The following is a 257,003-nucleotide window of genomic DNA, read 5'->3' on the forward strand; positions in this document are numbered from 1 at the left end:
CCTTATTATTATGTCTGCCATGCAAATCTTTGCAAGTATGTCCAGATATCAGTAATTGATTCACTCACTGAAGACGCAAATTAGATATTGAATGTATACTCAAAAAAAAACAGTTTTACAAACTGAAAGTCTCTCAGGTTGTGTAAACTAGGAAAACGTTGTGTTTCTATTTTTTTGCTTGATTTCTCCCTTCGGACGACTTCTAGCTACTTCGTGACATTCCATTAAGCCAAGCAGATATGTATCTTGCTCGCGTTTAGAATCTCGTTGATAAAAATGAGTCAAAATGGAGCCCGCGCGGAGACTTATCACGAACTACGTCGAGCGGAGAAGTGACTTCATAGACGGAAAAAAGAAGCCTGGGAGAACCAATAGGTCAGGGAACTGGAAAAGTTATACCAACAAGTCAGCAGGATGAAACTTTACACACCTCGATGCTCATCTTGCAGAGACAAAGAGGGAAATCTGATTTCCGACAGAATGGGCATATTGGAGCGATGGGTTGAGTACTTTGGCGAACTACTGAACAAGCAGTACATCGGCGAGTTGGAGGTCCCGTCAACTGAAGACGACCGACAAATACTGCCACCACCAAGTATCGAAGAAACAGTGCATGCAATTCATCGGCTTAAAAATCATAAGTCGTCAGGTGCTGATAGACTTACAGTAGAATTGGTTAAATATGGAGGCGACCAATTACACCAAGTTATTCATCAACTTGTACTGAAGGTGTGGGGCAGCGAATCAATGCCTGACGATTGGTAAAGAGACATTATCTTTCCCACACATAAAAAGGGAGATATTACACAGTGCAGTAATTATAGAGGTATCAAGTTGTTGAGTACCATCTAGAGGATATTCTCCGCTATCTTGCTAGGCCGGATGGCCCCATACGCCCAGAACATCATTGGCCAATACCAAAGAGGTTTCACTCCAGGCAAATCAACAACAAATCAGATTTTCTCTGCGGCAAGCGATGGAAAAACTGCTGGAATATGGACAACAGTTGCAACATCTATTCATCGACTTTAAAGCCGCCTATGATAGCATAGGCCGCCTATGATAGTACACGGCCATGAGAGAATTCGGTATCCCGACGAAATTGATGAGACTGAGTAGGCTGACCCTGACCAATGTGCGAGGCCAAATAAAAGCAGCAGGATCACTTTCAAGACCATTCGACATCAACAACGGTTTACGACAAGGGGATGCCCTATTATACGTCCTCTTTAACCTGGCCCTGGAGAAAGTGATCCGTGATGCTGAGGTAAATGCAAGAGGTACGACTCTTTTTAAGTCCACCCAGCTACTGGCCTATGCTGACGATATCGACATCATGGGAAGAACGACCCGAGGCGTACAAACTGCCTTCATCTAGATCGAGCAGGCGGCGCGAGATCTTGGGGTGCACATCAATGAAGGCACGGCAAAATATATGGTGGTAACGTCAGCATCGAAAACTAACCAACCAACAACATCAAACCGCACAGGTCAAACGGGAAGAATAAACAGAGGAGACTACAACTTTGAGACCGTTGATAATTTCTCCTATCTAGGGTTGAAAATCATAACCGATAACAGCTACGATGATGAAGTCCGCGCACGGTTGTTGACTGCCAACAGAGACAATTTCAGCTTACAAAAAGCGTTCCGCTCGAAACGTCTCACCATAGGGTCAAAGCTCTTACTGTGCAAGACAATGATCTTGCCAGTCCTCGTGTATTCCTCGGAGGCTTGAGTTCTTAACAAGAAAAATTGCGAACTCTTGGCCGCGTTTGAGAAAAGAATCCTCCGAAGAATTTTTGTAAAAGACAAAAGACAGTCTAGCAAATTTAAAAAAAAATACAATTTGATATTACAATAATACTAATAGTGTAAACTTTCTTCAAGATATCTTTTTTTATCTTACAAAATAAAGCACTTGAAACAAATCCTAATTTGAATTCGTCACGCCCATATTTGAGATCAGCCGCTAACATTATGCACTTAACCGAAAATCTGCAGCATTTACTATATAATACCTGTCAAAGGTTACGTAGCTAGAAATTATTAAACGCGATTTAAACAAAATCTGTGCGTAATTGTCTTTATCCGTATCGTAGACAGAGCGGCATGTTACATATATGCACCAAGCACCCTTACATTATGTCTTTCGTCAACACAAAGGGCTGCTATTATGTATCAACCGATACTGCTTCCTTTTTCCGTTGGTGTGGAAGCTTTAATCTACAATTTCTAAACGATACAATTAAAATTCATAGCAATTTCGCTAAACGTCATCTAATGAAACAACATTTCTGCAGAAGAGAAGCCATAGCTGGTACCGTCGTGGATACATATGGAATATCAAACAAGCACATGATTTTTTTGTGTTACCTTATACCTTTGTGCCGCAGGCTAGAGTGGTGCAATTGTAAGGCTTCCTTTTCCTATTTTCTATTGAAATTGGCAAATTACGTTAATTTCTCTAAACATTTTTCTTCGTGCAAATAAGAGAATTTTTTCACTACCTCAGTTGAAATTTTCCTTTAGACCGCGGTTGGCTGTTGTCGGTTGTCGATTCCGAAATATTATTCAAAATAAGTTCGATTTTTCTTGAATTTAGTCGCTAACAGTTGAAGTTAATAATATTAGCCATGATTATAAAAACCGGAGAAATTATTATAACAATTGTTGCCTTATTTGTTCGGATTAATTTCGCGTATATATATTCGACTGGAAACCACGATTCGGATATTTGTGGTCATTGGAATGGTAGACGACATTTCCTTGAACTTGGAGATCGTGGGGAGTTACACGCGAAAAACTTAACAAGCTCCTATGCACGAGTAGTTATCCTTTATGAAATCAGTTAGAAAAAGATCTATTGCGAGAATACAATTTGTAGAATTTACAGTAAAAATATGATCCAATTTGGTGAAGTTTGTGAAAGGAAAATTAAATATTTAATATTGTTATTTTGACTCCCATTTATATGGCAATCAATAGGTCCCAATTGCAAACTTCTTAAGTCTTCTTTGAAGTGAAGCATCAATGATCCCCCTATATTTTCACTAGTAATGTAAATAAGTTTATCACTGCCTGTAGATATAGATCTATAGTATGGTTTGGTTGATGGTTGAAGTGATTGCTTTGCAATAAACTTATGCAGGTCCAGTTCCGCCGTTTCAAATGTGACACTCCCCTATTCCTGGCATTCAGAACCAATTGGTAGCATTAAGGTAAGCTTCTGAGATCTTATTTCTAGAGGCGTCCCTAAGATCCAAGCCTAGCTCTAGCCTGGCTGTTATCAAGCCCATTTTAGCAGCATGGTCACCTATGGATCTGACCCTATATTCTTACACCGAGAATTCAATAAATTTCATGATTTGGTAAGTGGTGTCCCCGGAAGATCATGGTTCGAATCTCACTTTGGGTGGAGGGATTTGTATCGTGACTGGATATCGGATATCAGTGGTCTCAGTTGTGACTGAGTAGCTAATTCAAATCAGGATAATGCTTGAACACATTGCTTCTTGCAATGTACCGTAGGTCTGTAGTGTACTGTTATGGTTTTGCATGAGCGCCCTTACACAGTTTAATATCCACATCTAATCGGTTTGTCGTGCCAATGATTATTATTTAGTAAGCAGTATGATGGCTACCATATAATGGCTGCACTAAGAGAGTAAGAGATAGTTCTACTCCTGACATGGATGCAGGGAGTCCTGAGTCCGCATTCATTTGTGGTGCACGGATCCCTCATTTTTGGCTAAACACACAAGTTTTTTAAAAAAGTTGATCGACGATTTCGTCCAGAGCAGAGGCAACTCATCAGACACTGCCTCACCTGTGCCCTGGGAGCAGCGTGACCAAAAGCGGCGACAGGTGGTAATCGCTAATTATATCGCAGTCAAATCCGTCGGGTGTTCACACCCAAACTAGGTCGATGTGAATTTTTTGTACAGATTTTTTTGTTTCTGTGGTGATGCTTCTGCGACCGGGAACCCAGATAACGCGCCACTGCCAAGCTGATAAATAATAATAATAACCTTTGGTGCAACAATCCATATTGGATCAGGGCTTTGAAGTGTGTTAGAGCACTTCATTCAAGATCGTAACGGTACACTAGGAGGCAATGTGGTCAGCGTTGTGCTCGCCCGAGATTATTACCCTGATTTGACTCAGGTACTCATTCCCAGCTGAGTCGACTGGTATCCGACGTCAAATCACGATACAAATCCCACCGCCATCAGTGAGATTTGAACCGTGACCTTCCGTAGGACAACCTTGCGCTCTAACCACTCAGCTATCCGGACATGGGAAGTTAACTCAGATGAATATAAGGCTCTTTGGCGGGTTAAGTGTCGATAAAAATTTCTTTTTTCCATTGAGAGGTCTCATGTTTCAGTAATGGACAAGAATTTCACTTTGTCAAAAGCTCTCCCTGAAAAATGCTGCTGTTAGTCGACTCACAAATCCGGACGACCCTAGTGGATTTTCAGTCCATCGGTGAAAAGCACAGTGTCAACCCCTTCTACCAATTCGTCATTCCCCGAAATCCTCCTAGTTGAAATATTCATGGAAAACTTAGTAACGCTAATTCTTTTGTGATATAGTCAATTGAAGCTGCATCTAGTTTTCTGGGCGCTAATTCCAGGATATTCATCATCATCAACCGCGCAACAATCGGTACCCGGTTTATGCCTGCCTTAATAAGGAACTCCAGACATCCCAGTTTTGTGCCGAGGTCCATCAATTTGATATCCCTAAAACCTGTCTGGCGTCCTGACCTACGCCATCGCTCCATCTCAGGCAGGGTCTGCCTCGTCTTCTTTTTCCACCATGGATATTGTGCTTATAGACTTTCCTGGCTGGATCATCTTCATCCACGGATTAAGTGACCCGCCCACCATAACCTATTGACCCGGATTTTACCCACAACCTGGCGATCATGGTATCGCTCATAGGTTTCGTCGTTATGTAGGCTGCGGAACCGTCCATCCTCATGTAGGGAGCCAAAAATTCTTCGGAGGATTCTTCTCTCGAACGCGGCCAAGAGTTTCTATCTTTATTCTTCCCGTTTGACCAGTGCGGTTTGACGTTGTTGGTGGGTTGGTTTTTGGTGCTGACGTTGCCACCATTTATTTTTTTTGCCTTCATTGATGTGCAGCCCAAGATCTCGCGCCGCCTGCTCGATCTGCATGAAGGTAGACTGTACATCTCGGGTGGTTCTTTCCATGATGTCAATATCGTCAGCGTAGGCTAGTAGTTGGGTGCACTTGAAGAGAATGGTGCCTCTCGCATTTACACCTTCCTTGCGAATTCCTTTTTCCAGGGCCAGGTTAAAGAGGACACATGATACGGCATCCTCTTGTCTTAGACCGTTGTTGATGTTGAATGGTCTTGAGAGTGATCCTGCTGCTTTTATCTGGTTTCGCACATTGTTCACGGGCAGCCTAGTCAGTCTTATCAATTTCGTTGGGATACCGAATTCTCTCATGGCGTGTACAGTTTTACCCTGGCTATATATTATAGGCGGCTTTAAAGCCGATGAATAAATGGTGCAACAGATGTCAATATTCCAACAGTTTTTCCATCGCTCGTCGCAGAGAAAATTTGATCTGTTGCTGATTTGCCTGGAGTGAAGCCTCTTTGGTATGGGCCAATGATGTTCTGGGCATATGGGGCTATCCGGCCTAGCAAGATAGTGGAGAATATCTTATAGATGGTACTCAGCAACGTGATACCTCTATAATTGCTGCACTGTGTGATATCTCCCTTCTTATGTATGAGACAGATAATGCCTCGTTGCCAATCGTCAGTGATTCGCTGCCCCACACCTTCAGCACAAGTTGATGAATAACTTGGTGTAATTGGTCGCCTCCATATTTAACCAATTCGACTGTAAGTCTATCGGCACCTGACGACTTATGATTTTTAAGCCGATGAATTGCACGGACTGTTTCTTCTATACTTGTCATCTTCAGTTGGCGGGACCTTCAACTCGCTGATGTTCTGGTTGTTCAGTAGTTCACCAAAGTACTCAACCCATCGCTCCAATATGCCCATTCTGTCGGAAATTAGATTTCCCTCTTTGTCTCGACAGGCTGAACATCGAGGTGTATAAGGCTTCATCCTGCTGACTTGTTGATAAAACTTGCGCGCCTGGTGGGGTTGCTCCCTGTAGTCTTCTAGTTGACAGATCTGGTGGTTCTCCTAGGCTTCCTTTTTCCGTCTGTGAAGTCACTTCTCCGCTCGACGGAGTTCGTGATAAGTCTCTGCGCGTGCCCGCGTTCTTTGAGAATGCAACATTACTCGGTATGCAGCATTCTTTCGTTCCGTAGCTAGCTTACATTCATCGTCAAACCAGCCGTTCCAAGGATTATACATATAGAGAGAAACTCAAATATCTAATTGTTCAGGAATTTCGCAATAGATTTAGACATATATTGACCATATTAAGAGAAGTTACTCGATTGGACGTTTCTTGGAAAAATATATTATATACCTTTAGAAGCTTGAAAATTTCCAGAAGTACTGCATATATGTGTATACGTACAGATGGCAAACGGCTCTAAAATAATCAATCGTCATCACCGACTCTATTTTAGGATTTTGCAATTAATGATTGGCTCTTTTACTGGTATTAAAACGATCAATTTAGGATAATCTTTTATGTCATTTAAAGCGTTAATTTGGTGTTTAACCGAGAGATCGTCAAGGATAGGCAAAATCAAAAAGTCACCTCATGATGCTCTTCTGATACTGCTAACGACTCTCACATATCACCGACGGGGTGGATATTCTGAGCGCCAGATGTTGATGGGGGCCTATGGTGTGTACGGATAAGCTTCTCCAATTCATTCGCAAATCTGTTCCATTGAGTGTGGGTACTGCTTATTAGATATACTGTGATTCTGGGCGTAAACGAAGTGAGATGACGGGACTCTGGAGAGTAGTCCTCTCCACACCAATGGAGATTTTTGATATAAGGGAGAACAGTTCGTTTGGATAAGTGATGGGGAGGTGTGGTCTTGCGGCAGTGACAACAACAAAGGAAGGTTTGCATATTTCTTAAACTTTCACCGCCTAGTCATTGACTGCACATTGTTCGAGCTCAAGACCGGCCATGACGTTAGTTGAGTTTCGACTGATCGGCACCAAACATCTAATTAAGCGATGCGTAACAAAAAATTTACTGAAGGTGAAAAGAACTATCTGAAGGTTGATGGAACTGTATGAAAGTTGATGGAACTGTTCTTAGCCATAGGCTTGGTTCAGGTGGACCCGAGATGTTTTTAAATCTCCATCTATCATATCAGATCATCGCTGTTTCGATCGGTCTTTAAGTTGTTTCACATTGACTTCGATGTTGAGGCCAGTCTTAGCTAATGAGTTCTCATTCGTGTGATTTACATGACATGTCTCAACGACGCTTCTACCCCAAGGGGAGTCAGTGATTCAACGCAACATCTTCGTCATCTTGGCTACTTAGTCAGCAATTGGAATCATAAAGGGTAAGAGAGCCGACCACGTTGTGATAGGTTTTGTATGCCAATTGTGGAGTGCCATTTCATCCAGGATACGCTGATACATGAAGCAATTTCATGATGCAGTTCACCATTGGCTGAGACACCTCTTGCAATCATAGTAGAGCAATTTATCCCAGCGCAAAATTATTCTGGCCCTAGCTGCTGTTGAAATGCACACCAGATTAGTTTGTGGGGCACACGGTTAAACGCCTTCTTTAGATCTATGAAGGCAATATGAGGATGGCGATGCTTTTCATGGTGTTTCTCTATGTGGAATTCGATATTGCGGATATTATACCAGTAGTTCCACAGTTCTTGATAAACTAGCATTGGGTTATGGTTGTTTGAACGATGTCACGAATGCGGTTTTCAGGAATGCTTTAAAAATTTGTATGGTGTGGGAAGGAAGGATGCAATGATACCCCAGAGAAAACAAATGACTCGTTATCCTCAAATAACAATAAGGTCATTCTAGGGAACTAAAGTCCAAAGTTGACAAGAGGAGACCCATAGAAGAACTACAAAGGGGCATATCCTTCCTAAAACTAAGATTAATCCATGAAGTGACATGGTTTTCATGAGATGGTCAGGCAACAACAATTTTTTCATGAGGATGCAGTGCTACTGTCGCATTACTAGACAAAGGACAGTGAAATCGAGCAGGGCTCAATAGTTCGAAATTGGGAAGCTAAACAGAGACACAGTGGCGGACAAATACGTATACTATATATGAGAACTTATGACATTCTTTACCTAGAATTTTCTGATTGACTGAGAGGCCACAGGTGAGAAATTATGGAAGCATACCTACATTGGGACCAGAACGATAGCTGCAGTAGTAGTAAGATATATCACAAGACAAAGAAATGACTGCTTCAATGGAGAATGTTTATATGGTGCGGAAAAGAAGAAGAATGAAGCGAGTAAATAATACATCTAAATATTAACTCGAGCGAAAGGAAAAAAAATTACAATGGACTAGTGCACGCCTCGGGTTGTTTCAATGGTGTGTTCCTGTCCAGGACAGCAATCAACGACCGATGTTGAAATGCGATACTCTTGCAGGACACGACTTTGTTTTCAGTAACAGTAAGATAATAGCCAGGATATGGTCGACCTGCGTTTACTCTTATAGGAAGAAGAAGAAGGGAGATACGACAACCGTTGATTAATGGTTTTGGCAAGACCACCATTTGCCTTTTCGCTGACATGACCATTGAGGTTACTCGCAATAATGATATATCCATCACCAAGAATACAGGTCTCTCTTTTGAGCAGTTTCTTGAAGGCGTCCTTCTTGGCATCGGTTCAACCTATTTCTGCCTCGTAACCGGCAACCAAATGAAACGATCATGTAATCGCTCAACTTCTTTAAGAAGCCTCCTTACATTCTGACGCCGTTCTTGCTCAAGAGACTTTGATGCATTTTATTATAAAGCACCCCTAGGATTGGCGTACGTTGTGCCGTTGTAATCAAATCCTGACAGCTAGGGGGTTTCTCTCCCCATCAGCGCGAAGTATCCTTTGTTTCTTAGACATCATAAACAACCTTTATGGGGAGCAGCTAATAATATAAATTCATAGGGGGATTCCCTTACTTGAGATAAAGAAGAGGGTAAAGAATTTTTGCTGGCAATATATGTTTTAATGAATATATTTGCATATTGGCCCTATTTTAAACATCGATGAGAATGGAAATGATATTTTTATAACAAAAATATAACCATACGGCTATGTTTCCGCAAAAAGCAACCTGTAAAGGCTTCAATTTCTATGTTTATTGACGCCACGGAAATATGTACTAGAAACATTCGGTGTGACTTTTGCCACTTAAAAATAGGATACTGTTGAATAAGCAAATAGAATCGTTTTGTGTAGGAATCAGTTCACTAATTGCATTATCTATTTTTCAAAACAAACAAGAAATTAAGCTTTTCTGATACCCTTGCGTCTTGCCGTAGGCAAATCGAGTAACTTCTCAAATGAAGGCCATATATATATACAATATTGCATAATGCTATTTGCAGCCGGTCGATAATGTGCCAATTGAAAATTCCAGAACTACATGTACACTAACGCTAAGAATCAAACAATGCTCTGGTATCAATGTAATTTGGAGCTGATTACCTGCTCGGACTGTGTAATCCGGATCACATTCACTCACACAAATTTCAGCAAAATATGTGAAAATCCAAATAGAAATATTGGTAATCCAACATCGAGATGTCCTTGTGATCATATACAGTTTTCTGAGCCGCCCTATGAACCCGATGTATCCGGACATTATTTTTGTGGTGACGGGAAAGTTTTCCGAAGTCAGACTAGGTCATTGATGATGAAGTTCTTCTATAAAACACCGGCAGAGCATATATTTACGTTGCAGTATTTTTCCGAAAGTAAGTATTTTATCCTTTTTGCTTTATTTTTATTATAGAATAGATATTGTGCCTTTGGATGAGCTTTGGCTCGGTACTTTGGGTTCACTCAACACGTATTTCAGTTTATCTTTAAACTGTTGTTGTTTTTAATGTAGTCCTTGCAATATTTGTCCCTTGTATTCGAAGTTTGAGTGAGGGCTTAGGGTCTACCAAAATTTCCTATTGCATCTAATTTACTGTATTTTGTGTCTCAAAGTACCGAAGAATTTCATTAGGACTTTTCAGAACCAGCCTTTATGTAGGGAAGTGCCAATTTCTGGAATCTATTGTTTGGAAGAGGAAAGAAAACATTTTATGCATGAGGACAATTTTTAAGGTTTTGTTGCATTTTTTCGACTTTCGGCATGCGGGTCTCCTTTCCTGTAACTTCGTTTCTAGTTCAAAAGTGATTGCTTAGTGATCGCTGAACGTGAAGTCCTCGTTAACTTGCTAGGACATATTACGTGCCAGCGCAGGGGTAACAAAAGTCAGATTCACAAGTGAATCGGACCTCCCTTTTCGACTGGTGTTTACATCACCTCTATTACCCGGAACTATAACTGGGCCAATGCTTCTAATAAGGACCGCTTCCTTGCGTTAGTCTCTCTGATACCCCACTCGGTTCTCCATGTATTAAAGTCACCGGCTATAGCCTTTGCATTTCGTTCTCTTGCGTCGGGAACAAGATTGTCTAGCAGGCCTTGAAATTCAGACAATGTGAAGCTCGGTTCGACCCGACAGCTAAATAGCCCTGACTTGGCGGCCCCACGCCCATATCGCCGCTCCACCAGTCGAATATGTTACTCATACAGCACCGTCAAGGTTTTTATAGGGTATGATGGGCATCTCTATCGCGGATTTTTCCTGTTCGACCGTGCAATGATTGAGGTTTGTTTGTTTTAACCTCATGTCTTCATTGCAGTTAATGCCTAAATCCCGAGCATTTGCCATTTACGGCAATATGCCAGTTACCCTGCCCCTTCTTTTCTTCGCACAATATGCATTTAGGGTTCCTATTGTACTCTTTGGCAATATGCCCTTTTTCACCACATCTTCGACATCAGATCGGATCGATCGATGCCGCCAATGCATGTCTTCGCGAAGTGGCCAAACATCACACATTCGAAGCATCTCTTTAGAGAGATCTGTTACCTTAGACGGCAAACAACCCATCCAATTCCAACTTTCTCCACGGACAATAATTTCTGCATTGTTTGCACTGGCAGTTTTTCTTAGACTCACAATGGTTTCTCCTCCGAATTGCTTCAACTTAAATGGTTGTTTCAAGGCAGTTCAGATTTTTTTTTTGAATGTCACTTCATTGAGATCCTTGCATTGTATATAGATCTCATGTTTTGGGGAACGTATCGCGACATTCTCCCCAAGCGAGTTTATAAAAACCGTCAGTATTTGTTCAGCTTAAACATGAGATCTCTTTTCGGGTCCTCTGGATTTTGCTGACATTTCCGTTTAGATCTCTTAGGTCGGGGTCAGCTTTGATTTTTCTTAGTATCTCCACATACGATAGATTTCCTTTGCTGGAGATTACAATTGCCTCTGGGTGAAGTCATTTGGTTTCCTGTTTTTCTTTTTATTTACGATCTTAGTCCGTCCACGGTTTTATTTTCCTTAGATTTCGCTCTGCTAGCCAACTTTCCCAATTTGGGCGAGGTTTTCCTCCATCTGAATTTTTAGTTCCGCTTGTTTGACTGGTCAGAATGTCTTTTTTTCCTTTTTGGCGCCTGTTGATTCCTCAAAAGAAAGTGTCGTAATTGAAAGTCACTTGCCCGGTGATGACCTTGCGCTTTGGTAACGCTTGGGTCTCCTATGACACTGTTGGGAAAACAGTTTTCGGCTTTTCCTTATGTCTTCCTTCTTTCCGCGACCTATTATAAAGCACCCTTATTGCCTTCACCGTGTTTTTAATGGTTTGGTGCACGTTGTGCTTGTCCTTGATGAATTCGATAACGGCAGCTCCTTTCTATTCCGCTTTAAACATAATTTTCTAGAAGGAGAAAGGAAACTCATTTATTGGACTAATTGAGCAGTAATAGGATCCTTTGAATGAGAAGAAAAAATGAGAGATATTTTCTTCTTCCTGGACTCACTCAATCCATAACAAAAAAGTCTTAAAATCTATCTAATATACGCTGTCTGCCTAATATAGGCTAAGTGCAGAGTTTCTCGATTTAATATGAAGGTCGGAGCACTCGTTGAGGAAGGAGGAGAAATGGGTTTGCACTGAGAGATACCCAAAAAGTTTAAGTTATTTTATACGTTCAGTTGTTGCTTCCGGATACTACTGCTGTCTCCCAAGTCTCTCATAAAAGTAAAGACCTCTTTATTCCTGAAGCAATAACCTCTAATCTTCTTAAGTGCATGTGACCTACTATCTGGGCTATTGTTCGATTCCAAAACTACCCGAGTGAAAGTTAGTCATTTTGCTATTCCACCAATCGTGCTCTTGCTGGGGAATATGAATCATATTAGCATTGAATCGCTATAGTTCTGTAGAAAGTTCTCTCTGTGCGGGTACCTGATTTAACCATGACAATGGTCCATTGTATCGCATGGTGGATGCTGTGAAAATAATTCTCGTTCAAGTGCTAAGACATACAAGTAGTATGCCCTTGCGCAGTATTAATAAAAGTCAGTTAAAAACCTTTTAGTTACTGGTTCATATCATTTTCGCTGGTTAGGGCCCTGTCCAACCGCGCTCCCCTGGCTTTTCGTTGATCATCATAATTCACGAGCCTAGAAGAGCAGACTGACGATATATTTTTTTGAACCTTGTCAACATAAGACTTGGAGGAGGGTAGCAGCTATGCACATAGACGCCACCTACTATAATTAACATAAGGCACTTCATAGAATCCCGTATAGTTGGGTTGCCAAAAATGCATGTTTCGACTTTACTAGTCTGATCTGCAATGATCCGTACATCATTGCAACGATTCCTATGGAGTCCAGTTGGGAAGTGAGCTGGAAATGCAAATTCTGAGCGATTCTTCACAGGTTGACCTCAAAAAATTAATATTTTGCCATTTAGAACCGATTGTAGTTCTGAGTATTTGGCGCTAACAGCAATTGTCTAAACGCGAAAACTTTTGCATCGCATCCAAGCCCACCGGGAATAGGGATCTCTCTGTATGTATTATCTAAATATCTATCGATTTTATTGAAAGTTTGAATTCTAAAGCTCTAAGAAAAGTCAAGCCAAGTCCATCCCTCTTTACTCTCGTCAAGTTTGGGTAGGATTGATGAACTATTTTGACGCCTTGACAACAGGTATTGGCAAGATCCTCCAGCACTTCAGTCAGGGGTTTTTTACTGTACTGTGGATGCCGCCGTACATTCCTAGGTTTCCCTTACAAGAAAGTTTCTTTGCAATGAGGTTTTTATCGCATTTCTAGGGTTATTATTTTTTTCAGCAACAAACGAAACCCAAATCTCTCGTATTTGATGCTTAGATGGGTTCCGAAGATCTCCCTTCAGTCTCATTTAAGTGCCTACCTACCTTATGACTTTTTCCAAGATAACTATTACTTATTTCAATGAATATTATTTCATTTGCTGAAAAAGGTTTGAAGCTTTTAAGATCCAAATTTGTCTTTTGTGGATACAAATGGGGGAACCTCAATATTTTCATCTTTATTACAGATTTAATTTATACGAATCTTTTTAATTTTTATAGGAAACGTAAAAATAATTAGTGGGTCACCGCGGCAATCAATTGTTAGCAACGCAACACAACTGAGGCCAAATATTATCTCAACACCGTATTTCCCGCTTCCATATCCTCGAGATTACGGAATCGAGCATATATTCTCATGCGATTCGGAAAACTGTCGAGTTCGCCTGGACTTTACAGATTTTCAGATCGGTTTAACATCAACTATGGAGGTACACCCATGTAGTTTTTGGATGAGATTTTGGTAATTGCTATTGTAATTTTGTATTTAGCGCTTAGTAGTGACTCTACGTGAAAATACATTGAAGAAAGAATCTTTTTTTAGCTTATTTTGATTATAACCTTATATGTAGTCGCTAAGTTGTCGCCTAAGTGTCATTGTTTTTAGTTGAAGGCTGTTTCTGTACAGCATTCAGTTTCACCGAGAATGCATTAGAAATTTGCAGAGTTGCATAAGGCCGCATTTACGATATGTAGCGTGAGAAAGAAAATGAGGTAAAAGTTGAGCATATGGCAATGCTTGTACTATATTACAACGTGCATTACATGGTATACAGCCTTGCAAGAATCTGTTATTTCCGGTATTTTAAGTTAGTACCACCTTAAATGGCATCATGACCAACGGTGCAACAACCGGTATCCGGTCTAGGCCTGCCTTAATAAGGAACTCCAGAAACGCCAGTTTTGCGCCGAGGTCCGCCAATTCGATATCCCCAAAGGCTGTTTAGCTTCCTGACCTCAAGTAGTCGCCAAGTAGCTGTTGAGTAGATTTAAAAAACTAGATGGATACCCGCTGGAAGAAGCATCAGGAATAGCAAGGACCTCATCAGAAAACTAAAGGATGTGGAATTTACGACACCGGATGACCAAATAGTGTCATTCGACGTTGAGGCACTTCTTTACCTGGAGGAATGGCTACTAAGTAAAAATCCCACATCTTTGGCGTGGAAAAGAGAAACAGGGGTGCTCATGAAACTTGCGAGGATATGCATGACGGAGAGCTACTTGACATTCAGAAGGAAGTTCTACAAAGGAAGGGGTGTCAATGGGGAACACCCTATCGCCCTTTTTGTGTGACATATTCATGGACAAGATTGAAAATTATCTAAATTCCAAAGGCCTACTCCCAAAGATCTGGTCAAGGTATATAGATAACATTTTCACCAATATCCATGGAGACAAATTGGAGGAGATACTGCAAGTCCTGAATATAGTAGATCGGAAGCTAAGAGTCACAATGGAGACAGAGGACAACGGAGAACTCCAGTTTCATGATTTAAGGATGATTAGAGAGAAAAGAGGGATCTCTTTTGATATCTTTAGAAAGCCTACACACACGCAGCGGATGATTCCGAATAATTCTAACCACCCCCATTCACATAAAGTGACCCTTCTCCATGCAATGATCCACTAATTGTTCACCGTGCCCCTCAGTGCTGAAAGATTTAGGAAAGAATCATCGATACCTTATAAGAAAAGGAATATATCATCGATAACGTCGATTATTGCGAGACTCATGTGGAAAAAGGTGAAACGGTAAGAAATAAGGGAAATGGCACCCTCGTTAATAACTTGGAAGGGAAAAGAATAATAGGGGTCACACACTCTACGGCTTCGTCGAAATTTATAAGAACGATGAAAGGGTTAAACATCGGCATGGTGCAATCGAGTAGGATTCACCAGCTCAAAAGCAGCCTAGGACCCCCAAGAACCGCAAATTAAAACACAAATCCTACAGGATAGATAAAGTGACATGTCCTACATAGGACAAACGAAGAGACTGGTTTCGGTACGCTGGGGAGAGCACCAGAGAGAAGCAAAAAGGGCCAAGAGAAAGAATAAGAAGGATACAACCCTGAAATCCATGATAGCACGGCATATAATTGAGGAGAGACATAGCATCACATGGGGGAATGTAGATGTCATTGCGGAATGCGGAAACAGTAGAGAGTTAGATGGGCAAGAGAGCCTTGCGATCCTAAGGGAATTAGAAAGGAACAAACGACACGGGCAATGTGCAATCGAAGCCCCTGAGAGAGGTGGCAAGTGAGACACCAGGAAACATTATGTTAAATTTAATATTGGATGACCAAAATAGAACACAATATCTTAGTTGATCAGGTAATGAGGAAGGACACATGTGCCGGAAATACGTACTTGCTAATAAATAGCATATCCCATTTTAGGACGAAGTCAACTGTTTTTTTTTTTTATTTACTTAGATTCTAAATATTCTGTTACCTTTAGTGTTATCATTTATCATTTTTTATCCTCAGTTTAAAATTTAATCGATGCACTTCATGTCGGTAGCTATACAACGCATAATCCTAGAACCTGAATATGTATCTAATACATCAATATATTATATAATACAATACCGACAATTATAGATTTTCGACTCAAATGGACAAATGTTGGACACGTATACCGGTGAACATTTTCGCCCGCCAATTGTCGTTAGTAGCGGGAAATCCCTATTAATGCAATTCCGTGGTAATGGCGTGACGGGAGTTGGATATCGTGCTGAAATCTCCTTTATATCTGAAAAACAGCTGAACGAAAAAGATTTGATACCTTATACAGGTAAGCCTATTTGCATTTTTTCCAATTTTGACCACGTCTCCTTGAATTTTTTGGACAAAAGTTTAGATACACAATGTCATGGATAATCCCATTCGTCAATTCTATTGTTATTGCTTATGCAGTTGCATTACGCAATAAGTTGATTAGAAACAAATGATTCGTTACATGCGCGTGTACAGTTAATCGATATCTGAGTGTTGATGAATGGATTCCATACACTGATTTTTTATGTAATATCCTTATTTCATTCCTTGACTAATCGCATCATCGCAATATCCACCTATAATCAATAGAATTTTATTGACTTTATTCTGCTCAACAGATTGCGGTGGAATGGTAGGAAGTTTTGGTGGAGCTATAACGATGATGAATATGCTTGAAAATGCATCCAGTGTTCGGTACTATGATTGCATTTGGATCATCAAACCAGGCAACAGTTACATGTTGATGAAAACACATATATCCTTACGTGTTGATGCGTTTCATGGCATGGCGTCTCGATCTGAGCTTGTAATCAAAGAAGGTACCACATCGATCGGGCAACAACTTGAAACCGTAAGATGGCCAGGACATCGACTGAGTAAAAGAAATCATATCCTGCCCATAGTGGCGGGTTTCTACGTTAGATTAAAAGGCGTCTTCGGTCTACCTTCTCGTCTGGCTATTGTTTACAGCGTTTTCAATTATATCAGTGAGTATCATACTTCGAAAGCTTGAGTGGATGTGGCAAATTTAAATCCTTCGTTTGCAGACTGTTACATAGGATCAGAGTTCCTGTGTGAAAACAATCATTGCATTTCTATTCGACTCCATTGCGATGGTTTCGATCATTGCGGAGATGGTAGCGACGAACCAGAAAAATGCGAAGAAGATTGGGCGCATTCTCCCAACGACCGACGATGGTATTCGCATAAGCCGAATTACTATTTTCCAAAAATCGAACAGTATCCAGATTTGAAAGCAGCCACTGGAATATTTATAATAAGCACACTTGGGATACTACTAGTCATATCTGGATGGATGGTCATCCTTTACAGAATTGGTATAAGAACCCGAAATCCACGTGATTTACAAAATCATCTACAAACTATTAGTGAATTGCTGGGTAAGTTCTTAATTCAGTTATATTGGTTAATTTTAGAAAGACAGTCAATAATTTGATTGAAACTAACAATTGAATGTCCCAGGACCAAGGTAAACCTAAGGCCATTCTTCTGAAGCTGAAATAGTTATATATTGTTTTCCATGGTACTGTATCATTTCGATAGGCAGAATATCCATAAATGTTGCATGGCTTTATGGAGGCAATCGCACCACTACGTCTGGCCTCAGCAATATTCTCCAAAACTTACTTTGAAAATCAGATATCTGAAAGGAGGAGGATTTAAAGTAAACTTTTTTCTCTGGATGAAAGTAAAAATCTTAGAAATGTAAAAATAGTGAGAGGTTCTGCGGAATGTGGGTTTCATACCCGCTGAAACCATTCCCTTCTTCTGCCCATATCCATATGGGGACACCATGTAATAATTCACACGTGATTTGTATGTGCTCTACTTTAGTTCCTTTTTTATCACGGTTATTGTCGCTTTTGCCTCTATCTAGTTTTTCTTCTACCTTGGCAACTCCCCAATGAGATTGAATAGATAGAGATATCTATGTTGAAACTGGATTAAGGGTTACTAGTGCCTGTTGGCGGGAGTGCGTATCAATCCAGCCAAAACCACCACTAGGAAACGTAGGCTTAATCATCTGCGTGCCATAAGGTTACATGACATGGAGGTGAAACAAGAAACAGAGGTGAAATATTTGGGAAGTACGCTAGACCAAAAATTACTCTAGAAGACGCATGTCGGAAAACTACAAGGGTTCTGATGGCCTGCAGATCCATAGCAGGAAAAAAATGGGGTTGCAGCCCGAAGATACCACTTTGGATATACACTGCTAAGGCTATAGGTCCCATAGGTGGCGGTAATTTGGGCAGAAAGAACTACACTCAGCACACAAGCCAGGGAGTTACACAAACTCCAAAGATAGGCTTGCGTGTGTATCAGTGGGGCAATGAGGGCATATCCAACGGCATCTCTGGAGGTCCTTCTGGGACTAACCGCTTTCCATCTGCACATATAGATGCAGGCAGGGAGGACAAACTTCAGGATGGCCGGGAGTATCAGTGAGACGGGGAGCTGCTTAAATCCAAGGAAGATTGATATTCTTTCTAGGGGGTATCCCGAATTATTGATAGCAAGGGGTGACATGACAAAGAGGTTTCACTTCGATAAGAAGTTTGAAACACGTTGGAGTAATAAGGCAAACTGGGAGAGCGACGCTGTGACATACGACTTAAACCAGCAACTGATTACGGATCTCTCACAACAGAGGGAGCGGGTACCGGGGTCATTGGTCTAAGGGAAATGTACTTGGAGCGAATGTGAAAGCGCACTAGCATATTCCAGGCGGAAATATACGCCATAGACAGATGTGCCTCCTTTAATCTCCAAAGGAACGGCAGGGAGCAGAGCATTGCTATTGTGGCGGGTCTACCAGGAATGGAGCAGTCCAGGGTGCTTATTGGGGCATTCGAATCGAAGCGTACAAAGGACTGTTTAGACCTCACCAAGAAGAACCTCCGAATCATAGTGGGAATTCTTACCGGTTACTGCCGGCGAAACTATTACCTAGGGAAGGTAGGGGTATCTAAGGACACTGCCTGCAGGTTCTGTGCGGAGTGTATTCAAACCTCTATACAGGTTCTGCAACAATGTCCGACACTTGTACAAAGCAGGTCGAGGCATCTGGCAGAACACTTATACCAAAAGCAAAGTTAAAAGATTTAAAAGTAGGCTTGCTTGAGATACTAATAGGTACACTATAACTAGTAAAAGGGACACAACAGTTTTTTAAGGACGCGATGTGACTACCCCTTAACAGAATAATAATGAATAATCTATGTTGAAAACGTCACTCAGTCTCTTTCTCTCCTTAACAACCTCGAATAACGGAACATAATATTTGGGACAGACTCGCGCAGTCTAGAGGGATGCATATAACCAGCTTTTCCATAAGGAACTGCTTCAAGTGGTATTTAGATTCTTGCTCGGCCCATTTCTCAATACACTGGATCAGAGTATGGGTCTAGCGGCGCGTCTTGTATTTAATTTTTATTTTTATGTTGCTTTTATCTTTCCTAATTTTTGGACACTTCTGAAGAATTCATTCTCTTCCCTCATATGTACAAGCGCTTCATTTAAATTGACCCATTCTTGGTCAACAGCGTTACCTGCTGCTCCCGTTTAAATAGAGTCGCATATAGTAGGATGTATTTCACCATTGCTACGATAACTAGCCTTCGACTACACTTTGGCCCGCCCCCGATATTAGGCATCATCCATGTTAGAGTTAAGCTAACTTTTGCTGTTTTCTTTTACATAATTTCTTCCTCTGAAGCTTAACTTGGCACCATTCAGTATCTCCAGATACTTGATGTCCAATTCGTGAACAACCTCATGTTCACCAACCCGTCTATTAAAGTATTGGTTTCTTCGCGATTTGGTGAAGATGATGATGTAGGTCTATGATTTGCACAACAATAAATATGGTGATAATGAAACTAAAGGATACTCTTATTGGAAATTAAATAGGAAAAACATAACACAATAAAGGACTGTCTGGATTCCTTATACTTTACAACCGAGTGAACAGTAATCTTATATAGGAGACCCCATAGCATCATATAGTTCGACATCTTCCGAGAGCTTTTTAACTACAACCACCGCCTGGTCGTTTGCAAAACCAATTCCATATGCAATACCAAGTAGGGATGGGTAGATGATATATGTAATATTACAAAAATGACATTACCTTAAGTGTAATATCATATTGCCATCTACGAGCGCGATCAAAACATTACCAAACTTTACAACATCACCTAGTAACACCGCATTACCGCATTACCTTGTATTACCGCATCACCTGTCATCGTCGCATTACCTTGCGTTACCGCGTCATCTATCATCATCGCATTACTGTATCACCTATCATCGCATTACTTCATCACCTATCATCATCGCATTACCATATCACCTATCATCATCGCATTATCTTGCATTACCGCATTACCTATCATCATCACATTACAAAGATGAGGATGATATTACTTCTCTGTAATGCAATGTTTTGCAATGTAATGTCAAATCACCGACGCCGAGCATTGCTTGTGAATCTATTTTTGTCATGGTTGCTTGTTTTCTTAGCTGCTTAGGGCTGACTTTGGTGTTAGGGATAATATAGGCGCGATCAAACTACCTTCCAAACATTACTTTCACTACAGCGTATGACACTCGTTCACAAAATTTGTTTTCCTTGAAGAACAGAGAATTACTATTTCAGATCGCCAAGAAGAAATCCCCGTTGATGATCCGCCAGATTATGAAGCACCACCAGACTATGAGGATGTAATAAAAGTGGGTATGGATGATCAAATGAGGCATTCGAGACGTTTAAATCGGCCGAATGGTAAAAAGCATCACCACCGCCATCGACGTCAGAACCACCTTCACCCTCAAAGGTAAGCATCATGTCAATATTTCTAAAATTTAATAATATATATAGCTTTAATTATATTTACTAGAAATCTGTCAAATGGAAATGCAAGTATCGCAGACCAGAATATGCCCTCTTGTTCCACAATGTCAATGAACAGTGACACTGGCCAATCTGACCAAAGTGATGATAATTTGTCTAACACGGTTTTGATGTCAACAGCATATTGTGGTAATGTATAACTAAAGATCTATGCATAAGTATATAAAAGTAGTATCAACTTCATTTATGGTTTTAATGTCATTTTATGATACTGGACCTTCTATAGTCAAATACTCAAAAGGTTTTCCATTGTTGAGTCTGGAGTGTCTATTGTGGGCTAAAATTTTAGAGGAAAGGTTGAAACTGTGCACCCACATGCATGTAGCGAATGACATTGTTCTATGCTAAGACAAAGGGGGAGGAAGTTCCACAACTGCAGGGATGATGGTGGTGTACAAATTTTTTCGCCAAATAGAGCCATATGGGCTATCAAATGAAAGGTCTCGATTAGTATTCTTCAAAGCAAATTTTAGTTTTCAAATGTCCTAACAGGCGAAAATACCGAAAATTTTAAATGCTTTTTTCTCGAACCCATCACAACTGAAATCCAAGAAGTCTTGTTCGGTTGATTTGAAATATGATGTTTTTTTTCTTGATAAATAATTTTAGGACGATTTTGCCGAAAATTTTGAACTTCTTTTAAAAGTGCGCCATTTTTGCAAAAATTTAAATAACGAAAAAAATTTGATCGCCCAACTTTTAAAAAAGGAAGCTTCGCCGAAGAAAAGTCGAGTAGCTGAGTCGTAGTCACGTACTTTACGATGCCGGCATTAGTTTCGCCATTAGTTCCAAAGAGGACCAGGGCGTAGGTTCGAAAGTTACCTTATCATATTCACTGAAAGTATATTTTTTGACTGGGACCCCCCCCCCTCCTTAAGTTCTAGAATTACTAACTTACAGTAATGAAGCATATTCAATAGAGCGTAATAATACCAAGTTTGGTGGAAATCGTGCTATTATCAACAGAGTTATAATAGGTCGAATTTGCTACTTTTGTTGAAATTTATTCTAAGCCTTTAGTATTATACTAAAGTTAATGGTCTGACAGACTAAATGCATAAACATTACAAGCTGTTTGAATATGTCATTAAACTCATTTACAACAATAAAATGACTGAAATGGGGTAGATTAATACCTATTTTTTAAAAATAAAAATGATTTTAAAAACTAAAGAATGCGAAATATTTTAATGTATATCAAGTTTTTGGGGCAAACACCCGGAAAATTTCATAAAAATTCACCTTTTTGTTTTTTTGGACGAACATTTTTGATTATTGACCATTCTATGGCGAATTACATAGTCCATACAACCCTGTCTTTAATGTTTTAGATGTTCCAGTGACCTAGAATCATTCATACCGTCAATTTTCCATGTTTTATTAAAAATCCTGTAAAAGACAAAAAAAAACCTTGGAAAAATCTAAAACTTATTTTTTTAAATATTTCAAGATTACCGTAGTGTATGTGCAAAGTTTTATTAAGATATATTTTTTTAAGGTTTTGTGTAAAACAAAACCTTATTAAAATCGATTCAATGTCTGTCTGTCTGTCTGTCTGTCACACGCACTTTTCTCCAAAACTGCTAAACAGATCCGAACGAAATTTGGTGGACAGATGGGAACTATGAAATCCCACGCATACAGCGAGTGGCATAAATTTAGGTGGAGTTTAAAGGGGGGCTCCCCATACATGCAAAGGGGGGATTCAAAAATTTTTTTCACCGGATATAGTTGTGTAGGGTATCAAATGAAAGGTCTCGATTTGTACTTTCCGAAACTGATATTAGTTTTGGCATAAATTGCAAAGTGCGTGAGTAATGAGTCAAAATGTACGGACTTGAAGTGAGACAGGACTCATTTTCGGAAACTACCCTAAAAATCCGGAAAAAATTGGAGTGGTGCGCCTATATGAAATCTAGGCCTCAAAATATGTCCCATTCCGATATCTGCTCAAATAAACTTACTAATAATATATTATTACTTTATAGAAATTTACTGAAAAACCCCCCTTAAATTCATCCTAGGACTTCCAGCATAGAGGACAATATTTTATATATACATGCAAAATTTCGTAGAAATCTGGTAATTAACGCCAAAGTTATAGCAGTTCAAACTTAGCAATTTCACGCGAGTTTACTGCTTCCAAAGCCATGCAAATCAGATGCTGACGTCATAATTACCCGGAATAATTGACATTCGCGTGGAATATTAAAGTCGCATTTATGAAGAATCTATTTATCTGCAGCCCTTTTTAAGATTTTGTGTAAAACACTTATGCGAAATCTAATCTTCGAGAGATGTCCCATTACGGTATCTGCTCAAATAAATTTACTAATAGTATATTATCAACTTTTAGAAGTTGACTAAAAAGCTCCCCTTAAGTCCATCCTAGGTGTACCAAATTTTGCACCGACATAGAGGACAGTCTCGTGTATACACATGCCAAGTTCCATGAATCCAATTATTAGCGTCCAAGTTATAGAAGTTCAAACTTATTAATTTCGTGCTAATTAACAGCATCCTAAGCCATACAAATAAGATGCTGACGTCATAATTAACGAGAATAATTGAAATTCGAGTGAAATATTAAAATTCCATTCAAGAAGAATCTAGTTTCCCCTAGCCCTTTTTAAGGTTTTGTGTAAACACAAAACCTTATTAAAATCGGTTCACTGTCTGTCTGTCTGTCTGTCTGTCCGTCTGTCTGTCTGTCTGTCTGTCTGTCTGTCTGTCCGTCACACGCATTTTTCTCGAAGACGGTTATAGCGATTGAGACCAAATTTGGTAGAAAGTTGGGAACTGTGAACGCTCACGCATACAGTGAATTACATCATTTTACGTCGAATTTAAGGGGGGGTCCCCATACATACAAAAGGGGGGTGTAAAATTTTTTTTCATCAAATATAGTCATGTGGGGTATCAAATTAAAGGTCCCGATTAGTACTTTTCAAAGTCGATCTTAGTTTTTACATTCGTTGGAGGGGTGGGGCGCGCGGGGGGTTGAAAATGATCACTTCTTTAAGACGGCCATTTTCAGAAACTACCAAAGCGAAAAATCTGAAAAAAATCAGGAGCCTGCCACTATATGGTGCCTGGGCTCCGAAATACCTTCCATGCCCATGTCTGTTTAAATAAAGTTAATAATAGTATATTACTACAAGTTTTTTTAATTGGTTAGAAACCCCCCTTAAGTTTATCCTAGTACCATGAAATTTTGCAGTGATATAGGCTATAGTATAGAGCATGATCTTACTAAGTGCGGTGGAAATCGCACTATTACTAACAAAGTTATAATACCTCAAATTTGTTGCTTCTTTGAAAATTGAAGACTATGAATGTCAATATCACCCGAAAGTGGATACTCTCACATAATATATGGATATATTACGTGCTACGTACTAAGAAATACACAAAACCTTTCGTACCTGAAGCGTCCAGCTTCCGGTTTCCCGACTTGTTTATATTTGATGTTGGTTAAATTGTTGGCACTTGCTAATAATATTAAACTCAGAGTGTGAAGCGTATGAGGTTGACCATTATCAATACAGGGCTTTCCATCAAATGATTTATTTAAATCGCTTTCTAGAAAATAGAGGGCAGTGGAATTTCTAGCTATATTATACGGAGCTGTCGTGCACTCGTCGCTACTCCCATCTTTTTCTTTTTCTTTAACCTTCAGTTCACAAGCGGGGTCGACTCGTCGTGATCGGTTTCGTCATTTTATTTTATCAAATGCCTGATCAGGATGTAATCTCGAGACCTTTAAATCCCCATCCAGCATATCAAGCCTTTATTGTTTTGGCCGGCTTTTTGGTTGCTTACCATTGTTTTCGATGTGCTGACCAATACTGGTTGTTGAATTCTCGTTAGTGTGAATTACGTGACCACACCATCGAAAACGTCTCCCTTGCAGTTTTCCCACGATCGATGCAAACCCATATCGATCGCGGACATTCTCATTTCAGACGTAATCAAAACGTGTCACGCCACCGGTGCAATGCAACAGCTTCGTCCCCATTACCGCAAGACGCCGTTCATTGTCCTTTATAGTCAACACTCAAACTATAGAGAGCGACAGACGGACGACATTCGTCGATCACAAAAAACACCAGTTGCGGAATGTCACTTCATCCAGGTGGCGTTAATGCTTGAAATATTTCATTACGCAGTTCTTCATTGGCTGGTAGCATTGACTCGAGATATTTAAATCGCTCAGTTCTTTCAATGGCAGTAATCTGCCCCTCCAAATATTTAAATCGCTGAGTTCTGGCAATGGTGGTAACCTGCCCAGAACTGAACGATTTAAATATCTCGGGTCAATGCTATAAGCCAATGGAGAACTACGTTATGCTCCTCACATAGGGAAACACAAAACCTTTATACCTGAAGCGTCAAGCTTCCGGTTTCCCGACTTGTTTTTCTTTTAAAATAATCATTTGAAAAAATTGAACCCGTTACATCCCTTTAATTTGAAATGCTTTTCACCTATTCAACTGAAAAATCTGAAAATAAATCATAATAATGGTCCTTTATAGCATCTAGGCCGCATAATAACCCGTGTTCAAAATTGGGTTACTGTTTGTCATACGTATTTCCCAGAAATGGTTTTACCTTTTGGCACAACATTTGGGGTAAAGGTTCAAACTTTGAACCCACACGCATGCAGTAATTGACGTTGTTCTATACTGTGTTTAAGAGGGTCCCCTACAAAAAAGGATGTACGATTTTTTAACCAATATAGTGGGGAGGAGCGGGTATCAAATAAAAAGTCTCGATTAGTACTTCACGTCAGGCTTTATTTTTATGCTAGCTGCAAAGTAGGGAGTGAGCGGGTCAAAAAGGGGACACTTAAATTAAGGAACCATTCTCAGAAATTGCCCAACCACAAAAATCAGGAAAATAATCATGGTGGCCTAAAAATAATACCTACTAGATATCTACTAAAATAGAATTCATAATCGTGTATTACTATTTTTTTTAAATTGACCCCTTTTTAAGCTCATTCTCTCTCATACAACTTTACAACAATACTATCATTAACAAAGTTATGGTAGATCAAAGTTGCCTTTCTCCCGTAAATTTACTAGACCTCAAGGCGCCATATGTATCTAGAATGTCAGTATCAAACAACAACAAGTAGTTTGGCATACGTACATATATATACACTACGAATTCAGTACAAATAGAACGATTGAGCTCCCAAATATTCTAAAATATTCACAAAACTGAACTGAACTGAAGCACTGAGCTTCCGCTTTCCAATTTATGTTGACTTGGTCTCCTTATTAAAACAATGAACAATTTGTTGGAAATAAGATAAACAGATATTTTTTAAGCTTTTTGCATCTATATTTGCTTTCATTTTACAATTGCGATTCCATTACAAAAAACATTTTCTTATTGAAAAAATTACACGATATTTTAATGTTGAAATTAAGACGCACGGTTACAGAGATTGCAGAAACAACTCCGGCAGCATCGAAACGGTATGCTTGGAAAGACCAGGGTTGTCAGACCAGCACGTTGCTCGATTATGGAGCGTCCACAAATGGGGCAGATTCGTCGAATCTCAATCACCAGGAGAACTCGTGAGTGCAATGGATTTCAGAAAATAAAAGAGCCACTGACCATTTGTATATCTGTTGGAAATTTACAGGTCCTATAGTCTCGGGACGCCTACGCAATATGAGGAACGTTCTGCAGAATTCCGGGACGAGTCACTTAATGTTTCCCTAACTTTAAATATACCAACCAACCATACAATGACAGAAAATAGTAAGTATTGAAATCATATGTTCAGATAAAGTGAAGATCTTAAGATCTTAACAATAGGTCTTTCAGATCCTTTACGTCCCAAGAGTGTTGCCACAGATAATAATAATTGCTTCAAAAAAACTTGGCTTATGTTCTCTAGTGGGGGCGGAGGAGGAGCTACCACCACAGATGCCTCCCATACCGACACCACATCAGCATCCGGATTTTTAACGCCCGAGGCATTTAAAAAACAAGAAATGAATTACGGATCATATTTGCAAAGCGACAGGTGATTTCAGAATTCTATATGATTATGTTTCTCAAAACGATAAGCTATTCTTAGAGCAAATGATAGTTAGTTAGTTTCTTTTAGTGGGGGGAGCTGCAGCTCCAAGCACTTAGCCCTTTTTTAGACCCGTTGTTGCATCCCCGGAGATTATCTATTCGTTGGCCCCAGGTTCTTTCACACAGATTTTCGTCTAGCGGCAGAAATTCAAATTTCTCCATTCGGCTGCGTTAATCCTTGTAATTTTCCCCTTTAGTTGACTTCCACGCGCTAATAGTATCTAGGCGTCCTTAGCTGCTTTCCTTTTCACCTTCAAATGGATTGGGGATAAATTAAAAAGAGCTTCGAGTACCGCGGTCGGCGTACTATTCATTGCTTCTGTTTCCTGCTGTTAGCAAAGTTCAGACTTGGCACCAGATGATCCTTTATGAACCAATCTACTAATCTTTCCAGTTCTTTTAGCAGAAAGAAAGTTAGATTTAAGCGTTTGAAGTTTTTGTGTCTGTTTAGGTGAGTTTGTACAGGGCATGTACTAGGCAAGCATGGTATATATTCTGAGTGTGTAGGCCGAGGGCATCCATTCCCTCTATTACTAGAGCTGGAATAATGCCATCCGGACCCGCAGACTTGTATCTATGGAACGAGTTAAATGCCCACTTTACTCATTCCGGTGAAACTATTATACTTTGCATGTCAGAGTCTAATCTTCTGGTTGAGGGCTGTATGTATCTGTCGACTTCGAGATGAGGTTTTGGATACTGCGTGGAAAGTGCACTTCAAGCAATTGGTTTGCCGCTTCTTCATCGCAAAGTGTCTCTATAATGATCGTTTGGCCGACCTTATGCTCTTCGTTAGGCTTTTTGAGCCTCTTTATACCGAATTTAGCCAACAGCTGAATCAAACTTTAGAGGTCGGTTGAGGAGCAATCGTGCCGTTCTCCTCTGTTTCACCAAATCCGAGTTTCACTATGGTGTTTTACACTTCTTTGGCATCATGAAGCATCAAAAGCTTCTCTCATCCTATTTGTGATCATCTGAGGGGTTTTCCCAATTCCAACAATAAATTTTATGCGTAACTCGGGGACTCAGTTCTGTTTTGTACGTTGTCCAATCTGTCTTACGTGGATTCCGAAATGGAGTGGCGGGAGTGGATCCATGCCCATTACGAAATCAATGTACCTGTGATCCGAGAGCGTGATATCGTCTGATAGTCTCCACGCTCCAACCAGAGCCGCAATCCCAGGGGCTGCCACAGTGATGTCGATAACCTCTTGCCTGACCACGCTAAAGAAACTGGGTTCATTACCTAAATTGAAGATTTGCAATTCGGTTCTTACCAAACACTCCAGTAGTCTCGATTCTCTCGCGTTGATGTTGGAACTTCCCCAGCATATATCACATCCTGCTGTTATTAAACATGCCTTTACTTTTGGCATATTGGTTAGCTCTGATGAATGTTCCACTGGGAACTTCGTCTACGTTATAAGGGAAATAAGCAGAGAACCATCGAATTTGATCGGTCATACGTCATTCGTCGTTGAATGAGAAGCGTACTGTCTGAGCCACTCGCTCGTGCTTTCGTTGGCAAAGTTTGTCTGTAACATTTTACGGTATACACTTACCGACTTAAAACGTAATATAATTCCTTGCGAGGATGCAGTCCTTACAGCTAGGAGGAGTTTCCTCCTAAGCTGCTGGCACTGCTTTGTATCGTAACCGGATGAATTGCTGTCGTCATACAAGACTCAAGGCTTCGATAGCCTTGACTGCAAATGAGGACTTGGCCGTTGCTGGCCGAGCCTTCTTTGCAGTCCTTTGAATCGAAAAGTTGGGATCGTCAGAAGACCGCTGATGCTTTCGTTTGCCCTTAGCCGCAACGCCACAGACGATTCTTTTCCTTCAACATTGGCACAACCTGGAGGTATTTTGCCCGAAGGCAGTTTGCCCGGAGGCATTAATTTGCTCGAAGGCTGTTTTCTCGGAGGCGGCTTGTTGCCCGAAGGCAGATGCTTATCCGAGGATAAAATTTTAGCATCAGAAGGTGGTGCCGATTGGTGCCCGCGGGCAGGAATGCTGACAGAAGGGACTGTTTCGGTTCGTCCATTAAGGACTGTGTCCCAATAGGGTTGATTTCCGCTTTCTCCATCGAAGAGTTCAGGGTTACCCCTTCGCTCAGGGTTGGATGGTCATGATCGAAGTGCTGTTGTTTTTTTTGGTATTTCAGGTTTTTAATTTCTTCATAGTTGGGTGCCATCGCATTTGATCTACCATGGAAAATAAGTTAATCTCCTCAGAGCCCTTTTTTGCTGAAAAAAATTGGAGTCGCCTGGTACCGACAGTTCACGGTACACGGTCACATCTTAACCCTGGCGACCATTCAGTCCTCGGCACGGTAGTCACACCTTGGCTTGGGGCTTTGATTACCGCTTAGCTTCAGATGCTACCTTTGGTTTTCCGGAGGATCTTCCTTACTAAGCTCCTTCACCACGATAAGGAAGGTAATCGCCGAAGGACTCTGAATTCGTTTTTATCTTCTAGACGCTTGATTCACCACTCAATTTATATGACGTTGTGCCAAAATTCAGACAGGGCAGAGTTTATTTAGATAGATATTAGTCAGGAATCGTAACGCGGCCGTTGTGTAGTCTAGTGCTTCTTATTTTTGCAAACTATTCTCCATTTGGAAACTATTGCCCCGTGATAATAAAAGAAAACGTCTAACATTCAAATGTTAGCCTAAATTACAATTTTTTAATATTCCATAAATTATCTAAATCCCCTTCCTCCTCAAATCCATTTCGAGATGGTAGGAGAATTGATGAAATTGGAAAGTTTGGTGAGAAACCTTACTATTATTAACAAACCTATAATAGGTCAAAGTTAAGTTATTTCAGTATTTAATACATCTGGAAAATAAAAAAAAACACTAAAAAGCCCCTTTTGAAAATGAATATTTTATTCAATCATCTTTTTAAATTTTTTCAGGAACTCTTTTCTCAGTACCACTAGCACCTTCGGTTCAGATTTACCTATCGATTGTACACCGGATGGTGAATTTACTCAACGTTCTTTGGTATCCGAAAATGCATCACCGTCTACAGATCATCCACCTAATAAACGACAAGGACCCCTACTGAACGCTAGTTTTTCCGATCATGGAATTACATATAAATCAAAAGGCTGTGATAACGGGAGTAATGTAGATGTTTCATGCTTTGGGAATGTAAACATTTTCGGGACTACGAAGCTGAGAAGAAATCACGTTCGTAGTAAATCATTTAACCAGAACGATAGGCGAATAGAGCAAAGGAATACTCGACTGAAAAGATGCTCATCGGCTGACCGATTGCTTTTAACAACCTTGTCCAAATAATTTTAACAGTCGTTTTGAATATCAGCCGAATTTAAAGGACTTTATTTTCGGTAGACCAGTAGCGTTGTTCACGCATATTTCCCAAAAAAAAACAATTTATACGTAATTTAATATATTAAATAGTATATTCACTTTATCGATTTAAAAGTATCAAATGTGAGTCGCAAAAGTTAAACCATTTGTTCTGTTCAATGGTAATTGATGGCAAGGTCTACTCTGAACCTACCTCTAACCTAACCGCGGAATTTTAATGTATGTCTAAAAGACCAACAAATTTATTCTTAGTAAATAATATTTTTTGTGACAACTGTAAGACGACTAAATTAAGGAAAATTTGAACGTTTAGTAAATGTATGGTATAGGCAATATGTGGCATTGAAGAGATATATACATAGATATGTACATTTACCTACTTTTGACTTTTTATTTTTGGAGTTAAGTTAATTAGTATAAGATAAGTGTAGACTGGAAAATACAGCTACTTAAAACGTTGCATTGCAGGTAAGTTAGGTTTAGGAATTTCTTTCTATATTTTTAAGGGTTCGACGTCGAGCTCAAATGCAAATAAATAGGAGAGTAAATAAAGAGATGATATTAACGACAATCATATTTGTTGGGGAAGTTTAATTATCAATACGCTGGGATGCAAACTACTAGAATATCTAATAATGCCCGTCCAGCACTCTCCAAGCCTTAACAAGACTGATTGCTTCGCTTGAGTACAACTCAGCATCCTCGAGATGCTTTGCGACCATAGCCAGTGCCACCATCGTGGCCTCCTCCGGAACCGGAGGGTTAAGTACATCATTATACATGATGTTTCACAGTAGTGGGCCCAGTACAGAGTCCTGTGGGACACCCGCGGAGACAACGTACTCCTTGGGTCCATCATCGGTATTATACTAGAGTTTTCGCTCTTGCAAGTAGCCATCGATAATAGCGGCCAGGTAGGTGGGAAGACCAATCGTCGGCAGAGACTTTCGTATAAGGTTCCAATTGGCCGAGTTGAATCACATTCCACACAATATTTGCTGGTACAACCCCTTCCGTGAATTGCATTTCCGGCCAAACCAGTAACCATTTTGATGGCATCAATGGTTGATCTGGTTTTACGGAACCCATACTGCCTATCTGAAAGGCCCCCTTGGCTCTCGACGACTGTGAGTAATCTATTATAAATAACCCGCTCCAACATTTTGTCCATAGTATCTAGCAGACATATGTGTCTATAGGAGGACGGATCCCCTGGAGGTTTGCCAGCCTTAGGCAGCAGTACCAGCTTCTGCCGCTTCCATGGTGCAAGAAAGATGCCCTCCGACATGCACGTTTCGAACAGCTTCGCGAACATATCCGGTCTACAATTGACGGCAAGTTTGAGGGCTTTATTTGGTATGCCGTCCAGACCCGGGGCTTTGCTGTAGCCTATTTGACTGCAGATCTCCAGCAGCTCGTCCCTGGTGACTGGTGGAATCGGCGTCACATTCAGGGGATGGTTTCAGTATCCCCTCTTGCTGGGGAAATAACCCCTATTATTTTCAACAAGAGCATAGGGCACGTAATCTGCGGAGATCATCGGCATCTGAATCGCTCTGCTACGATTTTATAGGCGTTACCCCACGGATTTATGTCCGCTTCCAAACAGAGCTCCTTACAATATTCCCTCTTACTCCACTGGATGGCGAGGTTGAGATTCTTGCGAGCTTCCCTATAAGCATGCTCCTTTTGCCGTTGATCGATCCGACCTCTATTGCCCTCTGAACCGTTCGTCTGGCTCTGTGATAAATCGATCGAAGGTTGGCAAGTTCACCATTCCACCAATAATTGGGTCTTCTAGTAGGGAATGAGCATCTCTTAGGCATCGACGCGTCACATGCTTTAGAGATGCTTTGTGAAACATGGAGAGCTCCAACCGTGGAGGTGCTTGCTTTGCTAGGCAGGTCTAGCCACATTCCCATGAATGTTCGCTCATCCATCGCTTTTGCAGACCATCCTGGTGTTCTTTTGGTTTTCGGTATTAGGGATGCGGGTCTCCTGCCTTGTCGTTCCGTCCTTAGTTCAAAGGTGATTGCCTGGTGATCGCTGTACGTGAAGTCCTCGCTAGCTTGCCAAGACATGTCACGTGCTAGCGCAGGGCTGACAAAAGTCAAATCCACAATTGAACCAGTTCCCCCTTTCTGATAAGCGTTTACATCGCCTTCGTTGGCCAGCACGACATCCAACTGGGCGAATCCATCTAATAAGCACCGCCCCCTTGCATTAGTCTCTTTGCTGCCCCACTCGATAGCCCATGCATTAAAGTCACCGGCTATCATCTTTGGACCTCGTCCCCTTGCGTCGTGAACAAGATCGTCTAACAGGTCTTCAAACTCAGGCAATGTGAGGCTTGGTGGGGCGTAGCAGCTGTATACGAATATACCGCGGGTGGATTTTGTTTTTTTTTACTATTGAGCCAAGGTGCGTGATAAAATCTCTGTGTCCTGACAGGGAAGTAATATTTGAGGACCAAGAAACTCGGCCATCATCTCGCCAAACTGCTAGCATTCGGGTTAGCTCTAACACTTGCCGTTCGGTTCCACATATTATCTCGCGCAGTCGGTGTTCACGACTGGCAAACCTGTTAGGGGAGTTTGAATGGTTGACTGCCTTGGTGACGGTGTTAGTGTCAAGAAGATGAACAAAGTTTTGGTAAAATTTACGAGTACTACTTACTACTTTTACAATAAATGTCTTTTTGCCGAAAGTCAATTGGTTGTTTAGTTTTTGTAGAAATAATTTCGAAAGTTTGCTCTATTTTCAGGCGTCCCCTGAATATACAAGGAAGCATCGTTCACAAGATATTATTAAGCTGAAACTAAACAGTATTGCTGTTGCACCTGTGGAATTTTCCAATTAAAGAACACCAGGTTTTATTGGTGCATTTAATGGAAATCAGAAATTAGATGCTAGCACACTTCAGCTAGGATTGATAATAGTCACTAGACAACACTCTGAAAGGAAGAAATCTTTGACAACAACAAAGCTGGGGACTTCAGTATATGTTATTACCTCGAATACCTAGGAAAGTGAATAAAAAATTCCAGATTAAATTGTTGCAATAATGACTAGAACTTTATTCGCTCAAATAAAAAGGCTACAAAATAATACAAAAAATTTGAATTTGTCGTTTGTGTGAGATTTGTAGTATATCATATTCCGTTGTCAAAGCAAATGTCGTCGTTGTTTCCTTCCGTATCATTTTACAAACTAATTTGTTTATACTAAATTGTATTATTCAATTAGATAAAAGATAACTTTTACAACCTAAATTTAGTCAACACTTTACGCTGCCGTTGTATTGTTTTCAGCGGTGGTTGCTGTATTGGTGGACGCGGTCTCGGGTTCTTTCTCATTGATGGCCAGCCATGGTAATCTCTTTTGCAATTCAATTCGGTATTTCGGATGGCTTATCGCGTACACGTAAGGATCTATACAGGCCACTAGTTTGCATGTGCAAGCTGGAATCATTGTGACTCCGGGTGTAAGAAGATTTCGATCTCCGAATGCCCCAATTAAGGACATCACGCCATAAGGAGTCCACGAAGCGACGAACAAAAAGCAAATAGTTATAGCAGCTTTTGCTATCCGTATTTCAGCAGATTGTTTATTTTTGTCCTGGTTTGAGCGCAGTGACTCTACATTCATCTTTTTGGCCTGTTCGCGGAGTGCCTTTTCATGACTAAAGACGTGGCTCACGATCTGACTGTAGAAATAGATGATCATAATCATCGGGATAACGTAGCTGCAGGTGAAAATCGATCCTACGAACAGCTTTGTGTCGAAGTTGTCGGTTAAGTAGTCGAAAGTGCATGATGTCAGGTAACCCTCTGAAATGGAGAAATATTTATTAACTGTACGATTATTATGTAATGACAACTTATAAATCAATACGGAAACTATATGGATGCAATAATCTCCCAAATAGAGGGGAGAGAAAGTATCAACTCCATGGTCTTGAAAAATTTCGCTTCTGTTTCGTCCAAAGCAGAGGAACCTTCTCAGATTCTGCCTCCCCCTTGCTTTGGAGCAACGAACCACTACTAGTACGGTGATCCAAAATCGGTCTCCTTTTCAAAATTTACTTAAATGAAAGATGCCTGTTCAATACTAGCCACTAAACAGGTATTCCTCGAGTTAAATGAAGTAATCTTAAACCTCAACCAACGCGAGATGTAGGTGATGTTGTAGTATCATTTTCCCAAAAAGTGTAAAATGTGGTTCAATATTCCGCCAACGAATATGGTAGTGAAAGATAAGGTATTTTGTTTTCAATACATAACCGAACAATTTTACAGTTCTCAACAAAATCATATCAACTATATTACGAACACCAATAAATTAAGAGAGAAAGGCGATTCGATGCTGAAAAGAGCGTCGGGGTGGCTTAGTAGTTAGAGCATTAAGCTGTCTATTTTTGTTTAAGGATTAACGTTGGATGTAACTCGCACCCATGGTGTGTTTTGCGAATTATAAAAAGCAGCGTACAACTCATGCGAACTGTTAAGGTCCCGCTGCTCCCAGGCCAAAGCTGAGCGAGCGTCTGATGAGTTGCCTCTGCCTTATTACGAAACCGTAAGCCGTCTTCGTCTTCTTCTAATGACTAAACTGCCGTAACGGAAGGCCGCGGTTAAATCCCCGATGTTCGATATCTGTTGCCGAAGCCGTGAATAAGTCAAATCAAGTAAAAATTCAGGGCAAGCGGAGTACTGACTGCATTACCTTCTAGTGCAATGTTGTGCTTCTTGAAATAAAGTGTTCTAATACGCTTTAAGGTCTAATTTTTAATTGAATTATTGTATTATCCATCAATGAACTGAGAAGAGTCTGTTGGATGTTCCGACATTGACCAGAAAGAAACCGTCATTGGTTATATATACATTGGTGAATTTATAAGCGCCTACACTCACAGCCAGATGGCGGTCCCTAGGAATGTTGGCGTAACTATCGCTATTAACGTTCTGGATTGACTTTTCATAGGTTAGTTTTGATTTGACAGCTATTTGTATTGAGCGCGTTTGGTAATTAACTGCAAAGTAATATACATTGATGCTTGATGCGGAATAACAATAACCCCCATACTTTTCATACATGGCAGCGAGCGATTAATTTATGCTCCCGAATTTGAAGAGGAACTCACGGGGCAAGAGGTTTTTCTCAAATGAGGAGATCAAACAGGAACCAGAGGCTTATTTTAAGGCGCTCAACAAATCTGAAATTATGAAAGGTTTTGAATAACACTAAAAAATATATTGCTCTTGAAGGGGACCTCGGTGAACAGTAAATACAATTTTTTCAAAAAAAGTGATTTCGCCGACTTTTCACTCTATGTAATAGTTTCGTCAACCTAAAAGGTTACGATAACAAGGAAACGCAATAGTACATAAAAGGGTGTCTCTTGTGACTACCAGGAATGTGGAGTATTTGATGAACAGGAATAATTTGGTTCTGCACACTTTACCGTACGTCCATTTGTAAAACTTCATGTTCAAATTAAATATATGAGCAGACTTTTCTTTTAGAGTACTGGAGGAAATGCTTAATGATTGCCGTACATCAATTGCCCCTCAAATCAACGAAGAAGCTCCAAAAAGCGCAGAGTACAGGCTGGTTTGCACCTCAAGTACTTTTAACATCTTTATACAAATAAGAGAAATAAAAAAATTCTGGGCACAGTATCCGGATGGTTCAAGTGGTTAGAGCGCTTTGCTGCCGTAGCGGAAAGTCGCGATTCAAATCTCACTGGTGGGAGAGGGATTTGTTATCGTGACTGGATGTTGGATACCAGTCGACTCAGCTGAGTCAAATCAAGGTAATAATTTCGGGCGAGCGCAATGCTGACCACATTACCTCCTACAGTGTACTGTAGTATACCGTTAAGGTCTTGAATGAAGTGCTCTAACACACTTCAAAACCCTGATTCAATATAAATTGTTGCGCTATCGATTATTATTATTAAAACCACTCGTTTTATTTTAATATAATTGGATATAAATAAATTGATGGTTACTGGCATTCCCGATGCATTTCCTTTGTTGATTTTCGTAAAGGTTTCTGAATGTAATGCGATGGACTTTGGGTGTCTTATCCGCAAGGACATTCCAGAGGTAGCCCTAGCTATCAATCAAGGCACGTGCGATCGTTGAAGCTCAAAATAGAATCCATGAAGGCTACATTTTATTGATGGTACTATGATATTTGTTCATATGATGAGTTATCTGCTTCGTTTCGGATCTGACATTCAAATTCCAGTAGTACATATGAGTACCAGGCTACGATAAGTTATTGAAGAATACGTAAAAAGCATCTGCTACCCGTGGAAATCAATAATCAATGATAGTCTTCCGATTCCATTACAGACTATTAATTCTTTAAATGAATTTTGCTGATTCAAATCCCACCCTAGGAATAGTCCGTAATTAAATTTACATTCCACATACGTCTTCCGCTATGTTTACGGTTTCCCCGCCCTGAGGAAATAATTCAGCGCAACATTTTTTCGACCCACACAGTCGAGCAACATCAACATTCATCTGAATCACCACACGCAACAAAATATCGACCGCTACATATGAGCGAGCGTGATAAAAACACTCGGTTGCAGGTTGCAGTGCAGTAGGATTGATTCTGTCATTTTAATTCAGCCGTGTGTTTGCAGCTTTGTTGCTGGACAAGAGTGCTTGCTTGCTTTGCTTTTTTGACGTTTGTCGTGTGAATGGTGGATAAATGCACTTCGTCGCATGGGAAAAGACTGGACATAGTCGCAGCTTAGTTTTATAGTAAAATTGATTAATCGGATTGATTGCTAGCGTTTTGTGTGATTAGATTAATTAGTGCGGATTGATTGAAGGGGTAGTAACTAGCGGGTGGACGATTACGGTTGTGCGAAAGTTAAAAATTTATAACTGGGCTGTCGCAATCGAGTTGTTTTGTGGCGAGCGGAGTACAATAGATTCGATACTTTCCTCAGGGTGTGTGTGAGTATGCGTTTTCCAAGCGTTGCAATCTGCTTCGATATCGGAACTAGCCAAGGTAGATAGAAAACGAAGGAGGAGAGCGCTCGCGAGGAAGTTGTGCGAAAGCGATACGAGTCGCCAGCCACGGCCTTCCCGTGTCCTCGCGGTAGCTGCGTCCCTGCGCTCGTCGTGCGTTTATCCAATGACCTTTCCTCATATGGGCGATCACCTCGTATGCCGCATATGTTGTCGAGCTGATTAATTCATATTCATACATTAATTTGTTACGTTCTCCGCATAATGTCGAATAAAATCAATCCGAAACGCCGCGAAGCGCCGAACGCATCGTCCTCTTCGAGTTCATCGCTCTCGTCAGCGGGCGGAGGCGACGGCGGAATCCCAGCTGATTTGGCATCCCTTTTCGAGTGTCCCGTTTGCTTTGATTATGTCCTGCCGCCGATTCTACAGTGCCAGAGCGGCCACCTAGTATGTTCGTCATGCCGCTCGAAGTTGACCTGCTGCCCGACTTGTCGCGGATCGCTGGGCAACATTCGAAATCTGGCCATGGAAAAAGTGGCTTCCAATGTGAAATTCCCATGTAAGCACTCGAGTTATGGCTGTACCGTTTCGTTAATTTACACAGAGAAGACCGAGCACGAGGAGACATGCGAATTCCGCCCGTACCTCTGTCCGTGCCCGGGAGCATCTTGCAAATGGCAAGGACCCCTGGAGCTTGTAATGCCACATCTGATGATGTCTCACAAGAGCATAACAACGTTGCAAGGTGAAGACATTGTGTTCCTCGCTACAGATATAAACTTGCCCGGCGCCGTGGACTGGGTTATGATGCAGTCCTGCTTCGGTCACCACTTCATGCTCGTACTGGAGAAACAGGAGAAATTCGATGGTCACCAGCAGTTTTTCGCAATAGTTCAGTTGATTGGTTCGCGGAAGGAGGCCGAGAACTTTGCGTATCGCCTGGAGCTGAATGGGAACCGGCGACGACTGACATGGGAAGCAATGCCGCGATCTATCCACGAAGGTGTAGCGAGCGCAATCCTTAACTCAGATTGTCTGGTCTTCGACACAGCTATCGCCCAGCTATTTGCCGACAACGGGAACCTGGGAATCAATGTAACAATTTCCGTCGTTTAAGTTTAAAAATGCTTTCATATACAAAGAAAATCACCCAACGGTAACCATACATAATTTAGAGTCGATATTGGACATTCATTCAATCTCATAGACTTAATTAACATTGAGACCATCCCCATTGTCGCCATTTCAGAAGTTTCTTTCACGTTTGTACTCTTCCCCTCCTCGACTGGCATCTAAAGTTCATTTAATTGTAGTAATAATTATTAATTTTTGTTTTGTTTTTCCTTTGTTTTAATCGAATTGAAGACCACTGTATGAGGAACATTTATACGAAGAGTTGTTCTGAAGAAACATAATGAGTTAAGTAAAAAATATTTGAATAGGATAAAGAATTGCAAGCTCCGGATTGACTTCGTTAGGCTGTTGTAACATACGATCCAAAATCTATTGTATTCACCCTTATTGTAACAATGTTTTGTGAACGATTATAAAGTAATAAAAATTATACATCTTAAGTCATAGTGAACAACTGGAGTTTTTTTTGGTGGCATTATTCCAATTCTAGACTTTTTGCAAAGTTCATTCTCGCTGCTCCTGTAAGCTCATTTGCTGCATTTCCCTAGAATGTCTGTGCCTCAAACGAATTTATCCGTTTGACGACTTTGTTGGGTTGTTTGCGATAATTACAGTGTTCGCACGGTTTATACATATGTGTTGATATTCTAATGCGAATTTGGTGCTAAATTCGCGAATGATTTCCACCCCACCGACTCTATTGGACAGTACGTGTCTTCGCAACAAAAAATCATGATTTCTTACTGCTGACTAATTTGATCGAGTATTGTAAACACACTCGCTGACACACTACATAAACCTGGCGTCATAACTAAAGACAGTTGTACCGACTTGGACTAAAAATTCGTACATTCGATAAGCGCAGATAGTTCAAATCCACGATTTCCAGTTTCTTTTTCTAAAAAAGATCCAGGAAAACTTTAATTATTGAGATTTGATCTTTAGCAGTTACCGGTTTTCTGGAGTTTTATTTTCCAGTAAACTTGTGAAACTTGCGAAGATGCGATAAAAATAGCAATTTTACTTTTCAAAATTTCGATCGTTGTATTTAGATTCGCGCAATGGAAACAAAACACCACGATTGGTCCTAATAAACTCCGTCTAATAAGGCTCTTTTATTAACGAACCTTAATGGAACGTCCAACACATTAGCCCCCTGCTGTCGCTCTCAATGCATCTCAAATCTATGGCGATTAATTCGAAATTTTCAGTTGCATATAAGTTCAGTGCTTTTGTTTGGTGCGTTCAACAAGTCGACTTTAATGAGCAGTGGATGGACAAAATCGACCTGCTTATTCTAGTATATTAGTGAAGCTGACATCTTCGAAAAGGAACTACCTAAAGGAACATTTCGCGAGTTGGCAATGAAGGTGGGAGAGTTGTACCTTAAAGTGAATTGGTAGATAGCTACCTACACAATTTTCGAGAATCTGCAGAAGGATCGCAAGTGGAAGCCGAAGAATATATATTGTCTTTAAATAGAAGCCGGCGAGATAGAAAACAGTGAAGAAGTACAAACAACGGAAGCAAAGGAGCAGTTAATTTTGACGAATTTCTTGATGCTACTGAGAAAAAATAGGATGTTATTAAAAGTGCGCGTTTTGAAGGGTAATTTATACTATACGTATACCCGCAGATATTCTTTCCTCAAATGAGTCCTTTTCACAATACTTCACCGTTGACTTTGTAGAAAGGATCGTTATTTTCACAAATTTCATTAAGTTAACACAGAAAAGAAATCTGAGGTTGGAATTAACTAGATCTAGCTGGAAAGTTTTCGCTTCAAGGTGAAAAAGGTGATGAAAAACAACCTGAGGTTAGAACCGCAAACCACGCAAGGATTTAGAGAAGTTAGTTCTCGTGAAAAAGCAATGGTTTAATTGATTATCGCGGATCAGGCAAAAATAGGTTGGATCATATGAAAATTCTGGGATCACTTATAACTGAAGACATTTTGATTATCTCTACTTTCCGGCAGCATGCATGATAAATCGCGAAAATAGTGGGGAAAGTGCCGAGAAAAGGGCCACCTAATCAAGGATAGATCGGAAATGTATGTCAGATATTAGGAACGCGGTTTTGACGAAAAGCGCATTGCACAATACCGACATTTTTGTAGCACTTTTCGGGCTGATACGATTATCAGCGACGCCTACAGGCCTACAACTAGTGATCGGAAATGTGAGTTTTTTGGTTATTCGACTCACTCACTTAGCTGAGCACTGTAAGGGAAATTTCGTATCGAAAAATTAAAAAAAAAAACAGCTTAAAACAATAAAACAAATCTAAATTAAGTTCATAATAAATAATTTCCTTAATATATTGTGATTTCTGTTTCCTGGTATTTGACATTCAGAAATTAGAAAAAAGTCATGGAAAACACATTTATTCTTTGAATAAATATACTATTGTCCGGGTGCGCTGGGGTTATATGCAAGTTAACAAATTCCTATCTCTGCCCCAATAAACACACTACTCAAGTCAACATTTAGCTCTAATTCACGTCATAAATTCAAAGAGGGTATTCCTCAATTTCTAGAGTAATATTTCCCAATTCTACCAACATACAATCACCTGATCCAACTCCAGAGTCAATTCCGAAATTTAAGTTGTTTCATTCGAGTCTTCGTAACTTAACGTCGATGTTGACGACTATTCTGAATCGGCTTGCCTCTTTTGTGCTGAGTCGACTCACATCGACGGATTGAGTAGCACAATTGAGTCAACTCACTCATGACTCGCCCATCTTTACCTACAACTACAACAATCCTACGCTCCTAATGCAAAAGTAGCACCTTCGATTTAGGTGTTAAACATTACAAATCAATGAGAGAGACTTGAAGCCGAATGAAGTGCGTTAACTGTCAAATTCTACTAGAAACATGTGCACAACTGGAAATCGTATTAAACAGCATTGGATGCGTGTTTACCATCTGGAGTAGAATATTAGATTAGGTGTCAATACCTCATTGGCGGGAAGGATGGTCTGGCGGTTGAGTAGGTGTGTGAAATCATCATTAGAATCGAGTTGATGTCTGTCTGTCTGTCTATCATACCCGGTGCTCAGAGGTGGCGGTGAGGAAGACGGGCCGGCAACTCTGTCGGCCAAATCAAAATCAAGTGACCGAGGAGAACCTCCATAGTGGTGGTAACGGGAGACGCTGTACTCACTTTGGCTTGCCGGCCGTGAAGCAGTAGGCGAATGTTCCAAAGGCCTAATCAGGGCGATCAGACCCGAATCTACACGGGGACTCATTTGAAGTGGCAAATTGGTCACGAAATCTCATCAGGGGCTGGTACTTTTCAAAACTGGCCCCATATTTGATCTTGGGTGAAAAGTAGGAGAGTGAAGGCTATGATAACCAAAAAGTGTAACAGGTCTCGTTCTCAGAACCCATCCAAACGAAAAATCTGGAAAAAATCACAGTGGTGTACCTAAACGAAATCTAGGCTTCAAAATACATCCCGTTCTTGTAGTTTGAAAAAAAAAAAATATGAAGGAATACATATTTTGGATTTTTAGCCATATACGAATGGAAAAATGTGCGTAGAAAGTGTCTCACATAAGATGAACACAAAACTTTTATACCCGAAGCGTTAGCTTCCGGTATTCCGACATGTTCTGATATTGGAGCCGCAGCAATAATAGAAGGCGTCCTAGTAAGAAGTAAAAAAATAGAATAGTTGACTGGTCCACCGGAACATATGAGAGAAAAACATTCCTGGTTATGTAGCTACGTCTTACCGCCTACAGAATTGTAATAAACATGATGCGGGAACTGAAATCATCTGAAAGCACGTACCGGAGGCTCTTGTTTCAAATAACTGCAGCTGGAGGATCGACCTTAGTTCACCATTCAATAAGACGTTCCCAAACTGGTTGTTCCCGTTCATCGACATAGCCAATGTTCTATTAGAGCGTTCTGCGGTTGATGCGATCGCAATGGTCGTGGGTCTGCCAATATGGTAATATTAGTGGCCAATTGTAAAACATTAGGCTGGCACACAGGCTGCTTATCGCAGAAGTGGAGAAATCCATTCTGCTATACACAGTTCTTACTCATATTTGAATGCTGAAAGAAACCTCAAAACTGAACCCAAGGTGGTTGAGACCTTTGAAAAGGTTTTGATTTTCGCAGACAAAACAAGCGTTTGAATCACTCAACGGAATCCAAAAGCAGCTCCTACTAGAGTTGGATAGAAGATGCATGTAAAATTACAAAAGTTATGTCATCTTAAAGTGTTATATCACATTACTATCACCGAGCGCGATCAAAATAATATAACATCACCGCTTTATTTAACATCACGATTATCTAACATCACCGTATTTCACAACATCACCTGATTATCTAACATCACCGCATTACCTAAAATATGGATAGCGAATACTAGCGCTTTCATGATCTGATCATGTTTACAAGAGCTACTCCTCGAACAACAGAGGAATTTAGTCCTTTTAAGAAAAAAAATTATCGACACAATTAAAAAACATGTTGATCTAAAATGCCTCAGGATATGACCTCATTATAGGAAGAATGATGAAAAAGCTGTACGCAGCGATCATTTATTTAGTTCACATTTTCAATGCGTTACTACAGATCCAAGGAAAAGACAGCTTGCTGCTTTCTTAAATGTATTTAAGAAGACTGATAATTACTGATTATTACAAAGCTAAGATCATGATTCTAGGATGAACTCAATGTTGGTTTCCACTCAATATCCAAAGAAATATGTTAATGCACTATTATTAACTTTATTTGAGTAGATATCGGTATGGAGGGAGGGGGATTTTTTAACCCATCCCCCTAAACTCAATTTAGAACGATATTATTCAGGCTTTCAAAGAGTAGATCGTTTTTATATTAGGGAAAAATCCGGGTTCCCCCTTCCCCTCCAAAAATATATCGGGTTTGTCTGGCTCACATTTTAAAAGTGTAAAACGGTTGATAAGAAACAATTTTCACGTTCTCGTCATTAAATTTATAATCGATGTGATGTGTAAAGTAAACAACCCTCTTTTTGGCTAGTTGTTAAGACAAATTATGAGTTCTTTCTCCAAAAAAGATGCAGTAAACAGAGACTTCGTACAGAAAAAAGTTTTTTATTTAAAACAAAATATTTCTTTCTCCACTTACCTGGTACAAATCGTCCCCACGTTTCCGTAAGTGGAAGTATTGCCCATGGCAAAGTATATGCCCATATTAGGAGAACAAAGAAAATGGCTTTCTTAAACGAAAGGTGACCGTCCATTGGCCGAGCAATAACATTATATCTATCGTACCCAATAACAGCGTTTGTCATGCCGCCACCTATTCCGGATAAGGATCCAACAAATGCGAAAACTTGACACCAAAACTTTCCCAATGCAAATCCTCGATGGAAGGAGTTGTATATGAAAATCGGTGTTTTACACATCATTATAAAATCACATATTGCCAAGTTCAGGACGAAAATATTCGATGGGGTTCGAAGAGATTTGGCCCTATTTATAAATTAAAAAAATTATTATATTCGAGAATATGAAGAAGTTCTGAAGTAATATTTCACAGGGTGTACACAAGCGTATCACACAAAAATATCTTTTTTCCCGGGATGGAAATAACATTATCGTTGTAATTTGTTTAAAACAAAATTTGAGAACGTATCCCTGCGTGATATACTAGGACACAATGAGCATGGTCGTCATAAGAGATTTCAAACCCAGCAAATATCCAGAGGACGAGACCGTTTCCGATAACTGATGCAAACATGAATCCTATGTATAGAACCGCCAGCAGATAGTGCATGTGAGGCTCCGGTTCCTTTTGTGTTAGCCAATATTCGGGAATATTCGGAAGTTCCTCCGGTGGGACGTTCCAACCCAGAAATTTCACATCCGCTCTCCTATCAACAATAGAACACTTTACTTTTCACTTAAAACTCGAAGATATTTAAACTGGGTACCATGGCCGTGGTTGCAGAAGCGAAAAATTATAAGGCACTTCCATTACCAAGGGTTCGTTTCTAAAAGCGGAAATTGACTAACTACTTCGCCAGATAATGGTGACGGTATAGACTGGCAACTGGTTTTAGAAATTTCTTAATTTATAGGATTATTGAGAAGGTTAAATCAAAAACAAATAATCTGACGGTTTGAACATGTTATGGATGAGGCAAGTGTGTGTACGTATTGAATTAGGAGATTAATTTTCTGTTCATTAAGGCAAAGTCTGCATGAGAAGCATTTTCAGGATTCCGACCAAACAGTAGCACACTTTATTGGGCAAATTGAAACAGTGATTGAAGTATTATATCACAGTTCTAATAACGGACACGCAATTCAAGCGCTGACCGCATACAGATTTAATAAGAATTAATTCCATTTCTATGGGTTCTTTCCGTGGACAAGCTTTAACTTATCAAAACCTAGGTAGATTAAAGTGAAACTAATTCAGTTCCAACTTGTAACCCTCGCTGGTTGTGAAAGCAAAATCTTTTGAACGGAATTTATATAGTCAATGTTAGTAAACATTCAATTAAACCTTCTCTTTTTGTCTATTTATTCCTTTCTCTAGGCGCATAGTGTAAGGATAATACCGATATGTGCTCACCAATGTTATTTACGATAGAAATCTGTATTATTGATATTATCACTTTTAATAAGTGCATTTAATATTTCGACCCCAGTAAACGAAAAATTTTCTAATCCTATATGTGAATTGGTGTCAAGGCTAGTCCAGAAGCCGTGGAAGTGCAATGTTTAAAAGTTGTTCCTATCTACCATATATCTGTCTTTTCCTCTTTACTTACATATTTGTTGTGTTTAGTTTGACATTGATTGTAAGGACGGTGTGCTGCTAGGAAGAGGAGGTTTCTCCCTGTGACCCGGTTCTAATTTCTATTGGGGGGTGTTCATTTTGAATTCTGTTTTAAAATCCCGGAACACTCCCCAGTACTTGCAAATAATATCTATAAACCAAACTAAATAGCATAAGTGATTTTGTGTCGGGTAGCTTAAAGCACCAGGGCTATCGGTACTAGGTACCTTTACTGTACAAGTTTCTTTTAAAAAGAATAAAGTGTTAAAAGTATCACATTAGACTACCGTTTACTGAAGCCGGTACTTATTGCTCACGTTGTACGGGAAATTGGATGAATACCACTTTGCGAGGCTAGCACCATTAAACCACTTCACAGTTATCTTTCCTGATTATACTGAATTAAAAAACACAATATTCATTGGCTCTGGCTAGATACCTTATTGAAAACCTAAAATATTTTCCCCTCTGTTCTGCACTTTCAGTTTCATTATACAAGCCTGATTTCGGGTCTTTCTTGAAATAAATTTATTTTTAATAATAAAAATTACAAAACTTCATCCCCTTCAAAGTAGTCTCCTGAAAGCCTGTTTAAAGAAACGTGGAGAAAAGTGATGATTCCCTGGGTTCAGAATATAAATTTGGATAAAACAATTAGATAATAGGGAGCGGTATAGTTTTCACTCCAAATTTTCCGTACAATTTTCACCCCAGTTATTTATAATACTTTAGTGCACATTTTTTTTCAGAATAATTTTTTTTAACTTTCTTAATTTTGTCCCGGAAATATGTGATCTTTTTTAGAAAATATGTGAATCCTTTTAGAAAAGCTTCGATCAACCTACCTAGATGAATGTTATCCAAATTTCAGATGAACGTCGCTCGATAGTGAAACGTTCTTCTACCTGGAAATTGATAAGGCCAACTGTAGAATGAAACACTAGATTTCGCGTGTCACCTTGCGAATTGTCAATATTTTGTGTAATTTTCTAACTAGCTCAACCTGACGCTGGCTTGAGATCTTTCAGGCGTTGAATATACCGAGCAAAAGTGGATAAAATCGAAGCTCAGCACCAGGCTAGGATATGGGGACACTCCAGTACGACAAAGAGAAGGCCGTGTTCATTGATAAGGTTGGCCCAGATAGGGTAGACAAGACGAATGGAGGAATATGTTTTCATCTCCTCAGTTAAGCTTATTATTATTATTCTTGAGACAACATACGACCATGTTTGTATTAGCAATTAGCTCGTAACAAGAATAATCTTTCTTTTGATTGGTGACAGACTTAAGATCCATTTTCATCTTTTCATGCTCCACTATTTTCACTTTTCATGCTCAGCCAGGTTCGCCGAAATCTATGTCAATTATTATATAAACAGATAGACAGAGTTGCGGAAAGAAAATTCGGACCCAGGATGACAATTATGGGGTCCCTACGAAGTTGCAAAATAAATCTAATTTTCTTAAGGCCCTTCACGCCAAGAAAACTCAGGGTCTGCGGAAAATGATCCTCCGAACAGGTTCGTAGAGAAAAAGACCCAGAATAAAAACTATAAGCTCTTTCTGAAATTCAATAACCAATTTTCTATTCCAACATTCAGCTCGAAAACTCCAGATCCGGTCGAAATTGCAATGGTTCTAGCAGATGCGGAAAAATATCCGAAAACAAAGTGTTTGGCTTGGATAGCATCTCTAAGCAGAAGCAGAAATCAAAATAGCACCAAATATGTTTATCTAGGTATTTACCCCACGTAATAAAAACCGGAACTTCCCACACAGTTGAAGAACCAGTAGAAACCAAACAAACCCTTGACTGAACCTTCGTCCTACAGGCCGATATAAGTTCTAAATAATAATCGCCATCAAAGTTCCAGCAACCGGTGTCCGGTTTAGGTCCTCCTTAATAAGGAACTCGAAACATACCAGTTTTGCGTGGAAGTCGTCCAGTATCCCAAATAGTGTACATCTCTTCTTTTCCTGCCATAACTATTGCCCTTATAGGCTTTCCGAGCTGGATTATCCTTATCCATACGAATAAGGTGACTCCCCCATTGCAATCTATTCAACTGGATTTTATCTACAACCAAACGGTCGCGGTATACCATCGTTATATAAGCTAAACAATTATCCATCCTCCTATAAGGAGCCTAAAATTCTTCGGAGAACTTTCCATTCGAATGCAGCTAAAAGTTCGCAATTTTCTTACTAATAATTTCTTCTTCCTTCAACAACGGTCTAAGACAAGGGGATGTCCTATCATGCGTCCTCTTTAACCTGGCCCTCGAGAAAGTGATCCGTGATGCTGAGGTAAATGCAAGAGGTACGATCCTCTTCAAGTCCACCCAACTACTGGCCTATGCTGACGATATCGACATCATGGGAAGAACCACCCGAGAAATACAAACTGCCTTCATCCAGATCGAGCAGGCGGCGCGAGATCTTGGGCTGCACATCAATGAAAGCAAGACAAAATATATGGTGGCAACGTCAGCACCGAAGACGAATCAACCAACAACATCAAACCGCACTGGTCAAACACGAAGAAGAATAAGGATAGGAGAATACAACTTTGAGACCGTTGACAATTTCTCCTATCTAGGGTCGAAAATCACAACCGATAACAGCTATGGCGATGAAATCCATGCTCGTTTGTTGGCTGCAAACAGAGCCTATTTCAGCTTACAAAAACTGTTTCGCTCGAAACGTCTCATTATAGGATCAAAGATCTTACTGTACAAAACTATGATCTTGCCAGTCCTTATGTATTCCTTGGAAACCTGGGTTCTTAGCAAACAAAATTGCGAACTCTTGGCCACGTTCGAGAGAAGAATCCTTTGAAAAATGTTTAGCCCCCTACATGAGGATGGGCGATTCGTACATAACGACGAAATCTATGAGCGACATCGCGACCGTCTGGTTGTGGATAAAATCCGGCTCAACAGATTGCGGTAGACGGGTCACTTAATCCATATGGATGAGGATGATCCAGCTCGGAAAGTTTAGTAGAAAAAGAAGATAGAGAAGACCCTGCCTGAGATGGAACGATGGCGTAGGCTAGGACTCCACACAGCTTTTAGGAATATCGAGTTGGTGGACGTCGGCGCAAAACCGAGGTGTCTGGGGTTACTTATTAAGGCAGGCCTGGACCAGATACCGGTTGTTGCGCCGTTGATGATGATGAATTACACCGACCATTCCCTCCATGCTTGGTGATGACAGCATTTGTCCGTTGTTTTGGCGAGACTTCTAACTCACTTATATCTCTCCAAAATACCGTCAGGAATTAGATTTCCCTCTTTATATAGCAGCGTATATTGCTCCACCCTGCTAACTTGTTTGTAAAACTTTTGCGATTGGTCTCTGTACTTGTCGAATTCACATACCCGTTGGTTTTGCCAGGCTTCCTTTTTCGTCTGTGAAGGTGCTTTTCCATTCGACCGAGTTCGTGGCAAGTCTCTGCATATGCATTTTCCAGTTTGCAGTATTCTTCGCCGCATACCGGGTAATACCAGCTTACATTCGTCATCGAACCGGAAATTCCAACTTTTTCTGCGACTGGGGCCAAGTATAGTTGCACTCATATCAATGACAAAGTTTTTCAGGTAGCTGTGAAGTTCATTTGTCCATGCTTCATTTTCAGCGCATCTGGTAGCTGCTGTTATTGCGGGATCCACCTCCTGACAGGTTTATGAAGGACTTTGTTATGGATGGCTTCAGTGTTTACTGTCACCTAATTGTTAAACTGGATTCGAGGGGTGTTGTTATTAGAACCCGGAGCACCATGCACAGGGCCCCCTCCTTTTTTATTCCGAGGTTGATCAAGGCTGAGAGATGGGGGCGTTCAATTAACACTTGGCCATTTCAGCCTTATAAAACTTCAAGTATGATTTTAAGATCATACCAAGCAGACTTCAAAGATTCGTTCCACCGTCTCGTAGAAGGTATCGTTCTCGGACTCGACAGTCTCCTCTATAGGGTCGCAAACGTTAATGGGGTTGATTCCTTGCAGCGCTGAGTACATAGCCGTTCACCTATGTTTCCAGATTTGATGACGCGATAATAAATAATACTAACCAATTATTCAAGAGGATAATAGATAATAGATTACCTGCAAACAAGGGTGGTTTCTCTGAGAATCATTTCCGATTTTTTTTTTTAAAACGGGGTTTATAGCCGATCCAGTTAACCTGGTAGCTAACATATTTAAAGGTTATACTATTAAATACTAAAGTTCTTAATCAAATTAGGTGAAGCGAATTACCGGATGCGCATCATTTTCGACTTCTTAATCGATGTGCAGCAGATGAAGAATTGAAATCGTATCGAACAACATGCGTCCTTTTACAATTCGTAATAGTCACGTTAAATCTTCTTGTTGGTGTGGCCACCATTGGTTTCTTGAACGAAATTGGACTCGTAGGAAATCCAAAATTTACGCGAATGAATCAGTTTATGACCTTAAATTCTGGCCTACCACTTGCAGAGCATAAGGCGGTAGTGGTATTTATTACACATTAAAGTTGAAACACAAACACATTCCCAGCTTGTGATCAAGTATGTAAGCGTTACCGAACAATATCCAACGAAGTGGCCTGCGTGACAGCAGTGATGATGTTAATTGAAAATTTCCTGCCCACCGACGATGGTTTGAAGGAATTGAAACTATCACTGAATGGCAGGAGAAGTAACACGAGTCAAAAAACCACTGCTGGATCCACAGATATTTCGAGATAAATCGAGTGTCACCAGAAGGAAATAGGTTTCCATCCAACGCTTTTGAGCCCACACGGAGGTCATCGAGCATACCCTTATCGATTTAGGCAGGGCCAAGCGGCACATTGTCCAAAAAGGCGAACATCGCAGAGCACGCGGGCCATTTATTTCAAGGCCTGAAACTCGTAGCCTAAATGGCCGAATTGGAAGCTAAAATCGGGAAGCAGTTAACATCTCAAAACGAATGTTAAATTTGGAGAGAATATGAGCTGAAGTCGGTAACGACTATCCATAAGAAACTTAGATAAGAAAGTCAGTCAGAAAAAGGAACGCAAAAGAATACGACCGTTATTGCGAACACAAGGTAAATTCATCCCTGCGACATAATACCATGTGGCAGTCACGCGGAGAGGGAGGGAGCGAAAGGAGGTTGTTTTTGTGAGCAAAAGTTGCACATGACTCTCCGGTAGAAGGTAAGGGCAACCAAACTGATTTGAATACAATTTTGTTTCAAAAAAGAGATTGCGTCGATGCCCTATAGTCCACAAAAAGGTAAACTTGAGTTTGCCTATATATGTTATGTAATAATAGTAAAAATCACCTACCTGGTACGAATCTTCCCCAAAACTCCACTAGCGGTAGAACAGCCCACGGTGTAGCATAAAGCCAAATTAGCATCACCATCAAAAAAGCCTTGGTATGACTTAGCTTTCCCTCCAGCGGTCGTGCAATCACATTGTATCGATCACTTGCAATAAATGCATTTGTCATTCCTGCTCCAATTCCTGACATGGCTCCAATAAAAGCGAATACCTGACATCCTCCGGGTCCCAGAGCAAAACCCTTCCGGAATGAGTTGTATATAAAAATTGGCGCTTTTATCATCATCAAGAAGTCACAAATGGCCAAATTAACAACGAAAACATTGGATGGTGTCCGTAGTGATTTCGCACTGCAATCAATTTCAGAATTGGGGCAAACACAGTTAAATGGAAGATTTAATTATCAGCAACAAGTTAAGGGAATTATTGAGATAAAGTATTGTTACCTTAGAAAGACCCATATCACAAGTCCATTACCAATCATGGATGCGAAAAAGAAAAACATGTAGACTATTGCCAACAAATAGTGCATGGAAGCTGGTGGTTCTGGGTATACAAGCCAATGTTCGTGGATATATCTTAGATCGTTTGGCGGGACGTTCCATCCTAACAGTCGAGTTTCAGGCGAAGTCCTGTTGTATAGGTTCCACGTAACTTTTTATACCATTTTTTTTAGAATTCACAAGTTACCGTGCCTCTGGTCTGAAAAATGATGAATTCCAAAGTGGATCCATGAACTCTTCCTAGTCACTAAACTCTAATTTATAGATGTATATAATGTATACAATTAGAACACTACCACTGCTAAGACTAAACAAATAGTAATGGTGTCGTTTAGTCGAACACTCGGAGAGTTCAAATGACCGACAATATCGGAACGAAACCCTTTTTATAGAAGTTTCTGCTTAAAGAGTCGAATTATCCAACATACGTAACATTATTCAAAGTTTTGCTTTCTATTAATTGTTAAATAATTCATTACCAATCTCGGCATGATCTGGTGTTAGTGTGCGTTGAAGAGGGATTATTCGCATGCACTAGTTTTTGTCTTAATGGAATTAAAAGCTTATCCCATTGATTTAAGGGCGAAAATCAAATCTTTCTCTTGAATGAGTTACGTACAATGTGGCTCATCTACGTAAGTTAAAATTATAGTATATTCGCAAATTCATTCAAATCCATAAAATATTCAAGACCATATATCAAAAGAAGGACTTGGACCATGTTTTAATTTGCGACTTTGATTGAGAATAGTTTATTTTCCATAGTAAAAATAAATCAATAGAAAACACATACAACTGTATAACAACTTCAAAAACAATTTAGTTTAAAGAAAATCAGTTCAAATCAGAACACAATGAAAGTTAGCTTTAGTGTGGAAAAGCGAATACATATAGTCTTTGGGAGCTGGGGCCACTAACAGCTCTTGATTTATAACATTACTTAATCTACATTTACGGATCAACAAAATGTAATTGTAAGGATTTAAGAATTAATGAACTACTGACCGTTATGGTAAAGTTCTTTGGATTTCGCGGCCGACGAGTTTAGATTCGATGGACGTGACCATGAATTGAGCTCTCTATTCAATGAAAAAAGGAAGTTAGCGTTGACGTTTTTAGGAAGCCTTGCAAAAATTTATCAAGAACTATGCAGACGAGTATGTATTTGAAATCACAAGTTTCCTTATTTTCAGTTAGTAATCCAGGTAAAAAAGAAAATATAAAGTGGAAATAATTTATGTAATTTTGATGTAAAGAAAGGTGTCCTGAACAACATACCAAAAGCGCTGACAAGTGGGGTGAAGGCAAATGGTGAGGTCTCTAACAGTCCGTTTTCTCGATTTCCGGTTAATAGTTCGAAAACTACCAACTTCCTCTAGTAAAAAAATACCTATATAATAAATTAGTGAGGTGGTTCCCCCTCTTGTGGCTGAAATGGGTAGCCACCGTAACATGTGGAGACGGACTGCTCCTTCAAGCAGAAGAGAAATCATTTCGGCCAATAATGCACTCAAACGGAGTAAAGTCGCTAGGCTTGACGGTTTACCCACGGAGTTATTTATCGTTACAGCTGCAGTTACTGCAGATCTACTACTTCACCTTGAACGGAAATCTTGGGAATCCAAGAGAGTAGAAGAAGGGGATGGTCGTTAAGATTGCAAAGAAGGGCACCCGTTCTAAATAATCCTAGAAAGCAATAAAGAACATCTTGAAAACTTGATTGACAGAGAGCAGGATGGTTTCTGTTCCCGATGCTCCTGCATTGACCAAATCAGCACCATACGGATCATTTTGGAACAGTGTGCGGAGATTAGTTGTTCGCTTTACCTGCTCTTCATCGATTTCGTGAAAGTTTTCGACAGCCTAAACAGGGAGTGTATCTGGCGTGCTCTACGTAGGAATGGCATTCCGGAGAAACTAATAGCTATCATGAGAGCGGCATATGATGGTCGAAAATGTCACGTGCTACACCGAGGTAAAATTTTAAGGATCTTGAAGTTCAAGGTGGAGTCCCCCAGGATTACATCTTGTTACCGATATTCTCTTTTCTTATTATCTGTGACGTTCTTCATCCTGTCTTGTCAGAAGTACATGGAGGAGTTGAATAGACTATGATATCCTTCTTTAAACACCTCGACTACACTGAAGACATCTGTTTGTTCTCTCACGGGGTCATGGACCTTGGCGAAATGGCTCTGAATTTGGTAAGAGAGGCAAGTAGAGTTGGATTGAAGATAAACACCAACAAAATCGGGCCATTGAACTTTCTCCCTAGGAAGGGTTTCAGCCGACGGCGGCACCGAAGAGGATGTTGCCCGAGGCATTAATAGCGCTAGATCTGCTTTCACTGCCCTGTCTAAAATTTGGAAGTGCAGTTATCACAACACCAAGATCAAGTTGAAACTATTTTGTGCTAGTGTTCATTTTGTATTGCTATATGGAAGTAACACATCGGAAGTGACTCCCACTGTTACTCGAAAGCTCCAAGCCTTCATCAATAACTGTCTGCGTCGTATCATCGGAGTACGCTGCCCTGATACTATTTCGAACGAAGAACTTGGTCGATACAAATGCAAGAGCACTTGGTGAAAACAATAGAAACGACAGCTAAAAGTCATAACCGAAAAGTACGTTTTTATTCTATATATGGATGGTTAGTTTGCTGGGAGAGCCGCAGCTCTAAACACTGGAGCTTTTTGTTAAATTGTTAGGGCCCTAAAAATTTTTGCTAGAATCAATATTCAACTAGAAATCTCATTACTATAAAACTTCATGTGGGGTATTACGCGTCAATCACACAATGTACAATGTACTTTATCTTTAAGCACGATTTTCCGAGAATTTTTCACTCCTTCTCCACTGTTCTATGCGACGTTCTGAAGTGGCGCATTCGTCGGTTATCATTGAATATCGCAGCGATTAATAGAGCTTTCAATTCTTTATGTTTATTGAACCAATTCATCGAGGAGTAGCGCCCAGGAAAAGAACATTTTTAATGGCGTTAATATTCTCCAACAGATTATTTGACCCATCTGTCGTCTTATCAGGAGGGCAGGCGATTTTGAACTTGGATGGTTGAAACACCCCAACCTTGCGAGAAGCGGTGTATGTAACATGCAAGCGAAGGTAAGAGACCATTAGATGATGATCCCTTTCGAGGTCGATTTCAGCACCTCTCTTGTCACGCACATCCAGAAAACAACTCCCAGATCAATTGCTAATCACAATGCAGTCAATCTAGTTGCAAGTAAGTTGTTGGTCAGTTGACACGCAACTGATCTTATGGTAGCCTCAGTGCACTAACAATGCGTCACAGCTGTGAAAGCTGCAGATATCCATAAACCTCAAACCATTATCTTCGTTGACCACTGGGAAGTTTTTTTCTGGAAAACCTTCTTCTACTTTATGTCGGAAGTTTCTGTTGGCACATAATACTGTACTATTGAAATCTTCTTCACTCTGGACCGGCATCTCGCAATCAGTATCCTGACTGAGATCGTCTCCTCGCGTGATGAAGCTGCCGACACCGTTGTCAAGGAGCACCAAAAACTAACTCGGGTCCTATTACGAAAAGCCTGTTCTTATTCTATATATGGATAACGTTTCACTAGCAAGAAAGTTTCGAAGCCTGCAGGTTGCTAGTCCACAGTTTAGTTATGTTTAGTATGTTATGCTGGGAGAGCCGCAGCTCTAAACACTGGGGCTTTTTATTAGGTTGTTACGGATCTGAAAACATCTTCCAGAGATAGAGTGTGCGCAGGTTCTCCGTTGAAGAAATCCTTACTGAGGTATCTTCCACTGAGGTCTGAAAAAGCTGGGCAGTTACATATGCAACGAAGGACCATATTGGATACATATAACTGAGACCACCACCACGATTTCGTATATGTCCAAGTTTCTTTGACAAGGATTTTCGCCTGTTAGCAGCAATTCAAACTTCTTTATTCGATTGCATGAACCCTTCAAGTATATTTTTATCCTTCAGAGCGGAGTTGACAGTGGGTTGCTTGATGCCAATGCTTACTCGGCTCCTAGTGTTGTTTAGCCAGACCCTTGATAAGTCAAGTGCCCTTGTACCCACATCAGGAATGTTTCAGCAGCAGCTGGTGGTAATTCTATTCCAGCTGGCTTGATATGATGTTGCCTTTTAGTGCTGAAAATGCTGTCCGATTTTCAAAACAGATTCGAATGATACGACTGACCCTGTCATTCTTGTCGGAAACATTTTTATGATGCCCATAAAGTAGCAGATATAGTTGTCATTTTTCCAAGAGGCCTGCGCGCTAATTCCGAAGTCAGATTTTCCGGGAGCACCTCACAATTTTCGTGACCGTTTGTCGGCCATCCTTCCCTTTTTCGACAGACATCAGAGCCACCAGATATTTGCCAAGGGAATATCAACTTTGCAGATGACCGTATAATTGACTGCTTTTCCATGCACCACTGGTATCAAGCCTAAATATGTAGTTGGCTACTTTCCATTTCACCTTCAAAGCAAGTTGACGGAAGTAGATTTAACACGAATTTGAATGCCAAGGTCGGCATAGGACTCATCGCATTGCTAATACTTAGACAACCGAACCTGTGGCAGCAGCTTCCTGCTGTTACAAAATTCAGCTTCAGCCACCTGACGATGTATGCATACTTCAGTACCAGCCTACAGGGAAAATGAATGGATTCTTAATATCAACCTTAAAGACGCGATTACTTAATAAGGCTCCGCCTGCTTCCTGAAACACCTGGGTGCTATATGGCCATTCATTTCTTAAGTAGGCTGGGTTATTACCATAATACTCGAACTTGTATCAAATCCATTGTTTTCAGTTGACAATATCAGATTAAGCGTGTTCGAATGTTTGGGAGGATGTGACTAGGTTCGCAACATGACCTAGAAGATGAAATTGTTCACTGGTGATAATAACTTTATCTTAGCCGGGACTTAGGCAGCTGAACCACGGTGGTGATGAGTAAATAAATTGTTCTCGCCGTTTCTTAAAGCCAAATTAATATATATTTTTATCCTCTCAGCAATCAACGAACATTTCTTTCACTATTCAGTCGCAGATTGTGATCAAGAAGAAGAATTTCAAATGAATAGACCATCATCCAAAAGAAAATAATAATTGCTTGAAAAATGTCCTTATCTAATCCCAGTAATTATTGAAAATACTAACCCTCCTTACAGCAATCATTTGATGCGATCAGTGCAGAATTCAGAATGATAGCTCCAATTTTAATAGGTAGAAATATTACTGAAGAAATTTAAAACATAAATGAATAATGAATATATAAAAATAGAGACTTAATATAAGAATTGCTATTCTTTCTGAAATCCTACGTAAAACCCAACTACTTACTTCGGAAATCGCACATGCTTTAGCAACTCATAACGTACTTGGGCAAATCTACTGCAAGCGAGTTCCGTTAAGTGTTCTTGGTGGCAGGAATCATCCATGGTGAAAATAATCCCGCTCCGAGGTGAACTAAATAACGTCAAAATATCAGCTGTTCAATAAGTTTTGGTTATCGACGAGTAGATTTCAGTAAATAAACAAAATGCCGGAGGAGTTATTCAAGCAGGGTGCAGAGGCGAAACTCTATTTAGAAGACTATAATGGCCAACAATGCCTAGTCAAGGAAAGATTCCCAAAAAAGTACCGACATCCTACGCTTGACAACCAAATTACTAAAGAGCGAATGCGGGCAGAATCCAAGGCTGTGACAAGGTGCACTGCGGCAGGGGTCCGAGTTCCAAAAGTATTTCAAATGGATCTCAACACCAGGAAAATTCATATGGAATATTTCGAGAAAAGCATCACCGCCAAGGACTTCATCAATCAGCAAATTGTTGTTTTACCAGAAGCAAAGTGCAACGCAGCTCTGGATATACTTTGCTCCAGAATTGGAGAAGGAATTGGAAAGATGCACAAGAATCACATTATCCACGGGGATCTTACCACGTCGAATTTCCTGATTGACCCAAAAAAGGAGGATTTCAGCGACTATGAGCTGGTATTCATTGATTTCGGCTTGTCGCACTATAGCGAGAGTGTAGAGGACAAAGGTGTTGATTTATACGTTTTAGAGCGGGCCCTGCTTAGTACTCACAGTAATATCGATGATCTGTTCCCAAAAATATTGAAGAAGTATGAAGAGGAGTATAGTGAGGAGAGCAAAGAAGTCATTGCACGATTTGAGGAGGTTCGGGCAAGAGGGCGTAAAAGAACAATGATAGGATAAGAACTAATGTTCTTGAGCAGATTAAATATGAAAAGCTAAATAGTTTGTTTTTTTATTTATTTATTATCAAAAAGTGTATTGTCCTGGAAGCGATTGATTTATAATCGGCTTGCTAGTCCTCCACCGGCAACGATTGTTTCTCCAGTTATATAACTGGCGTCGTCAGACACGAGAAAAGCTACTACGCCAGCTAATTCGTCCGGTTTACCGAACCGACCCATTGCAATAGCTCGTAAGGCTTTTCCTCCTTTTTCTCTAATTAACTGTCAATAAATAAAACAGATCGATTATAAAAGGTTTAAGAGGGGGTAATCTATATTTACCGATGATGAAAATCTTGTTTCAATAATTCCCGGTGCAATGCAATTTACGCGAATACCTTCCTTCGACAATTGTTTACTAGCTGCTTTCGTTAGACCAAGTAGTGCTGTTTTGCTTACGGAATACGCCCCTAAATTCTGGAAGATATGTTCCAAGTATCATCAGCATACTTCCGTGAATTGTATTTCAAACTTACTTTGGGTGGATCATATCCAACTATTGATGAAACGATCACAACACTCCCACCAGCCCCTTGCTTTCTCATATAAGGCAGAGCCTCCTTAACAAGGAAGAATGAAGACTTGACATTCACTTCAAAAATCTTGTCCCAGGCGGACTCTTCGCAATCTAGGATAGGCTTTACTGCGGGATTTGTAGCGGCATTCGAAACGAGTATATCAAGCCTGCCAAACCTCTGAATAGTTTCGTCAAATAGTCGTTTCCTTTGGGATGCATTGGCTACATGACATTGGATCCCGAGAACATTGAAAGTGGACTCCCTCAACCTTTCAAGCGCACGATTCACATTGGCTGCGTCTCTACTACAAATAGTCACACAAGCCCCTTCTTCGGCCAGACGTTTCGCTATAGCGAAGCCAATCCTAGGTTATAAATAATGAATTTATTTCTTTCTTAGATGCAAAGTATTTATGTGTTGTTACCCATAACTAGAAGCGGTGACTATAGCTACTTTGCCAGTAAGTCTTTGCATAACGCAAACGTATGAGTAACTGTTATGCAAATATCAAATTGCATTCTGAGATTATATCTTAGTTTCTCGATTCGTGACTGGTTCTGCAGATAGTATGGTGTATATTGTTTATGCATCATTAGAAGTTGTTGGCTGTTGCAGGGTTGAATTAGAAAGGTTGAGTAAAGGTAGGTAAGAGAAGAATTATGAAAATGGGTGAAAGAAAGAAATGCATATTGATTATGAAGATTTGTTATTTTCGATGATGAATGAAAATTAGATATGATTTTCTTTTAAAGCAGTCTTCTTCCGTCAAATAGAATTTTCAGGACTGTTTCAAAAATATTTTTGAAAAATATCCATTGGTTTTCTTATATCCTCGAAAAGTCCTTACCATAGTCATTGTCGAAGTGCCATGGCGACTTTGTGGCACCTGAATGGTAATTTTATCTACGTGAAATCAAAAAAATTATAATTTTTATTAATAAGTGTTCCGTTGGCTATGTCTTCCCGAGTGGGATTTTTGAAATTTGGCAAAAATATACAAAGAAATGAAAAGACCAGGTAATACAGGTAATACAGTTTTATGGAAAAGTTGGTGTAGGCATTATATTTGTGCTTTTATTACAGTTGCGGAATGTAAGACCATTTATAGATCTTTTAAAGATTTAGCACGTTATAGGGGAAGGAAAAAACAGTGCCAAAAATCCGGCAGTGAGCTAATTCAAGATGAAAGTGAATCTCCCGAAACTTCGATTGGCAATGAAGAAGATTATGCAGAATTTTCAGTTTGTTTGGATTTTTTGCAGCCGAATTCGTCCAAAAGAAGGTAATGTAACATTTTAAAATTTGTGTGGACATTTCGTGATCAGATTTTTTACAGGACTTTTTCAACAAGCACAATAGCCACCGAGGAGGATGTTTCGAGCCCTGCATCAGATGGTTCGCAGTACAATTTCGTAAGTTAATAAAACAATGTTTTAGACGGTTCGACTAACTAAACCCGTTTTACTTTCAGAATGCGCAGTGTTCTTCATCATCGCAGACATTAAAACCTGCTACCGACTTGACGAAAGTTATTTCCGATATGATAGCAATCAAAAAATCAAAACTCGACGAGCCGAAATTAAAATATATGTCTATGCATGCCAACCTCGACCGACTATACTGCCAATTGCCCGCCGACGAAGTCGAAAAATTAAATCACGAGTTTTTTAATAAAACTTTTGAAAGGGTTATGGCCCATAAAAACAACGGAAGTTTATAGAATAAACTAGAATATGTGTTACATGATAAATAAATAAATTTGTGTTTGAAAAAATGTAATCTTTTATTGTACGATCAACTTTTTGATGTAATTCTCACAAAAAATTTACAAATTTTTATTCGTTTGATGTGTTATTTTTTTTTGCCAAGGAACTCTAGTAGTTTTCCCGATATCAGTTGGTCGTCCTTGTGTCGGATTTATTGTTGAACTAAATAGCGAGTTCGCTGGTATATTATTCCTCCACTCGCCCTCAATGAGATTACCGCTCGAATCAATATAGTCTGCATAACGTGTGGGACAATAAACCCTTGGATTTAGACTAGTGAGAAAATTATGAAGATAACAGCAAGCGGCAACAATCTTCTGTGCACGATCCGGTGAACAAAACATCGTTCTAGCGAGGCAGTACCATCTGGAGCAAAGAATTCCAAATGCATTTTCAACGCAGCGTCTGGCACGGCTTACCCGATAATTAAAAATTGTTTTATCTGGTTCTAACATTTGATTGCGTTTCGGAACGTATGGTTTTATTAACCGCTTTCCAAGTGGGAATGCATCATCTCCGACGAAAAAGAACGGCAATCGTTTATCATGTATTTTAGCGTCTGGTGGAAATGGAAGTGATTCGTTTACCATTGCTTTTCCCAATTTACTGCTCGAAAAAACACCTGCGTCTCCTTCGCTTCCATAAGCTCCGACATCAATGTACGAAAATTTATATTTGGCATCGGCGACAGCCAAAAGAACAATACTATGGTAACCCTACGAATAAAATTATAAATACAGTTTTTGATAATCTATAATTTATATCACTTTACCTTGTAATTGAAAAACATACTACCAGCTTTGGGAGGACATTTAATGGCAATATGTTTTCCATCAATTGATCCAACACAATTTGGAAAATTCCATTGGTAGTTGAAGTCATTTGCAGCATTAATCATGACGTTGGCATCATATGGTGGAATGTATTCATTTAATGCTGATATGAGGGCAATCGAAACCTCATCAATTATTTTACCAAAATGTTGCTTACTTATCCTATACACAGAAGCGATGTGCCTTTGCAGACTTCCGCAAGCGAAGTACCTTAAAATACAATAGTTGTTTTCGAATTATGTAAATAAGAAGAAACTTCATATATATTACTCTAACACTGCCGCCAACTTTTGATTCGGAGATATTCCATCTGTTGGCCGAGTCATTTTCTTGGGCTTCAAATAAGGTGTCACCATCGATAGGATCCGCTGAAAAGTTTTCACGTCCATGTGAAAATTTTCACAGAATCTTATGGGATCTTTAATTAAATCCTGAAACTATATTAGACAAATTAAAAAATACTAATTGAACGAATTTGCAGAATACAACTCACATCTCTTGCAAACCTGCCACTTTTTTGTCGCTTCTTCAAATAAATGCTTTTATTTTGCCTTTTCTTTTTTTGTTTTTTGATAGATTCGGCAAGCACTGCACTATATAACAAAATAGCATCTTCCAAATCAGAATCAGAGTCTGAATCGATAAACATTTTTTGTATTTTGTGTAACACTGCTATTTTCTTTAAAATTGAAAATCTCCACTGTCACTGTCACAAATCTCCACTGTCAATTTTCCACAGCGAAAAAATTTCGTGCGAAAATATTTTTTCGTGCGAAAAACTTAGTACTACGCTATACCACCGGATTACGTATACGAGGACATCCTAACGGCATTTGGGTTCAGAATTGGACCAAATCTTTCAGAGAGGATGGATTTTTACTATACATACAATCGGCCTGAGCATCAACATCGTCAGATGTATGTTTCAAGCATCACAAGTGAGGTACATTGAATATTCGCTATATCCAAAGTTACACAAAATTATCCAGGACTAAACAATGTTAGTAAACAGGAGATTCTTGGGAATGGTGAATTTCCATCAGAAAGTCACGTAGAGTGCTGCCACGATATAAATTTAATTATGTTTTTTTTTATCGCAACAATTCTAACATAAAACGTAGCCTTTATCAGAGTGAAATTATGCGGTGTTTCCAACGATTAATTAATTGAAATAATAAAACTTGTTGTTTCTTTTTCGTTGGTGTGGGTATATATTTATATTTAAACTTGTTTGCACTGATGAAGGGAACAAGTGGTTCCCGAAATATCGGTATTTGCAAGAATAAATACCCACACCAACGAAAAAGAAACAACAAGTTTTATTATTTCAAGTAGCCTTTATTTTTACACCATCGAAACTCTTGTAATTCAATATAACTTCTTGGAAGACACAGAATTCATTTTCAATCAGGTTTGATTATCACTTTTTAAGTAGTACTCCCCGCATTTGACTTGTTCATCACACATTTTTTTCCTCATTTACAACCGACTGGTCATGCCACCAGCAGCTACGATTGTCTCACCGGTGATGTAACTAGCATCGTTCGAAACTAAGAATGCCACCACTCCAGCCATTTCTTCCGGATTACCCAGGCGATTCATTGGAATAGTAGAAAGGGCAGCCTCGTTTGCATCTTTGCTTTCATGTAACTAAAGAAGGTTTCAAATAATAAATTCGAAAATACTAAATCATTCTCTTATTTACCGCAGCCGAAAATTTAGTTTGGATGATTCCTGGAGCTAGGCAGTTCACTCGTATGCCTTCCCTTGCAAGGTCTTTTGCAGCTGCCTTGGTCAGACCGAACAGAGTTGTCTTGCTCACGGAGTAGGCTCCTAGTAACTGTAAAAATCCATTACAGAAAAATGTAATTTTTCAGCAAAATGACAACTTACTGCAAATGGATCCAGACCGGCTATTGACGAGACAAATACAATACTTCCACCAGCTCCTTGTTTTCGGAGATGTGGAAGTGCTTCCTTTGCCAGCATGAAGGAAGATTTCACGTTCACATCGAAAATTTTATCCCACACAGCTTCTTCGCAGTCTAGAACCGGTCCGACAGCAGGATTTGTGGCTGCATTCGAGACAAGAATGTTTAGTTTCCCATATTTCTTAATAGTCTCCTCAAACAATTTTTTTCGGTCGCCCGCATCTCCAACATGGCACTTCAGTCCGAATACTTCCAGTTTATCCTTTTTCAGTTCTTCCACGGCTTTTTGGACATTCTTCTCCTTCCTGCTGCTAATCACAACCTTCGCCCCTTCTTGTGCGAGGCGCCTCGCAATAGCAAAGCCAATCCTTTAAAATAACACAATAACATTAGTTAAATACAATTTATTTACAAGTTACTGCCTTACCCATCTGTGGAGGCTGTGACTATTGCAACTTTGTCGCTTAACCGTTTCATGGCCGATGCACTAGTTGAACAACAATTGCGTGATACTGCTGAGGAGAAATAACCTTCTGGCACTTTGACCCCGAAACCAACTTTACGAACCAAGTTGAACATTGCTCTTTCCAGCAGAAACTTATGCAGATAAGGAAATTAGAACTTATTCGCGGTCTAGTGCAGTGTGCGGTCGAAGATATTTTCAGAAGATATAAGTAGCTGTCAAATGTCTACCTTTGGACTGTGTGATTGCTTTTAAACATAGCGCGGGAAAAATGATTGTTCAGTGCCATCAACGGACAATCTCTTTACAACTATGTTTTGATTAATTTTAGTTAATCTTATCTAGCCTTACGGCATGCCTGACTAGTATAGTTAAAAGCAGCTGTTTATATTTATCTATTTGATCATATAGAGTGTATGCTCTATCTATCTATCTACGTCTCGGTTTAATGACCAGCACACATAGGGGGTCATTTTTAGGACGAAAATTCTTTCCCTTATATAGTTACTCAACTGGTAAAAACCATTGTTTTTAGAGTAATTGGGTACTGTCATCACAACGCACCTCGTCGACGTGATGGTTTTATTATAGGTGTATACTGGAGACGCGAGTGACATTTGGGTAACCTGCCCCTTTAGCACAGCATTTTCACGATTTCTTTTATCTCAAAGCTTCGGCAAACGCCATTTACAAAAATCCATTTCTAATATCTATTCTCTAGAATTCAAGTTTACAAATAACTTCCAAATGATACTCAAGCCTTTTTCAAATTTTAGCCGATCTAATCCCTAAATCGCTTTAAACCAGATGATTTACTTCCCAAATTTTAATGCTGAGATTATTGAGATCGTCTTTCTGCATCGTATGTCATAAGAAAAGTAACCAAGGGACCATAACAATGTCATACTTGCCAAATTTCCTGGTACCGCATTTTAATAATAATGAAAAGTTTTACGCTCCTGTTTATCGGAGTAACACTCTACTACTAAATTCGACGGTTACCAGATTATGTAAAAGGAAAAAAAAATGTTCTACAAAATTATTTGGATCTTCCTTTCACTTTGTGGTTTGAAAAATAGCTAAAATTGAACTTGCAAAATCGGAAAGTCATTGAACCTCGAGTTTCAAAGCAATAATTAAGTCAAATCACTATGAAACTATGAAGGAGCTTTACCTTTACATTCCAACTCTAGTAAAAAACACTCCACCTAAGGAAAGTATAAGGCCATCAAAAAATTATTGATGTAAGAATCAGAGTATGCTACATTGCCAGGCCAAGAACGTCAACCAGGCAAAGTAATAATGAAATAATAATCGTTGGCCTAATCCATCAGGGCGTTATAGCACTTCATTCAATATAGCAACTTAATGAATACTACAAAACCACCGCAGGAACTATTTTGAGAATGATGGGGTCCTAAGTCCGCATCAACTTAATGCTGTACCGGACCAAATGGGGAGCAACTTACTCCCTCTTTCCTAGTCCTCGGACATCTCGCTTAGGGCTTGCACCCAAACTTCACAGAAATGTCAATCGATGATGAGTTTGGGTGCAAGCCCTAAGCGAGGGGTCCGTGGACCAGGAAAGAGGGAGTAAGTTGCTCCCCATTTGGTCCCGTCCAGCATTAAGTTGATGCGAACTTAGGACCCCATCATTCTCAAAATATTTTCAGCTTTGGCCAGCTCTGGTCAATAAGGCGGATTTGCGCTCAATATAATTCGTAGTCATGTCGTGTTCTACGAATTATATAAACGAGCATTTAACATCTGCGAGCCGCTACAGTCACACTGCTCCCACGGCAGAGGTGAGGCAGCGTCTGACGATTTGCCTCTGCCCTGATAAGAAACCGTAAAGCCGTCATCGCTTGACATTTCACCACAGGAACGCAAATGTTATGGCAGGTCTAGAGGAACTAATGGAACAGCGTGGGATAATGCCCACTTTCTGGATTAGATATGTTGATGATTTACTTGCCATCGTGGACAAAGCGCTGTTGAATGGATTGCTAGAAAAAATCAATAAACTCCATGAAAATATTATATTCAGGATGGAGACTGAACAAATGGGAGAAATACCATTCCTGGACAACAAAATAATTAGAAACGGGGAAGACTTCGAGTTCGATATATTCAGGAAGCCTACAACCTTCCAACGAGTCATTCAGCAGCTCTTTCCATTCATACCAGCATAAATTCGCGGTCTTCCACAGCATGGTACATAGAATGCTAAACATCCCACTAACTAAATCGAGATATATCATATATCATTATAGACGCTATGATAAGGAAGAAATAGGCTATCAATAACAGGAAACATTTGAAGTCGTTGCCAAGCAGATAAGACAACAGTGAGATCGAGTATTACATACACCTCGTTGTGGCCTAGGATTTAAAGTAGGGGCTGTCTCAACAAACACGTAAAGGATCCGAAATCCAAGGAGGAAAAGAGCGGGATCTATAAAATCATATGCCCGTAATGTATCAGTATATATATAGGGCAGACACATAACACAATTCGAAGAACATACCAAAGAAGCGGAACTAGCGACAAAGAGTTCACTACGGCATGTTAAGTTTGCAGTCGCAAAACACATAGTAGACAGCGGCCATAACATTTCATGGGGCAACGTGGATATTATACAAAAAATGCATCAAGTCCACAAACTAGATGCCGTAGAAAGTCTGGAAATATTTAAACAGAGTAACGTCAGGTTGTTGAACACCGATATGGGCAATTGTTCATCTACCTTATTCCAGGTAATTAGGGTAAGTAATTAAGGAGGTATCACAATTTCAGAAAACTTAATTAAATATTAGTTATCACGTTAATTTGTCTAACAGGTTGGGGTATATAAGGCTATAGACTTAAGTGATATAAATTGTTTTAAAACCAGGACTGACGAAGGACAGGTCCAAAACACGTGTCTGCTATCTTTAAATAAATAAAATCTATAGTTAAACTGGAAACTTTTTCTTTTAATAGTTTTACGTGATAAGAGATTTAGAGACCGATTATCTAACACGTCACCAACTCGGAATGGCATTGAGAATCAGGACCTCTTGGCGGAAACCTCCTAAAGCAGTATTCATACTTAACAGTATGTAGCGTATACAGTACGAAGCGTAGCAAACAGAGTACAGGTAAAATTATTCATATTTATTAGCACCTAGCATCTACGGCACGTAACCTAACAGATACAGCAAAGGGAAAACTGTTCGTATAGAGCACAAAAAGGAATAACCCTGGACCGATTTACTTTAATTGTCCATTTATAATATGAAAACTAAACTTTATTATGCAACCTATACTTCCCATTTCGTGACAGTAGTAAGACATTCAACTGAACCGAACGAATTAAACCTATATTATTTCGCCATGCCGCTCTGATTACCTAAAAATTAACTTTGATACCAATAATTTCTTTTTAATAGTCTTTATCCATTGTAAACAATTTGAACATAAAACGTAACCTTCAGTTTTATACCATTCAAACTCTTGTAATTCAATATAACTTCTCGGAAGACAGAATTAATTTTGAGGCAGATTTAATTAGCACCTTTTATATAGTACTCCCTGCCTGCACTTAATTTGACTCCTTATTTACAACCGACTGGTCGCTCCACCGGCAGCAACGATTGTCTCACCGGTAATATAACTAGCATCATTCGAAACTAAGAATGCCACTACTCCAGCCATTTCTTCCGAACTACCCAGACGATTCATTGGAATAGTGGAAAGGGCAGCTTCGTTTGCAGTTTTGCTTTCGTGTAACTAAGGAGGGTTTAAACCAATTATTCCGAAAATACTACATCATTCTCTTATTTACCGTAGAAGAAAATTTAGTTTGGATGATTCCTGGAGCTAAGCAGTTTACACGAATGCCTTCCCTTGCGAGGTCTTGTGCAGCTGCCTTGGTCAAACCGAACAGAGCTGTCTTGCTTACGGAATAGGCTCCTAATAACTGCAAAAATCACTTAGAGAGAAAATCACACTGTACTGTCGAATAACAATTTACTGGAGATGGATTCAGTCCGGCAATCGACGACACAAATACAATACTGCCACCTGCTCCTTGATTCCGGATATAAGGAAGTGCTTCCTTTGCAAGCATGAAAGAAGACTTCACATTCACATCGAAAATTTTATCCCATACACCTTCCTCACAGTCCAGGACCGGTCCAACAGCAGGGTTTGTGGCTGCATTCGAGATAAGAATGTTCAGTTTCCCATATTTCTTTATAGTTTCTTCAAATAATCTTTTCCGGTCGGCAGCATTCCCAACATGGCACTTTAGTCCGAATACTTCCAATTTATCCTTTTTCAATTCTTGCACGGCTTTTTGGACATTCATCTCCTTCCTCCTGCTAATCACGACCTTCGCCCCTTCTTGTGCGAGCCGCTTCGCAATTGCAAAGCCAATGCTTAAAAATAATACAATAGCGTTAGTAAAGTACGATTTATTTACAAATTACTGTCCTACCCATCTGTGGATGCTGTAACTATTGCAACTTTATCGTTTAAACGTTTCATGGCTGGTGCGGTAGATGAACAACAATTGCCTGATAGGCTTGGGAAGAAATAACCTTCTGCCACTTTGATAAGACATTGAGAACTTACTCGCGATCTAAGCAGTGTAATGCATGACCGGAGATAATTTGATAATATACAAGTAGCTGTCAAATGAATACCTTTGGACTTTGCAGTTGCTATTAAATGTTCCGCGGAAAAAGCGATTGTTAGTGTCATCAACTGGTAATCTTTTTTTGGATTATGTTTTCACTAATCTTATCTATTTTTCTTATAACACAGTTGGCCAGCATAGCTGAAAAAATAATATTTATCTTTTGAAACGTGGTTCAACGAAACAAGCCGGAAACCGGAGGCTTAGCACTTCAGGTGTGAAAGATTTTGAGGATTTTTTTGTGCAAGAATATTTGGGTTGCATTTGTACACAGCTCTTAATGTATATACATTAAGTATGTCCGATATTATTGATTATAATTGATTGTTATATTGACTTTTTATGTTTTAGGGCGCAGCAATTTGACTCGAAGGCGACAATTTTGATCTACTATAATTTTGTCAATAATAGCAGAATTTCCACTAAACTTTCCAGTGCGTTGCTACATATTATTGCCTGCATTGTAGTAAAATTTTATGATTCTAGGAATTTACAATAAATTTTGAAGTGTGAACGATATATACGTAAAGAACCGTGTTTTATTTTTTTTTTCAGAAACCCTCCAATTAAAAAAGTGCTACCCAGGTGTACAGTTGTTGGATGGTGTCCATATTTTGCCTATTAATGTAAGTCCTGTCATCGGCTCTTACAGCGTTGCAAACTCGTACTGTGGAACACCTGAGTCTAGCCATTAAAGTCTTACCCAACACCTCCTCGTCGCGACATTTGGACAGTATACTCATGTAGTCCACATAGTTGTTAGCGCAGGTAGATACTAGTATCCGTCTCCTATTTCCCTTTCCGTCTCCATAAAATTTCAAAGAATGCAAGTTGAATCTCCAATGTAGTCTTCTTGCAGTAACTCCATTGGCAAAACTCAAATAGATTAAAGCACTAAAACTGCCAACTCCCGTGGAAGGTCGCTGTATGTTCGAGCAGAGAACGACTAGCCGATATCCTGTTTACATACAGATACTCCTGGCCTAGAAGACATGATAGTATTATAAGTGTCAGAACAAAATAATGATGTGAATATTGAAAAGTAATGTACAATATTGTGGCAAAAGTAGTTCTAGGAAAAGGTGAAGAAACACCAGTTTTGGAAATACAGAGTTTATCGAAGAAAACAGTCAGTTGATTAATAGTGGAGTTAAGCGTTGCTGCTCCATTTGGATTTGGACAAGAGTTGAACTTATTAGTGACTCCGACTATATGATCCCTTTGTACCAAGTGGAGTTAAGCATTGCTGCTCCCTATTCTCAAGTTAAGGATGCCACCAATTGAATTACAAGCTGCTTGAATGCGAAGGTTTATCAGTTGTGCTAACAGAATACGGATATAAGATATTTTCTGGTTTCCACTTACGAGGCTAACCTCATTCACGAAGAACATTAGCCCATAGTAATAAAAATTCACCTCAAGAAAATCATTTAATATTTCTAATGGACTGCGACAGATTTTGAGTGTCATCTTAAGTCATCGAATACAAGATTTTATATGGTTACCAGGCATTCTCGATTAAAGTTTTTTCCTTCACTAGGCGTAATAAGATGGGTTGTTGTTTAGGATATGATTATTACGATCGAGAATTTAATAATATGTAGGTTTTAGGTTATTTTTTTTAACAGTACATACCTCAGGCTTTTATTAAAAGAAAAAAAATTATTCGAGTGAAGAAAAATAATAGTAATTAGTGAAATAAAAAATTGGGCCGAAGTTGACACAGATCTGGGTACTAAAATGTAGAGGCCGCCTATTTAGCTTAATGGAACATATCTCAAACTTCCATTCAAAAAGACCGATGTTTCCGAGTAAACGCAATTCATCATCATCAACGGCGCAACAACCGGTATCCGGTCTAGGCCTGCCTTAATAAGGAACTTCAGACATCCCGGTTTTGCGCCGAGGTCCACCAATTCGATATCCCTAAAAGCTGTCTGGCGTCCTGACCCACGCCATCGCCCCATCTTAGGCAGGATCTGCCTCGTCTTCTTTTTCTACCATAGATATTGCCCTTATAGACTTTGCGGGCTGGATCATCCTCATCCATACGGATAAAGTAACCCGCCCACCGTAACCCATTGAGCCGGATTTTATCCACAACGGGACGGTCATGGTATCGTCCATAGATTTCGTCGTTATGTAGGCTACGGAATCGTCCATCCTCATGTAGGGGGTCAAAAATTCTTCGGAGGATTCTTCTCTCGAACGCGGCCAAGAGTTCGCAATTCTTCTTGCTAAGAACCCAAGTCTCCGATGAATACATGAGGACTGGCAAGATCATAGTCTTGTACAGTAAGAGCTTTGACCCTATGGTGAGACGTTTCGAGCGGAACAGTTTTGTAACCTGAAATAGGCTCTGTTGGCTGACAACAACCGTGGCGCGGATTTCCTCATCGTAGCTGTTATCGATTGTGATTTTCGACTCCAGATAGGAGAAATTATCAACGGTCTCAAAGTTGTATTCTCCTATACTCATTCTTCCTGTTTGACCAGTGCGGTTTGATGTTGTTAGTTGGTTGGTTTTCGATGCTGACGTTGCCACTATATACTTTGTCTTACCTTCATTGATATGCAGCCCAAGATCTCGCACCAATCAACGCCTGCTCGATCTGGATGAAGGCACTTTGTACGTCTCGGGTGGTTCTTCCCATAATGTCGATATCGTGAGCGTAGGTCAGTAGTTGGGTGAACTTAAAGAGGATCGTACCTTTTGCATTTACCTCAGCATCACGGATCACTTTCTTGAGGGCCAGGTTAGAGAGGACGCATGACGCATTCCCTTGTCGTAGACCGTTGTTGATGTCGAATGGTCTTGAGAGTGATCCTGCTGCTTTTATCTGGCCTCGCACATTGTCAGGGTCAACCTAGTCAGTCTTATCAATTTCGTCGGGATACCGACAATTACAGATACCACAATTACAGATATATTTAATAAAGCAGAATAAACAATGGAAAGGTAATTGATCGAAAGTATTACAGGGTTGCGAGCGGATTTAGTTTCGCAGTCATGTAAAATCTTGGTCTATACTTCGGATCCTATAATTGGACATGAGGCTAATTTATACGTTTGATGACTCAAGATATCATTCAAAACCATAAGCGAAAGTAACGTTATATGTATATAAACGGTGCGAACAAATCTAGCCTAAATAAATGGCCCTCGATTATATCTCTAGTAATATTACTCATTCACAAAGTCTCGTTCATATATATTATCCATAAGATCTGCATACAGCCGGTTCTAGGACTATTTGTAAAGAATCATTCCGGAAGAGTGCCAAAAAAAAATGTAAATACATTACATAGATTAAATGAAAGTGTTCAGTTTATTGATCAATTTCGTGAATTACTTCCAATGTGTACTATATCTAAATGATCAGGGTAATGACCTTGGCAATATATATGAAAATCAATAAACTCGAAAGGCAGGTGAATAGTTAGCAAGATTTCTTTCCTCTTTCTACTTCCCAACAATCTGCTTTGAAAAGAAAAGTCCGAGTCGTATGCGCACAGGTACACCCCATACGTTAAATAGCATTATCTAGTGAAAACAGTATATATATTTATCTATTTCTTATTGGTTTGATTTATTGTTGTTTTGCACACTAAACCAGCATCGCTTCTATAGGGTGCGGTAAAAGTTAGACGACTTTGCAATGAATTTGTTTTACAGATAATTTTATGAAACAAAAATATACGAACATATAATGATATAATAACGGCATGAAATTTTAGGTAAAAGAAATCATCTCGGGAATACTTCACTCTATCACTCCGAAAGGAAGTTAATGGCGAAGGTTTTGATTGCCATGACTTTATTTTTCCAGAGCAGCCCAGCTTTCAAAATAAGATCAGACGCAACTCAAATTCCAGTAGCAACCTAAATTTCTCTGCTAATGCGGATGTTTTTGCTTGGAATATGCCAAAGTATTTCTAAACCTCGCCTGAATCCATACCGCTAATATATAAGTAATTTCTTTATTGTCAGTATCCCTAACTTAGCTTTCGTGCAAAAGATGCGATAAGGGATTCAATGGTAAACAAGAGCACAGCAGGCTTAGAGAGCAACCTTGACAGATTCCACATCTTATTGGTATCTCTCCAGATGAGCTGCAAATCTTCATGAATATTCCAAGGAGAAGTACTAAATTTGATTGATTTGAGTCAGGGGCCACTTTTGTGAAGATGTCTCATTTTTGGTGAACAGCCTACTTTACAGCACTGTTCCCATTATATTTCTCTGGGGCCTTTTGGGCATTTTTTATGCTTTAGCTATTCATGTTTTGAGATTTTTGCACAGAAAACTGAAGCAATAATTGGTAAACAGGGTGGTGGAAGCATACTGATCCCTTGAGATAAAGTCCCCCTTTGATAAAAAGTGATGCAACTAAGTTTGGATTATCAATTAATAATAATAATCGTTGGCGCAACAATCCATATTGGATCAGGGCCTTGAAGTGTGTTAGAGCACTTCATTCAAGACCGTAACGATACACTACAGAACACTGTAGGAGGCAATGTAGTCAGCATTGCGTTCGCCCGAGATTATTACCCTGATTTGACTAAGGTACTCATTCACAGCTGAGTCGACTGGTATCCGACGTCAAATCACGATACAAATCCCACTGCCATCAGTGAGATTTGAACCGTGACCTTCCGTACGATAGCTTTGTGCTCTAACCACTCAGCTATCCGGACACCGGATTATCAATTATTTGAATAAAATGATTTGTCAATACCGTGCCAGTGCTTTAAAATTACTTTAGCCAGAACTTGATTCTATTTCAACTTCTATGTCTTGCATGAGATTGACATTAAAGTCAAGAGCCACTTCAATGTCGATCTCGGTTATATCGGACGTAGTCATTTCAGTGAAGGCCTCACATGAACGCATAAATGCCGGGGTCATACTGCTTCTATAATAAATTGTATAATAGTTGCCTGATCCAGATTGAGATTCTTTCCCGCCCGGGTTGGTGACATTCTTATAAAATCCTCTTTAGTTTCGAGGGAAAAGGTGGTCTCTATTCTTTCCTGGAAACGATTAGAATATTGTATGTTGCAAACTTCTGCTTTAGCACCTTAAGGATTCAAGTGGCTGGTATATCATTAGAAAGATGGTAGTTTCCAATGTAGTTCGCAAAATCACCGATCAATGTCAGATCAATCAGATCAATTCGCGATCAGCAGTAGATTCAGGAGTTGTCTCTAGGATGTGCGCAACAAGAAAGACGCTGACATCGGAATCGAAAAGAAACACCATTTGATGGTCGCCTGCATTCGCTTGCGTATTGTGTCCGCCACTTCCCGTAGGGTTGGAGAGCTGCAACCCCCAAAGTTTAACATCGACCACTTGTATGACCCTGCTGTCGCTCGGGAGAGCTATCTTACTGATCGAATGGGAGATATACTGAGTAACCCGCCTGAGAATATCGACGAGCATTGGGTCATCAAAAGTGCTCTTTTCTCGGGTGCTATGCAGGTCGTCGGCCGCGATCCGAAGGCGCATCATAAGATCTGGGTAACTGCGGAATCGTGGAAACGGATCGATGGACGGAAAGGGTTGAAAGATTTACTGACCGTTGCGACTGATGGTGGGAGTGACGCTTGCATGATGGTTCTGTGACGGACGTCAGCGGTTAACTTTCCATCCACGGAGTTTAGATCTTCGCTGTACTTACTTTTCATAGATTTCAAGAAAGCAAACGTACGCACTGTAATCGGAAGACGTAAATGGCGGTGGATAGGTTTCATTTTAAGTAGGGACGACAATTGCATTACTGGTCACGCCATGTAGTGGAATCCACTCTCCCAAGATGCCCGACGAGTGGGCCGCTCCAAGGCATTTGGCACAGAACAGTAAAGGAGGAGTGCGCATTAAAGGTAACTGCGAGCGATGGCGCGTAGGTGTGGTTGACGCACTATACACCAGCATGGGGTGAATGGCAACCACATATAAGTATATATATCACTCGGTGTTGGTTGACAACGCCCTATTTTTCAACATAACTTAGTTTCGGGAAACGGCTTATAACCGCTTCATGAAATCGATGCGTGTACCCTGTAGAATTCAATTCTAAATCTATGCCGCGATAAAACCATCGCGCATCATACCATTTAATATTTCAATCTAACCGTCTAGTTCCATTGACTGCATCCTCTAATTTCTTGATGGTATTTCACCGCCACGTGTCGACTACGTTTTCCCTCCATTTCCTCGGTCTTCTGACTGAGTTTTTTCCATCTATTTTCCCAACAGGATATTCAGGGAGCTTTGCAGGGCGACTTTAGTTCACTATCGATTCCATACAACTCATTTTTGTATCTGATGCGTCTCTCTTCTCGTACGCCAACCGCATCTAATATTCTGGATAGAACCTTTCCTTCAATTGCATTCAGAATTTTTACTGACGGTCTGTGGCAGCGATAGCATTGATGTGAGGATCATTTTGTAGATGTGCAGCTTCGCCTTCCTGTGTATGAATTTTAACTTTAGAAAGGGGAAGAACCGATTAATATGTTTTATTTTCCACCTGGATGCTTGTCTGTGTTCCATTCGCACCCTTTACTTTCTAAATTGATATGTAAAATTTCCAAAATTCGTCAATAGTAATATTCTTCCCAGATCCTTTTCTTGGTGTGCATTTATCCTTCTTTATTATTGAAGGCACTTGGCGCAGAGCAGTAGAGATGGAGTGCAGGGATATCTGGAAATCGTGGGGAGGAGCATATGGTGGTTTGCATATTCTGACCCCACACTAGCCGAATCAATTTCGCTGGTATATCAAATTGTAGGAATATTGTATACAATAAGCTTGTTTGAATATTTGGTAGACGTCAACATTATTATCCCAGCTTTTCCCTGAAACTTTCTTGACCGTAAATTCTTGATTTATTGTAGATTGCGCAGCTCTAAAACCACCTTTTTAAAATCCATCTCATTTCAAAAATGAATTGTGAATACTGAGATCCCTCTGTTATTTTTGTATACGATCTGGTTGTCTTCTTCTGTGGATAGGCTAAATGATGTTTTTCCCCAGTTTCCGGAAGTTTTTCTTCGTTCCATATTTGTTGGATCAGCGCAGGGTTGTACTTTGCCACTCAGCTATTCCCACTTTCCAGGAGTTCTGGTGGTATACCGTCATGTCCAATGCTTTGTTAGATTTCATCTACCCTTTCTATGGACGAAGAATCAAATGTAGTGGAGTGTTTTGTAGTTTTAAATATACGAATATGACTTTGTTAGATGGTTTTCAGTAAATAATGAGTTCACTATCGATTCCATACAACTCATTTTTGTATCTGATGCGTCTCTCTTCTCGTACGCCAACCGCATCTAATATTCTGGATAGAACCTTTCCTTCAATTGCATTCAGAATTTTTACTGACGGTCTGTGGCAGCGATAGCATTGATGTGAGGATCATTTTGTAGATGTGCAGCTTCGCCTTCCTGTGTATGAATTTTAACTTTAGAAAGGGGAAGAACCGATTAATATGTTTTATTTTCCACCTGGATGCTTGTCTGTGTTCCATTCGCACCCTTTACTTTCTAAATTGATATGTAAAATTTCCAAAATTCGTCAATAGTAATATTCTTCCCAGATCCTTTTCTTGGTGTGCATTTATCCTTCTTTATTATTGAAGGCACTTGGCGCAGAGCAGTAGAGATGGAGTGCAGGGATATCTGGAAATCGTGGGGAGGAGCAGAAGTGTATTTCAGATAACGGAGAACAATAACGCGTAGATGTGGTTGACGCGCTATACTCTACCAAGGTGACTCGAAACCATATATTTATCCCAATTCCGACTTCCTTCGCTGACGCTTAGCAAGCCTTCTAGCCTTTCTTTTGCACCGAGTAAAAAACTAGAGACAATGCGTCTCTTTATTATCGGTGGGAAGTCATTATTTATTTATTATCGGTGGGAAGTCGAGTGCTAAATTGAAAAGTATAGGGTCCAATTTTTGTTCTTGTTTTGACCCTGTTTAAGTGACAAATATGCTGGTTTGCATATTCTGACCCCACACTAGCCGAATCAATTTCGCTGGTATATCAAATTGTAGGAATATTGTATACAATAAGCTTGTTTGAAGTCTACAAATATTTGGTAGACGTCAACATTATACTCCCAGCTTTTCCCTGAAACCTTCTTGACCGTAAATATTTGATCTATTGTAGATTGCGCAGCTCTAAAACCACCTTTTTAAAATCCATCTCATCTCAAAAATGAATTGTGAATACTGAGATGCCTCTGTTATTTTTGCATACGAGCTGGTTGCCTTCTTTTTTGGATAGGATAAATGATGTTTTCACCCAGCCTTCCGGAAGTTTTTCTTCGTTTCATATCTGTTGGATCAGCACAGAGTTGTACTTTACCACACAGCTACCCCCACTTTTAAAGAGTTCTGGTGGTATACTATCATGTCCAATGCTTTGTTAGATTTCATCTACCCTTTCTATGGACGGAGAATCAAATGTAGTGGAGTATGTTTTGGAGTTTTAAATATACGAATATGACATCGTTAGATGGTTTTCAGTAAATAATGATCCGAGTCACAGTTACTGCCTCAGAACGTGCAGACCCCAAGTACGCTAGTCGCGCATCGTTTTTGGATCAGCACGTGTTTGTCTGATCATTTGGAGATGCCTAGGACCTTTTGTGAATGCGAAGATGTGGAAAGCATGTCAAACTGGCTCCATATTTCTGCTGAATGCAATATCAAAATAGCGTTATCCATTAATCTTCTTATGCAGCTACCTTTTGTACTCCGATGTATGTATTAAATTCCCCGGGAAAAAATTGATTTTAATCGTAATGCAGCTCCAGGTGGTTATAAAACCCTTCATTGCTCCGTCTTTATTGCTTGAGGGCCCATTAATAAGATTTTGTATAATAGTAGTAATAGGGCCAGGCAGCATTGCAACAGTGCCTATCACTACAATGTCCCATATATAAGCGCGTCGATTGAGGATCAAATACAAAAAAAAAAGTCTGCCAGTCTGTAATTAATTATAAGATTAACTTGCGATATTCATAGCTGACTCTGTGAGCCATGTTTTTATCCGCAACTTATGACACGGGCCGCATGGAATTCTGCGTTTGCAACTTAGGTGGGTATTAACCCGGTACGCCTACTATATATGTATATGGAAGGCACATTTAATTTGGAAGTCATTAATATTTCGAGTGAATACTGCGTCAATAAACGATAACCATTCGCAACTTTCTGTGGCAGTAGATGCAGTGAGTATTTAGAAAGACATTTGTTACATAATTATTTAATGGTAGATGTCAATCTAATTTGGTTAAAGTCTTTATTGCGAACCTGTCGAGAAAACTCCGATGGGTATAGATAAAGGTTGAGTATAAACGCTAGTCCTTCTCTAGGAATGTAGTTTTGTTTTATTCATGACCTTTCTTGCTTGGTCACCACCTTTACTATAGTGAAGTGCAGTGAAGCGTAAACAAAAACAATTGTGGGTGCGCAACATGTTCTCCCATTGAGATCAATGTATGATCCACTACCTATGACGTATTTACACCTCCAACTATTTCCACTGTTTGGTTATTACTAATAATGAATATTGCGTAAGATGATAGTTTAATCAAACAAGCATGAAAACATTTAACCAGACCACATAACAGCCCGTAAATTACAGAATCAACAAATCACCGGCACAACCAATGGTTACCTGTATGGGAACAATATATCGCACCCACTGAGAGCGTGTAGATAGCTGAAATGTAGCTGGTTCCAGCAGTTTTAACTTGGATTAGCTCGGGATTAAGTGCTTGTTCTTGGAGGGTACCAGCAGTTCTTTCCAGTGTTACTTCTAGTTATCCATCTCAATAGTATAGTACATACCTATCTTCCCGGCTGCAGAGTAGATCTTTGCGGGAAAAATTTTAATATTATTTTCTCATAGTCCGTGAAGACCTGCCGGTATAAATGAGTGATAAAAGTGGACAGTTTAAAAAACCCGAGTTTTATGATGGATTAGTTCTATATTTTCATCCGTATAGTTACTACTCACAGAAGGTAAGGGGAGTTATGCAATTACTTCGTATTGAGACAGTAACAAACAGTTTGGATATAATCGCGACAATAATTTGATTGAGTGGTTAATTTTAGGTGATTAATTTACAGTAGGTAAACAACGCCCAATATAAGTCGTGTGACTGCAGTTTATATAATTTACAAACTATTTTTTTTTCTTCCGTGGAATAGTAGTCGCTAATAGATGTGTGAATTCCCAGCCTAATTTGTCGTCTATGTATGGGATTTTTACCTCAGCAATAACAACCAAAAATTGGCTTCTCAAGTTCTATATGATTTACAACAAATATATGTATGTGTAAAGATAATCTTTTAAAAAGAACTAAACACAGATGAAGTAGATCCAATGCGATAGCTACGACCGTGGGACGTACAAAGTCTGAAAGTTTCGGCAAAAAAAAACGAAATTATGATGACGACATCGGCATTGTTGGGGGCAATCATTAAATTTCGTATGTATTTCCAAATTGTTTACTCTGGCCAGTGATTTTAATCTTTTTATGATATGCACCTTTACCTTGATGACAAATCTGGTCCGGGACTTTACTCTGCCGATTCAAGTTTTATCCAAGGGGGTATCAACTGTTGGAGATTTGTTAATTTTTTTGTCGATTTATTCGGGGAATGTACCTGAAACTTTTATAAGGAATGAAGCGAATTTCATATTACATACGCAGCCATAGGTATTTTACTTTTATAACTCCTCGGGTCGGATACATATGCATTTCCAATTCTCGTTGGTTTTTCTCTTGAAAATGTATTGACATTTTTTTCAATCTAATTAACATATTCATATATGCCCGTTTCATCCGATACCTTTTCTCTTGCTTCCCTTTCTGCGACCTTGGAGGTAATGAACTAGCTTTCGCCCGAAAGGACATGTTTCACGGTATATACTACATAAAGGATGACTTTTGATACGCAAGTTTTGCTCAATGCTTCTCTGAGAATATTTTTCAATATTTGTATTGTGAGAACGAATTCGTATCTCCAGTGAGTTCCATAAATGGTCAATAGGATTAACGTCTGGAGATTTTGGGGGTGTATGGAGCTGTTTTGGGGCATTACACAGTAAGCAAAAACCTCGACCAGATGCAAAGTTGAAAGATCTGGAAGTAGGGACCATACTACACTTCCTGACGGTTATAGGCCTGCTTGAGATACTATGATTAATAGGTACACTATAACCAGTAAAAAGGGCACAATAGTTCTTTAAGGACGCGGTGCGACTTTCCCTCAACAGAATAATAATAATAACCAAAACCTCACAACTTGAGCTGTATATTTGTGGTAATTATCATATTGAAAAACTACAATCCTTACTCAAGCCAAGATTTCAGGACTTTTCTCCAAATTATTCCTAAACTGACTAGATAAATTCAAAGTTACCCACGCCATTAGCCGAAATATACCCTCAAATTATCACCGTGTTTCACTGTAGGAAGTAAATTTTCTTTTTGGATTGGTTTCGACCGAATCGGCAAAGCGCCTTTTTGATTAATTGGCAAAATGAATGCAATGTCCAGCCTTTTTGAGTTTTTCCCTGATGGTATTTGCACCAATTTGCTTATTGAACTTTTGCTTAATTTACACTGTGATTTCGCTTGCAGTTAATCGAGATTTTGTTCACCATTGGTAAAATAGTGTGCCAGAATGATTTTTCGAACAGAACTCGCCTGCTGATTTAAAGTGGCTGACAACCCCTCTCCCTCTCTTGTTTTTTCCCCCGCTAACAGGATAAAAGCACTTATTCCTTACTTGATTTATTTCCCTGCGATATCTTCTGAGCCAAAAAACTGCCACAGGAAACGGATTTCATCAACCAAGAGGAGGTGATGTAAAAATGGAAGATGGCTCTATTGGACATGCTACCTAACGAACATAAAAATGTTCAAGGATTGGTTAAAACGCTGACAGGAGTCTGCTGCATTGATGAAGACTACTTTGAAAGTAATAAATAATCTTGTATTTTAAATTTCCGGAAGAAATTCTGAGAACCCTTTAAAAATAGAATTTTTTTTCTTTATTCAATTAATTATTATTTATTTCGGTACATTATATTTTTTTCGCCTTTTTAAGTTATTCTATTTGGCTATTTTCACTTGTTTTATCTTATTTTTATATAATTGAATTTACTCCTCATTGGATTTTTTTATAATCTTCTTCACTCATGAATGGACCATCCCTTGATCTTGGCATTCGGCTTTTGTGTTTTCCCTCTACATGCGCGCAACTAAGCCGCAGGTCTTAGTTCACTTTAATAACATTCACAGTTTCGCCTGAATGCGAGTGCAAAGGCACTAGCTTTTTAACACTCTTGAAATTTTCTTTATGATTTGTAAGGGACTGAAGTGTCTAAGAATCTTACTACAGTGAAGCTTTCGGTGATGATGGACCCGTACGGTCAATTTTTGCTGGCACTTTTTAAATTTTAGGCTAAATTGTCTGAGAATTTCTCCAAATTGTGATGAAATAGTTTGTTCACTTTTACCATTGAAATTTCTTTGAAGGCAAATTTATTTCTCGGGTATCGGATGCCGTGGATATAGCAATGATAAAGCTTATTCATGATTGGCACCCAATGTGGGAGTACAATATTATTCGTGTTAGTGTTCCCACATTACGATCGCTTTTCCGGGGTTCGGAGAAAGTCACCCCTTCCCACTCGTTGGAGTCGTTTTATTTTGCTCACATTTCAGAACTATGTAGCACGGCCTCATACAAACATAGGCTAACTTTTCCAAGAAGCTTCTTTCAAATGTAGGCGAATCCTACTATCAGAACTCTCTCTTTTCTATAAGAGGTTTGCCTTCATTATTGACAAAAGCCATGGTTTTCCAATCAAGCCAACAACTTTGGTTCTTGTGATGGACTGGCTGCAGGTCAAAGGAAGCAAAAGTAGCATCCAAAGACAGTCAAGATGGTCAATTTATTAGAAGCAAATCTCTCACGTAGCATTCAACAGTAAGTAATTTTCTTAGTTATATATCCTGAATTGCCGCATGAATTTGTCCCAACACAATCCGCCACCGTTGAGATAAATGAACCGTAACTTTAGGCATTTTGGTCACAATAGAGCTATTATACAATCCTATAATGCGACCAATTAGAAAATTTCCTGCCTACACAACTCATAGAATCGAAGTAGACAAGATTCAATTTTTAACAAAGTGTTGAAATTAGCAACCAAGACACCACCATGCCCTTGACAGAGTGCAATGATATAGATTTTTGAAGAGCCTGCTTCCTACCTTTTAAAAAAAAATTTTCGAACGGTTTATGCAGTATGTGAGTGGTCAATTTATAATAACTTACTGAGTTGGTCGATGGTCAAAAACCGTCTAAGTTGACCGAGGGGCGTAGCTATCCCAAAAACTTAAAGAAAAAGATGAAATTAGCCGTGAAAATCTTCCCAAAAATACTGAAGCTTCACTGTAGTGTCTCGTGGACACGCGGTGGTCTCTGTCCTATCTATTCTCGGGAATGTGACGGAGGAATCGTTCATAACAGATGCGTATATCCTAAAAGTAACCTCCTCATTCTAGGCAGCATCCTTATCCGTTCATATTTTATGACTTTTGTTCATTTAATTTCCGAAAAATGGCCTGAGCTTAACCCAGAAAAAAAAAATTTGTTTTTAAAAAAACATTAAATTCAAATGTTTATCCTTCTGACGCGGAACAGCTTTAATTTAAAGCGGGTGTTAAAAATTTTGGACAAAGCAGCAAGGACGGATTTAGCGTTCTGAATAAATCGAGCGACATCCAGATCGGTGCCGCTGTCGACAGAATCAACCATACCTAAATATACGAAAAGGAAGAGTGCAATGACTCGTCAGACAAAAAACCTTGGTTTTGCTGGTGTTTATATTGGGTCCGACTTTACCTTCACCGAGTCCAGAGTTATTTAACCAAGATTCATGACTCGATGAGAGGGCAAGCATATATCATAAGCATAGTCGAGGTGTTTGGGGGAAGATATCATAGTCCATTGAACTTCTCCACGTCACCGCTGTGGCAGGGAGTTCTGCTCGGGTAGACTAGGATTTGTAATGAGGTACATAAATCCACTATGAGATTTGTTTATGGTAAGTTAAAATGCATAGCTATATTGACATCTAGTTAAAATTAAAAGCAAGTTTTCTTGATTAGCCTTCATATATTACACCCATGTTATTATTTTGAACGGTTCTTTATTTGGAACCTGTCTTCTTCTAAGACCGGATAACGCATCACTATGCGTCAGGTTCCCCATTAGCCATTTTAAGCGGTGTAAAACCCGGATATTCACGGTAGATGTTGATATGCTCAAACCAACCAAGCCCCGGTTTTTAACAATCAACACATTGCTTACTTATCACAATGTGAAGTTGCTGGTGTTCTTTGTTTCTACAGTAAAAATGTGCATAGATTTTCTACGTTGTGCCATATGCAATATTTCATTTACTTATTTGCCTACATCACCAAAGGTTTGCTTCCGTTATTTATTTTTGGGTATGTCGCATTTTCCACCGCTTTGAGCTTGATTTGTCGATGATCAACCGTAGTTCTTTGTTGTTGGAACGAATTTCCCATGAAAATGTCTTAGTGGTAGTGTTTATAACACTTGGAAGGGAGGCCGAAATTAAAATTTATTAACTATGAACTAGCCGGTATATTATACGTATGTGTCCATGTATGTCGTCTATTTCTAGCCATGAAGCAATCTAAAATTATATTTCTATATTTGTTTTACTTCCAGGTTTTACTAGCCTTGCATGAGAAACAAATTGAATTCACACCGTATGTGATTGATGTTTCAAATGGAGAACAGTTTGCATCATGGTTCTTGAATTTAAACCCTAAAGGAGAAGTACCTGTACTCCAAGATGGCTGTTTCATAATTCCCGACTCAGCACACATAATTGGCTATTTGGAAAATAAATACAGCAAAGGTATGGTAACACAAGTTCAAGTATATTTTGTGTATTGAATGAAGTCGAACTTATTGGGAAATTGATAATTATAATTCTTTTAGGAAAACAAAGAAGGCTGATACCTACTGATACCTCCTCAAAAGAATTCCAAAAGATCCGCTTTTACCAGCGCACATTGAAACGAATACCAATTGGCGCAATAAGCCTTGGTTCGTTCATTCATGAAGACTTGAATTTGAACCCCAAACCACCATTTATTGGACCTATAAGGAAAACTTGTTTAGGTAACATAAGAAATTTTGAATTTTTTGGAACCAGATTGGATTTACATATTTTATATTCCTAGAAACGAATGAAAAAGTTAATAGAATACTGAAAACTTGCGCCAATCAGAATGACGTGAATTCCGGTTCGCTATTCAAAAAGGTAGAGTTCCAGGAGAAACGTCGGGAAATTATTTCCGACCGCGTTGCTTATCAAAAACTATTAGACGCTCTAGAAACTGTGCTCAGATATATTGAAAATGACTTGAAAAACAATTCAAGGGAAAAATGGCTGTGTTCAGACGAGCTTTCGATTGCCGATATTACGTTGGGTTTAATGTTGCATCGTTTATATAGCTTAGGCTTTGAAGATTATTTTTGGACAAATGGAAAAATGCCTTATCTAGAAAACTATTTCCAAAACTTCAAGTCTAGAGAGTCGTTTCAAAAATCCGTGCCGACAACGATGTCTATCTGGAAGGATATTTTACGAAAAGTACCATCAAATTATAAATTTGGAGCAGGAGTTCTTGGAATGGCGCTTTTCGCAGCGACCGCGTTAGCTCATAGAGTTTAAAAATAATGGACGACACCCAAAGTATTGGCTTTGAAAAGAAATGCTGTATCTTTCATGTAGTAATTAATGTAACAATCCATTAGATTTCAGTAAAGTTTCTTTCATATTAGCTTTATTTACAAGAAGCACCATTGTGTATTTTGTAGCCTTCTGGAGATACGAGTCTACAACTCATCTTTAACAGTTTAACTTATTTTCAATTTGTTATGGTAACTTTTGCTAATGTTATGGTTTCGATTCCACAGTAAAATTAACATAGTTTGTAACTCTCATAGGTAATCATTTTCTCTTCACTTTCCAATTATCATGTACTGTTTATGTGAAGAGTCTATCTGCAGAAAGCTACTAGAGCACAAAGTATTAAAATATAGTTTAAAATTTATCAATTTTACAAAATACAAATATTCGCGAAATAAATCCAAAAGATATTGTTAATTCAATTCAGTTGTTGGATCATTTTTTATATCTTCTGTTGGTGTTGTTGGTGTTAGCTCTGCATCGTTTGTTTTCGACTTTCGTTCTTCAACTCGAGCGCATCTTGGGCATTTTTGCATATGGCGTGTCCAACAGATTCGATGGTAAATTGTCAAACATTTCTCACAGGAAACACTACCGTCATCAAACGGGTAGATCACTTCATTATTACTGCAAATTTCGCATATATAGCCTTTCCCGGAGCATATTTCACAGGACCTAATGTGCTTCTCGAATGCATCGTAAACTCTATTGAGAAATTCTATTAGAAGTCCCGATTCTGCTTGAACTAAGTCTGATATACTATAAACATCCGGTGTTTGGATCAAATGACGCCGATTTCCTGAGAAAAGAAAGGAGCTTTCAATGAATTTACCATTAGAATTCTTTTGAGATGATATCAGCGAGTTAAGTGATAATCTAGTTCTAATTCTAGCAATAATTCCACCCTTTAAATGACTTAACCTTTTCATCATTCTCTTCTAACAATTGAATTATACTAAGGGGGATGATAAGAGGTCTGGAATTGGAATTTTTTAATTATCAAAATTTTTATTTATAAACAGCCAGATTATCCTTACGCTGGCAGCTATATATCGGTTGAGTTGCCTTTATAGTAGCGCTGAAAGGCTTTACTCGGTATGACTTTGGGCATGTCGTTTTAAGGCCTTTTTAAGTTTAGGCAAAGGAGGAAAGTCATAAGCGGAACTTTAAATTCTGCTTTATTATGACGTTTTTCGGCATCACTTTGGCACAGACTTGTCGTATGTACAAATTTTCAGTTAAAATTTGATGCATTCTGAAGCTCTTCAGTTTTGATTTTCTACGCATCATTCCTATTGGTGGGTGGAGATCTGACCTTACAAGAGCCCTGACATTTTGAAGATTTCATTGGTTTGCCAGTTGAAGATCACCCAAACCGAAGTCCACCTTCACCGGTCGGCCATTCGAAAATTAGTTTGAATTTTTCCCATAAGTTTCTTTAAAATTTTCAACGATCACATTAGCGAATTATTGCGGTTAAGCACAAAACTTAATGCTCAACACTATCCCATTTTATGTGAGGCAAAATAAAAGTCTCCCGCGCCTAAAAACGGGACAAATTGTACCAACTGGTCCTGCAGTTTGGGGGTTGGGTAGGGCTGACAACCCTACACGGAAAACACCTTCTTACGTAGGCACAACAACAGTGTCAGAATGGATGGATGTTACAACTACGAACCCGGCAACGAAAACGGGATAACGATTTGCGGATTTTCTCATGGAAGTGCGCTGCCTGTACAGATATGGAACTGCCAAGCAGCTAGCCCAGGGCTGATGTAACAGCATTGCAGGAAGTGCGTTTCCTGGAGAAGAATCACTACACCATATATTATAGTGGCCAACCATGTGCTCGGAATAGGTTTCTTAGTCAGCCAAAAAATGAAACCTGCCGTTATCGGCTTCGAAAACATAAGTAAACGGCTATGCACTCTGCGCTTGCGAAGCAAATTTAGAAATATAAGCCTCATTAACGTTCACGCCCCTACAGAGGAGACTGCAGAGTCGGAGAAGCATACCTTCTACGAGGCAGTAGAACGAACCCTCGAAGCCTGTCCCAGATGTGACATCAAAATCATACTTGGGGATTTTAACAGCCAAGTAGCGACAGAGCCCGTAATCAGGCGATACGTTGGCTTCCATAGCTTACATCAAAATACAAATGAAAACGGACTGCGGAATATTCAATGCAGTGTCACACGAAATGGTTGTTGGAAGTACCTGATTTGCGTGGAAAGTAGTCCACAAACAAACGTGGGCCTCTCCAGACGGGACCACTTTCAACCTAAATTGACCAGGTGTTGATCGAACGCCGCCACCTCTCAGCCTTGATGAATGTCAGAATATATAGGGGGCAATATAGACTCGAATCACTATCTCGTTGGCATGGTGCTCCGAGTTCGAATAACAACACCACCCAGAATCCCCTCAGGTGAGAGTTAACACTTTAGCCATCCACAACACAATCCTCCGTAACACCTATAAGAGGGAAATGGATGCCGCAATAACCGCAAGCAACAGAGATCCTGGAGATGAAGCATCAACAAATGATCTTCACAATCACCTGAAGAACGTTATCAGAAATACGGCCACAAACATACTTGGCTCCAGCCGCAAAAAGAGTCCGAACGGCTGGTTTGACGATGAATGTAAGCTAGCGACAGAACAGAAGAATGCTGCATACCGAGTAATGTTGCAGATAAAAGCAGCAGGATCACTTTCAAAACCATTTGACAACAACAACGGTGCACGACAAGGGGATGACCTCTCATGTGTGCTTCCTCTTTAACCTGGCCCTGGAGAAAGTTATCCGTGATGCTGAGGTAAATGTTAGGGGTACGACCCTCTCCCCCCAACTACTGGGCTATGCTGACGATATTGACATCATGGGAAGAACGACCCGAGACGTATAAACTGCCTTCATCTAGATCGAGCAGGCGTTGATTGGCGCGAGATCTTGGGTTGCACATCAATGAAGGCAAGACAAAATATATGGTGGCAACGTCAGCATCGAAAATCAACCAACTAATAACATTAAACCGCACTGGTGAAACGGGAAGAATAAAGATAGGAGGCTACAATTTGGAGACCGTTGATAATTTCTCCTATCTAGGGTCGGAAATCACAACCGATAATAGCTACGACGATGAAATCCGCACACGGTTATTGGTTGCCAACAGAGCCTATTTCAGCTTACAAAAACTGTTCCGCTCGAAACGTTTCACCATAGGGGCAAAGCTCTTACTGTACAAGATTATGATCTTGCCAGTCGCCAGTGCCTCGGAGACTTGAGTTCCTAGTAAGAAAAATTGCGAACTCTTGGCCGCGTTCGAGAGAAGAATCCTCCGAAGAATTTTTGGCCCCCTACATGAGGATGGACGATTCCATAACCTACATAACGATGAAATCTATGAGCCATACCATGACCGTCAGGTTGTGGATAAAATCCGGCTCAATAGGCTACGGTGGCCGGGTTACTTAATCCATATGGATGAGGATGATGCAGCTTTAAAAGGAAGAAACAAAATTTTGAAGAAAAGTTTTGAAGAATCTTCCAAAAAGTGCAAAAAGAATTACAATTTTCGTTCACAAAAGTAGAAAGATCAATCGTGTGAAAGAGGACGAATTAATCGGACCCAGAGTTTTCTCAGAGGGCCTGAATTATATATATGAACAAAATTAAGTTGATTGTATAATTTCGAGGGAGACTCGCATCATTTCTACCCCGGGGCCCGATTGTCTGCCTACGACTCTGAGGAAAACCATTGTATAGAATAAGTATTGGATTATCCTATAAGTTTTTATAAACTCCCACTTTTTTAGGCGTTTAAATGTTTTGCATATAGGAGTTATACGCTGTTTGGAAGTGAATTTTGTGCTGATTATTTTAGAGTATGAACTATTCTGTTAGCTGTTGTTGAATTTTACCTATTATTTTCAGAGTCATATCTAGGAAATATAAAAAAATGTGATACCCTTGACCAGTTCAGAGGTCAAACAAGCAAACAACATCAATATTGTTATCCACAAATAATTTCCATAATAATTGGATATAGTATCAGAAATTGTAAATCCATCAGAGAAGCAGAGACAAGATACTAAATGCTTCGGACAACGTTGCACGGTAGACAAAAAGCGCCTGTGTCACTTGATCAAATAGAATTCGACATGAATAATAGATCAATTGGCTGCTGAACTTCATGCATTATAGTCCAACATTGCTCGTTATATATACATGAAAATTAATTGTGGTACAATTGTCGGGAATGTAAAAAAACACCGCGTTTCTGACTGTACAAAGATACTGCATAGCTATGATAAAAGCGTGGCAGTTTGGATCGGAATCTTGTTTGCGATAAGAAGGAGGCTCTAATCACAATAGGATTGGAGGGGTGTCTTACGCAATAAATAGTATCCATGCTAAGAATCAGGATGATCCAATTTGATCTGGAATGTAACCACTTGACCATAGTTACATCCTAGAAGATCTACCTCGCAAACCGAACTTTAGGAAGAATTTTGCGATGGGCTTTTCAACTAATAAATCCCAAGCGAAGGTACTGATAATACTAGCGACCTGTCGTTGGCTACAACATGATCCAAGCCCCAAACGCAACTTACGTCATTCTGACCGACAGTCAAGGCGCAATTAAGGATCACGGGTCTTAAGAATTTGTGACATTCAAACGTCACACCACAGCGCTCGCATTGGGCTTCCCATCCAGCTGCCCAACCTACTGAAATCTTGACTGTCCAACATCGCCTTGAATCAATTGTCGATTTCAACGCTTACCGTGAGTAATAGTATTTGAAGAGAAGTCTTGATCGCTAACAGGTAGATACATCGGCTTTTGCCCAATGAAAGGCGGTATATTGTATTGCCGTTAAATGCACTATAGCTTTGATGAAGCTACTTATTAAGTGGTATTTAATAGGAAAACAATCATCTTATTCACCACTCGCCAATGGAAAAATAGCTCCGGGCTGTAGCATCCGGCACAACATTTCCGAAAATTAAACAGGAAACCTCTTGGTGACACAACTTACAGGGACAATCTGGTACTGATGGAGCAACCACTTGCCATATCATCATGGTCAAGCTGGTATGGACCCCAGGGATGATACTAAATACCACATACCCACATGAATTCGAGGTATTGGTATGACAACAGCACCACTTCTTTTTACCCAACAACTGCCATTGCAACTTCATTTGTATCAGCTTTTAAGCATATTAGCACTAAATTAATAATCCGTAAGTTGCATTCACCGTTTTTTGAACTTATCAGAAATATTCGCATAACTGCAATAAGAATAGAAATCGAATGTACATAGAAAAGTGATTTACCTATTTGTCCTTCCAGAAGTTTCTTCTCAGTAGCTACTCGACATTCACACAAATATTTTCTCATAAATGTAAGATCTTCGCGGATCTTTTTGATTACGCTCAGCTTCTGTAGAAACACGAACAATTTCGGATTTACTTCTTCTAATTTTATCACTGGTTTATCTAACAAAAGGTTTATTTGTTGCAGCGAAGTACGACTAACTTTATGTGATGAGAAATCCCAATTATGTATCACACGTGCTGGTATAATGCTCACGCTGTTCCAATGACATGTCGGGCAATAATATAGTCCTGAATAATCACATAAGCGCGGCTCAGTCCACATTTTTTCTTGAATTAAAGGAATAATTAGATTATTTAGACAAGTTTTCTTCTTTTGAGAGTTTTCATACATAGAATAGTAAAATGTGAATATAAAATAGCAGAACTAGAAATAAGCTGAAAAAGATAAAAATAAAAATAGAAGTCTTTGGTTTTAAATAGGTTTGTGAAATTATAGTCGACACTCAGTTCTTCTTCATAAAAAAACATGTGCTAAGATTAGTAATGTAAATGGCATAGACAGTAACTAAGCAATAATATGAAATCAAATGGAATTGGGTCTCATTAAAATGAATGCGCGCTATGTGCCTTAGAAAATTAAACATTAATATAAAATGTACCTCGTTGTTTACGGGGTCCAAAGCAAGTAACCATACTTTCATTACCTTAAAAATGAAACCAAACATGCAATAAAAATCATAGAAAATAGCATATTACTTTTTCAATATAAAGTATACATATGTTGTGTTCAAGTATAAAATGAACTGCAACAAACGAATTTATTTGAGAAAATACAAAATCCTGGAATGAAATCTTTCAAGTTAGACTTAAATGTAATCTTCTGAATTTTATGTAAAAAATGAGTCACCATTTTGCATGCCACAAAGTCGAAAACCAAATAAAATCTTTATAAAAACAAAAAAAGCATCAATTTTGACATTGATTCAATCTAAATGTAAGGGCAATTTCCAATAAATTCATCTAAAAAGATGGTGAAGCATCTCGCCAAAAGTAATAATAATTATTAATTTCTATATAGTGAGAACTTTTACGGTCTTGAATGAAGTGCTCTAACACACTTCAAGGCCCTAATCCAATATGGATTGTTGCGCCAAAGATTATTATTATTATATTTATTCTTTGTGGGTTATATTAAATAAGCCTACTTTGAGCAAAACTGTCAAGCGCTGCTCAAAATATGGCCACCACTAGTGGCTGTCCGTTTGTTTATCAGCCTGTCGGTGTCACATAATTGAATGGTAATAGTGGACCTATAAAGTATTTCATGCTGAATTTAAAGAGGAAAACTAAGATGCCCCCATGAACTGCGCCGTTCATATAAGTTCACTTTATATGCTGATGACGTCATACACGTCTTAGAGTGCAATAAATTTACCCGAACTTTGACCTTCTTCACTCCAATACGTCCTACCCAATATCAGAAATAAGATCAGTTTAAAAAAGTACTAAACGAGCTCTTTCATTTGATACCCTATATGATTATATTCTATGAAAAAAAAATTTACCGTCCTACCTTGAAATTTCGTGACAATTGGTTCAACCATTTCCGAGTAAATCGAATGTGACGGAGAGGCAAGCAGACGGACGGACAGAGAGACATTAAATCGATTTCAATAAGATTTTTCACACAAAACCTTAAAAAGGGGTGTAAACAACAAGAAAACGAAGAAACAAGAAGATAGTAGGACAAAATTACCTCTATCTGGTAAGCTTATTGGACCTTGAAAATCAAAGACTACTAGTATTACGTCTTGCATTTAAATAGTCTGACTCTCAGCGTATGTCAATCCCAACAAATTTCGTTCTAAGATATACCAGACACGATACTCCCTAGCATTCAAACTTACCAAAATCCTCTGCAAAAACTCCAAAAAAATTTCACTTCAATAATGTGGATTTCCTGTGCTTTTAGCGAAGGAATTAAATACATTTGTTTAGTCGGACAACTTGCTTCCGAAAGAGAAATAGACGATAACGGAATCTATATTCATCTCAATTTTATATACGAGAGGTGCATATGGTGCAAAAAGAAACATTGTCGTAAATAGTTTATAGAGTCAAATTTGGGGAAGTTTTTTATCCAAAACAAAGTCAAGAAATCGATTCAAAGAAATGATGAGATAACTTAAGCGCCAGTTAAAACCAATTACTCGTATCACTGTCTCGTTGGCATAGTGCTCTGGACTCGAATCACAACACCACCTACAATCCCCTCGAACAATCAAGTGAGAGTAAATACTGAAGCCATTCATAACACAGCCCTCCGTAACACCTATAAGGGAGAATATAGTACATGGTGGCAACGTCAGCGCCAAAAACCAAAGAACGAACAACTTCGAATTGTACTGGTCAAACGAAAACAATAAAGATAGGAGACTACAACTTTAAGACCGTTGATAATTTCTCCTATCTAGGGTCGAAAATCACAACCTATTACAGCTATGACGATGAAATGCGCGCACAGTTGTTGGCTACCAACAGAGCCTATTTCAGCTTACAAAAACTGTTTCACTCAAAACGTCTCACCATAGGGTCGAAGCTCTTAGACTATGATTTTGCCAGTTCTTATGTATTCCTCGACCTGGGTTCTTAGCAACAAAAATCACGAACTCTTGGCCGCGTTCAAGAGAAGAATCCGAAGAATTTTTGGCCGCCTACACGAGGTTGGACAATTCCGTAGCCTACATAACGACGATCTATGAACGATACCACGTCCATCTGGTTGGGGATAAAATCCGGCTCAATAGGTTGCGATGGGCAGGTCACCTAATCCATATGGATGAGGATGATCTAGTCCGGAAAGTGTATAAGGACAATATCTATGGTAGAGGACGAGGCAGACCCTGCCTAAGATGGAGCGATGGCGTAGGTCAGGACGCGAGGCAGCTGTTAAGAATTGGTGTACCTTGGCAAAAATCGAGGTGTCTGGAGTTTCTTACTTAGGCAGGCCTAGACCAGATACCGGTTGTCGCGCCATGGATGATAAAATTCCAAAAAAAAAATTATAATTGGATTTTTTGACACGCCATAAAATATAGATCTATAAAATCGAATCAAAATATATATTGAAATGTTTTAACTGTTCCGACCAAAAAAGTTTGCAAACATATCGGAAGTAATCTAATAAATCAATTTAAATTTTCTACCGGCTGGAAAGCATTTTCTCGGAGCAGATGATTACCCTTGGGTATTTCTGATAAGATGTCAGCCAAAAGCATCACGCAAATTTTCCTCATATGTTTTCTGAAGAAGTTTCCGGTTTTCCGATTGGCATGCTATTCGAAGAATGATAGGAAATTTCCTTTAGATCTCTGACGAGGCTATAATTAGGGCCTAAGGCACAAAAGGCAGCCAAAAAGGTATTGGTCAATATTTTTTGGGATATACATAGAATCCGATTCAGAAAAAACGGCCGCAAATGAAAAAAAGTACTCTACTATCACTATAGTGGAGCAGCTCACACATTTGGAAAAAAAAACAAAACGACCTGAAGTGCAGAACCTTTTCTCATGCATCATATTCTCCAGACATGGCACTGATCGATTACATTTGGTTTTTGAACTTGAAGAAATTCTCGAATGAAAAGGTGAAACGAGTATTATTTTTATACAACGTTTTTGTATGCTTAGGCCGAGGAAGCGCGATGATTGAAGGGGCAGAGCATCAGCCTCTCAATCTCGCTGCTCGGGTGTGTTCGCCTTGTGTTTGTCTCGCTGCTATGAGATTTATATGGATGGTGTACACTTGACTAAGCAGTGAACAGGAACCACTAATTCACTTCCAATTTTTCTGGGATATATCACGAGTTAAACTCTCAAAATAACAACCTTACAACTAAACTATTCCCCATTTTGCATTCGGTTACCATCGTGCCAACTGTAAAGTGTCGAATGTGAGAATCTTAACTTTTTATAGGCTCGAAAATCCCTGTTTTGAACTATATTACGATGTGCTATGGTCTTGCCAAATTTATTAATATGATACTGTGTGATGATGTGTTTTTCGCATTCGATACTGTACAATCGACACAAGTTTCCCAATGACTAGCATTCACCATAAAGTAACCACTTGCAATTAAACATGAGTTCATCCAGAATATCTAATACTTAACAACATATGCATACAATAAGATAATAAACATTCCATGACTAGTAAAAGTTTTGAATAAAACTCGAAAAAATGTCAACTCACTAAAATCGAAATTCGCTTGGCATTCGGCGCATTTATAGTCTTGAGCCGCTAATCCTATTTCAGGGCAGATTTCATCGATGGGATATTTCCTCTCTGTTGTGATTACGTGAGCGCAAATTCGAATGATATTCGGAGCACATTTGTGATGAACGATAAATTCGCAATCGGTGCAAACATAGGAGGCCTGCACAACACTCCAGATGATCCCGGTGCAATGATCACAGTGTTGCTTCGCCGTTGGAAGGTGGGTTGGTTGCACTGTGAAATGATGTCCTAGGATAACTTTCGTTTCAGAGAAGGACTCATTTGGGTCATTGATGATCTCCTCGAGCTCCTTTATCCGATATCGCAGCTCAACAAGGTGTCGAACGAGCCATTTTCGCTCTTCACTGCATTCCTCTGATGTCAAGATTAGAGCCTTACATTTATCCTCGGCTGTTTTAAGCTCAGGTAAACAAGCATCTAAGCCAAGGACTATTTGCCATTGCTCCTTAATTAGAGCTGCTGGAATTGTATGTGATTTCTCGGAACTGTCATCTCCCGAAAGAGACGAAGGTGATGAAACCGTCTGTGGATTTATTTGGTTTTCATAGACAAAACTACTTATGGCACTAGGAATGCTAGCCAGGCTTTCTCGCAGCGAATTCATTGCAGCACTAACGACACTATCATTAAATGTACCGATGAAAGTAGGACAGCGACCTATCCATAGCAAACTAAAACGTAGGGTGGAAAACAAAAATGTGAATGTTGACAAAACAGAGAGATGTCAATGTCAGATGTCTGTGCAGAAGTAAAAGGGGGTGGGGCTTGGAAAGAGAGCAAAGAAATTTGGAGACTTGCAGACCAAAGTCAATTGAAGTTTAAACTGTCACTTGTCAAATCAGGGAGCCTGTGGCACGTGTATGCATTACCGGGCTGGTTGTAAATTCTCCTAACTTTTGTGAAAATGAGTAAAAACCTATTTGACGGGAGTTCCGATTCTGAGACTGAGATCACTGAGTTTAAAACTAATCGCGAGTATGCCAAATCTTATAACAAATTCCGTGAAAAGGAACTACTGAAAAGATGTAAGTAAAATTAAGATGTTTTAACCGCACTGTTATGATCATCGTGGGCCCAAAACAATATTTTCCACTAATGCCTATACTTACGTGTATCTTCTAGTAAAAGACCGGGATAAGGATATTTCCGATTCATCAAGTGACGATGATTCTGAAAGCTCAGATGAGGAGGTTGTTATCAACAAGAAATTCGATGAGGAGTTCTTCAAAACATTGGCATCGTTGAAAAGTAAAAATCCGGAAATTTATGACAAAAACACGAAATTTTTCAAGGACATTGGGAGCGATGATGATGTTGGAAATAAAAAGGAGAAAAAGAAGAAAGCAATGACCATTAAGGACTATGAGAGAAAAGTTATATTGGAAAAAGGGGGGAAATATGAGGATGATGATGGTGAGTAGACATTATGCTGTGCTAGCGTTTTATGAAATTTAGCTCTCTTTGGTGTCACAACCAATGAGTTTGATATTGATATTATGTTGGATGTTGCCAAGACTCTTCCTCGCCTAGTTCTTTTTCATCTTATGGAGTAGGAGCAACTCCGAACAAGTCAAATCCTATTAGGCCTTCCCTGACAGATCAAGATTTTAGAGGTTTAAATGCTACTGGTAAAACCCACTTCGCCCTTTGGAAGACTCCGGATTTCAAACGCCTTCAAGAGCGCGATAATATTTTCGTTTCAAGACAAGGTTTTGCTTCAAGAAACACTTATCCTAGACCGTGGGGAGACCTTCTCCATATAGTGCCCAATAACAATGGGGTCCTTCTTTTTACTGATGGCACAAATGCCTGCACAATTCCAGACAGCTACCTACTTCCTTCACATGAAAGACATACTGAGGACAGCCATTAAACAACCCTTTTCTGGTGATCTGTGCAAAGCTTAATATTATGTTACAATCGACGAGGAAACATCGAAAAATTGCAGTAGGAAAGCCTCGATAAGTAGTACATGCAAAATACAGTATTGACAAAGCGTTTCGGGCTTCTAGCATTTGTAATTACTTTCCTAGGACTGAGGATCTGATGCAGGGTTTCATCAGTCACATGCTGCGCAAGTGGCACATGAAGACAGAGAACTGCATCATTGAACACTGGCACGTGATCTACCGATAAGATGTTATATCGAAAGAACGGTTCCACCACTTCTTGCGAAGATTGGATTACTATCAGCGGACCACTGCAACATAGCTTCATCAATTCTCTGGCGTCATAAACTACTAAAGGCAACAGTCTATGATCTATTCATGAAAGGTATCTAATTTAATTCTAGCTACTCCAACCGCACTTACCATTTCCCAAGCTCAGGCTATTGACAAAGCCCTACCGGACCACTTTCCTACAACTGCAGAAACTTTTGATCCATACCATCGATAAACCTTTCTGACGAAAAACCTTTGACATCGCCCACGGTGTTTGAATACTCATATGCAAGGAAACCACCGCTTAAACCCGTCACCATGAGGCCGGTCAACGTTTGAAGATAGACAGCAGAGTAGCTCTCGATAGGTTTGATAAATCAGGCAATCTCGTCAAATTTCAAAAACTAGAGAATGCAATACTGTTTGAAGCTGAACCTTTCGTACAGCTCAGCAAACTCATCGACAACCAGCTCTAATACCCATTGGTCCTCTGATGTTGCTCTTAATCATCGGTGTACTGTTTATCCACAGACCCTACTAGGCCTCAGGACAGCTAGCTTCACCTGCAGAAATGCTCAAGGGCGCAATCATCCGCATCCCTGGCGAATTCTATTTCCCAGAAACTTTCTAGGCAAGCAAAGCAGTTTTTATAAACACTCGGCGATGATTTTTCAGTGTCATCATGGCCGTGCTGATCGCCTAACACCCCTTTATGAACAGGAACTTACGAAGCAATTCTCATGTTTTCAAATAAGATGGAACCATTCGTAAGGTGCACAAAGTACTTTACATATGCCTTAATGCACTACCCGGCTCATTGTCCTAATTTATCAGAAGAAGTTATATCGTAGGCAGAAATTCTGCAATTCAGCTATGGAAGAGTATCTCAGTAAAATTAAAGGAATAATTTCGAGTAAGTGCGTTACTGATCACAATGCTTATGAACAAAACGCTTCCATCTAGGTTTAAATGGGGCCGTTGTTGGATTTTATCTACCATTAGCATTAAGTGCCAAACAGTTAAGCTCGGGCGAATGCTCGGAAAAATCCATCGGTAATTCTCCTCACAACATCGAGCACGTTTGCACAATTGTGTACTTCTACGTGGTTGGAACCGAACTGTGCAAGAAACCCAGGACATCTAGGAGGTCAGTGGCTCATTTTCAGCTCCTTTTCTGCATATTTCGCTCAATGCGACTATTATGGGGATATCAACATCAATAATATACGCGGAGCGAACCGTCTTGTCAACTAAGGGAACGCCAGGCTTGTTGTGTCAAATGTGGCGATCAGTTAAACCTTTATCAGTCCCAGAACTATCCAGTATCGCCTACGGCTCATAGTGGTGAACCGGGCAGTTTTCCAAAGTTAACCCTTGCTTGTAGGCAAGTTTTAATGAATTACCTACACAGATTACATAGAGCACTATGCCTGTTTCAACCCGCAGCATCACAATGCAGCCAGAAATAAGATGATTTTTAACGCCACTTCACGGATACGTCCTGCTTATACTCCATCCGCTTTTTCATTCTAAATTTTCTACCAGTTGATCAAATTCGGCTCGGACTGGTTCACTTAGATCACGTTCATAAACCGGATTAATTAAAACCTTTTGGACGTTTGTGTGAAGTTTGAGCAAGATAAGTCCATTAGTGTAAGTCAGGCAGCCATTTCCCTATGATGCAAACAGCTCGTCTGACGATTTATTCTACGCAAAGACAAAATTAAGAACGAGTTTGCTCGAAATTTTGTGTTTCCAGTGGAATTACAACTATGGAATCATTCGTCTCTTTGAAGAATGCAAATTTCCGTGGCATGAATTATTCGGTGAAGGACGTAAGGTAGAAAATTTGGTTGATAACTTTGAAGGCTTGCGATGATAACTTTGAAAAAAGAAGGAATTGTGCTCGAAAATTCTCGTATTGGCATTAGGGAGTTAGCGTAGACCCTCAACATCTCTTGCGGACCTACCCGATACATTCTGATTGACCTTTTTGGTATGAAGAGCACTGTCGTTACACTCATATCGAAAGACCTGATTTTTTGCAAAAAAAAGTCAAGAAGACATATCCTGCCAGCGTAGCTGATTACATTCATCAAACGCAATATTACTTGTGGCGAGTACGACGTCTAAAATGCCCAACAATCTAGCGAATTGTGCGCCAAAATCGACGATTCCGGACGAGGTCTTATGGGCCTCAGAATACAAAATTAGATTAATCGTATTTTATTTTGAAGGTGATATTAAAGATTTGTATTAAAATACATGAAAAATGCTCTTTTTTTTTCAGCCCCGGTAAAATTTAATCGGATGGCAAAAGCACCGGTAGGAGCACGCAATTCTGAATGATAGTGTATTTAAATTCCTTTGTCTCATTCAATTTTAGCACACAGCCATCTGTTTAGTAGGTGGAGATCGAGGGACGGCTGCCAGAGACAACTCCATGTCTACCGTCAAAAGACTATTCTTCCAATCCACAACTTAAGTATGGGCACCTTGCAGAACTCCTACGTACCTGTGGAAATCTATCTCGATCATTGCTTTAATGTGGAAGTCACCAATGCTGTATTCGGCAAGCGGCTTGTAATGACTTTTGGGAATGGCTTGGATTCGACTTCCTGTCTAGATCAAATGTCATCCGAATATCACGACTAAACATGTCTACCATTCTCAACCGGCTTCTATATGATTATCATGTACAACTTGATGTCATCTAATATATCAAATGTATAGCACCTTGATCCAACTCAGTAGCCCTTCTGTTCCTCGGACAGAATATTGTTGGTCCTGAGGTGTGCATTAACACTTCAGTTAATAACGGACATTATGAATTTTTAGAAGGTTGGGAACCAAGTAATCGGTTTTGTGTTTGCGGAATCCTGTACCGAGATCAGGGACAAGGTAGATAATCCCCGCAGTAAGGAAGGATGGAAATGCCTTCGGAAGACAAATCATCTCATTTGTGAAATGTGCTAGTCGACCGTGTATACTGATGAGCTTTTGTACCAAATTCTCCAATTTTTCGAGCTGTTTATGGCTCTTTGAATCTCCTCTTCGGTAATATCAGCAAAATGTATGGCCTGCCTAGTGGTATGGCCGGTGTCTTCGGCGGCAAAGCACTCTACTTGCTTGGCATGCTGGACGGATAACTGCTAAAGTTCACCCTAATATTTATTTGCTTTTGTTGTCGAAAATTGCATTGCCTGGACGCTCTGTTGGGATTCGTTGAGTGATCTGGATAAGCTGTGCTGAACACGGCTGGACGTTTCTGCTTAAATGTGTCCAAAATTTCAACTACATAAGCATAGTTTCCGTAAATCTACTGCATTTTATTATTCACACGTCTGTTAGATTGCCAGTGTTGATTAGAGTCAACCTGGAAATGTTCTGCCTTAATGAGTAACGCTGGCGTTCTAGACGAATTTTCAATGAAAGCGAGTCTTCTAATCTTGCAACCTAATAGCCGTAACTGCCCCCAATACACAAATGGCTGTATTGTCGGTAGCTACATATTAGTACACAGTCGAGACACAATATCATCATTGATCTGAGATAGAGTTCTCGGGGTTACTGGAAATGAAGAATGGGAATACCTGGTCTCTGCAACGAATCCATTTCTGAAAGTTCTATACACGAATTCGTCCTGAACTTCAGCGGGAACTTTAGCTGAAAGATGGCTTGGGCGAGTACTGAAGCTGTTTGCCCTCCGTGCGGCGTAATGTTCTTGATGCTGTCGCCTCTGCCCCCATCGATTCTTGGTCACCGATTTCTGCGATGAACTCAAATCGAAACGGCCTCCTAATGACGGCTGGTCTAGAATTCGTTGACAGTCACGTGCCCATATTGCGGGAAACACTGAACCAATTTGTGGTGTAACACGAGACGGCAAGATGCAGCGCCTGTCCCCGTCGTTGTTATTTCGTTATTGTTATTACTTTCTAGAAGTTGATGCCTTGTTTTATTCAAGAATACGCCCAACCCTGATTCTGACAAAATATCTGTGGCTGGCTCAATTTCATCATCATGTCGCTCTACCTGGCCTCTCCCAACTTCTACGTCTAAGTTCGCTAGCACTCCAAAAGGCTGCAACATTACATTCGATGTATCGTGTTAACGAATGGCTGCTTAGTGAATTTCAATAGATGTGCTCCTATTTCTCGTTAAAGGTCAAGGATAATTTGAAGCCTATAAAAAGCCGTCCAAGGCGGTTACTTTGATTAGCTTAGATATAAAAGAAGTTCAATGCTGCATTGCCGAAAATTACATTACAATCATCCGTTGCAGATACTGACAATGACACGAAGGAAAACGCTCGTGCTGATTCTCCATCATATGCTGATGAACAGAAAAAACTTCGCCATGAGATAAAAAAAGCACTGGATTCAGAGGAAGATGAAGAAGAATTTGGCGGAATATTCCGAAGGCGAGAGAAAACAAAAGAAGAGAAGGTAGAAATTCGCTCATATTTGAAAGGGTCCAAGTTTTAACATATCTCCCTCAGGAAAAGGAGGAGGAAGAACACGCTGTATGGCTTGCAGGTAAGAAAGAAGAAATAAGCGAGGACGCCGCGAAAACATTGAATCCTTTGAAGCAATACTGGTCCAATCCCACTTTACCTAAACAGGAACAATTTCTTCGTGACTACATTCTTAGTAACGGGTAAGTGCTTTCCAATTGAAAATACGAAAAAAATTATAAGCGAATATTCACAGATATCAGAATAAAGATCATGACGAAATTCCCACATACGATGAAATCGTTGGAAATTTCTCCGAAGATGAAGCAGAACTGGAAAAGCAAGCAGAATTTGAAGAAAAATATAATTTCCGATTCGAAGAGCCAGACAAGGAGTTCATCAAACGCTATCCGCGAACCATAGAATCCACCGTTCGAAGAACGGATGATAAACGTAAGCAAAAACGTGTTGAAGTAAAAGAACGTAAACTTAAGGAAAAAGAACAAAAATTCAAAGAGCTTGAAATGCTAAAAGAAATTAAACGGAAAGAGATCTTAGAAAAAATTGAAAAGTTAAAAGAAGTAACGGGTAACGAAGAGTTACCCTTCAAAGAGGAAGAATTAGACGAAGATTTTGATCCTGAAGCACACGATCGGCGTATGCAAGAAATTTTCAATGAAGAATACTACGGTGAAGATGAAGGTGAAGACAAACCGGACTGTCCGGACATCGATGAATTGAAAGTGGAAGATTGGGATAATTTTGATCCAAAACACGAAGATGGTGAAAATGATGATGACTACGAGCCACACTGCGAGGATGAGGACTTCAATATGGATTGCGATTATAATCCTGAAACTTCTAAGCAAGCATTACAGGATGAACTGATCGAAAGTACAAAAGGCCGGCGAAAACGAAAACGGAGAAATCAATTTATGGAAATGATCAAGAAAGAGAAACCTGTCTTTAATCCCGAGGATGAAAAATCTTATGCGGAATATATAGACGAATATTATAAAATGGATTGCGAAGACATTATCGGCGATATTCCATGTCGTTTTAAATACGTGGAGACGACTCCCAACGATTTTGGTTTAACTATAGAAGAGGTGAGCATTGTGTTGATGTATTTTGATTTTTCTGCGACAATTTAATTTTGTTTCAGATTTTGTTAGCGAAAAACAAGGAACTCAATCAATGGGTTAGTTTGAAGAAAGCTATTCAGATACGACCAGAACACGTAGAACAGCGTGATCGAAAATTGTATAAAATGAAAGCAAAAAATGAAGCCTTGAAGAAAAAGATATTCCGCAGTATATACGGACCTCCGTGAGTTAACGTTGGCTTATTTATTTCGATATGTCTAATTTTCGCTTTTACAGCTCGGATGAAGAAGAGGAAGAAGAAAATGCAGCAGCTAACAGCAGTGTAGAAAAGAAAACCGCTGAAGGCGCGACATCAGAAGAAAATAATGCGAAAAAGAAGAAAAAGAAAAAGAAGAAGCAAAAAACTGATTCAGTTGAAGATGCGAATAAGGATCAAGTGGAAAAACCAACAAATAACAGCCAGACCGATGGACTGAATGGAATCAACGGTAAACTTGAAACGAATCAAAACGTTGAAGTAAATCAAGTACACGAAACTAGCTCAGAAAATATAAATGGCTCGCAAGCTGATAAGAAGAAAAAGAAAAAGAAGAAGAAAAAAGGACAAAATGAAACAAATGACGCAGAAAAAGGCAAAGTACCTGAACGACAAGAAACCACGAATAGCAAAACAAATAAAAATGCCGGCAACAAAATCCACAATGCTAAGAATCCATTTCAAAATACCAGGAATCCCCAAAAGACCAGGAATCCCTTCCAAGGAAGCAATAAAAAGAATGAAAACAATATTTACAATAAAATGTCGGACGAAAGACTCAAAGCTTATGGAATTAATCCAAGGAAATATCGGAAACAAATGCAATTCGATAGTAGAAATCAAGCAGCAAAACATAATTCTAAGAAAAAGGAGAAATTCAAAAGAAAATTTAGTGATAAAAGTTAGATAATGTGTATGTGTGAGATTATCATTTTGTCAAACAATAATACATTTTTTAAAAAACTGGTACCGCTTCCCATATTTATATACTTGTTAGCTTAAAGGGAGTGTGCCCATTTTGAAAACGAACTCAATCATTGAGCTATAAGCCCGATTAAATTATAATAGAATATCTCCAATCGATTTGACCAATACAATGAAAGCATTCCCATTATTCACATCAGAGTTTTTCGCACATAACAAATTGCGAGAATTTTCACGCTACGATGTCGGAAACCCGATATATCGTAGAAAATCACCGGTCAGACGAACTCTTGCAAAAATCTTCACGCAACGATGGCGGGCACGCGAGCTAGCGTAGAAAATGCGCCGCAAACCATCTGGGCGAAAGCGAGGGAAATTTATAATTCCCATAACCTCAGGTCGTAAAAATTGGCAAAAATGCGAAATCGGCGGATTACGGCAGGCGATACCTCGTTTGAACAGGGAGGCGGCTAATAATCAGTAAATCTAAGAATTTTCACGTTCGGGAATGCGAGATATCGTAGAAAATGCGTGTTGAGAAGAACAGGCCGAAATTGAGGAAAATTTAAAATTCCACGAACCCCGGGTCGTAAAAATTGGTAAAAATGTAAAATCAGCGGATTGCAGTGGGTGATATCTCGCTCGAACGAGGAGGCGGCCCACAATCAGGAAATCCAAGAACTTTCATGCTACGATGTCGGGAAAGCGAGATATCGGCTGCAAAAATTTGGTAGAAAATTTAAAATTGGCGTATTGCGGCGGGTGATACCTCGTTTGAACGGGGAGGTGACTTACAGGCAGGAAATCCAAGAATTTTCACTCTATGCTGTCGGAAATGGGAGACATGACAAAAAATGTGCAACCAGACGACATCGCCAAAATCAAGGAAAATTGGAGATTTCCACGACCCGGGTCGTAAAAATTGTCGAATTGCGGTGAGTGATACCTCGCTCGAACGGGGAGGTAGCCCACAAGCAGGAAATCCAAGAACTTTCGCGCTTCGATGTCGGGAAAACGAAATATTACATAAAATGCACGCTCAGACTTCGCCCAAATCGCCCCGGGGTGGTAAAAATTGGCAAAAATGGAAAATCGGCGGATTGTGGCGGACGATATGATGGCAGGAATCCGAAGGGGGCATGTAAGAAATCGTTTTTTTTTTGTCAGAAAAAAAAAGTTTTCTATGCCATCTCCGCCATCAGCTGTGTCAGCATATAACGGAGCCGTCTGGCGCTACAATGCCCCCGAATAACCGCTGGAGCAAACATCGTCTTTGCGAGCGATGAGATTGACAAATGACAAGCAAGAAACGGAAACGTCTGGAGCTGATGAAACATCACCAGGATCTCCGTAGTGACCTTAAGAAGGCTGTATGGAAAAGCAAGCGGGATAGCTACAATCAGCTGTGCTTCAATCCCACCTGGTAATTCAAAAACGTTAGGGTGCTGCTTACAGGATTGTATTGAGGGTTGAGAGTACGAGATCCAACAGGATATTTTCTCGATCTCTGGGGTTACTGAGGGGGAATTGCAGGGATTCTAGGGACGTATTGGAGATAAGAAGACTCTTGGATCGGACGGGATTCTCAACAAAGCTCCAAAGTTGCCTGCTATGACCATAAGTAAATTTGAATCGTGCAAAAGTTGGTTCTTCTACCAAAGCCAAAAAGATAACGTTGCCTACTTTCTTCAAATCGTCTTATCTTTTTTTAGATACTTTTGTGTCGGAAAATGTGATATACAACACGTTACTTCTTTTCATCGACGACAGTATAGATTTAGGCGACCTCGCTCAATCGTTGTTAATCAGATTCGAAAGGCGATGTTCATTAGTAAGTGCTGCGTGGGGTTAGCGTTAAATGCCGGGGTGAGGCGATTCCCGACTTAGTCAACTGGGGATTAAGGAGTGTCCCTAGTTACTTGGCTCGGTTTATCAAGAGTTATTTCTCGGGAAGAGCTTCTCTGGTACGAGACAGATGACTGGCTGAGAGAGTGCATTGTAAGGTTCCGCATTTGATCTCCTGCTGTGGAGCATGATATATGATGTAGTGCTAAAGGAGGCAAAGTTTTAGTTTTGCAGAGATCGCTGTAGTTACAAAACACCCTGAGAACATGGACCACAAAGTGCGTAAAAAGTTCTGATCATTTTTCCATATATCCTTTTACTATTAAATTACTGCACAGACACATAAATTCATTCAACTTAAAGAATAACAACGTTTTTTATATCAATAACTGTAACACTAAACAAAAGAATTTACGGCAAAGGTTTGAACATCTTGAAGCAAAGCAAAGCAAGCAGCTCGTTGCCGACTGGATCGGTGAAGTGTTGAATGGCCCACGGCTCGAGCAGATCCCGTTGTGCACAGGCAATCTTGTAGCTCGTCGTTTTTTTGACGATGTTTCGGACGATATCTTCGTCATTTTGGGCATCGGACGGTAAGTTTATCTAATTCGGCAATAAATCTTCTGAATGTTTCCGAAGAATGCATTATGGAAAAAAATTAAACGTGGGATCTGGAGTGAAAAAGAGACAGACATTCCTATTATTATTTTTTTGGTTAAAGTTTATATTTCTGGGCCTCGAAAAAAACTCCGGGCCTGGGGGGAAACTTTCCTTTCCTACCTTCCCCTCATCAGGCTTGGAAGTATAGGTTAATGCGAAACTTAGCTCCTGGGGACACTTGATTTTTTTCTGAGAGAACGCAGCAGAGGGTAATTCATCTCTAGCGAGGGTGATGCCTAATACGGGCGAGCCAAAATATAGTTTCCGGTTTATTCTCGCCGAGGGGGTGAGATTAATTCTGTTATACACGGCTTCTGTCCAGATTACAATTGGACAATCTTGTGAACTAAATGCGGGTGAATTTGGCATATCGGCCGTTCATACTGAGGTGTGTAGTTGAAATAGGACAGCATCAGCGAAGGTAGTGTGTCATTACGGGAGTGATCCCCTTTGAGCTTCTTGCGAACGAGGCGTGCTATCTCTACCAGAGAAGGAGGGCGAATCCATTTGAGGCGACTGCAAAATGCCACTGAGAATTGAATTACCATCTGGCACGGGGCACGGTGGGTTAGCCTTCCGATTGCCCCAAGGGTGCTGCTACACTCGAGGACGGCGCACATTATGTTCTATTATTCGAAGTTCACGGAGGAGAGAAGAAGACTGAACAACGCCTTGGGATTCCACAACCACATAGAAGAGATGCTGAGTTCAGGTAAACTCCGCAACAATTAAGATTGAAAGGACAAAGAAGAAAAATAAATAATTCATTGTATTTCAGCAAAGAATTTGGTGGGCCACGTAAATGTGTTCATTCTAATTCTTCCGATTCGTTGATGTTATCGGTGTGATATCCCGCTCCAAGAACCCATAGTGAATTTGAATTATTAAATCATCGAGGCCTCGTAAAATATCGTTTTCTTCGCTGCTTCTTTAGTGATTTCGTCTAAGATATATTTTATTGCCAATTTTGTGTCGATATGCCATGCATGTACTTATGGAACGACTCATTATGGTTTTTCTTTCTTCCAATTCTTTGTGCACTCACAAAACTCTATTAACATTTGCGCTTATTTAACTCCTGGCTGAGTACATGTCCCGTAGCGTACGAACTCTTTGATAATCTTTCAGCGTGTCGCCTCAAATATACAAAATCGCCATTTCCTCGAATCCCCGACTCATGTCTTCATCCTTGAGTGGCCATTGACACCCAACGTTTCAAAAGAACCTTCTACACCTTTCATAGACAGTTCGGGAATAGCTCGAATTATGAGTTTTCTTTTGGAACTTTATCATCATCATAGTTGTTGGCTTCATCGTCTCGTACCATTTTCATCTTCTCAAGTTAGAAAGGATATTAGGCGGGCCGCTAGTTCTTGCTTTCACTCTGAGATTTTTAAACGTTGTCTTCGAACTCTAATCCTAAATTTCCATGCTTTAACTTCAACTACTTGCTTTTCAGTGACTAAAGAGTATTCGTACTTGCTAAAAGGTATCGTTTGCAACACTTTCCTGCATTGACAAACATTGAGCGTAAAGTATCTGCACGCCAGTATCGCTGGAAAGAATATTTCTCCTGTGTTGGCTTCTGTAAGCGTAAAGTATCTGTAAGTATGAATAGACTTCCGTCGCGTCTGTAAATGATTGTGACTCGCTGTATTCCATTTTGTAGGACGCCCATACGAACTACGAACACTTTTGCCTGTTGTGAATCTATTACGTTACGTGCTGATAGGATTGCATGTTGCTTAATACTTCTTATGCAATACTTCCCAATTGTCTTTCACCTTCACTTGGCACTTTGCTAGACTTTTTCTCGTGAATTTTTGTCTTTTTTCAGGACTTGTTCAATGTACAGTTGACTGCCAACAGTCTATTTCAGCTTACAAAAACTGTTTCGCTCGAAACGTCTTACCATAGGGTCAAAGCTTTTACTGTACAAGACTATGATCTCCCCACTACTTATGTACTCCTCGCAGACCTGGATTCTTAGCAAAAAAAATGCGAACTCTTGGCCGCGTTCGAGAGAATAATAATCGTTGGCGCAACAATCCATATTGGATCAGGGCCTTGAAGTGTGTTAGAGCACTTCATTCAAGACCGTAACGGTACACTGTAGGAGGGAATGTGGTCAACATTGCGCTCGCCGGGAGAAGGATCCTTTGCAGAATTTCTGGCCCTCTACAGGAGGATGGACGATTCCGTAGCCTACATAACGACGGAATCTATGAGCGATACCATGACCGTCTGGTTGTGGATAAAATCCGGCTCAAAAGGTTGCGGTGCGCGGGTCACTTAATCTGTATGGATGAAGGTCATCCAGCCTGGAAAGTCTATAAGCTCAATATCTATGGTAAAAAAAGAAGACGAGGGTCTGCCTGATAGAAGCAATCGGAACCATGTTTTCGAAGGAAGAAAGGAGTAAGAGAACTTCCTCTATTCCTATGTCACTGCATCATCTCCTAGTTTAATATCGTCAACCATTGGGTACGAGGATAAAAACCAGCAACTGTTCTGAAAGTAATTAAGACATTGCATATGATAGTTATGGTTAATTTCAAGCAGGACTGCAGTGCAAACAAATAATTCTCCCTTATAATCAACGATATATAAAGAAAATATGTACTTATAACAATATTTCATATGTTTGTATTATATTCTTTCTTTAATTTGAATACAATATAAATTTCTTTATTACAAAGGATAATATATCGCTAACATTCTCTCTCACTGATATCTTAAAAAAATATTGGCAAAACTGGACAGTAGTTAACAATAGTAGACAATTACATACTTTTCAAGTTAAAATCAATCCTTAAACTTCCCGTTTCACTTTACCAATTAACGTTTGTGCTTTAAGCATTTACATCAATATCAAATATAATCCTAGCATCCAAATAAAACCTAGAAATTAAACCATCTCTCAATTATTATCTACTGCAACAATATTATACGTATAAAAGTTTTGTTTTATTGTTACACACTTCAAAAGGAATTAAGTTCTCCAAGAAAAAATTGCTTGTGTGCATTATATTACAAATATTAGGATGAGTTTATGACTTTATTACTGAATATGAAATTCGAATGTAAACTTACGTAAGACACTTTTTAATTGTAGTTGTTATTTTAATATGGGCTAGTTCCTCTTTTTCCTTACACCTAGGTTCACAGATTATATGCTGACTGGAATGGGAGTTATTGAAATTGTTTTACGTTTCGTGATACATTTGTTTTGAATTCTACACATTTTTATGATTCCAATTGATGACGCCTGCGTCTTTCTACCGAAGACATCTCGAATTCAAAAGTGGGCAGAAACAATTTCCGAAGGGTGATTTCGTTTCCAACAATTTACGTTTCTAAACTTTTGTGTGAGTTTCCTCTTTACAACCCATTTTCTCATTGTAACAAAAATTACACATATTTACACATAATAATTTGTAGGTCGATTGTTTTGTAACAAATGGACAAACACAATTTGTTAAGCAGACTCTTTGGTAAATAAAGTTTCTCACAAATAGTATATTAAGAAAAATCTACAAAATAAAAAGTGAAGATTAGGGTGTAATTTAACTTATTTTGTTCTTATAAATAAATTTACACAAGTGCGTGATACGATATTCCGTAGTAAGTAAAAACTGAGTATGACAAAGAAATCAAAAAATAATTACAGAAGCCGGGGTTAATCAATTGGATCTTTTTTATTGATGTCAACTAAGTAGATGTCCTTGTGGTTCTGCAGGACGAAATCTATGAATGCGTTTATTGGCGCAACTTCTTCCAGTGACATTTGATTATCTCGCGCCCACACTAAATTTGGACCGAAGACAATAGCTAAGTTCGATGATGTCATTTTGTTAAGATCCGCACACTCCATTACCTGGAAGCAAATATAAATGAGAGAGGGCCTTGTTAGAAATTAGTATATTTCACAACGCTACAAATACAATTTATCTGTATGGGTTTATTTTATGATTCGTGGACTTTTTACATCAACGAAATCAACAACGGACCAACTGGGTGGATGGCCACTTGTGGTTGCGTCAGCCAGTCTCTGTCCTAGACGACACCGCAAGTCGTCGTTAAGGTAATAAGACGTTGACTGCTTATTAGCTCCAAAATGCAAATGCAAAATGCCGCTAATAGTCATAGATTGCTTGCCCAAGCCTATAGTGACTACGGGGAATGACTTAGTCAATTCAAAAGTAAAAATCTGACGTTTACGACCAATCACACCCCGGTGCGCCAAAAAAGAACTGGAAGTGTTACTTCAAGAAGATCCGTGTCAAACTCTAAAGGAGTTATCGGAAATGTTAAATGTGGATTCAACAACCGTACATAAACTTAGATTCATCGAACAAGCAGGAAATTGGATATTGTACCAGTTGACCGAAAGACAGCAAGGAAGGCGGTTAGCCACTTGTGAAATGCTTTTTGAAAGACACAAAAAGAAGTTAATTTTGTATCGAATAATTACCGGATTCACTATGACAATCCTAAACGAACAAAACCAACGTCAACATCGGCACCAAGACGAGACATTCACGCCAAGGAACTTATGATGTGTATCTAGTGGGACTAGCAAGGTATGCTGTATTACGAGTTACTGCACCCGAATGAAACTGTTACAACTGACCCAATGATCGCTTTAAGTCGACTTTTGTACGGTAAACGACCAGAATCGGCCGAAAGACGACAAACGAACGTACTTTTGCCTCACGACAACGCTGGACCTCATGCAGCGAAAATCGTAAAAGCAACGTTGGAGTTGCTTGGCTGGGAAGTTTTGTCTCACTCGCCTAACTCTCCGGACATTGCACCATCGGACTATTATTTGTTTCGTTCGATCGTTCATCTAAGTTTCGTCGTTATATAGGCTACGGAATCGTCCTTCCTCACGTAGGACTCCAAAATATTCTTCCCTCGAACGCGTCTTAAGAGTTCGCAATATTTGTTGCTAACAATTAAATTCTCCGAGGAGTACAAGAGGACTGACAAGAATTAAATTCTCTTAGGAATTTAGGAGGACTAGGAAGATTATTGCCTTGTACAGTAAAAGCTTTGACCCTATGGTGAGACGTTTCCAGCGGAACAATTTTTGTGAACTGAGGTAGGTTCTGCTGGCTGCCAACAGCCGTACGCAGATTGTACTTCGTCTTGCGTTCACTAATGTGTAGCCCAAGATCTGGAGCCAACTACTCTATCTTTATGTAGGTAGATTGTACAGCTCGTGTTGTTCTTCCCATAATGTCAATATCGTCAGCGTAGGATAGCAATTGGGTGGGCTTGAAGAGGATGGTGCCTCTCACATTTACATCATCACCCCTGATGATACTTTGTCTAGGACGATAAAGACAATGCATAATAGGACATCCCTTTATCTTAGACCGTTGTTGATGTTCAATGTGGATTGCCTAGTCAGTATTATCAATTTAGCCGGGATACCGAATTCTCTGATGGCATTATTTTAGGCGGCCTTGAAGTCGATGAAAAGATAAGTGCAATTGATGGCCATATTCCAACAGTTTTTACATCGCTTGTCGCAGAGAGAAAATCTGGTCTGTTGCTGATTTGCTGGGAGTGAAATTTCCTTGGTATGACCCAATGATGCTATCCAATGGATTGCATGGACTGTTTCTTCTATGATTGTTGGTGGCAAGGTTATTCCGGTCGTCTTTAGTTGGCGAGACTTCCAACTTGCCGATATTTTGATTGTTGAGCAGTTCATTAAAATATGCAACCCATCGCTCCAATATGTCCATACGTTCGCAAATCAGATTTCCATCATTGTCTCGGCAGGATGAGCATCGAGGTGTAAAAGGCTTCATTCTGCTGATCGGTCGTAAAAATTCCGCGCCTGGAACGGTTGCTCCCTATACTTTTCGAGTTGACAGGCTTGTTGGTTCTCCCAGGCTTTTCCGTGTGTGAAGTTCCTTCCCACGCGACGAAGTTCGCGATAGGTCTCTGCACGTGCCCACGTTCTTTGAGATTGCAGTATTGCGCGGTATGTAGCATTCTTCCGTTCCGTTGCTAGCTTACATTCAACGTCGTTCCGACTTTTTTTTTGCGACTGGGACCAAGTATGTTTGTGGCCGTACCACCAATCATTTGTCGACGGATTCTATCATCCGGCGTCAAACAGTTTGATTGAGTGTTGGTGTCGTACATTAAAACTTCAATTATTTAAGTGAAAGATTTGCCTTCTAAAATATTTTCCTTTTTATTGGCTAACAGTATTTGGTAATGTATACAAATATGTAGTTCGGGGACCAATTGTCCCCTTCTTCAGTGTTTTATCTTCTGAAAATTTTCTTTATAATTTGGGTTTTTTTTTATAGCTATTCCTGTAATTATGATATCTTAATTATGCTTCTATCCTTTGCTTATTTCTTCCATGTCCGTGTTTAGCTTTTTTTCCGGCGGATTTTTCGAGATATGGAGGCTCTCGTAGGAGTCGTTCACTTCCTTCAAAATATTGACGTTGTCTACCGACAAGTGGTGTTCTTACTCTATTATATAATATGTCTGGCTACCGCGGACTTTATGTGTGGGTTATTCTTATTTTTAGCGGATTCGGCCTCCTCTATGTGTTCTAACACACTTGACTGATTGTAACTGGGTCCTAAGTAGGTATCGTCTGCTGGTCGAGGTGACCTGGAATCCACGTTTGTGTAGCCGCCAAATTGTAAAGAAATTTTTCAGAAGATAAAACACTCAAGAAGGGGACAATTCGTCCCCGAAATACGTATTTGTATACCTTAACAATAAAAAAGAAGGAAAATATCTTCAAAGGGAAATCGTTCACTTAAAATTTCGACTAACTAACTACCTCCTAATTCAAACCATTAAATTATTTGTCATGATAACAATCCTGATTAGGTTCACCTTTATCTAACCGCCTTGTTGGGTTTGCGATGTACATTCAATGAGAAATCGGCGTAAGTTGTGCAGAATTATTATACGAAACAATATTAACCTTCGTTGGCAATATCTTTATCGATTGCACCATAATAATAATAATAATCGTTGGCGCAACAATCCATATTGGATCAGGGTGAAGTGTGTTATAGCACTTTATTCAAGACCGTAACTGTACACTACAGGATCACAGTACCCTGTAGGAGGCAATGCGGTCAGCATTGCGCTCGTCTGAGATTATTACTCTGATTTGACTCAGGTTCTCATTCATAGCTGAGTCGGCTGGTATCCGATGTCAAATCATGATACAAATCCCACTGCCACCAGTGAGATTTGGACCGCGACCTTCCATACGATAACCTTGTGCTCTAACCACTAAGCTACCCGGACACCGGATTACACCTTAGATGAACCATATTTGCTTGCCTATTTAACGCCTGAACATATTTGAGGATTTCGCCCGAAAGAGGTTCTTCAACGAACCAGTAATTTGTGTTCAGAAGCTCAAATGTGTCCCTGGACGCGGATACAATCAAAAAATTACTTTGCCAGCCGTATGCAGTTCCTTATCATTTTATCAGCAAATTTTTTCGGTTATATTCACCATTAAGGTGAAGAGTACAAACCAGTGTGTGCCCCTTTATTTCCAGTAGGCCTTGCATAAATTAGATCAATCAATAAATCAAGTCATTGGTACCGACGCAAATTAGAAACGAGTATCTTCCAAATATTTAATGAACTTTGCGAAAAAGGAAATATTCCGACTATCAACCACTCACCTTCACTAAGAATTCAACTAAATACTTGAACACTTCGTAGTTCTCTACAGGCAATTTCTCACGCAACATCTGTTTAACATTCCGTGACCGCTCTTCTTTCGACCAATCTGTAATTAAAATAAGTCATTTAGTCGTGAAAAAGCATCAACTATAATTCAGTACTACCTAAGAAATTGATTATTTCATCGTACAAATCATAAGTCAACAATGGCTCACTCAAATCCCTTAAGAATGATTTCAACAATCCAGCTATGACATGCACATCGATATCCTTCAAGTCAATGTCCTCGCCACGATTCACTTTTTGTTTCAACTCATTGATTCTAGCATAATTTCCGGATCTCCGGAAGAGACCCTCGGTATCTATAACGCCACTGATTGATAGTGAATCCACACATTTTCTCACAATTGGTGGAATATAGTTCAAGCAAGGATTATTTTCTATGATAAATTTCAGCGATACACCGAATTGTGTGGTTTTTTGTAAAGTACTCTCATGTGCGCTATCGTTTTGTCCTGGTCGACGTTCTACGTTTTTCGATTCGTCTACATCACGAATCGCTTCAGGCAATTTCGATAAAGGCAATCCTAAGATTTGACGTAATTCACCTATATTCGACAAATAGCTCAATTTCTTCTTAAATTTTTCGCTTATGAAGGGACGAAAACATCGCCAGACTATTCGAATGAAGAGGGTTGGATGCACAACGTATAGATTTTGGAGATTTTTACGAAAACTCCGATCCAATTCCTTATATGAATTCCAAAGAAATGGGATGGACGGTCGATTGCTCTCCTTGAGACCTTGGTGGAAGTACACGATATTATAATCGTTTTGAACGTATGGTTCCATCAGCCGTTTGCTCATTCTGGAGGGATACGTTTATATTAATGCAAGCATATCATATTCAAATATAAGGAATTATATGTGAAAATGAAGTAACTTACTCTACGAATAATTTTAAATTTGCCGGTAAGTAGCACGCATAGATTGCAAATGTATGAATTCCTTGTCTGTCTGTTCCTAAAAATTCTATAAATTGTGTTTTTATTGATGTGAATTCCCCCGACTAAAATAAAAACTCATGATTCCTATTATCATATAGAAACTTCAGAACTCTAACCTCCCGTAATTCTTCGAAGCACTCGTCACCATAAGTGTCCTCAGGTACTACGTTTCCATCTGAATGAAGTAAAAATAACAAAAACTTCTTACCAACCAGTTACTATAGTAAGGAAGATTGAATCATAAAACCTACCTCCAAATTCAAATGCGGCCACTTCAAACTCCTCTTCTGTTTCTAAATATACTAAATACGCAAAAGACATTAACCGAAAGAAATAAAACCACAAAAACGTCAATTTACCCGTCTCCGTTGTTACTTTTGTAACAATTTCTGAGTCATCGAATTCCAATTTGGGCTCGTGATCCACTGGGTCTGATAAACTGGTTAGTTGGTCATCTGACAATTCCACAATGGGATTGATAGCCGGTCCTGTAAGAAATCATAATAAAATCAATGTAAAGTCAAACAATTTATGATGGACATAAATCAGTTTGGGTTTTATAAATAGAAGTGTAAATTAATGGACGAAGAATACATACGAGAAATAGCTGGTTACCACTACTTGTCGTGTAAAATTTATTTACTGAATCACACAACCAACAATTATGTAAATTCACACATTTAGCCCAAACAACGTAAACATATGTACATCTGGAATTGTAGTTGGCATTTCTTGTTTATTCAAATGATTTCAATGATATCGTGAAGGAAAATTATAGATTTGCAAACGGTGTAGTAAGCATCTCATCTAGATTTCGAAATGTTACCCTCGTTTTTTAAGTTACCCCTGATTGATCGAAAAACCAGGTAAATCACTCCTTGAAACCGAAGTATTCATTCAATGTATTCCATGTTTGCCGAAAAAGGGCTGAACGGCATTGAAATGTGTTTTATTTTGATCAACGATTTGTTGTTTCAATTCAGTATGCTTGTCGTAGCTAAGTTGATGTCCGGATTGGGCCCCCAGTGCCAACATGAAACAGTCGCGTTGCAACCAGGGTCAGTACGAACCTTCTTGGTAGCAGCAATCGCCGCATGGAGCAGCCGAACGAAAAGTAAAAGTTTGCAGCAAAGGTCAGAAATTTCAACAAGAGGCATGCATAGAAAATATACCTTGTGCAAATATTAAAACCGGCAAGCAGAAATAAATCACAATTTGATAATGAGCGATAAAGCCCATTTCAAAGTGGACAAACCAAAATTAAGAATATAGACCACCGAAAATTCGAGAGTAGTTTATTAGCGACAATTACAGTCACTTAAGTAAACTTTCAGCTTACAAAAGCTTTTCTGCTCGAGACGTCTCACCATAGGGTCAAAGTTCTTACTGGATAAGACAATGATCTTGCCAGTCCTTATGTATTCCTCCGAATTAAAGACACGATCCACAAAGCGGCCTCTGCAGTCTTCGGGGTCACCAAGCCAGGTAGGCGGTACATCAACCGAGATACTTTGGAATGACGATGCTGAAATGAAGGTCCGTGAAAAAAACGCCTCTACCACAAATTTTTCGACGATAAAACGCTCGCCGATTGGTAAATTTATAAGAATGCCAACCGAGAAGCAAAGAAAGCGATCGGCGTCACTCGAGTGAACCATTACAAAAATCTTTTCGATAAACTGGACATTTATGTTACATTAATGGCAAGAACGGTACATTCCTTACTAACCGTTGAGCCACGACGGGTAGATGGCGAGAATATTTCGAGCAGATTTCAACTGAAGAATTTGCTCATCCTCCACTTCCACAAGTGAGGTGGCGGTGAGGAAGACGGGAAGGGCAACCCTGTCGACCGAACCAAAACCAAGTGGCGGAGGAGAACCTAAATAGTGGTGGCACCGGAAGACGTTATATCACGTTGGGTGCCGACTGTGATGCAGAAGGCGGATGTTCCAAAGGCCTAGTTAGGGCGATCAGAGCCGAGTCTGCACGGGGACTCATCTGAAGTGGCAATAAGTCACAAAAGTTTACCATGGGAAAGCGGACTGTCCGCGCAAGTTGTCTGTGTCCCAGATCGTCGCGGACAGGTGATGTCAAACAGGACGCGGACTAGTTTTATGCAAAAACTGATTGAATGTACACCAGTGCGAATTTTGTTTCCAAGATGATATCCGATGAAGAAGAACTTTTACTTTTTTTCGGTATGCATTTTTCCTTTTCATTGTGAGCTCTGAAATTTTTCACAAAGTGTCCGCAGTCCGCTGGGCAAACGGCTTGCTATTTGGCTAGGATGATGCAATATTTCATAATGCAGAGTTTGCGATGGACAGTCCGATCTGTCCGCACGGACAGTCTGCTTTCTGTTTGGCAAGCCCTATATTGAAGTTTTGGGAAGTTTGGCCACATATGGTTGATAATGTGCCGGTGGCAACATTATATGCTTTATCATCGATAATGGTGAATAATATGATGTGCTTAATTTTTGTTTTTCCATGTGTAGTAGGCACTAACGTGTCAGTCATGTTTTGAACTTGAATTTAATATAGGAGATTTCTGAGTAACATTTTTTGATTTAGAAATAAATCGTATTCGTATTGGTCTATAAAATCTCACAAAGAAAGGTTTGGATTCTGGCATATAATTTTTCCAGAACTTAGGAAGTATGAAATATGTTTGCATCATTATCGATGAGGTTCTCAAACTTTTGTTTACACTGCGATAGTTGGGACCTGCCGCATCCGCATTTTCAACTTAATTCCAAAATTTCTTCGTTCAACTACTTAAGTCAAGTACTTTAATAAACGCGATATTATATGATAGGGCAAGCTGAACCCATACATGCTTCAGTAACATAAGTTGATTCTGCTTTCAGATAATATAACTTCTTTGCTTTTTTAACTAGAGAATAACAGAGGTAGATTTCTTTATTAACATTCTGAATTATCTGCCACTGTCTCCTTGTAGAGTTCCCTTCAACGAAAATAGACAGTGCTGTTTCTGGAGTGGTTTTTCTCACATTCATTGGTTCCCGGATTTACCAGTTTCAGTGGCTCACTTTGGGGGTGCTATAATTTCCTTATTCATCATTGATTCAAGGTCGCGGTTCGAATCTCACTGGTGGCAGTGAAATTTGTATCGTGATTTGACGTCGATTACCAGTCGACTCAGCTGTGAATGTGTACCTGAGTCAAACCAGGGTAATAGTCTCGGGCGAGCGCAATGCTGACCACATTGCCTCCTACAGCGTACTGTAGTGTACCGTTACGGTCTTGAATGAAGTGCTCTAACACACTTCAAGGCCCTGATCCAATATGGATTGTTGTGCCAACGATTATTATTATTATTATCATTGATACGTCCATATTTCCACTAGCTACATATGTCAGCTCTTTGGCTGATACTTCCCTCCGTAGCCCCATAGTTTTCGGCTACTTGATATGTTCTGATAGTTCTTCAAAACTCCTAGTTGGACGTCTGAGCTTTCTGTGACGAAATTGGGAAGTTGAATGGAAGAACTAAGCCCTTCTTTGTTACTATTTAAAAAACGCTACAATCTCTCTTTGATTAAATAAGGTTTTGAAAAACCTTAGAGATCTATTCAATATACTTTTTTTTATCATCGTTTATTAGTGTAAAATTTCTTTGCCCTTTGATAACAAAAAAAAACTATACTTGGTACTGGCTTTCGTTCCTACCGAAACATTCAAAAGTAATTCCAAAAGCCTTCGCGGATTGACATATCGGTTTTTCGGCAAAACAACTGATAATTAACTATGAACCAAGATTATAAAATACTCCTAAAACTGTGTTTAAAATTTCTGTTTCAGCTAGCCTTTCCAGAAGAATCTAGTTTTTTAAAAAATAAAACAAACATTTAGAAGATATGGAGGAATTTCCCGGGAATGGAATGATAAATTGGCTTAGTCATTTAATGAATTTCAATAAGTGAAGAGTTAATTTTTGCTTGAAAATTGAAAAATTACATAGTATAGCCATAAGTTCTGTTAGTCAAACAAATCTTCATTTCTCACGAAGTAATAAATCAAATCAATCGAAAAGTATTCCATTAGAAAAGGGAAACATAGAGCTTTCAGACGAAAAAAAAATTATTCACAATCGCCATCGCTAGCAGCTATACAGGCCCGAAGTCTGCGAGGCCATGCATCGATCGCTTCACGCACGGTATGAAGCGGCATTTCTCGAGCTGCACGCACGATGCAGGCCTTCAAATTCTCCAAATCGGTGTAAGTTCGATCGCAGGCAGTTTCCTCTAACTTAGCCCAAAGACTGTAGTCCAGAGGATTTAAAGCTGGGCTGCCTGAGACCCATTCATCCACGGTTATGAAGTCAGGAACATGCGCTGCTAACTACTGCTGAATTATCTTGTCTTTGTGACCGGGGACCGAGTCCTGCTGGAAGCACCACGGCTTTCCAGCGAATAGAGACTTACTTAATGACTCGACTACATCCTCTAACATGCTTTCGTACACGCAACGAGACCGAAATCTCCTAAAATACGACTCATACTTCGAGTTGAAACGCCCATTTCCGCTAACATTCGTTTCTGCTTGCGGAGAGGATTGCGACGTTCATGCACAGCATGCACGACATTCGGGCGACGCACGGACCGCGAGCGCCCCTTCCGTGGCCTGCCAACCACATCAGCTGTTTCGCGATATCGAGCTAATGTCTTAAAAATGAATCACTCGTTTACTCGTTTTTAAACAAACTATAGATCTTTTTCGGCGTATTCCCACATTGATGCAACGCAAGAATTAGTTACTAAGATGGTTCCTGGATCTTTACTTTGTCGCGAGTATACGGCGCGGTCCGGTTGCATTTTCTTTTATATAAAATCTTAAAACTAAAATTATAATAAATCTATCAACAAAATTCCTGACGTAATTATTAGTTCGAAAAGTGATTCAACACCAAATTACTTCGAACACTGATTTTAATCTATTTTCCCATGAGGCACGCGCTCTCAAATATCAAATTTCATTCGCGTGCATATGAATTACTCATATCCATGTGCATACATTTCAAGCTAGAAATGCAATGCATGTGATTTCTTTACTCGGGGTTTTTTTTTCTGAATAGGTTTTAGACTATGAGAATTTAGTCTATGCGGAGGTCAATTACCTTGGATGGTTTCTTGAATTGTTTTGTCTATTCGGTTATGTAATTTAATAGCTGAGCGATGGCGCGGGTTGCAATGAATGTTTTGGTTCATTGATAGCTTATAGTGCCTGGGAATATTATTATGATACGTTTAACGTATTGTATGTGTACTGTAGTATTGCTATACTACACTGTAACTTTCTGGCTGGTATGCTGAGTCGATTCTGTCTGCCTCATAGGTAACTATTGGCCTACTAAAGTAGACTGTCCAATATAGAATCAGGTTCAAATATACACTTGCTGTTCGTACACCTTAAACTTAAAATTTCAATTTCATAAAAGATGGCCAAATTCGGTGAAAAAAATTTGCACCCCCTTTCACCTGAATGTGTGCGCCCCCATTCAAACTAAGTACAAAATGGCGCCACTTACTGCATGTAAAAAAGCATACAGACCACATGTTCTCAGCAAATTTGGTGACAATTTGTTTAGTCATTTTCTAGTAAGTTTTCGTCGTGGTTCGCAAAGACAATGTGATCAATTACTTTCGATACGTACATCTTCATATCGTCGTCTCCCACCAGCTCTACCTCCTGCAAATGCCCTCCGAGACGTGCTCCCAGTTTTCCCTTCATCTGCCCAATGTATATTTTATTGCACTGTGCGCGGAAAATTATGTATATCCCAGGCACGGACATTTTGTCAGTTGGTTCCTGGATCCATGGTTAGTCCCAGAAGGGTTTTGAGCTGGATATTTCTCCAAACTATGATTATCCAGTTTTCGCTTCAACGAAAAGGTTAAATAAAATTCCAAAGCTATTTTCCTTTTGGTTTGTTAGTCAGGGGTAAGATTGTTGCTGAAAAGTCTTATTACGTTTGTTAGCTAAATTCTTCATGGTCCGATCGGTGTATCCGTTCAGTCTGGCATCTGAAAAGTGTGTTTGGGAGACGTTCTCAGACTCGTAAAAGCCTGTGAGTACTGCAGGCAGAAAGCCATCTCAATAAACGTTTCAGCGGACAATACAAGGACCCAATACAGAAGGCATAAGTATTTGATTCCAGACGGCTTAGTGGTCAAGGCGATAGGCTTTTGTAGTAAAAGACCACGATTAAAATCTCACCAGTGGCAGAGAGATGCGTATCGTAGCTGGCAAAGATGTGCTTGAAAGTTTCTCCGTCTCGTCCACAGTTTCGATACGAATTGTAGATTATGCTGGGTTTGGCGCCAAGGTCCCCTACAGGCCAATGCGTCGTGCAAAGCGCCATAATCCCGTACAGATTTGTAAGTGTCTGACTCAAATGCTCTCGCGATCGAATCATGCTATGAGCAAGCCACATTCTCCTTGACGTTGAGCAGGTGATAAGCCTTTGCCATCTGAAGCCAGCGGCATTTAAGTAGTGCGAATATTATAGATTCCACCCTTGGCAATCGCCAGCGGAGCGCACTAGCCCGTCAGCCCACTCCGCCGGTGAAGAATATTGCGTCATAACTTTGCAACACAGCCGGTTTTTCATTTTTCCTTGGTTGGAAAGCCCGCAGCAAAATATTCCACGTAAAGCTCGGCTTGCATGTGGCGTAGTCCCTTGGGAATAAGTAGAGTTGCGGAGGTGATGCGTTTAGGACGTAGGATTCGCTGTCAAACTAACGTATTCTGAAAGGATTGCACGCTACAGTGTATTTAATGTGGAGGTCCAGGGGAAGGAGGTGCAAGAGTACATTTGAGCATTTGATGGTCACTATTACAGAGCCTTCCCCAATCAATTGAAGAGCCTTGGAGAACTCACCTGAATTCTTGACCGAATCTAGTCTCAGGTGACTTCTCGTAGGCTTTTCAATTGATTCGGGAAATCGATAAAGACGAAGCCTTAGTGTCAAGTGACGTCAAGGCTCTTTTTTCAAGTATCCCGCTCAAATAAGCGACCGCAATGGAGAGATAAGGTAAAACAATACATGAAGCTAGTTAAAGTATGCATGGAAGAAAACTACTTGACTTTCTGGGGTGACTATTATAAATAGCTAAAAGGATCTGCAATGGGAACCCCCTTTCGCCGTTCGCAATATTCATGGCCAACCTGGAAGCAAACTTCGGAGATCGGATACCAAGATTTTTGAGGTGGTATGTGGACGATATCTGCGCTGTCATCAAGAGAGATAACATGGGAAGAACGTTCGACTTCGTCAATAAACTGCACCTCAGTATAGAGTTCACCCTGGAGATGGAAAAGGAAGGTCAATTACCTTTCTCGGATCTGCTGTTGAAGAGTAATCAAAAAAAAGTAGACCTGGAAATCTACAGAAAACCGACGGACACCAGACGGGTTATCCCGAGCACTTCGAATCACGCTTATCAGCACAAAGCCGCCTCTTGTAACTACATGATTCACCGGAGCGGATTCCACTTGATTGGTGATTCTGACTGATTGGTTATTCTGACCATACCAACAGCAGCTTGATTAGCAAAAGAGGACATACGAAATTTCTTGCACTTATTGCAGGAAGGATCGTAAAAATACGTTTTATGGAACACTTAAACGAAGCAGAATTGATGGAAAGAAAGGGTGCTCCCGGCTTTCAGATTGAAGGTGGCGTAGCATATCGTCCTAAATAAAAACGGTGTTTCCAGGGAGAACGTAAGGATGGCGAACTGCATAAGCGATATGAGGAAATTAGACGAAGCCGAAAGTATAGAAATTTACAAAACATCAAAGAATGAACTTCTCATCTGGGATCAAGGCAATTGTTACTCCCGACTCTTCAAATTCATCAGGAGACGCACTCGTGCGCAAAATTATATCTGTCACATCGGCGAGAATAATGATCAGGAGGAGAGAGTAAATGAGTAAGAGGAAATATAAATAGAACAAATTTGTATTTCTTTTCTCATCCAAATCTAAGCACTCAAGGAGGAGATATTTGATTGTATATTTGCCTTTTAATATATAATTTTAGTAAAGGAAACGGTTTTTGGATCCTCCGTTTTGGTTAAACTTATACCGAGTCCAAATCTTGCAGATCACAGGAGCACTTTTCCCAATGCGCCTCCATGATTTCACTCATAACGGAGGGACTTTGGAACCCTGACACTAATATTCCATAGTCGTCGGTATACACCATTACCTTCACCTCGCTCCTGTCCAATATCCGTAGAATTTCAACCGTCACTATCAACGAGAGCACCGGTAAGATGGGGCCATCCTAGGATCTCCCTGTGCTCAGAGCTTTGTCAAGTGGCTACCTCACAGATCAGATTACATTATCCTGGTTTCAGCATCGATACTATTCAATGCGTAAGACACCTCTCTAGTTTTATTCTGATTAGGGTTTCCTTGATGGCTTAATTTTCAAATGCTCCATCTATTTCCAGGAAGGCAGCTAAGGTATATCGTTCGTAGTGTAATGACCGTTCAACCGTGCTAATTACCTTGTCAAGAGCAATTTCTGTGGATTCGCCCTTGGTGGGCATACTGAGATTTGTGAACGTCCAGCGCCCTATACACTGCTTTATGCAGATGATGTTTTCCTTGCATCTAGTAGCAAAAATGATCTCGAACAATTTGTCCAAAAATGGAATGATCGCCTCATGCAACACGGTCTCAGATTGAATCTGAATAAAACTGAATTTTTGATGACCGATCACCATAAAACAGGCACAATCACTGTCAACGGCAGTGATCTACCCAGAACTGAACGATTTGAATACCTCGGGTCAACGCTATCAGCCAATGGAGAACTGCATAATGAAATTGCTTCACGCATTAAAGCAACCTGGATGAAGTCGCGTTCCACAACTGGTGTTCTTTGTGATCGACGTATCAAGGAACGTCTCAAATCTAAAATTTACCGGAATGTCATCCGTACTGTCGCCCTCTATGGTTCTGAGAGTTGGCCGACTATAAAAGACAATGAACGGTGTCTTGCGATAACGGAGACGAAGATGTTGCGTTGGACTAGTGGCGTGACACGTTTTCATCACATCCGAAATGAGGATATCCGCGATCGTTATGGGGTGGCAACGATCGTGGAAAAATTGCGAGAGAAGCGTCTTCGATGTTATGATCACGAGAATTCACTTGCCAAGATTGGTGTGAACATCTAAGTCGATAGTAAACGACCAAAAGGCAAGCCGAAACAACGGTGGCTTGATACGCTGGATGGGGATTTAAAAGCCTCGAGATTGCATCCACATCAGGCATTTGATAGAGCCAAATGGCGAAACCGATCACGACGAGCCGACCCCGCTTGTGAGCGGGACAAAGGCTGAAGAAAAAAGAAAAATAATTCCATAAGATTGGAACTGCACACCTCAACAGGGCTCTAACTCACAGTCCTCCCCACTGGCGAGAAGTACGTACGCAGTAGTAGCTCCAGGGCCTCGTCACAGGATTCGGTCCAAGAGTATTACGACTTTTTGAGAAAGGAACCTGAATCAAATCAGGGTAATAATTACGAACGAACGCAAGGTAGGGTATCGTTAGGGTCTTGACTGAAGTGTTCTAATACGCTTAAAGGTCTTTATTCAAATGCATTATTGCGGCAAAGATGTTTTTGCCTTCTGACCATAAAGGTTGTCCTTCATTGGGGTGCTGCCCCCATTCCAATATGAGATATTGTTTTGATCTCATGATTTCCAAAAGATTTTTAGTACGACACAGTTTGATTGCATCCTTGGCAGGCTTAGTAGAGGTGACAACAGTAACGGGCTGCTATTCAAATACCAAACTTTTGAATAGTTGCATTGCCTACTTCTCCAAATAAAATAGTACGAACCGTAAAAGCGCAGCTTCTGGAAACTTTCTTTTCACCTAACGCTTCGAGTTGAAGGGCTCTAAATGACTGATGACTTGCAGCGCTCCACTCAGTTATTATCTAATGCAATTTAGCTTTCTATTTACTGCATTCAATGCAACCAAAACACATTCACCTCAAACTTCCGCAGCATTTAAGCTTCAACTATGCGAAGGCTGCTCTCTAATTTATTGCCCGTAAAGAATTATTTGAAGTTCATCAAATTTGGACTATGGTCGTAAGTGAGGTGATGACCAACAGCAACAAAACTCGTATCAAAGAGTCGCGCTCTTAGCTAACTTTTATCTTATATTTGGCTTGGCACACGTAACTCGCTCGCCCACATTTTGTGTGCGAGAGGTTCCTCGAGCAGAGCGGGTGATAACGAATGTGTTCATAACAACAAATAGATGGATAGCAGCGCGTAGAAGTTGCAGAACTGGAACAGATGTTTATAGCAAGTATGTGAACAGCTTTATTGAGCAGATAAGGGAGGGTAAGTGGAATATATTTCGCATATGACGCAAATGACTCGAGAGTGAGATGATTGCGATAAACGGCCTTCCGCTGGTACTACGTCCTGCAGCCTTCCCGAAATAACGATTTGCGTCCAATACAAATAAACATACACAAACGATCTGGCGAAATACTTACCGGGAAGCTTGGGAGGCAGCTGCACTCGATTCACTGTTGTTTCCATGTCGCTGTTCGTCGAACTGCGGAATTCCTCTCTGCACAGAACCGAAAATATAACAGGCCCAATAGCTCTAAGCGAATTTCAGTCCGAATTTTTACTTGTACACGAGCAATTTTCCGCAATATATTCTCGTTTGCGCTGCGGCCAAATCATTCAATCACCTGCACACATTTCGATCGAACCTACGGTCGCCAAACGAGAAACGATGCTAAGTAAAACGACGACTCAAGAGCGATTATGAAAACAAAGACAATAACAATGCAGAATCGATGGAAGGCTAGAGGAAAAATCATATTGGTTTTTCGAAAGTTTTCCGAAAATAAAACAAATGCAGACGAGTTTCAGTTGCTCGTTCGTCCCGCAGAAGAATGGCGAACAAAAAATTTACGTCATTTCACCTGGAGGGGGTTGACTGTCACTTGCTCATTGCACTATTCCCAGGAAGCTAATACCTGACTCATGTTTCCGCACTTTATCGTGAAATTGGGATAGGTTTCCGGAAAACTTCTATGAGAAAATCATTTTTAACTATTTGATATGCATCGAGTTACACTTTCCCGTTAAGTACTACAACGGGAAACACGAATTTAAGGTGTCAATTCTGCGCCCGCAAATTACCGTGGCGTTTCTCACTCCTAATTTGACTTTTGATGAATTTGGCATGATACCACACTGGGCACTCTAATTGGAACCCTCCCACGAGACACTTCAAATGTCATTGGCAACTTGAAATCCCTATGGCAGCACCGTAGTGTAGATTCGAATTAACTCTCGTTTTTCGTATCAAATGAATTAAAAATATATTGCAAACGGCGTTTTTTGATTTCTCAGAGGAGATATTCTGCCTCAATTAAATTGGAGACGTCGACATCCCTATAGACAAATAACTTGAAACGATTTGCTCTACTGACAAAAGAATTGAATACCTGCTTTCCCTTTGCTTGCTTTCAGCTACGCCTTTGACAGTTGAAAGCGGCTGACCGAATACATTCGTCCGAGTGCTGTCAAAATAATTGGAAAAGATGGTGGTGTGGAGTGGATTATCTCGTTCTGTGGCGAGCCTAAGCCAAATTAAGCCAGTTTTAAACCCTCAAAGCTTATCCAAGGCTTTTAAGAATGGTAAGCTACATTAATATCCAAAATGTTCACTACCCAGCTCATTACAATCTGCACTGGATGCAGTTGTTATGCAATCGGTACAACATAACCAAATATACCTCCGAACTTGCTTGTTTACAGGTCTCCAGATACGAAAAATGTCTGGTGATGGACACCGCGATATATTCTACGTCACTCCAAGTAGATTTCAATGGAATAAGTTCAAGGATATGCTTCACTTCTATGTCATGCTAGGAGTGATTCCAATTACTGCCATCGTTTTCTATACAAACGTCTTCATCGGGCCGGCACAACTCACTGAAATCCCGGAGGGTTACACACCAAAACATTGGGAATACCACAAGGTAATCACATGAAATTTTCAAGGAGTTTAGCGCAGGTTAAGTAATGTATGCTTCAATCATGTCCTAGCATCCAATTTCTCGCTTCTTGGCCCGCTATCTGTATCCGTCACCACAGCAGGAGTACGAGAAGATGTGCCACTATCTCTATGAGGAAAATGAAAAGGCCCAGATAAGGTAAACACTGTCTAGTGGCATTGTTTATATATTTAAGCGTACTGCGAAAAAAAATATAATTTCAAACTCAACCGTCACCCATTTTCAGGAAACTTGAGACCAAAATTCGTGACATGATGCGAGAGCGACAGGATTACCAAGCCTATTACTACCGCCCGGCTATCGCCAAGTATCACAGAGTTTCCAAGGAGGCAGCTGACTACCTAGAATCCATTCGTGGCGACTAAAGTCCATAAACTACTCCACCAGTAACGGCACAGAGATTGTGGGAAATCGGAACACGGGGCTGCCACGGAATCATTTGTAGAAATATTTAATAAACTTAAGAGATGGAAAATCGTCTTTTATTCGACTTTTGTGTTTACATCGATATCGAAATATTTACATTAAGGTAGTGGAGCTTATAATTAGGGGGCTCATTGCACTGCCGAGCTCGATCCTGTGCATTTAGCCCCACGCCTGGCTTTTGCAGTAGTAGAGAACCAGCTTGCCATTGGTTCCATGGCATTCGTACAGATTTTTCACTATTTGGTCAGGTGATGGGGCGAATGTTTGATTGACGTACAAAAACTGAAATAAAAAGGTTTGAATAACATTTTTGTATGTTCACGGGGGATACTCATGAGAAATGCACTCGTAACTTACCAATTTCTCCTCTGGGTCAAGCTTCAAATATTTATGAACAAATTTCATAATCCAGCTAATAGGCTTCTCCTGATCAACAGCCCATCGTCGCTTTTTCATTATGGGAACATTTCCTGTCGCATTTAGTAAGATATCAACTAGAAACAAGAAAGAGTGTGAATATCCAGACTTTCAGTGCCATTCATTTTGACAAGCAATACCTTTAGTACTTTGGTTTTCTGATCCCTTGTCATTTCCTGTAGATACCGAGTCGTCATTGGACACTTCTGGCTTTTTGTCACTTGTGGATTCCGTCTCAGACATAACTTCAAAATCTTTATTTTTATCTGATCGATGGGAACTCTTGAATGGACTTCCACCATGCGAAACAATCAAAATCGATGTGACAGGTACAGTATGGCTGGTAAACATATGTGATTCTTTTGACCTGCATTATCGGCAAACAACAGTACAACTAAGAAAAGGTGTTCGTATATTCGCCCGTACCAATTAAGTTTCACGTACAATTAAGAAAAATTAATCTTTCATTTTTTTCTGTGATGAATCTAATGATGAATGAAAAATTTTAGCTGAGTAAGCTAATTGTGGCTCCCCCATAGCCGGTCCTAAGCCCGGTTATGAAAGGAGGAGGAATGGATAGCTTCAGTCTGAATAATGGTACCGCAGCGTCTCAGGGGATAGGTGAGGAAAGCGCAGGAATTTTAGTCTTGCAGATTACTCACTGAGGAAGCTATCACCATACCTGACAGTTAGGTATAAAATTCAAATCCATCTATGAGAAGAAAAAGAAATTTAAGGTCCGATACGGATAACCGGCAGGAGTCGTCTGACTTGGTGACTGGGCCGGGCTCCCGTAATGGACAGTATGACGTCGAAACCCCCCGCTAGTCGTGGGGTGGCACAATGACTAGGCGTCACGACCACCAGGAGCGGATGAAGTGGACTGAAGAAATAAACCTCCGCTCCTACTACCAAATAACGGCTGGGGCGGGTACAGCATCTCACCGCCTCTTATTGCACCAGAGATTTGTCGACCGTTTCTCGCGATTCGCGCACGTGACTGTGCAGCGCTTTATAACTCGCAGCGACATAATCCCGGCCCTCATCAAGGAGTGTGCTCGACGAGGTCACTATGGAAACTGGTGACCGAGAGTCGATGGGGGCAAAGGCGGCGGCATCAACAACACCACGCTGCATTGCAGGCAACAGTTTCAGTACTCGCCCCAGCACTCTTCTCCACCGTCGTCCAGCTGAGGTTTCTGCTGAGGTTCAGGAAGAAATCCAAAGAGCTTGTGTAGAATTCTCGGAAATGGATCCTTTACATAGACCAGGTATTTTCCGGCTCTAGGCATCTCCAGCAACTTCGAGAATTCTATTTCAAATCAATGATGAGATTGCCTCTCGACTGTGTGCTGATATGTCGCTACTGCAACTACAATCACTTGTGTATTGTGGGGCAGTTGCGGCTGTCACATTGCACGGTCGAAAGATACGTTTTCGCGTTATTGGTTTGAGTGACCGAAGAGATCCACAACGGAAAATTTGTCTGGAAAGTTGACGAGACTCACTAAGGTAGGACATTGCTAGACTGATTCAGATCAGCACTGGCTATGAAAGCAGACGGGTGAGAATTAAAGTGCAGAGGATTTACCGGTAATATTCCATCCCTAGTGAGACACCCGTAGTTGAAATTCTGGATACACTAAAGCAGAAACTTTCTGTCATATGCAGTCGGTTACGACGGTATGACGAAAATCACTCCAGACGTGTCCAGAATGCGAGGAACCAGTGGAGCTTTTTCAGATCTCTCAACGAATCCCAACAGAGCGTTCAGACACCACAGTTTTCGGTAATAAAAGCGAAAGAATACTGGGGTGAACTTTGGGGGTTATCCGCCCAGCATGCTGAGTGGATCACCGCCGAAGGTACCCGCCATGCCAATATGCCTGACATGAATTTTGCGGATGTTACCGAAGAGGAAGTTCAACGAGCCATAAACAGCTCGAAGAACTGGAGGGGCCCAGGTCTGCATCGGGTGCAGAATTTCTGGTGTAAGAAATTTACCATCGTGCACAGTCGATTGGCACACAGCATAAATCAGGTCATGAGACGGCCGGAGAAATTTCCACCCTTCCTCACTGCGGGGATTACCTATCTTATCCCTAATAAGGACACGGTGCAGGACCCCGCAGACATAAGACCGATTACTTGCTTACCAACCGTCTACAAATTCATAATGCCCATCATTAGTGGAAGAGTCAATGCCCACCTCGAGACCAACAACATTCTGTCTGTTCTATATCGATTATGCCAAGGCTTTCGATAGTGTCCCGCATACCTAGCTAATCGATGTCTTACATCTGTATCGCATTGTTCCGAAACTAATAAAGTTTTTAGTGACAGTCATGGAAGGGTAGCATACCACCTTATTAGTGCGTACATTTGCGGTTGCTAATACCTTAGAGCCCATCCGTATTCGTTGAGTCCTCTTTGGTTTTGTATGTCACTGAACCCCCTTTAATAGCTACTGAATGATGCTGGAGGGCTGGGTTTTCCAATTAAATATGGTCTACGTGCTAAGTGCGAGCTGACACACTTGATGTACTTAGATAACATCATGTGTGTATGCTGGTACTGACGATCATCTTAGAACTCTGTTGCGAATAGTAGAAAAGGTTCCTGTTAATTTTGTTAACCAGTGATTCATACAAACACTAATGATGATGTCAATAGTTTATTTGTTATCTCTGAAGAGTACATGTGGTATTTGTATATAAGATACATCTCGTTAATCAATAGGATGTAGTTATATCATTTAGGTATTCAACACTAAATTGATCAAGATTGCTCGAGGTTTTCAAACAAAAAGATTGACAAGTTTCTATTCTCTTTTAAATAAAAGATTCTTTATTAATTTTGGGATTAAAAAATTTGTGGTCCTTAAAAGATACTGGAATTATCATTAAATACTTAACAACAACAAAAAATTCTTTAAGAAAATTACAGAAGTAGATAACGAAAGTATAAAAGTTTACATCAGATTTTAAGTCCTCAATTACTCCTGTACAGTACAACAGGAATATAACTAGTGGGAAACCGAAAGGCAGGCGTTCAAGGTATGAACGGTTTTGTGCATAAGTAACAATATTTGGCTGCAATGTTTCACTGATATGTGGCTTGTAATGTACGTCATTTCCCCTGAAGGAATACACCCCAACCCAGACAAGGTGCAAGCGATCTCAAGCTTCTCACGTCCGAAAACCGTGAAGGAGTTGAAGAGGTTCTTGGGCATGCTAAACTTTTATGGTCGTTTCCTACGCAAGGCCGCCTAATACCAGTCCGTTTTGAACGCGTACTTGTCTGGCCCCAAAACAAAAGACACACGAGAGATTGTGTGGTCTGAAGAGGCTGTCCGCGCGTTTGATAAATCCCGGCAACAACTGGCTGATGCTACACTCTTGGCATTTCCATGACAAGATGCACCCCTAGCCGTTTTTGTTGATGCCTCTGACATTGCAGTAGGTGCTGCCCTTCACCAAAAGGTGAATCAAGTCTGGCAGCCGTTGAGCTTCTTCTCTACTATAGCACTTACGATTGAGAACTGCTCGCCGCTTTCCCTAGAAGGCAGGCCGTTCACAGTGTTCACGGACCATAAGCCTCTCATATATGCTTTGAAACAGAAGCCCGACAAAGCGTCCCCTCGTCAGCTTCGACATCTGAGCCTTATAAGCCAGTTCACGTCAGACATACAGCACGTGTCCGGCAAGGACAACATAATGGCTGACGCTTTGTCAAGTGTCTTCGAGGTAAACATCCCCACCTCAATGGACTTCTCGGCTATCGCCAAGGCGCAGGAGGATAACGCAGTATTTCAGGGCCTCAAATTCAACCCCAAATACAAATTTCGGGAGTTGCCCATATTCGGCTCAAACCTCTCTCTGCTGCGAATTCTCGGAAATGGGACCCCAGTCATATATTTCGGCAACATTTCGCAAGGAAGTGTTGTAGCGCGATTCACGATTTAGCGCATCCTGGCATCAGGACGACAAATTGGTTAGTCACCGAAAAATACTTCTGGCTCTCCATGAATAAGGACGTCAACTCCTGGGCCAGAGAGTGCATTGCATGCCAGAAGTGTAAGGTCACTAGGCATGTAAGAAAAAAGATAGGCTCTTTTCTCCGCACTACCAAGCGATTCCACACTATACACCTCGACATCGTAGGCCCTTTGCGAGACTCTCACGGTTTCATGTATTACCTCACAATCATCGACAGGTTTACGCGATGACCAGAAGCAATACCACCGAAGGACATTACGGCGCAATCTTGTGCCGAAGCCCTATGTCAAGAGTGAATCCCTCGCTTTGGTGTCTCTGCAGTGATCATCACTGACCAGGGAATGCAATTTGGGTCCACCCGGGATTCAAACGAGGTGCGTATTGACCCTTCCACTAATGATGGGCATTATGAATTTGTAGACGGTTGGTAAGCAAGTAATCGGTCTTATGTCTGCGGGGTCCTGCACCGTGTCCTTATTAGGGATAAGATAGGTAATCCATGCAGTGAGGAAGGGTGGCCTACCACCCGCAATCCAATGGGATGCTAAAGCGTAGTCACTGGACGCAGAAAGCCGCCATTATGGCGCGCGACGATCCGTCCTGGACTCAGGTCTTGCCTCTCGTCCTACTTGGCCTCCGAACAACCCACCCGAGAACCCAATGTTCCCAAGTGATCCGATCTTCGACAAGAGATCGGGTCTCACAGATTCGAGATTGCTGCGCCTGCTAGAAGACAATCTCCACCGCCTTGAAACTACACCTCCCACCCGACACACATCCGTATCTGTCTGCGCTCCCAAGGACCTGGATACATCAGGCAATGTAAACCTTCAAAATGAGCCACGTGGAAATCCAGGACCATCGATTGACAACGACGAGCTGCGTTTGCTAGTCGAATCCGACACACGTCAGTCTGTGAAAAAGCTCGAAAAATGGGTTCTGCATGACCTTGCGGAGCAAAACATGGCGCTTTGACTGGAAATTTGCAGTTCTCCCTTTTTGCACAGAATAGTGGCATGTGATCAAAGGTGGATATTATACGACAATCGTCGCCACTCAGCACAATGGCTAGATGCTGATGAGCCACCGAAGCATATGCCGAGACCGAGCCTCCATCCGAAGAAGGTATTGGTGACTGTTTGGTGATCTACAGCTGGAGTTATCCACTATTGGTTTTTGGCACCTAGAGAAACGATAAATGCACAGAAATACTGTGCCAAACTCGAGGAAATGTACAAAAAATTGAGTATTCAACGGCCGAGATTGGTCAACAGAGATGGTGTGATACTCCTTCACGGCAATACACGACCTCATGTATCCAGAACAACGGTTCAAAAGTTGAACGAATTGCAGTATGAGACTCTGCCTCATCCACAATATTCACCGGACCTTTCGCCAACCGACTACCACCTTTGGATCATTTTTTAGCGGAAAAACAATTTAGGAACGAAGAGGCTGTCAAAATTGCCTTCGATGAATTTATCAACACTTGGACTTCTACGAAACTGGCATAAATGCTCTTGAATCTCGCTGAGAGAAGTGTTTTGAATCGACTGGCACCGATTTTGATTAACTAAATAAATTTTTCTAAGCTTCACAGTCGTTTCAAATTTTAGTACAAAAACGGCCATTTCATGTGCAACAACCTGGTTGGAACCTGGAACCTGGTTGGAACCTGGAACCTGGTTGGTTCAAGTTGGAAAAAAGTAGATTGTAATTGTTTTGGTAGAATAATATCAATTTTCACTACAAGTTGAGTTTCATTCAGTGCTAATGCTCATTTATTCAAAAATACCGAAATACTATAAATAATTTTTCAAAGATGACTTTGGGCCAGTTGAGGAATCACATCCGAAACAAAAATACGTTAGAACGTCGCATGGAAGACTAGTGCTCACGAGGAACCTTCCATTTGCAACCTGAAAATTGGAATAAATAGGTAAATCCCTAAACCACTGCTTCGCGTAGCCCGCAATGCAATTATCGCCCCCCTCCCTTAATGTGTGACCTATGCACTGCTACTTTTGCCTACAAATGCTTGGTGTATACCCTTAGGAGAATTGTTTTATGACTAAAATCTTCTTTGATATCCTATGCTATTGCGAGTTTTAAAAGTGCAATAAATATTAAGTTTTGAATAACCTCAAGCAATCCTGCATGCATGTTGGTATATATTTTCAACAATATGTGAGATAATCTATCATTCTACCTTTTTACGATGGTATATTAATGGTAGTTACAACTTTAATTAATTTTAGTACGTTGGCATTGATGTTGATTTAATGTTAGTTGCGCATTTAATGTGCCATGCTACTTAACTATAACAACTTCTTTAAATAAATATCTTTTCCTTCAAATTAGAATTTTCTCTTTCAGTATAAATAACAGTTTTATGTACAATGTGACTCAGTTGATGTCCTTTTATAGTCAATTTGATTGGGATGGTATAAAAACATGATTAATGTGAACATATTTGTAAATACATAGATTTTTTGGTAATGCAAAAATATAAACAATCTTTTTGTGGATGTTACATGAATTTGTTATGTACAGGTTTTGATATCAGCTTATAAATATAGAATCTTTCCTGTTTAGTAAATACACTATACAATTATAATTGTTTTCAATAGTAATTTTCTCTGCTTTTAAACAATTTACATCCATTTACACCTTCTTCTTAAAAAAATACGGCAGCTGAAATGAGGTATTTGATTTATATTTAGTCGTTTTCTTGGTTTTATTGCAGATTTTATTATCCAATATTGCTTCATATCATGTTGAAGTTTTAAGTGTTGTTTTAAGTGATCTTGAATTTTTATACAAATTTCTGGTGCAGGTGAAATGCATTACGTTTGCTATCATCTCACTCGTAGTTTTTGTTTAAATTTACATACGCAAAATAAATTTTCAAAAGGGTCTCATCTATTCTCGACAGATACTTTTTAATCCAACCGAGTGTTGGGTTTGTTTTTCGCCGGTGTTATAGATAAGATTATTTGGGTAGCTAAGTAATGCCTCTAATTGGGGATCGATGCATATTTCCTTACTTACATATGCTATGATTAATCATGATTTTGGCAAATTGGATGGTACCTTACTAAAATATCGAATCAAAGTTGATCTAACCAAAAGTGTCGGTTCTTCGATGGCTTCCACTTTTCTGAGAAAAGGCATTAGTATTAACATATGATCTATGTTCAAGATGAATACAAAAAAATAATGTATAATATTATTACATTGACCATAACATGGGATAAGGAGGATAAATAGATACTGCATGAAAAACAGGAATTAAAGGGGCAGAGTAAGTTTATAAGATTACTATAAGCTCCTATGGAGGCATAACGGGTTAAACAGATTTTCGCGCCATTGCTATCAGTTTCGGGCAATGTGCTTCAGCTCCACGATTTCCAAAAAGCATACACTCCTCTTCCACCGCTATATGTCACGGTGTTCTAGGGAGACCCACTCGTCTGCGGGGATATTCGGCTCCATTGCATGGCATTATCCACAATGGGCTATACCCCTTTTCTTAATGTCTGACCTCTCTACTTTCTTTTCCGTTTTTTCAACAACACGTCCATAGGTATTAGTCCGTACGCTGACCAAGTCCTTCATTACTTATTATCTTAGGCCACATGCACTGACGAAAAGTTGGAGCTTTTGAGTAACAGAGGTGGTCACTTTCCACGTACTACTCTCATATAGTAGCACAAAAAGAACAGTGACGCGAAGTAGGCTTAGCTTGATGTTAGTACGGAGATAGTTGCATTTCCTAATTCTGCACGAAATAGCGGGGGCGGGTTTAACTTTGTCAGTGCTCAAGAGATATTAATTTTGAAATCGCCGTCGGCAGAAACATCGCTTCCTAGATATACAGATTGATCAACGCGTTCAATATTCTGGCCATTAATACAAAAGGGAAGAATGCGATGACCAGTCATATTAAGGAGTAAGTTCCTTCTCCAAATTAGTGCGGTCCGTCATTGAGAGGGGAAGGTCCTCCATAACTTTCAAATCAATCGGTTAAAATTTTTTCAAATTATGAGTTCGGCCAACCTGAAAAATGTAGTTTCGCATCGAACTACGAGGGACTGTGCAAATGTTCAAAATTGAAGTAACGGACCTAATACGTTTTGAGGGTATTTCTAGATCTAAAGAAGGCATTTAGCCGTGTTCCACATGAACTCATCTGGTATGTTTTGGGCCACAGCTAGTACCAGAAAGGTTAAATTGCTCCTCCACGATCCGATCAGTAAAGTTCGAAGGGTGGTAGGCATTTGAAAACCGCTTCATGACTCTGTTGGTGTTCAGCAAGACACCGCCCTCTCAACACTCCTTTTCGTTCTTGTAATGTAATACGGGGCATCCAACATCCAGCGAACTTTATGCAGATGAGTTTTCTCTAGCTGATCTCGAACAACCTGTTGAAAAATGGAATGATTGCTCGACACGATAGCAGATTGAATCTGTCAGTGACAGTGATCTGCCCAGAACTGAGCGAATATGAAGGACTATTTAAAACTAGTTATCCGGTTAGCACTCATGAAAAGCAGAGCCCTGAAGCAGAGGAATTACCCTTCACACAGCATGGTGCAAATATAGTGGAGCTATCTGAGTTCATCAAGGACAAACACAACGTGCACCAAGCCATAAGAAATATGGTGACAGCTATTAGAGTGTTCTACGACAAATCGCAGCAGGAGGAACGAAATCCCAAGGGCAAGTTGAAATCTATTGTTCCAACGGTGTCACAGGCGACCCAAGTGACACCTAACTGTATTGCAATCAACCTGCCACCGAACAAGAGTGTGCGAGTAAAAGTGTGGATCCTCTGGGAAATCAGCAGGCGCCTAAGAGGAAAAAGGCCATACAAATAGTTCCGAAAAAGGGAGCTAAAAGCACGGAAGAGAGAAAGTAGGTCTCCCAAGTGCGAGATCCGGCAATCGAATCGGCAGAATCCAAGGGGAATGAAAACGGTGGATGTATCAAGGTTGCTAATAAAAAGGCGAAGAAAAAGCAAAAGTGCGAATTCGCCCAGAAGCAATTGTGATCTCCAGCAATGGAAGTTTATCCTACGCGGAGATACTGAAAAAGGTCAAAGCTGACCCCGACCTAAAAGATCTAGGCGGAAATGTCAGCGAGATTCGAAGGACCCAGAAGGGTGGTCTCATTTGAGCTTTGACCTAAAAAAATAAGCTTGGTGAAAACTGATGGCTTCCGAACTCAGGTTAAGAGCTCACTTGGGGAGAATATCACAGTACGGACCCAAAAATATGAGGTCTATATACAGTGCAAGGATCTCGATGAAGTGACATCCAAAGGGGAAATTTGCACTGCCTTGATGGAACAGTTTAAGTTGGAGGAGCTTGCCGAGGTGTCCATTGTGAGTTTGCGGAAAGCTTATGGCAATACTCAAACGGCCACACTGCGATTGCTGGTGGACGCAGCGCAGAAGTTATTGGCGGCCGGGAAGGTTCGAATCGGATGGGTTGTTTACCGTCTGAGAGAGCAGATTTCTGACACAAATGCAAGGGACCGCAGTCTATTAGACGCTTTTGCACAGTTGGATGTAATCCTAGCCAACGAAGGTTATGTAAACACCTTTCATAAAGGGGGGTCTGCTTCAATCGTAGACTAAACTTTTGCCAACCCTGCACTGGCACATGGTATGTCCTAGTGTGTCAGCAAGGACTAAATCCACAGCCATCACCAGGCAATCTTCTTTGAGCTATAGGTGGGGTTACCGGGCAGAAGACCATCATACCAGAAACCGTTAAAGATATCAGGCTGGTTTGCTAAAGCTCTGGATGAGCAGACCTTCATAGAGGTGTGGTTAGACCAATCTAATAAAGCAGGCGCCTCTACAGAAAGAGTGTGCCGCGCCCATGCCTAGGAGGTGCTCATTCCCCAAAAGAAGACCAAACTACTGGTGAAATAATGAATTGGCCAGCATTCGATCAGCCTGTCCAGCGGCTCAGAGGGCGGTAGGCAGAATCGAACCAAGGCAAAAGGAAGCCCGCAAAACCCTCAAGCTCGCCATCGAACCGAGCAAGAATGAATGCTTTAAGCAGCTCTGTTCTTCGGAAGCGGACGTAAATCCATGGAGAGCGCCTATAGAATCATGATGGGGGGATTCAGAGACCGATTATCTCCGCAGATCACGTGGCCTTCACTCTTGTTAAAAGTTATCCAGGGGTTATTCCCCAGCAAGAGGAGGCCATAAACAGCTTCCAGCAACCTTTAAATGTGACGGCAATATCGTCAGTCACCAGTGACGAGCTGCTCGAGATCTGCGCTAGGATAGGAGATAACAAAGCTCTGGCTCTGGATGGCGTGCCGAATAGGGCACTTAAGTTGGCCGTGAAATCCGGAGCAGACGTGTTCGCTGAGTTGTTTGAAGCGTGCATGTCCGAGGGAATATTTCCTGCATGATGGAAGCGACAGAGGTTAGTGCTACTGCCTAAGAATGGCAAATTTCCAAATGAGCCAACCGCCTACAGACCTATTTGTCTTTTGGATACTGTGGGAAAAATGCTAGAGGGAGTAATTTATAATAGATTACTCCCGGTTGTCGAGAGGCCAGCGGATCCTCTCAGATCGACAGTATGGGTTCCGTAAAGCCAGATCAACCATTAATGCCAACAAAATGGTTATTGGCTTGGCCGAAGAACCAATACACGGAAAGGGCATTATTAGCAAATATTGCGTGGTGGTGACCCTGGAAGTGAGAAATGCATTCAATTCGACCAATTGAAACCTAATACGGGAATCTCTGGCAAAGATTGGTGTTCCCGCTTATCTTGCAGCTATTGTCAACAGCTATTTACAAAAATGGAGGCCTTGGTATGACACTGATGACGGTCCCCAGGAGTACGTTGTCTCTGTGGGACACCCACAGAGCTCCGTACTGGGCCCACTGCTGTGGAACATCATGTACAACGATGTACTTAATTTTCCCCTTCCGAAGGAAGCCACAGTGATGGGCTACGCCGACGATATAGCGCTGGTTGTGGTCACAAAGTACCTCGAAGATGCTGAGTTATACACATGCGAAGCGATTAGTGCTGTTAAGGGTTGGCTAAAGAGCTCTGATCTGACACTTGCGAGGGAAAAAACGGAAGCGGTCCTTCTGGAAAAAAAGAAGAAGACAGACAGACAGTAAACTGATTTTAATAAGGTTTTGTTTTACACAGAACCTTAAAAAAGACAATAAATCGATTTTAATAAGGGTTTGCTTTAAAAGCCACAATCATAGCGCACGCCTAGTAGACTACCACTACAATTTAGGATTACGGCTTGGGGAGCTTTGAAAACCTCACATATTATCGAAGGATGCAAATAAATCAATCGTATTACTCGGTCCGCCTTATATATGCCTCCTTTTTACTCCTTTTTGGAGGATACGGAAATTTTTCTTCTACTTCAGTTTCATTATCTTCACATTTAATGCTGCGCAGGTGTGTAGCGAAACAGCATAACGACGAATACAAACATTCATGACATTCAAACATCGTGGTAAAACGAATTGAAAGACACAAGAAGACGAAGCTCCTGGCCTGTAAAGCAGTCGTCAAATCTACATAGTTGCGGCTGGGAAATTTAGATCCTAGCTTAGCTTTTTGATGAATTGTTGAACACATTTGGAAGGAATTTGCTAATTAGATTAGGTACTAGCACTGAGGAAGGAGGCACGTGGTCTCCGAAACGATCGTATGCGGGGAAAAAATAAAAATATTTACAGGATAAAGAAAAAAACCTAGTTCTCTTTGCAACTTATACCCTTCGAGTAGTTGGAAAGGACGAAGTATGGCGAACGGAGCATAATGCAGAAGTGTACTATATATATATATATGACCAACTGGAGGAGCGCAGCTATATTCAACGAATGATAAAAAATTATTCAACGAGAAAATTGATGACTGATTAGGAACTTAAGGAAATGATGGGAGAAACGGTCGAACGTGGTCATTGAGCCGAACTGGGGGCATTGCATTCTGAAAGCTAAAATTCCAAACGGTCAGTAGTGCTATGAGGAAAAAGACAGGTAGGCTCAAAGCTACATAGGTGTAGGAGAACTTTACTGAAAGTGAAGAATTCGAGGGAAGACTTTTGTATTCTGCTTGGAGGAAGAGGTTGATTTGAATGAGTGGAACCATTGGAGAAGAATAACATTTTTTGACACATTTCCCAGCCCAAAAAGCAGAAATAGAAATAAATAAATGAAATAACAATAATAGATGTATTTTCCTTTTGGTTTATATAAATTATCTGTGTATGTGTAAAATGAATACATGACATGGCAAACATAATAATAATCATAATAACATAATAAAACACTATCAAAACATGATTATCAATCGTTTGAATCAATCATCTTCGCTCCTTTCTACATTTTATCATAAATTAGACGAATAAACAAAAAGGAAATAATAATCAATGACGATTCAACAGTTTTTCTCTTGCCTAGGAACAATCGTTTCGCATAAAATCAATTTGTAATAAATATTTAACATTAAAAACTGTAACATCACTGCTTTTACAATTATATGATATTTGAAGATGCCTTAAGACCTAGATAATGGTAAATGTAAAAAAAAATAAAGACAACTGAAATCAAGTGTGATAGTGACAAGGCGACTTGTCGATATTCTTGCTTAACATGTGCATATTCTAAGGTTTCTTTAAAACTAGACTCTCACAAGCACGTTTCTATGAATTAATAAAAAAATGATAAGAGAGAACATATCATAAAACTAAACAAGGTATAATGGCCAGTTTGCTAGCCATTCTTTTTCGCTCATCGACTTGGCCCTAATTAACAGTTAGTTTGAATAAATTGGATCACATCCGGACTGTAGCCATTCGCTGCCTCCTAGTTGGAGCAGTCATCGAAAATCGGCTTCCAGTCACGGTAACAATAGATATGATTAATCATAGCAGGGTGATCTGAGGTATGCATTTGATCCTTTGATTCTAAATTATGCTGGTCTAGGTCATAGTGTTTGTAAGATATTTCCAATTTCTCATTGTCAGATGTCGCTTGCCAAATGCTCGCAACGTAGACTCTGTGCTTTTAATAAAAAAAAATGTGTTATCTTCGAAAATTTCGGAAACGTTGTAGCCTGCAATTCGTTCAACAGTCTGTATTCGGGTAGACTAAAAATTCTATTTACAAACACTTCTCTTTCACTAAAAACACAAGGATTCTGACTTTGTTTCCGCGACCTTAGTAGAATGATCCACTGCACCAAGTGTCGACCGGACTCAGGATTGAGCTGGCGTGATGGTGGGGGATGATCGGACGATGTGGTGTTGCATTTGACGTAACCGGCAAACATTGGAAACAGTAATTGGCACCGTGGTTACTATCCCAGAATTGTTGCCCCTTGCACTGGAAGCGTACTGCAAACTGCAACCTTTGTCCAATACTCATTGAATTGCCAAACAACACAAACGAAAACTTATCCGAGAAACCATCACAGGAATTTTGCACATAGTTAGCTTGCAAATCTGCAAAACTGCGCCAATTATCCAAGGTGTAGCGTATATGAACAGATTTGTGAAAGTCCAAATTTCGAACACGTACGCTGCCCGTTATCGTTAAATTAATCGTATCAGTCACAGCCGCATTTTCTAAACATACTTGCATTTCGCGTACCATGTCAAGAAAGTTGGGTAGACCACCGGGTTGTTGGAAGAGCGGCATCAGAATCTTTTCGAGTCGTGGTCCAAGTTGGATGGGTTGCTCGATAGGATCGATTACATCAAGATCCTCATATGCTGATTTAGGTATCGTGGGAATTTCATCGAGAAACGTTTTAACGTCAGCCAAATCGAGCCCTAGTACGTCGGCGAAGCGCACGATTTTCTTGCGGCCAGGAGTGCCAGGCGGGGTTTTGCCGGTTTTTAATGAAGAGCAGCGTCTCACTCGCTGGGGTCTACAGTCGTCATCATCGTCAGTATCGCAAGTTGATAATTGCTTCTGACCTTCAGATTGTTTTTCCGTTGAATTTTCTCCTTCAAACTGTGCATTTTCCTGAGAATCTGCTGTCAAAGATGCATTATTCGCCTCCACAATATCTATCTTTAAGCCTGTGTCACGCTCCTTGGGGGTGTTTTCTGGCACATTCGATTGTTCCTCTACGATTTGAGTTGTTTCTTCCTCCTTTTTCAGTTCTTGACTTAATTCATTCATGAGACTTGCCTCCGCCTCGGTGTGATCGTTTTGGCCTTCATCGGTAGTATTCGCGTGTTCTTCTGGGTACCCATTTTGAAGCTTAACAGTTTGCTTTGCGCTTTGTTCCTGCAATTCCGCGAGTACGATGTCCTGTAAAGTGCTGTTCGATGAAGAATTAGCGCCGGTGAATGTGAAACTCGATTGTGTGGTGGATGTTGCATTTGTCGATGTGCTATCCTGAGAAGGCGGCAACGATTCCGAGAGACTATCGCTACTATCATTTTGTATGGTGTGAAGTTGATCGTTGTGGAAAAATTCTTCTTTATGATTTTGACCTTCGCTTTCATCATGTCCGTTTATAGCCACACTTATTCCCGAGTCTCTCTTCGATTCGACGCAGTCATAGTAATCTGTCGGGAGTGACCGATCTTCATTTTCTGATGCCTCCGGATCAAAGAATGGCCCGTCTGAAGAGCTATGGCTCGCCTGACTTGCATTTTCCGGAGTTATAGGTGAAGCGCAAATGTAACCTGATTCTGGAGCGGCATCATTTTGAGGTGTTACTGAGGCAGTCTCAATTAGACGAGAGTATTCACACTCGTCAGCAGGACTACCTGGGCTCTCGGGTTCGCAGTCAAAGTCAAAAAAGGAATCAGCTTCGTGGCTCATGTGCCGCAAGGGCTGCAGGCTTGTAACGCCTTGTTGATGGCCATCTTGCGAGAGCCATGTGTTTTCTGTACTATTGATAATGGGTTCTTCATCAGCCGTAGGTGAATCATCGTCGCCTGCCTGTAAAATAAAGGCAATTAGTACGCTGTATACTTGGCGTGTATTAATTTTAAGACAAACATTCATTCACTCATTAGATAATCAGATTAATGATCAATTCCAACTCTGCCTTCTCCAATTGATGAATTAAAAAATCAATCATATAACCTTAAGATTGATTTTTGAATACCTACCATAAATCATTTTTTGTGCAGTAGATTGTTTTGCCCAGATACTAATTTTGATTTGGAGAAGCTTTGTTTTCTAGAAATTTATCATTCGTTTTTTTTTTTGCAATAAGACGAACCAAAAATAACCTTTTAAATAAAAGGCAGCTAAATTAGATGCTGTAGACATCATAAAAGTATTTGATATTGCGTGGGACACAAAGGCATAGTGGGCGAATCAACGATTCATGGAAAAATATTTTAAATTGAAAAAAAAAAACAAAAAAATGGTGGAAAGATGCCGAGAAATTATATACAGTTACCAAAAATCTTAAGATATTTCTAACAATTTGAGGTGCTTGTTTCCATTTTTTTTGTTTTATTTTCTTTAATTAAGGATGGTTATTCTAATAATTAAAATAAACCTTTTTATGTTTTCAATTTCGACTTGCACTTGGATTTAGTATTTTTTAGAACTGAAAGTGAATTATGCTCTGCTCAATAAATAAATAAAATAATAAATGTTTCATTTTAAATAAATCCAAAAATATAATACGTAATTTATTTCCTCTTCAAAGACAACAAGATAGTATTAAACTGATTCATCACTCAACTCTATTCTGGTCTGTGTAAAACAAAACCTTATTAAACTTGGTTTGATGTTTGTCTGCCTGTCACACGCACTTCTCTCGAAAACATTCACATCGATTCAAACGGAATTTGGTGGTCAGATGAGAACTGCGAAACCCCATGCTTAGATGGAGTCACTTGAATTTGTACATGTAAAAGCGAGTGTCAAAATTGTTTCCTTCTATTCTATTCGTGTCGGATATCAAAAGAAAGATCTCAGTTAGTACTTATCTTGATTTCGACGTCCGTTGCGAAATAGGGGAGGAAACGCTCAAAAAGTACAAACTTAACGGGAGATAGGACCCATTTTCCGAAAGTAGCAAACCCACAAATCTGAAAAATTCATGATGAAATATGAATATGAAATCTGGGCCCCAAAGATACATCTCATTCTGATACCTGTTCAAATAGACATGATAGCATATTAGCAAATTTTTAAAACTGAACCGAAAAACCCCTGAAGAGGTTTGATTGCATTTTTGTACAGGTGTACAGGTGTGGAGGAATATTTCCTGAAAATTTCAGCATGATTCGAATATTCCTTAAGTAGTTATAAGCAGTGTCCTATCAGTTGGAGCTTAAGAATACATTTAAAGTCATCTCTGCTTGTCGTAAGGGGCGACTAAAAGGGATAGAAATATGTGGGTTATCAACCTGCGAATTTTGAAGTTTTGTGATGGAGAAACACGGTCTTCGCGATCATAGAGATAATGGTAGGAGGTTGTGAAATTTTGTAGTGTCGTCATTGGTGGTACACTGTTCGAGCGCAGAGCTTACAACAATGTCAACTGGTTTTCAATTGACTGACACCGTACGAGCATTTTGCGGCCAGGAGTCGATTTAAGAGTTGTCTTCTGGAGTACGTAAGAAGAAAGGCGCCGACGTCGGGCTCGAAAGGGAGCTCCATCTGATGGTCGCTTCCGTTCGCTTGTGTGTTGCGTCCGCCACTTCTCGCAGGGTTTAAGAAAGCGTTGAATATTGACCGCTTGTATGATCCAGCTGTCGCTCGACAGTGGAAGACTAAGTAACTCGCCTGAGAATATTGATTGATTGAAGTAAAAATATTGGGGTGCTATCAAAAATGCTCTTTTGTCTGGCATTATGCAGGTTGCTGGCCAGGTCCCGAAGGGGCGTCATCAAATCTGACTGATTTTAAAAGTGTATACCGTATCGTGAAGGTAATTGCATGTGGCCGTCAATTTGTTGATGGTCATGTGAAAGGCGTTAACGGTTGACTCCTCATCCACGATGACGAGCAGCTAAAGAGATAGAAAGAACACTTCACTACATTTGTAGTATTGAACTTTTTGGTTGTTCCCAGTGTTTCAATGAAACGAAAAGATTGTTTTTTGATTAGGGACAACCTTATTGTATTTATTTGCAGATATCGATATTTCTGCTTAAAATCATTATAAGCACTGAGGAAGGAACCAACAGGCTCCCGAAATATTAATATCTTTTTGTTTCTGCTTACAATCATTGCGAGCACTGAGGAAGGGAGTAACTAACTGTCGATATCTGTAAATAATACAATAGGGCTGTCCCTAATCAAAAACAATAAGTTCGTTCCATTGCAACTTCACCACGGTTCGTAATTATACCATATCCGCTGAGGTTCCTCCTCTTGTGGATGAAATGGTTAGTCGCCCTTACATGCGGGCACTCAAAAAGGACGACGGTCTGCCCGTAGAATTATTCAACACTGAATCTGCAGTTGGTCAAAGGGTAGTATAGGTCCCGGGGCGAAACGTGGATTGGTACCCACGATGGAGCATAAAACCTGGGAAATGCCTGCTGAACCAACACCAACAGCTCTACTACCAAACCCTATCTCCACCTCCACGTGGTGACCGCTGGGAGCTCTTTCTTGACGAAAAGCTGCAGACGGAGAAGGATGAAGGCGAGTCTCCCGCGCCTAAAAACGGGACAAATTGTACCAACTGGTCCTCCAGGTTGGGGGTTGGGTAGGGCTGACAACCCTACACGGAAAACAACCTGTAACGAAGCCACAACAGGAGCCTCGGATAGGACGGATGTTAAAACGACGGACCCGGCAACGACAAAGGAATAACGATTTGCGCATTTTCTCATGGAACGTGCGCTCCCTGTACAGAGATGAAGCTGATAAGCAGCTAGCCGATACCCTGTCCCAATATAGGGCTGATGTAACAGCGTTGCAAGAGATGCGATGGACAGGGACCGGTTTCCTGGAGAAGAGCCACTACACCATATATTATAGCGGCCATCCAGTAAACCATGTGCTCGGAGTAGGTTTCTTAGTCAGCCAAAAAATGAAACCTGCTGTTATCGGCTTTGAAAGTATAAGCGAACGGCTATGCACTCTGCGCTTGCGAGGCAAGTTTAGAAATATAAGCCTCATAAACGTTCACGCCCCTACACAGGAGACTGCAGAGTCGGAGAAGGATACCTTCTACGAGGCAGTAGAAAGAACCCTCGAAGCCTGTCCCAGATATGATATCAAAATCATACTTGGGGATTTTAACAGCCAAGTAGGGAAGGAGCCCGTATTCAGGCGATACGTTGGCTCCCATAGCTTACACGAAAAAACAAATGATAACGGACTGCGGACTATTCAATTAGCAGGGTCACACGGAATGGTTGTTGGAAGTACCTGGTTTGCGCGGAAAGCGGTCCACAAACATACGTGGGCCTCTCCAGACGGGACCACTTTCAACCAAATTGACCACGTGTTGATCGAACGCCGCCACCTCTCAGCCTTGATGAATGTCAGAACATATAGGGGGGCCAATATAGACTCGGATCACTATCTCGTTGGCATGGTGCTCCGAGTTCGAATAACAATACCACCTAGAATCCCCTCTGACAATCAGGTGAGAGTGAACACTGAAGCCATCCACAACACAACCCTCCGCGACACCTATAAGAGGGAAATGGATGCCGCAATAACCGCAGTCAATAGAGGACCTGGAGATGAAGCATCAACTAATGATCTTCACAACCACCTGAAGAACGTTATCATGGATACGGCCACAAATATACTTGGCCCCAGCCGCAAAAGGAGTCGGAACGGCTGGTTTGACGATGAATGTAAGCTAGCAACGGAACGGAAAAATGCCGCATACCGAGTAATGTTGCATTCTCAAAGAACGCGGGCACGCGCAGAGACTTATCACGAACTCCGTCGAGCGGAGAAGCGACTTCACAGACGGAAAAAGGAAGCCTGGGAGAACCAACAAGTCTGTGAACTAGAAAAGTACAGGGAGCAACCGCACCAGGCGCGGAAGTTTTACCAACAAGTCAGCAGGATGAAGCCTTATACACCTCGATGCTCATCCTGCCGAGACAAAGAGGGAAATCTGATTTCCGACAGAATGGGCATATTAGAGCGATGGGTTGAGTACTTTGATGAGCTACTGAACAACCAGAACATCGGCGAGTTGGAGGTCCCGCCAACTGAAGACGACGGGCAAATACTGCCACCACCAAGTTTAGGAGAAACAGTCCGTGCAATTCATCGGCTAAAAAATCATAAGTCGCCAGGAGCCGATGGAATTACAGCCGAATTGGTTAAATATGGAGGCGACCAGTTACACCAAGTGGTTCATCAACTTGTGCTCAAGGTATGGGACAGCGAATCAATGCCTGACGATTGGCAGCGAGGCATAATCTGTCTCATACATAAAAAGGGAGATATCACACAGTGCAGCAATTATAGAGGTATCACGTTGCTGAGTACCATCTATAAGATATTCTCCACTATCTTGCTAGGCCGGATAGCCCCATACGCCCAGAACATCATTGGCCCATACCAAAGAGGCTTCACTCCAGGCAAATCAGCAACAGATCAGATTTTCTCTCTGCGGCAGGCGATGGAAAAACTGTTGGAATATGGACAACAGTTGCACCATCTGTTCATCGACTTTAAAGCCGCCTATGATAGCATAGCCAGGGTAAAACTGTACACGGCCATGAGAGAATTCGGTATCCCGACGAAATTAATAAGACTGACTAGGCTGACCCTGACCAATGTGCGAGGCCAGATAAAAGCAGCAGGATCACTCTCAAGACCATTCGACATCAACAACGGTCTACGACAAGGGGATGCGCTATCATGCGTCCTCTTTAACCTGGCCCTCGAGAAAGTGATCCGTGATGCTGAGGTGAATGCAAGAGGTACGATCCTCTTCAAGTCCACCCAACTACTGGCCTATGCTGACGATATCGACATCATGGGAAGAACCACCCGAGACGTTCAAACTGCCTTCATACAGATCGAGCAGGCGGCGCGAGATCTTGGGCTGCACATCAGTGAAGGCAAGACAAAATACATGGTGGCAACGTCAGCACCGAAGACGAATCAACCAACAACATCAAACCGCACTGGTCAAACACAAGCACGAACAAGAATAAGGATATGGGAATACAACTTTGAGACCGTTGACAATTTCTCCTATCTAGGGTCGAAAATCACAACCGATAACAACTACGATGATGAAATCCGCGCACGGTTGTTGTCAGCCAACAGAGCCTACTTCAGCTTACAAAGACTGTTCCGCTCGAAACGTCTCACCATAGGGTCAAAGCTCTTACTGTACAAGACTATGATCTTGCCAGTCCTCATGTATTCCTCGGAAACTTGGGTTCTTAGCAAGAAAAATTGCGAACTCTTGGCCGCGTTCGAGAGAAGAATCCTCCGAAGAATTTTTGGCCCCCTACATGAGGATGGACGATTCCGTAGCCTACACAATGACGAAATCTATGAGCGATACCATGACCGTCCGGTTGTGGATAAAATCCGGCTCAATAGGTTACGGTGGGCGGGTCACTTAATCCGTATGGATGAAGATGATCCCACCCGGAAAGTCTATAAGGGCAATATCTATGGTAGGAAAAGAAGACGAGGCAGACCCTGCCTAAGATGGAGCGATGGCGTGGGCCAGGACGCCAGACAGCTTTTAGGGATATCGAATTGGTGGACCTCGGCGCAAAACCGGGATGTCTGGAGTTCCTTATTAAGGCAGGCCTAGACCGGATACCGGTTGTTGCGCCATTGATGATGATGATGATGAATCTGCAGTTACAACAGGTCTACTACTTTCACTAGCACGGAAGTTCAGGGAATCCGGGTCATCCCAAAGTGTCCAAGAAAGGGATGATAGTTAAAATTCGCTTCACCTGCTCTTCATCAATTTCGAGAAAATGTTTGCAGGAGCGGCATTCTGGAAAAACTAATGGCTATTATCAGAGCGACATATGATGGCGCAAAATATCACGTGCTGCACCGAGGTAAAATTCCACAAAAATTTGAGGTGCTAAACGAGGGACCAGGGTTGTATCCTGTCATCGGTATCATTTCTTCGTGTTATCGATGACTTCCTTTCTGCTGCCTTATTCGGAGGACGTGGAGGAGTTCAATAGACTATGATATCTTTCGTCAAACACTCGATTACGCTCATGACATCTGTTTGTTCTCTCACCGGACCATGGATCTTGGCCAAATGGTTCTGGATTTGGAAGGAAAGCAGGTAGAGTTGGACAGGAGATAAACACCGACAAAACCAAGGATTTCAGTCTAACAGGTCATCGCACTCCCCTTATCTGAATTGGTGGGCAGAGCATCTTAGGCGTCGATAAATTTGTTGTTATTGTGGCATCGAACTGGATGTTTCCCGACTCAGTAACAGCGCTAGATCCGCTCTTGCTGCCTTGTTTAAAATCTGTGTTGAGACTATTGCCTATTCTCAAAACGAATATTGCGTGCTAGCGTTCTTTCTGTGTTGCTATATGGGAGCAGCACATGGAAAATTATCCCCACTATCACTCGAAGGCTCCAAGCCTTCGTCAACAACTGTCTGCGTCGTATCATCGGAGTGCGCTGGGCTGATACTATTTCAAACGAAGAGCTTTGTCGGCGCACACCAATTTTTACCAAATTTTAACTACATACTTTATACATATACGGTTACCGTCCGAACTTCAAAAAGTCAAAATTTGACCGGTATAAAAATAACCCCCTAAAAACACTTTTTTTTAAAATTTTTCCAAAAAGGCTCCCATTTTGATATTTTTGAATGAAACTTTGTCAGTCGAACAATATCCACTGTGATAACAACCAGGAAGCTTTTTTTTGTTTCAAATAAGTGATTTCCACAAAATCATCAACACCGTAACGACGTGTATTTTCAGCATACTATTTTTAAAGCCACTTTTTGTATAAAGAAAAAGCATTACAAAATGTTCTCCTATGCTTCAAAACTGTGCTAATGTTGCCCAAAAAGAATTACACAATATATTAGTGTTGTAATCGCTTAAAATTACAAAAATTACCCGCTTTTTTAGCATCTAAGTTCATCAAAATTGACAGATAATACTGGAAAGTTTCATGCAAATGCTGCTATTAATAACAAAGTTATAGCAAGTCAAGGTTATCTATTGCGTGCGAATTTACTGCATCTTAAGGTATAGAAATATGATGCCGTTCAGAAGACTTTTATATGAAGTCGATATATTTTCCACATTCCTTTTATGCATTTGTTTTAAGTGAACTTCTGCATTCTTGTTAAATAACGTTCAACTCTCACTGTGAAGCCAGATACTAACGAAAACTGACGGTTATCGATACAGTAGTTTCCAGATCAAATTAACATAGTTGGATAAAAGGTTCTGGAAATATTGTGCACAATTGGAAATATTGTAAACTACCATGAGCTGGCCCCGCTTATGAACGGACAAAGGATAAAAAAAAGAAGAAGTGGAATTACCATGCACATAAGAATCCTCACATTTTCAGTTTCCCGGCTTGCTTAAAATTGGTTCGAAATCTGCGTGTCTTTTGACTTTTTTACGGTTGGAGATGGGAATCCTAGAAAGAAGTCAGGCGACTCGTCCAATCCGAAACAATACAATAAGTTTCCATAACCACTGCACTCCGTAATGTTGTCCTTGTTCGTGTTTTCGCCCGACCAATATCTCAATAGACGCGATCAATGTCTAGATCTAGTACTCTTTCTGGATTATCCTTCCGTGGCATCTATTGCAAAGCTCTTTTCCAGTAGCTTTTCGAAAATCTGCGACCTCTTTAATCGGTCGCCTCCCTTCACTGACAGAAATAGTGCGCGTCATTCGTTGGAGGATCCAAAGAGTTTATTTTCAATATGAAATATACCCTCCTCGGAGGTTGCCCTATAGGTGCCGCACATCCGCACATCGATTGGCCGGTATGGTAGGTTCACAATTGCGTCCAATGATCTCGCCCAGAAGGGAGTTGCATATTATAAAATCGGCTTCACTTTGGTTCTCCGATATTGAATATCATTCTTGCTTTTACTTTCCCACACCTAATCCCTTTGGAGCTCAATTTGGCATTGATCATTATCTCTAGGTATTTAATGATCGATTTTTGAAAGGACCTTCAGTTACCAACTGGAATTTTGACAGTCTTTTTTCTTGCGATTGGTAGTAAGGGCCGTCTTTCTCTTTTTATATGCCACTGTCAAGTCTTTGCAAAAATGATCAACGTTGCCCCTCTGGCACGCCAAGGCCCAGCAGTTGATTATACATTATGTACCATAGTAGGGGTCTCAATACGAAACCCTGGAAAGCATATGCCACATAACAGAACAATCTCCGCGAGGTAACTCTCAATTAATCGGGAAAAATACCAAGAGTCACCTAGCTTAGCCACCTGCCTCCTGAATCAGTTCCACGACCATTCTAATCGCATCGACCGTAGAACATGCTAGGCGAACCCATACTGCTTCGATAGACCAGCTGCTAGCTCGATGAACGGAAGCAGCCTTCTGTACGCCACTATCTCCAGCGTCTTCCCATAATGTCTAAAAGGCAAATAGAGTGATATGAAGAAGTCGCGCTGGGTGGTTTTTGGGTTTCGGTAGCAGAACCAACTTATGTCTCTTCCATTGAACGGAAACATTACTTTCATCAAGCACGGTGTGCATATAAACCACTTGGGCCTGGTCTTAGCAGCCAACTTGAGGGCTTTACCCGGAATCTTGTTTAACTCAGAAGTCTTCTTCTTCAATACCTCCACAGATCCCTCGTAACCACTCCACGGTAACGTCAACATTCGAAAAGTCATCCTGTTAAACCGTTGGCCAAAGCTTGAGAAAACGTTCAGTTAAACTGTTGAGCCTAGTTCTTCCTTCCTTCCTCTTTTTATAGCCTTAGCAGCTAAATCGAGGGCTTTATTCATAATTCCACCCAATTCCGGAGCCGTCTATGGATCTCTCGTAACTCCTCCTCGGCAACACAAAAGTTTGAAAAGACGTCCTGTCAAACCATTGGCCGAGGTCCACCTTCCTCCTGTTGCTGAAAGAGTAACTTCACAAGGCACAACTGTCCATAGCAATCCCGAGAAAGATGACTTGGTGGTCACAGTAGCGTGCTGCTTTCCAGGCCATTTCGATAAAAAAGTATTGAGGTACGTCATGTCGGCGATCGAACCTATCCCTGTACTTCGGAAGGGGAATATGTATAATGTTCAGCTCCCCAAAGGCTAAGCTATGGTTTCTAGTATTCTACACCAGTTTGTCGAGCATCTTGTCAGATTGTGCTATTGTTATACTAGGAGGAGCGTAACAGTTATCGATATGAATGCCGTTGATTTTGCTTTTACAAAGGCAGCTCACGGGAATGCCATTGTTTCCTATATGAATCGTCCTCCACATTTGATGACGGCCCAGACTTCATCAATATTCTCCGGTGGTGTACAATTTGTGTCGTTTGCAAAGTAACGTTTCTCCCCTGCTGGATGAAAATTGGATTTGTTTTTGTTGGTTTTGTTATGCGCATTAAGGAGACAACTGCTAAATCTACTGCTGATCGCGATATGATCGATCTGATTAGATATTCGTTATGGGCAGTCGAAATCCAACTGACTTTATGGCAGACCTTGTGCTCGATCAGTGTGCCGCCAATAATAAGGTAATGAAAGTTGCAGAAGCTAAAATCTTTCACATGCCTCCATGCCGCCATTGCATGCCCAACTAAGGTGCTGCTATCTTTGCATTCAAATCACCCATCACGATCATAATCTCATTTTTAGGAAGCGTCTCCTCGTAAGTTTTATAAGAGATGTGCTTGATTAATAAATATTGCTGGAGTGATTGCTTAATCAATTACAATTACCTAAAATATCTCATGTTTGCATACACACGACCTTTAATATTTTATTTTATTCAATGACAAGAGATGCAAAGTAATTTTCTAATTATATATTGTCTTCACAGAGCAATCAATTCATCAGAAAATTACAGAGTTTGAAGAGCGTACACATATCAAGTAAGTTGCGGCGTTGTTCCAGGGAAAGAAAGTTGAAGGTACGGAGTTGTAACGGATAGTACACACGGAGAAGCTGCTTTTATAGCAAGAAGGTTCTGGTGAAATTACGTTGTACAGGTTCAAAAGCGCGGCAGCCACAGTGGCTCACGGGGGACGAGGCTACAATATTCAAGGATGTTTTGATAAGGGAGTTGAAAAGTGGTAAGGAGGACTGGATTGAGGTAAAATTGAAGCATAAACGTAGGATAAAGCCAAACATGCTGGAAGCTCGATTGATGATGACAACGAAGTGGGAATTGATACGAAGTTTGTCACCGAATATTACATCCAGGTCTTGAAAGGAGGTAAGTAGTGAAAGGGGTTGTCCATCAAGAGAGTAGGAAAAGGGTATTGGTAAGGGTTTAAGCGAATCCAGTAGTATTTGATGACATTTAGTGCCAGCTTGTTAACTAAGCCCCAATGGACCAAAGCATCAAAGTTGGACTGCAAGAGAGCACAATTCAGCGGAGACGAAATAGAGCAAATAGTTTAAGGTCGTCTGCGTAAAGCAAACACGGATAAATGAGAATGCAGGGAAGGTCATTGATAAAAAACAGGAATAGCAGGGACAAGTATAGAACCACGGGGAACACCAGAAGAAGGAGAGAAGGAACGGGATGAGTAATCATGGAAAGAAACTCTGGAGGAACCGTATGGAAGGTAGGAGCAAAGTTGAGAGATGATTGAGAAGAGGAAGTTGAGTAAAGAGAGTTTTGAGAGGAGAATATTGTAGTCAACGGTATCACAGGCTTTGCAGAAATCAGTATAAATAGCATGTATCTCCTGTCGTGAATTGAAGCATTTAGCAACGAAGACTAGAAGTCAGATTGCTGCTCTTTGACAACGAGGTGACCGAAAGGTACTGAGCTACGTCAGTGCGTGGTCAGCCAGTCCGTGACGTATCCCTCATAGATTTTGGAGTAAGAAGAGAGATGGGATGGTAGTTCACAGCTAGAGAAGGATCTCCGCTCTTGAGGATAGGGATGATAAGGTCTCCTTTCCAGAGATGCAGAAAGCAGCGCTTAAATTTGCCACTTTAATTTGATAGTGGCGCAATATAACAGTTTAGTGTGCATTTTATCCCACGAAAATGACTTTCAATCTGTTATCACTTTGTTAATAATAACAGGATTTCAAGTCAACATGATTTTTTCCAGAATTTTTGGGTGGATTTTTTCTAAGAATGGATCATGTTTCACTTTAGTGGCATTTAAGCTTCTACTCCGCTATTTCGCAGCTATTGTCAAATTCAAGACTGGTTTCGTTGAGTACTAATCAAGACTTTTCATTTGTACACCGCACGGCTATGTTTCAAAAAGAGATACAGAAATCGCTCTTCGTCATCACTTATTATTCGAGCCCGAAGCACCATACCAACGAGCTAGTGATCTAAACACGGCTGCTTTCGTACTTGGCTTTTAAAGTTCCAAGTATGATTTTTTTATCATGACTGGAGTAGGCTCTGAGGGTTCGTTTCACTTTTTCGTAGAAGATATCCTTCTCCAACTCAAAAGCCTCGTCTGTAAGGGTGTAAATGCTAATACGGCTGATCTTTCGAAATTTGGTTCCAAGCGCAGAGTGCATAGCCGTCTGAAGGCAATAACACAGCCTGGGGGTCAGGGCATGGGCCAGTTGCTTAGGAGTTCCTATTCTGTACAGGAAGTACGCTTGTTCTTTTTATTTGTCGAGTCCATGGTTTTGTAGTCAGCCCAGTTCGAGGCTTCTTCGTGGATTCGTAATAGATAGATTTTTCGAAGTTATCACCCTTACACCAATTGCCAACGTGGAAGACCAGTTTGCATAATTTGCCCCGATTTAAACGTGGGAGCCCATCCTAGGAACCAATTCACGCTTTTGCTTTGGAGTTTGTGAATGCGCATAACAAGTGAAGAATAAAGTGATATCACAAGTGAAGAGCGCGCATCTTCGCAAATAGTTAAATTACCTAAAGTGAACAGTTCAACTCATCTTAAACATATAACACACATACTACCATTCTCACAACACAAATTACACTGAGAAGTTAATATACCTGTGATCCGAGTGTACGCAAACGTGATTGAAGCCGTCTTGCGAAGGCTTCAGCGCGTCCTCGGCAGGACATGCCGAACGATGGAAGGAATCCTAATGGGCCGCAATGTTGCTCGGGAACAGTACCGTTCGTTGTTGGTATATCACCAGGCCCGTTCATCTACGTCCACACAAAATCCACTTACGAACGACGCAATGGATATCTGAAAAGGAATTCAAATCAAGGGAAAACTTATTTTTTTATCTTTTAAATTTTGATATATTTTTTTCAATAAAATAGATTGAATCTATTAAAAAGATGCGCGTGTGGCAAAGGAATGCATGAAGAAAAAAAAAAGAAATATGAAATAGGGAAAGTTGGTCGAAATTCGGAAATAATATAAATAAAAATTATTAGAATCGAATCTGCATCACTGAATGCAAATGAAGATGGCAACAGATGTTTATTGACGCTATAACAATATTTTTAGAGTATCCAGTTCGTGTTTTGAGGAGCCTTCCATATTTGTTTTGGTATTAATTTGTTCTTCGCTTTTAATATACTTTTCCTATTTTTCATTTCAAAATTGATTTTGGAAATTCCTATTGCTTTCCTTTATATATTATTCTCAAGTGCCTTATTATGGGTAGACATAACCTTTAGTGCATGCAGCAAAGACGTTTGATAGCTTCAAAAGCAGGAGTAGAATTCTATCAGTGTAACCTGTACAGGTGATAATTGTGTATATCCATAAACATATATTCCAACAGACAATGGCACGGCGAGCATATACAGTCGTAACTTGGGTAATTAATTAATACAAAAGCGGTCAATCGTAGTTTCATCCATTTACACCATAAAACTCCTCGAGGTAAAGTATCTTAGATGTATATTATCTTTTTATGTCAACTTAATGATTGTGTTTCAAGGCACGCGGCTAGGTTCAGAACTTATTTATGGAGTCCTATGTATTCAGCACTTACATCATACGCACACTTTCCTCTATCTCTTCAACATCATTAGAGCTTTATTTTCGCAATATATCATCAAAAGCAAAACTTTAGAGCTGATAATTATATATTATACACATGTGTCTCCATAAAATTAGCATCTCTTATGTGCTAGAGGACTTTATCCTATTTCTTTGCTGTTGAATTTTTTCTTTTACATTTAAAAAATCTTGTCACTATCCACAAAAAAATCTAAAAATAAATATCATTTATCTAAGCTTGTCATCTTGTTGTCACGATTAAGTTGATTGATCCAATTATATCTTTATTGTGTTTTGACAGTTGCGCCTTATGCAGGGGATAAGCCAATGGGGTGATAAAATCAAGTGTTGCATGTCCGCATGGGGTTAATTGATTTATAACAAAAACATGTAGTAGATACCATACATTGGGTTCCCTGCAGAAAAAATGATAAACCAGCACATTTCGAAAGGTGATACATTCTACCCGAAATGATGAAAATTCTAAAGACTTTGGGGGTTGGAAAGTGAGAGGAGGTGTAATTCAAGTGTATCTTTTGCATAGTATTGGGGTCAACTGGCAATGTCCTCTACATATCCAAACTCTTTATTCTTCAGTTCCTTTTTACCTAAATCACTTTACTACTACATAGTTTGAAGGATTTCTCGTAAAGCTACATTTAAACTCTTTATTCAAGAAATTCATAAAGTCGAATGGAAATTGAAAATTATAGGTAACTTTTCTGTGTTTCAAGGCTCTGTAAAATTTGTCCTTGTTTTTGAAACCTTCAGCAATAATTAAGAACTGAAATTATTGCAATTGCAAGGACATTCAAAGAAACTGGTTGAAATAATTAAGGCTCGCCTTTTCTTTTCGCTAGTAATATTTGTTATCCTTACAAATACCGATATTTCGGGAACTACTTGTTCCCTTCATCAGTACTACTCGAAGTGTCAATATTTTACGAAGGAGGGATACCGTGAGAACTACACCTATAGTAATCATCATGCCAGCATTTTTAAAGTCAAGCATTGCACAGGCATAAAATAAACAAGACGTTTTAGATATGAACGATTTTGTTCATTTTTTAGATAAGAATATTTGGGTACACGATGGTTCCATTTATATATAGATCGTAGTGTACATACGTTGAGTATACCCGATTTCAAATCGATTTGATACTGACATTTTATTCTGAGGGAGCAGTAATTGGACGCGAAAGGAGCAACTTTGACTTACTATAACTTTGTCAAAGATAGTAGCATTTTGACCAAACTTTCCAGTATGACGTTTCATATCATACGAATCATTTTCATGTTTCATGCTTGAATTTTCTTCGCGTTTCTAGGGCCTCCCAGGCGGCGAACTTTCCGTGATATCCGGCCTCCTCAATGTCGTAGCGTTAAAATTTTTGCATTTTTTTAATCCGGCTCGCCTCTGCTTTCGAACGAGGCATCCCCCGCCGAAATCCGACGATTTTGCATTTTTCGCCATTTTTCCTACCCGGGGATCGTGGAAATTTTCAATTTTCTTCGCGTTTCTGGGACCTCCCAGGCGGAGAACTCTCCATGATATCTGGCCTTCCCGACGTCGTAGCGTTAAAATTTTTGCATTTCCTGAATCTGGGTCGCCTCTGCTTTCGAACGAGGTATCGTCGAGGTATTGGCCATTTTTCCTACCGGGTGTCGTGAAGATTTTCAATTTTCTTCGTGTTTCTGGGGCCTCCCAGGCGGTCGTGGAGCTTTTCAATTTTCTTCACGTTTATGGGGCCTCCCAGGCTATAAGCTTTGCCTGATATCTGGCCTCCCCGACGTCGTAGCGTTAAAATTGTTGCATTTTCTGAATCTGGGTCGCCTCCGCTTCCGAACGGGGCATTGCCCGCCGAAATTCGACGATTTTACATCTCCCAGGGCGGTATCCGATCTCCCCGACGTCATAGCGTTAAAATTTTTGCATTTGCTGAATCCGCTCTGCTTTAGAACGAGGTATCGCCCGCCGAAATCCGACGATTTTGCATTTTTCACCATTTTTCCTACCACGGTGGTCATGCAAGTTTTCAATTTTCTTCGCTTCAGTCTCTAACCACTCAGTCCTTAGTGATTCTCTAAGTTATTCCCGTTTAACAAAATAATAAAGAATCGATTATCTACTGGATGATGTGATGTGATGTGATGTGGACTGAAAATCTGATGCCTGATGCGCCCATGGGCAGGGAATATGTGGGACGTATTATTTTGTAAAATATTTATTTTGAGTATATGCCCAGCTAATGAATTATGGCATTAATTATGCAAGTTTTTCTGTTCTTCGACAGGGTAAGCTTTACAATATGTTTGCTGGGTTCTTCTCAGTTTTTGATAGCAGTATTAACTAATATGCTGACACTCCAAACCTTAGCTCTGGTCTCGGCATGGGAGAAATTGTCGTATTTTTTAGCCTGGCTACCATATAGGGTCATCATGATGATTTTTTCAAATTTTTTTGTGGGTAGTTTTTGAAAACGCCCTTTAAGTGAGCCTTTTCTAATAGGTGAAAGTACTTTCAAATAAACAGTGGTATCATGGTAAATATTTCTGATCACAGATGGCTTAAATTTTGATAAGGATTTTTCACGTCAAAGAAGTTTTCAGCAAAGTATTCGTGCACCTGTCTGGAACGTTCAACGAGGGTAATCTAAGGGACTACATGACACGAGCACGAAGGTTTCGTTATCCTCATAACAGCATGATAATTCCTTGGCTTCGTTCAGGGATTTTTACTTGATTTCCGTGGAAAAATCATCCATTAGTACTATTTCGAGTTTTGGATTCGAGTCTGTCTAGTTTTCTTTAAAGGTAGTGCGCAAGGCACGACTGTTTGGTTTTAGTGGTTGTACGGTAACCGATGGTATGTCCTTGAATACATTAATTTGAAAATGAAAATACCATCCTGACCTCGTCACTACGTTACGAAAATTGATATTGATATTAATTGGGGGACCCTTGACTTTATTTAAAAATCTAAAGCAACATTTTTTTTTATCTTTTTATGACCAAATTATCAAAATTGTTTTTATTTATGAACAAAAATGTCGTGTTTAATAGTAAATATTTGTATAATTTTGTAGACTTAAGGTTATCTTCGCATTAACAAACCAAGCTAATTTATATATTCGTTTATTCGCCAGCTATATAAACCGAAATACTATCCAGAGATCAAACGCCTACGAGACATTTTTCTAAATTATCTTAAGATATTTATATCCTAGCCGCCACCTACGCTTAATTTCGATGAACTGTCGTCGTTTTCTGCTTCTTTGTCTAATATGAAAAGAGTGCTAGAAATTTCAAATTAATGGTTGGCCATAGGGCGCCATGCCACTCGCACATCAGCTGCTGACTAAGATTCTTAATGTCCTCCAAATCACCTGATTTCTGTGTCAGTGAAAAAGAAAGAAAGTGGTGAAAGATGCGTTGGCTGCTGACAAACTGACTCTTTGTTTTGTATTTTCATTTTGCATTTCGAAGTTAAAGAGCCCGTGTTGGTTAGTACTTTTCTGCCAAAAAGCTTCGCTTTGGATTTGATTCAAATCGAAATAGCTACGTCGGATTATTTTCATCTGAATTTGTTTTTGCGTAGAAATCTCCATAAAAATAGAATAGTTACGCATAACTTAATCAGAATGAGATCAATCAACTTCTACACCACTGCTGAGCTTATGTACCTTTTTATATATTTTGTCTATATTCCTCGTTTCTGCAGCAGACTTTATTTTGTGTCGTCTGTGAATGTGTTCGCTGGTTTCACAGTTCACAGAGGAGCCACGTACTTTCATTGGTTTTTTAAGGTTTTAACCTTATTAAAATTGGTTTACTGTCTGTCTGTCTGTTCGTCACACGCATTTTCCTCGGAAACGGTTGTAGCGACTCACACCAAATTTGGTTGATAGGTGGAAACTGTGAACGCTCACGCATACAGTAAGTTCCATATAGAATTCAAGGGAGGGTTCTCATACGTGCAAAAGAGGGGGGGGGGGGGGGGATTTTTTCTTATCAAATATAGTATGTGGGGTATCAAATGAAAAGGGTCGATTAGTACTTTCCGAGGCCGATCTTAGTTTTGACATTTGTTGGAAAGTTGGGGAACCCGGGGGTCGAAAGTGATAACTTCTTTAACGGACCCTTTCTCAGAAACTGCTTACCTGGTACCTAGGCTCCGAAATACCCTTCATACCGATATTTCTTCAAATAAAGTCAATAATAGTATATTACTATAATTTTTAGTAATTCGCTGCAAAACCCCCATTAAGTTCATTCGAGCACCACGATGTAGGCTCTAATATAGCGCATGGTCCTACCAAGTTGGTGGAAATTCCACTATTACTAAGAAAGTTATAATAGGTCGAAGTTGTTGCTTTTTTGTAAATTCAAGACTTTGAATGCCAATATCACCTGAATGTGGATATTCTCACATAATACATACATATATTACGTGCAACATACTAATGACAAATGCACACTCAAATGTCTTTATAAAAGAAATACACAAAACCCTTCATACCTGAAGCATCCATCCATTGTTTATTTATAATTCCTTTTGTTCCAAACTCCGAGTTGTCTACTCCTTCCCTTAACCATCAAATTGTGTCAATTTTTTATTTCAAAACTTAATTTTTAATAGTATCTATCTCTTCTACATATCTATAATATCTTAATATCTATCTACCCAAATATGTATTTACTTTCTCTATTCTTTATTTTCTGGAAATTTAATTGCTAAAATTTCTACTTAATTGCTCCTTCGTAAATACCTCAATCCCTAAGATGCTATAAAATTAGAATAGTTTACCTTTGTTGTTGGTATGCTAGTCATTGCCCCTTTGACAAATTCGTTGGATAATAATAATTATGGAAATTGCTTTTACCGTGGGATTAGTGGCGCTGGAAATTGATCCAGAAATCAGGATGTGACGGTTTTCATGGGGTGTTAAATGAAGGATTTGGTGAAGCGAAATTGAGTTTTGGAAATGAAATTTGACAAGAGACGAACAAAAGATTTCGAAACGGTTATATAAGGTTATAGAAAAAACAGCGTGAAGGGCAATGACTTTTCGCTTTGATTATTGCGAATGTTTTTGAAAAATGAAAGAAGAGCATCAAAGTATTTTAAAAAAAATTCCCGTGAGTATTGACAAGTTTTTCTCAAAAAAAGGATCCGTAAAAGATATACGATTTGCAGTTTCGTATAACAGAAGCTGTCTCACCTCTACCCTGGAGTACCAAGTATTATTTGGTCTTTAGATTCGCGAACAAGATGTGGGTAAAATTGCCTCTGTCCTGGACAAAGCAGAAGATCGTCTGTTTTTATTCCTTCAAAAATTGGATACTAGTTGAAAAAGTCGACTAAAAAAGTGGAAAAATGGAGATTCCGCATTTCAGGGGATATCGAGGTGAAGCAGAAACCCTGTAGGCGTAACCTAATGATATGAGAAACCAGAAGAATTATCAAAAGGAGAGTTAATTCGTTGTGGACATTCCGTCCTTCGACTGTATTATATGCTCAAATAAACAAAAGGGGCAGAGAGCCTCTATTTAAAAACAAGTCGGGAAACCGGAAGGGTTGACTAGAGAGTTCTGATCTGACACTTGCGGAGGAAAAAACGAAAGCGGTCCTCATCACCATGCGCTGTGAAAGAAATTACGCCCGTATTCAAATCGGAAATCATACCATTACTTCCAAGCCTGCCATCAAATACTTGGGAGTGATGATAGACGGGAAGCTCAGCTATAAGCAACACGTGCAGCATGCTTATGACAGCATCCATCTCAAGTGTGGCCCTGGTAAGGCTGATAACGAACGTGGGAGGGCCATGGCATGCTTTCAGGCTGTTTATAACTAGGGTAGTGAGTTCGATCCTGCTCCATGCAGCTCCAGTTTGTGGAAAGGCATTGCAGGTTATATTTAACGCTAATAAACTGAGTGCGGTCTACAGAAGAATAGCCCTAATGGCGTGCTAGGCATTGAGGACTGTGTCAAATGATGCAGCATTCATCATCTCGGGAACGATTAGCATTTAGGCAGATGAGATGACGAATATATACAATGCGAAGTCTAGCTCTCCTTTCTCGCAGACGAAGAAAGCCGAAAGGGAGAGATTTCTAAATAGATGGCAAGAGCGTTGGGCTCATCCATACCATCAAGGTGTGATTGGCGATACGCATGGCGATATTAATTATAATCTTACCCAGTTCTCATGGGGCATGGAGGATATCGTCAATACCTGTTCAGGTTTAAATTAGATACCTCACTCGATTGTCCAAACTGCAATGGAGCCCCAGAGGACCCAGTGCACCTATTCTGCCGCTGCCCAAGATTAGTGGAAGGAAGGAAGAATCTAGAGAGGAAGGAAGAATCTAGAGACTCTATGAGGCGTGTTCCTACCAGAAAATCTGGTGCGAAGAATGCTAGCATGTCAGGATAACTGGGATGAGATCAACTCCATGGTCGCGTAGAGACGACAGGTGATGAAGCTAAAGTGCGCTGACTCCACCCCATGATGTAATACCTTCTGGTGGTTCCACGGGGTTGGGGGTAGGAAGTCGGGGGTAGTTTTAGTGGGTAAGAATCCTACACGCTAACGTGTCCAGGCCAGTGTCTTTTGAAGATTTCCACCTCCCCAAAAAAAAAGACAAATAGACAGACAGATATTAAATCGATTTTAATAAGGTTTTATTTTATACAAAACCTTAAAAGGCCAACCCAACTTCCGGATATGTCGTGTTATATAGACAGGGATTATCTTACAGCTGAGTTGCACGCAGGTGCTGGCGGATCTGAACGGTCCAATTTCAATCATTATTTGAATACTTTTGTTGATGACGCCTCTGTCATCCTTGTTGTTTTGAGAGGAATGATAGGGGAAAATTGTTTAGAGCAGAGGATTTTGATTTCCATTCCCAGATTCGATATACTATATAAGGGGTTAGGGTGAGACTGACATCGTTCAATGAATTTATTCGCATGTCAGGCCATAGAAGTATCGATGCGTGACTTTTTCCGTAAAGAATTTGTTTAGATATGTACTTCATACCATAGTTGCTTTGGATTATACCGGTATAGTGGCGGAGGTATTATCTTTCCTTAAGAGGCCGTTCCATTTGACAAAGAGAGATGTCGTTCTAAACGACGAAAACGAAAATGCTTAATTGCCAAATAAATTGTGTATAGAGGGAAATTTTTAACTTTGATATTGTGGGCTGTTTGAAATGAGGAAAAACACGCTGAGATTTATGTTAACGTTACTGCTTATCAGGAAGTAAGTCTTGACTACTTACTCCTTACATCGGAGGTACGGAGCGCGGATTCTTCCACCTGCAGCTTAATGTGTTACCGGCAAGCGATCTACATAGCAGTTCATCATCATCAACGGCGCAACAACCGGTATCCGGTCTAGGCCTGCCTTAATAAGGAACTCCAAACATCCCGGTTTTGCGCCGAGGTCCACCAATTCGATATCCCTAAAAGCTGTCTGGCGTCCTGGCCCACGCCATCGCTCCATCTTAGGCAGGGTCTGCCTCGTCTTGTTTTTCTACCATAGATATTGCCCTTATAGACTTTCCGGGTGGGATCATCTTCATCCATACGGATTAAGTGACCCGCCCACCGTAACCTATTGAGCCGGATTTTGTCCACAACCGGACGGTCATGGTATCGCTCATAGATTTCGTCATTGTGTAGGCTACGGAATCGTCCATCCTCATGTTGGGGGCCAAAAATTCTTCGGAGGATTCTTCTCTCGAACGCGGCCAAGAGTTCGCAATTTTTCTTGCTAAGAACCCAAGTTTCCGAGGAATACAAGCGGACTGGCAAGATCATAGTCTTGTACAGTAGGAGCTTTGACTCTATGGTGAGACGTTACGAGCGGAACAGTCTTTGTAAGCTGAAATAGGCTCTGTTGGCTGACAACAACCGTGCGCGGATTTCATCATCGTAGTTGTTATCGGTTGTAATTTTCGACCCTAGATAGGAGAAATTGTCAACGGTCTCAAAGTTGTATTCTCCTATCCTTATTCTTCTTCGTGTTTGACCAGTGCGGTTCGATGTTGTTGGTTGATTCGTCTTCGGTCCTGACGTTGCCACCATATATTTTGTCTTGCTTTCATTGATGTGCAGCCCAAGATCTCGCGCCGCCTGCTCGATCTGGATGAAGGCAGTTTGTACATCTCGGGTGGTTCTTCCCATGATGTCGATATCGTCAGCATAGGCCAGTAGTTGGGTGGGCTTGAAGAGGATCGTACCTCTTGCATTTACCTCAGCATCACGGATCACTTTCTCGAGGGCCAGGTTAAAGAGGACGCATGATAGCGCATCCCCTTGTCGTAGACCGCTGTTGATGTCGAATGGTCTTGAGAGTGATCCTGCTGCTTTTATCTGGCCTTGTACATTGGTCAGGGTCAGCCTAGTCAGTCTTATTAATTTCGTCGGGATACCGAATTCTCCCATGGCCGTGTACAGTTTTACCCTGGCTATGCTATCATAGGCGGCTTTAAAGTCGATGAACAGAAGGTGCAACTGTTGTCCATATTCCAACAGTTTTTCCATCGTTTGCCGCAGAGAGAAAATCTGATCTGTTGCTGATTTGCCTGCAGTGAAGCCTCTTTGGTATGGGCCAATGATGTTCTGGGCGTATGGGGCTATCCGGCCTAGCTAGATAGTGGAGAATATCTTGTAGATGGTACTCAGCAACGTGATACCTCTATAATTGCTGCACTGTGTGATATCTCCCTTTTTATGTATGAGACAGATAATGCCTCGTTGCCAATCGTCAGGCATTGATTCGCTGTCCCATACTTTGAGCACAAGTTGATGAACCACTTGGTGTAACTGGTCGCCTCCATATTTAACCAATTCGGCTGTAATTCCATCGGCTCCTAGCGACTTATGATTTTTTAGCCGATGAATTGCACGGACTGTTTCTCCTAAACTTGGTGGTGGCAGTATTTGTCTGTCGTCTTCAGTTGGCGGGACCTCCAACTCGTCGATGTTCTGGTTGTTCAGTAGCTCATCAAAGTACTCAACCCATCGCTCTAATATGCCCATTCTGTCAGAAATCAGATTTCCCTCTTTGTCTCGGCAGGATGAGCATCGAGGTGTATAAGGCTTCATCCTGCTGACTTGTTGGTAAAACTTCCGCCTTCTGGGCCTGGTGCGGTTGCTCCCTGTACTTTTCTAGTTCATAGACTTGTTGGTTCTCCCAGGCTTCCTTTTTCCGTCTGTGAAGTCGCTTCTCCACTCGACGGAGTTCGTGATAAGTCTCTGCGCGTGCCCGCGTTCTTTGAGAATGCAACATTACTCGGTATGCGGCATTCTTCCGTTCCGTTGCTAGCTTACATTCATCGTCAAACCAGCCGTTCCGACTCCTTTTGCGGCTGGGGCCAAGTATGCTTGTGGCCGTATCCATGATAACGTTCTATATATATAGCAGTTGGCGCCCGTTATTATTAATAAGAGTGTCCTGTCATGAGGCATCTCTGCCGTTTTATTTCTCCCTAAGAAGGAAGACCATGATTTAACCGTTAGTTGGAGTTCGTCTGTTCAGAACGAGAGAGAGTTGGGATCAAAATGCTCGTTATGACAACAGAGGGGAACCATGTATACGAAACCGAAAGTACTTTCAATGGAGACGATGGTAATCCCTAGGAATGTGAGAGTGTTAGCCAGAAGGAGGAGTTATGCGACAAGGAATTTGTTGGAAGCTTGTCCTTTGGGGACTCAAACGAGGTTGTTTTTTGATTGGGACGGTGTCTGTGCGGAAATGTTAGAAATTTATAAAGGTAGGTGTATTTCAGGACACAAACAATTCGCGCCTATGGAATCTGTCCACCGTAGAATTAATATTCAACTCAATGATTCTAACATCCATGGCTTAATGCCAGTAAACTAATCACATAACATCTACATGAATTGCCGAGATTGCTCAACGAACTGACAGAGGTGTGCGAAAGTTTGATTAGTGGTAGTCTGCACGGCTAATAAGTTGAATTGTGTGTGCATGAAAGTGTTGTTGCCACGCGAAGTATATTGATGGCCCTTGGACACTTACCTAGCTCGTGTATATTGTCATATTTGATGCAGTGATATTGGAGGTGGTGGTTCGGTACCCTATATCTGATCCGTTACCAATTGGTCGAAGTCGAGTAGATGCACAAGCCTATCCCAGAAATCTAAAAAAGTGGCAAAATTGACCTGAAGGTCCACAAACTTGAAATAGGGCAATGCGTAAAGTTCGAAACGAACGTGAAACTGGAGAAATGAAAAAAAAACCGGCTTGGCCACGCTTGTGGCGTCGAATAAATTCAAGACCTGAGTGCTGAAGTCGGCGTGGCACTTGAGTCTGGAGTTTACAGTTCTACGAACGCGATCGAGAGGGAAGACTAGACTAGTTATGGACAGTTGTGCCGTTGGTATGTGTTCGAATCGGTATTCTTTAAATATTACCTATTTTTAGCTTTACTTGTATTTTTACGTTAAATTCTCGTAATGTTCTCCGTTTGTTTTTCAGGTTCCGTGAAATTTTGATTAATGAGATGCGACTGATGCTTCCAAAAGGGACCCTCACAATCCCGAGCCCGGCAAGGACAGAGGTGTGCAAGCGCGTGTCAATGGGACACTTCAGTATTTGTGGGCCGACCTTCACGGTCAGTTTTGCTTTTAGGTTTCCGGGATGGCTCTGCTTCCTTAGACAACTTCGAACAACCAGGATTGGATTGGAATGGTGACTAACATGGGAACTTGTTTATTCATATCATGGCAGAACCTATTCCATCTAAAAGGCATCAAAAGTGACTTGTTGTAGATTTAGAATTCACGTCTCTCTGGTTTCGCTTCAGCTGTGGTCAAGGCTCTCGTCTTTTAAGTCCTCAGCGATCTAATCGAAAAGAGTTCCCTCCAGTTTTAAAGAAATTTTGATAGTTGGAACAACGTGATTTCTTGACAAGGAATTCATTAATTACGGACTCGGAAATGATGTTGGGACGTGGAAGGGGATAACTGGTTCTCAAAATATCGAGATACGTAATCAAAATAAATATTTATTTCTTCAGGTGGTTGGAATATGAAAAGCCGATCAACTGTACAGTCAAATATCTATTCGAAAACCGTTCGTTAAAAATTAGGAAGTTTTGATGCTTCTGGGTCTTAGGATTTCTATATTCTTTTCTAAGGACACATTGTATTGTGATTTCCAGGACAAGAATTCTCACAACGCAGGATTAAAGAAATAGAGGTCAGTTATAGATGAGGGACCAAGTTCGGAGATACATTTGGAAAAACCGAGAATAGAGCCCCCTGAAAAATAACGGCCATATTTGAGGCGGAGATAAATGCCATTAATCTGGTAGCAAACGAGTCTCTGCAGCAAAGTTTGCATGGTCACTTTGCGTGAATCAGTTCTCACGTTCACGAGACAAACTAGAGGAGTTGGAATTCCCACCAGATGCTGCTTAAACTTAATCAATTCTCAGAGGTGATTTTGATGTAGGTGCAGAAATATAATTGATAGTAAAGAGGCTGATCGATATACTCGTTAAGATTGTAACTTCACGATGGTTGAACCACAACTCTTATGAAGGGCAAAGTCATAAATAGTATTCATACAATGAAATGGAATAATATGAACTTTTTGCACTAAGCATGTATCTTTGTGAAAAAACCCAAAGCAGCTGGAACAACATTTTTTTAGTACCCATCACGAATGATTACGTGAATATCATAGTAGAACGATGGTCCCTCAACTCATCATCATTATCAACTTATATTTCTAAACTTGCTTCACAAACGCAGAGTGCTTATATTATATATCAAAGCCGATAACAGTAGGTTTCATTTTTTGGCTGACTAAGAAACCTACTCCGAGCACATGGTTTACTGGATGGCCGCTATAACTTATGGTGTAGCGGCTCTTCTCCAGGAAACCGGTCCCTGTCCATTGCATCTCTTGCAACGCTGTCACATCAGCCATACATTGGGACAGGGTATCGGTTAGTTGCTGAGCAGCATTCGGTCTGTACAGGGAGCGCATTTTTCATGAGAAAATGCGCAAATCGTTAATCCGTTGTCGTTGCCGGGTTCATCCTGTCCGAGGCTCCTTCCGTCGCTTCGTAACATCGGTTTTCCGTATAGGGTTGTCAGCCTTACCCAACCCCCAACCTCGAGGACCAGTTGGTATATTTTGTCCCGTTTTTAGGCGTCTGCAGTTTTTCATGAAGAAACAACTCCCACCGATCACCACGTGAAGGTGGAGATAGGGTTTGGTAGTAGAGCTGTTGGTGTTGGTTCAGCAGGCGTTTCTCAGGTTTTATGCTCCATCGTGGGTACCAATCCACGTTTCGTCTTGGGACTTATACTACCCTTTGACCAAGCGAATATCTTTGTGAAAAACCCGCGACAGCTGAAACAACATTTTTCTAGTGCTCTTCACGAATCAGGAAATAGCGGTATAAAGAGATGCGTTCAGAGTCACTGACAATTTCCCTGGAATGGATTGATGATAACTAAAGATATTTTGCTGGCATATCCAATGCTCCTAAAATGAAATCGCGGATATGTTCTTCTACTGCGAGTGGAATTGGATGATATTTAGTCTCACTGCTTGCTTTAAAGGTAGATCGATATCCTGCAAAAGATACTTAGGTTGCGAGGAGCCGAGAGGCACATTTCTTGTCTTCTGAATAGATCGTTAGGAACCTTCTTACAATTCTAAGGAACTACATATCTACCCCCATTAGATCGATGGATGTAAAAGGGAATACTTTAGCGAGTTATATCAGAAATATATAATAATAATACGAGTATAGATACAAAATGCCTTGGAGTTTTTAATAGTGCAAGTAGTGCGGTTAAAGTGCAGGTAACTAAGTAAACTTGCATGAAGCTACGATAACTTTTATCTGAATGGTTACTTACCGGTTCAGCAGTGTTTTGGAGTTTCTTTTTAACCAACAAAAAAAATGAAAAAAATTAAATTGATGATTCCGAGGTGATTAGCGTCAGTAAATGTATTCCCGCATTGTAGAAATGTTCTGGAAATGAGAAAGTAGACACAATGTTGAATCAACTATAGTAAACAGCATGAATAGCAACTAATCTCTAATTAATTAAGCAAAACAGCCTCATTCCCAGCCTACCAGCAAGAATATTCCATAAATTGCTAGTACGCATCTCGATGAGGCCTCTTGCCCCCAGCATACTATCAATTTTGTCAATTACCAATATCACTTTTCTGTTTTAGTTTACTTCGGCTTATCATTTATGCAGATATTACAAGTAGTTAGTGTGTTATTAGCCGAAATTAGAGGTCACGGTATTTTGATCTTGGTTTCAAATTTTGGACTTTGATATGGCGACTGGCGCCCATACATATGTTCATGTGTGGTAACATAAATTAATAAAAGGTGCTCATGTGACAGAGTAAGTGGCCATGCGCCACAAAATGGCATTAAGAAATTGCCATTACTGTGGTGGATGAAATAGATATTTCAATTTTTGTCCCTTGCCATAGATGTATGTATGTTCCGAGTTATTCTAGTTGTTGATGTCTTTCAATGGCGCTGGGCTGGTTACGACTAAAATTTGCATAGTTATTATTTTAGTACCATGACTAATTGATGTTAATTTTCACAACGACATTATTATCAACAACACATTAGCGTAGCGTTTTACATGGACAATAATTTGGTAATATGACTTGATGATTATCATGAAACCGAAAGTTTTTGAGAGGGATATATAGTAATAGGTGGCCAAAGGGTAGTATAAGTCCCAGGGCAAAACGTTGATTGGTACCCGCAATGAAGCATAAAACCTGCGAAACGCTTGCTAAACCAACCAACCAACAGGAACCTCGGACTGAACGAATAATACAACGATGAATCCGGCAACGACAAAGGAATAACGATTTGCGCATTTTCTCGTGGAACGTGCTCTCCCTGTACAGAGATGGAACTGCCAAGCAGCTAGCCGATACCCTGCCCTAATATAGGGCTGATGTAACAACATTACAGGAGATGCGTTGGACAGGGACCGGTTTCCTGGAGAAGAGTCGCTACACCATATATTACAGCGGCCATCCAGTAAACCATGTGCTCGGAGTAGGTTTCTTAGTCAGCCAAAAAATGAAACCTGGTGTTATCGGCTTTGAAAACATAAGCGAACGGTTATGTACTCTGCGCTTGCCAGGCAAATTTAGAAATATAAGCCTCATTAGCACAAATTAAGTTAGAAATATACAACGTAAGGAACACTCCAACATTTGTGACCAGCAACAGACAAGAGGTACTAGATATAACTCTAGGAAATACCCTAATGAACGGAATGGTCAGGAATTGGAGGGTGTCGGATGAACCCTCAATGTCTGATCATAGGATAATCAGATTCGACATTGAGGGTAACTCCGAAATAAAAAGAATAATAAGGAATCCCAAGAGAACGGATTGGGAATCCTACACAACGCAGCTGAGCAACAACATTGCCCACCTTCAAGGGGGCGGTGACATCAGGAGCGAACTGGAATTAGAAACGGTGGTGGAAAACCTCAACACAATCGTCATTGACGCATATGAGGCCAGCTGTTCGGCCAAGACAGTCAAGTCATCAAGGGATGTACCATGGTGGAACAAGAACCTAGCCAGAATGAGAACAGAGGTACGAAAACTCTTTAACCGGGCAAAACAAACCGGGGACTGGCGGAGGTATAAAAATGCACTGACTGCGTATAGCAACGCGATCAGGGAAGCGAAACGGAACAGCTTTAGGGAATTCTGTGAAGGGATTAAACAGATCACAGAAGCAACCAGGCTGTACAAGGCTGTAGCCAAAGACGGGGGAATATCCTCTGTCTGCTTGAAAAAGGAAGGTGGGACATTCACCGAGAATGAGGAGAACAGGGTACACCTGCTTCTCAGAAGTCATTTCCCGGGGTCCTACCCCTCGGCGACAGGCGACAACAATCTGCCTGACACCCCAACAACGAATGAAAGGGGAAGGAAAGAGAGCTGGAAACTAGCAAAAGAGGTATGCTCAGAAGCTAGGCTAAGATGGGCAGTGGGAACTTTTAAACCAATGAAATCTCCCGGAGTAGATGGCATTTTCCCAGCACTTATCCAGAGAGGCCTAGGAATTATCTTAGAGTCTCTTCTGAGGGTGGTAAGGGGGAGCATAGCACTGGGTTACATACCAAGGGCATGGAGACGGGCCAAAGTGGTCTTTATTCCGAAAGCGGGTAAAAAGGATCCTTTTCACCCTAAATCAAAACGTACTCAAAACGGTGGAGAAGATCATAGACAACTGTATTAGAACTAACGTTCTAAAGCGTAATCCCCTACATCACTGTCAACACGCTTACCGGGCAGGACGGTCAACTGAAACTGCTCTGCATCAGCTGACAGAGGTACTACGGGACACCATAGAAACAAAAGAAATTGCACTGTGCACGTTTTTGGATATCGAAGGAGCATTCGACAACACATCGCACACAGAGATACAGGATGCCCTGAGCCGCAAAGGAGTGGGAAACAACCCTGGCACTCTGGATGGGCAAAATGCTAGAAAGCAGACAAATAGAGGTACAAACAGGTAGAAATTCTATTATCATTAACACCAGTCAAGCCTGTCCACAGGGTGGAGTACTATCGCCGCTGATGTGGAGTATGCTAGTGGATGGACTCCTGGACGTGTTAACTAATACTGGAATACAAGTCCAGGGCTACGCAGACGACATTGTTCTAATCTGTAGGAGCAAATGTGAAGATACCCTATGTGATAGAATCCAAACTGGATTAAGGGTTACTAGTGCCTGGTGCAGAAAGGTGGGACTGCGGATCAACCCAACCAAAACCACCATAGCACCATTCACTAGGAGGCGTAAGCTGGATCACCTGAAAGCCATAACATTACATGATATGGAGGTGAAACGAGAAACAGAGGTCAAATATTTAGGAATCACGCTAGACCAAAAATTACTCTGGAAGACACATGTCGGAAGCACTTGTTGGAAAGCCACGAGGGCTCTGATGACTTTCAGATCCATAGCAGGAACAAAACGGGGTTGCAGCCCGAAGATACTATTTTGGATATATACTGCAATAGTAAGGCCAATGACTACCTATGGAGCGGTAATCTGGGCAGAAAGAACCCAACTCAGCACACAAGCCAGGGAATTACACAAGTTCCAAAGGCTGGCTTGCGTGTGTATCAGTGGGGCAATGAGGACATGCCCAACGGCATCCCTGGAGGTCCTTCTGGGCTCGTCCAACAAGGTCTGGATACTTTGGGTCCCAGGCCATGCTGGGTTGGAAGGCAATGAAGCAGCGGATGAACTAGCCAAGAAGGGAGCAGGGATGCCTTTACACGGGCCAGAACCCTTCTGTGGAATCGGAAACAGTTTCATGGCTATGAATCTAAGAAACGAAGAGAAACGGTTGAGGGAACTATATTGGGCGGGCCTACCAGGGATGGAGCAGTCCAGGGTGCTTATTGGGGGATACGAACCCATGCGTACAAAGGATTGCTTAAACTTCACCAAAAAGAACCTCCGAATCATAGTGGGAATTCTCACTAGTCATTGTCGGCTGAACTATCACCTAGGGAAGCTAGGGATATCTACGGACACTGCCTGCAGGTTTTCTGAGGAGGAGGGCGAAACCTCTATGCACGTCCTGGGACAGTGTCCGGCACTTGTGCAAAGTAGGTCGATACATCTAGGAGAACACTTAATACCAGATGCAAAGCTGAAACATCTGGAAGTGGGGAACATACTAAAGTTCCTAACGGTTACAGGCCTGCCCAGTAAAAGGGGCACAATAGAATAGAATAGAATAATAATAATAGCATTCACACCCCTATAGAGGAGACTACAGAATCGGAGAAGGATATCTTCTACGAGACAGTAAAACAAACCCTCGAAGCCTGCCTCAGGAGGATTTTAACAGCCGAGTAGGGAAGGAGCCCGTATTCAGGCGATACGTAGGTTCCCATAGCTTACATCAAAATACAAATGATAACGAACTGTGGATTATTCAATTAGCAATGTCACATGAAATCGTTATTGAAAGTACCTGGTTTGCGCGGAAAGCGGTCCACAAACTTACGTGAGCCTCTCCAGACTGGACCACTTTCAACCAAATTGACCGCGTTTTGATCGAACGTCGCCACCTCTCAGCCTTGATGTATGTCAGAACATATAAGGGGGCCAATATAGACTCGGATCACTATTTAGTTGTCATGGTGCTCCGAGCTCAAATAACAACACCACCCAGAATCCCCTTTGACAATCAGGTGGGAATTAATACTGAAGCCATCCACAACACAGCCCTCCGCGACACCTATAAGAGGGGAAATGGATGCCACAATAACCGCAGTCAACAGAGATCCTGGAGATGAAGCATCAACAAATGATATTCACAACCACCTGAAGAACGTTATCATAAACACGGCCACAAACATACTTGGCCCCAGCCGCAAAAAAAGAGTCGGAATGGCTGGTTTGACGATGAATGTAAGCATAGCCAGGGTCAGGTAATGAGAGAATTCGATATCCCAACGAATTTGATAAGACTGACTAGGCTGATCCTGACCATTATGCGAGGCCAGATAAAACCAGCAGGATCACTCTCGAGACCATTCAATATCAACAACGGTCTAAGACAAGGGGATGTCCTATCATGCGTCCCCTTCAATTTGGCCCTGGAGAAAGTGATTCGCGATACCGATCTAAATGCGAAAGGCACCACCCTCTTCAAGTCCACTACACTACTGGCCTATGCTGAATATATCGACATCATGAGAAGAACAACCCGAGATGTACAGTTTACCTTCATCCAGACCAAGCAGGCGGCGCGAGATCTTGGGCTGCAGATTAATGAAGGCAAGACGAAGTACATGGTGGTAACGTCAGCGCCAAAACCGAAAGAACGAACAACATCGAATCGCACTGGTCAAACGGAAACAATGAAGATAGGAGACTAAAACTTTGAGACTGTTGAAAATTTCTCCTATGTACTGTCGAAAATAACAACCGATAACAGCTATGACGATGACATCCGCGCACAGTTGTTGGCAACCAACAGAGCCTATTTCAGCTTACAAAGCTCTTACTGTACGAGACTATGATTTTGCCAGTCCTCATGTATTCCTCGAAGACTTAGGTTCTTGGCAAAAAAAATGCAAACTCTTGGCCACGTTCGAGAGAAGAACCCTACGAAGAATTTTTGGTCCCCTACATGAGGATGGACAATTCCGTAGCGTACGTAACGACGAATTCTATGAGCGATACCATTACCGTCAGGTTGTGGATAAAATCCGACTCAAAAGGCTGCGGTGGGCGGGTCATTTAATCCGTATGGATGAGGATGACCCAGCCCGGAAAGGCTATAAGGGCAATATCTATGGTAGAAAAAGAAGACGAGACGGACCCTGCCTGAGATGGAGCGACGGCGTAGGTCAGGACCCTAGACAATTTTTAGGGATATAGAATTGGTGGACCTCCGCGCAAAACTGGGGTGTCTGGAGTTCCTTATTAACGCAGGCCTAGACCGGATACCGGTTGTTGCCAGCCTCTCAGCTTTTAGCCTAGTTATTATGCAACATTATTTGTGAAACGTGAAAGCAATAAAAGGAGTACAAATGTAAATAATGAGCCGTCAGATTGTTGACGTTCCTCAGCTTGATTTGTGACGTCAAATACCATGTTATTTTTTAAAAACTGTTATTGTAAGTTTTGTTAGATTACTCTACAGAAATATTTTTTTCATTACTACTGAAACCAAGGGGGAATCTACTATCTATTTATTAATAAATATTTTTACTCGACTTAAGTAATCAAAATCACTCGTTTTACTATGATTTTCTAGATATCTCTAGCACTAGACACGTCCCGACAAACAATCTGCATTAATACATTACACTAAACACACGGTAGAGGTAATATCCTTCAAAAATGATCGGCTTGGATTTCCTCACCTCTAATAATGAACATGACTTTTGTTTTGAATGAACACGTCCATTCTGAATGCACTTCATGAATACTGTGAAATTGTTTATTATCCAATCACTGCTAGTTTCAGGATATAATGAATCTTATTCAATTAACAAGATGTTGTTCATGCACCAATTACAGGTGTATTGACTAGTCAATGCAAAAGGTCATTGCGATATTATTTTGAAATCAATGCCAAGGCACAGATCAATGACAATTGCATTTTGCAAATACTAATTAAAAATAAATATTCTAACTCTCGCGTGGTTAATCGTATCTCACTGTTGTAAGTGGAAAGAAACCTCTTCAAGACATCAATAATTTTAAGAGCATCAAACTACATCTGGCCACGAATAAATTACATTTAAAGTGTTCACAGACTGTAGTGGACAGACAAATATAACTTTGCATTTTGGTGGACATCGGCCAATAACTTTTGCTATTTAAAGAAAATATCTGTACTGAATCAAAGTTGCGGTAATGGGCCAAATGCATCTGCTGATCGACCATATGCTATAGGAAAAACATAGAGAATGGCAAATATGTCTGGTTGGTGTAAAAACGTGATTTCCTTTAGATAGGTTGAGATTTGAGTGGAATATAGTTATAGAGTATCTAAAGACTTAAAATAAAAGATTTGTTTGCAAAACAAAACCTTATTAAAATCAGTTCGAGGTCTGTCTGTCTGTCACACGCACTTTTCTCAGAAACAGCTATACCGGTTGACACGGAATTTGGTGAGAAAATGGGAACTGTGAACGTCTAGACATATAGTGAGTGAACATTTTTCTACGTTGAAATTAAGGGGGGGGGGGTTCTCATACGAATATAGTCATGTTGGGTATCAAATGAAAAGTCTTGATTAGTACTCGATGTCGGTCTTGGTTTTGACGTTTGTAGGAAAGGCTTAAGGTCCTCTTCGGACACAGATTGATTTTGGGACCACAATCAGAGCCCCGCCATGACTAGCACAACGGTACTGGTTTATACTGAGTACAGGCTCAGCATTCATACCAGTGGATGCGAGGCCTATCTAACACCTCTGTCGCAACTAAGGGGTACGGCACCCGAGTTGTACAGCGCAACTCCACGCTTGAACACCGAGGAGCTCTGCTCGCGATGTAGGCATACCCACAACCGCCATGAAACTCCCACTAGGGGGCCAACACATCCTCCAGGAATTTTCCTGGAGCATATGCTCTCAGAGGGCCATCCCGATTCCCATGGTACCAGATAACCTCCGGTGAGGCTTCGTGGCAGAGTCACTTCAGATGAGTCCCTTGCAGACTCGGGTTTGATCGCCCTCCTCGAGTACGTGGGGACGGAGGGCCGAAAGTGACGATTTCTTTAATGAACTCATTCTCAGAAACTACCCAAACGAAATTTCTGAATAAAATCATGAAACTGCCTCTACACGGTGTTCAGGCCTCAAAATAGTCTCCATATCGATATCTGCTCAAATTAAGTTAATAATAGTATAATATATTACTATATTTTCGGGGAAATTGAGTAAAAATTTCCCTTAAGTTTATCCTAAAGTTAAAGCATGTTATCCCCAAGTTTGATCGAAATCATACTATTACTAACAAAGTTACAGTAGCTCAAAGTTGACTTTACCCATGTAAATTTATTGCAACTAAATATCAATATGAGACTGAAGTGAGAAGTATGACATGCTAAATGCATACACCTAACGGGCTACGTGCGCAATGGGATAGTTCTGCACTCAAAATTCTTCCCGGGAGAAACAAACAAAACCTTTCATACCCGACCTTCCGGTTTCCCGACTTTTTTTCAGTTTCAATCATGTTGCGTGTTTGATAAACAATTTAAGGCAAAAGTTAGTTGGAAAAAACCACTTCTTTCTTATTTTTTATTTTTACAGTCGCATTCCTGCTTGCAAACCACTCGTTAATGACGTCAAAACAAAAAGTTAAATTTCGCAAATATATGTTTGAATAAAGATTTTCGCTTTTGGTATTAATTTGGAAGTAATTTTTTATTGATATTTGATGGGCGTATGCGGATATGGCATGAACGAGTGCAAAGGTCTTCACTAGAAACCTCACCCACCTTCTGGGCCGAAGAGAGGAAATCCTCATAATTTCCAACCCGGACCAATCTATTATTCCTTTATTTCAATAAAGTCTCCATTCTAAGCTCCAACGAAACCAGGGAAAATTACCTAGATTCCTTCTCTCTCTCTTCAAGTTTGCTTTTGCAAAGAAGTAATTTGAGCGAGAAATTGGTGATAATGCCTCTAGTCTACTTGCATTCCTGAGATAAGAAACCTGGACTGTCTCCAAGAGAAAAATAATTCGGCAAACCGGAAGCTGGACGCTTCAGGTATGAAAGGTTTTTTATATTTCTTTTATGAAAACATTTGAGTGGAGATTTGCCCCATTAGAACCTAGCGCGTAATATATGCATATATAATGTGGGAATATTCACTTTTGCATGATACTAGCATTCAAAATCTAGAATTTGTACAGAAGCGGCAGCTTTGACCTATTATAACTTTGTTAGTAACAAGGCGATTTCCACCAAACTTGGTAGGATCATGCTCTATATTATTGCTTACATTGCTGTAATTTCGTGGTTCTAGGAACAACTGAAGGGACTTTTGTGTAGTCAATTACTAAAAATTATAGTAATATACTATTCCTAACTTTATTTGAGCAGATAACGATATAGAGAGTATTCTGAGCCTATGAACCATATAGCGGCAGCCTCTCGATTTTTTTTCAGATTTCTAGGTTGGGTAGTTTCTGGGAATAGGTCCGTAAAAGAAATGATTAATTTTGATCCTCCACACTTCTCACCTTTCCAATAAATGTCAAAACTAAGATCGGCTTCGGGAAGTGTTAACCCAGATCTTTCCTTTGATACCCCACGTGAATGTGAAATGTATACCCCCCTTTTGCATGTATGGGGACTCCCCTTAAATCCGACAAAGAAGCGTGAGCGTTCACAGTTTCAACCTTTCCACCAAATTAGGTTACAATCGCTATAACTTTTCCAAGAAAAATGCGTGTGACAGATAGACAATAAACCGATTTTAATAAGTTTTTTTTAGCACAAAACCTTAAAAATGTACAGCAAGCGAGAACACAAGGTCACCCAGGTGTGACGAATGTTAATACAAGTGTCACACATTTGTTAAGCTTACAAAACATAACTCGGTACTCGTACCATCCCCGGGAAGAAAATTGAAAAAAAAAACAAGGACTAAAAATAGAAAAAATTTATTGGAAGCATCGAGGGAGGGAGGAGGAACGGGGGTGATACTATCGGATCCGGGGTTTTCTCGGATCTGTAAAAGGGAGACTTTAACAAAATTAGATCGATTAATTTGAAGATGAGGAATCATGATCTTCATCACGGGCCCGGATTCTCTCTCTATGACCCTACCCATAGCATACAAGTGTTTGGTGAAATAGCTTCTTCTGCCCTAGGGGTTAGCCCTCGCCCACTTGAAGAGGAAGCTTGAAATACAGATATGCCGGACCGTGTTAGAAGATATTTCAAAGAGTGGGAGCTGAAAAGAAGCATGCCTCAGACCGACTCTCATGAGAGTCCTGGAACGTTGGAAGCTTTTCGCAACCTGTTTACACAATCGTCACATAAATTTCTTCCTAGGTCTAGAGTTTTTCCTAATGACAGATCGGCAACCATCTACGTAAAAACCGCGGCAAATATCGAAAAAGCTCGTTAAGAATGAAATCCCATAATTGAACAAAGTTCTTGAGTCCAGTCCGATACAAAAACCTTTGCTGACATGAGCTAATTTTTAATATAAAGAAGACTCCATAAAATTCAAAAATAAGCTACTTATCCAGACGCTTGGTGCTTCTCATTTTCTCGTTCAATGAAAGTGACAACAGTATGGATAACTCGGGCAGAACGCATTTAGTCATGAAAGACAAAAAATCCCTCCCTCATTCCTCAGCGTGGGTAATGAAGCCGAATTTGATTCATACTCGGCTAGTATGTCGCCAAATGTGTTATCTTGAACCAGTTAGGAAGTTACAAAAACTTCCGAAAACTCATAAGTTACCACGCAGATTCTAGCGATTTTTCGTATTGGATGGTTTTTCATGCAGTAAAACGTCGCATTGTGGCACGATGTTTATTTGAATCTTTAAAAAGTTTTAACGTTTAATGGGATCATCTAGGTATTCTCATTCATAAAATGCTTTTCTTTGACTTGACAAACTTAAAAGAAATTATACTGGAAGAACCTCTAAGACGAAGTAAGGTTCTGGGGGATTTCCCAAAGTTTACGTAGGATTCACGCCTTACATTGAGGGCAAAAATGGATCTTAATGGTTTGAAACGGTGGAGGCCGTAGAGGGAAAATCCGCCTCCGAGGTGAAACTATGCGGAAAATCGGGCTCCCGAGAGACTTCGGGGCCGGGAGAATCTACATCTCCACCCTCCCCTCCCTCTAAGTTGTCACTCAAAGCCTATCACAGTCATTTTCATTAGTAGGACGGGTCTCGACGGTATTCCAGGCACAGTAACTCTTTGTCAATACTATCATACGCCTGTTTGAAGGGCGGATGCGAGTCAGCTGAAGTAGTAGGTTTTACATCTTTGTTGTTAGTCTATACCTGATTGCCAGGATGGTTTTTGAGAAACTTAGATAGGATAGCCATTCAGGCAAACCCTCGATGTCCATAATGCTACTCGAATCAGCAAGTTTAGTTAAACTACTCTCCCACCTGTCGCCAGCGGGAAAGTTCCTTAGCTTGGAAAATTGCAGATATGTACTTCGACATAAAATTTTCTGCTTCGGTGTTATTTGGCTACTTACTTCCAATAGGTATAGATCTAGTCTTCCTTGCTGTATTCACGGTTTGCCTACCCAAGTGAGTGTTGCTAATTCTCTACCCAAATGAGCCTTGTAACATGACAACATTACTCGCATTATAGGGAGTTTCTCAAACAAGTGATGCAATATTTCGTTTTTAGTGACGTAAGGTTGTAAGTATCCGGATAGCTGAGTGGTTAGAGCACAAGGCTGTCGTACGGAAGATCGCGGTTCAAATCTCGTTGGCGGCAGTGCGATTAGTATCGTGATTTGACGTCGGATACCAGTCGACTCAACTGTGATTGAGTACAAGTTTCATTTTCTTTATTTCGGTATTTTTGTCGAGTAAATTTGCTGGACATCATTTGTAACTTAGAGTGTATACCTTGGAATAAAAATAGAGCCATTTCTTTATATAATAATATCATCACATAAAAATAGCAATAATATATTATACCAGAAGGTCTAAGAAGATATGCATACCGATCTTAACACTATATGAATTTCAATCGACGGAACTAAATAATACATAGGCAGTTATAGTTATGACACTGCGAATCTTATTATCCCAAATTGGAATCTAAACCTATACGCCAGCGTGTGCAATTCTCTGAATGTGTTTCGGTTCATTCCAGCTCTTCCTGAGATGCCTGCGACTTGTGCGTATAGGGCATTACGTTGACCATTTTGGTATATTGGTTTCCATTGCATCATGCAGTTAGAAATGGAATTGTTGACCTCACTTAAAATATGACCTATCCACTGCCACTTTCGCCTTCTTACCAACATTCAAATCAGCCTGCTCTCTGTCGATAAAGCTTTCCAGGATTCATGCTTACTTTGGGCATGCTTTGAAGTATACAACTGTGTCCTTTGCTTACCGGTTTTTTAGAATCGCCGGTATAAAATTTGACTTTTTACACAGAGTAACAAAACATTTTTTTATTTTATAATGCTTTTTTACAGAAGGTATTAGAGGATAATTTCAAATTTCAGTTAAAAGGCAAATGTAATTGGAGCAAACAAGAATTCTGAATAGCCTCCATTCCGTGGTCGGCAAACGTCCGCATATTCCAAAATCCAATTATAAACCGCTGTCCAAAGTAAAAGATCGTAGTCGAAAAATCGGTCCGAATTCAAGGCATGGTAGCCATTTCCAAACGATTAAAAAAGTCGAGAATGACAGATTGTTAACCATAAATCTCTATCCATTTTTGTCAACTTTTACAACAAATAGGAAATACTTTCAATGAATTCTCGACCTTCAGTTCACAGGGGAATTACCACCTCAGTGGAGCACCTGCCTTTTGCGGCTTATTAGTAAACACTATTAGCACGGGTGGAGAGTATCCCACCTGCTCTTTGAGATTCCAAGTCAAATTCCGCTTGTTTCAGCGATATAAACTGTAACAAACTTCATTTGAGAAATTGATTTCGAACGATTCAAATTACACGAGTAGGTATAAGTGCCCAGTGGTCGAGGAGGCACATTAACGTGTGGTGCATAGTTACACAAACTCTTAAGACAGTGGTTTCTCTGAGAAGGAACCCTGTTCAAGAGGGACCCAGCCCCTCTACAACCAGAGACTTTTTATGGCCTCCAAAGAATTTTTTACCTAGTATCTGTGGTCTGCCTCTAATCAAAGCTAGGTAATCGTAAAGGAAGTGCCGGAAGATCTCTTCTATTTTTCGCAACCCAGACAATGCGAATTGTAAAGTATACCGAGTTTGGCGGCATAGCCCCATATACGTCAGTGCTCCGGGGCAGGCGTAATCCCGTATCCACGTTTGTTGTAAGAGGGTCAGATTTTTCTTGAATTAGCGCGGGTGGTGAGCCATCGCCACTGTCTGCGACTGTCATGTAGTCGGAGTAGATGTCACACTTTATAGTTGACATCCAAACGCAGAGTTCGGTTGCCGATTGACAAGAACGGAGCTCATCTTGGCCAGTCCGTCGACTTGCTTATTCCCCTCTACGTTCCTATATTGGGGAAACCAGAGAATGTGTTTGAGCGTACTACTCAGGCCCTTCAACGCGTCTTTGCGTTCAGTGCAAGATCTTAATGGCGGCTATCCATAATGATTTTGTTACGTTTGGGGTTTTGATAAAGGTCCAAGTATCGACGGATAGCTGAGTTAGAGCACAAGGCTGTCGTGCGGAAGGTCGCGGTTCAAATCTCACTGGTGACAGTGAGTATCGTGATTTGACGTCGGATACCAGTCGACTCAGCTGTGAATGAGTACCTGAGTCAAATCAGGGTAATAATCTCGGGCGAGCGCAATGCTGACCACATTGCCTCCTACAGTATACTGTAGTGTACCGTTACGGTCTTGAATGAAGTGCTCTAACACACTTCAAGGCCTAGATCCAATATGGATTGTTGCGCCAACGATTATTATTATTATCGACAGGCCCCCAGTGTGATTAATATTTCCATTTGGAATACACTGGCGTATCCTCGATCACGGTACAACTCAGAGACCATCCTTGGTCCACCGGCAAAAAATACTGTGGCCTGGCTGGAAAGTCTATCGCCAAATTTCTCTTGAAGGGGAGTAGTCCGTTGGGAATACCCAGAGCTTTAGTGATACTTCACACACAATAGAGCAAAAACGGTAGGATTGAACGGACCGCGGTTGTGTACATTAAAAAAATATCCTCCTCACGAAGGTTTTCTTACAGGCATTGAAAGCTATGGTTCTATGTTTAGTGTTAAAATTAACTTAGGATCCAGGATTAGACCCAGAGACTTGACATTGGAGGAAAGTGGCAACCGTTGCCCATTTAGGCACTATTTCTGTTTTTCGTAGGCTGAAGCTAAAATCAGAATTTCAGTTGTCCGGGAACGTTTTTTAATTCCTTTGTCTGTTCTATAACGTGGTCAATTCCTTGCATAGAATGGGTAAAGAGAATAAAAAAAGAGAATTTTGTAGAATGATACATGGGGGACTGACGTGGCGAAATCTTAAAATCTTACACACCTTCTCGAACTGACTTGCAAAGTGGCGGGGAACCGAATGTCAATGGGCACTTCGGAGTGTAAGAACCTGAATGCTTATATTCGCCATCGCCAATTGCTACTAGTGAGGTATAGCTCTGCCCTCGAGTTTGACAAGAGGCAAGTCAAGTTGATCATCTAATCATTAGATTAAATTACTCATCATCAACTTGTTTTTTCTTTTGCAAAAAAAAAAAAACGCAAAAAAAGTGGACTATCGCTTTTCTAACCTTTTATCAGCTTTTCTTCCGCTTTAAATAATTAATTTATAATAATAAAATCTTATCACCTCGTTAGAGACAGATTTACTTCCCAATGGAGCCAATTTAATGCCTAACTATAATTGTCCGTTAAACGAGTGGCACGTAGATATTGATGGCATCATAATTTTATGTTAAAATCAAAGTAGATAACACTATCTTGAAACATTGTTTAATTCATTCATGCTTTAACGCATGATTCACGATCGTTTGCCCGATTTTCAGGGTGAATGATAAGAATTTGCAATGAATGCAGAGCGAATGACGAGCTTGAGATAATTTTGTAGATGGGAGGAAAATACCCCGCTCTTTTCTGGCATGCAGTGCAGATGGATAACATTCGAAATAGTCAAAGCTATTTTTATGAAAAACGTTTCTGGCAAAGATTGCAAACACTTTCATTTATATTTTGTTTTTCATTGGATGCATCTGTCGGTGTTCATACAACACGAAATTTGCTTCTACTTCAAGATTTTATTTTCGGGAGATTTTTATATTATATTACATTTACATTTGCACACTTCCAAACGTAACCACTTAAAAATGCCACGCTCAATAGCAGTTCATATACATAGATAACACTCTGGCAGTTTTGCCAGGATGTCGGTTGTCAACACAACTAAATGTTTATCCCGCTGCTGAAAGACACCAGACTTGCGTTGAGTAACGAGGAGAGCACAGGAGCATAAGTAGATACAGACAGATCTAGGAGTGAATTTTCCAACCTTCGACGATATGCATGCACATTTTCAGAAGATAATTTCGTACTCCCGAGCGATTCGATAATCATTGGTTGAAATCCAGCTAGAAATAGGAAGCACTGTCCACGGGATTATAGGTCTTCACAGAAACGTTCTTGTTCCGTTCTTAAGGGGGTCATCCCGTGTGTCAAATCCGCGGAATCGAATTTTTTTTCGCATCAGTTGTATCTAGATTTAGTGTAGAATATATGAGCAAAGTGATTTTTTGATATTCGAAGTCGTTCGGAAATTATAGTGATGAAAAGTCACAGGCCAGATTTATGCCGATCGCCGTAATAAAGCTCGTATTTATCGGTCCGAATGACGTTCGAATGACTTCGCTAAAAGGACAAGAATTGAAGCCAAGGCTGTAGATGTGTTTCTTCAAGAACCCTAAGGTTTACGGACTAGGTATAGCAGATTAATGGTCAGTTAGAGTTTAATGGCTAAAAATCGCATTCTACTTTTTAAATGTGTTTTTCTCGAAACTGCATGTTGAAAATCGGCTGCCACCATAGCCCAAAATCTATCCAACGAAATTCTTTGAAATTTTCACGACTTCTTCAGAACATATTTCTACGGTCCGTAATCCGTAGAATTGCGATTCATTCAGTAGTTTTTTTTTATTCATTAAAGAAGCGTTAAAAAAACACCAAAATTCACAAAAAAAAGTTTAACACGTCACCAAAAATTAAGTTTTTAATATTTTTTAATAATCCTAATTTGCGGACTGTAGTTAAGTCTGCACGTTAAAATGCCATTTACTTTTTTCTTTAAGATGATCACAGCGCCCTCTAGCGTGGCAGCAAAAAACACCTTTTTTAGAGATGGGTGTATAAATCGCTCCGTATTTCAATAACAAACTATGCAATCGGGTTGGAAAAATTACTATGCACGCTCAAGATATCAGCAAATCTATGGTGAAAAATTCGTATTTATATCTTTATCCAGTTCTTTACAAAAAATATTTAAAAAAAGTCAAAAAAAAAACGGCCTTCACACGAGATGACCCCCTTAAGACCACGCTTTACAATTACATGTTGGGGTAAAATGGCGTGAATGAAATTTAGAGTTCGTATCCCGAATACAATGTAACCTTTCCGGAGTCTTTATTCGACTACACTCAATCTCCAATGGAAAGCTTTTTTCTCTATTTCTGAAGCCTCTATTTGTCTGCAGTAGTATACCAAGTATCATGCTCCAGGTCAAATCAGAACTTTACAATAAGAGTCCTCCCAAACACTCTTTTCCTGATTATAACAGCGCATCAATACCACCCCGATTTCACGTCCATCGGGAAGCAACCCGGAGTAAAAAAGTAAATAATTATCATGGAAAGTACATTGCGAAAACCGATGTTTATCTTTGTATCTTTGTGTCTTTTTCAACAACGAACTCATTCAATTTTATGTATATTGTATGGTGCCAAAAATGGGAAATGGACTCTGAACCACTAACGATATTTCTGCTACTAAGTCCTAGTGTCACCTCTTTACTTCGACAGTAAATGGGAGAGAACGAACCGTGGATAGGCTGTGCGCTAGAAGAAATAAAGGAAGGTCATCCCGAATATAAATCCAAAAAACATTAATAATAATAATAATAATCGTTGGCGCAACAATCCATATTGGATCAGGGCCTTGAAGTGTGTTAGAGCACTTCATTCAAGACCGTAACGGTACACTACAGAACACTGTAGGAGGCAATGTGGTCAGCATTGCGCTCGCCCGAGATTATTACCCTGATTTGACTCAGGTACTCATTCACAGCTGAGTCGACTGGTATCCGACGTCAAGTCACGATACAAATCCCACTGCCACCAGCGAGATTTGAACCGCGGCCTTCCGTATGACAACCCAGTGCTCTAACCACTGAGCTATCCGGACACTTAAACATTACATGATCTAACACAAAAATGAAACACTTGATGGGGTATATGTTCAAACGACGGTGGTGGGAGTCTTGAATGACACAACAAACCTTAGAACCTTGGTTCCTATGGTGAAAGCAACTATAAGGTTAGTCTACGAGAAGGTGAAAACTCCTTTCCAGTGCTGTTTAGAACGTCCAAATTATGTCATTCGATCAATGTATTATAAAGCACAAGCAAAAATAGTAGCATGTGAAGAACTAGAACTAAATAAGGAACTGGTAACACAGATTCCTTCAACAATCACCAGAAACATGAACGCAAGTTACCTTCACCATAATCCAAAACGACCTATTTGAGCAACCCTGAAGAAAACATGAAGTTGCCTTTCAAGCCAAACTCCGAAATGAGTAACAAACCTGTAAAAAAACCGAAATTACAGTTGTCTCGAGCTAGGGTTCGTTTCACGGTTTCGATTATATTACAGGACTTCAGAAACCGACAGCTGAATTCGGACTCTGTGCGACCTTACGAAACTGCGATGAGGCACTTGGTTGAAAATAAGACCGTATCAATTGCCCATTGCTTCTATGGAACCGAGGCAAAGCAAGGCGACACTTGACATATAGGTGGTAGTGGTAGATGTCCCTGCATAAAGGAGTAAATCAAATTGTCACTTTTCGTAGTAGATTGGTAGCCAGTATTTCGAGTGTTGAAGTCAAAGATGGTTTTTAACTTTTTAGCTACATTTTAATTTATTAAAGCAAGTACTTTATTTCGGTAATCAATTCTTCCTTTCTTCAGCGGTTAAAAGTTAAACTAAGAAGCCGAAAAAGAAAAATTGTGTTTAATAGCAACATTATATACGACGAAAGTGAGATTAGCAGTATTTCGCAAGTAATAAAAAACACAAACTGGTGCATACAGAGTGCAGATAAATTTCATAGGGCGCCACTCCCATCTCCTTCGAATCCCAATCAACCTTGGTCTTCGTCCCTCGACATACACGACTTCATTCGCATCAACTCCCTCTGCGCCCTCAACCCCGTCCTCTCGAAAGACAATGGTCCTTAATTATCGGTGGAGACCTCAACGTCAGACACCCTTCCTGCTTCGATGCACGGTCGAACCTGAACGGGGAACATCTCCACCGTTTCCTCACCACCTCCCATCCCACCATCAACTTACGGATTAACAGTAACCTAACTGTTATTCCCAACTCAAACACCTTTCCCTTCTTCGAAATAGTCTCTGGTATCAGTGACTAGAAGCCATAATCTTAGACATCCAGCTTCCACATAGAATCATTCGTTCCACCTTACCCTCAGTTCCAGACTACCGGTGCGCAAACTGGAAACGAATCAACCTGACCCTCAAAACTAAATTTCAACCCCTCCTACTCCCATCCACTAGTACAGTTTCCAACAACAAACCAGTTCGTCAATAAACCGAAGCTTCCTTTAAATACCGAAACCTCATTACCCACCCTGATGATATCCTAAACGATATAAAATACAAAAGGGCCCTCAGGCGGAATAGGTACTCTACTTTCCGAAATCCGTAAACTGGACATCTGCGAACGTCTGGGCTACTGAAAGACTAACCGAATTACACGTTCTTGAGGTTGCCTCCTTGTGGAATTAAACTGAGACTGATTAGAGGCTGCACTGATAAATATGATGTTCAAACCATGCAGATCAGAAGCATTACAATCGATGTAAAGATAACATATGATATATTGTATTCGAACGAAATTGTCAAATTGTCAGCTTGACTGAATTTACGCAGAAATATTCATCGAAATTCTCCAACAAAACGAGATACCCGGAGGATCTGTTATGGAAAAGATAGAGGGGAAACACGACCATAAGGTGGCGAAATGCAAAGGTGCGAAGAAGGAAAACCTGTTGACTAAAATTTCGCAAGATGTATCCCTGAAAAACAGTGGTAAGATGGAATTACTCAACTGAATCTTACAGATATGGTTTCCCGATATCAACGCGACGTCAGAACTTTGTGAAGACTGGAAGTCTTTGCTAGATATTGATATGTCAAAAAGCAAATCCTTGAGTCTGATTGACAACTCAACTACCGAGATTGCTAGACAAGGTTAAGTGAGTTTCCAGTGCATGTTTATAATAATGATAAGCGAGAAAGAGACGACGACTTATATTTTATACAAAAGGGCGGAGAGTGCCTGCTGCCTCATCGCTACATTTGCAACCTAGTCGTGTGGCCGATTTCTCTGAAGCTGTAAAGGACCAGAGGGGGGGGGGGGGGTTGTTGAAGAAGAAAATTATTAACTGCCATCCGATCGAGCTCTATCTTCTTCGCAACAAGAACCTAAACGCAGTGCATATCATTGTTAACCATCCCACCTTTTGTAGGGAAAAAACGTGCGGGGCTGACAATCTCCAGGCCGCTTAAAAGCTGGCTAAGGAAGCAGTTAATCTCGCCACGATTTCGATTCAGTCCCAGGCCTATGGAAAGTTGCCGATGAGGTGCGCAGTTCATCTGCTTCTTCAATCGTTTTGCCAAAAGTGTTGCCATCCATTTAGTCTGTGCTGCCGTTCTTCACGAGCAAACTCCTTCTTTGCCCTTGTACATGACTTTATGTTCCTTAGCAAGAAGAGAATCGAGAATCCTTCCTACGAACACCATCAAAGTCGGCTCTGATAGAGCGCAATAGCCAGACTGCTTGAAAACGTTGGATCGATGACAAATACGATTGCGCACTCCAAAGCGAAATTTTCGAAACTACGGCGTTTTCCACAACCTACAGGATATACGGGTCAAGATGCTTCAGTCGGATTATGAAGCGAATATTAGAACAGAGGATTCGATGACTTTCTAAAGAAAAACAAAATGATTTGCAGACTCATGATGCGTTGCCACCTTCAGTAGAAATGGACGGTATAGAGAATAAGAAAAAAATATTGGAAACTGACCTTGCCTGGTAAACCAACCCTATACCTTTCCAAGGATACGACGGCGAATCGGAAGAGTACAGAGTTAATTCCGCAAGCAGAAGTAAAATGATGATTAGCCACGATATCGAGTTCCCATAAAAGAAAGATTTCTCAGAAAACACCAGATGTGTGAAGGAGAATTACGGCTGCAATCTATGGGGTGATAAGTGCGGATCAATGGGGCGGCAAGTGCAGATCACCAAACAGCCTGCTGGTCGGGTCGGCCAGTGCTTAAATCCGGTACATGGATCAGCACGAAGACCAAAGTCCAAGCAAGACTGTGATTCCCCTAATGAGCAAGTTTTCCATTTCGCATCTAACGGTGCCCGAGAGAACACGATTTTTGAGCTAACTCAAACACCAGCTTCATTGAAAGAAGATTCTGGTAGACCATAAGGACGGGCAAAAAGGAAGACCTCGAACATTGTATCAGCCGAATCTTCCACTCACTTTAGAGGTCATTGGTGAAATCACTGATGCGAATGAGTGACACGAGGCGATCGAAGTTCTGTCTTCGTGGTTGACCGTGCTTGAGCACGTGCTTCTGGATTGACCCAGATGGCCATTCTGCCCATTCACAACTCCAATAAGTCCTTACAATTCACTTTGTTACTTTCCAAGGCTCTGTACAATAACAATTGTTAAATCGGCCAAAATATGATACAACAAATGTTAGGAAATATTGACAACCATGTAGCTGACTTCCCAGCTCAGGATATAGCGGCTTTCCGCAGCTGGGCATTGCATTGTCGCCTCGCATCCGAATAATTGTTTCACCGCATTCTATTCTGGAGTTTAATTTTTCGAAAGCTTACTAAGGGGGTCCAATGTCGCGTTGTCCCTACGGGATAATCATTAACCACATATAGATATACAAAGTGCTTCGAAAAGAAGACTCTAAGAGAAGACCAGCTATGCATGCAGAAAGAGTGACTATGTAATACGTTGGCTCGCCCTACGAAGTAATATCTGATAATAGTATCCTGGGGATGTTGACAAATAAGGTGGTCTTAGTCAGAGTCCGACATGCTACGGGAGACCAGCAGCATCTATGAAGATTTCCATTTTCCAACAAAGAAAACACACTATATCTCCCATTACTATCGGGTTAGCAATTTGTCGTGGATTCACATCAAATTTTTGCTCAATTTCAAAATTAGGCTCCTTAGCTTCAGAATGATTTTCCACCTTAAGCGGGAATTACAGTGTAGAAGGTAAAAAAAAATATTTTTTTATGGCATTGAAAAAATCTTCATTTCTTTCCGAACAAAACGGGGGCATTCCGAGCGCTGAATTCAAAAAATTCCCGTCGCTACAGTCGTTTTTTGTTAGTAATTGGGGAGTCCTAAGTCCACATCCAGCTGATGCTGCACCGGATGAAATGGAGAGCAACTTGCTCCCACTTTTTATGGTCCATGGACTCCTCTTTTTGAGTTTAACACCCAAGGTTAAAAAAATAAAAGAGGACGAAGATGGCTATGGTTTCGTACCAGGCCAGAGGCAACTCATCAAACACTGCCTCACCTCTGCCCTGGGAGCAGCGTGACCGGAAAGGCTCGTAGATGTTATACCATCGCTTTTATAATTCGAAAATACGACAAGGGCGCGAATTATATTCAACGTAAATCCGCCCACAGTTCGGACCAAAGCTTGGCCGAAGGTAGACACTTTTTCTAGGAGAGAAATCAGGCAGAGTCTGATGAGTTGCCTCTACCTTGATACGAAACCGTAGCCGTCTTCGAATATTAGTTTATTTGGAAACTTGGGTGTTAAACCCAAACAAAAAAGAGTCCGTGGACCATCAAGAGTGGGAGCAAGTTGCTTTCCTTTTGGTCCGGTCCGGCAGCAAGTGGATGTGGACTTAGGACTCCCCAATCCCTAGCTCCGGCCAAGCTTTGGTCTGAACTGTAGGCGGATTTATGTTGATTATAATTCGTGTTTTGCGAACTATAAAAGGGAGCGTATAACATCTGCCAGCCGCTTCGGTCGGAATCCGAATCCGAATCCGCTTCCTCATTACAGGAGGGACACGTATCATCTTCGGTAATTCCTATTGTGAACATATGCCCAGCTAGTGAATTATGGCCTGTCAGAATGACCACAATACACCTGCAAGTCCTCCTGCTTTTCGACAGGATAAACTTTGCGGTACGTATGTTCGGTTCTGGCAGGAAAAGTTTGGTGTGTCGAGCAGCATTTAGACTCTGCCACCTGTCATTATGGGAAACTTGTTCCCAGTTTTTGAAAACAGATTTAGCCAATGCTACTGATACCCCAATTGCTGGCTCCGGTCCCGGCATAGGGGAGATTGACCCCTCTTTCGCTAAAGCGTCCGAGATTTCATTTCCCTCTATGCCACAGTGACCAGGTACCCAGAGTAGTTCCACCGTATTGAATCTAGACATAGAGTTCAAACGATTTCTGCATTCCTGAACGATTTTCGAGGTGATCAAAGGACTGCTCAATGCCCTCAGTGCAGCTTGACTGTCACTGCAGATTGCGATGCGCCTGCCCTTCAACCGCTCATCAATCACCCAGTTTGCCACCCTTAGGATCGCATAAACTTCGACTTGAAAAACCGTTGCATATTGTCCCAAAGGAAAAGTCCACTTCTCGTTTTTATTCGAGAGGTAGACTCCGGCTCCAGAACCTTCTTCTGTTTTTGAGCCATCGGTGTAGAAGACTTCCGTATATCCCGCCACGCATTCCTCTGGGTCTTCCCAGTCCTCTCTACGCTTCAGGGTAACTACATATCTTCTACCAAACAGATGTATGGGGACCCGAGAATCGGAAGGCATTGTAAGAACTGGATTCAGTCCTCCCAGTAACTCTTCCAATGCTCTGTGCCCCCCACATCCGTTGTTTTCCCATAGATCTAATCGAATTAGCCTATGAGCTGCTCTCATTGCAGTGCTTTGAATAAATATATCCAGGGGCTGCAAATTGAGTAGTGCATTCAGAGCTGCGCCGGATGTCGTGCTCATGGCACCAGTGATACTCAGACAAACAGTTCTTTGCAGTGCGGCTAGTTTACGGTGAAAACCTTTTTGTCTCACCTTAACCCACCACACTACGGATGCATATACGAACATCGATCTAATGATGGCAACGTATATCCACATTACCACATGAGGCCTGAGTCCCCATGTCGACGCAAAGGTCCCTCTGCACAGCCCATAAGCTGTGAGAACTCGTTTCATCTTTACCTCTACATGTTTGTTCCAAAGAAGTTTTTTATCTAGAGTGACCCCCAGATATTTCACTTCTTCGGAGAGTTGAAGGGTAGTACCCCTCATCTCAGGGAGACAAAGTCCATCCAGTTTTCTCCTTTTTGTGAATAAAACCATTATGGTTTTATTTGGATTAACTGACAAACCATGTCTAAGGCACCAGCTGTCTATCAAATCAACGGCACGCTGTATATTCCTACACACCGTTCCAAGATTGCTCAACAGCAAGTACAGCCACGTCATCAGCATAAGCTTGAGCGTGTATTGGCAAATTTTGCAGTTCGCATAGCAGTGAGTCGATCAGCATACTCCACAGAAGCGGCGAAAGCACACCTCCTTGGTGGCAGCCCTTCGTTGCTTCCGTAGTCAGGTAGCGATCGACCCCTACCTCAGCGCACAGCAATCTTTGCGTTAGCATAGCATGGATTCACTTAATTAAAGCATCATCAACACCATGCGCTCTGGCGGCATCACAAAGTTTTTGAAAAGGCGCACAGTCAAAAGCCCCTTCAATGTCCACGAACACCCCCATCGCGTACTCACCATTCAAAGTTGCATCCTCTATCTTTGTGGCCAAAGAATGAAGAGCAGACTTACAGGACTTTCCACGTTAGTAAGCATGTTGGTTTTCACTAAGCGGGTGTGACCTAAGTGCGTTTCCACGAATATGACGCTCCACCAGTCTCTCCAAACCTTTCAGCAAGAATGAAGTCAAGCTGATCTGTCTGAAGTTCTTTGGATTAGAATAGTCATCTTTCCCAGGTTTCGATATGAAAACTACCTTAACCTGTTGCCAAGAAGAATGCACGTAGCCCAGAGCAAGACATCCTCGAAAAATATTTCTTAGAGGTCGCTCTAAATGCTCCATACCCTCCTTTAGCATTGCCGGATACATGCCATCCATGCCAGGTGCTTTGAAATGTTCAAAGGACAGTATGGCAGCTCTCACCTTTTCATGGGTAACAACCGCTTTCGCAGTGTTCCAGTTCCCCTTGTAACACTTGCGTGTTGAAGGGGTTGCAAGAACTGTCAACTCTCCCCCTACAACTTCTCTCACCCGTTCTCCCGGGTGGTGTACTTCCAGGAGGGTCTGTACTGAGTCCAGTCTGGAGCTCGTGAAAGTACCGTCGGGTTTTCTAAGAGAATCCAACTTGGCCGACTCATCCCTTTTGAGGACTCTGCACAGCCTTGAAATCTCCCTTTCGCCTTCCAGTTCCTCACAGTACGTTCTAAAGGAGTCTCGTTTCGAGCACCTCACGAGCCTCTTATATTCACGTTGTGAGTTCCTGAAATTTAACCATTCTTCGTCCTTGTTACTTTTGCAAGCACGATTTAGAAGTCGCCTGGTTGATTTCCTGAGTTTTTGCAGTTCTAGGTTCCACCAAGGAACCGTTTTACCGCTTTGGCCTCGGGAAATAGGACAAGCCTCTTCATAGCACTCTAAAAGTGTGCCGTTCAGAGTTTTCAATTCATCTTCCAGCACCAAAGGAGTCCTTAGTCGCCTAGGGAACTGTACTTTATTGCCAAGAAGTTCATTGAAGTTTGCCCAATCCGTTTTCCTAGGGTTCCGTCTTTGTACTGCAGACTGTTCGCCCGCAATAGTCAGATTGAATTCTAGATATCGGTGATCTGACAGTGAGACCTCGTCTAGCACTCGCCAGTGTGTAATCAACTCTAACAATTTTGGGGTACAGAGTGTTAGGTCAATTATTTCGCTTCTTCTCGGTCCCACGAACGTAGGGGCGCACCCTACATTTGCAGTCATAAGACCAGCTGAAGTGATGAAATCAAATAGCTTCTCACCTCTTGAATTGCATTTGGTACTGCCCCAACAAATATGTTGAGCATTCACATCGCAACCTATTAAGAGTTCAAGACCACTTGATTCTGCATACGCCACCAGATCCCTAAGTTCTTGCGTCGGTGGAGGATACAAAGAATCATAGGGTAAATAAGCGGAGGCAACTATGATGTTTTTCCTCTTGCCATTTATTTGGTATTGTATGATGACCGCAGCTAAGTCCTGGGAACAATATTGTCTCAGCATAGTTGCCTCTAACCGTCTTGACATCAGAACGCAAGCTCTCGGTCTTATGGATCTTTCGTCGTAGAAGATTCTAGCCCCCTTTACTGATCCAATGCCACAGATTCTGTTAAATCGAACCCACGGTTCTTGCACCAGAAAGATATAGGGGAAATCCTGCAGCTTTGTCATTCTCGCTGCCAACAGGTAGAAGGGAGCTTTGGCATGCTGCAGGTTGATTTGACCAATCTTTATGTTTTTCGACATAAACTTAGTCTATTGTCTTATGGAAAACAGTTAGAAGCGTATGCGGCAGTCCGCGTATGACGGGGTTTCCCCCACACCGCACCGCCAGAGATTCGATCCCCTCGTGATTAATTTCTCTGAGAAAAGCCGTACTTGGAAGTACCGCAATTCCCATGTTCTCATCCACGAAAGATCTCATCTCATCCCGCAGAGCATTCGTCTGTTCTCCACTTAGCACCTTAATTGGTTTGCGGTGTCCGGGTTGCATAGATTCGATCACTCGAACTGGCATCAAGTCAGTTCCGTTCACGTCTCTGGCTTCCCTTCCTTCCGCCTGTTCCTTGGAAGGTGTAGGAGAAGTTACTAGCAGGTAGGATTCACTCTGTAATCCCTTCCCCAGTGCGAGCCCCCATACGGGGGGCACACCGGTCCTAATCCCCGCGAGACGCGTGGATATAAGCCCTGGTGCGGAGCACAATAAAGCGTTGTCCACAGCAGATGTGTTGGTCTTACGCTTCTTGCGCGCATTACCGCTGGCAGAAGAGTCTGGTGCGTCCAGTGTGGATCTTACCGGGGTTTCCAGTTTATCCCCACCTTCCGCCGGAGATTCCGCTTCCTTGTGTCCGATTTCTCTGGGCGTTACCACGCCTAGTGGTACAGCCACGTCTATGTCCTCATTCCCAAGGTGCTTCATCTTCCTTCGCAGTGCTCTCTTCTGCCGTCGGCTTCGGGCCTTTCCAGGTTCACGGTGTCCGGACCGCTTGGAACCATTTCCACACACCGGCGTTAAACCAGTAGCGTCCACGTCACCAGCTTCCTGTTCTTCCGCTCTTCCTGGTAAGGATGAAGGAGAGAGTTCTGACAGGCAGAATTCAGCCGTAGTCGGATTTCCAGTTTCTCCCAATTTGAAAGTTTCCGTACTTTCCTTTCTGGCTAACTGCGCCGTAGGCACCAAGTGCGAACTTTCCACTGAGTCGGAAAGCATGCCTTCTACAGAGTGATCTGTAGGCGAGTATAAATGTGGTGAGGCCTCCAAAATCCGCGCCCCGGCCGCGACATGATTGCTCATGGTCGCGGGTGGATTCGAAGTCTGTGACTTCTTACCACTTGGAGAGTTTAAATCCATCGTTTCCATATTCATATTTTTGGACACCCTTAGTGTAGTAGTAAACTACTACAGGCTCCCCCACCACGACAAGGTGGTGTCCGAGGGGGATATATATGGATATATTACGTGCTACGTAGTAGTGGGACAAATGCACACTCAAATGCCTTTATAAAAGAAATACAAATACCTGAGGCGTCCGGCTTGCAGGTTCCCGAATTGTTTTAAATTGAAGTCAAAGATGTGACCAATAATTCTATTTAAACAATAGATACCTAATTTGCCAATTTTAACCTTGATGTTCTTCCGAAAATAGACCTCATTTAGGCCCTTCTATACTGTACTCTTCCCTGTTCCTTCCTCCAAAATATTTGCGGTTATAAATACGCTTCAGCTAAATATCTAGTCATCCAAAAGTTCACTATTCATTGATTCATATAAGCGCCTCAATCGAACTCGCGTTAGGTGTTTTGTAACCGAAACTTAATAACATGTTTGCTAGAAATTCAGCTTATCAGTCTCTCTATGTCGGCAAACAATAATATTTACTATAAACGAACTATTGCTCCCGCAGATATTTCAAGATGCACGTCTAGTTTTCACTTTTGATTTTTACACAGCCGCAAACGTGATGATTGTGGGCGACCTTTAATTCCGCGGATTGTTAACTTAATGCATTGCAGTGATTAGTCAAGTATGCGTTCACATATGTAATCCATAATCGACTTGATAATCTGCTGTTATCAGTGATATTAACAGAAAGGTTATCGGAGCCAATGTCGAATTGTGTAGAGAAGATATTGGTGCACCAGTTCAGCTTGTGACCCGTGGAACCATTTCTGCGTTGCATCTGTTGTCAGTACTGGACAATAGGTAATACATAGTAGCGTGGTGGTTCCGCTTGACACAGTGTCGCGTACTTGAAATTGGAGATTTCCAGGCAACTAGTGTTTCTAGTAAGCATGCCAGATTACAACAGCAGCTAAAATTACGTACCCCGATTTATTGTGAGTTCATAACCTTCACAAATTACTCGCTTGTGCTGGGGATGGCTACGAATTGAGAACAGTGGTCGCCAATGCAAATAACTGTACTCAGGATAGTAATATGCTTGTTGTAATCTATATTGCAGCTGGGAGCTGTTTGACGTACATATGTGAAACAGAGCCCTGTGGAGTAAGCGACACCCTATGAAGCAAATGTGGTTTCCCGCTCGTACGATCCAACATTCGGTTCACTGCTCCCAAGAAATCTTGTTCTAGTCTTTGCAAATGGAGTGGACAATGTGCCACGACGTTACCGAATCGAAAGTAATGCCATTTACCAATTATTCTCAATTACAGCAAGTTAAATTTATCATTGTCGATTTTGAACGCACCGTCCCAATGCTGGTGGTCGAGCGTGATGAAAATCGACCATTTCCTTTATAAATATTTGGAATTTATCAACCCCAATTGCGGAAAAAAATCAAAATGTGAATCCAGGCAGCCTTGCTTTGTGCTTTGTTTTCTTCCACCTAATTTTTTACGAAGCCTTTGATTTTGTCTTTGCTCTCGAAAACGGGGTGCTAGCCAAGAAAATCGTACGACTTTCTATTTCTATAGTTTTCAAATCGACGATTTTATGATGGAAATTCAGATATAGAGAGATCTGGATTCTATTTTTTAATTTCGCTTTGGAATGGACCATGGGCAAAGCTGTACGTGCCAAAGGTTTTGAGTGAAAATCGCATAGAAAACTCAGACGTTGATGAAGAAGGAGATGTTGCGCATCTCCGGATCGGATATTTCTAGAGCAGATCTAAATTAAGTTGCCACGAGCTGTACATTGTTTATATGTTGATCGTCATCAAATTGTAGCAGATTTTCGTTCGTCTTCTCGGAGATGCGAATATCGCCTCCCCGCGATCGGTAGTAGCGATGAGTGAGCATTTTGAGTTTATCGGATTAAAAAGCAAATTTCTCAAGACATCAATTTGAAAGAACCCGAAACACTTTTTGCCACAACAATGAGTGTATTGTACTTACGAGCGGAAGAAACCAAGTTCATAAAATTAATAAATTGAAATCAATCGAATTCCAAGCAGGATTAGATTTTAATTCTAATTATAAAGAGAATTCGCTTAATTTAATGCTACTCTCTCCCTCACAAACACTCTCACAGTTGTCCGCCCATAAATCATCGGATGACGTTAGCCAGTGGTTTCGAATAATAGGTCTAGCCATTACATCTAAACATACAGTTTCTCTGAGTGAAGGACAATATACATCTATTTTCATAGAGAGAATTCGGTTACATCAATAAGCCTTCTAAAAAGCACTTTGCAAGACCTTTTGCACTGAAAATCCGTCAAGATAAAATCCGGGTCCGGGGTCAAAATTATAAGGAAAAACGGGGACCCGGTTGAAAATTATAAGGAAAACAGGGAACGGGTGAAAATTATACGGGTCTGGGATGAAAATTTCAATTTTTACCGCCTAGAAAATTCCAAGTCCGGCGCAACAAAGGCAAGAGAGGTACCCTTTGACTTAAATCTCTCTCCAGATACACTATCTCAGCTCAAATCTTTTTCGCGGAAATCCGACAGTAAAACCTGCCATACTTTAATCTTCATCTACCGTTACCGCATCATGCAATCATCATTCGAAGCATCATGCATCTACGTTTAGTTTGGCCTGTCAGTTACGCGGAAGAGCTCGCAATTCACCCGGCCGCCAGATGAACCATCACCAGCAAGCCGCAACATCATTAATTCAACTTTGGCCTTGAGAGAATTTCAGATATTTTTGTGTGTTAGCATTATCAAAAATGGGTGGTCAAAGGGTAGTATAGGTCCCAGGGCGAAACGTGGATTGGTATCCACGATGGAGCATAAAACCTGGGAAACGCCTGCCGAACCAACACCAACAGCTCTTCTACCAAACCCTATCTCCACCTCCACGTGGTGACTGCTGGGAACTCTTTCTTAATGGATGGCTGCAGACGGAAAAGGATGAAGGCGAGTCTCCCGCGCGGGATAAACTGTACCAACTGGTCCCCCAGGTTAGGGGTTAGGTAGCGCTGACAACCCTACACGGAAAGCAACATGTTACGAAGCCACGACAGGAGCCTCGGACTGGATTGACTACACAACGACCAACCCGGCAACGACAACGGAATAACGATTTGCTCATTTTCTAATGGAACGTTCGCTCCCTGGTACAGAGATGGAACTGCCAAGCAGCTAGCCGATGTCCTGTTGCAGGAGATGCGTTGGACAGGGACCGAAGAAGAGTCGCTACACCATATATTATAGTGGCCATCCAGTAAACCATGTGCTCGGAGTAGGTTTCTTAGTCAGCCAAAAAAGCAAACCTGCTGTTATTCGCTTTAAAAACATAAGCGAACACTCTACGCTCGCGGTGGGATATCGGTCAGGAACAGTATGTGCGTTTAGCCTTCTACAATCCCCACAGGGGCGCTATTCGCCATTTGGCTTAGGGACCATATGGAGTGGAGAAGACCAACAGCTGTCCGAAGGTCTGCAGATACCCTGTTGCATAAGTTGTTCGAATTCTTTCCGTGCAATAGCCAGCTTCTGGGCTGGTAGGGGACGCACCTTTGAGAAGATAGAGGAGCCAGTAGTGTTAATGTGGTGCTGCATATTGAGCTTCGCTGGTTTAGAGAGATTACATTCGGTAGTAATCTTGCTGAATTTTTGGAGAAGTGCCCGAACACGAGAGTCAGTAATGTCCTCCAAAAGTACGGAAAGATTGTTGTTGGGAAAAGATGAGATTCGGCCTGACGAATTAAGGTTGGTTGTGGGGTCTATAAAGGACCTGTTCTGCAAGTCCACCAACAACCTATAGTGACACAAGAAGTCTGCGCCTAAAATGGGGAAGCTGACATCGGCCAGGATGATTCGCCACGAAAACGTCCTACGCAAGCCAAGACTCACGTCCATTTGCCTATACTCGTAGGTGTTAATTCGGGAGGAATTTACTGCCGCCAGTTTCAACGGTTGAGGAAATAGTCGATGGTGCCGGGGTACGGGAAGAACCGAAACCTTCGCACCAGTATCTACGAGATAACTGCGCCTGCTGAGAGGATCTTAAATTGTTAGGTGACGTGGCGCTGCGTTGTGGGTGGCCGTGGCCAGGACCCCCCACGGACCTAGTTTTTTAAGGTAGGCGCGAATTTACACGGGATTGTACATCTGGCGGCTTTTTGGTACCACAGCAGATTCGGCTGTGGTACCAACAAATGCTTGAACCCATAGGTTGTCCTGACGACCTGCTACCCGATCGCCCTTTTCGAGCAGAAGACCGCGAGCGAGCTCGTGACCTGGCGCCCCAACACTGAGCGTCCAGCGTCGCCCTCATTTCAGCCATACTGGCCACTAGCGTGGCTATTTCGCGCTTCAGCTTGCCAAGTTCGCTATTGTTGGACGCGGGTGCACCTCATCGGCCGCACCTGCCAGCGCCTCCAAAGACCCGGAGATGCACGCGAAGAACGCCTGGGTGCTCTCCGGGAGTCGTCGTAGCCAGAGTGATTTCAACAAGTCGTCGTCGATCGTGCTCCCACCTAATTTCCTCATTTCGCAAAGCAATTGGCTGGAAGTTCGATCGCCCCACGTCAAACCTGCAAGCAAGTGATCCAGCTTAACTGACTCACTTACCGACAGGCGCTTGATCAACTCGGTCTTCAACAGTGTGTAGGAGGCCGATTTCACTATGTTGGCCACCGAGAGGATGGACTCCTCATCCGGACCTACAATCGCGTGGTTAAATTTGGTCGCGTCTAGCGTTATTCAGGACATCTGGAACTGCGCTTCCAAATGGACGAACCACAGAGGAGCGCGCACAGCGAGGGCGGTCACCTGAGGGTCCGATAGGCCTGCCGCGTCTTTATTGTCGAACGACATATCTAAACCTGATTTTCCGACGCGAGTTTTTGTCGAAGCTGCGGCGATATCAAATTCTCTAAGGCCCTACTTTGACCACGGCAGGCCACACTCACAAATGCCCGCATGATCGAAACGAAGACACCAACAAATGCCAAAATGAAAAGAAACTCGCCACAAGAGCGAAACTCCACCGATAAATTTCTAAAAGCATATCAATGGTGTGTCTTGCGGTGGTTTAAAATTATTTGTATAAAAAAAAATGAAGTAAGACTAATAACTAGTATAATACAAATAAATACTCAAATAATACTCAAAACTTAAATTTTTCCTTCGGTGGCTTGCAATGGCAGCTTTTTCTTTCTTGAGATTGTGGCTCCTAAATGTGCGATTGATCCTTAACGGCCGCTTTGGCTCCCTGCGGCGACGTCGTCGAAGTCAGCTGGTTGTTGAGTTTGTCTCGCCGAACTGGCTGCAGTCGACTTGCTGTGAAATTATATGATGTCGACGACCGGACAGTCGTACCTAGTTCTTGTTCTCATCGCCGCTGATGACACACAAGATTGAAGCACAAGGGGAAGGGAAGGTAGTAGACTTCCGCAAAAAATGCAGACATACTAGCCTGCAAGGCCCTTAAGTAGCGCCTCGAATTCGAGGAAGGCGCAACGAAAATGTGCGCCGGTGGCACTTTGACAGCTCGGGCCGTGGTCATAGGTTTTCCTTGTTCCAATCGGGTGAGTTCTTCGGGGTCACCACTTTTGAGTCTTTCTGCAAATATGCAACATTTGCACTAGGTGTGCACAAAACGCGAAATCAATGTTTGTTTTGATGCATTGAACTGACTCCTATTCCACTTCAGCACTTGTTATATTTATTTTTATTTTACTACATTAAATTAAATATTAAATAATTTACTTTGTAGTATTTATTTTTATTTCATTATACTAATTTAAAAATTATTTCATTTTAAAAATTATATTCGTAATTCAATACTTTTTCACCTCTTTTCTTAACGTCACAATTCATTTTTTTAATTTCCACTATTATTTTAAAAATCACGGCCTACTCCGCCACAGAGAAGACCGGTGGTGGCAACTGTCTACCGAATTAAGAACATTCGAAATAAATTTTGAATATTGTTAATTCCGCTGCGCCACAGGACACTACAACTTTGAGACCGTTGATAATTTCTCTTATCTAGGGCCGAAAATCACAACCGATAACAGCTACGATGATGAAATCCGCGCATGGTTGTTGGCAACCAACAGAACCTATTTCAATTTACAAAATCTATTCCGCTCGAAATGTCTCACCATAGGATCAAAGCTCTTACTGTACAAAACAATGATCTTGCCAGTCCTCATGTATTCCTCGGAGACTTCGGTTCTTAGCAAGAAAAACTGCGAACTCTTGGCCGCGTTCGAGAGAAGAATCCTCCGAAGAATTTTTGGCCCCCTACATGAGGATGGACGATTCCGTAGCCTACACAATGACGAAATCTATGAGCGATACCATGACCGTCAGGTTGTGGATAAAATCCGGCTCAATAGATTACGGCGGGCGGGTCACTTAATCCGTATGGATGAGGATGACCCAGTCCCGGAAAGTCTATAAGGGCAATATCTATGGTAGAGAAAGAAGACGAGGCAGACCCTGCCCAAGATGGAGCGATGGTGTAGACCAGGACGCCAGACAGTTTTTGGGGATAACGAGTTGGTGGACCTTGGTGTAAAACCGAGATGTCTGGAGTTCCTTATTAAGGCAGTCCTAGACCGGATATCGGTTGTTGCGCCGTTGATGATTATGTATATTCCCTGAATTAAAAGCAATTTTATTTTCCAAAATAAAGCTAGAATATCCATAAAAAAATGTGCAAATTTTCAACAAAATCCATAATTATTTGCTATATGTAATCATTCTGTTTTGTACGTCTTTAGGCGAACGTACCAGGGTATGCTAATTAGGGTGCCACCTCTGTATTACGAGGTGGAACCGTCAACACCCATCAACTATTCCTAAGAAATAAGCAAAATCATTCACACCTGAAGCGCCGATTTTTCGGTTTCCAACTTGTTTAGAAAATGCAGATGCCTTATTGATTTTTTTATTCTTTCTTCAAAAACATGAAACAATTGAACTTAGTAGAGTTGGCAAACTTTTTTTAAAAAGCGAAAAGTGATATCTAATCATAACAAACTCGAAACGTAACGACTTTATTTTAATTAAAACTCATCATGCAGCACATGCCAGAACCACACATGAGTAAAATACTCGAAATCAAGCTAAAGTGAGCGAAAAAATTCAAAAAAAAAATATGTAATTATATTGTTATCGCTGGAATTATTGGCATTGCGTGCCATTTTGTCCTCATGGCAGAGGCCTTCGTGAACCTTGCAGTCCATCGAGATGCCGTCAAAGACCCCAAAACCAACAAAAATAACATTTTGTTTACTTATTGGTGTCTTATTTCATTTGTGACTAATTCTACAAGGATTCGGTATAATACCTGCGATAAGATTAGATTATTAGGGGATCGACTACGGACGCACGTATCCGGTAAAGATTGATTGGTCTTTCTTTCGTTAGTTTGTCCTTCTGAAATACATCCGTTTCATCTTCCTAATGTTCCGATTTATATTCCTCTGCATCAGTCCGGCTTAAGGTTAATCGATAGCCTCTTTGCGGATTAATTATTGTTTTGAAATTCTTAAACTCTCAGATATGGGTCGAGATTTTCAGTCTTAATTGCGAATAATTTCTGTGCCTAAGGAATCGCTATCGAATTCATGAGCGTGTGTCGGAAACCGAGTCTAGAGTAGTCATAAATATAAATAAATTCGTACAAGTAAATACGCAAGCATCAGAATTCACCAAAAATAATCTTAACAAGACTCAATTGATTTATTTGTTGTCTCCCTTATCAAAATTGGTTGCGCATGGCGTACAGAACACAATGCACGAATTTCTTTTTTTTTCTGGGGAGAGGTTGCCCAAAAGGAGGCAATAGAGTAATAAAAACGCTCAAATATAAAGATGTTTTCATATTCCAAAGCAGTCGAGACCCCAAAATCTCACTTCCAGCATGAATCTTCGGATTGCAGTATGGCCTTCAATATTTTTGTTAAATATTTGTGCTGATTACTTTCTGATATACATATATTGGCCGATATTTGATTGGTTCTTTTCATGGAAATTTACTCAAGATTTTATTGTTTTCATTATGTGGGGCAGTTTAGAATCTTCCAGGCAGATGACTAAGCATAATCCAAGAAAATATTGAAAATTTTCTTCTAATCAAATTCATCAATTCGGATCCTTCTTTCAATGCTGGCCACAAAATCTCTCACATTTTCAACCTAATTGATGGCACTAAAAATATAAATGAATCTTTCAGATTCGCAGTATGCAAAATACACTTCATTGCGCGTGTTTGTGCAATAACATCTAAAATAGATTGGGAATCGGGAGAAATTCTGATCGAAGCGTATGTGGCAACGTTCACGTTCACGCCATGTCCACTTTCACAGGCAAAAGTTAATTTTCTCGTATTTTGTATTCAACGGTGGAACGTACTCAATTTGCTGGTTCTAAATGACAACATGTGTTTTCTAAATGGCAAAATAAATATATATTAAGCTGAATGCGATTAGACGCTCTGATAAGAGCCATTCATTGCCCTGAATTCCGTACTTGGAGTTGCTCAGGGGCTAGACTTTTATCAAAATTCTATGAACTTACTCTAATATTTCTATTTTCACGATCAAGGACGAACGTTGACCGGATTCTTGATTATTTTCAGAGCATCAGTAGCAATCAGAAAATAAAAGTATTTTGTTAAATATGTGCATAGGTGTGTAGGTGGTGACGAGCGAATAATTGCTATTAATGAGGATATTCTAGGAGCATATCCCTTGCAAGCCAGATGTAATCACCGCATTGTATTAGTTCCTTCATTTAATAGTCAAGAGCCGACCACTCTGTCTATTTATATTAATTTTAGTATTGCTCTAAAATAAGGAGCAGTGCCTTAACTACCAAACCGAGTACCGCAGCGGACATATTTATCTATACATTATTTGACCATGGGATTGTCGAACATTAGACCACAATGAATTGGAAAAAAATGTTGGCTTGAATGTTAATCGCATACTGTCTTGGATTTGAAATAATGCCAGAAAAAAAAATTATTGGCAGACTGGAGGTCCAATACAATTAATGACACAAGAGGTAGTTCCCCTGCGGTTAGGCCAAAGACTACAATGACATATTGACGGACGTTATCGAAAATTAACGATATTAACAGAACCGTAGGATATTCTATAACCGAAAATTATTTTACGGAAAATGCCTCTATGCCATTCATAACGTACAAAGGTTAGCTGACTACCGTAATCCGGGCAACAATAAATGTCAATAAAATGTTCAGATGAAAGCAATAAGGATTATTTGGCACTCATGTATAAACTGCACTACTTCATGATTAAATATGATAACTAACTAAACGAAATAAGGTTAAAAGGTTACGTAGAAACCTTTTAAACAGCAAAGATGTACTAGGGGTACAATTTTGCGCCCGTGGTTTACCAACAGATGGCTTTAGCGTTTAGAAGTGGTCGAAATAAATTGTTCATCAAGATTCATATCAAAAGTAAGAAGAATTGACACGATTTTTGGGATTACCTCACCAACCCATTCCAAAACGTCTCAAAGTAATGGAGACGAGTCAGAAGCAAGTTCAGCCCCCCTTCTCTGTTCGAGGATTTCTTCGACAGATTATCAGAAATCCTAATCGTTTGCTTCGCCTCATTTCCTTTCATCCTCTGTGGCAACTTTAATCTTCTTATGCTCTCCTAGCATTGCTTCCCTTCCACTCCACGTTTCCCTTCATTTATCCACTTTCACCTACACCTATGCCGCCTCCCAGTTTAACCTTTCTAGAAACGGTCAAAGCCTTAATGCGTAAGTCCAGAAACGAATATTTGACCAATGCTGAAGACTCACTAAAATGCGGAAACCTCAAACCTTTCTGGTCCCACATTCACTACTCCCGCTGTCCTGCCCAGCAGCCCTCTCCGTCCATTAAACTCTCTGCCTACACAGCTAACTTCACCTCCGTCTAGGTTCCCTCTACTTCCTCCTCTTCTCTCCCGCTAGTGGATGCAGCTTGCCCCGGATCGCCTGCCATTCCCCTTCTTACCCCACTCCTTGTTGAGTACCTCATTGGCAAACTTGATGCCAATGTCGGACTTAACTACGATGGTCTTCCAAACTTCTTTTTGCTTAAAACTGGTCAGTCCATCTCCCTTCCTCTATCCCTTATTTTCAACAAAAAACCTCGATTTGCGCGGCTTGTGGAAAGAGGCTCTCATAATCCTCATTCACAAAAGAGAATTACCGTCCCATTTCCATCATCTCCCCCTGTTCCAAAATTGTGAAAAGATATGTTATCGAATGGTTGTCCACCCACTTTAGCCACCACATTGTGAAATAGCAAAACGGCTTTGTTAAGCGTAAGTCCACTGCCTCCAACTTGCTTGACTTTACCAGCTTTGTCGCTAAATGTCTAAATTCATGGCAAGAAGTGCATATCATTTATACTGACTTTGCTAAAGCGTTCGACACTGTAATTCACAAAATACTACTATTCAAACTCTCGTCTCTAAGCGTTTCCAAGCTGTTTATTTTATGACTTGCCTCTTCCTTTTCCAACCGATCCTGCCGCGTTTCTTTTGAGGGCTACACATCCCGCTCCTTCTCCCCATCTCTGGCGAGCCACAGGGATCTATTTTATTTTGGGTCCTTTATAATTTTTATTTTTTATCAACGACCTTTCCCCTCCTTATTTGTCCCTGTTTGCTCTATGCCGACAACCTTAAGCTGTTTTCCGCTATATCGCTATATCCTCACCTATGGACTGTGTCTCCCTTCAATATATCCTAGACACTCTGGTTCTTTGGTACTCTGCTAATGTTTTAGCGCTAAAAGTCAGAAGGTGTCCCTCTATGTGCTACTCGCATAACTCCTCACCCACTTCCTTCTCCTACTCTCCTAATGGACATTCCTTATCATACTTAAATTCCACTCACGACTTCGAAGTCACTTTCGACAATAAGCTCCGCTTCGACACCCATATCCTCGAAGTCACCAATCCAGCAGCAAAATTGTCAAGTTTTATCCTTCGCTCCTCCTCTGATTTTCACTCCATCCAACCCTCCTTATCTCTCTTCAATTCCCTCGTGAGGAGTACCCTCGAGTACAGCTCCGTGATCTGGTCACCTTTCCGTAATTGGGATTGTCTTGCCTTTGAAAATGTGCAACGTAAATTCACTCGTTCTGCGTAGATCCTATCTGGATGCACATTTTTTAAAATTTCCTCGAGTTTGATGGACTGCTCCGCCTATGACGACATCACCTGCCGTTCTGCGTCTTATACCACACATTTTCAACATGCCCTTCCCAGAGCCCGAAGTCTACTTCTATTCTTCGATTCCTAGGCTTTGCCGAAGTTACAACGCATAACAGCTTGGTCCTTTTAAATTCTCTTCAGCATCAGCTCAGGCGAATTTTTGGAATTCTTTAAAGCACTTGGCCACACTTGGGATCTCCTATTTGATTGCTGAATGGAGATGGTGATTACCTCTTCATCGGCGCTAATTTTTTTTTCAGCAAGCATTCTCTTGAGGTCTGAGAACAAGAAAAATCGCTGAATATGGAGAATACGATGGATGCGAAAGCAATTCGAAACCCAATTTATGCAATTTTGCCATCGTTTCTATTGATTTGTCACACGGTGCATTATCTTGATGAAACAGCACTTCCTTCTTCTTCAAATGGGGTCGTCTTTCCGCGACTTCATCCATTAAACGCTCCAATAACGCTCTGTGATAGTCGCTGTTGCTGGTTTTTCCCTTCTGAACATAATCGATGAATATTATACCATGCGCATGCCAAAATACTGATGCTAAAGCCTTGCCAGTTGACTATTGCGTCTTCGCACGGTTAACAGACAGGTCACCACGTGCAGTCCACTCAGATGACATTTCTTTTGATTTTGGTGTGAAATAATGAAGCCATGTTTCCTACATTGTCACATATCGACGCATAAATTCGGATTTCTTTCTTTCGTCAATTCGTTGTTGTCTGTGGTCGATTGTGAGCTTTCGTATACCCAAACATTCATGCATGATATGTCCAATACGTTCCTTTGATATCTTAAGAGCCTCAGCTATCTTTATCAAGTTGATTGTGGAACTGCAGCAGCAGATGGCCGTTATGGCCCAACAGGAAAGTGACGTCTTCGTGTAATGGAAAGCAAAAAAAAGTAATAAATCGAAGGTTAAAGTCAGTGCCTCTCCGGCAAACGCACTTCCAAAAACCTAATCTTCAAAATTCCCCCGATAAATGGGTACAACAACAATGTACCACAGTTTCTAAAGTTACTGAAAAAGGACAATCAAAAGTGACCTTAAGGAATACAAGAGCTGACAGCAGCTTCATTTTCAGATAGTGGGGATTATGCTGTGATCTTCGGTTTCATTAGAAAGAGCTACATGCCACAACCAGTACTCCTGGCTTTGAAGACATTGTTATTAATTATACGAGGTCTATACAGAGGGGCAGATCCTGCTGACATAATGTGCGAGTTCACCGGGCAGTGCTTCTAACTTCGACAAGGCACTTCACATTGAGAATCTGGCGCTGCCGATGAGATCGCACTGGGGACTATTCGTCGTAACTTTTGAGCTCTCTTAAGAATTCAGTGAAGCCTTTAAGGTAAGATATAAGTATACTTCAAAGAATAAGCGGTGTAGCGCCATAACTGCCAGAACTTCGGTTTGTCAGATTTCTGCATAAACTACCAGACTTGGGGTATTAAACTAAATGAGTCAAAAACACAAGCGATCATCTGAGTGTAATTACGCGCTATTTCTCAGTAGAACGAACTCTCGAAGCTTGTCCCAGATATGATATAAAAATCATACTTGGGGATTTTAACAGCCAAGTACGGACGGAGCCCGTATTAAGCGGATAGGTTGACTTCCATAGCTTGCATCAAAATACAAATGATAATAGACTGCAAATTATTCAATTAGCAGTGTAACACGAAATGGTTGTTGGAAGTACCTGCTTTTCGCGGAAAGCGGTCACAAACCACGTGTTTATCGAACGCCGCCAATATAGACTCGGATCATTATCTCGTTGGCATGGTGCTCCGAGCTGGAATAACAACACCACCCAGAATCCCCTCTGACAATCAGGTGAGAGTTAACACTGAAACCATTCACAACACAGTCCTCCGCAACACCTATAAGAGGGAAATAGATGCCGAAATAACCGCAGTCAACAGAGATCCTGGAGATGAAGCATCAACAAATGATCTTCGAAATCACCTGAAGAACGTTATCATAAATACGGCCACAAACATACTTGGCCCCAGCCGCACAAAAAAGTGTCGGTTTAACGATGAATGTAAGCTAGGAACGGAAAGGAAGAATGCTGCATTCTCAAAGAACGCGGGCACGCGCGCAGACTTATCCCGAACTCCGTCGAGCGGAGAAGCGACTTCACAGACGGAAAAGGAATCCTGGGAGCACCAACAGTTCTATGAACTCGAGAAGTACAGGGAGCAACCACACCAGACACGCAAGTTTTACCAACAAATCAGCAGGATGAAGCCTTGTACACCTCGATGTTCACCCTGCCGAGACAAAGAGGGAAATATGATTTCTGACAGAATAGGCATATTAGAGCGATGGGTTGAGTACTTTGATGAACTACTGAACGACCAGAACCTCGACGAGTTGGAGGTCCCGCCAACTGAAATTGACGGCTTAAAAATCATAAATCGCCAGAAGCCGATAGGATTACAGCCGAATTAGCGAGGAGGCTACCAATTACACCAAGTGGTTCATCAACTTGTGCTGAAGGTATGGGACAACGAATCAATGCCTGACGACTGACAAAGAGGCATTATCTGTCTCATACATAAAAAGGGAGATATCACATAGTGCAGCAATTACAAAGGTATCACGTTGCTGAGTACCATCCATAAGATAGCCCCATGCGTCCAGAACATCATTGCGAGGGGTACAATCCTCTCTAAGTCCACCCAACTATTGGCTTATGCTGACGATATCGACATCATGGGAAGAACGACCCGAGACGTACAAACTGCCTTCATCCAGACCGAGCAGGCGGGAATAGGTGCGAGATCTTGGGCTGCACATCAATGAAGGGAAGACAAAATATATGATGGCAACGTCAGCACCGAAAATCAACCAACCAACAACATCAAACCGCACTGTTCAAACGGGAAAAATAAAGATAGGGGACTTCAACTTTGAGACCGTTGAAAATTTCTCCTATGTATCTAGGGTCGAAAATCATCGGTTGTGACAGTTATGACGATGAAATCCGCACACGGTTGTTGGCAGCCAACAGAGCCTATTTCAGCTAACAAAAAATGTTTCGCTCGAAACGTTTCACCATAGGGTCAAAGTTATACTGTACAAGACTATGATTTGCCAGTCCTTATGTATTTCTCGGAGACTTGGGTTCTTAGCAACAAGAATTGCGAACTCTTGGCCGCGTTCGAGAGAAGAATCCTCCGAAGAATTTTTGGCCCCCTACATGAGGATGGACGATTCCGTAACCTACATAACGACGAAATCTATGAGCGATATCATGACCGTCAGGTTGTGGATAAAATCCGGCTCAATAGGTTACGGTGGGCGAGTCACTTAATCCGTATGGATGAGGATGATCTCACCCGGAAAGTCTATAAGGGCAATATCTATGGTAGAAAAAGAAGACGAGGCAGACCCTGCCTGAGATGGAGCGATGGCGTAGGTTAGGACGCCACACAGCTTTTAGGGATATCGAATTGGTGGACCTCGGCGCAAAACCGGGATATCTGGAGTTCCTTATTAAGGCAGGCCTACACTAGATACCCGTTGTTACGCCGTTGGTGACGGTGATGAATCAGAGAACCATTTTCTTGTTTTATAGGGAAACCAGCAGTAGAGATTTCGGTAACTTGTTAAGAAGATCTATGACCCTGCATTTCACTTATCAGTCAGACATGGATTCGATAAAATCCAATCAGGACATCATAATTTATTCGAGTTCAACATTCCCATCATCCTCGCAGCAATCGGAAAAATATTACCAATTCAAAAATAAGGATATGAAAGGAACCAGTTTGCCCATACTGTTTAACTAAACATTCCGTTGAAAACAGTCATATTTTTAAAATACCTTAAAAGGAAAGCCCATCATAATAAACACCTCAATAACTGCAACCATAACATCCAAATGCCTTAGAAAAATCGACCCAGACAAAAATCACGCTACCCCATCTCTAGGTGAGAGCTATTAATTGATAGATGATGCATGACTTCATTGGAGACTATCAGGACATTATGTGGTTCCATGTCCAATAGAATTTAGCCCATTTTGAAGGTTAACGATTGTCCTACATCTCACTAATAACACTTTCCTCCTTCCCAGGTGCCCATTGTGTTGTTCAATCTTGAATTATGTTTCCACGCGTGGTAGAAAAAGGATAACAGAAATGTTCACTAATTTCTGGAAAAAGGTGTTGGAAGAAGCCGGGGAACCTTGAAAAGGAAGGATGAAATCAGGCATATAGAATACCATATGAACTTCGCATAAGGAGAAACATTCAAGCAAGTTTTTTCAATTAATGCAGCATAATGAAAACCTGTAATTTATTGATTTAATTTGCAGAATCAGTGTGGGTATCGCTGGTCAAGCTCAATTGTCAATAGCGATGATGGGAAGGAAAACAAATTGGAAAAATTGCATCACTTTCCATTTCATCTCTCCACCTGGCAGGAGACAATTTGTGGAAAGTATGACTGAAAAATTAGGTAATATTGGTTTGCGTCACGGACAAGACTTAATCAATTTGGATAAAAGATTAAAGCATATTTGAGTATGCCACGTGCGTATTCTTTTCGAGTCTCGGAGGAACGCATTATGTGAGTAATCGTGTTATCATATCTTTCCGATACTACACCAGCATTCCCTACCAAATATTTATATATCACCTTATTCGATAAGAATATCAACTCTGCGGCAAGCTCGATTGATCACAACAGAAATGACTTTCTAGAATTGGAAAAGTGAACGAGCCCCGCATTTTGCGCATCACACGCCAGTTGAAGGAACCCATTCTTGTCGCCATTCTAGGATAGTGTACGAATGAGTATTTTTTTGGAAATGTCAGAAGTTACGGAATTTCTGGTGCAAGGAAGAAGGCTTTGACCGACCGTACAAGTTTTATAGAAAATGGCATTCGTAAGGCTCGGTCTTCTGAACTTCCCGTTTTCTCGTTCCGCTAATATTACTGTATTACGCAATTCACCAGTTGACAACGAAGGTGCCTTTCACACTTCTTCCAAACCGAATACGCTGAGAATACCCCACGCCGGAGCAACGTCCGTACGTAACGATATTGAATTATGTATTTAGCGAAAAATCAAGGTCATCCCCCTTCCATGCCAGGGGTCAAATTTGTTTCAATGCGACTTCATTCTAGGATTTTCGGTTAATCCCAACTGTACTCGTCCAAGCCTCCCGGGGAAGGAGCATCATTAGAATATGCAGAGGAGGTGATAGCGCCCACTAAACTTTTAATCAATTTTTTTGGCTTACTTTTGCTTTCTCGACAACACACTGGGTGAATCGATGACGCCGTTGTGTATCCTTGGCCCGTGCAGCCAAACGTTTCACTTTAGGATGCTGATGTGTCTGCTGACCTCGCAGTTTACGAATCGGCACAAACATGAACTTTGATTTTTAGCACTGTCGCGCTATCGCACATCTTTCTCACTGCAACATCCTTAAAAGGGCTTTCGAACTGCAACCTTTGTCAACATTCGACGCGGGTGGATACCAGAGCACAATTATTTGATTCAGCGCCGGGTGCCGCCAGCGTCAACGGAATCAAACACTTCAGGGATTTTATTAATAGACGACCACGAAAAACTCGTAATAGAACTTCTCGATAAATTTATGTAACAAAATGAAAGTTTTGTTTATGGCCAGGATCCGTGCAAGTCGCGAAGGGACCATTCACGCGCACTTTCTCACCACTGCGGCCCGTTGTGGACTGGAAGGAATCTCCCTCGTCCGAACTTGAAAACGCTTTTACGCCAGGCGGACTAGTTGCGACGGCGATGGTGTTTCGCCCAAGACTCAGCCGCGAGCACAAGTCACAAGAACTGTCGTCCCAGAAGAATCTTGCGGGCTTACTGTTCCTTTCGCGATATGTAAGTGTCAAACCAAGGGCACCGCAAGGTCGTTCTGCCCGAGATTCTCACCCTCGCCCGGTCGCGCCCGACTCGTGTCTCGTCGGCCTAGCGCACCGTTTGTTTATATCGAAGCCGCAAGCGAAGACTCGGCCGCATCCGAGGCGCTTCTCGAATAGTCGAGTGCGTTAGCTGGGCGGGTGGGACGGGTGTCCCGCGTGGATGTTTCTTTCGAGGTCGCGGCGGCAGCGCACAAGTTCTCAGCAATTGCAAACAGTCCAATAGCCAAGCAAGCAAGTGCCAGCAACAATCCAATTGGAATTAGATTCGAACGCACGCAACGCCGTGCGTAACAGCCGAGCCGGCCGTAGTTTCTGGGCGAGTTCGCCCCGCATGCAACCGAAATCTACTTCTCGTGCATCGCATTTGCAGACACAATAACAGTTTTTTGTTGACTTAAGGTGCGCGGTGGGAAAACTCTTGCTTTACTATCACGAGTTCACTACATTCCACCGAAGAAGATTCATCTCGTAGCGGAAGGGCACAGCGATGCCGGCAGTGCCGCGCTTTGAACACCTGGAAATATCTGAGGAAGGAAAACTGAACGCACTATCAGCTGCGACCGCTTGTTGGGGAAGGTGGGAATGGGACCGGCATCCCTCAATGGTCGTACGCACGGGCCTAGGGTTAGTGAAAGAAGTGTGACCTGTTTTCTTGCCCTACCTGCCCCTTTCCGTCGCTCCACGAATATATCTTTGTACGTGTTTATGGATGCATCTTTACGTTCGTTCCGTATGTACATACATAAATATGTACTGTGCGCCATATACCCTTGCGCCGCGTGTTGGAGGAGAACTTGCGGGCCAGAGTTCTACTTTTGGATTTTGGTTACAAACACCCCGACTACGACAGCGCTTCATCGTTTTAACCTATTTCAGCTCTACAACCACTTCGCGTGTTGGCAGAGCAGGTTACAGCCAAAATACAAATAGATGCGAACACGCAAAGTGGAGGCGATAGTGTTGTCGAAATAGTGGAAATGTCGAGAAAAATCATTTGCATATTCGGAGATGAAAAAAACCAAATTATGTACTATGTAAGGGCAATTGAAGACGGTAGGATTGCGGTTGCCGCGGCGCAACTATTTTATGGCGGATCTTGATAAAATAGCTCAAAATAAGACGAAGATAATAAGAGACATTTTTCGATATTTTAATGGTTTAACCTTCCGATGGGTGAATATTTTTTTTCGCTTTATGCGCTGAATAAGTCCTCCGCTGGGGACCTACAACCATTTTTAAGGTTTTGTGTAAAACAAAACCTTATTAAAATCGGTTTAATGTCTGTCTGTCTGCCGGTCTGTCTTTTTTTTTCTTTTTTTTTTTGAGGAGGTGGAAATCTTCAAAAGACACTGACCTGGACACGCCAGCGTGTGGGATTCTTACCCACTAAAACCACCCCCGACTCCCCCCAAGCCCCGTGGAACCACCGTACGGTATTACATCACGGGACGGAGTCAGCTGATTTTAGCTTGGTCCCCTTTCGTCTCTACGCGGCGTACGTAACCGCACTTTTCTGGTCTCCTCTGCCTTTCGCAGTTTGCTATGGATAGTTACGACCATGGAGTTGATCGCATCCCAGTCTTCCTGACATGCTAGCATTCTTCGCACCAGACTCTCTGGTACGAGCACCTCTCCTAGAGTCTCCTCTAGGTTCTTCCTTTCCTCCACAAACCTTGGACAGTGGAAGAATACGTGCTCTGAGTCCTCTGGGACTCCATCGCAGTTTGGACAATCGGGTGAGGTATCTAGTTTAAACCTGAACAGGTACTGGCGATATCCTCCATGCCCCGTGAGAAACTGAGTAAGATTATAATTAATCTCACCATGCCGTCTCTCTAACCACTCCTTGATGGCAGGGATGAGCCTGTGTGTCCACCGACCCTTTCCCGAGCGTTCCCAACGCTCTTGCCATCTATTTAGAGATCTCTCCCTTTCGGCGTTCTTCGTCTACGATAAAGGAGAGATAGACTTCGCACTATATATATTCGTCATCTCATCTGCCAGGATATCAATGGGCATCATTCCAGAGACGACGAATGCTGCATCATCTGAGACAGTCCTGAATTCCGAGCACACCCTTAGGGCTGTTCTTCTGTAGACTGAACTCAGTTTGTTAGCGTTAGATGTAACCTGCAATGCCTTTCCCCAAACTGGAGCTGCATAAAGCAGGATCGAACTCACTACCTTAGCTATAAGCAACCTGGAAGCATGCCGGGGCCCTCCCACGGTCGGATGCTTTGTCGTAGACATAATGCACGTGTGGCTTATAGCTAAGCTTCCCATCTATCATCACTCCCAAGTATTTTATCGCAGGCTTAGAAGTGATGATATGATTCCCAATTTGAATACGGGCAAAATTTCTTTTACGACGCTTGGTGAAGAGGACCGCTTCCGTTTTTTCCTCCGCAAGTGTTAGACCAGAACCTTCTAGCCAACTCTTAACCGCACTGATCGCTTCGCATGAGTATAACTCAGCATCTTCGAGATGCTTTGCGACAACAACCAGCGCTATATCATCGGCGTAGCCCACCACTGTGGCTTCCTCTGGAAGGGGAAGATTAAGAACATCGTTATACATGATGTTCCACAGCAGTGGGCCCAGTACACAGCCCTGTGGGACACCCGCGGAGACAACGTACTCCTGGAGTCCGTCATCGGTGTCATACCAAAGCCTCCGTTCTTGTAAATAGCTGTTGACAATAGCTGCAAGATAAGCGGGAATACCAATCTTTGCCAGAGATTCCTTTATTAGGTTCCAACTGGCCGAATTGAATGCATTTCTCACATCCAGGGTCACTACTATGCAATATTTGCTAGTACTGCCCTTTCCGTGGATTGTATCTTCGGCCAAGCCAGTAACCATTTTGGTGGCATCAATGGTTGATCCAATTTTACGGAACCCATACTGCCGATCTGAGAGACCTCCCAGGCTCTCAACAACAGGGAGTAATCTATTATAGATTACTCGCTCTAGCATTTTGCCCACAGTGTCCAAAAGACAAATAGGTCTGTAAGAGGTTGGCCCACCTGGAGGTTTGCTAGCCTTAGGCAGTAGCACCAACTTCTGTCGTTTCCATGATGCAGGAAATATCCCCTCGAACATGCATGCTTCGAACAATTCAGCGAACAAGTCCGGTCTGGATTTCACGGCAAGCTTGAGGACACGCCATCCAGACCCGGAGCTTTGTTATCTCCTATTCTAGCGCAGATCTCCAGCAGCTCGTCACTGGGGACTGGCGGTATTGCCGTGTCGTTCAGAGGTCGCTGGTAGCTGTGTATGCCCTCCTCTTGCTGAGGGAATAACCCCTGGATAATTTTTAACAAGAGTGAAAGATCTGCGGAGATGATCGCCCTCTGAATCGCCCCATCACGATTCTATAAGCACTCCCCCACGGGTTTACGTCCGCTTCTAAACAGAGCTCCTTAAAGCATTCCTTCTTGCTCCATTGGATGGCGAGCTTGAGAGTTTTGCGAGCTTCCTTATAGGCGCGCTCTTTTTGCCCTTGGTCGATTCTGCCTACCGCTCTTCTGGCTCGGTGACAGGCTGATCGAAGGCAGGCCAGTTCAGCATTCCACCAGTAGTTTGGTCTTCTACTGGGGAAAGAGCACCTCCTCGGCATGGACGCGTCACACGCTTTGGCGATGCATTGGGCCACATGGGCAGCTCTTTCCGTAGAGGCGCCTGCTTTATTAGGTTGGTCTAACCACACCTCCATGAAGGTCTGCTCATCCAGAGCTTTAGCGGACCAGCCTGACATCTTTCTCGGTTTCGGGCATGATGGTCTTATGCCCGGTGACTCCCCCCATAGCCCAAACAAGATTGCCTGGTGATCGCTGTGGGTATAGTGCTTGCTGACGCACCAAGACATACCACGTGCTAGTGCAGGGCTGACAAAAGTTAGGTCTACAATTGAGGTAGACCCCCCTTTCTGAAAGGTGTTTACACATCCTCCGTTGGCCAGAACGACATCCAACTGTGCGAAAGTGTCTAATAGACTGCGGCCGCTTGCATTTGTCTCTCTGCTACCCCACTCACGGGCCCAAGCATTGAAGTCACCAGCTATCACCCTTGGACTACGACCCCTTGCGTCGAGAACAAGGCTGTCAAGCATTTCCTCGAATTCGGGCAGTGTCAGGCTTGGTGGGGCGTAACAGCTGTACACATATACCTCGTTTATTTTCGCCCACACAAAGCCGCTGTATGTCGGATTCCCAGTACATTGGATGGCTTGTCGACCGCATGCCCATATCGCCGCTCCACCAGACGAATCTATAACCCACACGCCACCGTGACGGTTTATATAGGGTTCGCTAATGATGGCAATTTTCACCTCGGATTCGTAGATGGTTTGCTCGAGTAAATCTTGAGCGACCCTACAATGATTGAGGTTTATTTGAATAAACCTCATTTTTTCATTGAAGTCAGCGCCTTCCTGAATTCCGGGCATTTAGCACTTCCGGCAATATGCCGGTAATACCGTCCCTCACTTCCTTCGCATAATAAGCATTTGGGGTCCCTATTGCACGCTTTGGCAATATGGCCTTTCTCCCCACACCTTCTGCATCGATCGGACCGATCAATGTCGCTGGTGCATGCCTTCGCGAAATGACCAAACGCACTTGAAGCACCTCTTTAGAGAAATCTGCTCTCTCAGACGGCAAACAACCCATCCGATTCGAACCTTCCCGGCCGCCAATAACTTCTGCGCGGCGTCCACTGGCAATCGCAATGTGGCCGTTTGAGTATTGCCATAGGCTTCCTGCAAGCTCACAATGGACTCTTCGGCAAGTTCCTCCAGCTTGAACTGTTCCATGAAGGCAGTGCAAATTTCTCCTTTGGATGTCACTTCATCGAGATCCTTGCACTGAATATAGACCTCATGTTTCTGGGTCCGTACTGTGACATTCTCTCCAAGTGAGTTCTTAACCTGAGTTCGGAAGCTATCAGTTTTGCCCAAGCTGGTTTTTTTTAGCTCAAACATGAGGTCACCCTTTTGGGTCCTTCGAATCTTGCTGACATTTCCGCCTAGATCTTTTAGGTCGGGGTCAGCTTTGACCTTTTTCAGTATCTCCGCGTAAGACAAACTTCCATTGCTGGAGATTACAATCGCTTCTGGACGAATTCGCACTTTTGCCTTTTTCTTCGCCTTTTTCTTAACTACCTTGATCCATCCACCTTTTTCATTACCCTTGGATTTTGTCGAGTCGATTGCCGGAGCTCGCACTTGGGGGACCTGCTATCTCTCTTCGGTGCCTTTAGTTCCGTTTTTCGGAACTACTTGTATGGCTTTTTTCCTCTTGGGCGCCTGCTGACCTCCCAGAGGATCCACATCTCCTTCCCGCACTCTCTTGTTTGGCGGTAGGCCGATTGCAACACGATTAGGTGTCACTTGGATCGCTTGTGACACCGTTGTGGCAACAGATTTCGACTTGCCCTTGGAGTTTCATTCCTCCTGCTGGGCTTTGTTGTAGAGTACTCTAATTGCTCTCACCATATTTTTTACGGCTTGGTGGACGTTGTGCATGTCCTTGATGAACTCAGACAGTTCCACTATTTTTGCATCAAGCTGTGTGAAGGGTAATTCCTCTGCTTCAGGGCTCTGCTCTCCATGATTCCTAACCAGATTACTACTTTTAAATAGTCCTTCACATTTGGCATTCATTGACCTTCCCTCCGTTTTATCTTTTTTGATGTTCGGCATTGGCGGAGATCTCAAAGTTGACGAACTCTTCTGAATGGGTCCTTTTCCTGGTCCGGGAGTACCTCCTGTTGCTGCTCCTCTTGAATATGTGCGGTCGATGTTGTTGCTGTTTTTATTGTCCAACGATCTGCTTTAAATTCATCCTTCTTCGGTTTTGTTACTGGTGTCCTTGGTAGAGTGGTACTCCGCTTGAACACTTCCTTTTCCAAATCTAAAACACTTGTAGCATTAGATGCCACGGTGGCCAAGTTGTCCATCACCGAGGCACTGCGGTCGAGGGATATCGACGACCGGGAGCCCGCTTGCTCACTCCCAAAAGCCGCCGGTACTGGGGTTCCGAGCCCCTGCACCGTAAGTTTTCTCCTTCTCACGTCTTCCATAGTGGTTTTACGTTCTGGGTATCCTTTCCATAGCCATTTTGGTCCGCGCACCAGAGATGAGCAAACACTAGCCCATGCACAGTCAGAAAAGAAAAGTGCATGAACACATGTTTACACATCAATAGGTATGCCCCAATCCGCCAGCTGGGGTTACGCCTGATGGGAGATCTGGCCACTCCTCACAGGTCGGTCTGTCTGTCTGTCTGTCTGTTTGTTTGTCTGTCTGTCTTTTTTTTTTATACGTTGGAAAGTGGAAAGGTTCAAAACCTACCGCTGGCTCCTGCCATACGGTTATGTGAGACTTTTACTCACTAAAACCACCTCCTTCTCCTTCGCTTACCCCGCGGGACTGCCATTTCGGTATTACATCGCGGGGCAGAATCAGTTATGAACTGCCGCCTCTGTCGTTATTTGTCACTTTCCTCCGAAGCTCCTCCCTTCTCAGCAGATTGTGGATCGCCTTCATTAATTTTTCCACCGCCCTCCAAGATGTTTCAGAGGCTAGCATGTAGTCCACGATATTCTCGGGTGTCAACCGTGCCTCGGCGTCAATTTCCGCCTCTGCTCTGTGTGCAGCGAACCGCGGGCAGTTAAAAACAGCATGCTCCGCATCTTCCGGAATCATCACGCATGTTGGGCAATACGGGGAGTCATCACGCCCGAAGCGATAAAGGTATGCACGGTACCCTCCGTGTCCGCTTAGGAATTGAGTTAGGTGGTAACTAACCTCACCGTGTCTTCGTTTGATCCATTTAGAGGCATCTGGAATAATCCTGTGTGCCCAGCGTCCTTTGGGTGAATCATCCCACCTTTTCTGCCATTCCAAAATAGAATCACTTCGTGCCAATTGCCGACGATTGGTATAAGACTCACCGATTGCATATGATGGGTCATAGAGGCGTCGACCCTCATTCGCCAAGATGCCGATGGGGATCACGCCGGCTATCACACAAACTGCTTCATCTGAAGTTGTACGGTAAGCGCATGACGTACGTAATGCGCTCAATCCGTATGAGACTGCGATTTTTCTTCTGTTTGCTTCCACCTTCAAAGACGATGCCCAGACTGGAGCTGCATAAAGCCAGGTGGAGCTAACAACTCTCGAGATCAGGAGCCGACGGCTTTGCCTAGGACCACCTATATTTGGCAACATTCTTGCCAACAATGTAGCCACTCCGGAAGCCTTGGTTGCTAAATTTTCAAGATGAGACTTGAATTTCAGCCTTTGGTCAACCATAACTCCTAGGTATTTAAGCGTTGGCTGCGACTGTATTATGTATTCTCCAATCCTGATCTTTATCGACGTCTGCTTCCTTCGCTTTGTAATCACAACTACCTCAGTTTTATGCTCCGCGAGTGTCAGACCAGCTTGCTCTGGCCAAGACCTGATTTCAAATTGTCTGCCTGTCTGTCACAGGCACTTTTCTCAGAAACAGCTATACCGATTGATACGAAATTTGGTGAGAAGGTGGGACCTGTGGACCCCCAGACATGCAGTGAGTGATATCCTCCTACGTTGAGATTTAGGGGGGGTCCCCATACATGTCAAAGGGGGGTGTACAAATTTTTTTCACCAAATATAGTCATGTGGGGTATCAAATGAAAGGGCTCGATTAGTACTTTTCGAAGCCGGTCTTAGTTTTGAGATTTGTTAAAAAGGCGGGGAGTGGGAGGGGTGCAAACTGATGATTTCTTTAACGGAGCCATTCTCAGAAACCACCCAACCGAAAAATCTGAAAAAAATCATGAAGCTGCCTCTATACGGTACTCAGGCCTCAAACTACTCTCCACATCGATATCTGTTCAAATTAAGTTAATAATAGTATATTGCCGTATTTTTGGGGAAATTGAGTAAAACCCCCCTTAAGCTTATCCCAGAGTTATAAAATAGTATAAATAGTAATAGTATAAAATATAATATGAAGCATATTATCTCCAAGTTTGATCAAAATCATACTGTTAGTAGCAAAGTTACAGTAGCTCAAAGTTGCCTTACCGTGTAAATTTACAACCCGAAGTACTAAATCTGATATACTAAATGCATATTCTTAACGGGCTACGTACAAATGGGATAGTTCTACACTCAAATATACTCACACAAGAAACAAACAAAACCCGACTTGTTTTTTTTTTTTTTTGAGAAGGTGGAAATCTTCAAAAGACTCTGGTCTGGACACACCAGCGTGTGGGATTTTTTCCCACTAAAAGCACCTCCGACACCCATCCTGCCCCGCGGAACCCCCATAAAGTATTACATCACGGGGCGGAGGTAGCTTACTTTAGTTAGATCTCCTTCTGTCTTCCCGCCGGGTTTGTAACTGCGCCTTTCTCACCTCAGCTTAGTCACCTTTCTTCTACAGGCGGCGGGCGTGACCGCACTTTTCTCCTCTCCTCTGCTTTTCGCAGTTTATCTTGAATAGATGCGATCATGGAGTTGACCGCATCCCAATTCTCTTGATGTGCTACCATTTTCGACACCAGATTTTCTGCATCTTCGGCCAAGCCAGTAACCAATTTGATGGCATCAATGGTTGATCTGGCTTTACGGAACTCACTCTGCTGATCTAAAAGGCCGCCTTGCCTCTCAACAACCGGGAGTAATCTATTGTAGATTACCCACTCTAACATTTTCCCCACAGTGTCCAAAAGACATATGGGTCTATATGAGGATGGTTCATCTGGACGTTTACCAGGCTTTAGCATAAGTACCAACTTCTACCGCTTCCATGCTGCTGGAAATATCCGCTCGGACATGCACGCTTCGAGCAACTCAGCTAACATGCCCGGTCTAGATTTCACGGCAATCGCAAGGACCTTATTCGTTACTCCGTCCAGACCCGGCGCTTTATTGTCTCCTATTCTACCGCAGATATCCAGCAGCTCGTTTCTGGTGACTGGGGAAATTGCTGTCACATTCAGAGGTGGTTTGAATGTGTCGGTGCCCTCCTGCTGCTGAGGGAATAACCCCTGGAAGATTTTCAGCAAGAGGGAGGGACACCCGCTTCTGAGCAGAGGTCCTTAAAGCATTTCGTCTTGCTGCTTCGCTGGATGGCGAGTTTAAGGATTTTGCGGACTGCCTCGTAGACGCTGTCTTTTGCCCCTGATCGACTCTACCTACCGCCCTCTGAGCCGCTCTTCTGGCTTGGTAGTAGGCTAATCGAAGGCCGGTCAGTTCACCATTCCACCAGTAGTTTGGTCTTCTATTGGGGAATGAGCATGTCCTAGGCATGGACGCATCACATGCTTTCGCGATGCATTGGGCCACATTGATGGCTCTTTCCGTAGAGGCGTCTGTTTTATTTTTGCAGAGCAACCTGAAATTTTTCTCGATTTTAGGCGTGATGAGTCTTTGCCCTAGCGCAGGGCTTGCAAAGGTCAGGTCTACAACTGAACCTAACCCCCCTTTCTGAAAAGTGTTCACAGCACCTTTGTTAGTCCAAACTATGTCCATCTGCGTAAAAGCTTCTAATAAACTGCGCTCCCTGCAATTTGATTCTCTGCTACCCCACTCAAGGGCCCAAGCGTTGAAATCACCCGCAATCACCTTTGGACTTCGTCTCCTTGCGTCGAAAACGAGTTTATCAATCATTTCCTTGAATTCAGACGGTGTCAGACTTGATGGGGCATAGCAGCTGTATATATATATACTACTTATTTTTGCCCATACAAAGCCACTGGCTGCCTGACTTGCAGTACATTGTATGGCCTGGCGACCGCAAGCCAATATCGCCCCTCCACCAGTCGAATCTGTGACCTATATGCCACCGTGACGGTTTCTATACGGTTCACTTATGATGGCAATTTCCATCTTAGATTCGAATGTTTTCTGCTCAAGTAAATCCTGAGTGACCCTGCAATGATTCAGGTTTATTTGAATAAACCTCATTTTCTCATTGCAGTCATAGTTCTTGTTCGTTTTTTTAAAGTTGCAATATAAACTGGAGACGGTTATAGCTATTTGCTCGGTAATACTGCTCCGATTATATTTTCACCTTGTAAGTAAAGTTTTATCAATGTCGCCCGTTGCCCATCGACATCTTGTACTCAACTACTGAGCGAAATGATTACTCTGTCTGTATTTCTCGTCAACAGCTGTAGTTATCAACCATCACGTTGCAACTAAGCTAGGTGTTATCTCGCTGATGGCGTCAAGATAAAATAGAAGGGGAGTTGGCTGGAGAAATCAACATGACTCGATGCACGAACAATTTCACTCCGAGAACAGAAAGTCCACTGGAAGATAAATGACGTAGGGGAACTATCAAACCTGTCAAATTTTCAACAAAAAACTGACTACCGGCAGGTTGAATTTTTTGATCCGCAAACACAGGCAAAATTTTGTTAGAAAGAAGATAACAGATAAGATAAATATAATAAAATTAGAATTAAACCTTTAGAAGTTCTTGTTAATAGGCAAATATTGGGATTTTTTTGCAACCTTTATCTTTTACCTAGCCTTCTCATAATATTTTTCCTATATTTATGAATCTTAGATTAGAAACCGCTGGTAGCCAGGTACACACATGTCTATTATATTGGTTACTACCCGCAAGCTTGATTACACATACATATACATCTTATTTTTCTTCAGCCTTTGTCCCGTTCACAAGCGGGGTCGGCTCGTCGTGATCGGCTTCGCCATTTGGCTCTATCGAATGCCTGATCTGGGTGCAATCTCGAGGCTTTCAAATCCCCATCCAGCGTATCAAGCCACCGTTGCTTAGGTCTGCCTTTTGGTCGTTTACCGTCGACTTCGATGTTCAGACCAATCTTGGCAAGTGAATTCTCGTTTGCACGAATTGCGTGACCATACCATCGAAGACGCCTCTCTCGCAACTTTTCTACGATCGGTGCAACCCCATAACGATCGCGGATATCCTCATTTCGGATGTGATCTAAACGTGTCACGCCACTAGTCCAACGTAGCATCTTCGTCTCCATTACCGCAAGACGCCGTTCATTGTCTTTTATGGTCGGCCAACACTCAGAACCATAGAGAGCGTGGAGCGTGGACGTTGGATATCCCGTGTGACGGTGTTCATAACAAGGACAAAGAGGAGTGGTGAGAGGGCACTTCCTTAATGAACTCCAACAGAGACACGAAGCGGTTTTGATACACCCGCCATACTTCGAACTTTACTTTTCGGATCGTGGTAGAGCAATTGAACCCAGCGCACGAGTTCTTCTGGCACGAAGTGTTGTCGTAAAGCATACCAGATGAGTTCGTGTGGTACACGGTCAAACGCTTTCTCTAGATCCAGAAAGGCAATGTAAAGAGAGCGATGCTTCTCACGGTGTTTCTCCATGAGTAACCGCGCAGCGTGTATTGCGTCAGTAGTTCCGCAGTTCTTGACAAATCCGGCTTGATTCACGGTTATTTCAACGATTTCGCGAATACGGTTGTCAAGAATGCGTTCAAAAATCTTCATGGTATGGGAAAGTAACCGGATCGGACGGTAATTTGAACATTCTGCTGGACTACCCTTCTTCTTCCATATTGGAACAGTGGTACTTTCTTGCCAGTCAGATGGTGTTCTTCCTTCTTGAATAACCTGGTTAAAGAATCCGCTGAGCCACAGTGTTGGGTCCCAGCTCTTCGCTTTCCAGAGCTCAGATGCGATGTCGTCAGGTCCTGTTGCTTTCTCCGATTTCATTTGTTTTATTGCCTCCTCGACTTCAGTTGCGCTGACTGGTGGAACTGCTCCAAATGTCGGCAATGATTGTGGAAGTGGAGGATGAGCAAATTCTTCAGTTGAAATCTGCTCGAAGTATTCTCGCCATCTATCCGTTGCGCCTCGACGGTTGGTAAGCAAAGTACCGTTCTTGTCATTAACGCAACATACATATACATACTAATATGCAACTAACCATAAACAGCCAAAAAAGAAAAACCAAAACGTTCTCATGGACCCCGCCGTTCATATAAGTTCACTTTATATGATGATTTCGTCATAAACGTTTTAGGGTGTAATAAATTTACATGAAATACGAATATTTGAACTTCTATAACTTTGTTAATAGTAGTTCGATCGCCGTCAAACTTTTCAGAATTATGTCCTAGATTATTGCCTATGCTGCTGCCAAATTTTTAAGGATTTGTGTAAAACAAAGATTTTTACCCACTAAAACCACCCTCTAACTCCTGTCCTTTTCCCCGCGGAACCACCACAAAGTATTTCGTCGCGGGGTAGACATGGCTCTAGCCTCTCCCTTTGCCCATCAATTGCATCCACTGAATCCGCCCTACCAAGTCATTCACTGCATTCCAACTCTCCTGGCATGCAAGCATTTTTCCATTTATATTTTCCGGTGCTAGTGTTCCTCTCAATGTCTTCTCTAGACTCTGCCTTTCTTCAGCGAATCTAGGACAATGGAAGAAAACATGCTCCGGGTCTTCCGGAATACCATCGCAGATGGGACAGTTGGGTGAGCTATCCAGTTTAACCCTATAGAGGTATTTACGGTAACCGTCATGTCCCGTGAGAAACTGCGTGAGATCATAGTTGATCTCACTATGCGTTCTCTGCGTCAACACCTTGATGTTGGGAATCAATCTGTGGGTCCATCGACCCTTTTTTTGTCCGAAATGGTTCTATAAACACAGCACACTTTTAGGGCGGTCTTTCTACACACCGCGCTCATCTTTTGAGCATTGCATGCATTTTGCGCGTCAAGGGTAATCACCGCACAATACTTGCTAGTGCCACCCGTTCCGTTCATCGCATTTTCAGCTAAACCAGTGACCAGTTTGATGGCGTCGACCGTTGATCTGGCGGTATGGAAACCCAATTGTCAGCCTGATAAGGACTTTCTTCAACTGGAAGCTATCTGTTGTAGATTATTCTCTCCAACATTTTCCATATAGTGCCCAATTAACATGTAGGAAGATGGTTCACCAGGAGGCTTACCAGGTTTAGGCAACAACACCAACCTTTGTTTTTTCCATGTCTCAGGAAAGATCCCATCTGCTATGCATGTTTGAAACAACTCTATGAATATGTCTAGCCTTGACTTGACGGCCAGCTTAAGGGTATGTCGTCGAGGCCGGGCGGTTTGTTGTCTGCCAGCCTACCGTAAATCTCTAGTACTTCTTCCTTCGTTACTGGGGATATTACAGCCACATCTAAAGATGTATGTAGACTGTAACCACTTATGTTCTCCTGAGGGAACAAACCCTGAACGATTTCAGTAGGAGATCGGGACATGTAATTTGTGGAGCTGCCTGATCTCTAAACCTTCACATCACAACCCTGTAGGCGTTGCTTGAAGCAGTCCCTCTTGCTTCGCTGCATAGCCAGCTTCAGGTTTTTGCGGGCTTCTTTGGAAGCTCGCTGTTTCACCTCCTGGTTAATTCCACCCATTGCTTTCTGAGCTGCCCCTCTAGTCCGATGGCACACCGACCGAAAATTTGACAATTCACTATTTCACCAGCAGAGTATAACGTCTCGGCATCGTTGAGTCGCATGCCTTCGCGATACACTTCGTGATATGGAGGGCTCTTTCCAATGGTGTACCTTGTATAGTGTCCTGGTCCAACCACACATATATGAATGTTGGCTCGTCGATTGCTTTCGAATACCAACCTGAGGTTCTCCTCATTTTTGGACGAGCAGATTGCCAGCAGCTTGACTTGCTCTTCAGGTCAAATAGAATTGCCTGGTGATCACTATGGGTGACATATCGCGAGCTAGTGAAGGACTAACAAAAGTCAGGTCCACAACGGAACCGGAGCCCCCTTTCCAGTAAGTATTAACCTGACCGTCGTTGGCCAATATGATATTTAACTACTATATGCGGCACTAGCGTGTGAGAGTAACCGGAGGAGGGTAAATATGACTTACCGCTTAGTGGCGCTAAGGGTGTGCAGCGCCTTCAGAACAACATCAAGCGACGTAGCGTGTGTTATTGCAGGAATGATCCCGATAGACATTCTGACAAGTGAGACACGCTACCTGTACGAGAAAAAGGAAATGAATCCTCCTGAAAAGTATGCCGAATACCGAAAGGCGGCAACGCGAGAGTCGCTGGAGAAGTGGCAGCAACGGTGGGATGACTCGCAGAGGGGTCCCTGGACCCACAGTTCGATTCCCCGTATTGAGGAGTAGATCGAAAGACGATACAGCGAGATGAACTACCATTTGACGCAACTCCTTTCAGGACCTGGTGGTTACGGGAAGTATCTGCACTAATTCAGGCTGGATCATTCTTCTTTTTGTCCTGAATGTGGTTGCACACCTGAGGACCCGGGGCATGTTATATTCCACTGTCCACGATTTTTCTCAGAGTGGAGGAGTCTGGAAGATTCCTTGAAAATCAACTTAAGAGAAGAAGAACATCGTCGGCGAAACGTTGAATTCAGAGGGTGTACGGTGCACTCCGCAATCAAAAGAATACAGGAGGAACTCGGAAAAGTCGAGTCCGTAAGGAGGACGCGATGAACTGAAGGTTTGGTCGCTTAAAGCGCAGTCCACCCCGCAAAATAATGCTTTGGGGCGGTTCTGCGGGGAAGGAAGAAAGAGAAAGTTTGGGTCTTTTTAGTGGGTGAGGTTTTCACAAAACCTTAAAAAGGATATTGGTCTGTTTTCATGGTGAAAAAATAGGGAAATAAACATTTTGTTGCATGAAGAAGGCGAGGCATTGTCTACATATCGTACCTCGAACGTTAGTATAAGCTCTTCCGTTTTTGTATTTTTTCCTCTAGTCCTCTCATAAAAACTTCACTTAGTAGCTTTAATAGAGGGTTTCCCATTGTAACTTAAACAAGTCGGGAAACCGGAAGCTGGACGCTTCAGGTACGAAAGGTTTTGTGTATTTCTTAGTACGTAGCACGTAATATATCCATATATGATATTATGTGAGAGTATCCACTTTCGGGTGATATTGACATTCATAGTCTTCAATTTTCAAAGAAGCAACAAATTTGAGGTATTATAACTTTGTTAATAATAGTGCGATTTCCACCAAGATTATGCTCTATATTATAGCCTATATTACTGCAAAATTTCATGGTACTAGGATGAACTTAAGGGGGGTTTCTAACCAATTGCAAAAAATTGTAGTAATATACTATTATTAACTTTATTTAAACAGATATCGGCATGGAAGGTATTTCGGAGCCCAGGCACCATATAGTGGCAGCCTCCTGATTTTTTTCAGATTTTTCGGTTTGGTAGTTTCTGAGAATGGCCCCCTTAAAGAAGTGATCACTTTCAACCCACCGCGCTCCCCACCCTTCCAACGAATGTCAAAACTAACATTGGCTTTGAAAAGTACTAACCGAGACCTTTAATTTGATACCCCACATGACTATATTTGATGAAAAAAAATTTTACACCCCGCTTTTGCATGTATGGGGACCCCCCCTTATATTCGACGTAAAAGGATGTAATTCACTGTATGCGTGAGCGTTCACAGTTCCCACCTTTCTACCAAATTTGGTGTCAATCGCTATAACCGTCTCCGAGAAAAATGCGTGTGACGGACAGACAGACAGACAGACAGACAGACAGACAGACAGTAAACCGATTTTAATAAGGTTTTGTGTTTACACAAAACCTTACAAAGTACCCTTGAAAGAAACCTTTCCTTTGGCACTTTTGGTGTTCAACGTGACTCCACTTTATCTAATAACAATTTACTTCAATTTAACTGAGTATGCAACACAGATTTTATTTCATAGAAAGTTTGTAGAAAGTTTGCTAGAAGTTATGCTAACTCTGGTACTTCACATAGTTCGCATAGATAGAAAGATATATTATATATGCCAGTGTTTGTATGTGTTACGTTCCCCAATATATAATTCGTCCACGTGCCATGTGAAAAATCGTAACAACGTGAACAATATATTAAATACAATGCATAGATATACTACACGAGTAGCGTAATTCGTATTGTATGTATAGTATGAGTATTCCAGTAGGGGGTGTCCCTAGGACTCCGGTCGTTAACACTTCGGCTGCCAACTAAACCCATTAATACTGAACAAACGAATAACAACAGGAAAGTGAACAAGAGACGTCTGGTGATGGAAAGAAAGTAGCGATGATAACCAGGACTACATACATATGAGACAACATTCGTGAAAAGGATCTACTTAATAAAGCTTTTTATTCCGCATTAATAATTCGTTATTTTTCGTCTCTGAATTTATGTTAGCACTGAGGAAGCGAACATATTCAGATGGTCTTATTAAGGATGTCTAAGGTTGGAGGTGGGGATGGTAGTCTATCTCCTTCAATTCAAGTAAAGGTTGAAGGGGAATCACGTTGAATTTTCTTGCAAATGCGCAGATATCTCCATGCCTATGTTGTTGTATCTATACATACAACGTGTTGTATCTTTCTATGCATATAACATACCCATATAGGATAACTTTCACTTTTAGATTCACGTTATCACCCTACGTGGGTTTTTACTAAAGAGAATACAAGCATTTAAAAGTCCTGTCATGGGTCTTGTTATTATTTTGTAAAGTGAGCATTGTGGCCGAATGTTAAATCTTGGACAGAATAATAAGAGAAAACGATCAAGTATATATCCTGACCGATGTAATCTTTGAATACTCCTATGATGAACTGTCACGCTGTAAAATATCTTTTATACCGTCGCCGATATAGGAATCTTATAGATTTGAGATTATTAGATTATCTTGTTCGTAAAAAAAGAATGAAGGGATCAAAAGGAAAGGAATGAATTGCTAGCATACCATATTATGCAACTAAGAGAATAGCATATATAAAAAGTATGTAATGGTCCACCCAACCGACGCATATCTCATTTTATATTTGTCCTTAAGGAGGTCATCCCGTGGGTCAGGTCCGAGCAATCGATTTTTTTTATCATCACTTGTATCCAGGGGGGATTTTAACAGTCAAGTAGGGAAGGAGCCCGTATTCAGGCGATACGTTGACTCCCATAGCTTACACCAAAATACAAATGACAATGGACTGTGAATTATTCAATTAGCGGCGTCACACGAAATGGTTGTTGGAAGTACCTGGTTTGCGCGGAAAGCGGTTCACAAACATACGTGGGCCTCTCCAGACGGGACCACTTTCAACCAAATTGACCACGTGTTGATCGAACGCCACCACCTCTCAGTTTTCATGAATGTCAGAACATATAGGGGGGCTAATATAGACTCGGATCACTATCTCGTTGGCATGGTGTTCCGAGCTCGAATAACAACACCACCCAGAATCCCCTCTGACAATCAGGTGAGAGTTAACACTGAAGCCATACACAACACAACCCTCCGCGACACCTATAAGAGGGAAATGGATGCCGCAATAACCGCAGTCAACAGAGGACCTGGAGATGAAGCATCCACAAATGGTCTTCACAACCACCTGAAAAACGGTATCATTGATACGGCCACAAACATACTTGGCCCCAGCCGCAAAAGGAGTCGGAACGTGGTTTGACGATGAATGTAAGCTAGCAACGCAACGGAAGAATGTCGCATACCGAGTAATGTTGCATTCTCAAAGAACGCGGGCACGCGCAGAGACTTATCACGAATTCTGGCCAGCGGAGAAGCGACTTCACAGACGGAAAAAGGAAGCCTGGGAGAACCAACAAGTCTGTGAGCTAGAAAAGTACAGAGAGTAACCGCACCAGACGCGCAAGTTTTACCAACATGTCAGCAGGATGAAGCCTTATACACCTCGATGTTCATCCTGCCGAGACAAACAGGGAAATCTGATTTCCGACAGAATAGGCATATTGGAGCGATGGGTTGAGTACTTTGATGAACTACTCAACAACCAGAACATGGGCGAGTTGGAGGTCCCGCCAACTGAAAACGACGTCCACCACCGAGCTTAGGAGAAACAGTCTGTGCAATTCATCGGCTAAAAAATCATAAGTCGCCTGGGGCCGATGGAATTACAGCCGAATTGGTTAAATATCATCATCAACTTGTGCTCAAGGTACGGGACAGCGAATCAATGCCTGACAATTGGCAACGAGACATTATCTGTCTCATACATAAAAAGGGAGATATCACACAGTGCAGTAATTATAGAGGTATCACGTTGCTGAGTACCATCTATAAGATATTTTCCGCTATCTTGCTAGGCCGGATAGCCCCATACGCCCAGAACACCATTGGTAAAACTGTACACGGCTATGAGAGAATTCGGTGTCCCGACGAAATTAATAAGACTGACTAGGCTGACCCTGACCAATGTGCGAGGCCAGATAAAAGCAGCAGGATCACTCTCAAGACCATTCGACATCAACAACGTTCTACGACAAGGGGATGCCCTATCATGCGTCCTCTTTAACCTGGGTCTCGAGAAAGTGATCCGTGATGCTAAGGTAAATACAAGAGGTACGATCCTCTTTAAGTCCACCAAAATACTGGCTTATTCTGACGATATCGACATCATGGGAAGAACCACCCGAGACGTACAAACTGCCTTCATCCAGATCGAGCAGGCGGCGCGAGATCTTGGGCTGCACATCGATGAAGACAAGACAAAATATATGGTGGCAACATCAGCACCGAAAACGAACCAGCCAACAACATCAACCCGCACTGGTCAAACAGGAAGAATGAGTATAGGAGAATACAACGTTGAGACCGTTGATAATTCCTCCGATCTAGGGTCGAAAATCACAACCGATAACAGCTACGATGATGAAATCCGCCCACGGTTGTTGACAGCCAACAGACCCTATTTCAGTTTACAAAAACTGTTCCGCTCGAAACGTCTCACCGTAGGTTCAAAGCTCTCACTGTACAACACAATGATCTTGCCGGTCCTCATGTATTCTTCGGAGACTTGGGTTCTTAGCAAGAAGAACTGCGAACTCTTGGCCACGTTCGAGAGGAGAATCCTCCGAAGAATTTTTGGCCCCTTACATGAGGATGGACGATACCGTAGCCTACATAACGACGAAATCTATGAGCGATACCATGACCGTCCGGTTGCGGATAAAATCCAGCTCAATAGGTTACGGTGGGCGGGTCACTTAATCCGTATGGATGAGGATGATCCAGCCCGGAAAGTATATAAGGGCAATATCTATGGTAGAAAAAGAAGACGAGGCAGACCCTGCCTAAGATGGAGCGATGGCGTAGGTCAGGACGCCAAACAGCTTTTAGGGATATCGAATTGGTGGACCTCGACGCAAAACCGGGATGTCTAGAGTTCCTTATTAAGGCAGGCCTAGACCGGATACTGATTGTTGCGCCGTTGATGATGATGATGTATCCAGATATAGTGTAGCATATTTCGGCAAAGTGATTTTTCGATATTCCTAGTCATTCGTAAATTACAGTGTTACCCAGATAAAGTGTCATATGTCAGGTCTATTTCGATCGCCATAATGAAGGGCGAATTTACCGGTTCGAACGACATTCGAATGACTTCGATGAAACAGCGAGAATTGAAGCCAAAGCCTTACATGTCTTTTTTTGAAGAAACCGAAGGTTTATGGATCAGGTGTAGGAGATAAATGATCAGTTAATAATCACATGATGTTAATAACCACATTTTAATTTTTAAATGCGTTGTTCTTGAAACTGCAAGGTGAATATCGAGTGCCACCATAGATCCTAGTTCCACGTTGAGCTTAAGAGGTAACACCATTGTAGAAATTTCCAGGAATCGATTTTTTTTTTCATTGGATAAGAAAATCCTCTCAAGAATTTGAGACAATAAGTGAAATTTCCATGAAATTTCGAGTTCCTCCTATAACGCCTCAAGGGGTTTTCAAAGACTATTGTGTCTTCAAACACATGATTTTATAAAATGGGAAGCAATATAGCTTGAACAATTTTCAATATTTTTACTTGAAAATTTATCCACATCTTCACAACAAAATGTCGAGAAGAATGACTTAGGAAATATTTGATAAATTTATTTAATCGTATAAAGTACATTGCCTTAAACCCTCCTCCTTTACCTGGGCTTGGGACTAGCATGCTATGTAAATAGCATGGAGGAGTTCCCCGCAACGCAAATTCAGAACCTGAATAGTTGAAGTGAGGAATCCCTTTAATAGGTTGTTTCATATGAAATGGCCGTTTTGGCAATCAAGTGAAGTTAGTTGCAATTTTGGTGTATCAAACCACCACCAGTTGGCGCTGTTGGGGTTGAATATTGAAGTACAAATACTCCTACATTTAATCAAGGAGTCATTTCAGTTTTGACCATCGTTGGGATAACAGGGGGTAGAAAAGAAAAAAAGGATGGAAAAGAGCCAAGAACGTATACTTTTTCTGTATGAGTTCAAACTCGGCCATAAAGCGGCGGAGGCGACCAAGAACATTAACAGCGCATTTGGAGCTGATACGGTAACCGAACGAACCACACGGCGGTAGTTCGAAAAATTCCAGTCAGGCGACGCAAACCTTCAAAGTGAGCCACGTGGACATCCAGGACCATCGATTGACAACGACCAGCTGCGTTTCCTAGTCGAATCCGACACACGTCAGTCTGTGAGGGACATTGCAGAGAAACTGGGCGTACACTATTCGACAGTTTCCCGGCACTTGCAACAATTTGGAAAGGTGAAAAAGCTTGACAAACGGGTTCCGCATGCCCTTACGGAGCAAAACATGGCGCTTCGAATGGAAATTTGCAGTTCTCTACTCACCCGCAAGAGAACCGACCCCTTTTTGCACAGAATAGTGACATGTGATAACAAGTCGGAATACCGGAAGCTCGCGCTTCGGGTATAAAGGTTTTGTGTTCATCTTATGTGAGAAACTTCAACGCACATTTTTCTGTCCGTATATAGCTACAAATCCAACATAATCCTTCAAATTTTTCAAAACTACGAGACATACGTACATATTACAGCCATAGATATCACACACCCTAAACAAACAAACTGCCTATTACCGAATACTGTACACATATATGCATGTATATAAATTGATCGTACCCATATTTCCGATTTACTTCTTATATCTATTTGAATTAGGCACTACCCGCAGTTCATTAGCACGCATATATTATATACCTACATATATACATGTCTGGCTGACAAATGACTAAAAAACTAAAACAAAATAATCCTTTTCGACCCAATTCATAAGAACTCATTTCGTTGTGGTATTGACGAATTGATATGTGATGATGACGTCATGCAGGTTGTAGAGTGCACGAAATTCACAAAAAATTGTAAAGTTTCACCCCCTATAACTTTGTTACTAATTGTTGGATTTTCTTCAAACTTGACCAAACTGTGCATTATGTTCTTCGTTACACGCATGCCAAATTTTGTACTTGTGGGATGAACATAAGGGGGGGTGCCGGGTAAATTTCTAAAATGTGGAAATATACTATTATTAACTTTATTTGTGCAGATATCGAAACAGGATATATTTTGAGGCCTAGATTTCGTAGAGATGCACCACTGTGATTTTTTTCAGAATTTTCGGTTGGATAGGTTTGGAGAACGAGATCTGTTACACTTTTTGTGGGTCATATTTTGAACCCTCACTCCCCTATGTTTCATCTAATATCAAATATTGAACCAGATTCGAAAAGTACTAATTAAGACCTTTCATTTGATACCCTACATGGCTACATTCTGTCAAAAAAAAATTTGCACCCTCCATTCACATGTATGGGGAGCCCCCCCTTAAACTTAACACAAGATGGCACCACTTACTGCATGTAAAGGGATCACCAGATTACATACTCTCACCAATTTTCGTGACAATCGGTCTAGTAGTTTCCGAATAAATCGGGTGTGACAGACAGACAGACAGACAGACAGACAGACAGACAGACGGACAGACGGACAGACAGACACCGTCTCGATTCTAATAAGGTTTTGTTTCACACAAAACCTTAAAAAGTGGATATTATACGACAATCGTCGCCAATCAGCATAATGGCTACATTCTGATGAGCCACCGAAGCATATGCCGAAACCGAGCCTCCATCCGAAGAAGGTATTGGTGACTGTTTGGTGGTCTACAGCTGGAGTTATTCTTTTGGCACCTGAAGAAACGATAAATGCACCGAAATACTGTGCCCAACTCGAGGAAATGCACCAAAAATTGAGTATTCAACGGCCGAGATTGGTCAACAGAGATGGTTTGATACTCCTTCACGACAATGCACGACCTCATGTTTCCAGAACAACGGTTTAAAAGTTGAATGAATTGCAGTATGACACTGCCTCATCCACCATATTCATCCGACCATTCGCCAATCGACCATCACTTTTTTAAACATTTGGATTATTTTTTGGCGGAAAAATTTAGGAATGAAGAGGCTGTCAAAATTGCCTTCGACGAATTTATCAAACCCTGACAGTTGGACTTCTACGAAACTGGCATACATGCGCTGGGAGACGTGTTTTCAATCGACTGGCACCTATTTTGATTAAATAAATAAATTTTTGTAAGCTTTACAGTCATTTCAAATTTTAGTACAAAAACGGCCATTTCATTTGCAACACCCTAATAGAAGTGGAGCAAATTATCGTCGTCAGATTCCGCCTTGGTTATTGTACTACAATCTGCATGAATGACCTAAAACGAATCGGCCAACCCATGGAGTTCGTCAAAGGTCGATCGACGGTCTACTGCTGAAGATAATAATATGTAATGCCACTTTAATTTGATAGCTCCCTAAAGTACTGACCATCGGTGGCTTTATAAATAACATCCAAATGACTATCAAGTAAATCTAGATGCACGCAAAAGAGGTAGTTTGGAAGACAAGATTCTCCTTAAGCACCTTCAGTTTAAAAAAAAACCCTTTCCCTGGTGGCCGGGCCAGCCAGGGTGGACATTCTTCATGTACTACTCGTGGGACCAAGCCATGGACTCAATTTTAAAAATACAAAAAACGATGATAGAAAAAGAAGAAGAAGAAGAGGAGTTGATGCCAGGCGCATCTTCGGAGGACGAGCTGCTGGCATCCAGCCAGGAGACACTAGCCGTCGAGAGTAGTACACTTGGTGCCAGTCGTAGCATCGCTGTGCTGAAAAAACTAGTAGTTTTCAGCCTGGAATCCACTGCCGTCAAACTGGGTATAGCGAGTACCAGACATAGTCCTCCTAACTCGAAACACTCGACGACGGCGGATCCCTCAAAAGTGAAAGCCGACGCCAGAAACGGGACTAAAAAGCGAAGGTCCACTGGTGTCCTGCTCAAGAGCCTGTACCAGAAGGCCATGCATATTCTCAGCAAGATTGCTAGGAATAAGGAGGCCGGTACTGTCAACGAGCGGGATGAAAAAGACTTCGCTAAATACCAGGCGATTGTTGAGGAATACAATAGCAAACGCCTAGCAAACGAGCAGAAGGCGAAGCCCATTGCTCTGAAACGCCATCGATCTCAAGAGGAGGTCGAGCAAGATCACAAGCGGAGCAGAGTAGGCAAGAGGTCAGACGCTAAGCAACATCCGAAGAAAAGAACGCAGCAACAGCCTGACAACTGGCCATAAATTGCGAAACCTTTCAGCGAGTTGGTCAGGAACCACTTACGTGTGGCGCTGGCTGGTGGTAATTGCGCAAGCGGCAAATTAGCGCCGGAGGTGTGGACCAGTGTGGAGGCCAGGCTGTCGGAGAGGGTCATTGAGCATCTCCTGGACACCGAAGGCGAACACACGGGATTCATCCTCTGCTTTGATTCCTCTCAGGTGGTCCCTGGGTTCTACGTCATAGCTTGCGAGGACTAATTCTCTATGAACTTTCTCGGTTCGTGCGTCGCTAAGATCAGTAACGCCTGGGAGGACGTAAAGCGCAATGTCATCCCTTACAACGAAATTCCCAGGAGACCGGTAGCTGGCAGCTGGTTGTCGAAGATCCGCATGGACAAGGGCAAGCTCGTCCAGTTCCTGCGTCTTCAAAACCCCGTCCAATGTCTGCATCTTCAAAACCCCAGAATTCCCATGGACGACTGGGTTGTTATCAAGGAGGAGGAACCTCAGATCCCTGGAAAAGGTAGACTATAAAATGCGGTTTGGGATCAGGAATGCAAAGGTAAAAGTGTTCCGCTCTGCAAAACCGGACGTCGACCTAGATCCAATCGATGCCGCAAACGAGCTGTTGCAAGAGATGACGATCGACGGTCCGACGGGGACTGACGAACACCCCACGCAGCCAGATCGTGCTAAGGGTAACGCAGATAGCACTCGAAGTGCGCTTTGGCTAATCTACTTGACATCGACATCGCACTTATACAGGAGCCCTGGGCCGGAGGTGACCGAACCATTAAAGGGCTCCAAAGCAAATATTTTAATTTATTGCACAGCACAGGAGACGCTTATCAGGACAGATTAAGAGGAAGAGTCTGCACGCTTTTCTGTGTCCCTGAGCTCCAGCGACCTAGTCGTGGTCAAGTTGGAACAGGCGGGAGCGGAGAACGTGTATATTTCGTCGGCTTACATGGCTCACGACCGATCCGCTCTGCAAAAGGAACTACAGCCTCTGACGAACACCATAGCAACAAAGAAGGTCAATCTGTTGATAGGCTCCGACGCCTATGCAAGGTATACGCTTTGAGCAGCTCGGAAATCAACGAGAAAGGTGAGTTCTTCTTTGATTTTATTATTACTTCAAACCTATCGGTGCGTAACAGGGGCAGTACACCAACTTTCCATTTCCCCAGCTCGGAGAACTATGACGGTTGGAAGGAAGTCCTTGATATCACCCTAATAACCTACAATGGGATTCTTAGGCTGGAGGACTGGAGAATGTCTGATCAGAGATCCTTCTCGGATCACAGTTGGAGACTTTTCAGTCTAGATTTCGCCGCAGAGGTCTCCAAACCCTTCAGAGACTCCAGGAGGATCAACTGGAGAAAGTTTGGTCAAGTAATTAAGAACAAACTCTTCGGTGCGCGAATTGATAAGATTGGCACGACAGACGAACTGGAGTTAAAGGACGGGGCTCTAGAAAAGATATTCGATACCGCCTTCAAAGTCTCATGCCCTACTAAGTACAGCAAAAAACACTGCCACCGTGGTGGAATGAAGATCTCTCCAGTCTAAGGAAGCTGACCAGAGAAATCTTCAACATCTGCTACAGGCATAAATATTGGCAGCCATACAAGGACTGCCTGAAGAAGTACAAGTCGGCCATCAGAACCGCCAAGAGGCAGTCTTCGTTGGACTATTGTCAGAACATCGAAAGTACCAGTGAATCCGCAAGGCTCGGTAAGATTCTGTCCAAGGAACATAAAAGCCCATCCTTTCTTAAAAAGTCGGAATGTTCCTGGACGGAATCTTCTAGTGAAACCTTGGAGCTGCTGGTTCAAACGCACTTTCCCACCAACAAGGAGAACCTTGCTTGGAGGGTTTGCTGCCACCCCAGCTGTGCGAGACTATCAAATCGGTAATTACCGAGGATAAGATCGGCTGGGCTATAAACAGCTTCTCCACATATAAATCTCCAGTCCCAGATGGCATAATGCCAGTCATGCTTCAGAAGCAGCAGGAAAGGGGTTGCCCCGTGGCTTGTTGAGATTTACCGGAGCTGTATGTCTTTAGGATACACACCACAGTCTTGGAGACGCACACGAGTGGTATTCATACAGAAAGCGGGCAGGTGTAGTCGTGTGTCCGCGAAGGACTTTCGATCAATCAGCCTGACCTCTTTCATGCTGGAGACCCTAGAGCGCGTCCTGGACATTCACTTAAGGACGATTATGGAGAGAACGCTTTTCTCTAAGTCCCAGCATGCCTACCCCAAAGGAAAATCCACCGAAACCGCCCTCCACAAGGTAATTAGCACAGTTGAGCGGTCACTGCAGTACAAGCACCATATCCTAGCTGCGTTCTTGGATATGGATGGAGCTTTCAACAACGTTAGTACCAACGCCATCAAGGAAGTCTTGACCAGTGTTGGATTGGAAGGGTGTCTTACGTATTGGATTATATCCATCATAGGTACCAGGATAATCCATTCGGATCTGGGAGGCAACCACTTGACCAAAGCTATGAAGAGAGCCACGCCCCAGTTTGGCGTATCTCTCTGGTGCTCTGGTTAATAGTAATGGACAAATTTTTAGCAACATTGGACAGCAGCGGGGTGAAGGTGGTGGCGTATGCCGATGACTTGGCGATATTAGTGTCAGGGATGTTTCCGTCCATTATGAGCAACATCATGGAGGCGTTGCGAAAAGTGTGCCTGTAAGTCGCAAGATGCGGACTCGGCATAAACCCAACCAAAATGGAACTGATGCTATTCACCACCAAGACAAGGATACCTGAATTCCATCTACCACGGCTGAATGCACAAAGATTAGTTTTTCCACTAATGTAAAATATTTGAATGTAATCCTGGATCCAAAGCTAAATTGGAAATTGAACATAGAACTGAGGGTTAAGAAAGCCTTATATGCCTGTAAGAGAACTTTTGCAAAAAATGGGGTCTCCGACCGAGGATGGTTCTCTGGATGTACCCAGCTGTGGTGCGTCCAATCCTAACGTACGGATCTATTGTATGGTGGTAGGCTTTGAGCAAAAATACAATAGAACGAAGGATTCAAAGAACTGCCTGTGCAAGTTCTGCTGGGGCTTTGCTGTTCTGCCCGGCAGATGATCTCAATAATTCCTGCATCTCCTCCCCCTAAACCTCCATATTAAGTACTTTGCATCGTGCAGTGCCGTCAGACTACGTGAGTCCGGTTGCTGGGCAGCGTTCTCAGATTTCATGATAGGTCAGAAACTAAACTTCATACTACATCCTTAGAGCTCAGCAAGAAAAGCTTCTGGAGTAAGTGATTTGCCTTCGAGAATGTTGCCAAATCTGTGTGGCCCAAGGTAAAATCGTCGGCTCCTTATCTCGAGAGTTGTTAACTCTATCTTGCTTTATCCAGTTCATGCTAGGACTTTGGCATTACCGTACCGCTTAATCGCCTAATTCATATTTAACCGATCGAAGTAGAACTAAATTTGACTTGCTTGACTTGCTCCGACCATTTTAAATCTGAACTGGGCGGTCTTCAATATAATTCAGACTCATGTCGGGCTTGGAGGCAAGTACACCTGGGAAACACTTTCGGTCACGCTGTTCGCAAGGCAAGGGTAAGGCAGCGTCTAAGGAATTGCTTCTGGCCTCGGTATAAGCCACAATTCGTTTGTTTTTTTAGATGCTTAGCCCAAAAGATCGGTCTTGGTCATGGTTCATGGTAGGCGACGGTGTGATCAGAACTACAATTGTATATAATGATAAATAGTTTCTTTCAAAGATTTAATCAAGCCAACTGTAAAATAAAAAGTGCTGTTAAGAAGAAGAAGAAATATTATTAAAATGAGTATAAATGTCGCGCCAGACAGCTTTTAGTGATATCGAATTGGTGAACCTCTGCGCAAAACCGGGATGTCTGGATTTCCTTATTAAGGCAGGCCTAGACCGGATACCGGTTCTTACACCGTTGATGATGATGATGATAAATGCTCTTCAAATTAATTCAATTGCCTAACAAATAATTCCCAGCTGTGTTAAATCACTTATTTTTGAGTACAGTTGAAGATATTTTATCATTTAATGCTTTAATAATTGTGCTAAGTTCTAGAAAGTAATGACTAACAAAACACACTTTTTTAAATGGGAAATGCTAGAAAGTCACGAGAATAAATTAAAGCTAATTCAAAACAGCAACCACTTTGCAGGGTCTTGTACAAGAGTCACAAGTTTAGCTCTCGTGCACCCTTGTCTGTTGATTGATATATATTTGTTTCAAAAGCTGTCATACCATCCACCCAAAAGCGCCCATCCAGACAATTTTCTGAAAAATAGCAGGAAAAATAGCGAAAATTTTTATTTTTAAACCATAAGAGTTAGAGTGATCATGTTGAACCGAAAGATGGGGGAAAAAAACTGGTGATGCTGGATTATTTTATTTGTCCACGTGATATTCATTTCCGTGTTTTTGAAAGGAAGCCACAACTATTTTCATCTGATAAGATTTTTTTTCAGTAGCTGACCAAAGGTTTCTTTCGAAACAGGCCAGGAGTGTGTTGTGAATCTTTTAGTGCGAACTTTTGTTTGTTATTGTTTCTGGGATATTCTGATTTATTATTATTTCTTAAAAAATATCATTAGAACATGTCGCTGGTGTTATGGAAATCCTGTCGTCATTATAAAGATATTTGTGGCAGAAAATTCTAATATATTTTTGAATTTACAGAACATTTGATATTCTGATCACCTTACATAGAAACATATGTATATAAATTGAAATAATAAAAACTTGTTGTTTCGTATTCGTTGTACTTGTTCCACACTTGTTCCCGAAATATCGGTATTTGCAAGAATAAATACCCACACCAACGAATACGAAACAACAAGTTTTTATTATTTCAATTAATTAATCGTTGGAAACACCGCATAATTTCACTCTGATATATATATAGATAACTGGGTAGCCCAGAGCAACTAGGGGTGCTTAGCGGTTTTTTTAAATTTGACCCTAAATAATTTTTAAATAAACCGCGGACAACATTTTATTTTTTCAACTGCGTTTTCGAAAATTTACTCAATCAGTGCATTAAGGAATAGTTGGAAAGATTCTGGGATTAAAATCTGTTGCTATATTTCGCGTATATTTTGACTCCTTACCCTCCTATGCCTCAACGAAAATGAAAAGTGAGGTCCATTTTCAGGAATACTATGTTTTTGTTATAAAATAAAAAATCTTCATTTATTCGCCCAAATTAATTTCATCTCATTCAAAGCAATCTCCCTGCGATGTAATGCCCTTATACCAACGTTTTTTCCTTTCCTCCAAGCATGCCAAAAGTCGTTACCTAGTATAGCCTTCAAAGCGCTCAGCGATTCGCGTTGATTTTTTTCAATAGATTCCATAGTTTGAAATAGTAAGAAGTCACGAAGGTAAGTCAAATTTAATTTTCAACTGACTGTATTCGAACGGAACCTCACTGATACCGCATACAAACTGGCTAATCAGGCGAAGGCACATCTCCGAAATACTGAGGGCCAGGTGATTGCACCCAAGAAGGGAGAAGTTGGGACGTCAAGCAGGGCATGGGTTGAAGGCAGGACTCAGGAAGCCCGCCATTAGCTATGCTAGTGCGACTGGCCATACTACCAAAAATGTTTTCTGAGCAAATACTCACTCGTGAGGAGCAGGAAACCATCGAAGATCTTGTCGTCAGGCAGATGTGTAAGAGATGGACTTCGAAACTTGTGTTCACCGGAATACCCTTTCGACCAGGTCTTATACTGGTGGGCTGCGCGACGGAAGTCACTGCAGAGTGGATTAGGACCTTATTTCCTATATTGCCAGGCTGCGAAGGGGCAGATCTGTCAACATGTGCTTTGGATGATATATTAGGAGCACACATGATGACGGTTTTTCTCCCAAAAGCCGCGACAACAGAAACGGAAGACCTCACGGGCCCCCTAATTGCTCAGAATAAGGATCTCCATATGCGATTATGTAGAGTCTTCAGAAGCAAGGTGGAGGGCAAGGGTAAACTTCGCACGATCGGGGTAGATGACCAATCCTTGGAGGCAATTAAAAGTCGGAGTTGCCATATCACCTATCGAAGGGAAGTAGACCCGCTGCCCAGTGAAGAGCAGAAGCTAGATGGACCTAGACCTAGGACTCCTAGGCTCAGGGTGGACAGCGATGCGCAGGAAAGCGCCATGTCGGAGGAGAAGGGCGATACTCCGGCAATGGAGAAGAGCTCCAATTTGGGACCAAGAGCATGCATAGTTCCTGACCTTGTGGCTATACAAGAGTCGTTGGAAGCCGGGAGGAGCACTCGAGAGGCAGTTGTGGCATCGGGATACTTCCCAGAAGACGAAATCTGGGCTCCATCGGAACAAGTCGCTAAACTGGTGAAGTATTGTGAAAAGAGGGCGTCACCAATTCTCCTTGACTGCGATGCCAACGCCCATCACGAAGTGTGGGGATGCAGCGACACCTATCGAAGAGGTGAGTACCTTCTTGAATTTATTCTTAGCAATAAGTTAGAAATATATAACTTAGGGAACACTCCAACATTTGTGACAAGCACTGGACAGGTAGGTAATGAACGGGATGGTCAGAAATTGGAGAGTGTCGGATGAGCCCTCTATGTCTGATCACAGAATAATCAGATTCGACATTGAGGATAGCTCCGAAATAAAAAGAATAACAAGGGATACCAGGAGAATGGATTGGGAATCCTATGCAACGCACTTGAGCAACAACATGGCCCACCTTCAAAGGGGCGGTGACATCAGGACCAAACTGGAACTAGAAACAGTGGTGAAAAACCTCAACACGGTCGTCATTGACGCTTATGAGACCAGCTGTCCGGCTAACACAGTTAAGTCATCAAGGGATGTACCATAGTGGAACAGAAACCTGGCCAGAATGAGAACAAAGGCACGGCAGAGATACAAAAATGATGCAAAACGAACAGCTTCAGGGAATTCTGTGAAGGGATCCAACAGATCACAGAAGCAACCAGGCTATTCTCTGTCTGTTTGAAGAAGGAAGGAAGAGATATTTACCGAGAATGGGGAGGACAGGGTACTCCTGCTTCTCAGAACTCATTTCCCGCGGTCCTACCTCACGGTGGCAGGGAACAACATTCTGCCTGAAACCCCAACAACGAATAAAAGGAGAAGAAAGGAGAACTGGAAACTAGCAAAATAGGTATGCTCAGAAGCTAGGGTAAGTTTGGCAGTGGGAACTTTTGAACCACTGAACCCGGAGTAGATGGCATTTTCCCAGCACTAATCCAGAGGGGCCTAGGAATCATCTTAGAGTCTCTTCTGAGGGTGGTAAGGGGGGGCATTGTACTGGGATATATACCAAGGGCATGGAGACGGGCAAAAGTGGTCTTTATTCCGAAAGCGGGTAAAAAGGATCCTCTTCACCCTAAATATTTCAGATCAATTTGCCTAACATCGTTCGTACTCAAAACGGTGGAGAAGATCATAGACAATTATATTAGAACTAACGTTCTAAAGCGTAATCCCCTACATCACTGTCAACACGCTTACCGGGCAGGACGGTCAACTGAAACTGCTCTGTATCAGTCGACAGAGGTACTACGGGATGCCATAGAAACAAAAGAAATTGCACTGTGTGCGTTTTCGGATATCGAAGGAGCATTCGACAACACAAGATGCCCTGAGCCGCAAGGGAGTTGAAGATACTCTGGCATTCTGGATGGGCGAAATGCTAGAAAGCAGGCAAATAGAAGTACCGACAGGTACAAATACAAACACCACTCAAGGTTGTCCTCAGGGCGGGGTACTATCCCCGCTGATGTGGAGTATGGTAGTGGATGAACTCCTGGACGTGCTAATAAATACTGGAATACAAGTCCAGGGTTACGCGGACGAAATTGTTTTAATCTGTAGGGGCAAATATGAAGATACCCTATGTGATAGAATCCAAACTGGACGAAGGGTTACTAGTGCCTGGTGCAGGAAGGTGGGACTGCGGATTAATCCAGCCAAAACCACCATAGCGCAATGCTGACCACATTGCCTCCTAGTGTACCGTAACGGTCTTGAATGAAGTGCTCTAACACACTTCAAGGCCCTGATCCAACATGGATTGTAGCGCCAACGATTATTATTATTATTATAAAACCACCATAGTACCATTCACTAGAAGGCATAAGCTTGATCACTTGAGAGCCATAAGATTACATGACATGGAGGGAAACGAGAAACAGAGGTCAAATATTTGGGAATTACACTAGATCAAAACTTACTCTGGAAGTCACATGTCGGAAACACTTGTAGGAAAGCCACGAGGACTCTGATGACTTGTAGGTTCATAGCAGAAAAAAAATGGGGTTGTAGCCCGAAGATACAACTTTGGATATATACTGTAATAGTAAGGCCAATGATTAACTATGAAGCGGTAATCTGGGCAGAAATTGCCGAATTCAGTACACAAACCAGGGAATTACACAAACTCCAAAGACTGGCTTGCGTGTGTATCAGTGGAGCGATGAGGACATGCCCAACGGCTTCCCTGGAGGTCCTTCTGGGATTAACACCTCTCCATCTGCACATACAGATACGGACAATGAGGGCAATATTCAGGATGGCCGGGAGTATCAGTGAGGCGGGGAGCTGCCTCAACCGAAGGAAAATTGAGATTCTTTCTAGGCGTTATCTCGAATTCCTGATACCAAGGGATACAATGACAACGAGGTTTCACTTCCATAAAAAGTTTGAAACACGTTGGAGTAACAAGGCAAAGTGGGAGAGCGTGACTTAGACATCCGGGTTAAACCAGCACTGATTACTTGGTACACTGAAGGATCCCTCACAGCAGAGGGAGCGGGTGCCGATGTCATTGGTCCAAGGAAAATGTACTTTGAGCCAACGGGCAGGTATACTAGCATATTCCAGGCGGAAATATACACCATAGACAGATGTGCTTCCTTTAATCTCCAAAGGAACTACAGGGGTCAGAACATTGCTATTCTCACCGATAGCCAAGCAGTTATCAAGGCGCTTAGGTCCAACCAGGTGAACTCTGCCTTGAGAGACTGAATACACTCGGTTCGTCCAACAGGGTCTGGATACTGTGGGTTCCAGGCCATGCTGGGTTGGGAGGGAACGAGGCAGCGGACGAACTAGCTAAGAAGGGAGCAGGGACGAATTTACACGGGCCAGAACCCTTCTGTGGAATCAGGCTATAACACTAAGAAATGAAGAGGAACGGTGGAGGGAACCATACCATTATTGGGGGATACGAACCCATGCGCACAAAGGATTGCTTAAACCTCACCAAAAAGAACCTCCGAATCATAGTGGGAATTCTCACTGGTCACTGTCGGCTAAACTATCACCTAGGGGAGCTAGGGATATGTACGGACACTGCCTGCAGGTTTTGTGCAGAGGATGATGAAACCTCTCCGGCACTTGTGCAAAGTAGTTCGAGGCATCTGAGAGAACACTTAACACCAGATGCAAAGTTGAATGATCTACTAAAGCTCATGACGGTTATAGGCTAGCTTGAGATACTATGATAAATAGGTACACTATAACCAGCAAAAGGGGCAGAATAGTTCCTTAAGGACCCGGTGCGATTTTCCCTTAACTTCCCTTATTTTGTTCGTTGTTATTGATGACACCTCCACCCTGAGTAAATCCGCGAACGATTTCAAATAGTGACCTTCTGATGCTGTGACATGGTGGGATGATCGAGGTCCACCGAAGTCCATCGGCGCAGGATGGGGAAGCGGTTAGTCGTCTTCACTAGTTGAGGAGATCATTCAAGGCGGCGGAAGTGAAGTGCTGGTGGACCGATGAGCTGGGTTGGGTGTATTGAGAGTTGCTATGTGGGGACAAGGAACAGGTTTTGTACGTTTTGGGTAGGCAAGCTGATGTGAAACGACTTCAAAGTATTCAGGCGTTGCTCCATTGATACATTTATAACCCGAACGTTGATCTCAATAGGGTAGAGTACGTTAGCAATGCGTTTTACCACCGACCTTGAGAAGGGAGCTTACGTACGGCGTTTACACAGAGGAGGACCTACGTGCATTTATGATAACTTTTGTTAATAGAAATAGAATGTGTAGATCGGAACTGACTAGGTCTTCTTGTGGTTGCTTTAAAGACGAGTAAGATGGTTAGCCTGATTTTGACCCACTCCTGGTTCCGCGCATGGTACATGATTGCAGATTTCATTTCTTGTCTATAGTAATGGTTTCCCTAGCTTCGAATTGTGTAACCCAAATTGTTTAAGAATATGAGGGAGTCCTGAGTCCGCTATCCACTTAAAAAGAAACTTTCTTCCTCGGTTTCTGGTCCATGGAACCCTCTGCTCTGGGCTAGAACCCAAATTCGCAAATATAGCCGGCTTGCGGTTTTGTCCAGAACAGACGCAACTCATAAGACATGCCTCACCTCTGCTCTGGGAGCAGCGTGACCGAAATGGTTACTAGGTGCTGTTTGCGCCACTATATATAATTTATGGCACGCTATGGGTATGAATAATATTCATGTCGGTAAGAAGGGTGTAAGCTCATGCGCCGTCAAACAAACTTTCGTGCGACGGTTCATAGGAAGTGATGGATCCTGAAAAGTGTCGGGAGAAGCAGCGCGTTCAGCTTTTGCTAGAAGGGGTACTTCAGCAGCTTCTGGTCCTCCCATTATCAACCGTGTTTAACGGTGAAATGATTCTTTACATAAGAAATATGATAGTGATAAACCACCTCTAGAGAGAGATTCAATTAAAGTGCCCAAAGTATAAATCCCAAGGTGAGAGTTTTCTGCTTTCGGACATAGCATTGGTAACCCATAAGTTTCTAGCAATATAATGCTACTTTGGCATCTGGGAAAAGATGTTTGGCAAAAACATGTTCTTAGAATAATAAATACCAGAATCCTCAAAAATCCATGTTACCATATGAAATCTGAATGGCAAAAAACCTGCCGGCTAACACCTGCTCAAATAAAGTTAATAAGCAAATAATAAATATTTTCGATTTGTGTTGATGTCTAATATAGTACCACGTGTGCAACTTAACAGGTGCTATCAATTTACACTATTGATGAGCAAACCTGTTGCAATCAATGAATGGAATCGCATCTGACAAAGTGATCAGATATTCTCGACCTGTTCCTTCAATGGGATTATGATCAAGTTCAGTTAACCTAGAGTCAAAGATAGATCGTTACTGAGCTGTGATGGACCTACGATTTTCTTAGAAATCTTCAGATTTGTCACTAAAGATATTTTTCGGAAAGCTGTGAAATTAATTTATCTTTTAAAAAGAACTCTTGCCCAAAGTAGTCTTAGGGGGTGAAACGCAGTTACAGTGGTGAATTGACATTTTTTCTGCAGCATAATAAATATTTATTAATAAACTGCTAACAATATCAATTAGGACATATTATGGGTGCTGGTAAAGAGATTTTAAAAATGGCGGATCTACAACTGTTTTCCAGAAGTGCACCTTTTCGGAAATAACTCATGGAGTCCGAGAAATACATAAGGATTGGCAAGGCCATAATCTTGGACAGTACCATAATAGCTTTGACCCTATGATGAGGCGTTTCAAGCGAAACAGTTTTTAAGGTTTTGTGTAAACACAAAACCTTATTAAAATCGGTTTACTGTCTGTCTGTCTGTCTGTCTGTCCGTCACACGCATTTTTCTCGGAGACGGTTGCAGCGATTGACACCAAATTTGGTGGAAAGCTGGGAACTGTGAACGCTCACGCATACAGTGAGTTACATCCTTGATCTAACTAACTAACTAACTAACTACATCCTTTAATGATGAATTTAAGGGGGGGTCCCCATACATGCAAGAGGGGGGTGTAAATTTTTTTTTCATCAAATATAGTCATGTGAGGTATCAAATTAAAGGTCTCGGTTAGTACTTTTCGAAGACGGTCTTAGTTTTGACATTTGTTGAAAAGGTAGGGAGGGCGGGGGTTGAAAGTGACCATTCATTTACGGGGGCCATTCTCAGAAACTACCCAACCGAAAAACCTGAAAAAAATCAAGAGGCTGCCACTATATGGTGCCTGGGCTCCGAAATACCTTCCACACTGATATCTGCTCAAATAAAGTTAATAATAGTATATTACTGTAATTTTTAGTAATTCGCTGCAAGACCCCCCTTAAGTTCATGCTAGAACTACGAAATTTCGCAACAATATAGGATATAACATAGAGCATGATCTTACCAAGTTTGGTCGAAATCGCACTATTACTAACAAAGTTATAATACGTCAAAGTTGTCGCTTCTTTGCAAATTCAAGACTATGAATGTCAATATCATCCGAAAGTGGATATTCTCACATAATATATGCATATATTACGTGCTACGTATTAAGAAATACACAAAACCTTTCGTACCTGAAGCGTCCAGCTTCCGGTTTCCCGACTTGTTGTAAGCTGAAATAGGCTCTGTTGGAAGCCAACAACCGCGCGCGGATTTCATCGGTTGTCATTTCCGACCCTAGATAGGAGAAATTTTCAACGGTCTCAAAACTGTAGTCTTATATCATTTTTTTTTTCCAGAATTCGCTGCAGATATTTCAAAACGAAATTCATGGTTCTTTAGATTGTATAGGGGTAGAAGCGAGCGATTATCGGGTACAAGCTTAGGGTCCACCGCCCAGGAAGTAGCCGCTTTATGTCCTTACGAAATCTGGTAGCGTTATGTTAATAGTGCATTTATAAATACTTAAGGTCAGTCCCTTGTCCGAATGCATTCCTATTTGTTGTAACTGTATTTTGTTCGTAATTACGAGTGGCAAATGTCTTCATATACGAAGGGGGATTTTTCAAGCAATTTTTTTTCATACGCGTTTTTCTCAAAATAAATAATAATAGAATTAAAACGAAAGTATTATAGATATCAATAATATAATAATATAATATAATATTTTACACAGTTATTCATGATCGTATTATGTATCAAAATATGTAAAAAGGAGAAATCGAAAAAAAGGAAATTATAACACTAGAATAACCCGTTAAGAAAATAGACACTCGCTGCTACTTCACGAGAACAATTTAAATTCGCAGAAGAATCTGAACACATCTGTGCAAATCTATCCTGCAGTCATTGTAACTGGTTTTTTTCATGTGGACCAATTTGGTTGGGTTCGAGAAGTTCCCAGGTATGGTCTAAAACTTCCTTGTTGCTCGAGTACTTCTCACGGCTGGCATACGAACTTATGTAGTAACAGTGCCATGCATAACCCTCTGAAACCTCTGTCCTCGGAATTAGTACAGTTTTAGTAACGGATTGAAAGGCCTCGGGTTATATATGGTTGTCCTTCACTCCTTGGTGGGGTATAACGCTTTAACCATACCTACGCACCTCGTCCGCCACCTTGTAAGAGTGGATTCCACTACATGGCAATGCAATGCAATTGTTGCCCTTACTTAATGTGTGACCTATCCATTGCCACTTCCGTCTTCCGACCACAGTGCATGCGAGTGCCAGACCTGTGCGACGAATAAGTTCATCGTTTTTAATCCTACGGTCCTCTTCAGACACGGATTGATTTTGCAACCACAATCAGAGCCCCGCTGAGACAAGTAACAACGGTACCAGTCTATACCGAGTGCATGGCTTAGCATTCATACTGGTGGCAAGGATTACCTAAATCTCTACTGAACTATGGAGTACGGCACCCGTGTTGAAACGCAACACCACGCCGAGGCCCGAAGGTCTCTTCTCGCTTGAGCACAACCACAACCACTATGAAACTCCCACTAGGGGGGCCAACCGCAAATAACCGAGCTGGTCTTACATACAACGGGAGTTCACCCGAAGTATGAGAGTCCAGGGGCTTTCCCGGTTCCCATGGTACCAGTATACCCCTGGTAAGGTTTCCTGACCAATTTGCCACTTCAGATGAGTCCCCGTACAGACTCGGGTCTGATCGCCCTCATTAGGCCTTTGGAGCATTCGTCTACTGCATCACGGCCGGCAAACCAAAGTGAATACAGCGTCTCCCGGTGCCACCACTATGGAGGTTCTGCTTGGCCACTTGGTTTTGGTTTGGCCGTCAGGGTTGCCCCGTCTTCCTCACCGCCACCTCTGAGCACCATATAGCAATACAAAAAGAACCCTCTCAACTTGATCTTGGTGTTGAGATAATTGCATTCCTATATTTTAGACAGGGCATCGAAAGCCAATCCAGCACTGCTAATGGGTCGCAGAACATCCAGTTCGGTGCCACCGTCGGCAGAAACCACGCTTCTTAGATAAATGAACGCTTTGGATGCTCTGGCCATTGATGCAGATAGGAAGAGTGCGATTACCCGTCAGACTCAGAACCTTGGCTTTATTGGGGTTTATATTCACTATAACTCTACTTGTCCCTGTTTCCAAATACAGATGCATTTGCCCAAGGTCCATGACCCGGAGGGAGCAAACAGAGGTCATCAGCGTAGACGAGCTGTTCGAGAAAATATGTTATCGGTCACTGAATTTCTCACGTTATGGTAGGCTCTGTGGTCGAACAATGTGCTACTAATGACGAGGCAGTGGAAGTTGCAGAAATCCACGAACCTCTCACCATTATCATTGTAGTCGCCAAGTCTGTGTTTCCTCATCACATTCCCCAGCAAGGTGTTGTCAGAACCCACCTTGGCATTCAGATCACCCATCACGATCAAATGTCGCCTTTAGGAAGACTCCCCTGAACTGCGTTTAATTGCTCGTAGAAAACGTACTTCTCTACTATATACGAAGCCTCCGTTAATGTGTAGCATTGTACAATTATGGTTTTAGTTTAGTTTAGGGAAGGAAGAGCCGCACTCAGACCTTTGCTAGGCCTATTGTACTATCCCCGAAGATTGCCTCATCGACCTCTCGTCGACGGCAGGCCTTCCCGAATATGAGAACATTGTGTGCTAAGGTAGGTAGCGTGTAACTGTTCCAACTGACGTTCTTAGTGAACATAACTAGTCCAGTTTTCTTAGCGTTCACTGTAAGTGTATTATGGAGGCACCAACTGTGGATTACATGCAGTGTTGCGTTCATGTGACCGCTGCGCCCTCAAACTTGCCGATAATTATTACGGCTAGATTGTCTGCAAATGCTTGTGTAAAGACCATTGTATCCTCGCCATAGCAAGGTGTCCATTTCTAGGAGCCATAACAGAAGAGAAGGAACCCCTTTCAGTGGTCAACCCCTAAGACACCCTGCATCAATAGACTTCTGGCCGACTAATATGTGGATCTTTCTCCAATCTAGCATGTAAAGAATCCAAATAATTAACAGCGGATCGATTCTATGTTGCCTTGCCGCGTTACAAATCGCCGCGGATGATGCATAATTGAAAGCACCTGCGACGTCCATAATATGCATATGCATATGCAATATTGGACATTGCCTTCTCATTTTTCCTGTTAACTCATGGAGGGCTGTCCCCGTGGATTTGCCTGGTAGACATGGTGCCTACAGCGAAGTGGCCACCTAGGGAAATATGTATCCCTTATGAACCGATCTACTAGTTTTCCAGTCGTTTTAGCAGAAAGAACGTTAGACTGATTGGTCGGAAGCTTTTTGCGCCTATGTAGGTGGGTTTCTTGGTTTTGGAAATAAACATTGCCTTCTCATCATGCAGGCTGTTTGGAATATAAGCGTGTGCTAGGCAAGTACGGTATATATTCCGAATGTGTAGACCCAGGGCATCCATTCCCTCTATTACTAGGGCAGTAATAATGCCATCCGGACCTGCGTACTTGTATCTGAACGAATTAGATGTCCCTATCACTCGTTTCCGTGAAACTACTTTGAATACCAGAGTCCAATTTTCCAGTTGATGGCTGTATTTGTCTGTCGGCGTTGAGATGAGATTTTGGATGCTGCCTGGGAAGTGCACTTCAAGAAAATGTTTCATCGTTTCCTCATCGCTTTTTGTGTACCTCTGTAAACGTAGATAACCCAACTGCTGGCTACGTTTTTTGACAAGGATCCACTTTAGCTTTTTCCTCATTGGTCTCTTTGCAAAAGCATCTCCATGATGATCGTTTCGCCGACCTTATGTTCCTCTTTAGAGTTTTTTTAGCCTCCTTGTAGCGCATCCAGCAAGCGGCTGAATCAGACTTTAGTGCTTTGTCGATCCAATTCCGAGTTTCACCATGGTGTTTCGCCCTTCTTAGGTATCATGAACGGACAGCTCTTTTTCGAAAGTTCCTGTCATGCTGGTTGTAATCATCTGAGTTGTTTTCTCAATCCCAGCTAACTCGGGCGCTCAGTTCGGTTTTGTACGTCGACAGACAGATTATCTTACATGTATTCCGAAATAGAGTGAGTGGAGGTGGACCCATGCCCATTACGAAACCAATGCGCCTGTGATCCGAGAGCGTGATATCGTTTGCTACTCTCCACTCTCTGAAAAGAGCCGCAATGTCAGGGGATGCCACCGTGATGTCGATTACCTCTTGCCTGACCACGTTGAAGAAAGTGGGTTCATTACCCAAATTGAAGATCCAGATACTCTGATGAATTTTCCACCGGGAAATAAGTGGACCACCGTAGAATCTCCTTACCTTCCTGTCGGCTTTTTATGGTCATTTTGATCATTGTGGTGTCACCATCATATAGGTCGTTCGTCAAGATAGCTTGGAGATCTTTTGAAACCACCATGCAGAAGCGGGGTATACTACTTCCATTGGCATACAACAAGTCAGCATGTCGCAAGTTTAAGACCCTAATTCCCCCACCAACAACCAATGGTCTTTGTATGAAGTAATTATGGTACTCCTTAACCTGGACTGAAATCTTATAATTAGAGGTCTGTCAAAAAACCGGCTCCCAGGTCAAGAGAGCACGCCTTGCGGTAGCTGTCAGAAGCATTATATCGCTGAGACTCCCGCTTAAGTTGACGAAAGCGAGCATTTTTAAGACCCTCGCTAGCGTTATTGAGAAGTGTGTGCACATTCCAAAAACCAATCATAGTCCGTTTTCAATAGGCAAAGGTCCTTGATGTGAGCTCAGCAATAAAGTTTAAAGTTTAGTTGCCTCTGACGACTTTACGACAAATAGGGAAGGCTTTGAGTGTGTTCTTTAACCCCAACTTATTTGTGCAAAGGATTTTTGTTACTGTTTTGGTAGTCAAAGGGTAGTATAGGTCCCGGGGCGAAACGTGGATTGGTACCCACGATGGAGCATAAAACCTGGGAAATTCCTGCTGAACCAACACCAACAGCTCTACTACCAAAACCTATCTCCACCTCCACGTGGTGACTGCTGGGAGCTCTTTCTTAACCAAAAGCTGCAGACGGAGAAGGATAAAGACGAGTCTCCCGCACCTAAAAACGAGACAAATTGTACCAACTGGTCCTCCAGGTTGGGGGTTGGGTAGGGCTGACTGGAGCCTCGGACAGGACGGATTTTAAAACGACGGACCCGGCAACGACAACGGAATAACGATTTGCGCATTTTCTCATGGAACGTGCGATCCCTGTACAGAGATGAAGCTGATGAGCAGCTAGCCGATACCCTGTCCCAATATAGGGCTGATATAACAGATATAAGAGATGCGTTGGACAGGGACCGGTTTCCTGGAGAAGAGCCACTACACCATATATTATAGTGGTCATCCAGTAAACCATGTGCTCGGAGTAGGTTTCTTAGTCAGCCAAAAAATGAAACCTGCTGTTATCGGCTTTGAAAATATAAGCGAACGACTATGCACTCTGCGCTTGCGAGGCAAGTTTAGAAATATAAGCCTCATAAACGTTCACGCCCCTACAGAGGAGACTGCAGAGTCGGAGAAGGATACCTTTTACGAGGCAGTAGAACGAACCCTCGAAGCCTGTCCCAGATATGATATCAAAATCATACTTGGGGATTTTAATAGCCAAGTAGGGAAGGAGCCAGTATTCAGGCAATACGTTGGCTCCCATAGCTTACACGAAAAAACAAATGATAACGGACTGCGGACTATTCAATTAGCAGGGTCACACGAAATGGTTGTTGGAAGTACCTGGTTTGCGCGGAAAGCGGTCCACAAACATACAAAAGCATCTCCAGACGGGACCACTTTCAACCAAATTGATCACGTGTTGATCGAACGCCGTCACCTCTCAGCCTTGATGAATGTCAGAACATATTTTTTTTTTTTTGTGCGTACACGGAGGTGGAAAATCTTAGAAAGACACGTCCGCCGCAGCTCCGCCGCCCGAACGGCGGAACAACAGCGGGCGCGTGTGGGATTCACACCCACTAAAAACCACCCCTGGTCTCTCCAGCCCCAGCCCCGCGGGACCACCATTGAGGTATTACTTCGCGGGGTAGGTTTGCTCTTAGGCACTCATCCTTCTCCTATTTGCAGCTTTCCTCCTTCTTTGTTCTTTCAGCAACTCCTCCTGCATTTGGATGATTGCGGAGCTAACCGCAAGCCGCTTCTCCTCGGACTCCAGCATCTCAGTAACCAAGCTCTCCGGGGTCCCGCTCCTGCCCAGCACCTGGTTTAAGCTCCTTCTCTCCATCGCAAATCGTGGGCAGTGAAACATCACATGCTCTGGATCCTCCGGTATGCCATCGCATCTGGGACAGTTCGGAGAATCATCCAACCCAAAGCGGTGCAGATACTGCCTGTAGCAACCACCGTGTCCCGTGAGGAACTGGGTAATGTGGTAGTTGGTATCCCCATGTTTTCGCTCAAGCCACACCCCAATGTTGGGAATGAGCCTGTGCGTCCACCGACCTTTCGCAGACTCGTCCCATCTGCGTTGCCAGAGATCAAGCGACTCTGACCTTGCCGCATTTCTACGCTGTGCATGCCCCTCCATATGTCTTGCATTGTACAGGACACTCATTTCTTTGGCCAGAATGTCAACCGAGATCATGCCTGCCACCACCAATACTGCCTCATCTGATGTGGTTCTAAAAGCACTGCAAACCCTCAAAGCCATCCGCCGGTAAACCGAGTTCACCTGCTTCCGTCTTTGAGAGTTTGCAAGCGCCTCCGCCCACACAGGCGACGAGTAGAGCAGGATGGAGCGCACCACTCCGGCTAGCACCAACTTCCGGCAATGTTTCGGCCCACCAATATTTGGCAACATTTTTGCAAGTGCCGTGGTGGCACTGGCTGCCTTTTGGCATGCATACTCTAGGTGCTCCCTAAAACTCAATTTGGTGTCAATTATTACCCCCAGGTATTTGATAGCCGGCTTTGATACGACCGTATGTCCACCGACCTCCACTTTTACAGTATTATTTTTCCTGCGTTTCGTTATCAAGACCGCTTCCGTTTTCGCGTCCGCCAAGGTCAGCCCGGCCTTTTCTAGCCAGGACTTTACCGCTCTCACTGTTTCCGTTGCGTAAACCTCCACACCTTCTGGGTGTTTTGCTGCAACAACCACAGCTAGGTCATCAGCAAAGCCGACAATCGTAGTCCCCTCTGGGACGGGAAGAGCAAGCACCCCATTATACATGATATTCCACAACAGGGGACCAAGTACCGATCCCTGTGGTACCCCGGCTGTGACAATGTACTCTTTGGGGCCCTCATCCGTCCCGTACCAGAGAGTCCTCTCTGAGAGGTAGTTTTCCACCAAATTCGCTAAGTATCCGGGGACACCTATGTCAGCCAACGCCCCTTTAATTCTATTCCAGTTGGCCGAATTGAATGCGTTTGTGGGCGCGTCGGAAACCAAACTGGCGTTCCGACAAACCATTGTTGGCTTCGACGATGGGCAGGAGTCTGTTGTAGATGACTCTCTCCATCATCTTCCCCATTGTATCCAACAGGCAGATAGGACGATACGACGCTGGGTTTCTAGGTTGCTTGCCAGGCTTCGGAAGCAACACCAACTTTTGCTTTTTCCACTGGGCAGGGAATATTCCTTCTTTTAGGCACGCCTCGAAGGTGTTGGCGAAAAGGTCGGGCCTAGTCTTCACTGCCAGTTTCAAAGCTCGGTTGGGGATGCCATCCAAACCTGGGGCCTTGTTGTCACCGAACCTACCACATATTTCCCGCAGCTCCTCCACAGTTACAGGCGGTATTATGCCGTCATTTGGCTGGACAAAAACTTGCCTTCCCCTATTTTCGTGGTGAGGGAACAGAGTGGTAACAATCTGTTTCAGGAGGCGCGGACAGGTCACCTGGGGTGATTTCCGCAGCCTTTTCATCACCACTCTGTAAGCCTCGCCCCAAGGGTTTATGTCGGCATGGTCGCACAGCTGTTTGAAGCAGTTCTTTTTGCTCCTCCGAATGGCTTCCTTTAGGCGGCCACGCAATTGCTTGTGTGCCTCCTCTCGACCGTCGCCACCGGGTTTTCCCCTGAGCCTCTGGCAAAGCCTCCTTGCCCGAAAACATGCGGCTCGCAAACTTGCGATTTCATTGTTCCACCAGTAGTTGGGTTGCCTACTGGGGAGCAATCGCCTTCTGGGCATAGTAGCATCGCATGCTTCCGTCACCCATCGAGTGATCTGGGTGGCTTTCTCTCCAGCCGTACCATTCAGGGATATGCCGGATTTGAGCACCGCGGAAAACGTGTCCCTCTCGAACGCTTTCACTGTCCAGCCAAGCATACCACCCGGCATTTTGCGAAAACTCTTTTTCGAGCTCGATCCGCCCTTGATCTCTATGCAGATTGCCTGGTGGTCGCTGTGAGTATAGTCCTCACTGACATGCCAAGCGATTCTACTGGCTAAAGTGGCACTCACGTATGTCAGGTCCACTATAGACCCCAGGCCCCTTCCCCGGAAAGTGTACGAAGACCCAACATTCGCCAGTACCACGTCCAGCTCCGCGAATGCTTCGAGGAGAACACGTCCCCTGACATTAGTTATCCGGCTGCCCCATTCAAGAGCCCACGCATTGAAATCGCCTCCTATTATGATCGGCCAACGTCCTCTTGCATCCAAAACAAGAGCAGCAAGCATCCGCTCATACTCGACGAGTGTAGCGCTGGGTGGAGCATAGCAGCTGTAGATGTGGATGCCCTTCACCTTCGCTCTGATGAAGCCCTCCTCCGGGTGCTCCATTATTTCCTGGGAGGCTTGTTCTCCACAAGTCCACAGCGCTGCTTGGCCCGTATCGTCTTTGACCCAAACGCTACCACCGCGGTTTCGGTATGGTTCACTTAGTATGGCCACATCGATGTTTTTCTCACGGATGGTTTGCGCGAGTAGATCCTGCGCCGCCTCGCAGTGGTTGAGGTTGATTTGTATCAACCTCATCTGCGATTTGTGCTAAGGGCTCTCCTGTATTCCGGGCACCTGCTGCTGCCTGCAATGTGCCGATGGTCCACACCCTCCTTTCCTTTGCACAGTAGACAATTTGGGTCAGCTCCGCAGTCCTTGCTGATGTGGCCCTCCACTCCGCATCTCCTGCATTGCTTTGACCTGTCATTTGGGTTAGTGCATGACTTCGCAATGTGACCAAAGCCAAGGCATCTAAAGCACCGTTTTAACGCCACCTGTTCTCTAAGGCGACACATAACCCAGCCTATTCTCACTCTCCCTGCTGCTAACAGTTTGAGTGCGTTCTCCACTGGTAGGCTGATGATGGCGGTTTGTGTTCCCCCATAGGCTTTCCTTAGAGTTTTTACCGCTGTCTCTTGTAGTCCGGCAAGATCGAACTCTTTCTCCAACGCTTCGCGAACCTCCTCCTTCGTCGTGATTTCATCTATATCTTTGCAGATTATAGTGATCTCCGGCCTGCTAGCTCTTATGTCGGCTTCCTGCCCTAAAGTCTTCCCGATTTGGCTTAAGAATTTGTCCGCGGTTACATCCTTGGATTTCTTAAGTTCCAACATAAGATCTCCCTTCTGCGACCGTCTAATACGGCTGACGTTGTCTCCCAAATTGGTGAGTTCGGGGTCTGCCTTCACTTTCCTGAGTATGTCGGCGTATGACCCTTCGCCTCGTTTGGAAATGAAAATCACCTCCGGTCTAATCTTCCTCCGATAGTTTCTTTTCCGCGGTTCTACCTTCCTCCAAGCTTCCGCATCCGCCTTTGAAGGTTCGATCCCTTTTCTCGAGGTAGCCACTGCAGTATTTTCCCTGGTAACTTCAGACATAATTTTCATGAACTCCGCCTTTTTGGGAGTTGAGTCCTTTCTTCTTTTCGGGGTTTGCTGGCCTGTTGAGTCATTCAGCTTCTCGCGCAGCCTCTTCCCCGGTTTCTCCTCTTTTGTGTTTTGAACCGGCGTTACTTGAGTTGCCTGGTTCACTTTTCCAATCGGCGACTTCCCTACTGCCTCTTATCATGGCCCTTATATTTTGGTGAATGTTCCTGCGCTCCTTTATGAACTCACACAGCTCCATTATCTTTTTACCGAGGGCAGTAAAGGCAGCTCCAGACTGAACATTGCCCAAAACATCGCTCGGGTGAATCAGCGTCAGCGATTCTTCCTCATCGAAGACTCCCGCTATACGCTTCCCACTGGGGGTAGCGATCGTGGGGGCTTGTGCCCGTGTGGGAGGGGATCTGCGAAAAATCGAGCTCCTTCTGAACGGATCCATCACTGGAGCCAGTTCAAGTTCCTCCCGTACGCTTGTAACATTAGATGCCACAGTAGCCAAGGTTCCCACTACTGAGGCACTGCGGTCGTTGGATATCGACGGCCGGGAGCCCGCTTGCTCACTCCCAAAAACCGCCGGCACTGGGTTTCCGAAGCCCTGCACCATAACTTCATTCTTCTTCTGCTCCTCCATGTTTGGTTTTATTTCTGGGTATCCTTCCCATAGCCAATTTTTATCCACGGGTGGGCGTTTACTTCCCACCTACCCGGCCTGCGCATAAACATGCCCATACACGCACATCTCCGGACGCGTGCATGTGCATGGCCATGACACATTCGCCGAGCATTCCCTTATCCGCACGAAGGGACGCGCCTGATGGGAGATTTGGCAACTCCACACATTTCAGAACATATAGGGGGGCCAATATAGACTCGGATCACTATCTCGTTGGCATGGTGCTCCGAGCTCGAATAACAATACCACCTAGAATCCCCTCTGACAATCAGGTGAGAGTGAAGACTGAAGCCATCCACAACACACCCTCCGCGACACCTATAAGAGGGAAATGGATGCCGCAATAACCGCAGTCAACAGAGGATCTGGAGATGAAGCATCAACAAATGATCTTCACAATCACCTGAAGAACGTTATCATGGATACGGCCACAAACATACTTGGCCCCTGCCGTAAAA

At 41.7% G+C, this 257,003-nt stretch overlaps 15 protein-coding genes and 1 long non-coding RNA gene across 25 annotated transcripts; 7 read left to right on the top strand and 9 right to left on the bottom strand.

Moving 5' to 3' along the window:
• The first annotated feature begins 2,514 nt into the window (after positions 1–2,514).
• LOC119648799 lies at positions 2,515–30,344 on the top strand. 3 transcript variants are annotated; one of them, XM_038050643.1, is made up of 12 exons: positions 2,515–2,828; positions 9,574–9,910; positions 13,626–13,834; positions 16,013–16,205; positions 16,528–16,896; positions 16,957–17,310; positions 20,592–20,769; positions 20,833–20,975; positions 26,299–26,434; positions 26,503–26,621; positions 26,679–26,889; positions 29,871–30,344. In XM_038050643.1, the coding sequence occupies exons 1-12, from the start codon at positions 2,637–2,639 to the stop codon at positions 30,256–30,258; spliced, it is 2,829 nt and encodes a 942-aa protein (XP_037906571.1). In that variant the 5' UTR covers positions 2,515–2,636; the 3' UTR covers positions 30,259–30,344. The 3 variants fall into 3 exon arrangements, with proteins under 3 accessions (XP_037906571.1, XP_037906572.1, XP_037906573.1); XM_038050644.1 differs by having other exon boundaries at positions 26,688–26,889; XM_038050645.1 differs by having other exon boundaries at positions 20,604–20,769.
• A 2,995-nt stretch (positions 30,345–33,339) lies between these two features.
• LOC119648800 (opsin Rh4-like) lies at positions 33,340–51,395 on the bottom strand. 4 transcript variants are annotated; one of them, XM_038050646.1, is made up of 4 exons: positions 51,229–51,395; positions 50,985–51,170; positions 50,542–50,888; positions 33,340–34,121 (listed from the first exon to the last, which is right to left on the bottom strand). In XM_038050646.1, exons 1-4 carry the CDS (start codon positions 51,270–51,272, stop codon positions 33,577–33,579), a joined length of 1,122 nt encoding a protein of 373 aa, XP_037906574.1. In that variant the 5' UTR covers positions 51,273–51,395; the 3' UTR covers positions 33,340–33,576. The 4 variants fall into 4 exon arrangements, with proteins under 4 accessions (XP_037906574.1, XP_037906577.1, XP_037906576.1 ...); XM_038050649.1 differs by lacking the exon at positions 50,542–50,888 and adding an exon at positions 43,559–43,905 and having other exon boundaries at positions 51,229–51,393; XM_038050648.1 differs by having other exon boundaries at positions 51,234–51,367.
• On the top strand, positions 36,904–38,871 carry LOC119648801 (E3 ubiquitin-protein ligase sina). Its single transcript, XM_038050650.1, has one exon. The coding sequence runs from the start codon at positions 37,548–37,550 to the stop codon at positions 38,400–38,402; it is 855 nt and encodes a 284-aa protein (XP_037906578.1). The 5' UTR covers positions 36,904–37,547; the 3' UTR covers positions 38,403–38,871.
• A 5,129-nt stretch (positions 51,396–56,524) lies between the features above and the next one.
• LOC119648804 (EKC/KEOPS complex subunit TP53RK) lies at positions 56,525–57,321 on the top strand. The gene has a single exon (XM_038050652.1). It carries the CDS (start codon positions 56,598–56,600, stop codon positions 57,279–57,281), a length of 684 nt encoding a protein of 227 aa, XP_037906580.1. The 5' UTR covers positions 56,525–56,597; the 3' UTR covers positions 57,282–57,321.
• On the bottom strand, positions 57,291–58,417 carry LOC119648803 (tropinone reductase-like 3). Its single transcript, XM_038050651.1, has 4 exons — positions 58,265–58,417; positions 57,799–58,204; positions 57,605–57,739; positions 57,291–57,544 (listed from the first exon to the last, which is right to left on the bottom strand). The coding sequence occupies exons 1-4, from the start codon at positions 58,312–58,314 to the stop codon at positions 57,380–57,382; spliced, it is 756 nt and encodes a 251-aa protein (XP_037906579.1). The 5' UTR covers positions 58,315–58,417; the 3' UTR covers positions 57,291–57,379.
• A 1,137-nt stretch (positions 58,418–59,554) lies between these two features.
• On the bottom strand, positions 59,555–61,095 carry LOC119648610 (putative nuclease HARBI1). The gene is made up of 5 exons (XM_038050380.1): positions 60,933–61,095; positions 60,710–60,876; positions 60,379–60,649; positions 59,714–60,322; positions 59,555–59,566 (listed from the first exon to the last, which is right to left on the bottom strand). Exons 1-5 carry the CDS (start codon positions 61,086–61,088, stop codon positions 59,555–59,557), a joined length of 1,215 nt encoding a protein of 404 aa, XP_037906308.1. The 5' UTR covers positions 61,089–61,095.
• A 675-nt stretch (positions 61,096–61,770) lies between these two features.
• Positions 61,771–63,079, bottom strand: LOC119649855 (dehydrogenase/reductase SDR family member 4-like). The gene is made up of 4 exons (XM_038052211.1): positions 62,798–63,079; positions 62,333–62,738; positions 62,145–62,279; positions 61,771–62,089 (listed from the first exon to the last, which is right to left on the bottom strand). The coding sequence occupies exons 1-4, from the start codon at positions 62,947–62,949 to the stop codon at positions 61,919–61,921; spliced, it is 864 nt and encodes a 287-aa protein (XP_037908139.1). The 5' UTR covers positions 62,950–63,079; the 3' UTR covers positions 61,771–61,918.
• A 3,136-nt stretch (positions 63,080–66,215) lies between these two features.
• LOC119650048 (dehydrogenase/reductase SDR family member 4-like) lies at positions 66,216–67,713 on the bottom strand. The gene is made up of 4 exons (XM_038052533.1): positions 67,315–67,713; positions 66,850–67,255; positions 66,661–66,795; positions 66,216–66,605 (listed from the first exon to the last, which is right to left on the bottom strand). The coding sequence occupies exons 1-4, from the start codon at positions 67,578–67,580 to the stop codon at positions 66,435–66,437; spliced, it is 978 nt and encodes a 325-aa protein (XP_037908461.1). The 5' UTR covers positions 67,581–67,713; the 3' UTR covers positions 66,216–66,434.
• Positions 67,445–68,590, top strand: LOC119650049. Its single transcript, XR_005249230.1, has 4 exons — positions 67,445–67,586; positions 67,644–67,810; positions 67,867–68,283; positions 68,375–68,590. It is a non-coding gene; the product is annotated as an uncharacterized LOC119650049 (long non-coding RNA).
• An 8,646-nt stretch (positions 68,591–77,236) lies between these two features.
• On the top strand, positions 77,237–83,770 carry LOC119648198 (ganglioside-induced differentiation-associated protein 1). Its single transcript, XM_038049794.1, has 4 exons — positions 77,237–77,557; positions 82,316–82,508; positions 82,592–82,774; positions 82,837–83,770. The coding sequence occupies exons 1-4, from the start codon at positions 77,468–77,470 to the stop codon at positions 83,328–83,330; spliced, it is 960 nt and encodes a 319-aa protein (XP_037905722.1). The 5' UTR covers positions 77,237–77,467; the 3' UTR covers positions 83,331–83,770.
• LOC119648197 (differentially expressed in FDCP 8 homolog) lies at positions 83,414–93,735 on the bottom strand. 3 transcript variants are annotated; one of them, XM_038049793.1, is made up of 5 exons: positions 92,947–93,735; positions 89,355–89,399; positions 88,895–89,022; positions 88,693–88,798; positions 83,414–84,147 (listed from the first exon to the last, which is right to left on the bottom strand). In XM_038049793.1, exons 1-5 carry the CDS (start codon positions 93,593–93,595, stop codon positions 83,762–83,764), a joined length of 1,314 nt encoding a protein of 437 aa, XP_037905721.1. In that variant the 5' UTR covers positions 93,596–93,735; the 3' UTR covers positions 83,414–83,761. The 3 variants fall into 3 exon arrangements, with proteins under 3 accessions (XP_037905721.1, XP_037905719.1, XP_037905720.1); XM_038049791.1 differs by having other exon boundaries at positions 88,693–89,022; positions 92,947–93,734; XM_038049792.1 differs by lacking the exon at positions 89,355–89,399 and having other exon boundaries at positions 88,693–89,022; positions 92,947–93,734.
• Positions 93,736–93,833: 98 nt separating this feature from the next.
• Positions 93,834–101,709, top strand: LOC119649936 (protein KRI1 homolog). Its single transcript, XM_038052356.1, has 7 exons — positions 93,834–94,016; positions 94,114–94,404; positions 99,438–99,601; positions 99,655–99,812; positions 99,866–100,718; positions 100,775–100,938; positions 100,992–101,709. The coding sequence occupies exons 1-7, from the start codon at positions 93,896–93,898 to the stop codon at positions 101,656–101,658; spliced, it is 2,418 nt and encodes an 805-aa protein (XP_037908284.1). The 5' UTR covers positions 93,834–93,895; the 3' UTR covers positions 101,659–101,709.
• Positions 101,710–106,820: 5,111 nt separating this feature from the next.
• Positions 106,821–124,165, bottom strand: LOC119647713 (rho GTPase-activating protein 68F). 3 transcript variants are annotated; one of them, XM_038048804.1, is made up of 9 exons: positions 123,940–124,165; positions 123,445–123,669; positions 113,243–113,371; positions 113,135–113,185; positions 113,000–113,058; positions 112,824–112,945; positions 112,041–112,744; positions 111,876–111,982; positions 106,821–108,058 (listed from the first exon to the last, which is right to left on the bottom strand). In XM_038048804.1, exons 2-9 carry the CDS (start codon positions 123,488–123,490, stop codon positions 107,861–107,863), a joined length of 1,416 nt encoding a protein of 471 aa, XP_037904732.1. In that variant the 5' UTR covers positions 123,491–123,669; positions 123,940–124,165; the 3' UTR covers positions 106,821–107,860. The 3 variants fall into 3 exon arrangements, with proteins under 3 accessions (XP_037904732.1, XP_037904734.1, XP_037904733.1); XM_038048806.1 differs by having other exon boundaries at positions 123,886–124,165; XM_038048805.1 differs by having other exon boundaries at positions 123,445–124,165.
• A 280-nt stretch (positions 124,166–124,445) lies between these two features.
• On the top strand, positions 124,446–125,461 carry LOC119647715 (NADH dehydrogenase [ubiquinone] 1 beta subcomplex subunit 5, mitochondrial). The gene is made up of 4 exons (XM_038048807.1): positions 124,446–124,606; positions 124,727–124,950; positions 125,018–125,124; positions 125,213–125,461. The coding sequence occupies exons 1-4, from the start codon at positions 124,510–124,512 to the stop codon at positions 125,349–125,351; spliced, it is 567 nt and encodes a 188-aa protein (XP_037904735.1). The 5' UTR covers positions 124,446–124,509; the 3' UTR covers positions 125,352–125,461.
• On the bottom strand, positions 125,447–126,181 carry LOC119647716 (autophagy protein 12-like). The gene is made up of 3 exons (XM_038048808.1): positions 125,970–126,181; positions 125,770–125,906; positions 125,447–125,694 (listed from the first exon to the last, which is right to left on the bottom strand). Exons 1-3 carry the CDS (start codon positions 126,178–126,180, stop codon positions 125,572–125,574), a joined length of 471 nt encoding a protein of 156 aa, XP_037904736.1. The 5' UTR covers position 126,181; the 3' UTR covers positions 125,447–125,571.
• Positions 126,182–138,050: 11,869 nt separating this feature from the next.
• Positions 138,051–210,385, bottom strand: LOC119648210 (glycogen-binding subunit 76A). Its single transcript, XM_038049816.1, has 4 exons — positions 209,701–210,385; positions 166,818–166,933; positions 152,926–153,127; positions 138,051–140,796 (listed from the first exon to the last, which is right to left on the bottom strand). The coding sequence occupies exons 3-4, from the start codon at positions 153,082–153,084 to the stop codon at positions 139,057–139,059; spliced, it is 1,899 nt and encodes a 632-aa protein (XP_037905744.1). The 5' UTR covers positions 153,085–153,127; positions 166,818–166,933; positions 209,701–210,385; the 3' UTR covers positions 138,051–139,056.
• Between the last annotated feature and the right edge of the window lie 46,618 nt (positions 210,386–257,003).

Source organism: Hermetia illucens, chromosome 2 (genome assembly GCF_905115235.1).
Source record: "Hermetia illucens chromosome 2, iHerIll2.2.curated.20191125, whole genome shotgun sequence".
NCBI classification, from domain to species: Eukaryota; Metazoa; Arthropoda; class Insecta; order Diptera; family Stratiomyidae; genus Hermetia; species Hermetia illucens.

Coding starts and splice junctions, on each gene's coding strand:
- LOC119648799 (XM_038050643.1), top strand. CDS start 2,637: ATGATTATAAAAACCGGAGAAATTATTATAACAATTGTTGCCTTATTT. Junction 16,206..16,527: donor AGATTTGATACCTTATACAG/GTAAGCCTATTT, acceptor TCTGCTCAACAG/ATTGCGGTGGAATGGTAGGA. Junction 16,897..16,956: donor CAGCGTTTTCAATTATATCA/GTGAGTATCATA, acceptor CTTCGTTTGCAG/ACTGTTACATAGGATCAGAG.
- LOC119648801 (XM_038050650.1), top strand. CDS start 37,548: ATGTCGAATAAAATCAATCCGAAACGCCGCGAAGCGCCGAACGCATCG.
- LOC119648800 (XM_038050646.1), bottom strand. CDS start 51,272: ATGGATCCACTTTGGAATTCATCATTTTTCAGACCAGAGGCACG. Junction 51,171..51,228: donor TTTTTCAGACCAGAGGCACG/GTAACTTGTGAA, acceptor CCTATACAACAG/GACTTCGCCTGAAACTCGAC. Junction 50,889..50,984: donor GTGATATGGGTCTTTCTAAG/GTAACAATACTT, acceptor AATTGATTGCAG/TGCGAAATCACTACGGACAC.
- LOC119648804 (XM_038050652.1), top strand. CDS start 56,598: ATGCCGGAGGAGTTATTCAAGCAGGGTGCAGAGGCGAAACTCTATTTA.
- LOC119648803 (XM_038050651.1), bottom strand. CDS start 58,314: ATGCAAAGACTTACTGGCAAAGTAGCTATAGTCACCGCTTCTAGTTAT. Junction 58,205..58,264: donor GTCACCGCTTCTAGTTATGG/GTAACAACACAT, acceptor TTTATAACCTAG/GATTGGCTTCGCTATAGCGA. Junction 57,740..57,798: donor TTGGATATGATCCACCCAAA/GTAAGTTTGAAA, acceptor CATATCTTCCAG/AATTTAGGGGCGTATTCCGT.
- LOC119648610 (XM_038050380.1), bottom strand. CDS start 61,088: ATGTTTATCGATTCAGACTCTGATTCTGATTTGGAAGATGCTATTTTG. Junction 60,877..60,932: donor GTGGCAGGTTTGCAAGAGAT/GTGAGTTGTATT, acceptor TGTCTAATATAG/TTTCAGGATTTAATTAAAGA. Junction 60,650..60,709: donor AAGTTGGCGGCAGTGTTAGA/GTAATATATATG, acceptor TTGTATTTTAAG/GTACTTCGCTTGCGGAAGTC.
- LOC119649855 (XM_038052211.1), bottom strand. CDS start 62,949: ATGTTCAACTTGGTTCGTAAAGTTGGTTTCGGGGTCAAAGTGCCAGAA. Junction 62,739..62,797: donor GTCACAGCCTCCACAGATGG/GTAAGGCAGTAA, acceptor GTTATTTTAAAG/GATTGGCTTTGCTATTGCGA. Junction 62,280..62,332: donor CCGGTCTGGATCCATTTGCA/GTAAGTTGTCAT, acceptor GGATTTTTACAG/TTACTAGGAGCCTACTCCGT.
- LOC119650048 (XM_038052533.1), bottom strand. CDS start 67,580: ATGACACTAACAATCGCTTTTTCCGCGGAACATTTAATAGCAACTGCA. Junction 66,796..66,849: donor CCGGACTGAATCCATCTCCA/GTAAATTGTTAT, acceptor TGATTTTTGCAG/TTATTAGGAGCCTATTCCGT. Junction 66,606..66,660: donor AAACTAAATTTTCTTCTACG/GTAAATAAGAGA, acceptor AACCCTCCTTAG/TTACACGAAAGCAAAACTGC.
- LOC119648198 (XM_038049794.1), top strand. CDS start 77,468: ATGAGTGATAAAAGTGGACAGTTTAAAAAACCCGAGTTTTATGATGGA. Junction 77,558..82,315: donor ATAGTTACTACTCACAGAAG/GTAAGGGGAGTT, acceptor TTTTACTTCCAG/GTTTTACTAGCCTTGCATGA. Junction 82,509..82,591: donor GGAAAATAAATACAGCAAAG/GTATGGTAACAC, acceptor TAATTCTTTTAG/GAAAACAAAGAAGGCTGATA.
- LOC119648197 (XM_038049791.1), bottom strand. CDS start 93,595: ATGAATTCGCTGCGAGAAAGCCTGGCTAGCATTCCTAGTGCCATAAGT. Junction 89,400..92,946: donor CCAAGCGAATTTCGATTTTA/GTGAGTTGACAT, acceptor TTCATTTTTAAG/GTAATGAAAGTATGGTTACT. Junction 84,148..88,692: donor ACTTCTGGAAGGACAAATAG/GTAAATCACTTT, acceptor TTCTTTTCTCAG/GAAATCGGCGTCATTTGATC.
- LOC119649936 (XM_038052356.1), top strand. CDS start 93,896: ATGAGTAAAAACCTATTTGACGGGAGTTCCGATTCTGAGACTGAGATC. Junction 94,017..94,113: donor AAAGGAACTACTGAAAAGAT/GTAAGTAAAATT, acceptor TGTATCTTCTAG/TAAAAGACCGGGATAAGGAT. Junction 94,405..99,437: donor GAAATATGAGGATGATGATG/GTGAGTAGACAT, acceptor CATCCGTTGCAG/ATACTGACAATGACACGAAG.
- LOC119647713 (XM_038048804.1), bottom strand. CDS start 123,490: ATGGAAACAACAGTGAATCGAGTGCAGCTGCCTCCCAAGCTTCCCG. Junction 113,186..113,242: donor AAAAGTAACAACGGAGACGG/GTAAATTGACGT, acceptor TTGCGTATTTAG/TATATTTAGAAACAGAAGAG. Junction 108,059..111,875: donor TAGTTGAATTCTTAGTGAAG/GTGAGTGGTTGA, acceptor ATTTGCTTCCAG/GTAATGGAGTGTGCGGATCT.
- LOC119647715 (XM_038048807.1), top strand. CDS start 124,510: ATGGTGGTGTGGAGTGGATTATCTCGTTCTGTGGCGAGCCTAAGCCAA. Junction 124,607..124,726: donor ATCCAAGGCTTTTAAGAATG/GTAAGCTACATT, acceptor GCTTGTTTACAG/GTCTCCAGATACGAAAAATG. Junction 125,125..125,212: donor AATGAAAAGGCCCAGATAAG/GTAAACACTGTC, acceptor ACCCATTTTCAG/GAAACTTGAGACCAAAATTC.
- LOC119647716 (XM_038048808.1), bottom strand. CDS start 126,180: ATGTTTACCAGCCATACTGTACCTGTCACATCGATTTTGATTGTTTCG. Junction 125,907..125,969: donor AGAAAACCAAAGTACTAAAG/GTATTGCTTGTC, acceptor TCTTGTTTCTAG/TTGATATCTTACTAAATGCG. Junction 125,695..125,769: donor TTGACCCAGAGGAGAAATTG/GTAAGTTACGAG, acceptor TTTTTATTTCAG/TTTTTGTACGTCAATCAAAC.
- LOC119648210 (XM_038049816.1), bottom strand. CDS start 153,084: ATGAACGGGCCTGGTGATATACCAACAACGAACGGTACTGTTCCCGAG. Junction 140,797..152,925: donor TGCGTACACTCGGATCACAG/GTATATTAACTT, acceptor TTTATTTTACAG/GCAGGCGACGATGATTCACC.